The sequence below is a fragment of the Primulina huaijiensis genome, chromosome 7 (assembly GCF_012295235.1).
Source record: "Primulina huaijiensis isolate GDHJ02 chromosome 7, ASM1229523v2, whole genome shotgun sequence".
Classification (NCBI taxonomy): domain Eukaryota; kingdom Viridiplantae; phylum Streptophyta; class Magnoliopsida; order Lamiales; family Gesneriaceae; genus Primulina; species Primulina huaijiensis.
This window is the reverse complement of record NC_133312.1, coordinates 3,019,302-3,256,629: the sequence shown is the minus strand read 5'-3', so window position 1 is coordinate 3,256,629 and position 237,328 is coordinate 3,019,302. Positions and strand designations below refer to the sequence as shown.

The following is a 237,328-nucleotide window of genomic DNA, read 5'->3' as shown; positions in this document are numbered from 1 at the left end:
TATGTATAATGAAATTTTTATATATTAATTCAATTAACATGGTACAATACATTGATTTTTTATATAATTAAATTTATATTTTTTGAATAAAAAATTCTCTTTAAAATATAAATTATTAATTTATGGATAAACTAATACATCTTTAAATTAATAAAATGTCATAGTCTCAACATTATTAATTTATAGAGGTTTTAGTGTCTATTAGATGAGAAGTTTTTTTTCGATATAATCCATATGAAATCCAAAGTTGAAACCTTTCGAGTTATTTTGGGATTTTATTTCATTTTAGGTTTAAAAAAAATTTATATATAGAATAAAAATAAATTCACATTTTCAAATTCATCATATACATATGTTCGTCAGCATCAAAATTCAAAGAGTCACAAATTAAAAGAGGTGACTTTGCCTCAATTATAGAGTTTATTTTGTTTTTTTACATACCGGGGAAACATATTATATAGGCAAATTTTATAATACACATTTATAATAATGTTGAGAAAACAAATTGAATACAATTATATACACTAAATAGAGATACAAAAGAATTTACTAAATTTAAAAAATAGATTATATATTTCAGAAAAGCGAAAGAAAACATAAATTATATAATTAGGTCAGATGAATTTTTTTTATTTTATTTTGATATAATATCACATATCTCAAGTTCATATTTCAACAAAAAATAACACTAACACAAAAATCACTTCTAATATAAATTTTCAAAATTTTCAATATTATGTTATAAGAAAAATATACTACTTTAAAGTTGTAATGTTATGTCGTATAATTTCTAATATGATGTCTCGCATCCACGGTGATATCCCAGAATGAGATCAAAGATTCATCTTATTTTTCCTAAAAACATACTCCCAAAATATCTTCCAAAACCATTCCTCCCTGAGAACAAAACCAAAATATTGCAAAACTTCTTGGCACTGCAGATGTTTCAAGTTATTTGATGATGCAGAACAAAAAGATTGGGAGCTATGCATTCAAAGATTCTGCAGCCACACAAATTTCGACACAAAAAGGTTCAATATAATCTTCAGGAACTATAGAAGATTAATTTGTATTCATATTTCTTCCCGTGAACAGCATAAAATTTTTCAATGATTGCAAAACATAGGGAAACAAACAAAACTCTAATCAATCAACAATGAACCCTCAACGTCCACGAGCAACATATGCGAGAGAAACTGCAGCCAGCAAAGTTGTTGCCGAGGACAGCAGAGTCCAAAAGCTCTTCTTCTTCTTCGCCACTGCTACCGAATTCTGAAGGAACTTCAGTTGCCTATTCAAGTTCTCTATTTTAGCCTCGTTGCTCTTGAAAGCATTCTTTATCATTTCCAATTTCATTACAAAAGCATATGTTCCTTCGTCATTTCTCAGTTTCCCACCAATCAAATCACCATTTCCTGCATCTTTCCCACCACCCATAGAACAAAAGTCTGTGGTTTCCTTCAACAGATTCAGGGCCAGTTCAGAGTTAGCACTTGCCAATTCAAGTTGACTTTTCATCGAGCCGAGTTCACTACGTGCTGCCTTTAGGCTATTTTCCAAAGAAGTAATTTCTTCCTGCAGAATTCGGCATTGGTTTTCTAACTCTATCTTATCTGCATACATTGCAACATTCTTAGCCTCCTCTTCCCTAGCTGCCTTGAAATTCTCCCCAATTATATTCTCCATTTCCAGAATCTTTCCCTCTAAAATGTGGGTAAGTTGTTTCTCTTCATCCCAAGATTTCTTGATTTCATCCCTTTCAAGTTTAACCCGCTCAAGAGTATCCCTGTAACCGACAACTTGAGATTCTAAATTGGTAATTTTCTCTACTTTATCACCACTAGATTTCTCCGATTCCAATAGAATAACATCAAGTGCATCCACTTGACTCTTAAATGCACCAACTTCAGCATCCAATCTATATTTAGCCTCCACCAAGATTGCATTTTCTTTAACTAAATCTTCAACTTTCTCTCTCGTATCAGCTAATAGCTTCAATGCATCACCCAAATCCTTCTCAATAGCATTTTTTTCGTCAATCAAATACTCAACTCTCTTCTCACCCAACTTCTGTTCTTCCAACAATCTTTCAATCTTCCTCCCCATCTCGTTCTGTTTTTCCTCGCCTTCAACAGACTTTGTTTCCAACTCGGCCATATTTGCACATAATACTTCCTTCTCCTCTCTCAAGCTCTCCACCATTTCATTTAATCCCCATACGTCATCCTCCAACTTACTTGTTTTAACCATTTCCGCATATTTCTCCTCTTCAATCCTTTCTTTTTCTTTAACAGCCACCTTGAGTTTTTTCAGCAATTCCTCGTTCAACTGATTCGATATAGATAATTTTTTCTCAGTCAAATTTGTTTCTCTTATCATCAATTCAATCTTCTTCTCTATCTCTTTCTTTTCCCCCAACACACCATCGTATCCAACCTGCAACGTTTCCATCTCAACTTCTACCCCTCTTTTTCTTTCCTCCAATTCGATCATTCTGTCTATCAGCCCCTCACACTCCTCAATCTGTGCATCGAGTTTGCCCTCCATTTCATCCCTATCCAAGCAAACTCTTCTCGAAACTTCCCTTTGACGTTCCAATGCACCTTTAGCCTCACTCAGTTCCCCACACAAACTCCCAATCTCAGCTTCCTTTTCATTAATCACTTTCCTCAACCCCGTCATTTCACTCTCCAAATCCTTCATTTTTCCCTCAGTCGCCTCACCTTTCTGATTCAACTGCTCAGCAACAAACAAATCAACCACAATCCTCTCCAGATCAAACCTTTCCACCTTCTCGCTCAACTCAGACCGCAACACCTCCCTCTCAGAATCAGAGCGAGTGAGCTCCGATTCCAGAGATTTGTTAGCCTGCAGAAGTGATTCCACCTGCTGACGGCGCTCAAATGCCTCCTTCAGAAGCATTTGGTTGAGGGATTTGAGATTTTTAAGTTTCTCAGAAGCATCTGAATCCATGGATGCAGAGACCACCACCAAATCCTCCTCCTCTTGGTTGAGGGATGGTTTCTCTTGGTGGGATTTGGACACTTTCTTCTTTGCCATTTCTATATGGAATATTTTTGGTAAACAAGTGGTAATTTGTATGGCTGTGGAAAATGTGAAATGTAGAACCTCTCACTGTATGGAGATAAGGGGGCTGTAGAGGAACGAAAACGATTGTTTTTGGGCTCTAGGGTTTCTTTTCAAATTCAAATTTTGGAGGGCTCGGACTACGAGATAACATGCCTATACGATATATATAGATATATATGTATCATTTTAAAAAAAGAAGCACTTGGAAAATTTATTAACAAATTTATCGATGTAGGGGCAGTGATTTGGGATCATGTAGGTGGTGTGGTGGGTGCAAAGGCTAGTAACATAAGACATTCAGGACTGGTGAAGGGAGCGGAGTTCGTCGTCATTCGTTTTTGTTTTGATTTTTTTCTACATTTTGGGTTATCAAATTTTTTCACATTTATTCGGATTCTCTAAAAATAATGCAAGTCGTAATTCAACTTATTGAAGATTTGGGTGCGTATGGTGCTTTAGTATTGAAAGTTTGGGAACTTATCAGAGCTCCAGGTTTTCTCTCTCTTTAGCATATACTGAGAACAACTAATGAACATGAAATCATCTATCTAAAAAAATTTGTGTATCTTTAACGAACATAGAATGGCACCGTAATGGTTGTCATATTTGGTTTGATGCTATTGTAACGAAAATATTGATCTATTAGAATAAATTCTCTCTCCAAATCTTCTCGGTTCACAAAACTTTTTTCATAATTCTATGAATCAAAAACGAAATCGGGTAAATTGAAATCATAAGTTCGGATCTTTTATACAATGGACCATACAAGTAATAGACATCTTCAAAAATTAAAATGGTGCAAGAAACTTTTTGAAACACTCTCGCAAGTTCTTTGTTTGGTGTATAAGATGCTAGAATTATGGTAATAATACCTTCATATAAGTTTATAGGATCCAATTTCAATTTGGTTATGCTAGGCTCTCTTTTTCTGTCAACCTCACATACCCAAATCAACTTTGGACCATTAAATCTAGCATTCCATCATTCTTAAGAACCCAACTCTATAATCCACAGTATTAAATGAATAAAATCTCCACCAAAAATTCATATCTTGAGCTGCCACAATTATTAGTGAATTCAAAGTATGCATCAATTTTGCTTTTTGGGTCACCCAAATGTAAATTGAACACATGCTTTCAACTATCGCTCAACATGTGCGTGACTTGACGGAAAAGACTGCCCAGTAAGATGGAAAGAAATATTAATTGCCGCATTTTCAAGTTAACAAGGATTTAGCTACGATCAAAAAAGGCCGCGAGTTCCACAAAACTGGAAGCATAAGGAAGGAGGATTGGATTAATGGAAGGTAACCCATAATTCTATCATTGATTTACACATGAATATTCTCTACTAAACCCCTCCCAAAGGATGAACAAAGCTCTCCAAATTAAGAAAAAGAAGCAAAAAAAAGGGGTAGATCCCGTTTCGAAAAAAGAAAAGAAAGTTATACACCCTCAACTACAAAAATTTCCTATTCCTGCAAACATTTTCACCATTTCTGGAGTCTTCGACGTACATTACCTACAATTTTCAAATTGTAGTCGATAATCGTGTGGATTTCCCCCATTCACCACAAGCAATATGCAGTAGGACTGGATGGATTTTCAACTCTAACCCCCGGACAACAATCTTGGCCTGCTATTGCAATGGTCCAAGTACCTAGCACCATCAAGCAATCAGAGGTATTTCCCTGATGATTTCCAAATTCTACCCTCAAGAGATACCACCATAACTGTAACGTCATCATGGTACTTCCTACGATCTCCTTGTGGAATATCCAGAAGCTCGTGAAAATCCATTCCTACACCAAGTGCAAATTTGGTTCAGAGCGGCACCTTTTGAGTGAACTTTGTTATCCAAAAAATAAAACATTGAAATCGGAACAGAACAAAATATAGTGCTTTACTGAAATAAAATTAACTTGTCCAAACGAATGGTTCAGCCAACCTACAGGTCATACTAATCAAGCTACAGTCAGCCAAGGAAGATGTAACATGCTCATGGTTAAAATCTATTTATCCCGTTATACCCACTAGCTAGTAGATATCTTATTCGTATGAAAGAACTAACACCTAACAAATTCTTGACCCCAATGCATAACAAAACCATAACACAGTTCAAAACAGATTTTCGAGGTTCAAACTGAATAGTTAATTGAGTTTTTAACTTTTAAGCTCACTCATTGGCAAACCACCATCAACTAGACCAAATGGCCAGAACGGGAAATCCAGGATAAATAACTCTGAAAAATACAAGGATCCCAATTTGCCTGTTTGTAATGTGTTAAGTTGTGATATTAAGCCAATAATGGGATTCACTGAACTAGGTTTCGTGAAAATTATTCAGGACTCGGAATATTTTATACCAGGATTTCCAACATTGTTCGTCATCAAGCTTTGCTTATCAAGATCAAAAGATTCTGACATAGGCTTATCATTAATTTTGTGCCTACATTTCGAAATAGGGGAAAGGTGCATTGATTGTGCAGTGGTCCCAAATCTACCATAATTAGGATAAAAAGGCCTCCCAGCTGACCTTGAAATTGGGGGAACGAGGTAGAAATTGAATACATATTAGCATCCACTGATGTCCATCATGTTGTAGACATTGGCAGAGCATTGGTTCTCAATGCAATGAAAGAAAATTCTATGAATAATTTTTTTTATTGTATGAAGAAAGAAGATTCACCAGCTTTTCTCGCAGCACGGAACAAAAGCTCCTCTATCAGGTGCTGAGCAGGATCTCCATCGGAGTTCCTCTCCATAAAAGTCTGTACACGCAACACCACCTCTTGATTGCTAAAATATTGATACAAGCCATCAGATGAAAGCACCAAAAACTGATCTCTGGCTGACAGTTTGTGGTGGCGAAGAGAAGGTGAACACGATATGTAAGGGGTGGTACCAATATACTCATTCCGAAACATTTCTAACAAGGCATCATTTAATTTTTTCTGCACCAAAATACAGTTCAAACCATAAGAGAGGCTAGGCATATGGACATCAAAATATGAAGGAAGATTTGACAAATCAAACTACATGAGCTAACACACTTGAGACCATCTTAACAGCAAAATAATTATGCTTGATATGTATATGTTTAGTAAAGAAATGCAAAACAAACAAAGGAAACTGAAGAAAGTAGCAGAGTCAATGGAATTAAAGATGAAGGGTAGATAGATAATAAAACAATTTTTTTGTGGGATCAAATCACAGCTGAATTCATGTTTGATTTATTCAATAATCTTTAGTATTCATGATAATTTCTCACATTTTCGCATGAATAATTTCTAGAAAAAGTTTAAATTATGCAAGAAAAGGAACATGAACCGCGAAGGTAGTGAACCACATCCAAGTCACGTTCAACACATGCTAGTCAAAAACTGTTTGGTCTGTGTATACAATTATTGATAAATTTGTGTATTTTCCACAATGACCATAATACCCTTGGATCCTTTTCAAATCTACCAAAGAAAACCAACGAAAGTAATCTTGAACTACGGCCGTATCTCTCTTGGAATGCCAAAAGTGATAAAACAACTGGGAAAGGATTTTCCCCAAAAATCCCAACACATCTAAAGCTTGATTAAAAGGTAGACCTCGATGGCGTTCAACCCTTGCATCTCCACCTTCTACAGCTTGAGTTATTCCAGTACTTGTTTAGATTTTCGCGGGTTCTTATTTTTCTCCACTTCCTTTTTTAAGGTCTGATAAATCTATGTTTGCACTTGAGCGAATGAAGTAGGTGGAATTGAGTGAAAATAAGGGACAGTGTTAATATTACTTAGTTATCCCTGACACTAATCTAAGATGAAGCATCACATAGGCATGGAAGGATGCTTCCTTCTTGTCAACAGCGGCTTTCATAAGCCCGCTGATTATGTGGGTATGAGGAAAAAAACGAACCAAACATTGAATGACTCATGATTTTGCGCATAATCCACACCTAATCCATGACATCAAACATGACCATAGAGTAAATGATATTTCATAATTAATTGATTGAGCAGAAGCCCTTAATCCACCTAAAAAGGAATAATTATTATTTGATCCATATCTTAACAGAAGAAGTCCAACTACCATTGCAATGTTATACTCCAACATTAAATAATGACTCAGTTGATGTTAAACCCCAATCTACACCCACAAACACATGGCAGAAAAAAGAAGAAAATGACTGACAAAATATTAAAATAAATAGTTACCATAAAGTTTTGTGATTCCAAAAACATTCAAGCAATAATTGAGAAAAACCAACTGGCCGAATTTTCATGTAAAAAAAAACAATGAAAATTTTTTCTACCTCACAAACCCATCTCATCAACATTTCATACAAAAGAACTTATCAGGTTAAAATCTAACTTGTTTTTCCTCAATTTCCTTAGCTCATTTGCTGAAAAAATTGTTGTTTTATAATTTAATTGTAACAGAGAAATCTAGCAAAAATTACCCAAACTGAGTCTACATATTTTCCTATCTGAAGAAGCACGGGTAAAAAATTTATTGCACTGTACACTAATTTTTTTATAAGAAAACCCCAATATGTTATTGAATATAAAATAAAATAAATGGGGACAGTTATATCGTAAACATGTATCGTATACATATATAAATTATTTTATCCAAGTTAACAATATTTATTAATCCTGAATATTCTAAAATTATTATGTTGGTGAAGCCTCTAGATAATATATTATACATATATTCTCTAATTATTCTAAAGTCTATATATTCTTAGGTCATTTTCATCAGAGCATTTCATTAAGATTTTTTCAACTTCATAGAAATATTTATGATTAATGTTATTATTTTTAAATCATATTCATCAAAATATTTCAGGAAGCAAAATACTAGTTTTGAATTGTTGAATTTTTCTCTATGAAATTGGTTTTCCAGAAAATTTTCAATTTCTGGGTATATTTTGAGATGAGAAAAAATTTAGAGTGTTTTTTTTTATAATTTTCCCCATACAATAAGTCATCAAACTGTATAACGTATTTGAATAAATTTCCATATATTGTATTACGACGTATTTCATAAACATCAAAGTCTTTATAAATCCAAGTAGAGAAATCCAAAAGCGCTTCAGTCAATAAAAGATCAACAGTATTAGAAAACAAAGGTAAGAATGTCAGACAGGCATCCACATGGGTCAATCAACAAACCTGTTTGAGAAATCCAGCCCCAAATGCACGAGTTACTTTAAGACGGCCTTTAACCCTGTCATTCACTATGCAACTAGAGTCATCAGGGTGCTCGTTCTTGATTCTAATCACTTCCTGTAAATTTTATCATATGATATAAAATGAATAAGAAACTCAGACCTCTTTAATGATGAAAATACATTTAAAAATGCAAAAGTAAATCACATTCTCCTAAGTATTTGATGGCATGTCTTCTCCAGCTACAACATTCATATCATTCAAAGTATCATGACATTCACGAGAACAAAAAAACTTACAATCATTATGGCTTTAAGAATAACTTTACCCAAATTTCAGAACAATCAAGCAATCAAGAATTATTCTCAACAAAAACGATAACTTGGTTAAGAAGCATCAGTGGGTTGAAGAGTAGAAGACATCTAGAAGACGATACAACTGCAAATTGATCAAGAATGTCTTCCCAATCATGCAGTAACTCAGTCAAGGAATAAAGAAAAACCAAATTTTCGGGATGCAATTGGATACCTATATATAATATAGGTGAGCAGAACACCATAAAATTCATAAATAAGATAAGAGTAGATCACACCCATCTTAGACAAAGAAAGCCAACTGTCAAGCTGCCGAAATGGATACAGGATACATAATTAGCTAAAAGGCAATTTCAAAAATAGCATGTAAGATTTGTGGATGACAAACTTCCTGCATTTGCCTCAGTTCACTCTACTTAACTTTGAGATTTTCAGTCAAAGCCACAGAGCATTTTTATTAAATTTGAACAGAGCTAACTCAAACTGGTCATAGATTAAAGGAGGTCATATAACTCCCAAGCACATATTAAGACGCCAAAGTTTGAACATTAGAACTTGAAAAGAAACACCACAACCATGCTTTGACATTTAAAAAAGATAAAAGTGGAACTGGGGGAGCTGACCTCCTGTATGCTCGTGCTATGGTCAGTGGACAACTGCAGAGCAGTCAACTCAATAGATTGATTTGTGTGAGCTACATTAACCCTATTACGCTCCCTCTCGCACACATCTACAGACTCTTCGACAATGTCTCCGCTATTGAACCCAAGATCCCCGTGAGTACGTACTTCTGAACTACTACTGACCTCTTCAAGTTCATACTGTGCTACGATAGCCCGACTATCCCCAACGTTCATCGTATACACATCTTCATCCCTCATCAATACAACCAACAAACAAGACCCCATCAATGCAAGCTCTGGGTACCGATCAAGAACCCTATCGGTCAAATCCAAATATGCTCGCTCAGTAATTTCAAGCGCTCTAGACATTGCACTCAACACCAATTCGTGATCAACTACTCCTACCTTCCGCTTCCTACCAATTCTACTCACTTTCTTCTCTTCAGTTTCCCCATCATCTGCAATATTGTTTTCCCTCAGTTCTCCATCTGCTTTATGTTTTCCCTCCAGCCAAAATCTCCATGGAAAGAACCTCTTACTGCCCTTATCCTTAGGCCCATTCGGTAACCCGTCCTTCAGTTTTGCCGACAGTAAGGACCGCCTATTCACTGCTGAGCTAGAATTACTCACGCACAATGCATCATCAACAGAGAATGCAAATCTATCAGAACCCGATAGATCAACCCCGTCTTCTGGATCTTCCTCCATTAAAAATTCCCATAATCTCCTCCTCTTAACTTCGACATGTTCCCCTCCAAAGAGAACTTTTTTCACTGATGATTCAGAACCACCTTCTTTGCTGTCTTCAGACTCTGGGACAATGTCTGTGTTAAGGTTTGATGGATAAGAACTATCGGTAGTATCTGCGTTCAAAGCTGAAACTGTATCATTTGTGTCCCAAAACAAACCCTCTAATTCACTATACATGGCTTTGTATAAATTGCTCATCAGGAATTCAGGGCCATCGGGTCCATTAAATCCATCGTAGATTCCAACAAAGAGCCAACCCAGTTCCTCTGACACAACAACATGCACCCGATCCTCCCCCGCTTTTCCTAATGCCCATTGTACATTACTGTCACATTCCATCTCTGCAGCTTCTCGGCTGCTATCATGTCCGGCCATAACATCCTTCTGGCCACCCCCACCTCCTCCAATAAAATTCCGTACTGGGACCACCGAAAAGTTTCGATACAAAGCCTTTCGAATTCCTGAAATCACCTTCTTCTTTCTCTTCTTTACATACATTCCCCCAAGAGGAGCCGAAAATGGCACCCCTCCACTCCCATTGTTATCGCCACCAGCAGCAGCAGAAGCAACAGCATCAAGCGGTCCAGAGACAGCTCCCCGCTCGATTGGGCCAGACATGAAAAAGGCCCTCTCTAGTGGGCCGGAAGGTGCCTCGCCCCCACTTCGAGGAACCCGCTGCAGTGGCAAGGCGCAAAACGACGATGTACTCTCAAATCCATCTAGCATTACATTACTGCCACCCCTAGGCAGCCCAGCCACAAAACCCTTGCCGCCGCTGCTATTAGCATTTTGAGGGGCGGCAGCATTCATGGCATCGTTGCAATTATCTTCAAGCTGCAGGACAGTTACGGGAGTGGAAGAGTTGGCACTAACCGAAGCTCCAGAAATAGCTCGGAACCAAGTTTCAGGCAACCCAGACGATTTGGATGGCCTCGTATGAGCAGTGGACGAATCATAGAAGCGAAGAGATTGAGTGGGCGAAACGAAGCGATCGGAGTTCATGGGAGAGACGAAGCGAGCGGAAGACCGGACGTAGCAGAAGGAGTGGCCTAGGGTTTCGTCGAGCGGCTCCGCATTGACGCCGAAAATGAGGTCCGGATCGGTCCCGTTCGGCCCGGCAGCAGGACTGAAACATGGAAAAACCTGCGAAAACCCGGCACCCATCACATCCCACGATTCATCTCCCTCCACCAACCCCCTCAAATATATATAAATTTTGAAACAAAAGCTTCGCAAACTGAAATATATACACACACACACACGTCAAAAAGAGAATTGACTCTCTGTTTATCAGTGGTGCGTTTGTTTTTGTTGTCTCTCAGGGGTTAGAGAGAGAAGGTAGAGTAGGTGCTGCTACCACGGTGAGCTGGGTTTTATTCCTCTGCGTCTCGGCTTCTGTGCATCTGCATGAGGAAGATGACATGTTGGAGATTGGAGGGCACTTTTGTCAACAACGTACAAACACTTTACATGATTGGACCATCAAAAGGCCTCGAGAGGGAGAGGTTTTTGAATTTTAATGTTTGGCTGTGACTGCTGACTTGGCAACCTAATGCCAACCCCCCCCCCCCCCCTTTTTTAAATTTTTCAAATTTTTGGAGGGATGGGTTCAACCCTAGTCATTTAATGAAAATATTCTATAAATCATTACTGGAATGTTTATATATAATTTTGTCATTAATTGTTTTTTTAATTATATATATATATACATATTTTTTATTTTTTTATAGTGGATGTGCTATTCATTTAGTAGATGTATAATTTTGATATTCTTTATCGCGTTCAATATGTAAATGTCATTTCAACCGAGAACACAGAAACGGTTGATGGACATGATATCAAAGTTATGTTTATATAATCGATTTTTGAAGTATTTTTGTTAAACAAAGTTATAAATTAAATTTGTTAATTCAAAATCAAGATTTTTATATTTTTTGTAAGTTTTTTAAAAATAATATTCTGATTTTTTTAAAAAATACATAAATTTAATTTTTCATGATAATATTATTTTTTTTCTCAATTATTCTACATAAATAAAGTATTATAATAATGTCTTTATTAATTATCTGTACATTTTCTATATAAATTTTCTTAGAAATTTTTAATCGGGTTTTTGAAACCTATGAAAAGATTATTCTTTTGGATATCAACTACTAACATATACAAATTTATTTCGAATTTTCTGCTAACTGATTGAAGGTCGGTTTGTGTAGTTGACAAAATGGATTAATAACTTTTAAATATTATTTCAAATTTTTCTTTTTTAAAATCTGGATGCACTACATAAAGCAAAAGGAGATTTTTTGTTATAATAATAATAATAATAATAATATATATAATAATAATAATATATATATATATTCGTTAATATAGTTATTTGATTAATTGAGGTAATTTTTATTTAAACAACCAATAAATTAAGTAAACTGAAGAGATAGAGCCACTTTTAAGCTGGAAATGTATGGGTAATGGAACAAATCTTGAGAATGCACAAGCCAAGCTCAAAAACACTTTTTGAAACGCAAGAGTTCTGGTGTTGGATATGACAATATCTTCGTGGAAAATAAATTTTAGTGGGAGATTTTAGTTACTCATTTCGTTGGTTCTCAAAACCAGCCCACAAGAAGAGAGAATCCAGGAGGATTAAGTAACTCTTGAGCTATTGAGCTAGCCTTCTTGTATCAGATTTTAAAACTACGAAGCCGTGCCGAAGGTTTGACAGTGGGGCGTAAGAAACGACTTAAGATTGCGTAAAAGACAAATTACTTCGGCTACAAGTCTAGCGCAAGATATGATCAATCAACACAAGGAAATCCTCCTAAAATGGACAATTTTAAAGAAATTCTAGCTACAACCACTTATAAATAAACATCATATCCCCTAAGCCCAATCAATGTTCCAGCAGCCTACACTATCTAATGTTTTAACTTTGGATTCAGATTGATCAGAAACGAGAAACACAATCTGCCAAGTGCTAAGAACAGATCTAGTTGAAAGCATCTATCAGCACTGCCTAAGCTACTGTTCTATTGAAATATGAGGATGATCAGCACAAATTTTGCAATAAAATTTGCAAAAATTATGACAGGTGCAAGTGTCTACTTAGGAAGAAGAATCGCTTGGCGCTTCTCCAAATTCAAGTTGATGGCAAGTTGGCATTCTCCAATAGAATGTCTTTCGTCTAGTGTCCTATAACTTCGTCTTGATAACCTTGATCAGATTATCTCGGTATCCTTTTGACAGTCAAAACATATACCATACTATCTCAACTTTCAAGGCTCTGAGTTTCTTGATTCTATTTCAAAAGCACGATGAATTGATATCAGTTATTCATTGCAATACTACTATATTATAAGCAAGATCCCCTGACACCAAATTAGCAACAAGTGTGGTAGAATCTTCAAGGGCACGCCATGTTTTGTGTAGTTCAAGTTTCTAATGCACAACAACAAAAAATCGTCGTCTTTGAAAAAATCCACATTAGTCAATTTATAACTAAAAACATAAATCACAGACAGGCGATCAAGAAGAAAAAAATAAAGTCAAACTTGTGAATAAGCAAACAATTCATCCCAATCATTAACAACATTACAAAAACTTTAAGTTTCCTATCAAAAAAAAAAAAAAAAAAAAAAATAAAAAAAAAAAAAAAAAAAAAAAAAAAAAAAAAAAAAAAACATTACAAAAACTTTGAAGTTGTATGTCTGAAAAACATGATCACTCCAATAAACAAGGACTGAGCAAGATTCAAGCATAACTCATAACAAGGGATCCACTTACGGTAAGCTCCATCTCTAAACTAACTTTCAAATTCCCACTCAGCAAATCGTTTCACCTAAGAACCTTGACCAGTAGAGGTCCTTGAATTCCGAAAATCTTTTTTCAACTGTCACCCTCTTCATACATGCTGACTTAGTTTTATCTGGGAGAGAAGCAGCAATCTTCTCCCACCTCATGGGCACATCCTTTGGAAATGCCTTTAATGCATTAAGCAAAGCTAAATCCTCTCCAGCACTCCATCCACTCACTTTCCTCTCATCTTCCACATTTGTATGGATCGTACCAATTCCACCATCTCCGGCCTCATCGAGAACTCGTTTATCGACAGGCTTACGATCCTTTAGAAACTTTTCGAATGAATCTTGATCACTAGCCTTCTTCACTCCCGTTACTTTAGCTTTCAATATCACACTCATAAATAAACATCATATCCCCTAACCCCAATCAATGTTCCAGCAGCCTACACTATCTAATGTTTTAACTTTGGATTCAGATTGATCAGAAACGAGAAACACAATCTGCCAAGTGCTAAGAACAGATCTAGTTGAAAGCATCTATCAGCACTGCCTAAGCTACTGTTCTATTGAAATATGAGGATGATCAGCACAAATTTTGCAATAAAATTTGCAAAAATTATGACAGGTGCAAGTGTCTACTTAGGGAGAAGAATCGCTTGGCGCTTCTCCAAATTCAAGTTGACGGCAAGTTGGCATTCTCCAATAGAATGTCTTTCGTCTAGTGCCCTATAACTTCGTCTTGATAACCTTGATCAGATTATCTCGGTATCATTTTGACAGTCAAAACATATACCATACTATCTCAACTTTCAAGGCTCTGAGTTTCTTGATTCTATTTCAAAAGCGTGATAAATTGATATCAGTTATTCATTGCAATACTACTATATTATAAGCAATATCCCCTGACACCAAATTAGCAACAAGTGTGGTAGAATCTTCAAGGGCACGCCATGTTTTGTGTAGTTCAAGTTTCTACTGCCGAACAACAAAAAATCATCGTCTTTGAAAAAATCCACATTAGTCGATTTATAACTAAAAACATAAATCACAGACAGGCGATCAAGAAGAAAAAAATAAAGTCAAACTTGTGAATAAGCAAACAATTCATCCCAATCATTAACAACATTACAAAAATTTTGAAGTTGTATGTCTGAAAAACATGATCACTCCAATAAACAAGGACTGAGCAAGATTCAAGCATAACTCATAACAAGGGATCCACTTACGGTAAGCTCCATCTCTAAACTAACTTTCAAATTCCCACTCAGCAAATCGTTTCACCTAAGAACCTTGACCAGTAGAGGTCCTTGAATTCCGAAAATCTTTTTTCAACTGTCACCCTCTTCATACATGCTGACTTAGTTTTATCTGGGAGAGAAGCAGCAATCTTCTCCCACCTCATGGGCACATCCTTTGGAAATGCCTTTAATGCATTAAGCAAAGCTAAATCCTCTCCAGCACTCCATCCACTCACTTTCCTCTCATCTTCCACATTTGTATGGATCGTACCAATTCCACCATCTCCGGCCTCATCGAGAACTCGTTTATCGACAGGCTTACGATCCTTTAGAAACTTTTCGAATGAATCTTGATCACTAGCCTTCTTAACTCCCGTTACTTTAGCTTTCAATATCACACTCTCCACCGTGTGCTTTCCTTTGAACCCCTTTGCTATTGCCTCCCATCGCCCAGGTTGCCCAGCTGGATGCTTTCCCATCAACTTCCTCAACACGTCCTCATCCGTGCTACTCCACTCCCTCTCCTCGAATTTCTCTTCAATCAATGCCCCGCAACTATCAGCCTCCTTCTTGTCCGAATCAAGGGACGACCCAAACCCATTAACACTCGTTGATTTATCGAAGAGCCCATCAAATCTGACCGGATCTTCACATAGTTTTCTGTTGGGTTTCGATGATTTTCTGTTCGATTTTTCATCCGTATCAACAACCTCCTTGGGAATTTCCTCGATAATGGGACCGAGTCCGACACGAATATCACCAGCGGTAAGGGAAGGAGGGGCAAAGGGCCCGAGAAGAAGGGAACATGAAAGCCACAAAAGAAGGGATTTCTGGGGTTCTAAATCGATGTAACGAAATGCTATGTAGAAAATGGCAACTGAAAGAGAAAGGGAAACAAAAATTGTAGGCTTGTGAATATATGAAAACGATTGATTGGATTCGGGATCGGAAGGTTGGGCCAATTGCTTCGATTGGATCAGCAATCTTGGTCTACTTTCGTATTCATCCAAGAACTCCATGCCTGTGCACAAGATCTTGTTTCCCCGTTATTGCTATGAACTAAATATAAATAGGTATTTTCAATCGACATTTTTACCATTTTACCCAAAACACATATAACTCAAGTTTTATAAAAAAAAAAATAATATTTTTAACCTAACGCGATATATTCAGATTTCTCCGCTCCATAATTCCTTATGTTTTTAGTTTTATCGGCCAAGTCAAAACTACTTGAGCTCGTAATGGCTTATGTGATGTCCGAAATCGAGTTTTTATTATTTAATAATATACAAAAATTCATGTGAGACGGTTTCATGGATCAATTTCGTGGGTCGACTCTCTTATTTGGGTCATCCATGAAAAAGTATTATTTTTTATGCTAAAAGTATTACTTTTTATTGTAAATATCGGTAAGTTTGACTCGTATAAAGATTCGTGAGAACGTTTAATAAGAAATCTACTCTTAATAATATTAAAAATGCATTAGGATGAACTGTGGAACTACGTATCTATACAAATCTCGTTCCATCACGGTAGCTGTGAATCCCTTGTCCAATAGGCCTACGAAAGAGATTTCATGTGTTTATGCTATTTTTGTCTGTTTAAATTGTTTTTCATAATGTCAATTGATTATCACTTTGTTGTGATGTAGTGCATAAATCTTCTCAACTCTTCTGATACGAGGGAGGTCTAGATTGGATTTCAGGTGATATCGAAAAAACCTCCAATCTTATGTAACAATTTAAAAAATAATGTGCATGTGATGGTTTTTTTTACAAAATTATTTTTCTATGATGATGATACCCGCTACCGTTATCTTTTGGTGTGATTCATCGGTTCTGCAAATCCTTGTAGCATGTACAAGGATTGATGAAGTTGTACAACGAAGCGTGTGATTCATTCATCGGCCCCTACAAATCCTTGTCTTCCAAGGGTCGATACCTTGTTAGCGTGCAAGGATGCGAGTGGGCACTGCACTATACAGAGACTCTTCGTGCGTGCTCGTTCACAACATTTTTATTTTTATATTTTTAAAGTTAAACCAACTGCTAGTCCTTGTTAATTTTAAATAATTAATAAAATGTATTAAAATTTTAACAAAATGTAGAAAAAATCATAAAATTAATAATAAATAAGAAAATTGTATTAAAAAAAATCATAACATTATGATTTACAAAATACAACCATTTGTCTATAAATAAATGTTATTATATATCTTCATTTTACATATAATCTTCAATTTTTTTACACAATTTAATCCACACAATCTCTAATTTTTTCACACAATTTAATTAGCATTCTTCGATATTTATCGAGGCATACATAAACTCTTCATCATCAGATGATGAAATTTTCGTCTATGATCCACCAATTTTTCTTCAAGACAATAAGACCATCAATAAATAAATGGAATAAGAAGTTGTTGTGCTTTAATTGGGAGAATCAAACCATGTATGTGACTACAAATGAAAAAAAACGAAAACGTGTTGTTGGAGTTGAGAGATTATAAGATTAATTCGCTGATACACGTCTACATCGAGAAATATTTTTTAAAAGTGATTCCAAATGATGGTATCTTTTTTTTTTATTTTAGAATTGTGAAAGATTTACAAACCATTGTAACTTATTTTGTCCAATATAAGAACGCATCCGCTAAGCTCGGATTGTCATCACTTTAGAAAGATTTCAGTTGTGGTCTGATAGCTTGCATATGATGTTACATTCGATGTTGTCGACGAATAGTTGAGGATATGTGCATCGACAATGTTGGACTGTTTTAAAACATGTTGCAGGAAGGTGTACGATATATTTTATGAGCAGTATTTGAGGCAATCAACACCTGAAAACGTTTCTCGGCTAACTGGTAGAAGAGGATTTCTCGGTATGCTTGGAAGCATTGATTGCATGCACTGGACTTTAAAGAATTGTCTGACATCTTGGGCAAGACAATAACAAAGTGTACACAAAAAAAACATTCAATCATACTACAGTCGATTGTTCTTAAACCTTGCAAAGGGTGAAGCCCCTCCAATGTGATTCGAGGTGAGCGGGAACAAGTACAACATGAAATACTATCTCACCGATTGTATTTATCCATCTTGGGCTACCTTTGTGAAAACCACCCCTCAAACTCTCTCACAGAGAAACATATAATTTTTGCACGATACCAAGATACAGTGAGACAATATGTTGAACGAGCATTCGATGTACTTCAAACATGCTGGCAAATAATGAGAGGTTCATCTAGCATGTGATATTTAATTGATTTAGATTATATTATGAAGACATAATATGTGCCTGTCGACCCAAACGTTGTCCCTTCAAGAGATTTTATCATAGAGTTCAACATCTTTCTGGATCGACGTATTGTCATCCGAAATCGAGAATTGACCTCATGCTTCAAAAGACCCGATCCAACCTATTTTGGACTTTACATGGATATTGTAGTGAAATTCATCCATTTTTTTAATCATGAATTTTTAATTACCTTTAGAATTTAATTATTTGTAGTTGTATTTTAAAATTATGTGAAAATTTTAAATTTATTTTAATTATTCTGTTTTTCAAACAAACAACTTATATCTATTTTCACCGTTAAATACACATTTAGCAGTGCTTTTAAAACTGAATATATTAATTTTGAAGGCAAAAACTTGTGTGATACGGTCTCACGGGTTGTATTTTGTGAGACAGATATCTTATTTGGGTCATTCATGAAAAAATATTACTTTTTATACTAAGAGTATTATTTTTTATTGTGAATATCGGTATGATTGATCTGTCTCACAGATAAAGATTCGTGAAACCGTTACATAAGATTGTTTCTAATTTGAATTTGATATTTAGATGTTATTCTATTATGGAACCTTGTGTTTTTCGTGTGATTTGGTAGGCATTAATTTTTTAATATTCAACTATTGCGTCTCCATTTAATTATCCTTGGGCCAATTGACCGGTCTCCTTCTATGTATCTTTTACTACTAAATATAAATAGATGAATATTTACTGAAAGACGTGATTTGATAATAAAAAAATTTATTCTGATGCAATATATATTAATAATACTAGTAATATACGCACATTATTTTATATCAACTAGTAATTTTGGGTAAAAACTTGGTGAATTTCATGGAAATGAGCAAGGCAAAGATTAAATCTTTCGACATCCAATTTTTTAGATTGAAAAAAAAATCTTTTAATTGGAAAATTTTACGATCCTCGAAAGTCAGATTTGTTTGTGTAAAAACGGAAAAATAAAATAATTGTGACAAAACGACTTACGAAAAAATAAATAAATATAAAGTATGTGTCTTATAATTTATAAATAACAAAAATAGTTATGTTGTAGTTTTATATATCAATTTTGTAAAATAAATATTCGATCCGACTCGATAAATTATATGAAACCAAATTTCCAAGTTTAGATTGGAGACCTAATTTGACAAACTCCAGCCAAACAAAAGAAAAAAGAACAAGCGAGCAATGAAAAGCTAGACATCATCCTGGAAAAGCCACCTGTTGGCTGTTGACGAAAGAGATCTCTTCACCCAAGCAAATCCAAATCCCAAACTACAACCGAAGTTTCCACACTGAGGGAGAGCCAGCATACGCCGTCGTAAGCATGGCGTCGTTGGTATTTCGAGCAGCTTCTCCATCTTCAGCTTCCTGTTCGTTCTCTCGTGGCTCCCTTACCCACCCAAGCTGCATTTCCCAACGAATGCTTACCCCTAACGCCGTCGTACGTCCGAAGCCTCTTATGTTTGTTCTTCTCACGATGATTGATCCTTTTTTTTTTATATTTATTCACGAAATATGTAGTCTGTTTTAATGTTAATTGAACAGTCCATGGTCCTGATTTTGTCGCCGAAAGTAAAATTTTCAAGTTTCTGTTTTTTGGAGAAGAATTGTGGTTTTGACTGAACAAGAAATGAAATTTCAATTTCCTTTTCCCGAATGGACGGAAAGCAGAGCATGGGATTTTTATGCTTGTGCTTTGTTGTTTGGTATAATTAGAGATGCGAACAGATGGAGCCAGTGAATGGAAAGCCATGTTTTCCGGTTCTCAACGATAATATGCTTCCAAATTTCTTGCAATCGAAGCGCCTGGAGAAAGCAATGAACAGAAACAGCGGTAATACCAGGCTCAAAATATTCTCTGGCACTGCCAATTCGGCACTTTCTCAGGTGAGTTGCAGTGTCAATGGAGATCATGTTGGATTTTTTTGCTTCCTTACCTCACTAGTCTCCTAGATTCCATTTGATAGTGTTGAACTATACACTGTTCCTCTTATCAACATGTGGGCTTGGCCATATGGTTCCAATTTAAGTTGGTCACAAGATTTTACTTGATTGAATTGAATTAGCAGGCTCAATTTATTGGCATCGATATTCATCCAATGTTGATATACGTATTTGGGATTACCTTTTTGACAAACAATAAGATTATATATGAGATAATTTGTATTTATCCCGACTCCATGGTAACGAAGAAGAACAAAGCAGAATCGAGAAAGGTTGGAAAGAATAGGGGAAGATTTCTGCTGGCAGCAAGTCGAACCAAACAACTATTCTCTTTCTATCAACTACATTTATCATGTTTATTGCCTTTCGGTTACAAACTCAAGCTATACAGGTGCTCTTCTTGCTCTTTAGCTATAGGTGGCTATGGATCCCTTTCATTTCTTGATCTCTGCAGCTGTATCCATTTGACCACCCTCCATACATGTTTTTCATTATTATTGCCAAGGTTACTCCAATATTCAACCATTTTAGGCATTTACCCCTGCCAAAAGTCCTCTGTTTGGAAACTACAACACAAATGCCTTCACAATCAAACAAGGACCATCATCCTCTTTTTGCTATTTGATCAGGCCGCATTTGTTGCAGACTGTTCAAGCCATTCAAGTGTTCATCTTGCTTGTGTTGGGCAGTTTATACTTTATAGCCTTTATAATAAGCTGGTCCATGCCTTGATCTCTGTAGTTGTTTTGGGCAATCAGATTAATACTTTCTATGCTTCTGCAATGTCTTGCATTCTCACTGTTTTACTCATATATTTATTGATATAGAGGATTTGTGTCTCTTAGGAAATTGCTTGGTATATGGGCCTCGATCTTGGAAAAGTCCATGTCAAGCGGTTTGCTGATGGAGAAATTTATGTTCAACTGCAAGAGAGTGTACGAGGATGTGATGTGTACTTGGTCCAACCCACATGTCCTCCAGCCAACGAAAATCTTATGGAGCTTTTGGTAATGATAGATGCTTGCCGAAGGGCTTCAGCCAAAAATATTACCGCGGTGATTCCGTACTTTGGATATGCTAGAGCTGATAGAAAGGCAAGTTCAACATATGTTTTACTAGCTAGATGAGTTCTTAATGATGCACACATGCTTGATGAATTTGACAACCGATGATTTAACAAGTATCTAGCTCTTGAGTGATGATATGAATTCACCATTTTCAGCTGCACTCTAGTTCTCCCTGTGAAATTGTTTTGTTTTTCTATCACTAGACCGAAGGACGTGAATCTATTGCTGCCAAGCTAGTGGCCAACCTAATCACAGAGGCAGGTGCAGATCGCGTACTTGCTTGTGATCTCCACTCTGGCCAGTCCATGGGTTACTTTGATATTCCAGTGGACCATGTTTATTGTCAGGTAATCGCATAAAGTTTCTGTTCTCTAGTTTTTTTTCCTATTAATTAGTAACTGTTTTAACTCTTTTTTCACTGCAAAAGCCTGTCATCCTCGATTATCTTGCGAGCAAGAAAATATGTTCCAATGACTTGGTAGTGGTCTCTCCAGATGTCGGAGGAGTTGCAAGAGCTCGAGCTTTCGCCAAGAAACTATCTGATGCACCTCTAGCCATTGTGGATAAAAGGCGTCAGGGTCATAACATTGCCGAGGTAGTTTTGTGCTAACCTATTGTTCTACAATTTATCGAGTTGATAATTTATGTGCTACAAACAGGTAATAAATTTTATCTTCTCTCATTTGACCTCTTATTTATGAGCCAGGTGAATTTTGAAGGCTAAAAGATGTTATACCAAACTATGTAAGATTAAATGTATGAAATGTGTCGACCAGAGTTAATTGTCACGATTTTTAGCGTTGCATTAATTTTTACAAGTATTACTTGAGGTACGATTTGCTTGAATGCTGCCTTAGATTACGATTTGCTTGAATGCTGCATTAGATCAGTTTATGTGTTATCGAACTAGCTAAACCCTGGTATTAGTATTATAGCATTCAATAAACTCATAATTACTCTTTGGTGGTCTTTATGCATGCAAATGGTAATCATATGGCGTCTTATACTTATAGACAGTGTTTATATTTTTAAGACGATCTGCGGGCCCTACAGTTTCCACCAGTTAACATACAAGGATCCGTTTTGGTCCTATTGGCCGTTAGAAATGATTATTTATCAAATCTATCTGCTCTGAACTGACTAACCGAAATACTAACTTATCTTTCTTGTTTAAAATTTTAGTATCATGTAAAACTTTAAACAAGAAAAATAAGTTAATATTTCGGTTAGTCAGTTCAGAGCAGATAGATTTGATAAATAATGAGAAATTGGGATTATGTGTATCACTAAGTTAGTTCTACTATTGTGAGCTACATTATGACAGTGAACTTCTAGTCCACTGATGTATTCCTCTGAAATTTATTATTAATAAATATCGTTTCCTATAAAAAAAAAAAAAAGTTTTAGTATCATGTTAAACAACGTCCATAGCTATTTGCAGGTAATGAATTTGATAGGTGATGTTAAAGGAAAAGTTGCAGTTATGGTGGATGATATGATTGACACAGCAGGTAAGTAAAAGCTTATATAATTACATTATGGTATTCTTTCTTTGAAAATGGTGTGAGATTGAACTCCAATATCGCATGCTCATATTTTCTAGTCTTGAAAACTGCATTCAAGAAAATAATTTATGAATTAAAGCATCATGCGTCATTACAACAATCTTACTAAGAGCTTGCAGAGCTTTGTCTGCTAGTTAATAATTTGAAATCGACGAGGATCAATGAGAAGCTGAATGCCGATTTTTTTCTTTCATTTAAACCTTCAAATGCTGACATATCTGTTGGCTCTTAGGAACTATTGCCAAAGGTGCAGCTTTGCTCCATGAGGAAGGTGCTAGGGAAGTATATGCATGCAGCTCTCATGCTGTTTTCAGGTGACTATTAGAGTCAATCCTTTGCCGATTAACCAGAACAAACTTCTATGTGCTAGCTGCTTTTTTTCTGCAGTTTCATATACTATTGAACAAATTGTCTCAGCATTTTTTGTTATGTATATATTTGTCTGATGTGCAGTCATATACTAGTGGTATTCAAGTATAAAATTTTCAAGTCAATTTGCTTGAATATTTATGCAAGTTAAGTTCAATTAACCATCAATTGGTATTACTCTATTTGTTGTATGCGAAAGAAAGAATTTATCAGGAGTGTCAGGATCGATTACAATAACTATTAGAGGATATATATTTGTAACTGTGAAAGGTAGTAGTTAACTTGAAGAGTATCACATGTTGAAGCAATGGTACAATATAATGGAATTCATTTATCCAACTTAATTCTGTTTATTGGCATAAATGCCACTCCTGCCTTGTTTGCGGAGTAGGCATAAATTTAACCACTTTATTGATACCTGCAATAAAATACAATGGGGCATGCATCTTACAGAAAGCAGGGACTATATGATAAAACAAAGATTAGGGAGCCTGAACTATTTTTCTATGTGATGGCAGTGACAGAATCCTCTGTATCTTTAATATATCCTGACTTTTTTTTTGCTGAAAGAAAGAGCTGTATTCAATGGTCACACCATGTGCATGCTTCTTGTACATGCGAAGCTTCTGCTTTATTGATGTATAGATTTTTTTTACAGCCCACCTGCGGTCGAGAGGCTGTCTAGTGGCCTATTCCAAGAGGTCATTATTACAAATACTGTTCCAGTAATGGAGAAGAATTATTTCCCACAGCTGACGGTCCTGTCGGTCGCTAATATTTTGGGTGAAACAATATGGCGAGTTCATGATGACTGTTCTGTGAGCAGCATTTTCCAATGAAGGAAAGATCAGTTTACAAGAGCATAGGGAGAACATACTGCTTTACTTCGCTGATGGAAAACTAAAAAGATAATCCATTCATTAGATCTCACACCCTTTACATTTCACTCGCATGGTTATCTAATTTTATCATTTTACATATCATAAGCACCACTCACTCCCAAAGTTGCCGATATTTTAGCCTGATTAGCCTAATATTGAGCATCAATTGAGATGCAGTGTGAGCTGAATCATTCTTTTCAAGCTGTCTAGTCGAAGACGAAATGTTTCCAACAGTTGTCTTCAAGAAATCGGGGAATCCCTGAGTTGATATTTGTGAAAACTGGAAAGGGAAAGCAAAATTAAGTATTGTTTGCTCATTTGACAGTTTTATTTAACTTATTGTTTTCCATTTAATTGCAAAGCCATTGATTCAAGAACAAGGCTCAGATGAAATTGTTACACAGCAAGGTATTTTGATACTTTTTACCCAAGTGGCCAAGTGTTGTTCTGTCTCACTGTTTAGATAGATACACTGTTCTAGTGTAGTCAGGGACTGCAAAATCTTGTAGTCACATTTTCTTATTATGGTTTGAATTCATATACTTTTCAAATATCAGTTGCTCTCAGTTTCTTCATTCTGTAGGGGGAAAGGTGCCTGTGCCTTTTCCCCCTTTTCTTTTTCAAGTTTATTTTATGAATTGATCTCTTAACTATTTGGAAATACCTGTTTCATATCTCAAATTTTCACTGCATCACAAAATCTATTTTTAAGATGCATTTTTGTGTGAATGTGGTCCATCGATTATGATAAATTCCAAATCATCGCACAACGCACATAAATAATTGATTTCACTAATGTTTCAATAGAGAGATATCTTACATAAAAATGTAGAGATAATAACCATAATTGATTTGATGAGAATTTATGCAAACAAGGCAAATCATCCCATATATCAAGACAATCAAATTTTGACTACAAACTCTTCCATCAAGGAAAATCGCTTTTTTGACTTCAAAACACAAACTAAAGAATCCGATGCATGTGGCGACAAGAATTTTTTTTCCTTGCAAATAATTCCTTCTTCGCCTTTGCATGCTTTACATCCTGTTATCCACCACCTCTGAAAAAGGTATACTAAAATCACGGAACTTCTTGGGCCAAAAAAATATAAAAACTTTGATTTAAATATAATAATCGATTGCTTTAGTAGCTTTCAAGCGGAACATTTTCAAATTAATGAACATATTCGAATACTTGTTTTATTTCCATCTCCAACTTTGAATTAAACAGCCCTTTCTCTAAAATTTCTATGGCATTAAGTAATAATGTGATTGGAGCCATAAACTTCATTGCAATGCTTCTTTCAATACCTATCATCGGAGCAGGAATTTGGCTGGCAACTGAACCAGACAACTCTTGTGTAAAGATTCTACAATGGCCGGTCATCGTCCTCGGAATTCTCGTCCTAGTCGTTGCACTCGCTGGTTTTGTAGGAGGGTTTTGGAGAGTTCCAGGGCTGCTAATAGTCTACTTGGTAGCCATGATTATCCTCATAATATTACTTGCATGCTTAGTTGTTTTCATTTACATGGTAACATTAAAAGGGTCGGGCCATCTTGTCCCGAGTCGAGCTTACTTAGAATACAGCCTCGACGACTATTCGGGTTGGCTCCAACGAAGGGTTAGAAGTTCTTTCAAATGGGAAAGGATCAGAAGTTGTCTCAGCTCATCCAGCATGTGTGCTGAGTTGAACCAGAGTTACAGAATGGCTCAAGATTTCTTCGATGCACATATTACTCCTTTGCAGGTAATATCAAAATCTTTTCAAAGCGATATTCTAAGATCTATAACATCTTTTTTTTCAATGTATTTATGTTTGAATCTAAGCATGTTGGTAACATAAACGCTCTTCGAAAACTCCCATAGCCCCCTTTTGCCGTTGAATATTTCGTATCATATACCTGTTTTATGGTCTCTACACTGTCGAAAGAAGTGTAACCCAACTCTTGTTTGATGGTTTCTGTACGTAGTCTGGATGCTGCAAACCACCTACGGAATGCGGATACACATTCGTGAATCCCACATATTGGATCAGTCCCATAAATACAGCAGCAGATATGGACTGCTTGCAGTGGAGCAATGATCAAACCCAACTTTGTTATTCCTGTAATTCATGCAAAGCTGGATTGTTGGCCAATCTCAAGAAAGAATGGAGAAGAGCAGATATCATACTGCTCATAACTTTTGTGGGATTGGTTTGGGTTTATCTGATTGGATGCTTTGCGTTTAGGAATGCCAAAACTGAAGATCTTTTTAGGAAATACAAGCAAGGGAATTCATATAATTAACCGATCAAGGATCATACTTAACTTTGTCCTGGACCTAGCTAGCTAGCTAGAGCATCCATGTATTGTCTCTTTCGTTTTTCTAGAATACGAACTTTTAGTGTGCAAAAATAATATTGTCTTCATCTCAGTTATATTGTCCATATTGTCTTTTTTACATATATTAAGAATACCATGGAGAAAATAAACTATGCAGACAAATTTCTTAAAATAACCTTATTTAATAATAATGAGAAAACAAATTATACTTACAACCAAAGAAAGTTGAATACAATTATACACGTAAAAAAAAAACTTTATAAATGTGGAAGGTGGAGTAGATATTTGGGATAGACGAAAAATGGAATGCGAACTATATAATTGAGACAAATTAAGAAGTACAAAACAAACAAGCATATATATTATACATGAGTGTGACTGTTTGTATCAGTGTATATAAATTTAAATTAAAATGGATGCAAGTAACCCCCTCAGATTTATGTATATATTATACAGATAAATATTATTATTTTTCATCTATACTATTAATAAAGGAAGAGGGGGATGAATAGTTTCGGTGGAGGTTTTTTTTTCAATATTTTCAAATAGCCCTTACTAACATATTAATAAAATGTTAAACAGATTGCTCAAAAAAAAAATGTTAAACAGACGGTTACAAGCTCAAACCTTTTCTAACACATACTATTGATTTGTTTTTTGTTTTTTTGTTTTTTAATATAATTCATTATTTCAAAATTGTTGTGAACTAGAGGTAACTAACTAGGCGTATTTTGATTCACTTTTTAAGAAGGCATTTTCTTGCTAACAATTCATTCTTGCAGTAAGAGGGCAAAGTATCATGCATGTTCAAAGGCTGGCAGTAGAAAGTGGGCGCAGTGGCAGTCCGTCCCGAAGAACAGGCAGTTTTCACGAAAAGGCTTTTCCATGTAGCAACAGATTAAGAGGCGGTCCGTGTGGTGGTGGGCAAACCGAATGATTGTCACTGATTTGATTGGACTTCGCATCTTTTTTTGTTATTTTTTTTAAGAAAATAAAAAAAATTGAGTAAACTATTTTATTAATTTCAATATTTATTAGATTTNAATTATTTTAAATGAAGAATAATACATTTTATTTCGATATGTTCGGTTTTTTATGAAATTTTTTTAATTTCCAAGTTTTGATTTAGTTAAAAAATGATGTTTAATTTTCAGAAAAACTAAAAATATTATAGTTTTATTGTAAAACTGTAATAAAATATAAAAATTTCAAATTTTATTTAGAAACTCAATTTTACAGATATTTTATAAAAATAAAATAAAAGTCATATCGAATAAACTGATTTATATGTCTTTTTTTTTAAAAAAAAAAAAAGTCTGACTAATTGATTACTCAAACCTTATTTTTGAATTAATTGGGTATTACTGGCCATTTCGGGTTAGTAAAAAATTATACCATATTTTGAAATTATTATTTTAAAATTATTTATATTATTTATTGAGATATTTTATCAATATTAATAGATTTTTTTATTTAATTAATATACAAAATAATTATATTTATCAAAATATTTTAAAAAATCATACTAAAACCTAGGAAAGCCCGGCCCCTCGAAATAAAAATATCCCGGGCCCGGCCTTTTTTCTTAATTTTTTTTAAACTTAAAAACCCGTCTTAGCTTTTAAATTAAATAAACAAATTAATGGAATCTCAATCAAAGGTGCTTCGTTTCCTTTGCAGTTAGAGCTAAAATAGTTGTCCACAGCAAATTGGAGGTCTGTTATGGCTGACAGAGTGATAAATTATGGAATAATCGGCGTTGGAATGATGGGGAGAGAGCATCTCATTAATCTTAATCATCTCAAGCCTCAAGGGGTTGCTGTGGTTGCCATAGCTGATCCTCATTTGCCTTCTCAGCAAGAAGCCCTGAGTCTTGGACGATCATTTAACTGGCCTCTTCAGGTTTTCTTTGTTTTTTTGATTTTATTTGTATTATCTAATGATACTCAAAATGATGTGCTTTTTATGTGTGAATTTGAAGGTTTTTCCGAGCCACAAGGAGCTTCTGGATAGTGGATTGTGTGATGTATTGGTTGTTTCAACTCCGAACATGACTCACTGTGAAATCTTGATGGATATCATCGAATACCCGAAACCCCATCATGTGTTGGTCGAGAAGCCTCTCTGCACAACTGTTGCCGACTGCAGGAAGGTGAGGAACAAACACAACAGTGTTTTGGTTGTTTCACTAGTTCCAAGTACAAGTCTAAATTCTTCATCGCAATCAACTGACCTTAGTCATAGTAGTATGGCTTTCCTATTAGTGAATGTTATTTGTTGGAGTGAAAAATATTATGAAGTTTGGAGAATGGTTGACCAAAACATGTCATGTAGAAAAAGTAGAATGCAATGTGTGTGCGTGTGCTTTGTATAGAAACTGAGTACTTTGGGGTGAGATGGCAACATAAGTTTTTTGTGACTGCTATCTTGTTAAACCATAGTATCCGTTGTGGTTATCCTATTATTATGTAGAGTTAGTATATTCGGTAATTTGTGAGATGACGTATATCTATATCCCCTCCACATGGATATAGATAGAATGACCTGTTTATCACTAATGACTGGGGGGTTTTCGCGATACTGTTAATGCCGAGTATTTCATGCTATGCTACTATCAAATGGGAATTTTGTGGTATTATTTTCTGTGGTTGACTGATACTCAGTATGTTCTGCAACTATGTTAAGCCATAAACCTTGAATTGTGAAAAGATAAATCGTGATTGAAGTGAACTAAATGCTAATCTGAGTTGCAAAAACATTCCATCCTTGTTGGTCAATAATGATGTCAATAGCTATGAGCCCATGAACCAGAACCAGTACAAGAAATCTTTTTCATTTGGCTGAGCTTCTCCACCGAGTTGGTAATGATGCACCTGGCTGATGCTTCAGGCTTAAATACTTTCTACATCCACTGACAATGAACAGATGGAGGGAAATATTCTTGTGTTATCTTTTACATTGTGCTGACGTCCAGTTTGTGTGGCCTCGTATGTACCTTCCATGTTACCATTTTTTCTCTAACTCTCTGACGGTACAGAATCATGTTTTCAGGTCTTGGATGCTGCTAAGAGTAGACCAGGTGTGATAATACAAGTTGGCCTAGAATACAGATACATGCCACCAGTTGCTAAACTGATAGACATAGTACGAAGTGGAATTCTGGGACAAGTCAAGATGGTGGCTATCCGGGAACATCGATTTCCATTTCTAGTTAAGGTATGATTGGCCACTCATACCTAAGTTTCTTTGCGCTGAATAGTATTCTTGACCTTTGCTTTTACAGGTCAACAATTGGAATCGATTCAATTGTAACTCTGGTGGTACCCTGGTGGAGAAATGCTGCCACTTCTTTGATCTCATGAGGCTCTTTGCTGGTTCTAATCCTGTTCGAGTCATGGCTTCTGGATCCATTGACGTAAATCATAAAGATGAAATTTATGATGGCAAGGTTTTTTCTTTTTCTCGGAAATCTCAACACTTAACATAATTGCTTTCTAACTTGTAACACCAATACAAGCTATTAATGTGTTATAGCATTAATTAAAGGTTTTATTACATATTATCGTGCTCTAGATTTCTTTTTGTTTCTAATTTGGAGTACATGATGACTCTTTTCACTTTGAGTGTCACTTTATGGTATCGGCAGGTGCCTGATATAATTGATAACGCATATGTTATTGTTGAATTCGAGAACAGTTCACGGGGCATGCTCGATCTTTGTATGTTTGCTGAAGGCAGCAAAAATGAACAAGAGATATCTGTTGTTGGTGACATCGGGAAAGTAATACTTTGTTCTCCGTCCACAGCATATGTCTGTACACAAACATAATGCACACATCGTGCACTTACCCATAAATAGTGGCAACACATGATCATTGGCTGCATGAAATTGCTACGGTCAGTTCTTTCATTTCTCAACTATAGCAGCTTCGTAAAGTTAATTAGTCACTCAACAGGGTGAGGCATTTGTTCCTGAGAGCATTGTTCGTTGGGGCAGTCGAGTTGAAGGGAGGGACGGTGTTAAGGTATTAAAAGCCGAGGATGAACGTATAAAGTGAGTCATTCTTATTTCTAGTTAACAAACCACCTGAATTGTCTTTGAAGGTTTGCAGGTGTGATACAAATATTATCCTCGGGAACAAACTGTCCCATAGTGTTTAAAAAAGAGATTAAATGCAGATTATACTAGATTAAACTTGAAACGTAAGGAAATCGATTCGACACGTCATTAAACGCCCTTAATCAGGATTAAACGAGTTTTTTGTTCCGAATTTTATATTTACTTTTTAAAAAATTAAAAACCTTTCAATTTTCATAATTAAAAAGTCTTTAAAAAAAAACAATGATCTTCAAAACAGAAGAAACCCACAGGCTCTCTTGTGCTAAAAATTATAGATTTGAGATTTTTGTGTTTTTTAAAATTTGATCGTTTGTGCATTAATCTTAAATTTATTTTACACTACTTGTTTAACCTATTTATTGGTATGAGGTAATTAACATTTTAATAAAAATTTGAAACATTTTTTTAGGTTTAAACTCTTTTAAACTTGTAAAACTTGAAACTTGGTTTTGACTCTTCCCCACACTTCACTTTTTTAGAATCATTAGTCTCACAAATTTAAACCGTATAACTTCTTAGCCTAAAATTCACATTATAGCTAATTTAGACACAAATTGACCGATAATCGTTTAAATATCATGGTCAATTTTTGGTTAATTTCTCCAGATTGTGTATTTGGACCAAAATGTAAGTACTCGGTGTTTAATGTGGCACGTTTTTGTTTTCGTCTAACGGGTTCCACTTGCAAAAATTCAAAGATCACTTGGAGCGATTTTCCTCTGTAGTTGCTGTATAACAGCAGTCAAAACAATAACATTGTGCTCATCTCATCCTCTGTTTACTTCTCATCAGATACAATGGGCTGCATCATGGCTCTAGCTATCTGGAACATCTGCAGTTTTTATCAGCAGTAAGAGCAAAAGGGGAGCAGCCTCTTGATGTAGATTTGCATGATGGATTGGTTTCTGTAGCCATAGGAGTTGCGGCACAATTGTCAATTGAGAAAGGGCGATTTGTCACGATTGATGAAGTCATGGAATAAGCATTCATTTGACATGCATTACTTTAATTTTATGTTCAAGTAATCACAAACGCACAGTCAAGCCAATCTAGAGCATCTCTCGCGAATCAAATGTAAGTATTCAGCGAAATCCGAGAGAAACTACGGCTCTTGCTTTATGTGGTCTACGAAACAGTGACCGTTGGTTTCCATAGTGCATGCTTCATGTAATAAATCTCAACTAGTTTGGGTTCAATGGTTACCGGATATTAAACATGAAGTATGTTGTTCCGTAAATATTGTATTAAATTGGAATGGTTTTCCTCTCCAAAGTTGTAAGATTTTATTTTTTGATAGAAAACATTACGTATATTAAATTTCAATGGAACTAAAATTGTTACAGATGTAACGGATGAGTAATCCACGACAAATCTATAAGTTGTAAGATTTTATTATCCAGTGTTTCAGATAGATTATGTCATCTGTTGTTTGGAAGTTTGGATCCTTGATAGATAATGTAATCCTATTGATTTTCAAATTTCATTTATTTTACCTGATCCTTAGCCTTAGTTCATACTTCATACTTTTCACTGTTATTCTCCTTTTTGCCTCCAACATTCAACGTTGTTTTGGCTGTTTTATACATGCTAGCGTCAAGTGTGCTCGTACAATTGGTTTTCTATCAATATTTTTTAGGCAGGTCGGTAGACTTTTTTATTGATGTTTTTTAGTTAAATCGATTTTTAGCAGAAAAAGTTGGTAATTATACTTTGTACGAACCAACATAAGGGTAAGAAAAAAAAAAGTGAAGGGCAATGTAGCAATTTAATTGAAGGCCAAATTGTGTCGGTCTCCTTTGCTAAACTTTAATACGAGTCCAAAAAATACTTCAATTTAAGTATAGACAGATATAACAATTTCGTTGAAGCCTTTGTATCAAAATGACTTGGGATCATATGTAGTCAACTTTCTATGGGCAACAGTCTCTTGGTTGAGTTTAAATAAATTTACTGCAATACTGATTTCTACATAAAAATACCTCCTAGGTGGCCCTGGGAAAAAACCATGGTCTTGAAATATTTATTAATTTATACGTTAGGATTTGAAAATCTCACGTTTTCGGGGTAAAAACGATATTCTTGCAAGGACATAAAATATGATTTTATTAACCGAAAAGACAAGGTATTTTCCTTTTCAACAATAAATGTTCATTATACAAAAAAAAAAAAAAAAATCTTTTCTCCAGGTAATCAATCATAAACCATTATCCAACACGATTAATAAATCTTGTGTTGATGGTTCATTTTTCTTATTCTCTCTCATTTAACCATTTTGGATCTTTTACTCCAATCCATCAGGGACTTCAAATTGTGATATCAACTAAGATTCACACGTAAAAGTGATAATGCTAGGATCAAATATTACATCCCCATCGTTTTTTTCAGATGCGCACCCCATCGTCCAGTACTTATAGACAAGTTCTGGTTCACCGTCAAAACTGGAAATCACCCATACCCGCACTCGATCAACCACCTCTCGTTGGTAAAGGAAATTTTTTATCAAAATTTAGACAAGACGACTTTTCTGTGTACTATCTTACTCTGTTTCTTCAAAATTTCATTACCATAGGGTAAGCAATTATATACACAAATAATCTATCTACAAAGCAACCGCTTTCTTTATAAGATTAAATACAGCAAAAATAAGCATCATCCCCACGACCTTTTTCGAAGCTAGCACCCGGAGATTTATCCTTAAACGATGGTTCCTCATGAATTGCACCCCAGATTCCCCCAACCACATAATCCAAGAAAGAAGAGAAAATGATACCACTTTCACTGTTTCCTTTGGTCCACACACGTTTCTTAGGCCACTTGGCACCTCCACGTACGACCAACCGTGACCTCCTTGAGTGCTGTGAACCTGGTTTAGCCCAAAACACTCGTTCATCCAACTCGATAAATTGATTAGTAACTTCGCAAGCCAGGCAATCTCATCATCAGAGATGGGTCGTTTCATTGAGTCACCCTTGTATCTAATCTCATCCCCCATTAGGTTACCAGAACCTCTCGGCTTGAAGATTTCATGGTATGACTGATGACAATGTATGAACTCCAATGCTCCAGATGATGGCTTTATAATTGGGCCTCCAAATAACTGGTTTACTTGGGCTTTCAAGGAGTTGAGATTCTGTAGATTCTGAACGACATTGTTTCCAGAAAGTGATTGCAGCTCAGCCTCCGCACGCAACAGAAAGAGCTGGGGAAAACAACTCACGAGTAAACACAATGTGACTAAAGCACATGGTGTGTGTGTGTTGGTGGAGGGGGTGGGGGTGGGGGTGGGGGTAGAACTGCTATAGTTTAAACCTGAAGCAAATGATTTCCACCGTCTTCATCATCAGCAAACAGTTGTAGATCTTTGTTCCAATTCTCATGCAAAAAGGATCCATCTGTATTGCTCTCGCAAAGCCCATACTCCCAATCCTAAATGTGTCAACAAAACCAGCAAATTATAAAGGCTATAATATTGATGTACACATAATAAAAGTAGGTTCTCTATGTCAGAATAAAGATATAGAATATAACAAGGCTCCCATAATCCTAATGAATACAGAATGTTTGAATCTGACAATGAAACATGTCTGAAAATGGTTCCCTTGACCCTATCGAATACACTTCTGAAATCATTTGAATCTGGCAATGAGACATGTCCATGATGCCTTGGCATGTGTATTAGAAGAGTAGCAAAAATTTGAACTGCTATAATGCAGTCCCTGAGCAGCCGCAATGACTTTTATCTCGATAATCGTCAGAAGACTTGGAACTCATAACATAGAGCAAACATACAAAGAAAAATGATAACTGAATGTTTGTTTACTAATGCAGAAAACTTGGAAGTAAAAAAGTAAAGCATCAAGGACATAATATACAAGATATTTCCCCCAATAATAGACGTGATCTTCAGAACTAACATTTAGGTAAAGAAAGACAAACCTGCAACTGCTGGCGAATTGTGGGAACAAATCTGTTTGACATATTAAGCATCGATTTAGATGATTCTGTAACTTTTGAATGGTAAACGGTACCTACGTTTTTTAGGAGATCTATCAGCTCATTAGACGAGGTTAATATGTTAATAACCTGCAAAAAAATTTCATACAAAAAAATGTTAATCAGGAAAATGGTACAACCTGAGATAATGCATATAGTATCAATTTTTTTTTTTGGAAGAGGAAGAAAGAAAAACCGCACTACTCCTTAAATTGCAACCACTATTATTTACCAAGAGTTCCCTTTAGCAAAAAGTTCTACATTGTTAGATAGTGCCACTAATGTTCTGAGGCTTCCATCTCCTGTATGCACTTTCAATCCTTGAAGTCCTTGTGCAAACTCCGACGGTCAAAGAATCAACTCACCGGACCGAACTTATTAGCGGTAGACCATTTCTTATATATATTTGTATAACGAAGCATAAGTGCATAACTAAGTAGATAATTTTATCATCTCTTGCTACAATGTTAGTTCTTTCATAGGACAGTATTTTAGATCTAAATATGTGACGTCCTATTCCCAAAGACATCCCTGCCAAGTAATCCATCATGATTGAATGTATCTCATGATTTGAAATCACACTGACAAAAATTGTCCAACGAGAAAAAAAACAAAATTAATATCAACTTCCCAATTTAATGCGAAACGAAGCATATTACAGGATTGCCAATTAAATGACAAAATTTATGCGACACTGCCAAGAGTTAGCTAGTAAATATATTTATCAAAGTTCTTTTGCTCAAGTTCTCGTACTTCAGAATTCTCTAAGTGAAGTTTAAAACCAAGAAGGTGTAAACAAGATCTAGCATTCAACAAATTGTAATAGTCTTCCTCTTACATCCAATTCTTTTAACATTAAACAACAATGTATAATATACCATTCCAATATATAACCACGATTCATCTTTATGTTAACATACCATTTACTGCACCTCTATCCAACATAGAACAATACCTCAACACAGGGAAGAGAAAGCATCGAATACAAAAAAAGTATTTGTTGACCAAAAATTTATCTTCTAAATGAAGGGAAAAAAAAAAAGAAGAATCCAGATTTTAGAGTCAATGGTCACAATTCGATTTTTGGATTGTACAGAAAAGACGAAAGAGAAAAATCTTAAGTTGTATACAAGTAAATATTCTTGATATTTGATCGGTGACTTGTTTTGCATGTTAGTCATTCGAAAAGTAAAAATTAATAAAGAAAATGGTTAACTTATGATTTTTTTATGCAGAATAAAAGTGAGACAAAAAAGAAACTTGAAAAGTTTCTGGATGGAAATAGACCTTTGCAACCATCTGAACTACTACTTCTGTATCTGTGTGAAGGAACTTGTGTGCAAATCCAATAAAATGCATGACCAAGGAGCTGTAAAAAAGGTAGTTGATCAATACATATCCCTGCCAGGAAGATGAGTATTCATGAGATGTTACTCTTGCGACACTTTTGGCTGTTTTACGTGAGATTCCGGAAAGTTCATCAAGATCAGGAAACCCTTCAAAACTAACGGACCAAGGTTCCATGTGATTAACCCAAAGCGAAAATACTTGTGATGCATTCTTTATAGATGTTCCCATCGGACAAAACAGAAATGTTCTCAAAATAAATCTGTATAACGGCCTCTGAATCAGTAAGCCCCAAGATCCATTGGAATGTAAACTAGGTGCAGCATCACTTGATTTGACAACATCAACCAAACCTGATACCCTCCGTCCAGGACTGCCAACATAATCAATCTGATCGGACTGTTTTGATGCTGGGATCGAATTTATATTCAAATACTTGACAAAAACATTTAACACATCAGCGAGTCCTGCAGTAGGTGGAGTTTCACCCAGAACTGAGTTAAAAGGAAAAGTTATTCCAAATGACTTGCACAAACCCACAGGCAGGGGTGAAAAGTCGTTATCAACCAACCAAAAATGGATGAATGTATAAACTACAAATTCTGCCCGCTCGATTGCCGAATTATCATAACCAGTAGAATATCGAAGTACGGACCGATAATATGGTTGATTCACATTCAGATCTCCAACCGGAACAAATGAATGAAGATAGATGTATAATAGCTGTACATACAAATTACTCTCGGTCTTCTTTTCTGTTCCACGTTTAGCACTTGAAAGACCAGGGATTGAATTAGACCAGTTCTCAAACCTAAATTTCCTAGGTCTCTGAACCTTCACAGCCTCTGAACTCTCGCTATTTCCTCTACAAACAGGAGAATAAGCAAACCAAAACAAGAAGTACTCAAAAACATTTAATTGCACCTGATATGAATTGACCTTAACCGAATCTTCCACGACCCTAGTCGCGAACAATGGGCATAAGTTAGCCAAACCTAAATAATCTCGTTCATTCTGAAGCATGTACCTAACCCATTCTGGCAGGCGTTCAACTGGAAAATAATACTTAACAAGAGACAAACGGTCCACTTCATAGATTGCCGACAACAGCACTCCATTTGGTGATAGAAGGTTCAAGAGTTTACCTGCAAGCAGACAAAAAGCAGGGGACATAGGGACAAAACATATCAGTCGCCCAAAATATTTTAAAAATCCCAATAACCAATATGAAATACGAGAAGGAACATGCAACAAACACGTCCAAAACAAATAACAGAAAATTGCATACCACTGAAGAAATAAAATGAATATAACTACATGACTGTCTATCTATGTCCATACAACAAACCAAAAAAAAAGAAACAAAAGCATAGCAATGACGATAACTACAATGCCAAACTACTTACAGTTCCAGAAACAAAACAGCTGAGACTAGAAACAATATTAAAATTATCACCATAAATCCGATCTTCGTACATAATCCTACATCGACTAAGCTGGTAAAGCCACGAAGAAACGTCATAAAATCCCGAAAGCTTCTGAAATGCAACCCATCGACACAGGCATTCAAAATCAATTAGAGCCTGAATTACAAGATTTTCGAGTGCAAAATCTTACCTGTAAGCTCCGAATCATTTTCCAACGCAGTAATATCGATCCACCCATTGGTAAAGAGACGCCTCGGAGCTGAAGGAGGCGAGGAATCATCAAAACCAAAGATTCTGCAAATTAGGGTCGGGAAAGTGATGGAGAAAAACCATCTCTGTTGGTCGGGGCTGTGCTTCCCGAGAAAAGACTCCACGGCAGAGCAAGCGGCGGAAATCTGAGGCGGAGACGTCGCGGCAGCTACGGTGGAGGCCAACTCCGTACACTTGTTCTGCGCGTCGGTGGCGTAAGAACGAAGAATCATGTTGTGGCGAGAGAGAGAGAGAGAAGTGAACGGGCGAGGGTTTTGAGGAGATTTTGAATGAGAGAGGGGCAATGGCGCGTTGTAGGAGAAGAAGCTCGAAAAAGAAGGCGACGTGGCGTTGGGTTGCGTCTTCCTCGATGGGTGCATGAGATTAAAATGACCATGACACGTGTAAATCATATGAATGAAAGCTGTATTTGGAACTATAGATTTCATAGAGACTTCAGTATAGATTGGAAATCTATTTTTTTTAGATTATAAGTGTTACGTTTCGAGCTCGAGTCTGCGTTTATGTGACTATATAATGGACTTTTATAATAATTATTTCGTATTCGTCATCACTTTACAAAAATGATTAAGTCAAGTCGCTATAGAAGTCCATTGTAATTCATTTTAAACTCATTTTAAATCTTTATTTTTTTATCATGTGGGACAATAGGGTATCACAATCACCCTTCCTTCAGACTCGATGTTCTCGTCGCGACATTTCCCTTGATCCACAAGTGTCGAGAATCTAAAGGTGGCTTCTACGAGTTCAAGAGGTGGCTCTCATCATGTAAAATTTTGCCCTGCAGGTTCAAGAGGTGGCTCCAATGCATATAGCACTTTGCACCGCATAGCACTTATTTCTCGATGTTCTTTGCCCGTGACCGGCTCTGATATCATTCTGTCACGTCCCGAGCCCAGTCCTGTGATTGCGTGACTACACAATGGGTTCATATAGCAACTACTTCGTATTCGTCCTCGTTTTACAAAAATTATTTAACCAAATTGCTTTAGAACTTCATTGTAACTCATTATAAACTCATTTTAAATATTTCATTTTTACCATGTGAGACAAGAGGTATCACAAGAATTACAAGACATTATCTACAAATTCAATTTTTTTTAAAAATTTTATATAGTGTTTTATTTTAATTATGATAAATTTTGAATCTATTCAATAATTGAGGTATTTGAAATTCATTCTAATTTATAGAACTATTATATTAATAAATAAGACATGAATTTAATATTTCATTTTTAACAATAAAAATATAATAGAAATATATATATTTCAAATCCATTCATTTAAATGTAGTCGCAAAACTAAGTAGTCACACACGTTATTATTATTACTATTTTTATTTTATTATTATTTACAATGAGAATCGGGTTTTCATCGTGTGTTTACTTGCTCTATCCTAAGCATGTTTAAGGGTTCTTCGGTTGCGGTCCGATTTTAATCGATTCATGCGCTGGAAGTTCGTGAATCATACGAAACCGAAATGATTACGATTCTAGGACAAAAACCTTTGAACCAATTCGAACCGAAAGTTCACTTTCGTATCATCAAACCAGTCCCGACTAGTTCAAAGCCATGTATTTTATTTTATGTACAAAAAACATATTTTTTAATAGAATTTTCGGATAATAAAAAATATTATATTAAAAATTGCAAACACAATAGGAAAAAAATTATTCGTTTATTGAAATTTTAACTTAGAATAATATTTCAAGTTTAGTTAAATATATATATACATCTCAATTTTCAACATAATTAATTAAAATAGTTCTAGAATATTTTTCTACTTCATTGTATTGGCTCGCAAATTCATTGGTAGTATTTGTCTTCTTTTTTTTTTCTGCGTTAAACTAATCATGTAGTAATAGAAGTATGGCAAGCGACTCTGAATAAATATTGTATCTAAGATCTCCAATTATTTGGCCTCATGTTGAGAAGACCGACTCGATGCTACACTCGAGCATTGAAATGCAAATATGTGTTTTGCATTTGATTATAAGATTACATATTATCTTGAATTTTCTTTCCACAATCGTAAAATATCGAAGTTATTCTCATTTGAAGATCCTGATTCAAAAAGAATTGTAGTTCATGTGATGAGTTTATGGATATTGATCTTTCTTTATATTTATGGTGTCCCAAAGTTCATAAAAAGTTAATTCCAGTTATTTGTCAACCAAAAATGCTACCGAACATGGCTCCTTTCCAATCCTTGTTCATATAATACAATTGAAACATGTTTTTAGAAATACTGCATCTCTGACGTCCTATGTTCATCGACACTATTGTCAAAAAACTTACCATAGTGTTAAAAAATGTAACGTCATATAATTAATTATTTGGTGATTTGATATAATTAAAATAAATATTGAGTTGATCAATAATTAAGATAATTAATTGTGCCAAATAAATTTAAAACATGTGTTAAAAAATGTATTTTAGAATATTGGATGTTGAGGTTCAATAATTGCCCTGCTAGGTAGAGCGATCGAATCATGAAACTTGGGTTACTATGCAATTTAAAATATTTGAGTTATCTCATTACCACCATCTATAGCTTTTGATAAAGTGTTAAGCTCTCGTTCCTACCGTTGGTATCAGAGTCAATGTCATAGGTTCAATTCTCATTGATTGCAAAGAGTGCACTTATTGGGAGAAAGATTGTTGAGGTGCAATAATTGTCTCTGTTGGGTGGAGCGGTCGCACCATGGTGATTGGGCTGCTATACAGTTTAAAATATTTCAGTTGCACCATTACCACCCGCTATAATTTTTGGTATAACGACAAGCGCTCAGTCATACATAAAAAATTTAAACGATATAAAATACATATAGAGTTTATATAGCACATGAGAGAAAAATAAATACAAAATCAGGTTAAATGAGCATGAATCACTGTTTTTAGTAAGCAACTCATACTATATTACATGCATATACATATAATTACCATTTTTGGAAATAAGGGATAAAGTAAAGGAGAAAAAAAACTTGTTCTCGTAACCCATTCTCCAGCCCCTGCATTTTGAGCTTCTCTTTGCTCTAGCTCCCATTGCTGCCCAAACTGCCGAAGAGGTGGCGTCGAGCTCAGCAACCCCTTATCCTAGCTGTTGCACCTTTGTTCCAGCTCGAAAACGAATAATAGAGCTAGGATCAAAGCCCAGTTGCGCGAGGAAGGGGTCGAGATGCTTCTTCTTCCAGATTTTCTTCTCTCTTTTCGGTGTACTTTAGGACTTGAAGACTCATGTGTATGGATTTAGCTGTGAATTCTTAATATAATTGTGCATCTAGTTCGAATTTAAGCTAAAAAAATGTAGCTGTGTTATGTATCATTAGGTGTCATGTAATGGGGATAAGCAAGTTCTTCAAGTTGTTGTGAGTTTTACAATGGGAATTTGTAGTTTTGTTCAAATAGAACTTGTAGTGCTTTGTGTTTGTTTTCTTTGGTCACTAAAATAATCGAATTTCAATCAGTTATAGATTTGATATGAATTTTATGCCAAAATGTGTCTAAACTGTGTTATGTATTTGAGTCGGGATGAAAACCTACTGGATCTCGGGAATATGAACTGTGTACACTAGGATTGCATAATTTTGGTTCAAATGAAAGTTGCATATCTATAAGTTATCTTCGAAATGAAACCAAACTAGTCTAATTCCATTAAGAATCGAGATAGTTATGCATGTGTTCGTGGAACTGCTTCGTTATAGAATTATGTCCACGAATTATGTTGATGCAATGTGTTCTAATTAATTCTAGGCACAAACGATTGAGAATTTAAATATGTTTTCAACTAGACAAACTTGTATATTTGAGTTTCTTTCATTTATAATTGGCAGATATTGATTTGAGCCAATAATGAGTTATATATGAATTGTATGCTCTTAAGTTGAATCTTTAAATTGTGATAGAACGATCTGCACTTGGTTTTCTATTTTAAGTGTATGAGCAAATCGAGATGATCGAATCTCATCTTGATGTATTTTGATGAAATATTTGGCATATTATCTTATTTTTTAGGCTGTGAAGATCAAATTTGAGCTTGCTATGGTTCAAAATGGGTTTAGGTATGTTAATGTTCGGTAACATAATATGGTAATATATAAATTATGTTTCTATGTTCAATTATTTGACATATTTATGTCATTTAATTTAGGGCATTATATTATGACATTCACGTCGTTGTATATCATTCTTGTGACATGTTCATCTTGTTATTTTGTTTTCCTGGCACATGAGGTTATTTCGGAATCAGACAGTTGCTTTCTAGTCGAGTTATCCCTGATACCGATTCCAGACTGGTTCTGGTCCGGTCTGAAACCTAGACCAGGACCGGTCCAATTTTGGTTTACTTTTAACGAGCCAGTGATTTGGGTTGGTTTCGGTTCCAATTCTTAATAACCAGTTATTAACGTGACGGTTCCGATTCAGATTCGGATTGAACTGCCCTTTTAAGCATGCTTAATTTATCCAATCAATTGTTTAGTTGTTATTATAACTAGTGACTCATGCACATGCCTGCATATATTTTTAACATAATTGATTTTTTTAGAATCTTTATTTATTGATAATGATAAACAATTCGTGCTGGAACATTTAAGTTTTTGTGATATGCTCGTCTTAAGAAATTAGCTCTAGATTATTAAAATTTAGCAATGCGAGAAATTCAGTAGTCGGTAAGCTCAGCAGACCAATTGCTCACATCTGATAGTTCTTCAAGGTCTACCGAAATAAATGGACAAGCATTATTGATCATCATCAGACTACTGGATCTTGTCAACAGTCATTTATGAACATTTGATTTATTCTCTTTATTAATAGAACATAAAATAAGCAAATTGAATATTGAGAAGATGTTCAGAATTTTAGTTAAAGAAAACACTTTCTGACTGATTTGAATGTCACTGTCACAAGCATTTATTGTCGCCTTATGTTCTTGGATCAAAACGGATGACACATGGCAAAGTGTATGATTGCTTTAATGGTCTCAGTACAAATCATTTATAGTCGTTCAGATCCGAACGCTAGAAAACAGCAATAAAAGGCCAACAATTATCTCTTAATGGACTTTAGACATTTATGCGATTTATCAATTGTTATCATTCTAAGAACTTTGCTGAAAATATTTGAAGCACACTTTCAAAATCTTATTAGCTTTTTTTAGAAATCATCTTGTACTAAAGTTGCACTCACTTTAATCATACTTTTATTATCTTTTAAGTAAGTATTTATAACTAACAAGAAAAATCTTTTTCTTCAAAAGTTTGTGTTAAGAGTTGTGAAAAAGTCGACACTAAGAGTTTCACTATGCATTGTTAAGTTTTGTTAAATTGAGTGTTTACAGAAACGGTAAATCAAAGTATTTTAGTGAATAACTTCTGGAAACAAAAGAATGAGAGACATATAAGGCTTTTATCATTCGAACTTCCAGAAGCAATCATCGAGTTTTTATATTACTTTTAATTTTGTTCACAAAGTTCGGTAGACTCAATCCGTATGTCATTTCAATTGTATGTTGATATTTGATGGTTGAGATCAAACTTCTGTTATTAAAATTATCAGAGGTCATATAATACTCAATATAAGAAAACTGTGAAATGTTTATTCAATTCATCTAAAGCACATCCACCGACCATAACAATTCATTTAGTTATTTTTGAATTACCAAAATAGGTTGTTGTGATAACTTTATTAGATAAAATAATGAATATTTTTGTCCATCCATTAAAATGACTAAAGTAGTTACTACAAGTTGTTTTAGTGGTGATTACGATGCAGTTTTGCGGTTTTTTTTAAAAAATATTCAAATCAAATTTTCATATATTGTTCGTTAATTTTTTTAAAAAAAAATAAATTGAGGTTTTACATATTAGTTTTACGATTATGAGCGGTTTGAGACGGTTGCGGTCTGTTTGCGATTTTTTATGAAAAATATTAAAAAATATATTCGAATTGATTCGAAACAATAACAATACAATGTCTTTTAAATATAAAATATAATTCAAATCGTACAAAGATAAAACTAGATAAAACAATAATCAAGATTCAAAACTAAGTAAACATTTGAGAAACACAACACACTCATAAAAAAAAGGCATTTACACTATTTTATCATTTTTTTACTTTCGAAATTTAATTAAAATATTTGTAGTAAAAAATATATAAATATTATAATAAAAGACTAATGTGAAGAGTAATTAAGAAGAAAAATAGTTTTCTTTGTAGAAATAATAATTTTGAAAAGAGTTGAGATATAATGAATGTTGACTTCTTTAATTGAGTATTTTTTTTAATATAAATTATTAGAACTTAGGCCAAATAGTATGGCAAGCAGTTTAGGCGCGGCAGTTTGATGCAGTTCTTAGCAAAAACGAACCATGTACGCGATAAGATTTATGATTAATATTTTTAATCGCAGTTTTTTTTTATAAAATATTAGAAAAAACAGTGTGGTATAATTCGGTTTGGATAATTAATAAAAAGTTTTGATCACCCCTAAATGGTTTGTGTATTATTATATATTGTACCTTCATCAATATATTAATCTATATTTTATTATTAAGTTTGAGACATTTAGAGTAATTAACTTTGGTGTCATGGTCTGTTTTTATAATCATATATATTAATAAAATGTTAAAACTTTAATGTAAGTTATATGTAGTTTAGCGGATAGAATCATTGTTTCTTAGAAATTAAGTTATAGGTTCAATTCTTGCATCATTTTTTTAATTATTTTATTTTTTTATTTATTTTTTAATTTATATATCAAAATTACAATATAACTCTTCAATATTTCTTATAATTATATTTTGATCCTCATTTAAATATACACCAAATGAATTATAAAAAATATTATACATGCGTACGTCGGTGCACTAGTTATTCATTATGCATCGATCAATTCATTATATATAAAATTTAAAAATTATTTGTAATATAAAATTTTATATACATTCTATATTATCTGAAATTTAATCAATCATATAAAATATATAACTATATATTCTTTATTATTCCATCTCCAACTCAAATATTTTGACAATCATATAATTAAAATTTTTTTTTATCATGTCCAATTACATTTATTCAAGTAAACATGAAACAATGTTTTCTTTTAGGACTACGCTCAATTCATTTGAATTTTCTAACAAGTGATACAATTATTTTCTTTAAAAATGGCATAAATACCCTCGACCAATGTATTTATTTTTACATTTTCACCCTTTATTTTTATAGTAGGTTTTAATTACAAAAAATAAGTTTTTTATGAGTTGGTCTTACAGATTTATATTCATGAGATGTGTCTTCTGATCCATATTTATTTTAAAAAATAAATTTTTTATACATAAAAATAACACTTTTTAATAATTTATATTAGGTCGAATATCCGTCAAATAAAATTGACACGTAAGAAAATCTCACAAGGTTTTTTTTTTTTGTTTGAAATTTTCATAAAACTGCTCAAATGTAATTGATACACAAAAAATATATATTTTCTTAACTTTTAATTTTACACACGGTAAACTTATAAAAAATCATTAAATTTGTAAATAAGATTTAAACATGTAATAATATATGATTTATTGATTATAATTATATGTTGAAATTTTATATATATATACAAATGCATTATCTATTGATTATATTATTTGTAAATATATATATCTGTACAAATTTATTTGTGTAAAAAATTTAAATATTAGAATATATATTTTGTGTGTTTGACGAAATTAATAAAAATTGTTTCTAATTTAGAATATGATTTAAACGAGTGCATGTACAAATAATCAGTAAAAAGTGTAAACTTTTATTTTATTAAATTGACTTATGACATTTAGGTCATTTTCAAAATTTTTGATGTAAAAGTTAAAATAGTAATTGATAGACAAATATAAAATATGAGAAATATTAATATCAAATATATGAAATATAAGGGATGCAATTAGCCAAGATTGATATAAGTAATGGCAGATCATACCATATCTTGAAAAAAGAGAGACAAAATTTAATTAAGGTTATGGAACATACTGTATGAGATATTTCTAAAGTTTAAATTTAATTTAAAAACATAGAAAATTTTGTTTAAAAAATAAATATAGAAAATTACAAAATAAAATATTTAAATCCACACATATATATAATTTTGATATGTTACACACCTACTGTGGATATTTATATGAACATCGATAACATGAAAAAATAATTTTTCAATAGGTATTGATGCTCCTACGNTAATAATAAATACGTGTGGATTTTATTATTATTATATATAAAACAAGGGCAGTAGTTACAACGGCCGCCATTGAAGTTTACGTGAAACGTTTGACCGACGATCGGTGCCATCTCCGAGCCAGCATTTAGCTTCGAGCTATCACGGCGTCTGAAAAGGGGATCATCCCCATACCCACATACTAACGAGAACTTGAGGACCAGACCTATCCTCAATCACGACTTCCGAGCCCGTGAAACCTCTTCATCAATGTCAGCTCCGGAGCCTTTTCAAAGGCTGTCTCCAGAACACCAAAAACGTACTCAAAATCCAAGAAATTCGAAGAATTTTGAGAAAGGAAACGAGGAAACTGGGAGTTCTGATACTGGGTCCGGCTCAATATCGAGGCTTGATTCGGATTATGATGATATACACGATTTAGAGAATGATTCTAAGTGTTTGACAGTTTCAAAATTGAATCTTGATTGTGATAGAGGTGAAAAGAATATGTGCGAAGCTGACAGTAGAAAAGTAGTGGATAATGTTAAAGGATCTCATTCTAATGACAATAATGATTTGGATGATGCTGGAAAACGGCTGGAGGAGCTTAGAAGTAGAGTTGAAGAACCAGAGTTGTCGGAGGAGCAAATAAGCGTCAATATTCAGCGGCAGGAGGATGAGGTACTCAATTGATGATGCTTTTATTTCGTTCTATCTTGATAGTTATTGTATGTGCCTTGTTTGTTTGTCTATTACTTTTTCGTTCTTTATTCCATAAATGTGCTTCTCCAATGTATTATTTACTTCTCTGTCTGGTGTAATGAGATCAGCTATATGCTTCGGTCTAGCTATGAATTTCCTGGTGAAATCTTTGTATTATAATTTCACATAAGTTCTATGAAAGAAGATATCCTTGTTGGTATGATTGATTAAAAAGCTAGTAGCATTCTGTAGCAAAAGTAAAGCGTTTCCAAACTAATCTAAAGTGGAGGAACGTGGGGTACTTTGCTCACATATTTGATGCATTTCAAACCAGAAAGACTCTGTTACAAATGTGGAAAACTTACCTCGATGATTATGTAAATGAATGCAGAACTTAATCGAGTTATGTGAGTTGCTGAAGCATTTTAGAAATTGAAGGCATCACCTAAATGGATTTTCGTTTAGGTTGAAGGGAAATCCAAAATTTTTTGTATCACAATGAAGAAAAAGCACGGATTAGATCATATTTTTATGACGAAGGATAATGACGGTTAGTTAAACAAGTAGGAGGACATTTAGATAAGCGCCGTAATCCTGAATGGGTATTTTCGGTTTGCTATAAAGTTGAAGCTATCATATATTTTTTATATAGAAACCCTTGTTCTGGTATTTATATAGCTATTACTTTTCCTTGGTTCTCAAGGTTGATAATCACACTTTGGTGGAGTTCTGTTCAGTTAGTCTACACATGCTAAATTCAGTGTAAACTGCTGATATCCAGGATTGTGATCTTCTATCTGAAGATTATCTCGCTGGACCGGCTTCAAATCTTATTGGTCGATCTTGTAAATGTGTTGCTTGAGCAAGAACTTATCCGTTCCTTATTTTTTTATCTATATCTATATTCTATATTATCTTTTTCACATATTACAAGGCATCAGCCTATAAAATCTTATTTGAACCCAATGGTCAAACATTAAAAAATAACATCCATTTAAAAACATGGCACCAAGGGGAAATTTGAGAGATCACATGAAAATTTAAAAATAATTCCTCTTAAAAATATGATACCGAGGGGATGCTCTGCTTTTTTATATTAAGACAGATAGGCACATGAAAGCCAATTTTGGGATTTTAAATATATATGTTATAAATAATCCTAAATATTAAAATAAAATTATAAAAACGGACTTCAAATGTATATTTAAAAAATAACCGAAGCTCGATTAAAAATTCAAGGATTACAAAGAAGGAATTATGAATGTATTATCATACAAAATCCATCAACAAAAAAGTAATATTTAACCACAATGTTTTTAATTTTAGCAGGAAGTAATTTTTTTCCCGACAAATTTATCACTCTAATTTAATTATTTTAGCAAACATTTTCATTGGATAAACAATAAAAAAACTTTTTACTAGATATTTCACTTACATGCAGGGTGTGTGCTTGATTGCTTGTCTGCCAATGAACAAGGCCATACAGGCCAGGGGAATCACTATTTTTTCTTTGGCTTGATAATAGATGTTGGCTGGGTCTTTGGAGCACCTAGATTTTGTACGTCTGTTTACACTTCAGACTGCAGTGATCTCTCTCTCACTGTTTGTGGTTTTCATTTTTGCAGCTGCTAGCTCTGGAATACATTTATGGAGATGATATCGTCATTTTAGACAACCAGAGTGGCTTAAAGTCTTTCCAGGTTATTTCACGATTGATAAATATATATTTTTGTTGAAAGAAGTTCTAACATTGATTGGGTTTTGCAGATTCATGTTCATGTTGAATTGCCAAAGGGACTTAACGTCATTGCAAAGTTTTGCTCCTCCAACAGCCTTGACAAAAGAGACGACTATTCTCTGGATTTCTCATACTCTTTCAGAGTCGAATATCTCCCACCAATTATATTGACATGTTTATTACCTAAATCATACCCTAGCAACCTAGTTCCATACATTATCTTATCAGTTCAATGGCTGAATTCTGCTAAAATTTCCGATCTCTGTGACAAGCTTGATTCTATTTGGAAAGAACAAGCGGGGCAGGAAATTATTTACCAATGGGTGGAGTGGTTACACTGTTGTACCCTCTCTTATCTTGGGTTTGACAATGAGATGATTCTTGGGCCTTATGATGTAAAGCATGGAGACATACGGGCAATCTCTGGAAGTGTGTCCCCTGATGTTGACGTTCCTTTGCTGAAGATTTACAATGATGAACACAGCCATGAGAATTTCTGCAGAAACATTCAAGAATGCAAAATCTGTTTTGGCGAGTTTTCTGGTATTTAATCTAGCTCTCTGCAACTTGTTTTGCATAATGAGTGGTTGATGCATGCAAATTATTTACTGCGTAGTCCCTGATCATAGTAAGAGTGAATGTGATTTAATGACATTGTTGTCCCACAATTTGTTTCATCCACTCACACAATCAAGCTCTATCGGCAAAGGATATAAATCTACTGAATATTTTGTTTTAGGTGGCATTGAGGTTAGTTAGTTGTGGTGTGGCTTTCTGATGATGCTTTGAAAATAACTAGAACCTTAAATAATTTAGGTTCAGAGATTGGCTTTCTTATGATGCTTTGGAAATAGTGAATTACATTGTTGACTTTCATTAGGCTCAGAGTTCATCAGGCTTCCATGTCAGCACTATTATTGCTGGAAATGCATGAAAACTTTTTCTGACATGCATTTAAAGGAAGGAACAGTAATGAAACTGCAATGCCCTTACACAAAATGCGGGGGCATAATTCCACCTGGTCTGCTTAAAAGATTACTGGGTGAAGAAGAGTTTGAAAACTGGGAGTCCCTTATGCTACAGAAAGCACTTGATTTAATGTCTGATGTTGTTTACTGCCCAAGATGTGAGACTGCCTGCCTTGAGGATGAAGATCACCATGCGCAGTGCTCGAACTGCTTCTATAGCTATTGTTCGCTTTGTAGGGAGCGACGCCATGTTGGAGTTGCATGCATGACACCAGAGATGAAACTAATTATTCTCCAGGTACGGAGTTTCCATGTTTTGTAAACTTTATTTACGTTATTGTCATGCTAGTGTGAAGCATAACTTGAGCTGCAAATCTGAATATAATTGCAAAAAAACCATATATTTTTTCACAATTCGGAGTCATGTATCAGTGTATAAATGATTTGAATATGGGAAAATTGCTGCAAATTGTAAGATATGATTATCTTTACGGAAGCTCTCATGAATTGTCTCTCATTTAAAAGGCGGGTTCTAATTTTTCATTCCAAGAAACTTAAATCAGAAGTTAGTAATTATTAAACTAAGGTAACGTTTGCAAAATATCATGCTTTTAGATAAATGAGTTAAATTTAGAGATTGTGAAGAAAATGAGAAAAATTAAAAGTTGTTAGTTTATAAAAATAAAGTGAAAAGGTGAAAATATTTAAACTAAAGTGTGATAAATAAGTGATTTTAATACTAGTTTTTTTTACTAAATTATCGAAAATAGCTTGATTAGATAACACACCGCTCTCTCACTTCAAAATTATTGGGAGAAGAGATTTTCATTTATTTACTAAAATATATAATCACTTTTGAATAATCAAAATCATCATGATACCAACTTTGAGATTTTGATTAAAATTAAGTAGGAGCTATCGCAAAATCTGGCATTAAGAAACATGCACAGCCGATTTTTTGAAGTGATTAGTAAAGAATCACATTTTTTTGAGGTTGCAAACATTCCCTAAGTTATCCTTGGCATGTAAAGAAACTATTGAGTTACTTTTTATTTTAGTTTTGATAGGCTTTTGTTGTACCTAATTTTTTAGCAGATAAATTCATTGATGCTTTTTTTTTGGTATTTGGAATTATTTTTTTGGTTGTGTTGCATAATTTTCAATTGTGATGAATTTGAAATCATGAAAAAATGGTTGATAATTAGTTTACAAACGAAAAAATTATTTCATGAAACATAAATTTGATTTAGTTTTGAACTGTAAAAGATGAATTTAGTTCATATTTTCTTCTTCATCTGTTTCTCCTGTGTTTTGCTTGTACCTTTCTAGAATTTGTACGTTTACTTTTGCTGGGTCTTGACCTTAATATCAGGAGCGACAAAATTCGTCTCAAATGAAAGACGAGCAAAGGCGTCGAGAGCAAGATATGATTAGTGAGATTCTTAGTGTCAGGGAGATAAGTCGTTTCGCAAAACAATGCCCCTCTTGTAAGATGGCTATATCTCGTACTGAAGGTTGCAATAAGATGGTGTGCAATAATTGTGGGCAATATTTCTGCTACCGTTGTAATAAGGCGATTTCCGGATATGATCATTTCAGGTTTGCTGTCCGCTTGGACGCAATATAGTTCAATTCTGTTTGGAATTTTGTCAGTAATTATCTGTTTAACTTTCTGGATATATGATATTTTGTTTAACTTAGAGATGGAAACTGTGAACTTTTCCCCGAGGAAGAAATTCAGAAATGGGAGGAGATGAATGGTCGGCAAGTTGCTGGACAAATGCAAGCGCAACTATTTGCTGATCATGCTCATCCATGTCCTAATTGTGGTCAGGACAATGTAAAGGTGAGTTAAGTGTCGATTATTTGTTTGGTTTATAGAAGTAGTTGGATTTTGTAGGAACAGTTTGAGTATTGCCACTTCTCAAGTCACAAGAGATAGCAAGGACTTGAATATTTTGTAGGAAACTGCCACACAAGATTATCGGATAAACTGTATTACTCCCTCCGTCCCAATTATATAGTCCACCTTGTTTTTTCACACATGGTAAGAATGCTATTGAAAAAAACAAATTATACAGGCAAATTTCCTGATACAACCTTATTACAAATTATACTCACAACAATGAAAATCAAATACAATTTTACTGGTTGTTAGAAGTAGTAGCAGTAATTTTTTAAAAAGTACAGTTTTATGTCGTCCCTTGTTTACATGAATGATTATGGTTCCGGAGCGTCTCCTGTTTGCAAATTCTTATTTAACTTTATTCTATACAAACTATTTTATTTTCAAATTTATTCACTTGTCTAAGTTTTTGGTTAACTCGCTCCTTTGCCTAATTTTGTTGTAAAAATCTTTACAGGTGGGCAATAACAATCACATATTTTGTTGGGCATGCCAAAATCATTATTGCTACTTGTGTAGGAAAATGGTGAGGCGCGGCTCGCAGCATTATGGTCCAAAGGGTTGCAAGCAACACACTGTTGGGTAGATTTCAATGCGTTACACGGCTCAATGTACAAGGTAGAAGAGGCTGTACCAAAGTATTCTTCTATATTCCACAGGAGTTATTATTCTGCATTCTTTACTCTAGCAACCGGAGCACCCGCACCCGTGCATTGTACAATTATCCAAAGAAAATAAGTACCTTAGAGAGACCGACTGGATAGTGTGACTAAAATTAATCATATGAAGGCATAAATTTTTCTAAATCAAAGATTTCATATGCCAAAAGCGAACGCTATGACCATTTGGTTTGATTCATAATAAGTGTGAGGCATTCGACATTTGGCGTGTTGATTGTCGGTATTTTTATCCGACGACGTACCTTGTATAAGACCAAGGTTGTAATTGGCGGGAGGCGGTGGTGGGACTGTCGGTGACTGCTTATCGTCTCGGCCGCCTAAGCCGTTGAATTTTCTTAAGTAAATTTTTTTTTATAGATAATCATATACAATCATAAATAATATCATTTTTTTATATAAGATGTGTGCTTAAATTATTTAAGCATAAAGAAATTTCATATAATATAATATCATCTAGATAATGTGCAAATAAATATATAAATATAAATTAACAAGATAATTAATAAAGATTCATAATCATATTAATGCTATTATGTTAACATAGTAATATAATTACTTTTACTAAAAAACTAAGTTTAAATTTCAACGGACGACAGACAGTGTGTGCTGGGCTTAATGGTTGAGGCTTGAGAGTGAAAACCAAACGTATAAAAAAGAAAGTGTGGTGTGCAAATGTTTTGAAATTTAAAATTAATTGACTTTGACTATGTTTTTAAAATTTGTTGAATACAACATAAAAATTTTGACTGCCCGGTGCTCGCCACCTCGCCCGTCTGCTCACCACCTCGACCCGCCTCCCCACCGTCGTATAGCTTGGGTCGCCAAAAACACATGTCTCATGCGCCGTGGCCGTTTCGACCGTCATTTAGAACACTGTAAGGTTTTTTTTTTTGGCCTTCATTGTTGAAATTGTATGCAACTACTGCTAGCCTTTTGGTTTGTTTCTGGGCTCCCCACCCTTACAAATATACGAATCCTGGAACAAGTTATGGGTTCAGGTGGACTCTTGGATAAAGCATGACACTGGAAAACTAAGGCGCGAAAAGTGGACATTTGAAACAAATAGGACAGACGCTAGAATTCTCTATTATTCAAGTTTAAAATCCATTATTCCTTTTTGTTTTTTTTTGGGGGAGATTATTTTGAAATTTCTCCTGAACTAATTAATGCAATTGGAGAACTGAGTCGATAAATTCCACAGATATACTCCCAAACGGCAAGGAAGCCTCCAAATATCTAAAACTACGCCGGGGCACGTAAGTACTAAGGAACCATGCATAGCCACGTGGCACGAATCCAGTGGATTCCGATCGACAGCACATAATCAATCTTTGTCTCCTTACAAATGACTTCATTCAACGTGTCGACTTAATAGTTAGTGACGTAAGGGGTCGTTCTCTCATTTTGACATGTATTATTCATATTTATCTCATTTCTCGAATCCATACTTATCTTATTTCTACCTGCGAGCAAACTGTCTTTTCACTAACTAATTCCAGGGAAAAAAAAAGATTTTGAACTTTGTGACTTTATATTTTCAAGAAATAGTTTTCCAGATACAAAAGTTATAAATTGGTTTTTTTATTTGTTTATATAAATCCCACAGTGAATACTTGACAATTTCCCTAATGAAATTTCACTTCTGAACCTAGTGACTAAATGTGAAACTACTGGTGTGAGGCAAAATGGACACTTGTTATCTCAGAAGGCACAAAGTGCCAAGTTAAGGCCCACCAAAATGAACTTTAAATACCATCGTCAAGATGCACGCACATACGCGTCATGTATCGGGCATCAAAGCTCCAATAGTCTGGCTCGTTCACCAAATAAATTAAAACTCATATACATATAGACTAGAAATTTGGAGATATAAGAGTAGAGTGGTAAGCAACTTGACTTGAAATCATTCATGTCTAGTATTAAGAGGAGCAGAAACAACAGGAGGCGATTTAGTGATGAACAGATCAAGTCTTTGGAGACTATGTTCGATACTGAATCGAGGCCAGAGCTACGCCTGAAAATGAACTTGGCTAACAAGCTTGGGTTGCAGCCAAGACAAGTTGCAATATGGTTTCAGAACAAAAGAGCCAGATCAAAGTCCAAGCATATCGAGAATGAATACACCATGCTTAAAACAAAGTACGATGAGCTGTCTTCCCAGTTTGATATTATGAGGAAAGAGAATCAAACCCTGCTCGTCCAGGTATAAAGATTCTCATAGTAAATATATATATATACATACATGAATTTATAGTCGATAGTTTTGCTAACGTATTATTACAAGTAGTGCAAGTAGGTAAGAAGAATCTTTATGTGAGAATCTTTCAAATTGTGTAAATATATCACAATTTTGTTTCTTTACAAATGCCAGCTGCAGAGACTTAAAAATATGGCTGGCCAAAAAGATGACGAGGTACAAGGCAATTACAAGGATCGCATCAAGACAGCAACTTCTGAAAACCCCGAAATTCTACGAGAAACTCGTAGCAGTGAGCTTCTCATGACCTCGTGTAATGATGCAGGCAAAACGGTTGATTACATGGAGGAGAATGGTTTTCTAAATATGGCAAACGTCGCACAAGATTCGTTAACATCACCGGATAATGGATGCAGCTTTGACTCTTGTACATTTCTTGATGATCCTGGCTACAGCTCGCAGTGGTGGGACTTCAAATTTGGAACTCCGGCCTGAGGGCTTTGTGAGACAGCGGCACCGTTGTCCCGTGGTAAATGGTGGAGTATAGAGAACTCGGCAACATAAAGGGTTGTGCATAATATCCATTTATGTTCATTTTACCATATCCCGAACCCTATATATGCAGGGTACAGCATCCCCAGTTATTGCAATACATGTTGATACAAGTATATAATCCAGGATAGGCAATGTATGTTACTGGTTTTCAAATTTTGTTTAGAGAGAGTGATAAAATGTCATTAAATTCAATCAATGAGCTGGTGCTCATTCAACCATCATCGTCTCTAAAGTCTCCGTGCAACGAGGAAATATCGAGGGTAATCAACCAGGTAAAATATTTGCGCAAAGGCAACACATCCAAGTAAACATATACCATAATAAAAGAACAACGAATTATTTAAATAGTGTTTCCAACTACCACATTCCAAAACTTCTCATTGTAAACAGACTACAGCACAACACCAGGCAGAACAAACCTCAAGCTTTTAACTTCACAGAAGTATCCAGCCCAAGACGCCACTATTATCAAGTCTCTGCCTTTACTTTCACGTCTCCGTTAGGTAAACTTCTCAGTGTTTGCTCTAAACGTTCGGACTCCTGCATAAATCACCATTAGAGAAGAGAGTATAATACCAACACCAATGTAGGTTTCTTAGAAGACTTAAAATATCATAAAGGAAAATCAGAATGGAAGATGAAAGGGCATGGAAGTATCATTAGTGTAAAATTTCGAAATTGAATATATTAACCATTTTTTGGGTGAATTGAACGCTACCCCAAGGGTAGCAGCCATCCTGGCCATTGATGCTCCCCAAGGATACTACCCTTAGAATAGAATCGAACTCTGCCACAAAGAGACGCGACAAATTGTTCATCAGAAAGTTAATCTTTTTCTTTCGGAACTAATTAAGAACTGCATTTGTTCTACATTGCATCACTACAGAAATCCTAAAAACACAACAATTTGCATTATGTCTTCCTTATTTCCCTTTCACTTTCCCCACAATTTCCAATTTAAAATTTATGGTTTGCCAAGAAATTTCAAATATAAGCGTCACCGTAACGTTCTGGCTAAAAAAAATATTCATCAACATCTCCTCATTGGCCTACAATCCCAAGCAACCAACGAATATCAAATTTAAAAATTACTCTCGCAGGGTACTAGTGTAGGGAGAAGAAGCCTGAAAAAGAAAAAGCAAAGAGAACATAATGATACGGATTGGGAAGACCCCAAAGAAGCTTAAGCAACCACGTATAAAGGTCACGCTTGAAGAAGGCTCGTGAGATAAGAAAACTAAGGCCGACCAAGGGAAAATATATATTAGATGAGTTGTTTCTTATGGCATTAAGGTTTTTTTTATTGTCTACCTGTGCTAGGGGTAAGGGGATATTCCTATTTGAAAGGTTTGAAGAGAGAGAGGACTGTTATGGACTGTTCATTCCATATTTCTAGACTTCTTATTAGTTGCTCCCAGAAATATTTAGATTTCATATTCCGGTCCTTCATCATTTTGTTTTTTACTATTGCTACATTGAGTTTCTCATTTGTGTTGATTTAGAGAAGCTTGAATACATCCAGGAGAGGCAAAAACTCAAGAAGCTGGAAACAATGGCCACGCTCTTCAAAGAGAAGTTTTTAGACGCGGAAGAGAAGCTTGAATACATCCAAATCCAGGGAAAGAGTAGGAGGTTTCAGGAGTCATGGTGAGTTATTGCTGTCCATCATGAGTTCTTTGGGAGCTGGCGGCGAGGAAAAGGAGTTGAAGCAAAATGAAGAGCCAGAAACAGGAGCAAATGCAGAGAATGGAAATTTCAGGACAGAGCAGTTTTTAGAACCAAAATAAGCTTTGCGCTTAACTCGATGGTTCGGATCCCATTGGTGAATCTCTAAGGCCGAACAACATTTTGAGATCAATCACACAACTCTGAAACCCAGGTTGAACTTTTTTAATCATTTAATGTTAATCAAAATTCCAAATGCAAATGGAACGTGAAGGAAAATCAATCGAGGGAAGAAATAAAACTTTTATCCATTCACGTAAATTTGGTAATACCAATGAGGATCATCGGCTGACATGAGCGGTGGCCGGAGCCCCATAGCTGCTCAGTGAGATGGGAGCGCTTTGACACACAAGCAATTCCTACATTGTTTGGACAAGGAACCATGTTTTCCATGCAGCCAACAATACAGTCAGTTCAATGCATAATGCCCATGTAAATCATCCGGAGCATTTGCATAATCTAGTGAATGATTTGGCCGAGGATGAGAATGATTTTGATAGAGAACTCTTGTCCGTGGAAGAAACCATGCAGGAGACAGTGGCCGAAGAGTTGGGATCATTAGACATTAGTGTGCTTGGGATTCCTTTATACGTGGTAGGAGGAATTTCACCACCTCCTACAATGAAGCTTCTAGGTACGAGGAATTTCACAACCTTGTATAACGAAGTTGCTAGGTATGCTGGAATGATTGACAGTGGCGCTAGCTACAATTTTGTCACAAGCACCATGCAAGAAATTTGGATCTCCCAACTTCAGATACACCTGACTTATTGGTGTAGCAGGGATATGGATATCAACTGCCAAAAGGATGTGCAAGGGAGTAAATGTTGACTCTGTGAAGCAATAATTAATATCTCAAGATGGAGTGGCATTAAATCCGGGGAAATATGAATAATACTACATATTCATGCAAATACATAAGAGCAAGATGATTGACGGAAACCTGAAGTTTAAAGTAATGTTATTCAAACAAGAACCATAGTTGAGGAATAGACATATATGATTCAACAATTGTATCACTAGCAGTGACTGAGAAACGAGATTGAGAAGAATTCCAAACTCACAGATGCAGATGATGCGCGTATCTCCCTATATGCTTCCACTTCATCAGGAAATGCTTGGTCCAGTTCCTCAAGCAGATGCCTTCGCAAGGCCTTCATTAGATGACAAGGATAAAATTACACCATGTTAAAATGAAAAAGAAAAGTTTGTGGAACATCTAGAATTGCATAATGATAAACAGCAAATGATGTGTAGGTTACAAAATAAAATACATTGGAAATCATATCAGTAATTCTAAAACTCTAGGACATGCAAAATCACTAAGGAAACCATAATGTTGAGTTTCCACAGCGAAAATGAATGAATAGAAAGAATCAAATGGGCTAGAATCAACTAATGACATGTTTACATATTATAGACCAGGACTTTCTATTTGTGGGCTGCAAGCCTTTAGCTTCAGCAACAGGTCGTCGATGAGACAAGAATAGTCATATGAAGTAATCAGATTTCATCTATGCTTCTCTTGCCCCATTTTTACCGGGGGCACGCATTAATGACATAGCATATTAACTTAAACACCAAGCTTTAGTTAACAAAAGGGTCATAATCATTGATTGCAGACAAAATACTAACAAAGAACTCAAACAAGAACTTGAAAAAGTTAAGCATGATACTCGTAAGACCAGCGTACGACTAGCTTAAAATGGGATAAATGAAAGGTCTATTTATGGTAAGATCAAAGTGAAATTTATATATCCTGTGTGAATTTATCCGGATTCTTCCCATCATCTATCAAAATGGGCCCAATTCATCAGTCACATCATTATACTAGGACGTTGAAAACAACCACGGAAGAAAAGCCAAGACCCTAAGTGATTTAATATACGTGGCTCTCGTTAGGAGACATGTCTCATGTCCGAGGGAATGAGAGGCATTAGAAGCACCCCTCATCCGCTTGTAATTAAAATAAAAACGTGCATCTGAAAAGGGCTATTTCAATGAAAAAAATCGTACTTTAGAACATCCATGGGCACCTGAATGTTGCAGTGTTTGGCCAATCTCGTCATATTGTCCAGCTCCAACACCAACTTACTCCTTGAACCCAACATAATAAAAGAACATTCAGCAGCCAAACAGACTTAACGGTGACTTCAGATCCAAAAAGCATATATCCATGAATTGATCTATTTTAGCAAAAATCGACTAATATCTTCTCCAAAAACGAATGTAAATACTATCATATCAAATTATAAGCATCCAGTTTAACATACCAAATCATGTGAATGCCTTCAAAATTGAATAAATGAATAAAACTTACAAGGTAAAATTTTTATATGTAAAATTACATGCCTTGAAGGAGGGGGAGTTGGGAGGCCACGTTAAAAGAAGAAACGGTTAGGTAGAGTTGATGTAGGATGCCTGGATTGAACTAATGACTTGAGTTAAATTTTTGTTTAGGATCGTCCGTGGGGATTCCTGCGACAGCGACGGTGGTGGCAGAAGATCCCACCGGAGATGAATCGTTCGAAGGATGGATCATTGCTCCGTTGCCACCGCCGGTAAGAGCTGCCGCTGATGCGGTGGTCTGGGAAGAGGAGTCCATTTTTTCCCCTTATATCCCCGTATCGGATTGTTTGTTGGTTTTGTATATAACACGACATTTCGGGATCTTCTCATATGATGTATAAAAGTAAGAATCGGCTTTTATCTAGTGATAGAACATCCAAAACCATCACACCAACGAGGTCTTGATCTTCCACTTTGCGATTTATTGCTTAAGCCGCCTGATACCTCATGACCCGAGATGGATCCGGCCCACTCTCGATAGCTCAGATAGACTTAAGCCCAATACTCAGAAAGTCTCGGAAGGTCATCTTCATGACAGAGCCCATCAAGAAGTCGACTCATTCATACGAAAGTGGTGGGAGATCATCCGAGAAGTCATCTAGGCGATCTCCCAAACGCTCGTAATCTCGTCAATCAGAAAGAGTTGGCTAACCTCCCATCATGACCCGAGCCGACCTCCCAGGCTCCCAGCCTATGTTATCGTGTCGATTGGGAATGTTTCGGCCGAGCTCCCACAGTATCCAGATTGTAAACGGGCTCCTGTTTAGGAGAGCTCCTACTCAGACATTAACAGGTAGCCCACAGAAATAATCCCAAAAAGGTAAAGCCCGCAAAGATTTAATCTAATCTCACGGGACTTTATTCTTTTCATATAAATATCATATTTCATTCATTGTTTATGCATTCATATATTCACTCACTCTACACATACGGTATTATATCTGTTTTCTATTATCTGACTTGAGCATCGGAGGGGCTGTTCTGGCTTCCTTCTAATGTTTTTGTTTGTGCTTCCAGAGTTCGTAGGTCTGATCCGAACTCTCCAAGTGAAGATCCGATCTCTAGCTACCATCTCGGATTTCAGCAACATCACCGCCTGAAGAGAATTCGAATAAATACAAATGTTGTTAAAACCACGACAAACACAGAAATCCATACCAATATGAAAAATAACCAACTTCGTTCCTTTCACCGAACTCGGATGACGAATAATACAAGCATTTACACCCAAAAACCAATATTGATAATCTCGCACTATCATCCTAATATTAAAATAATTTCAAACCTTACCATGTACTTGAATGGTTATACTTTCCGAATATTTATATTTTACCACGAAAATTTCAATTATAATATGAAGACGCACATGAGAAATCTCGAATTTGATATATATTTATAAATATTAATAAATATAGATATATTTTATTCACAATATTCAAATATAATTTTTAAATTTAAGAGAACAAACATTAATTATAGATATTTATGTAATAAATAAACAAATATAAATTTATTAATATCATACATTTAATAATATAAGAACATATTGTTGGATAATTATAAGTTTTGGTTATGTGTTATAAACAGATAAACACTTAATTCAGCGAACAAGTAAAATCAACAAAAGTATATGAGAAGACCCTTTGCTCTTATTTGGAAGACATCTTGGAGCTTATATGAGCAAACTCAACTTAAGGAAGCCTTCATTGATAAAAGACTTAATGCCATCTGATCTTGCTGAATCTTATTGTCGGCTGAACTCTGAATATTTATTTATTTGGTCAAACCAAAATAATCAGTAAATCCCATAATTTAGATCATGTTATGAGCATAAAGACAGAATTTGTTAGGATCGTTTCGTACTTCCATATCACTATCTCGGACATTAATTGTCGCATTCTATATCAGGTAAAAATATTTTTTTAAAAAAAACACGATATCGATTACTATTTTTGTTATGGAATCAGTATGATCAACTTGTAGTCGTTCAAATTTGAACATTGCATTTGCTCTATGAAAAGGTCAATTCAAAACTCAGACTCCACTCGACAACATGCACATATATTTCATTTATCTATGATTTATAAGGCAAATTAAAAATATTTATTACACAAAGTTATTTGTATCATTTAAAGTGATAATTTATACCGGTAGAAAGAGTCTTTCCATGTAGATTTTTATAAGTTGTTTGGTGTACTCAGAAGTTCGAGATTTGACTGCTAACAACAATTGAGATCCCCAAAGTCTAAGAGAAGAAAATTTGTGAAATGTCTATTTATTATTCTATTCACGTTATCCGATTCTAACATATATTAAATAAATAAACAAATATAAATTTATTAAATAACATGTATTTAATAGCATATTGGGGGCATATATTAAATATTTAATTAATAAATAAGCAAATATAAATAGTTCGAACCCCAAAACAGTATAGTAATTCAAGGGGACACACTAATTCAATATTATATTTAACTCAGTTTTTTGATTAATACATAAATAAATATAAATATTAAATTAAAAAATAAACAAACATAAATAGTTCAAACTTCAAACCCAAAAACCTAGATAGCCTAATATTAATTAAGGGGACAAACACTAATTAGATATTAACTCAAGTTTTTAATTAATAAATAAACAAATAGATAAATATAAATATTAAATTAAAGATAAAAAATATAAATGTGATTTTAAATGGATATTTGGTAACTAAACTAAATTATATTAAATATTGTATCAATAAAATAAACAAATATAAATAGTGCAAACCCAAAAACTGTAAATAACTTAATATTAATTAGTAATTTAAGGGGACAAACACTAATTATATATTAAATTAATACATAAACAAATATAATTTTTATTAAATAACATGCATTTAATAACATATAGGAGCATACAAGCACTTTCACAATTGGAAATTTTATTAGATTTTAATTTTTATTTATTTTGCTTCAAATCCTGATGGTATTATTTTATGGGCAAATTTGAAAAAAATGCATCTGTCTATCTTTGATTTAAAATTCAGTACCTAGAGGATTTTTTTTACAAATTAATACCTGACAACACTATAAACTTAGTTTTAACTACCTACAAAAATAAATTTACATTTTTGCCCTTTTATTATTTATATAAAGATATAATTTTATTCACCAAATTAATTGTGTGTTTTTCATCTACCAAAGTATTAGTACCTGTTATGGTGTTTCAAATACTTGATTTTATTATTTGAATACTCCAAATGTGTACAAAAATACTATATTTTCGAACAATCACCATAAATTCAATCATTGTTGGTTTTTCATTAAAAATGCATCATGTGACTTATTGATGTCATTTTATTTTTAAAAAAATATAGTTCATCATTCATCATGGAATAAGATTAAGTACTTATTTTGACATATAAAATATCTATTTTGAAGTTTCAGATATTTTATTTGGCTCTTTAAATACTCCAAAAGTGTAAAAAATACTAGATCTTCGAACGATCCCTATAAATTCAGTCATTGTTTATCTTTTCATGAAGTGTGTATTTGGATGACATATTAATCTCATTTAATATTTTTTTGTAAAAAAATCAAATTCCAAACTAATCATGTAAATTTATAAGTACTTAGTTTTACTTGAGAAATACCTATTTTGAGTTTCCAAATACTAGATTTCGTAAATGAGATACTCACAATATGTATTAAAATACTGGATATTCGAATAGACAACGTAAATTCACCAAGTATTGGTATTTCAATGGAAAACGTATTTAGATGACACATTCATCTCATTTAATATTTTTTTTGTAAAAAAAATAAACAAATTCTCAAATAAGAATGAAAATTTTAAAGTACTTAGTTTTATTTGAGAAGTACCTAATTTGAGTTGACAAATACTTAATTTCGTAAATGAGATACCCACAATATGTATTACAATAATGGATATTCGAATAGGCAACATAAGTTCTCCAAGAGTCCAAGTGTTGATATTTCCATGGAATATGCATTTGGATGAGAAGTACATAATTTGAGTTTATAAATACTTGATTTGATATAGGAGATACTCATAATATGTAATAGAATACAAGATATTCAAATATGCAACGTAAGTTAACCAAGTGTTGACTTTTCACGGAAGATGCATTTGGATGACATATTCATCTCATTTAATATATTTTTTGTAAAAAAAAATTCTCAAATAAGCATGAAAATTTTAAAGTACTTAACTTTACTTGAGAAGTACCTAATTTGAGTTGGAAAATACTTGATTTCGTAAATGAGATCCTCACAATATGTATTAAATATTGGATATTCGAATAGACAACTTAAATTCTCCAATATTGGTATTTCCATAGAATATGCATTTGGATGAGAAGTACCTAATTTGAGTTTGCAAATACTCGATTTGGTAGAAGAGATACTCATAATATGTAATAGAATACTGGATATTCGAATGTAAGTTCACCAAATGTTGGCTTTCCATGGGAGATTCGTTTGGATGACATATTTATCTAATTTAATATTTTTTTGTAAAAAAAAAAAATTTTCCCAAATAAGCATAAAAATTTTAAAGTACTTAGTTTTACTTGAGAATTATTCATATTGCAAAGACTTTATTTGGTACATGATATACTCATAATATGCAATATAATACTGGATATTCGAATATGCAACGTAAATTCACCAAATGTTGGTCGTTCTATTTAAGATGCATTTGGATGACATATTCATCTCATTTAATATTTTTTTGTAAAAGAAAAAACAGATTCTCAAATAAGGATGAATATTAAAAGTACTTGATTTTACTTGAGAAGTGCCTAATTTCATATTGCAAATACTTGATTTGGTACACGAGATACTCATAATATGTAATAGACTATTGGATATTCGAATATACAACGTAAGTTTACCAAGTATTGGTCTTTCCATGAAAGATGCATATAGATTACATATTCATCTTATTTAATATTTTTTCGGTAAAAAAATTCTCAAATATGCATGAAAATTTTAAAGTACTTCGTTTTACTTGAGAAGTACCTAATCTGAGTTTTCAAATACTTGATTTCGTAAATGAGATACTCACAATATGCATTAAAATACTGGATATTCGAATAGACAATATTTCTATGAAAAATTTATTAAGATACTTATTCATGTAATTTAAATAAATAAACAAAGTTCATTATTCATCATGGATTAATTGGGAGATACATTATGAACATAGTTCGTAAATGAGCTTGAAGTTTGCACTTTAAGCATATCTATCGATTCATGGATTAATTATTTATAAAATACTCGTCAATATTAATTGACAATAATTTTTGATATTCATTGAATGACTTATTTGACAATTATACTTATTTGACATAATACTTATTGGTAATTATTCATTATACTTATTAGTATTTTTTTCTTTATCTTTATGAGTATTAATTTATAATACATTAATATTCATTCACAATACTTGTTGGTATTAATTAAATGACAAGGCAATACTTTATTTGATATCATCCTCATCAATATTCTTTCATAATATTTATTGTTAATCATTCATTATATGTATCAATATTATTTCATTATACTTATTAGCAAATTTGAGTTTTTAAAGGGTAAAATCAATTATAAGTTGAATCTAATTATGTAATACTTGTAACAATTTAAGCATCACATTTTTATTTCATGGATCTCATCATCAAAGGCCACTCAATATTGACTTCAAATAATATATTTTGATATAATCAAATAATCGAATTTGAGTACTTAAATGGTAAAATCAAGTATTTGTGGACTCGTATTAGGTATTCTTTGTATTAATTTAGGTATCACATTTTTACTTCACGAATGTTATCATCAAAGACCACTCAATATTAACTTCACCAATTTAGATACTCTTCGTATCAATGCATCTTCCATGAAAAGATCAACACTTGATGAACTTACGTTGCCTATTCGAATATCCAGTATTTTAATACATATTTTGAGTATCTCATTCAAGATATCAAGTATTTGCAAACTCAAATTAAATACTTCTCAAATAAAACTAAGTATTTTAAAATGTCAATACTTAGTTGGGAATTTGTTTGTTTTTTTTTTCTTTTTTGTTTTTACAAAAAAAATATTAAATGAGATGAATATGTCATCCAAATGCATTTTCCAAGGAAAGACAAACACTTGGTGAGCTTACGTTACATATTCGAATATCCAGTATTCAATTACATATTACGAGTATCTTATGTACCAAATCAAATATTTGCAATCTCAAATTTTGTACTTCTCAAATAAAAATAAGTACTTTAAAATTTCTATGTTTAGTTAGAAATTTGTTTTTTCTTTTACAGAAAAAATATTAAATGAGATGAATATGTCATCCAAATGCTTATTCCATAGAAATATCAATATTTGGTGAACTTACGTTGTCTATACGAATATCTGGTATTTTAATACATTTTGTGAGTATCTCATTTACGAAATCAAGTATTTGCAAACTCAAATTAGATACTTCTCAAGTAAAACTAAGTACTTTAAAATTTTCATGCTTAGTTGAGAAATTTTTTTTTTTTTTTAAATATTAAATGAGATGAATTTGTCATCAAAATGTATCTTCCATAAAAATACCAACACTTGGTGAACTTACGCTGCTTATTCGAATATCCAGTATTTTAATACATATTGTGAGTATCTTATTTACGAAATCAAGTATTTACAAACTCAAATTAAAGTACTTCTCATTTAGGGAGTAAAATTAAGTATTGGTAGACTCGAATTAGATATTTTTTGTACTAATTTAGGTACCGAATTTTAACTTCACAAATGACACATCAAAAATCACTCAATATTACTTGAAAATATATTTTTGTTGTATCCCAAAATAATCAAAATTGAGTCTTAAAAGGGTAAAATCTAGTATATGCCAAATCAAATTATGTATTATTTGTACCAATTTAGGTAACACGTTTTTTATTCACAAATCTCATCATCAAAGAACATTCAATATTATTTTCAAACTATATATTTTGACATACTCAATAGAATTTGAGTATTTAAAAGGTAAAAATCAAGTGTTTGTGGACTCGAATTATGTATTATTTGTATTAATTTAGGTATCACATTTTTACTTCACGAATATCATCGTTGGTGTCACTTAATATTAACATCAAATTATATTTTGGCATCCTCAAATAATTGGATATGAGTATTTACGGGGTAAAATCATGTATTTATAGACTCTAATTGGATATTCTTTGTACCAATTTAAGTATCACATTTTAACTTCACAAATGACACAATCAAAAGTCACTTAATATTACTTGAAACTTAAGTATTTTCTTACATATTTGAAGTATTCAAATAGCCAAATCAAATATTTGGAACTCCAAAATAGGTATTTTATCGATCAAAATAAGTACTTTTCCTAATTCAACAATGAGTGAGAAACTGTGTTTTTTCAAAAATTAGATGACATAAATAAGCCATCTTAATGCATTTTCAATGAAAATACCAACAATTATTGAATTTATTGTGATAGCTCGAAGATCCAGCATTTTCTTACACACTTGGAGTATTCAAAGAGTCAAATCAAGCATTTAGAACTCCAAAATAGGCATTTTGTATGTCAAAATAAATACTTAATCTTATTTCATGATGAGTGATGACCTATTTTTTTAAAATAAAATGACATGAATAAGTCATCCTAATACATTTTTCATGAAAAGATCAACAATGACTGAATTTATGGTGAATGCTCGAAAATATAGTATTTTCTTATATATTTGGAGTATTTAAAGAGCGAAATCAAGTATCTGAAACACCATAATAGGTACTTTGTATGTCAAAATAATTATTTACTTTTATTCCATTATAATTGACAAACAGTATTTTTTTGAAATTATATTTTAAATGGAGAAGAGAGATAATTTTTGTGAATAAAATAATATATTTATTTAAATAGTAAAGGGTAAAATTGTAAATTTTGTTTTATGAGGATTTAAAACTAAAAGTATGGATCTGTCAGGTACTGAATCCTAAAAAATTATGGCTATGTACTGAATCTTAATTGAAACATTGATTTAGGTATTTTTCTGAAATTTGCCGTTATTTTATTAGAAAAATAATTGATTTATTTATAACACGTAACTTTTATTTGAGTAGATATCTTGTGAAACGGTCTCACGAATCTTTATCTGTGAGACATGTCAGTTCTACCGATATTCACAATAAAAAATAATACTCTTAGCATAAAAAGTAATACTTTTTCATGGATGACCCAAATAAGAGATCCGTCTTACAAAATACGACCCGTAAGACCGTTTCACCCAAGTTTTTGTCTTTTTATTAACTCGCGGAAGTAATAATTGTGGTTGAATTTGAATCGATGAAATTGTACATAAAAATTTCAATTTCATAATAACAAATTCGTTTGTGTAAAATTCACTTGACAAAGAATTGTAAATCTCAACTAAATTATTTTAGTCATTGTAATTGATTTCGAATTCATATAGGCTCCGCTGGATGAGATGACTTGATTTGAAATGATTTGATTTGATTTGATGTTATATTTATAAGATGAATTTAAACAGAATTTGGGTGAATTTCAAATCCATAAATCATAATAATCAATGTTGCAATTTGTATCTACATGAAAAGATTTGAAACCACCCAATATAAATTTATTAAAGCAATCGAATATATTAACAATCGATAGATTTGAAACCACCCAACATAAATTCTTATAGAGTCATTTCAAATATTTAATTCGAATAATCCACCAAAATTCAAATTCTTTCTTCCAAACTAAACCTAACTAAATTCCCCACAAATTTCTACAGTCACTCGATTACCTTGAAGGTAAAAATGCAATTTGGCCAACTAAATTTTTAGGGAAAGGAATCTATTTGCCACATAATTAGGCAAATCGTACAAGTATGATTAAATTTTACAATTTTTGACATACACAATTAGCACCAATGGAGACGTGTAAAAACCACAAGATGTGGAAAATGAATACAAAGGCTTATTGTATGAATTGCTTCTAGGGTATCACTGCCAGATCCACCTATCTATACCACAACGTGGTGAAGATCATTAGTGTTACCAATACTCTTCGAATCCTGCAACTTTGTAGAAGGTGCTGTGGTCGAAGATCTAGATTGCTCCAAGTATTCCAAGAAATCCATTACCACGGGATCGGTCCACGGAGCCCCAAATGGAGCTTCACAACCCGCAACCCAACCCAAATGCCCACCTTTGGGTGTAATTATCAACATGCAGTTGGGGTTTTTCTGATGTTGCAAAAGGTGTAAAAGAGTTAATTCACACAAACCATGTACCAAGAAAAAAGGACAACCATTTGACATTATAAATCGATGTAATTCAAAATCGATGTAATTCAAAAAGTACCAAGATGTTGGCACATGGTATTTTGCAAGCTGTCTTGTAGAGCAACTTTAACAATGATAATATGTATTTTAGTCCTTTGGGTCCTTCAAGTACTAAAATATACTGATAATAATGAAATACTTTTTTCTTACTATCTTCAGTTCCAATGAGGCAAGAGGCGGCATAAAGTGGATGAGGTGATGAATAAATACTATAAATGCAACAGACTAAAAAGAGCCTCGTAAACCTTGATGTCTTCGCGAGGAATTCCACGAGATGGTGCGATTGGATCATTCTCAGCCTGAAATTTAGCAAGAAAAGCGTTGTGCAACAAAGAGGCGCCAAGGCAAAGGAAGGATAAACATAGAAGAATAAACAAAATCCTGAATTGAGGTATTGATATAGACAAGCATTTTGATGACAAATACTTGGAAAGTCAGAATCAAGTGCATTCAACATAAACATATTAGAGTTTTCATGAAGCTCTCTCTTCTCAGGAAAGAGTAAGTTTTTTATCCACTTCTTTCACGGTAATATTAAACCCGCCATGAATACCTTACACAAATGTTTTTGATGCATGTTTATTTTCCAAACACCTTTTTTGTGCCTCCATAACTGTTGGAAATACTTTATCGTATGCTTATATGCAAATTCCAAGATTTTTCAAGAATCATTTAAAAGATAAAATGTTACCGCATTGGAAATTACAAGTTTTTTTAACTTCCATAAATATCATATTTCGTTTTAGAAAGTTGAAAAATATGTATTCAGCAGTCTCATGAACTTCAAAATATCTTGCCTGGATGCAGAGAAGAGGTATTGAAACATTCCTTATGGAATCTGAGCTGCTCGACTTTGAGTAGTAGTCATCCACCGATTCAAACCCAAATGAAACTGAAAGAGTGATAAATGGGGCAGTTGGTGCAAGGTTTCACACATTTATAGATGTATAAAATATGCAAACCTCTTGTAAGTCCCTCATCAAATTCTCTCACAGATTTGGCATTAGCAGCCAATGGGATATTAAAGTCACCTCCCATATCCTCAAACAGAAGAGCGTGTCTGCAGCCAAAAGTCGTTTGTTATATATAACGTACAATCACCATAATATATCTGAAATAATAGTAGATAATCAAATGATTTTCAAAGGTTACCTCTTAAATATTTTGCACAATGAGTTTGCTAAAGCTTTGTCATAAACAATGTTAAAGCCCTTACGAAAGTCTTCATCAGCAACTACCAAATTGAAAGGGTTGCATAACGATATGGCACCAGAAAGAGGGCAAGGATGAAACTCCTGTAACAAAAGAAGTTTGAATAAGACAGACTGAGAATTTTATAAAGCAAAAATATGGAAGATCGTACATGTACACAAACTGAACAGACAGTTACAAGTAATCCAATAGTTTTTCCATGATTCAACTGCATATCTTGATTGAGGGAAGCATCTCGATATAACAATTTCAGAACACTAGCATGTGTTTTGCTTCAGTTTCAGATAAAATAACCCAAGTATGCAATGCATGCAAGTGAAAGACAGAATTGAAGGTACAAAGATGCAAAATGTATAATTTATTTAGGAGTGGACATTTCAGATTTCGTGTTTGTGGGGTTCAAATTGACTGCACACTTTGAACCATAGCCAAGTCAATTACATGATCAATCAGTTAGCAGGTGACACTTCGAAAAGTTAGCTGATTGAAACACAAACAAATATAATGAACCAGGACTAAGCTAGTCAGCTGACATTGAACTAAAACCCCAGGTAAATGCACTGTCTCATTGTTTGCTGATGAAGTTCAAGAATTATCATAATCATGTCACAGCTTTTGTTGGAGGGGGTGGGTGATAAAGGAACTGACTTAGCTAAGCACTTGAGCAAACTGACTTTCCAAGACCAATAGTGGAAATAGATAACTAATTAAACTCGTGAAGCCAGATAACTAAATAAACTTTCAAATAAAAAGGTCAAAAGCTGGGAACTGTTTTGTTGTAAAGGACTCAAGAATAAGGAAAGGGTTTGTCTCCGTCTAAGTAAATCCTTAACAAGATAAAGCATAAGAGAATGTTTGGAAACTGCTGGGAAACAAATAAGCTTCTTGTGAATCTCAATCTACTACTTCCAAGCAGGACCACGTTAATGTAAACATTTGGAAGAGTTTCAAGAAAACATTACCCATCAGTTAGAATTAGGTAGGACAGACATACAGCTCAGTAAATGTGCTTTGACAAAAAATTACACAGTTTTCAAAACTTTAAATAAAACAAGGATAAAAAATGATAAGAGCACATGAAAGGAACATGTAGATCTGAACTCCTACTACCTGACCAACATATCTAACAAGAATATTTGCTCCGAGGGACCAGCCAGCAGCATATAAATTAGCTTTGGGATACCGATTGCCAACATATTCAACAATCTCGGTGATATCTCCCAGAAAGGAAGCTGAATAGAACTGCAGAAATTAGCTAGTCACGAAATAAATACCAGACAATGAAGATAAAAGTTTCTCCAGCACACGTTCACTATCATAATCAGATAAGTACTGATGCATGATAGCAACCACTGCAGTGTCAACTGTGTCCCCAGCATTTTAACAAAGTTTGAACTAAGTATCACATGCAACTTGAATAACCATTGGAGTGAAAACAGCAACTTCACAAAGTATTTAAAAATTGAAAAAACAATTCAAAGGAAAAGAATTGAAACCCACAAAGACGAGTACCTGAGCTGTGGTCACAGGGCTTTCTCCACAACCTCTGCTATTAAACACCACCCCACGCCATCCTTTACTCCTAGCTCGCAATAACATATGTCTCACATATGTGTCCTGACTACCGCCAGTCAGACCTGGCTGCAAACACCCATTGTCAAAGACCAGTTTACCTCACTCCACTTAGCACAATATTGCTTCCCAAGAAATAACAAACATTGTAAATCATTCCTTGGAATCCACAACTGATTATTCTCTTCAACTTTATTATACTGATTGAGCTTCAAAATTTAAAATCTGGTCATTTCCTGTTACTTGCAATACCAGACATTTTTCCTGGGGCACAATTCACCAAGACAAGCTGTGATACTTCCCACATATAAAATGTGAATGAAAGTTTAAGAAAATCTTTGCTAGATAATCTGTTATACAATTGAATCTTTAATTCGAGAAAAGTCTTCACTATAGATGCGGAATAACACTAAATGTGTGATGTGAACTCCCCAACGGCATTCATTCTTAAAATAAGGCAATTAATTATAGTATCCTGTTACACATCAAATGTGAAAGGGGAGATTTTATCAGACCTCTGGCTATGAAACCAATTTACATAATTATACTTATGCTCGAGTTTTGAGTTAACCCTCAATTCCCAAGGTCTTATGGACCTCATAGGATTGAATGATAGACGTATATAACTTTGGTCAATTATTGTCACAAAACAAATATAAATTATTTTCCAGTAAAATTTATTTACTCCCAAATCTCTTTTGCAAAATCCCACACATAGTTACTAGAGAAGCGAGTACAAGACGTAGGATCTTCTTTGCAAGAGAGCATGCAGATTGTAACTTAAAAAATGAGACATTTAGGTATTGAAGTTTTTTCATTTTGGCATGGTAATCAGTTCTTCAAATATTTTTATGGTTAGCTAGTGTTGTTTCTTATTTTGAGTCTTTTTGGATGTGTGATATGGTCCTGGATAGATGCTGTGTCATTGAATTTTGTCATTCAGTATACCCTATGCTTTTAGCCACGAGGCACGTTAGTAAGAAATCATCTTGATCAGAGCAGAGACTCACCAGCAAAATGAGTACAGGAGAATCAGATGGCAAGCTTTTATCATCACCGGAGATCCAATCTAGGGATACAGTGCCGTCGTCTCTAGTGCGGAAACACTGGCGCCGGAATCTGACATCAGGGAGTGACCTGTAAAATGCAGAGAAAATAGTCTCCAGGTGTTTATTCCAACCAACCACGGGGTAAGGAGCGTATGGGAGATTAAGCGTATTGAATGCAGGAAGGAATGAGTCCACAGCTCCGCCGATTACTTCCAGAGACGGTTGCTGGTTTGTGGAGGAGCCCGGGATAGATACGGCTCGGATATTACGGAGATTGAAAGTTCTGGAAAAAGTGAGAGTGACGGGAAACTGCAATAGGCGGCGGAGCGAGGAGTACAGCGGGGCGGAGAAGCCGTAGGAGGCTCTCGCCATTGGTGGGTAAGACTGTAAGAGGGAGAAATGAGTGGTTGGTTAGAGTTCGGTAATAATAAATTGTTTTTTTTTATATCAAAATATATATTAAAAAAAATTAAAATTGTAATAAATTTCTCAATTATCGTTTTTGGATTATTCAAATCATTATATTTATTTGTTTAAAAAATAAATATATAATATTAATTTATTACATACTACGTAGCAAATAAATCAATTATATTATTTAACAATTAACAAACTAAAAATAATATTATTTGATAGTACGAATAACAATAAATATTGTAAAATAAATCAATAAACTTATTATTAGAAATATTAATAAATTTGACAATAATGTAAAAAACTAAATAAGGTTGAGTACTGCTGATTTTATTAAATCGGACTATCAAACCGATTTCATTCTAAAAGTTAATTTTGATATTTTTTTATCTATATTATATATAAAAATCTCGATACTTAGTAATCTCAGTTTATGAAATCAATTAATTTTCACGAAAAAACTTTATCCATTTACCTGAATAACGTTTTCATATAATATTTTTCATAACTAAACTATCTAATCCACTTTAAAATTTTAAAAATTCACATATTATTTTTACAAATTATATATTTAATATAATTTTATTAACATTTTCTAAATAATATTTAAAATTATAACAAAATTTTATGAGCTGGATCTATTAATGATCATGATTTATATATATAATATTCATTATTTTTTCGTTGGGCCGTTTTTGATGGTTTGTTTATCTATTTGGTTTCTGTTATTTTATAAAGAAATCGGTCAAACCAAATAAATTGATTAGATCAATACAATTCTAATTTTATGAAATTCATTTTTATATTAGATTTGTTTAACAACGACTTCGCAAATATTTAAGTAGAGTTATTGAGAAGAAAGAATAATCTCTGAAAATTCTCTTTTGTCGCCATTGTGTGGGATTCGTAACAATGATATATAGCATAAACTTTTTTTTTTTTTTTTTTTTTTTTTTTTTTTTTTTTNTCTTGAACCATGTGGATACCACAAATTATGTGCAGTTCTTGATACGAGATTAAAATGATAGGGAATTTAAACCGTAACGAATTCTTGATCAAGGGAACTAAGTTGGGCTATATACTATCTTTTATCATTCGTTACGGATTAAAATCAATGTCAGCATTCACTAATCTAAGGAACCGACATGGATTGCCACATTTTGATGAAAATGTAATATGTTAATGTAATTTTGTTATAATATAATGTCAGCATTCACTAATCTAAGGAACATATTGTAACTAAGTTTAGCTGTTATCGTGTATCAGCAGAAATTGAAATACTTAGGTGAAATTCTACCCCATTATATTGATGGTGACATGGTGGAGAATTATGTAATTGTTGGATTTTTAAAATTCAAAAAACATAACACGGTGGAGAATTATGTAATTGTTCAGAATGACTACGGCGCAGGGTTTGGATTAGTAGGTTTCGCCGCAATCCTGCGATTGCGAACATATTTTTATTGATTTCGTGATACCTATGGATCCAACTCCACATCATGAGGAAGCTACTCAATCCGCATAAGCGAGTGCAATAAATCAGCAACAAACAACTGCTTGATGATCTTCGACCTCACATTTTCATGAAAAGGTAATATGTTAATGTATTTAGTAATAAAATTTTTTTCTACAAGAAAAAATCATAAGATCAACTCATTCAAAATAATACAGTCCAAAGATGTAATGTGGTATTCTAAGCATAAACCTACTATTGTTTTTTTGAGACCTTACAAAAGCTTTAAACATCTTGAAACGGTATTAATTTCTCTTTGATTTTGGATAATGTTGACAATAAATTTCATTCACTTCTTTAACTAATGAATAATAATTATTTGTAGGCAGTCTATGATGGCCCGACCTTAGAAGAAAAATCAACTAAAAATTCTATTGATTGCCTCCACGTTGTCCTAATTGTTGGATTTTTAAAAGTCAAAAAACATAACACGGTGGAGAATTATGTAATTGTTCAGAACGACTACAGCGCAGGGTTTGGATTAGTAGGTTTCGCCGCAATCCTGTGATTATGAACATATTTTTATTGATTTCGTGATACCTATGGATCCAATTCCAAATCCTGAACAAGCTACTCAATCCGCAGAAGCGAGTGCAATAAATCACCAACGAACAACGGCTTGATAATCTACATTTTTTGAACTGGTATGACTGTTTCTGGACAATACTACGAGATTGTAACTACGTTTAGCTACTATCGTGTATCAACAGAAATTGAAATACTTAGGTGAAATTCTGCCGCATTATATTGATGGTGACATGGTGGAGAATTATATAATTGTTGGATAAGTCAAAAAACATAACACGGAGGAGAATTATGTAATTGTTCAGAACGACTACGGCGCAGGGTTTGGATTAGTAAGTTTCGCCGAAATCCTGCGATTGCGAACATATTTTTATTGATTTCGTGATACCTATGGATCCAATTCCACATCATGAGGAAGCTACTCAATCCGCAGAAGCGAGTGCAAAAAATCAGCAAAGAACAAAGGCTTGATGATCTTCGACCTCACATTTTTTGAACCAGTATGACTGTTTCTAGACAGTACTATGACATTGTAACTATGTTTTGTTGTTATCATGTATCGGCAGAAATTCAAATACTTAGGTGAAATTCTGCCGCATTAAATTTATTGTGCCATGGTGGAGAATTATGTAATTGTTGGAAATTTAAAAGTCAAAAAACATAACATGGTGGAGAATTATTTAATTGTTCAGAACAGCTACGGCGCAGGGTTTGGATTAGTAGGTTTCGCCGCAATCCTGCGATTGCGAACATATTTTTATTGATTTCGTGATACATATGGATCCAATTCCAATCAAGAGGAAGCTACTCAATCCGCAGAAGCGAGTGCAATAAATCAGCAACGAACAACTACTTGATGATCTTCGACCCCACATTTTCATGAAAAGATAATATGTTAATGTATTTAGTAATAAAAATTTTTTCTACAAGAAAAAATAATAAAATCAACTCATTCAAAATAATACAGTACAAAGATGTATTGTGGTACGTTAAGCATAAACCTACTATTGCTGTTTTGAGACCTTACAAAAGTTTTAAACATCTTGAAACGGTATTAATTTATCTTTGATTTTGGATAATGTTGACAATAAATTACATTCGCTTGTTTAACTTATAAATAATAATTATTTGTAAGCAGTCTATGATGTCCCGACCTTAGAAGAAAAATCAACTAAAAATTCTTTTGATTGCCTCCACGTCGTCCTAATTGTTGGATCTTTAAAAGTCAAAAACCATAACACGGTGAAGAATTATGTAATTGTTCAGAACGGCTACGGCACAGGGTTTAGATTAGTAGGTTTCGCCGCAATCCTACGATTGGGAACATATTTTTATTGATTTCGTGATACCTATGGATCCAACTCCACATAATTAACAAGCTACTCAATCCGCAAAAACGAATGCAATAAATCAGCAACGAACAACGGCTTGATGATCAACATTTTTTGAACCGGTATGACTGTTTCTAGACAGTACTACGAGATTGTAACTACGTTTTACTGTTATCATATATCAGCAGCAATTCAAATACTTAGGTGAAATTCTGCCCCGTTAAATTTATGGTGACATGGTGGAGAATTATGTAATTATTGGATCTTTAAAAGTCAAAAAATAATAATGGTGGAGAATTATGTAATTGTTCAGAACAGCTACGGCGAATGTTTTGGATTAGTAGGTTTCGCCGCAATCCTGCGGTTGGGAACATATTTTTATTGATTTCGTGATACCTATAGATCCAATTCCACATCATGAGGAAGCTACTCAATCCGCAGAAGCGAGTGCAAGAAATCAGCAAAGAACAACGGCTTGATGAACTTAGACCTCACATTTTTTAAACCTGTATGATTGTTTCTGGACAGTACTACGACATTGTAACTACGTTTTACTGTTATCGTGTATCAACAGAATTCAAATACTTAGGTGAAATTCTGCCGCGTTAAATTAATTGTGACATAGTGGAGAATTATGTAATTGTAGGATCTTTAAAATTCAAAAAACATAACATGGTGGAGAATTATGTAATTGTTGGATCTTTAAACACCAAAAAACATAACATGATGGAGAATTATGTAATTGTTGGATCTTTAAAAGTCGAAAAACATAACATGATGGCGAATTATGTAATTGTTGGATCTTTAAACACCAAAAAACATAACATGGTGGAGAATTATGTAATTGTTGGATCTTTAAAAGTCAAAAAACATAACATGATGGAGAATTATGTAATTGTTCAGAACAGATACGGCGCGAGGTTTGGATTAGTAGGTTTCGACGCAATCCTTTGATTGCGAACATATTTTTATTGATTTCGTGATACCCGTGGATCCAATTCCACATCAAGAGGAATCTACTTAATCCGCAGAAGCGATTGCAATAAATCAGCAACGAACAACTGCTTGATGATCTTCAACCTCACATTTTCATTAAAAGGTAATATGTTAATGTATTTAGTAATAAAAAATTTTTCTAAAGAAAATTTCATAAGATCAACTCATTCAAAATAATACATTCCAAAGATGTATTGTTGTATGCTAAGAATAAACCTACAATTGCTGTTTTGAGACCTTACAACAACTTTAAACATTTTGAAACTGTATTAATTTATCTTTGATTTTGGATAATGTTGACAATATATTGCATTCCCTTGTTTAACTTATGAATAATAATTATGTGTAGGCAGTCTTTGATGGCCCGACCTTGGAAGAAAAATCAACTAAAAATTATTTTGACTGCCTCCACGTCGTCCTAATTGTTGGATCTTTAAAAGTGAAAAAACATAACACGGTGGAGAATTATGTAATTGTTCAGAACGGCTACGGCGCAGGGTTTGGATTAGTAGGTTTCGCCGCAATCCTGCGATTACGAACATATTTTTATTGATTTTGTGATACTTATCGATCCAATTCCAAATCATGAACAAGCCACTCAATCCGCAGAAGCGAATGCAATAAATCAGCAACGAACAACGGCTTGATGATCTACATTTTTTGAACCAGTATGACTGTTTCTTGACAGTACTACGAGATTGTAACTACGTTTAGCTGTTATCATGTATCAGAGAAATTGAAATACTTAGGTAAAATTATGCCGCATTATATTGATGGTGACATGGTGGAGAATTATGTAATTGTTGGATCTTTAAAAGTCAAAAAACATAACACGGTGGATAATTATTAATTGTATAGAACGACTACGGCACAGGGTTTGGATTAGTAGGTTTCACCGCAATCCTGCGATTGCGAACATATTTTTATTGATTTCGTGATACCTATGGATCCAATTCCACATTATGAGGAAACTACTCAATCCGCAGAAGCGAGTGCAAAAAATCCGCAAAGAACAAAGGCTTTATGATCTTCGACCTCACATTTTTTGAACCAGTATGACTGTTTCTGGACAGTACTACAACTTTGTAACTAGTTTTGTTGTTATCGTGTATCAGCAGAAATTCAAATACTTAGGTGAAATTCTGCCGGGTTAAATTTATTGTGACATGGTGGAGAATTATGTAATTGTAGGATCTTTAAAAGTCAAAAAACATAACATGGTGGAGAATTATGTAATTGTTCAGAACAGCTACGGCGCAGGGTTTGGATTAGTAGGTTTCGCCGCAATCCTGCGATTGCGAACATATTTTTATTGATTTCGTGATACCTATGGATCCAACTCCACATCATGAGGAAGCTACTCAATCCGCAGAAGCGAGTGCAATAAATCAGCAACGAACAACTACTTGATGATCTTCGACCTCACATTTTCATGAAAAGGTAATATGTTAATGTATTTAGTAATAAAATTTTTTTCTACAAGAAAAAATCATAAGATCAACTCATTCAAAATAATACAGTCCAAAGATGTAATGTGGTATTCTAAGCATAAACCTACTATTGTTTTTTTTGAGACCTTACAAAAGTTTTAAACATCTTGAAACGGTATTAATTTATCTTTGATTTTGGATAATGTTGACAATAAATTGCATTCACTTCTTTAACTAATGAATAACAATTATTTGTAAGCAGTCTATGATGGCCCGACCTTAGAAGAAAAATCAACTAAAAATTCTTTTGATTGCCTCCACGTCGTCCTAATTGTTGGATCTTTAAAAGTAAAAAAAAAACATAACACGGTGGAGAATTATGTAATTGTTTAGAACGGCTACGGGCCAGGGTTTGGATTAGTAGGTTTCGCCGCAATCCTGTGATTGCGAACATATTTTTATTGATTTCATGATATCTATGGATCCAATTCCACATCATTAACAAGCTACACAATCCGCATAAGCGAGTGCAATAAATCAGCAACGAACAACGGCTTGATGATCAACATTTTTTGAACCGGTATTACTGTTTCTGGACAGTACTACGAGATTGTAACTACGTTTTGCTGTTATCGTGTATCTACAGAAATTGAAATACTTAGGTGAAATTTTGCCATGTTAAATTGATGGTGACATGGTGGAGAATTATGTAATTGTTGGATCTTTAAACACCAAAAAACATAACATGGTGGAGAATTATGTAATTGTTCAGAACGGCTACGGCGCAGGGTTTGGATTAGTAGGTTTCCCAGCAATTCTGCGGTTGCGAACATATTTTTATTGATGTCGTGATACATATGGATCCAATTCCATATCATGAGGAAGCTACTCAATCCGCAGAAGTGAGTGCAAGAAATCAGCAAAGAACACCGGCTTGATGATCTTCGACCTCACATTTTTTGAACAAGTATGACTGTTTCTGGACAGTACTACGACATTGTAAATACGTTTTGCAATTATCGTGTATCAACAGAAATTCAAATACTTAGATGAAATTTTGCCCTGTTAAATTGATGGTGACATGGTGGAGAATCATGTAATTGTTGGATCTTTAAAAGTCAAAAAACATAACATGGTGGAGCATTATGTAATTGTTCAAAACAGATACGGCGCGGGGTTTGTATTAGTAGGTTTCGACGCAATCCTTCGATTGCGAACATATTTTTATTGATTTCGTGATACCTATGGATCCAATTCTACATCACGAGGAAGCTAATCTATCCGCATAAGCGAGTGCAATAAATCAGCAATGAACAACGGCTTGATGATCTTCAACCTCACATTTTCATGAAAAGGTAATATGTTAATGTATTTAGTAATAAAATTTTTTTCTACAAGAAAAAATCATAAGTTCAACTCATTCAAAATAATACATTCAAAAGATATATTGTGGGTATGCTAAGCATAAACCTACTATTGTAGTTTTGAGACCTTACAACAGCTTTAAGCATCTTGAAACGGTATTAATTTATCTTTGATTTTGGATAATGTTGACAATAAATTGCATTCGCTTGTTTAACTTATGAATAATAATTATGTGTAGGCAGTCTATGATGGCCCGACCTTGAAAGAAAAATCAACTAAAAATTATTTTGACTGCCTCCACGTAGTCCTAATTGTTTGATCTTTAAAAGTCAAAAAACATAACACGTCAGAGAATTATGTAATTGTTCAGAACGGCTACGTCGCAGGGTTTGGATTAGTAAGTTTCGCCGCAATCCTGCGATTGCGAATATATTTTTATTGATTTCGTGATACCTATGGATCCAATTCTATATCATGAACAAACTACTCAATCCGCTGAAGCGAGTGCAATAAATCAGCAACGAACAACGGCTTGATGATCTATATTTTTTGAACAGGTATGACTGTTTCTGGACAGTACTACGAGATTGTAACTACGTTTTGCTGTTATCGTGTATCAGCAGAAATTCAAATACTTAGGTAAAATTATGCCCCGTTAAATTAATGGTGACATGATGGAGAATTATGTAATGGATGGATCTTTAAAAGTCAAAAAACATAACATGATGGAGAATTATGTAATTGTTTAGAACGGCTACGGCGCAGGGTTTGGATTCGTAGGTTTCGCCGCAATCATGCGATTGCGAACATATTTTTATTGATTTCATGATACCTATGGATCCAATTCCACATCATGAGGAAGTTACTCAATCCGCAGAAGCGAGTGCAAGAAATCAGCAAAGAACAACGGCTTGATGATCTTCGACCTCACATTTTTTGAACCAGTATGACTGTTTCTGGACAGTACTATTACATTGTAACTTCGTTTTGCTGTTATCGTGTATCAGCAGAAATTCAAATACTTAGGTGAAATTCTGCCCCGTTAAATTTATTATGACATGGTGGAGAATTATGTAATTGTTGGATCTTTAAAAGTCAAAAAACTTAACACGGTGGAGAATAATGTAATTGTTCAGAACAGATACGGCACGGGGTTTGGATTAGTAGGTTTCGCCGCAATCCTGCTATTGCGAACATATTTTTATTGATTTCGTGATACCTATGGATCCAATTCCACATCATGAACAAGCTACTCAATCCGCAGAAGCGAGTGCAATAAATCAGCAACGAACAACGGGTTGATGATCTTCGACCTCACATTTTCATGAGAAGGTAATATGTTAATGTGTTTAATAATAAAATTTTTTCTACAGGAATAAATTATAAGATCAACTCATTCAAAATAATATATTCCAAAGATGTATTGTTGTATGCTAAGCATAAACCTACTATTGCTGTTTTGAGACCTAACAACAGCTTTAAACATTTTGAAACGTTATTAATTTATCTTTGATTTTGGATAATGTTGACAATAAATTGCATTCGCTTGTTTAACTTATGAATAATAATTATGTGTATGCAGTCTATGATGGCCCGACCTTAGAAGAAAAATCAACTAAAAATTATTTTGACTGCCTCCACGTCGTCCTAATTGTTGGATCTTTAAAAGTCAAAAAACATAACACTGTGGAGAATAATGTAATTGTTCAGACGGCTACGGTACATGGTTTGGATTAGTAGGTTTCGCCGCAATCCTGCGATTGCGAACATATTTTTATTGATTTCGTGATACATATGGATCCAATTCCACATCATGAACAAGTTACTCGATCCGCAGAAGCGAGTGCAATAAATCAGCAACGAACAACAGTTTGATGATCTACATTTTTTGAACCGGTATGACTGTTTTTGGTCAGTATTACGACATTGTAACTTTGTTTTACTGTTATCGAGTATCAGCAGAAATTCAAATACTTAGGTGAAATTATGCCCCGTTAAATTGATGGTGACATTGCGTGTATTGAAACTCTACGCCGACTTAAATTTCCACCCCCACCCCTTCTCTCACAACAGACAGAGTCACCCAAGGACATGAGGTGAAGGGATCAATCCCCCACCCCCACCCCCAACAAAGGACATATGGATAAAATTACAACTTGGATAAAGATATTGATGAAGTAAGTGTTGTTATCTTTCAAATGTTGTCATGTCGCAAAATTGTTTGCGAATGAGGATTTAGACAAAGTTACTGAATTTTGAAAAAAAATATTTCTCATTAGTTTTATTGAATTTGATTTGAAATATTTATTTATCACATGTTAAAAAATAATAATATATATAACTTCTCAGAAATTAAAGAAATAAATATATATTTAGGTGGGTGGTCGACATTAATACATTAAACAAGATAAAAACCATGTTATTTTAATTTTTTCTTACAATTCAATTATTGATTGAAATAATCGATTTTAATTTGATTTCATGACAAATTTGTTTGGTTCATATGTTATTTATTTATTTGTTATTATTATTATTATTATTATTATTATTATTATTATTTGTTCTTTGATTAAATTATTTGGTCATGAAGACTCTGATTAGATTCACACAGTCCAACCGGCAAGACTGAAGCTCGTGGGGAGATATTATCCACAAAGAACTCACTTTTACTAACAATGGCGTTCTTATCTTCTCCGCTCCGCACCTCTCTTTGTTCTTCTTCGCTCTCAACTCTCAGAAATTCTCACCCACTCGCAAATCCCAAAACCAGTTCCTCAACATTTCAACACCTTACATTTCCATCATCAAAATCCCTAATTCCGAATTTCAAACACTTCAAATTCGCCGCCGCTCCCTCTACCATAGCCGTCGAAACGGACTCTTCGACGGATTCCCTCAAAGCCCGCCTCAAGAAAGGAGAAACCCTTTATGGCATCTTCCTTCTCGCATTTTCGCCTACCCTTGCCGAGATCGCCGGCTTGGCTGGCTACGACTTCGCCGTTGTGGACATGGAGCACGGTCATGGAGGAATCTCCGATGCACTTCCTTGCCTCCGTGCCCTCGCCGCCACCAACACCGCAGCCATCCTCCGCCTTCCAGAGTCCTCTGCCGCCTGGGCCAAAAGAGCCCTTGACCTCGGTCCTCAAGGGATCATGTTCCCCATGATTGACAGTGCCAAGTCAGCCCGCAAAGCTGTCTCGTATTGTCTATTTCCTCCTAAAGGCGTCCGCGGGTCTGCCCACCCGATTGTTCGGGCCTCGGGCTACGGAATTAACGAAGGGTATCTAATCAAGTACGAAGAGGAGTTGCTGATAATGTGCCAGGTGGAATGCGAAGATGGCGTGAAGAAGATCGATGAAATCGCGGCAGTGGACGGCGTTGATTGCATACAGATGGGGCCGCTGGACTTGAGCGCAAGCATGGGTTATATATGGGACCCAGGGCACAAGAAGGTGAAGGAAGCAATGCGGGGAGCAGAGAAGGCGGTGCTCAAGTCAGGTAAAGCATATTTATCTGGTTTCGTGATGCCGCATGACGGGGCAGAGGAGTTGCAGCGGAGAGGGTATCACATGGTAGCTGGGGCGGCGGATGTTGGATTGTTTAGAAGTGCAGCGGTGGAGGATGTGAAGAAATTCAAGAAAGCTGCTAAACGAAAGCACGATGAGGAAAATGAGGAGAAGGAGAAAGAGAAGAAGGAAGATGAGAAATACTTCAGTGAATGAGTTTCCTTCTTGGTATCGATTTTTCCTTATATATTAGATGGTTTTAATTCCTCTCTGGAAATAGGAAATGGTGACTTTTATGTATCTTTTAAATACTAGCAAGTTGAGTTCAATCTGTCGCAGTAGATTTGTCGTCCCAGTTTTTTCTACATACATATGCAAACATGAATCCCCATAGCATCCAATATATTTGGATCAACGATGGATTTGTAACTATGGTACTATCTTACTGTTAGAGCACCTTTCCTTTGATTCGATCTCGAGCGGTTACACAATTAGTGAGGAGACTTTGTAGAGAGAGCAGAGAAATTAGAAGAAGACAAGAAGAACTGATAGTGGAGTCAATAATTGTGGTCCTTCTTTTCCTTCATTTTATTGCACTATTTATACTTTTGTACAAGTTTGTTGCTTTAATTGCTTTACAAGTAAAATCGTGTTTTTCTTCTACTCTTTACAAAATTATTTGTTTGCATATACAGTGAGACTTGACATTTCCTTCTATTATTATTTATGGCTAATAAAATCCACCAATTGTCTCGGTGCTCCTTTCATACGCGTTGGCCTTTGTTGGTTCCCACCTTCTAGTATCGTATCATTGCCTTCATCTTCAAAATTCACCTTGTCCTCAAGGTGGAAATCCGGATATAGTTGGCGAAAAGAAGTTAATTCTTCCCATGAAGTTTCTTCCAGCGGTAGACCCGACCACTGCACTAATACCTGCGAAGACCACGAATTCTGAAGACGAACTTTGCGATGATCTAAAACTGCCAATTGAGTCAAGAGGGGTTGGTTATTGGCGACAGTAATCGGCAGTGACAATGAGGGAACCATCTCTGGATTCGGGCAAAACTTAAGGGCGGAAATGTGAAAAACCGGATGTATCTTGATCTCCATCGGTAAATCCAACTTGTATGCCACCACCCCCACACGCTTGATGATCTTGAAAGGGCCATAAAATCGCTTGCTCAACTTAGTAAATTTCTGGTTGCCAAGAGAAGATTGTTTGTGGGGCTGTAGCTTTACATAACACCATTGCCCCACCTCGAAAACCTTATCCGAGCGATGTTTGTCAGCGTGGAACTTCATTCTTTCTTGAGACCTTGACAGATTGTCACGTAAAGTGGAAAGTAACTCATCTCTATCCCGTAACAACGCATCTGCAGCCTCAATAGAAGAAGACCCAGAAACATACTCTGGTATAGAGGGTGGAGGCTTACCAAACATAGCTTCGAAAGGTGTCATTTTGATTGAAGAATGAAACATGGTGTTATAACAAAGTTCTGCCCATACCAAGTAGCGAGACCACTTTGCAGGTTGATGCATCACAAATGCACGCAAGTATTGCTCCAAACACCGGTTAAGGACCTCCGTCTGCCCATCCGTTTGTGGGTGATAAGCACTAGACATAGCCAAGGACGTGCCACTGAACTTGAACAATTCAGTCCAGAACTTGCTCAAAAAGATGGGGTCTCGGTCCGAAACAATACTCTTTGGAAAAGAATGATGTTTGACCACAATTTCAACAAACAAGGAGGCCACTGTCGAGGCTGTAAAACCAGACTTAAGGGTGCCAAAATGCGCATATTTGGAAAGTCGATCGACCACTACCAGAATGACAGTAAACCCATTGGAAGAAGGGAGCCCCGTAATGAAATCCATAGAAATATCGTCCCACACGTTCATTGGAATCGGTAATGGTTGTAATAACCCACCTGGTTTGTCCGTGCAATATTTGGTCTGTTGACACACAACACATTCTGCCACATACTGCCTAATAGCATCTTTCATCTTCTCCCAGTAGAACCCAGGAGCAATACGAGCCAGCGTCTTGCGCACCCCTCCATGACCCGCAACCGGTGTGTTATGGAATTCGAACAAAACTTTGGGGATAATGGGTGAAGAAGGGCTGAGACAAATCATATGGCCTTTATAGACCAACCCATCTCGGCTGTAAAAAGGAGTGTGTATCGAGGTGGAAGGGGTGGAAAGAAGGTTATGATAATAAGGGTCAGTGACCACTTCCTTCTTAAGTTGCTCAATGAACTGGAAAGTGGGCATGGATATAGAAAAATTTTGAGCCGTGCTCTGATGAGAAGAGAGATCGGTTTCGAACTTTCGAGATAAAGCGTCCGCCACAATGTTAGCTTTTCCCGATTGATATGCAATATCGAAATCATACCCCAAGAGTTTAACGAGGTATTTTTGTTGCTCGGGAGTGTGGATAACTTGGTTTAATATTTCTTTGAGGCTATGGTGATCGGTTAAAATAGAAAAATGATGACCCAATAGATATTGGCGCCACTTAAGAACAGCTTGGGTAACAGCGAACAGCTCCCGGACATAGGTGGAAGCATTACGCAAATGTGAAGGAAGTTTCTTGCTGAAATAAGCAATGGGATGATCCTGCTGCAACAAAACAGCCCCGATGCCCACGCCCGACGCATCTGTTTGAATTTGAAAAGGTAGAGAAAAATTTGGTAAGGCCAAGACAGGGGCATGAACGAGAGCGTGTTTGAGCTGGTCAAAAGAATTTTGGGCTGCTAGGGACCAAGTGAAATTATCTTTTTTCAAAAGCTCAGTAAGTGGATAAGCAACAGTGGCATAGTCCCGAACAAATTTTCTATAGAACCCCGAAAGCCCTAAGAACCCCCTCAAAGCCTTCAAATTCTTAGGTATTGGCCAAGAAAGCACAGCCATGACTTTTTTGGAATCTGGTTGAACCCCCTGAGCAGAAACGATATGCCCCAGGTAATCAATAGAGGTTTGGGCAAAAGAGCATTTGAACTGTTTAACAAAAAAAGAGTTATCCCGCAGGCATTTTAAGACAGTTGTGAGATGAATAAGATGATCAGGAAAAGATTGACTATAAACCAAAATATCGTCAAAGAATACAATGACAAACCTACGAAGAAACGGTTTGAAAATAAGATTCATGGAGGCTTGAAAAGTGGCGGGGGCGTTAGTGAGGCCAAACGGCATTACAAGGAATTCAAAATGGCCGTCATGGGTGCGAAAGGCTGTTTTGGGAATGTCAAGGGGGTTAACACGAATCTGATGATAGCCAGCTCGTAAATCAAGCTTAGAAAAGATAGTTGAACCATGTAATTCATCCAAGAGTTCATCTATCGTAGGGATAGGAAACTTATCTTTAATTGTGACATGGTTAAGGGCTCTATAATCCACACAAAAGCGCCAGGTGCCATCTTTTTTTTTGACCAACAGAACTGGGGATGAGAAAGGACTTTGGCTATGGCGAATGATGCCCGATTCAAGCATTTCAGTAACAAGCTTTTCTATCTCAGCCTTTTGCGAGTGAGCATATCTATAAGGCTTAACATTGACTGGTTTGGCGTGAGGGAGTAAATGGATAGAGTGATCAATAGTGCGATGGGGTGGCAAGCTGTTCGGTTCCATAAATACATCCTGGTACGACTGTAGGAGAGGTGCTAATGACTCTGGTATCGACTGACTGGGAGTACTAGCAGAAGCTGAAGCCGACATAGCGATTAGTTGAAAACATTGGGCAATACTCTCCGTTTGTGTCAAACGTCGGAGTTGATGTGATTGGACTTCCTCCACTTGTAATAACGGTTGGCCTTGTAAGCGAACCAATTTGCCATTATACAAAAACTCCATATAGAGCTGCTTATAGTCCATAATAATGCGACCCAAGAGCTGGAGCCATTGTACCCCTAAAACCACTTCGGCCCCCTGCAACTGTAACACATAAAAATCCACCTCAAATGATTCATCATTCAGTTGAATGATTGTCTTCGGGCAGTACCCTCGACACTCCATTGTCTCCCCGTTGCCAATCAAAACCGAAAAATGAGATGAAGCAACAATAGGAATCTTCAAAAACTTGACAAGACGTTCTTGAATAAAATTGTGTGTACTCCCCCCATCAACTAGTGTTTGCACCGGCACCCTCGAGATCTTACCCTTAAGTCGTAAAGTCCGAGGACAAACTTGACCAGCCATGGCATGAAGACTAATTTCAGGGAGTTGACGCTCCTGGACCGTAGAGGTTTGCTTAAAAGATACCTCCTGAACGCCACCTTCTTCGATTGTCTCATCATCCGCTGTTACAAACAAAAACAATTGTCCTTTGCACTTATGACCAATAAAAAATTTCTCATCACAATTATAACACAGCCCCTTCTCTCGTCGAGAAAACATCTCCGCTGGTGTAAGTTTTTTTATGGCGTAAGGTTTCTTTGGCCCCGGTGGATTGGGAAGTAGCGGGGGAAGCGCGGCTGTTGTTGACACTGAACGGTGAGTAACAGTTGGTGCCTTATCACACCCGCTAGGGTAATATATCGTGGAATCAGAAAACTTATCATCATACAACTTAGCCAATCCCATAGCCTGAATTAATGATTGTGGCCTACAGATTTGGGTTTCCTTCCGAATATCACCACGTAACCCCGAGACAAAACAACTAATCAATACATGTTCAGGCACTCCGAGAATATTGTTAGCAAGTTGTTCGAATTGGCGTTGATAGGTAGCCAAAGTTCCTGTTTATGTGAGCTTACTAAGCTTCCCAAAATGATCCTCATACTCGGACGGACCAAATCGTTTGGTGATCGCAACTAAGAATTCTGACCATCCGTGAATCAAACCATTTCGACTCATCCAATCAAACCAATCCAAAGCATCCCCATCCAAATGAAAAGAAGATACGATTAATCGCTGAGGTTCTGGTGTTTGGTAGTAATCAAAGTACCTCTGGATTCGCGCAACCCAAGCTGAGGGATTTTCTCCAGAAAACCGGGGAATATCCACACGCATCGACTTAGAGAATTGTGGAAGCTCACGAGCAGTGTCCGATCGAAACTCAGAAGGCGGTGGTGGAGTCGACATCGGCATCGAAGAATTCCGTCTCCATTGCTGCTCAACTTTAGCATCAAGTGCTTGTAATCCCACGGTAAGCTCTTTCACTGAAGTCGTCAAAGAATCGAGACTCAAATTCTGTTTTTCAATAAGAATCGCCTGCGATTCCTGAAGTGCAGCGAGCTTTGCGAGATTTTCCTCCAGTCGAGCAAACCTAGTTCCTTCCGCCATTGACGACGAGAGCACCAATGTTAGAGCACCCTTCCTTTGATTCGATCTCGAGCGGTTACACAATTAGTGAGGAGACTTTGTAGAGAGAGCAGAGAAATTAGAAAAAGACAAGAAGAACAGATAGTGGAGTCAATAATTGTGGTCCTTCTTTTCCTTCATTTTATTGCACTATTTATACTTTGGTACAAGTTTGTTGCTTTAATTGCTTTACAAGTAAAATCGTGTTTTTCTTCTACTCTTTACAAAATTATTTGTTTGCATATACAGTGAGACTTGACATTTCCTTCTATTATTATTTATGGCTAATAAAATCCACCAATTGTCTCGGTGCTCCTTTCATACGCGTTGGCCTTTGTTGGTTCCCACCTTCTAGTATCGTATCACTTACCGTGTAGTATCATTTACCAGTTAACTGCATATTGGTCATACATAATTCAATGGGACTGAATGAAGTTAATCGAGGATTTTACAGTCAGTTCTTCACAAAAATTTTAAAAAAAAAAAGAAAAAAGAATGTAAACAGAAATTATGAACATGGAAGTTCTCCAGAAGGTATCGATGCGCTGTATGGAAATGGTCGAGACAAGCTGCCAATTTTAATACTAACACAAATGGTATCCAGCTATTACCGACCGACCTTTTTCGAGGGATCTCTCTGTACCATGTGACATGGTTACAGTTATGAGGTTCGGTTAACTCGTTCTAAAAAATGTTAGGCGACAAACGGATAGTCGCTCAACGTCTAGGTGTTTAAGTGGCGGTTTAGATGGTTTTTTTATTTAAATATTTAATTTTTCTTCTTTATCTCTTTATTTCTTCAATAATTACTATATATCGGATTCGAACTCAAAATCAATGACATACTAGTGCACCGATGCACGCATTGCGTGTTTGTATAATATTTTTTTATAATTCATTTAATTTATATTTAAATGAAGATCAAAATATAATTATAAGAAATAGTGAGGGACTACACTGTAATATTTTGATATATAAAATAAAAAATAAAATGAAAAATAAAAGAATAAAAAAATGATTTTAACAAGAATTGAACCTATAACTTAAACCCCAAGAAACAATGATTATATATGTTGAACTATATATAACTTACATTAAAATTTTAATATTTTATTAATATATATAATTATTAAAACAGATCATGACACCAAATTTAGTTACTCTAAGTGTCTCAAATTTAATAAAATAATATAGATATCATAGATTATATCTATTTATATAATAAAAATTGATTGAAAAATATGTCGAACAATATTTTTAATTTTTTTTAAAATTATATATATTAAATTAGGAGAACGTTTTGGTGGTTTTAAAAAATCGAGATGGCGACCAACCGTACAACGACTAAACGTTTGCTAGACGTCCTAGACGGCACTTATTGGAACAATGCTAATATTTGGCTAAAAAAGAAATTTCATGAACATGGTGTTTTTTTAGAGCAATTTGAAAAAAATAAAAATTTTATGTTAAGATGAAGTAAATTTAAAAAAAAAATCGAAAAGAAGCTAAACATGTACCCATAAGCCACAATTTTCTTGGCTTTTCAACCTTTAAATTTATTTTTAATATAAAATAGCTCAATCAAACACAAAATTTGCAAGAGCGCTTTATTTTTGAACTTATTTTCTTAACAAAATGCTTTTGACCTAAAACTTGTTCAATGCAAATGCACTCTGGGTGAGGGAATAATAAGATATTTAAAAAGCTATAATCTTCTTCACTGTTTACTACATATAAACAAAGAAAAATAAAATAGAGGAGATCGATGTGAGGTCTTGTTTATTTATTCATTTGAACTGAGAGGTCGGTGTCTCCTCTCTTTAGCTTCAGATTTACCAATGGCTAATCTCACAAAACCTCCAAGATTCATTAGTTTCTTGTATTGTTCCCTTATTTTTCTCGTATCAATCCAAATAAAAGTGTGGTGTGAAACCTACAAAGTTGGAGATTTAGATTCATGGGGGATACCCACTTCTTCAAATCCACAAATCTACAACAGATGGTCAAAATATCACAATCTCACGATGGGAGACTCCCTCTGTAAGTACATTCTATTTTGAATCACACACATATTGGGGATGATTGATTCGTGTTTCTTTTTCTTTTTTTTTCCTTCTCTTTTTGGGCAGTTTTCTTGTACCCTCCAAGTCGAGATTCGGTCATCCAAGTCAGAGATGTTGAATCCTACTCTAGCTGCAGTCTGAAAGATCCAATCTTGCACATGAACGATGGCAACTCTTTGTTCAATATCACCAAGCCTGGAAATTTTTACTTCATCAGTGGAGTTGAAGGCCACTGTGAAAAATCACAGAAGCTTCACATTTTTGTATACGGGAATGGATCTTATCCAGTTTCATCGGCGCCGGGACCTGATTCTGCTGCTGCCGCTCCCTCCTATCCTACTGTTTTTGGCTCCATTCCAGTCCAGGCTTCTGCTTCGTCCTTCTTCAAGATTCCTGTGTTCATGATTTCTGCTACAATTATTTCTTGTTATATGCTCTAATCTTGTTTTTTTTTTTAAATTATTTATTTATAAAATGATTCTGGAGGATTTAATTTGTCGGCACAATGAGACTCGTTGAGTCTGTACTTTTTTTCCATTTAAATAATAAACTTTTTTTTAAAAAATAATTTAAACAATAAACTTTCATACCTTTATTGCTTCTTTTCGTGCCTTCTTATTCTTTGTTTGTGTATATTTTAAATAAATGTCCCTTTGTTCTTTGCGAAAAGTATTGTGAAATCCCCTTTTATTCATGAACACAGACGGCCCACTGGCCAATTCTTTTTTCACAAAAAAATGTGAAAATCCCGAACGACAATATTATGATTTACCCCGCAAAGTTGCAACTCCATCTATCGCGCCGTCTCGAATATTTATGCACGTGTTCAAACTAATTACTAGAATTTTAATTTTGTGTAAAATATATATTTCGCAAAAAATGTTCAATGAGTTGCATGCACAAAGGTAAATTTTTTAAAAAATCAAGAGGTGTGATCTATGATCTCGATTCAGTATCAGAACTTTAGCATAATCAATGGAGCCATTAAATCGATAATATAAATGAATCGGTGAAAATTGAAACCGGGTGCGGGTGCATCAACTTTTATAAACATGGCTTTGGCCTACCGCATATTCGAACACGGATGAGCAATAGCTGGTAATAACATTTTACCCGTTCTTTGGAATCAAGCCTCTCTTGGTACAAAATCAACCTTAAAATTTGAATAGTGGATCATAGTGTCCCCAGTTTGAAACATGAGATTGAATCATTGTTGCATAGCCGGATTGGTTTTACCCGAATCAGCATTTTGCCCCTTCAATCCAACACATGAGTTGTCTTTGCTTTCCATGCTAATTTATGGACAGTCAAGCTTTAGTTCTTTAGGCCATCCAAATTCTTCCAAGAACACTAACACGACTCCATTTGACCAACCAAACCCTGTCTGTGTATGAAAACAGATCAAATTAAGCACCAAGAAGAGCGCAAAGTGTTGAGTGTATTCGATCTCTTTGACTCCAAGGCAAAATATGACTTACCTGGGGTGCGTATTCCCCACCGCCTCCAATGTCTCCACATTTCCGTATGTCATATTTCTCATGCATCGTTCCCGTTTTCTTAAATGCTACGTAGTTTGTTCTGATCCACTTCACCGCAGTTTCTTGTGCAATAGCTAGTGCTTTCTCGGATCCACACCTGACAAGGCCTTCAACAATCATGTGTTGAAGTGGTGCCCAACCATTTGGAAAATCCCTGATTATCATCAATACACACAAATTCAGTGGTTACATAAGCCATGAAACAATTGTTATCGCTTTCGGAAAAAAGTAGAAGCCATTGAGAGAGTAACCATTGTTGTCCTGAATTTGCCAAAGAAGTTGCTATCCCAGCTGAATGAACCAGCCCTGAATTCTGGAGACTACTAATAACTTTATCCACTATCTTAGCATCTAAACATATGCATAAAATAAAAGAAAAAATTATGGTCGTTGATACACAAAACTCAATTACTGTTACAAAATAATGAAGTAACAAAGTTTAGTAACTTAGACACATAACGAGATATTTTGTTTTGCATCGGCAGAACAGAAAGTTAATTATGAAAGGCAGTAGGCCAGAGTATAGCTTAGTTTTAGTTAAAGGAGATTCAACTACAACTGTTTGACCTCCTGATAGATCCAGCCTTTTTTGCGCTAGATATTTTGAGCAAGAAATAAGATGGGAATGGATGATCTTTAAACACATAAAAATTATAAAGTTATCATCATATGCCAAAACCTGAAGATTCCAGACCTGAAGCAAACGGCTGGATCCACAAGGGGACAAAATTTGAGGCAAATATTTTCTTTTTCTGGCTCGAACCATTCAATGTAATAACATCCTGAAAGCCCAAAAACCAAGATCAAGAACAGAAAGATAACCGATAGCAAGATAGGATATAACTCTAGTCAGTCTCCATGGCACCAGCTTCTATACATTTGAATTGCCCAACCAGTAGTCAACCCACTGTCCCATTTCGGCATTCCAGAGAATTGAAGTTATGGCCTTCTTTCTAGCCTCCGAAGCATTTCTAAAGCGTTCTGATGTATCAGAATCTCCAATACTGTGTGCCAGAGACGATATGTCGAGTTCCATCTATGTTGGAAACAAATGGAACAAATCAAGCATTCATTGGAAGAAACAAGTTATTGAATGCATAATTATCAAAATCTTACCTTCAGTATGAATGCGTTCAAATCCACAGGTATAATTGACGTCGTAGCTAATGTTGTTAGATCAAACGCATTCCTAAAAAAATCATATGATGAATCAAACCATCAATCATAACATGCAACAAGCTAAATATAGAATAGATCATGTTTGATTGATTCTAGGTATATATCTCAAACTGGAATCTTATGCCAGATTATATCCGATAACAACGAGGAATTAAGCTACCTCATCCATCTAGTACTGAAATCCCATCCAGATTCGGCAGTTGATCCCAGCTCCCGGTAAAGCTGCTTTTTTTCACAAGTATTAGAGAGCTTCGAAGCCGTCTCCCGGTCCTGCAGATGTGAAAGACACTTTTGAGAACTAAAGAACCAAAATTTTCTCTCCCATCATCCTATAATTTTGTTTTCATGGCTCAACGATCAAAATGAGATGTCTGCATTATTCTACAGTTCGAAGATATGAGTTATACCAAACTATAACATTTATATATTTGTAAGAGCTCGGTCCTATAGTTGTTCACAAATTTAGCAAGATTTTTAGTTGGAAAACTTCATACCGTAGTTGATGACTCTGGCCTTGGTTTGTTCCACATTGCATAATACCGACTTAAAGCGTGACTTGAACCTTCACCATCTTTAATGATCACTTTATGAATCCCTTAATGACAATATGAAGGATCATGAAGAACAAACACTACGGAAATTGATATTGAGAAGCAAATTCCGACGACCAATTAGATACTATCAATTACAAAAGAATGATATTTTGGTACCTGAATTCCAAAACTCATGCTCCTTCAATAATGCAGGAAGTGATTTTGCAGCCAACTCCTTATCACCTGTCCGATTGTATATATCCGTGACCATTGAACTCAAGAGAGGAGGTTGACTGCCAAATGCACATTATAGAGGAATTTTACATTGCGGAAAATGGAGTGGCTTTCACTTGTAGTAACAGCATGAAACAAATTTAGGCAAATAGCCCTTACCTCCTATTAGTGTAATATGCCCTTGCACCATTCAGAACGTAACCAAATTCATCTATAAGGGAAATAAGATTATAGACAATCCCTTTTGCAGTGTCATACATTTTACTTGCTAACAATCCCCTGCATCAAACCATATCGATCAATAATGTGATGTCAACAGAAGGAATCACGTGATGAACAATAAAAGGAAGCACCAAAATGGATATCAAGAAAAGTAGTTTGAAGTTGAATCAAACCATATTGTATTCTTCACCAATTTCATCAGATTATAAAAACATTGGAGCATTTCGATGTAGAATAAAAAAAGTTAACAGAACGCGTGATCACTAAATGTTACACAAAGAACGATATTGCGAGTTATGTATTTCAGAATATTCCCATACTCCAAGAATCATTCCCAACTCTAAAAGTTGACTGCATTTCAACTCGAAGCAATCTTTGGCGGAGGAAGGATGGGAATAGCAGAGCTGAGTCTTTCCCCCTTCCTCGTACTAGTATTATAATACATCATAAGGATACTCCATCCCTCCCAATTTATCAAAATTTTCTATTTTTTAAAGTCATGCCCGCTTATATATTTTCTGGTTTAGCCATTGATTGCAAGACTTGCAGCTGCGTCATGTTCGAGATGAGTCCTCAAGTATGTGAACGCAGATAAATAGGAATCCAGAAGGCCGAAGGAAAGGAAAAAAAGAAGCCAAACAAGAACAAAAAACAAACCTTATCACCCAATAAGAGTCCCAGTAATAAACCTCTCGAAACCTGGATCCAGGAATTATAACCGGACTCTTCAACGGCAACAACGTATGATAATCGGGCTTGTGAAAAACCCCTTTGGAAACTTTCCTGCTCAAATTATTCCAAAGAGAATGGACTTCTAAAGCCCAAGCTCTCATCTCCGGGCTCTTCACCTTCGGCAAGAAGTCTTTCGGCTCTGGAACAAAGTCGACTGGATTCACATGCATCAAATCCTCCTCCACATCACCGAAATGTTCCTCAATAAAGCTATTCAATTCTTTTACAGGGACAGAACCATTCTCCGTCCTTGGAAGCTCGTGAAACTCTTGAACTGTGATTGAGAGATTATTCTTCAGCGACAGGTCTACATAGAGCTTCGGATCAAATCCCTTGTGCCCATAAGTTTTATACGCTGTTTTTTGAACAAGTTCAAGAAAGGTGACTAATGGGGTGGTGGGGATTATAGGGCCCCGATCCGTCGGCTTACATGCCGCCTTCCCCGCGACAAAAGAACTGGCCATGATGACCAGCACCGCTGTAAATGAGAAAACCAGAGCGATTACAGGATTCAGTAAAGCTTTTTGAGCCATTTCCGGATTCCAAATTTAAGGGTTAATTGGAAAAACAACAGCTTCATGTACATGGATTCCTATATATTTATATATTGTCATCAATTTCGAAAAAAAAAAAATAAATCTTTTATATTGTGATGTATATTTTATACATCTTTGTGCGCACATGGGTTTTTCTTTGCATGACTTGGGAGGTGAAACAACACAGATACAAGCAAAACAGGCCGGCGCGCTCGGTTGCCACGAGGGGAAAGAAAGTTGGCTGTTTTCTAACTCATTATTATAATTTACTTAAAATTGTAATTTTTGCAATACGTGGATGATTTGAGATTTTTATCATTTATTATTTATTATATTAAATATTTCAATTTTATAATTTTAATTATGTTTTCGCACATAAAACGTGATATTGTCACATCAACATCAAATATAAAATAACTAAAATTATAAAAATTAAAATTTAATAATATAAATGATCAAAATTATATATAAATATGGCAGATATCTCATGCACAAGGATTTGTTATCATTATTTGAACATAATTGTAATTAATTGATGGTTAAAATTTGAAAATACAACTTGGGATTAGGCAGAAATTGATTATGATAAGTCCCAATTGAAGCCTGGCTTTCCATATTCCGTGTGTTGACCGAGTAGTTTTGAATGATGTATAATGAAAAAGAAACATTTGTCATAACCTATTGATTAATATAAAAATTCAACGCTAGAAATTGGACGTGTATCTCATTCTTTGTCACCCGCTCTCGTTCCTCTGCTCAAACTCCTATATATTACTTTAGATAGATTTATCTATATAATAAATTGAGTAGTCTATTGTGAGATAGTGTCACGAATCTTTATCTGTGAGACGGGTCAATCATATCGATATTCACGATAAAAAGTAATACTTTTAACATAAAAAATAATATTTTTTCATGGATGATCCAAATAAGATATCTGTCTCACAAAATATGACCCGTGAGACCGTCTCATACAAGTTTTTGCCTAATAAATTTTGTTGGTTCTAAGGATTGAGAGATAAATATCATACTTGGATATACGAAAAATTAGACGTTAATTAATTATTCGATTTTGTTTCGTCTACCGTTTGACTCAAATTTTACAAAATATTAGAGTTATATATCATTCTGATATCCATATANCAAAAAGCGGTGTCTAATGAAATTATAATCTTCTTTGCTGAAGGAGCACATCAGTCAGGTTCAGAGCTAGCGAGCCATGGTTAGAGACAGGGGCAGAGCCTTCCATGTGCCCAATGTGAAACCGAGTCTATTTTTTTTTTACAATTCAAATCCTAGCACCCCATGGCCCAAACCAATTTTTTTTTTTATTATTATTTTTAATTTGGGCATTCAAATATCATGAATATCTCGGCAAACTTAAAACACTTCTGCTGCACATCATGAATGAAACCTCTCCCGAGACTGGGCTTTCAACAATCACCCCTTCAACTTCAAAGATCATCGTCCGGCTAGTCCCAAGGCATGCATATCATTTTTCTGCTTTGATTCTAGATCGAGCTTCTTACTTAAGTATGTAAAAATAGATCTAGTCGATTAATTTTTAACACGACAAAGTAATTTTTCGAGAGAAATTTCTGACACAGAGATTTTATGCTCGCACAGTATTAAGCTAGATATGATTTGACTCAAATTCATTGGAAATCCATTTATTCACTTGTATTTTTTGGGATGTCTTAGTTTATTCAAGTCTCATTATTCTCTTTATTTTTTTTTTTAAGTTATTGGCATAGGATTTATGTTAGTGAGAATCGTGGAAACAATTCAAGTTAAAATTCATAACAATATTGATTATATTTCTTTTTGAGTTTTCTATAGTCGGATGTAGTCCGGGTAATTTTGTTAGTATGCGATAAATTTAAATCAATATATTTTGTTAGTGTTGATTTTTTATTCATTTTATTTCATTAAAAAATCAACGATCTAGAAACAGAAAAACAAAACATTGGAGATGTTAGGGTTGCAGAATTTGATTTTTCACAATTATCGATATATCATGGACTAAGGTCTCCAATTTGTTCTTATAATGCTAACCTTAAAGATCACGTTCGAAACAGTGAATTTGCAAAAAGTCCATGGCAACCTTCAGGCTATGAACTCCCAAAACGAAAATTTGGAGTAAGCCAATTAAGATGGTTCAATCTTTCATAGTTTAAGAAATTTGGTGATTGATTGGAATAGAGTATAGAAAAAGATATTGCATATTGTTTGAATTGCTATATTTTCAAGACAATTAAATGAAAACAAACATTAGGGGAGACTTTTTTTAGCGAAACATTCACAAATTGGAAGGGTAAAGACATCTTAAATCTTCGTGTTGGTCAGCATGATGGTGAACGTTATAAAGCTCGAATGAATTGTGATGCTTTGATTAATCAAGATGGGCACATTCAATCAATTTTGCATAGACAGCCAAAGCAAATGTGAATGAATACAATATCCATGTCAATGCTTCAATTGATTGTATCATAGTTTTGTTTCAACAAAGGCATTCATTTCGGGGTCACGGCTGAGCCGAATTTTCTCTAAATCCAGGTGACTTTATCCAACTCGATATTTTAGATATTGCAAGTTAACGTCAACTGATATTCAGATGGATATAGTCAGTGCTTGTGCTACTGAAAAAATAATGTGATTATCATAGATGTTGGTGATTCATTGTTATCTATTTTTGTTGATGAATCTCGTGATGTATCAACAAATGAGAAAATGTCAGTTGTTATGCGTTATGTGGATACTAATGGGCATGTAAATGAACAATTTATCGAGAATGAACATGTCACCATTACAACAACACTCTCACTTAAAGCTGTCATTGATAAGATGTCCTCAAGATATAATTTAAGTATGTCTATGTTGAGAGGACAAGGTTTTGATGGAGCAAGTAATATGCAAGGTAAATTTAATGATCTAAAATCACTCATTTTAAAGGAAACCCCATATGCATTTTACATACATTATTTTGTTCATCAGCTTCAATTAGTTATTATAGTTGTGGCCAAGTCTTCCGATTTCTAATTTTTTTGTTATTGATGATGTGGTAAATATTGTTGGAGCATCTTTCAAATGTTTGGATCTTCTTCGAGAGAAACATTCAGATTTTATTCTCGAGGCATCGGAGAAGGGTTAGATTTCAAGTGGTCAGGAATTTAATCAATAAACTACCTTTAAACGTGCTGGAGATACACATTGGGAGTCACGTTACAATTATTTGATCATCTTGATTTCCATGTTCTCTCATATCATTGACATGCTTGAAATGATTTCAGAAGACGATTCCAGTTAAGTCTTGAAGAACTTCAATGCATACGATTCTTCTCTAGTGAATGCGCTTGTGGACATGATAGTCCATTTGGATAAGAATCGCGGGGAACCAGTATCCTAACGGGAATACTCTAGAATTATTAGAAGCTTTATGTATATCACAAATTGTACTCGACTGGACATCGCATGTGCAATAAATAAATTGAGTCGATTCATAAGCAATCCAAGAGAAGTTCATTGGAAAGCTTTGACTAGTGTGCTTAAATATTTAAGACATATATTAGAGTATTTGTTGCATTATACTAAATATCTGCAGTGTTAGAAGGATATAATGATGTAAATTGAATTTTTGACACCAAGAACTCCAAATCCATTAGTAGATATGTTTTTAGCATTAGTGGTGACACAGTCTCTTAGATGTCATCAAAACAAAATTGCATCACTAGATCCATAATGAAATCTGAATTTATAGCAGTAGATACAACTGCAAAAAAGGCAGAATGTCTTCACAACTTCCTAGAGGATATTCCTCGTTGGACAAGATCAGTGTCTGCAATAATGATACATTGTGACAGTCAGTCGTCAATTGCAAGGGCACAAAACAGTATGTACAATGGTAAGTCTCGTCACATTCATCAACAATAATGTGCGACAATTGATCTCAATTGGAGTTATCACTACTGATTATGTCAAATCAAAGGATAACTAAGCAGATCCTTTTACGAAATCCTTGAACAAATATCAAATATATAGCTTGTCAAGATGAATGTGTTTTAAAACTATAAAATAAAGTTTTCATAGTAGAATCTCAATGTTGATTGGAGATCGAAAGATCTTCGTTCAATGAGAAAACTAAATTATGAAAACTTGTGTTAATACTTGGGAATTACTCCCTTCTCATTCTTAAGAAAAAAAGAGATGTTTTCCACAAATGGAGTGAGGATAAATTTGTAGTTTTAATGGTACATGTGCTTGTAAAATATGGAATATGATAGGATACCCTTCAAAAAGAGGCCACCTATGTAATTGTAGGATGAGGCACCTCAACGAAACACTTGAAGCCAAGACATGCTCTATGACCAAAACGGACACAACCGAAAAACCAAAACGAATGATAGTAAATTTTTTATGTTGATACTATTGTTTGGTTTTACACAAACCGCCAAGAATTTCAAGATATCATGTGCACTTCATGGCTTAGTAAATCTGATAATGTTATACTAATTACTAAGGAAGATGTTAGGATCAAACACTTAGCACTAGGCCAAAAGTTATAGCTGTTAGTCAAGGCAATACTTTATTTCTTTATATTCGTGACAATGTTGAGTCCATCAACTTGGATGTTAATGGGTCGTACTGTTAGGCCCATGAGTACGAGGAGGTGTGTATACATCTGCTGGTGCTGTCTCATAACTCTCAGATATCAGTTTTACCATTTTTTTTACCGTCGGCCATGTCCCTAGCAAATACAATATTAGCCGTTAAGGTATGACGTCTCTCTTTTACATCTCACCAAGCTAATCAGATCAAATGCGCAACGTCAGCAGCTTGATGCATGATAACTTACCACTTACCAGGAGGTTACTCATATCGGTACTACTCTCACTCATGCATGTTTAACCTAATATTCATCCCAAGAAGTATATAAATATGCTTTTTGAGAGACTTAAAGCATGACCTCGTTCTGATATCAATTTTTAGGATCAAACGCTTACCACTAGGCCAAAAGTTATGGTTGCTAGCTAAGACACAACTTTATTTTTTTTATAATCGTGGCAGCGCAAAGTGCACATACTTGAATGCTAATGAGCCACGTTGTTATGCTCGTGAGTGCAATGAGATGCATGTCTATCTGCTGATGCTCTCGCATATCTCTTAGAGACCACTTTTACTATTTCACGAGAACTTTCAGGAGGTTACCCATCTAAGTAATACTTTCACCCATGCACGATTAATCCAATAGAACGTTCAACGCCAAAATTCTGTGTTTCCTGATGCAATGATTTTTTGTGGAAACTATCTTTCGACATCACGTGCATTCATGTATTAATTCCATTAATCTAGATATTTTTAGAATGTTTTAGGCTTAATGAATAAAAATAAAGCAAAAGAAAGATGAAGAATACTTGATAGAATAAAACATATTCAAACCTTCATCTAAAAGTTACTTGAGAATTTTCCAGACAACAGAGAAGGCGATGAGTTGCCTAAAAGAAACGCCCCAGCACCCTGTGTGAGGCTTGGAAAATTCTAGGTCGCATCCTAGGCTCCCCAGAGACACATATGCACCTCCTCGTGAGCAAGAGAGGCCTTCAGGCTCCCTCAGAGGCGCATCAACGTCTCTTCGTGTGCAAATAAGGCAAATAGTCACCTCAGGGTGCCTCTGTGCTGCAGGATTGATCTGAGCAACGGCCCAGCCGTGGCGCCTAGACACCTACAGTACTGATTGGCAGTATATGCGAGTTTTTGTGAACCAATGCGTCCAAATGGTATCATTTGAAGTCTTTTATCTGACTTTTGATTGAAAAGACACACCAATTATAAAATATGTTCATGCAGATTGATAACTTTAAATAAAATTTCATCATTTCAATTGATCTTATGATCGGATTTCTAAACACTCATTTGCATTCATCTTATTTGCACGATATTCCTTTCACAAACAAACACTCATTTGCATTCATCTTGTCCGTATGTTATTCATTTCAGAAACAAAAAGAGTTTATAATTATCGTGAGTATTGTGTGTATAGTTTATTGGACGGTTGTTACTTGTTACAAGCGAAGTTATTATCGAGTGAAGATTGTCAATCACCTTCACAAATTCTTCTTAAGAATCTGCCATCTATGATATTCGCCACATACAGTATCAATTAGCCATCGACTGGATTTCTGATCCTAATTTCACCTGCGACCACACATTTGCAGTATACGTACACGATGGCGATCGCTTCGCCATCGGCTCCCGCTCCCAGTTTCTCTGCCTCCTCGAATCACCTGCTCTTCTTACACCCCCTTTCGATTCGGGTCGGGCAGAAATTCCCGTCTCGAGTCCTGGACAGGCCTGCGATCACCTGCCGCCTCAACGCTTCGTCCGATGGCGAGCTGGTGTACGAGCTTCATTACAGCCATCGCCGCCGTGTGGGTTCGTTCCCAGTCTACGTCACGCTGCCGGTGGACGCTGTGGGACCCACAGCGCAAATCATGAGGCGGAAGAAGGCGATGGCGCAGTCGTTTCGGGCGCTAGCGGCGGCGGGTGTGGAGGGAGTGGTTATGGAGGTTTGGTGGGGGCTGGTGGAGAGAGAATTTCCGAGAATTTATGACTGGCGAGGGTGTTTGGAAATTGTTTTACTGGCTAAGCGTTTCGGGCTGAAAGTACGGGCGGTGATGGCGTTTCATCAGTGCGGGTCGGATCCGGCGGATCCCATCTGGTTGGTAACTATCTCTAGATTCCATCTACCCTTTTTCTTTTAAAGTTGTACGCTTTGCAGCGTATTGTAGCTATTAAGTTGAAGATCTATAAATGGAGTTTGCGGATAGTCTTGAACATCCTTGAAAAAACTTATACTGACTAAGAGACAATCGCTTTTCAACTTTTCATGATATATATGTTAATCTATGTATTCCGATTCCATTTTAAATTTAGTGTGACTTGATTGTATTGTCTATTGATGTGGACTTGAATGCCTTTTAATATTTAGAGTTTCAGGAATTTATGGCTTATTTATCGAATAAGGATGGTGCAATGGCTGAATCCTGATTCGAGCTTAATGTATTATGCAATTGGATGGTTGACAGATTTGTTAAGGTTTTTCTGGTGTAGCAACTGTATATCTAGTGACAGATCTGAAAACTAGGACGGGCAGCAGGCTCTGGCGTTCTGAAAGCATGTCATCTTATGATTCTTAGTCAGAACCCACCCAAAAACCGGCTCCATTGCCGTTGGTGGTTAGTTTGGGCCATGAGAATTGACAAAAGCTAGTTTGGGCCATGAGAATTGACAAAAGCCCAATGTCGAGAGCTTCTGGAAAGTTCTGGCATTACCTACAGATATCGATTTTGGACTTGTTTATGGAGATTTTCAGGCTCTATCTTTATTTGACTGGTCATTAATTTTGATTATGGTGTATGTGGGTTTGGTATGATGAATTTTATTGGAGTTTGTTAATTACAGTTGCTTTGTTATTGAAGAAGAACCGAGAAAGACCTGCAAGTCCTCTCACAAACACTAAATTTTGTTGAAATAGAACTGGGATATAATTGTCATTTTATCTGAATCTTTTCTTAAGGTTAACTTGATGGATGATCCTTTATCATGTAGTGAATTTTATTGAAAATTTTAGCAGTTGTCATTAGTGATTCAGTTGCTGAATTCTCTTGTTCAATGTTGATTTGTAATGAATTGGAATTTTTAGTCAATCTTTCTGAAGCCGAGAGTTGAATATCTTGGAGAAAGCAATTCAAGGTTTCTTAGAGACAAATGACTATATTTAGACGATCAACTTGGTATTTTTCCGTACTAGGACTAGGGACTAATTCTGTTTAGGGAACTCTTTAGCCTTGAAGATTTCTCCTTTACTTGTCTCTTGTCCTTAATAATTTTAAGCATATCTGAATGCAGAATGATCAATTTATTGAGTTATTTGGAAACATAAAGAAGTTGGTCTATTGTCATTACCTGTAAAGTTACTTGGAGTACTGCAGACATTTTACAAATAGTGTAGATTCAAGCTGTAATTTTATCTTAGATTAACAATTTGATGAATAAAATTCTAGCATTTTTTATGTGGGTTTTATTCCTCGGAAATGTCTAGACTATGACTTATATTTCTATGTAATATGGAATCTCTTGTTTAAATAGAGAAGAATTTCATGTTGTAATTGCATGTAGAATGTACCTGTGACAATATAGTAACAGGAAAACTGAAAGAACTATATTAACTTTGATAGGTTAATCATTTGGCTGCATAGACAAAATTATGTACTAGGTTTTGGGGAAGAGATTGCATCATGAAATGCTCAGGATGAGGTTCAGCAACTAATAGAGTGGCAAAAACATCAAGAGATAAGAGATGTGCTAGATGATAAGAAAAAAGGACGCATATGTGTTATTATACCTTTCGAATTTGTTCCCTGGTGTCTTTCTTATATTCCCATGGGAATTTTGTGCCCTTTTTCTTGCCTTTCTTCTCAGCATCTTTTTGGAATGAAAGAATCATCCCGTGCTCTAATTGTTCATGTATATTATATTTCATTTGCATCTTAATTGAGTAACATGGTATGATCTTGTCATGTTCTCTTTCATTTAGGTTCAGCACTAAGTCTTGTTGTGTTAAATCAGAGCCTTCATCCTTGGTTATTGCACACTGATGGAAGTCTTTCTAGATGACCAGGTAGCTTATAAGGATGTTCATTTAACAGTGAGTTTACTTCAACAAGCCCCGCCGAAGGAAAAGAGCCTGTAACTTGGCTGATTGAAGGGGAACAAAATCTGTTTGGTTTAGTACCAGATGAGTAATGAATACGATTCTTCTCATACAATTTGTAAGTGATTGATAACTTGGACCTGGAGAACAATTTACAGTTCTTAGAAAGGAAAGGGTCTAAATGAAACTGATTAGGGAGGGGCAAATTGAGAAGTGAGAAGCAGGAACTCAGCTGTTCTTCATATTCAGTGATCTGAATAAAGAGAAAATGGGTTTGTAGAAGTTCTATCTATCCTGTTCAGGAAAATGAAATCAAAGATAAGATCAGGAGATTCAGTTTCACTCCTAAGTTCCATTTGCGTTTGGCTTATTTTGTTAACTTAAGTATAATAAAATAGCAATTCTCTCACAGTCTAGATTTGAGTTTCTTTGATGTTCAGTGGATGAGATTTGGCATAGATTTTAATTTCCTTCTTGCTTTCTTTTCTACTGTTCTTTCAATACTGGATCTCAATTTCATTCTTTTCTATGGGCAAGGATTCCTCTCCCTCGATGGGTACTTGAGGAAATGGATAAAGATCCAGATGTAGCATATGTTGATAGATTTGGGAGGAGGAATATGGAATATATTTCTTTAGGATGTGACATTTTACCCATTCTACATGGACGATCACCTATTCAAGCATATGCTGATCTCATGAGGAACTTCAGAGAAACATTCAGATCATTTTTTGGTGGTGTTATAACGGTAAGAATGACCTTCATAATGGGCTTTCATCAGCTGTTTATATTTGTTAGTTCTTTCAAAAGTGACGCCTTAGTTGCAAGATGCGGTTTTCATAGTGCCTATTTTCAGGGGATTCAAGTTGGGCTAGGTCCTGGAGGTGAATTAAGATATCCGTCTTGCCCTTCTCAGAAGCTTACATGGGCTTGGCGCCCTCGTGAACTTGGTGAATTTCAATGCTATGATAAGGTATATGAGATTTAAATATCCTGAAAATGGCACGGCCTTTTTTCGATAATTTTCACTGAGTTTCAAATTATAATTTTCTTTGCTCAATTTGCCAGTATATGCTTGCATCTCTGAATGCCTGCGCCCGTGAAATAGGGATGCATGAATGGGAAGGTAGAGGGCCCATTGATGCCACTGATTCAATGCAAAATCCTGAAAATACAGAATTTTTCAGAGACCATGGTACTTGGAAGACACCATACGGAGAGTTTTTCCTTCAATGGTATTCAGAGATGCTGCTTCAACATGGGGAAAGGATTTGCAGAGAAGCGGAAACTATTTTCAGGGGTAATGAAGTTAACATGTCCGGAAAAGTGGCCGGGATTTATTGGCATTATGGCACACAATCTCATCCATCTGAGTTAACATGTGGATACTACAACACCTCAATCAGAGATGGATTTCTACCAATTGCTCGCATGTTTGGTAGGTATGGTTTTACACTTTGTTGTTCGTGTTTTGACATGCGGGACGCCGAAGAACAGCAGACTAATCCAGTTAGTAAGCCGGAAAGTTTTCTCAAACAACTTCTGCTGGCTGCTCGAGTTTGTGACATTCCATTGGGGGGAGAAAATTCCCCTGGAAATTTGGACGACGAATCATTCCAACAGGTGTTGAAAATGTTCAAGTTATACTCAGATGGACTTGAAACGCCTTCGTTTTCTTTCAACTTCGTTAGAATGGACAAAAGTTTGTTCGAATATCGTAACTGGGTAAGTTTTACAAGTTTTGTAAGACAAATGTCGAATGTCAAAATGTTTCAAGCCGGCTTAGATTTTGGTGGTGGTGACACGACCCTTTCTTCTCCTTCTGCTTTTTTTGCTGGAGCTATTCTTGCATCCTAGGAAGATCCTGCATTCCAGATTTTATGGATTGATCTTTCCATGCCACGGATTGCAGAGTAATCGAGTTTAGTACATACAGTATCAGTATTTCTGATGTGATACTGCTATCATCATCTTCATCAGCCATCGGTTGTAGATTTGTCATTTTTCTAATTTGATTATTTTCTGATCTTTAAATCAATCATTGGTTTCAATTTCTGACTCCATGTTTTGCACGATAAAATAGTGAATTTCTGAAATTTGAGAATGAGTGATGTAAAACTTTAGCCTGTACTTCTTTCTACTGGATTGGAAGTTTGACTTCTTTTGCAAAACAGCATAAATCACCATTTTATAAGTGATGCAAACAACTTAGTTCAGAGCTTTGAAACCATACTTAGAGTTTCTAGTTTTTATAAATAATCCTCCATTTCCCTTTTGATTGTCTGTCAACATTTGTTTCAACTTCTCCACAATTTGTGAAGGGTTCATGTGAGTTTTGGAGGGTTAAGTCTATGAAATTAAGACCGATAATTATTTAATCTGAGTGGCATAGAGTATATTTAAAAAAATTCCATTCACATTCTTGAGATGCACTGATAAAAGTAGTTTGCATCAGTAATCCACTCAGACATAGGAACAGTTTAGGAATCTGATATTGTATCAAATATCACAGAAACAATTTCAAGCGGAATTTTAATGCTGCAAACATATGGAGTACGAGAAAACTAGTAATTGTAGGAGGAATGAATTTTAATAAAACAAAATTGATAGAATAACACTTGAATTTAGAATCACGGCAAAATCGTAATTAAGTCTTGTATATTTTTCTTTGCGTCGCGGGTTTGTCAAATTTCAGTCTTTGTCTTTTATCTATCAAATTTGATAATTTTAGTAATCTTTTGACTGGAGTGAAGTTATACCTTGAAGATCAAATGTAATTTTCTCTAAAATTTTTATGTATTTTTTAAATTTTTCTAAAAGAAAGGAAGTTAAGGGCAAATTCTTATATATACATGTTGTTTGTGACATTTTTAATTATGTAAATTTTTTTAAATCATTTATAGTTATATTTGTAACATATAATTTTTTTAAATTAATTATAATCATATAAGTATGTAATTAAATAATCAATTTCTATAATTTAAAAAATTTAAGATGATCTAAAATGATAGTGGCAAATGCGGATATTATAGCAAAGAAGAAGGGCAGAACGGCAAAAGAAAACAATCGAAGAATATTCCGGAATCTAGCTATGCAATTCACCTTTGGCCTTTTGGACTCACCCATTGACCCTTCTGCTCCACTCTCTCTGTCACCATTCTTCTCCACCCGCGCCAATACCAGACACAGACAGCGCACAAACGAATAATATACTCCGGAAATTCAAGAGGTTAACTGCACAAGGGAGGAGTGTGAAGCACGAAATCCGTGTTTTACCTACAGATTCTACTCGATTTCAATCTAATTTGTCACTGCTACTTTTTCTGTATGATGATGTTGAAATCTGAATCTATGCTGTTTTGATGCACTGTGCCCGGTGAGTTTCCAATCTGGGTAGAGGTTTAGTGTGAATTTCTTATGCTTCTTTTAGCTTGCGTTCTGCATTACTTGTATGTGACGGATGTTTTTTTTAATGATTTTTCGTGTGTATGTGCTTTCTATTTCATATCTTTGGTTCTCGGATCAGTTCTTATTTTGGCTACTTGTCTACACTTTGCATGGCTGAAATAAAAACATAGCCTTGATGCTTTCGATGCATGTTTGTCATTCATACTGTTAAGAAGGTCAGGTTATTAGTACTTGAGACACATTTTGAATTGCTGTATGTGTCTCCTGTCTGCAGGTGGACTCTTTAGTGGGAGTTATATAATACCTTTGAAAATGTATAAGGATTCGATCACGATTCTTTCTCAAGAACCTCTATAGTTTAGCATTGCAGCATTTTCTACATCGAGTACACAGAGCCTAGAAGAATGCCATACTAAGAGTCATTTTGATCATTTCATGTGTTAATACTGAAGCATATGGTAATTCACCCTGTGGCTGGCAATGCTTACCTTTAAAAATCGGTATCATTTTTGCTTGTGCCTGTTGTATGGATATGTTGCAGTATTTGTTCTCTCTCAGTCATTGGGGCGGTCTGACGAACAGGCCTTCATGTTGGAATGTTCACCGGGCGAAACTCAAACCACAGCCATTGCGCAGTTTCGAAAATCCAGATTTTTTAACCTTTATGATAATTACCTTTCGTGTGAGGACTTGAAAGGAGTTGGTTCATTCAATACTACCTGTTTACTCAATTCAAATCTTTACATGAATTCTGATATTTATGTAGTTGGCTCTGGAAATCTGGAGATACTTCCTTATGTACAAATTGTTTGTCCAATAGAAGGCTGTACTATAAGTTTTAATTTATCAGGCAATGTCAAAGTTGGTCAAAATGCTTCCATAGTGGCTGGAACTGTTATTTTTTCTGCTCTCAGTGTGGATTTGGAGTTTAATTCTTCTCTGAATACCTCTGCATTAGGCGGTATTGTTTAAAATGAAGTAAAGAAAAAACAAAGTAGAAGTTTGGGATTGAAAAGGTCAATTTGAAGTGCTCTGAATGTGTGCTAACAGTGAATGAACCTAAAATCCCTTTCATTACTGAGATTACCGATATTGTTTTCAATCAAACTGAGATTGATCCATGCTTTTCGGTATGTGGGAGTTGTATAGAGATGTGCTTTCAACTTTGTTGTGATTCCAGGAAAGATGACAAATGGTGGCTTTTGCCAACCATTCTCCTGCTATTCAAGGCAATTCAAGCTCGATTTGTTGATTGGAATATAGCAAATCTAGAAGTAAAAGATTACTCACTCTTCAGCCTTGATCCTGATACCTTTTGGACGCACGAATCTGTTTCGTGATACAATGGGATAAACCCACCCATCTCGTTGCAAATGTACAGTAAACCAAAAATCCCCATGTGCATATATATCCCAGGAGCATAGAATGTTTAAGCGAAGCTATTAGTCTTTTTCCCATACGCAAACGTTCTTATTCATGTACAGATCAACACTTGACGGTAAATTTATAGCCATAGTAAGATGAGAATTAATTGGGTGCTGTTGACATATTTTACCAAAATTGCAGGCAGACAAGATAAATGCAATCTTTTTTGATCGACCGGATTAGATTCTGATTATAAAACAAGATGTTAATTAGAAATGTTGGATTTTTAAGTTTCATCGAAATATATATTTAAAAAAAATATTTGGGGTTCGGAAAAAAATTAAGTTATATTACTGTCCTTGATGATTTTATGTTTCACGGGTCAAAGTATTGGCTAATACTCACCATTATGCACCACATCAAATGACACTATCGACTATACGTCTTTGAAGTGGTTTCTTTGAATTCATCACTGTCAGGAATTCTTGTTTCATTAAATGTGAATGGATATTATAAATATTATGATATCTCTCTCACGTATGTTAAGCTTTTTATCGATCCTTTGATAATGGAAATGTCCTAAAAACATTGAAATGGACACTCAAAATTTTCATAATTATCCACCTTTCGGCTTGGAAATAAGCGAGGCAAACGATAGATAATGTAATAGGTTGATAGTTTCTATCAAATCATCACCAAACTGATGTCGCCTTAAAAGCTCACCATGTGCACAAAAATACTGTGTTATTTATATACCAACAATTAGTTAATTTGTGTAAAAATTTCGAACTATTTATTCATATAATCTCATAAGTAATTAAGAATACGAGCACAAAAATAATGTGTTATTTAAATACCAATAATTGGATGCTTAATAAACGACCGCTTGCTATAAATCTACACTGATGAGTAAAGTTAAAATAAATAACATAATTCTTTATATGGTTGTTATTTAGTTAAGTTATTAATCTAAAAAAATAAAATAAGTTATTATAAAGTTAGTTAATCCACAATAAATTGCTTTTTTTTTTCTATGTAAAATTTAAATATTTAATAATCCCCCTGCTGTCTTTGCTTAGAATAGATCGGTGAAGCCTCATTTCATTGATTATGTTCACTAGTACCATGAATTGTTTTTGATAAACCACTTAATTAGACGTCTCTCAAGTCACAATATTATGCAAGTATTTCAAGTTTCTCATCCGACCCTGGCTAAAGATTTAGGTACGTGGAAATAAATGCCAAATTTCAACGTTACATTCCACCAACCCTGAAAACAAATCTATAATTCCGCGTCTCCGGAAAATTGGAAGCCTTAGCTTAATTTTTAGGCAAATGTCTTATTATAGTGAAAAAGTAAAAATTTATGGTAAAAAGTAAAAATCTCAAACTCTCAAAATTATCACACTACACACTTTATAATATTTTTCTCTCAACTCAATTGTGATTTTCTTCACAAATGAGAGATCTATTTATAGAAAATTTTTACAAATAATCCAAAAATAAATTACATCATTACATTCATCATCACACACAAATTTCAATATTCAACACCTAATTGTACCTAATTTTCAACATTCAAATATTCAACATTCAACATTCAAAAATATTAATTTTCAACACTCCCCCTTGTGATGATGATCATAATGTTTGTCTTCATTACGTGTTTTTATACTGCTTCGTTAAAAACTTTACTAGGAAAAACCCATTGTGATAAAAACCATAGTAAAGGAAAAAGAGTGCAGTCACGTAAACTTCCCCTCATGTTGACACGAACAATTCTTCACAGATTTCGTAGATTACGCATCCCAATATTATATATATGCTTTCTGAATATTGTCGTAGGAAGTGCCTTTGTGAAGAGATCTGGTGAGTTTTCACTTGATTAAATGTGACGAACATCAATACATTTATTCTTCTCAAGCTCCTTGGTGAATGCGAAAAACTTAGGAGGAATATGTTTAGTTCTGTCGCTTTTTATGTATCCTTCTTTCATTTGAGCAACACATGCAGCATTATCTTCATATAGTATCACAAGCTTCTCTTCGAATGATAATCCGCATGAGATTTGGATATGTTGGGTCATTGATTTTAACCACACACATTCACGGCTTGCTTCATGTAGTATGATAATCTCGGCATGATTTGATGAAGTTGTTACGAGTGTTTGTTTCTGTGAACGCCAAGAAATTACTGTGCCTCCACGAGTAAATACATATCCAGTTTGAGAACGTGCATTGTGTGGATCAGATAAGTATCCAGCATCGGCATAACCAATTATACTTAGATTAGCATATTTTGAATACAAAAGTCCCAAGTCTGTCGTTCCTCGTAGATAACGGAATATATGTTTAATTCCGTTCCAGTGTCTCTTTGTTGGATATGTGCTAAATCTTGCCAATAAATTTACGGCAAAAGATATATCAGGCCTTGTACAATTTGTAAGATACATAAGGGCACCGATAGCACTTAAATATGGTACTTCTGGACCAAGAATATCTTCATCATCTTCACATGGACGGAATGGATCTTTTTCTATGTTTAATGATCTAACAACCATTGGAGTACTTAAAGGATTTGATTTATCCATATTAAACGTTTAAGAATCTTTTCTGTATAATTTTTCTGGTGAACAAATATTCCACATTCTTTTTGTTCAATTTGTAAACCCAGACAATACTTGGTTTTTCCAAGATCCTTCATTTCAAATTCTTCCTTCAAGTATGACAACTTCATGAATTTCATTATTCGTTCCAATGATGTTTAAATCATCAACATATACAGCAATAATTACGCATCCGGATGTTGTTTTCTTAATGAAAACACAAGGGCATATTGAATTATTTACATATCTCTTTTTTATCAAGTGATCACTTAGCCGATTATACCACATTCGGCCAGATTGCTTTAACCCATATAATGATCTTTGTAATTTCACAGAATAACATTCTCTGGGTTTTGAACTTTGTGCTTCAGGCATCTTAAATCCTTCAGGGATTTTCATATATATATTACTATCAAGTGATCCATATAAGTAAGCTGTAACAACATCCATAAGACGCATTTCTAAATTTTCAGATACTGCCAAGCTAATCAAATACCGAAACGTAATTGCATCCATCACAGGAGAATACGTTTCTTCATAATCAATTCCAGGCCTTTGAGAAAAACCTTGTGCAACAAGTCGAGCTTTATATCTTACTATTTCATTTTTCTCATTTCGCTTTCGAATAAAAACCCATTTGTATCCAACAGGTTTTACACCTTCAGCTGTAAGGACTATAGGTCCAAAAACATTACTTTTATTTAGCGAATCCAATTCAACCTGGATGGCATCTTTCCATTTTATCCAATCCTGCCGATTTTTACATTCACCAAAAGATTTTGGTTCATGATCTTCATTATCATTTATGATGTCGATTGCCACATTATAAGAAAATATATCATCAATTTCTTTTATATCTTTTCGGTTCCATATTTTCCAATATTAATATAATTAATAGAGATTTCATGATTCTCGTCAGTTTATGGTTCTGACAGAACATTTTCAACATCATGTGTTTCTTCAGGAACAACATTATCTATTTTGTGATCATCATATGTTTCTTCAGGAACATCATTCTCTATTTTGTGATCATTGTGTTTCTCTATGAATTTTCTTTTTCGAGGATTTTTATCCTTGGAACCGACTGGCCTTCCACGCTTCAGGCGTTTTACGACATCATGACTTTGTTCAATTTGTTTCTTTGGAATTTCAATTCGAGCAGGAGCATTTACAGCATGTATATATGATTTAGTTACCCCTTTTGTATTTGTAAATGCATCTGGTATTTGATTTGCTATTCTTTGCAAGTGCACAATTTGCTGTACATCTTCTTCACATTGTTGTGTTCTTGGATCCATATGTAACAATGATGATACATACCATGAAATTTTTTTTTCGGTATGTTTCTTGTCTCCCACCTAACATTGGGAAGATTTCCTCATTAAAATGACAATCAACAAAACATGCTGTGAACACGTCGCCTGTCTGAGGTTCAAGATATCGAATGATTTATGGACTATCATAACCGATATAAATATCAATCTTTCTTTGAGGTTCCATTTTCTTTCGTTGAGGTGGTGCAATAGGCACATACACCATACATCCAAAAATTCTCAGATGAGAAATGTCTGGTTCTTTACCAAATGCAAGCTGCAATGGGGAGTATTTATGATATGCACTTGGTCTGATGCGAATTAATGCAGCGGCATGTAAAATTGCATGTCCCCATATAGAAATAGGGAGCTTTGTTTTCATAATCATTGGTCTAGCAATCATTTGCAGACGTTTAATCAATGATTCAGCCAATCCATTTTGAGTATGTACATGAGCAACAGGATGCTCAACAATGATTCCCATAGACATACAATAATCATTGAAAGTCTGGGAAGTAAATTCACCAGCATTATCAAGTCTAATTTTCTTGATTGTATAATCGGGAAATTGATTCCTCAATTTTATTATTTGAGCAAGTAATCTTGCAAATGCAACATTTCGAGTTGACAATAAACATACATGTGACCATCTGCTGGAGGCATCAATCAATACCATAAAGTATCTGAATGGTCCACATGGTGGATGGATTGGTCCACAAATATCACCCTGAATACGTTCAAGAAACATTGGTGATTCAGTTTGGATTTTGGCTGGTGATGGTCTTATAATAAGTTTTCCAAGAGAACATGCTTTACATTGAAACTTATTATTCTGAAAGATCTTCTGGTCTTTCAATGGATGACCATGTGTATTTTCTATAATTCTTCGCATCATTGTTGAACCAGGATGTCCTAATCGATCATGCCAATTGGTTAATATTGAAGAATTATCAATTACCATGTTTGATTCAATGGGACGTATATGTGTATAATGCAATCCAGTAGGGAGCATTGGTAGTTTTTCAATCACATATTTCTTTCCTGATTTATATGTGGTAAGACACATATATTTCTCATTCCCTTCATTCATTGTTTGAGTATCATACCCATGGGAATATATATCATTAAAACTCAACAAATTTCTTTTCGATTGTGGTGAATATAAAGCATCATTGATCAAAAATTTTGTACCATTAGGTAACAAAAATTGTGCTTTACCACATCCTTTAATCAAGTCTACAGGACCTGATATTGTATTCACCGTTGTTTTTGTTGGTTTTAGTTCCAAGAAATATCTTTTATCTCGGAGGATAGTGTGCGTTGTACCACTATCGGGTATGCAAACTTCAGCTTTGCTCATAGCATTTTCCATATTTGAACTTCAAAAAATATGCAATGAAAAAAAATTAATGACAATACATATTTAAATATAACACATATCATAATTGTACAATAAAACATTATCATATAAATACATGAAAAATAAATTATTGTACATTTATATTCTACCACTATATTGTTCATTTTCAGAGAAATCATTGAGAAAATCTGCAGCATCAATATTGTTCATTTCTATCCCACCAACGTATTGATCATTTCCAGAGAAATCATTCATAAAATCAGCAGCATCAAAATGAGTTGAATCACTCAAACAGTCACTTCGCTCAGTGAAGTTGGTCTCTTTTTCTTTCCCTTTTATCGATTCTTTATAGAGCTTGCAAAGGTGCTCAGGGGCTCGACAAATACGAGACCAATGTCCTGGAGTGCCGCATCTGAAACAAGAACTTTCAAATCTTTTCGAGTGATTTTCATTAACACTCATGTTCTCATGATGCCTTTTCTGTGGGTGGTTCGTGAAGCCCTTTTGAGATGAGTTATAAAAATAACCATCTTTATTGTTTTCAAAACCACGGCCTCGACCACGATCACGACCAATTCTACGTCCACGTCCACGACCACGACCTCGACCTCGACCAAAACCTTGTCTTTGAATTTGATTTTGGTTTCCAGGTTTAAATTCATTTTTACTTACATCATTTACTTCTGTAAATGCTGATGATCCAGTCGGTCGGGGCTGATGATTTCTCATTAGTAGCTCGTTGTTTTTTTCCGCCACAAGAAGACAGGCGATGAGCTCAGAATATCTCGCAAATCCACGCACTCTATATTGTTGCTGTAAAGTTATATTTGATGCGTGAAACATGGAAAATGTTTTTTCAAGCATTTCCGATTCTGTGAATTCATGTCCACAAAATTTTAGCTGTGAGATTATTCGATACATCGCTGAATTGTAATCACTAACTTTCTTAAAATCTTGGAATCTTAACATATTCCATTCATCACGGGCGGTCGGAAGTATAACTTCCCTTATATGTTCAAATCTTTCTTTCAATCCTTTCGACAGAGCCATGAGATCTTTTTCGATGAGATATTCACATTTTAAACCTTCATCGAGATGTCGACGCAAAAATATTATAGCTTTTGTTTTTTCTTGTGATGAAGATATACCATTTTCTTTAATGGTCTCGCTTAGACCCAATGACTCAAGATGTATTTCTACATCGAGAGTCCATGACATATAATTTTTCCCCGTATTGTCGAGTGCAACAAATTCGAGCTTTGTCAAGTTTGACATGGTGGTACTAAAAAAAATTATGATGCATTTTATTAGTTAATGAATATTGCAATACAAAGTAATGGATAAACAACAAATACAAGCATTCGTAAAAATAAAGAAAACACATGAGGAGGATATTCTCCGATAAGTACAAGATTCGTGAGTATTATAACCAAAATAATTAAAAATAACTTTGCGAAAGCCATCTTCTTTTTTCTTCAAAAATTTGATGAAGAATAATTTTAGAGAAGAAGAGAAAGTTGGAGTGATTGAATGTGTTTGTGAGATCATATTTATAGGGCAAAAACTAGCATTTTTGTTACCGTTTATGACCGTTGATGTACAAGAAAATAAATGTATGTATTTGTATAATTTTATGGTAATAATATGGTGTATGTAATATTAGTAATGTTTTAAATAATTATGTATATTATATCACAATATTATAATGAGGTGTCATAAGATATTGTTTTTAAAAATCTTATAGACTTTTATACTTGTCGTAACCCTTACCGGGAGTGTGAGATGTCGTCTTAACATCCTCCCAGGATTTATAACAAGTTTNAGCATTTTTGTTACCGTTTATGACCGTTGATGTACAAGAAAATAAATGTATGTATTTGTATAATTTTATGGTAATAATATGGTGTATGTAATATTAGTAATGTTTTAAATAATTATGTATATTATATCACAATATTATAATGAGGTGTCATAAGATATTGTTTTTAAAAATCTTATAGACTTTTATACTTGTCGTAACCCTTACCGGGAGTGTGAGATGTCGTCTTAACATCCTCCCAGGATTTATAACAAGTTTTTTGAAAAATTTATTTTTATTATTTATAATAACATTATATTATATAGTAAATATATAAACAATAAATAAATAAACAATAAAATAAATATTAATACTTTTGTTAATTTTTTTTCTTCTGTTTTGGAGCTTGGAAAAATATGGAGGACTTTTAGAGCTTCGTGCTGATAACGTGCTGTGAAAAAGTAAAAATTTACGGTAAAAAGTAAAAATCTCAAACTCTCAAAATTATCACAGTACACACTTTATAATATTTTTCTCTCAAATCAATTGTGATTTTGTTCACAAATGAGAGATCTATTTATAAATTTTTTTTACAAATAATCTAAAAATAAATTACATCATTACATTCATCATCACACACAAATTTCAATATTCAACACCTAATTTTACCTAATTTTCAACATTCAAATATTCAACATTCAATATTCAAATATTCAAAAATATTAATTTTCAACACTTATATTTTTTTTATTAAATATAAAAATAATATATATGGACTGATAATTAAATGCACATAATTATTACAAAATATCAAATATGTTAAATAATCTTATTAAATGATAAAAATTGACATATATAAACAAAAAAAAACTCAATGAATTAATTCTTCATGTCTAATTTCACGAGTCAGAAATAAATTGATGTATTATATGAAAAAAAGAACGAAAGATAAAAGTTGACTAATGTTTATGTTAGAATATATTATTATTTGTTTTCAAGCGGATATCAGTCATTTTTTTTAAATTTTTTAGTTTATTCTAGTTGTATAAACATAATTCTTTGTATTTTTATTTTTGAGTTCCCAAGACTGTAATTTGAGTTTCCACTCCCTCTCTGTTTCTTAGTGTCATCAAGTTTTCAACAAAAAAAATTCAGAAGCTCACTAAAATTTTAAATGAAAAACCAACAAAATAATAATAATAGTAAACAAAAAAATTTGGAGGCCTAGGCAACCCGCTTAGGGTGCCTTCCCCCGGAGCGGCAGTGGCAATTTCTAGGAAGCTTCACCGTTGATTGACTACCATACAAGTACATATTTTAAATCGTAAGACACAAACAATTCTATGAATATTTATTTGAAAAAAAAAAGGAGAAAAAACCAAAATTATAAAAAAAATTCAACTTCTTCTTAGAAAGTAGAAGAATAAAACACGGATTAATATTAAATTTCAAATTTGAAAGGAGATTTAAGATTCAACATTTTAGTCGTAACAAACTTATTTTCGAGAAAAAAAAAATTTATATATATATATATATATATAAAGAATAGGTCTCTTATGAGACGGTCTCACGAATCTTTATCTGTGAGACGTGTCAACCCTACCAATATTCACAATAAAAAGTAATACTCTTAGCATAAAAAGTAATAATTTTTCATGGATGACTCAAATAAAAAAACCGTCTCACAAAATATGATCCGTGAGTTCGTCTGATACAAGTTTTTTGTCGTATATAAAATATGATGTGGACGCGTTAATTTGTGAAATTAATAAATAGTATTTATCAATTGAATATGTTGCTTGTCCACAGCATAGCGCAGGTCAGGCCGTATCATATTCATGTCTGTGTCTGTGATTGTGCTGGTTCTCTTCTCGGTGGCTTCTCTGGCCGCAGCAGAGATCCGACACTCGGAGATCCGGAACGATGATCGACCCATAATCGCCTTCGATGAGTTTGGGTTCACGCATCGGGGTCAGCTCCAGCTCAACATCACCAAGCTCTCTCTGTCTGGCCCTCTGAATCCCGACACCTCCATACTTTCCAAGTTGGGATTCTTCCTATGTACGCGCGACGCCTGGATACATGTCCTTCAGCAGATCGAGGATGCGGAGATCACATGTGCACTGGGATCCGATTCAGTCAAGAAAGTCTTCACCTTTGATGCTCTGCCCAACCCTATTCCCAACGACTGGAATTTGCTCTACCCTGAATCCGATGCGGATCAGTACACTCTTGTCTTTGCTAATTGTCTTCAACAGTTTAAAATCTCCATGAATGTGCGCTCCGCGATGTACAACCTGGAAGGCGGCAAGTCCGATAGACGTGATTATCTCTCGGCGGGTAAAACGGTCTTGCCTAGGGTTTATTTCCTCTTATCCATGATTTATTTTGTTTTGGCCGCGTTTTGGATCAGTGTTTTGTACAAGAAGAGGTTGACTGTCTTTGGGATCCATTTCTTTATGTTGTCGGTGGTGGTGTTGAAAGCGTTGAATTTGCTGTGCGAGGCTGAGGATAAATCTTATATCAAGCGCACGGGGTCTGCCCACGGGTGGGATGTGTTGTTTTACATTTTTAGTTTCTTGAAGGGTATCACTCTGTTTACTTTGATTGTCTTGATTGGAACCGGGTGGTCGTTCTTGAAGCCTTATTTGCAAGATAAGGAAAAGAAAGTGCTCATGATTGTGATTCCACTTCAGGTTGTAGCGAACATAGCGCAGGTTGTGATTGATGAAACCGGTCCATACGGTCAGGATTGGGTCACTTGGAAACAGGTGTTTTTGCTTGTTGACGTTGTATGTTGTTGCGCTGTGCTGTTCCCAATCGTTTGGTCCATCAAGAATTTGCGGGAGGCAGCAAGGACAGACGGGAAGGCTGCTGTGAATTTGATGAAGTTGACTTTATTTAGGCAGTATTACATTGTGGTTATATGCTACATATACTTTACGCGTGTCGTGGTTTATGCACTGGAGACTATTACTTCATATAAGTACCTCTGGACTAGCATTGTGGCAGGGGAGTTGGCTACACTGGGATTCTATGTATTCACGGGGTACAAGTTCAAGCCTGAGGCTCACAATCCATATTTCGTTATTGATGATGAGGAAGAGGACGCAGCAGCTGAGCAATTGAAGCTTGATGATGAGTTTGAGTTGTGAGCTGCCCATAATTTGCAGGATATTTGGAGAAGAATGAAGTTGTTGTCACATTTTGTGCTTTTTTCTTTCTTTTTTTCTTTCTCATTTTAGGTGCTTTTATACACTTGAATCAGTAGTGTAATTTCACAGGCTTCAAGACCACCTCTAAGTGTTGTTGATAAAAGTCCTTGGACCAGCAGATGATAATACCCATCAATTTAATATAAATGTGGTTCATTGCTCTGTCTTTTTTCCTTTTTCCCTTGTATGATTTGATAAAGTGTTTTTGAAGTGTGACTTTTACCTTTTTGTCGACATGATTGCAGCCCTTTACGTGGATTTATATGGCCTGTCTTGTGAGTTCTTGTTCCATATAGGAATGAGTCAATAACTGGCCGCATTTAATTTTTAAAAACCAGTCAAGCTGAAGATGGCTTATTGTATTTTGGTTCTTCAGTAGCAATGTTCTAGGATGAAAGTAATTATCTGGTTTTTATGCACGAAGTAATTATCTGGTTTTTATGCACGAAAAATGCTAATTTTTCTTCAATTTTATGATGGATTGCCGGAAAACTTTGGCTGGGCTTAAAACTGAATCCAAGTGCAAGATTTATTTTCGATCTTTTCCTTTGTGGGTCATCTTCTAACTGTTGCCCATGGGCAAGACTAGACTACCCCATATCCCCTTTCATCCACTTCGATAACACTAAATGTTCTTTTTTTCTTTTTAAATCTTTGAGATGCCAATGCCAATGTGGTATATTTGAAGATTAAAATCTGAGCCTGTTTGGACTTTGCATGAAGCTTTCGGTTTTAGGGTTGTGCCACAGAAGTTTCTAGTTTTTTCGTTTTTGTTATTTCTCAAGCTATCCCCGGTTTATTGGTTCTCTATAACGTTTATGTATGAAATATTGCTTTTAAGGCATGCACTCACGATATGTGGAAGCTACGGACTCCAAGAAGTGTTCGTGTTGAGAAAAGAGCGACTTTGAAAATACCCTTTCATTAAGATGTTTTCAGAAGACAACCTTTCACCAATTTTCACCTATTTTATCAAGTTACCACTCGCAGTAAATGATATGAAATGTGACACTTCATGTATATAAATTATATGAAATGTGACACTTCAAGTACGCATCGATTGAGATTTGTAGATTGAGTATTGATATTCATGGGAAATTTCGGGTCCGATCCCAACGAGCGTCACTAGTTCAGACGTGGGCTTTAAGAGCACCCTGAGCCTGAAATCAAGAATAAGACCGTTAGAAGGGGGCCAGGAGGGTGTCCTGGCGTAGCACCTCCGGCGTTCCAGTCAGAGACTGAGGATATATGGGGGGGGGGGGGGGGGGGGGGGGGGAGGGGGGGGGGGGGGGGGGAGCGGAGCAGCTAAGGGTGCTGCTGAAAACAATATAGTGAATGAAATAACCGTACGCTCAAACTTGGTATTTATAGGAGAATACCTGGGCTTCTCATAGGCCCTTCACCTGTGGGCCCTAAATATGGGCCGGATCTTGATGGGCTCATCCCCGGGGTATCACCAGTCTCTCCCTCCCGAGTCGAACTGAATCGTAGGTTCAAAATTCGATTAATTGTGTTGTCCTTGGTTTATCGGCGATGAGGACGTACCATGCCATAAAAATTAATTTCGTTTGTCGTTAACGAACGATGTTACCACTGCGAAAATTACGGGGATCGACCTGCCCGGTCAGGTCGTGGGGGTTTGGGGGCAACGCCCCCAAAAGCTCTTCAGAAACAAGCACTCGCAAGGGTGAGGACGTGCATTTTCTTTTTGCCGTTCGTCAGTCTCCAAAGATTTGGAAACAAATTAAATCATATCGCACTCTTGTTCTGAAGGGAAAGAAATCAAATCGTAATCCTGCCTTGAAAGGAAAGATTTGGTCTGGGCTCCTCCTATAAATATGGGTTCCCTCCTTACTTCATTTTCACTTCTCCCATATATAATTTCCTCTGCTACTATTTCACCAGCTCTCCACCATCGCAGGCCACCTTCTCACTCTACACCTACGCTCGTGACCTCGCCCGACGACGCCGAGGCCTCGCCCCTACCGCGCTCGCCCAGCGTCCGAGCCACGCTCGCCCAGCGCCCGAGCCACGCTCGCCCGGCGTCCCGCCCAAGCGCGCCTCGCCCTCAGCACATCCCGGCAGCGCCTCGCCCCAGCGCGCGCTCGCCCTCGCCGCCCGCTCGCCTGAGCGCTCCTGCCGCAAGCTCGCCCAAGCGCGCCTCGCCCCTGCCAGAAGCTCGCCCGGCCCCAGCCGCACTCTCGCCCGAGCTCTCTCACACAGAAGCGCCACGCTCGCCCGGCGCCACGCTCGCCCGGCACCACGCCCAAGCGCGCCTCGCCCCTCAGCACGCCCGACACCGCCTCGCCCCAGCGCGCGCTCGCCCCTGCCACCCGCTCGCCCGAGCGCTCCTGCCGCAAGCTCGCCCAAGTGCGCCTCGCCCCTGCCACAAGCTCGCCCGGCCCCAGCCTCACCGCTCGCCCGCACTCACCCTCGCCCTCTCTCAACCTCGCCCACGACAGCGCCGCTTTCGCCCGCAAGCTCGCGCGCGCACTCGCAGACCCTCGCCCTCACTCCTGCTCGCCCTGCGCTCGCCGACCTTGCCTCGCCCCATCTCGCCCTCGCCATCATCCGCATATAGCCTCGCCACTCGCCCGCACTGCACTCGCCCACCGAGCGCCCTCGCCCTGCTAGTCGTGTGCTTCGCCCCTGCGAGCTGTGCGAGCCTTCGCCGTGCCTCGCCCCTGCCAGCCGCGCGCGCCCCCGCCGTGCTCATCACCCATTTGCTCTCGGGGTCTTATTTTTTTGGGTATTTTTTCACGTCTCACCCGGGTCAGTTTTCTCTTTTATCTGTTTAGCTACCTTTGAAATCATGTCTTCCTCTGATTATGAGTCTAGTTACTCGAGTGATTCCGAGAGGTCTAGCGGGTCTAGCGAGTCTATCGAATCTAGCCAGAGTAGGACTTCCCTAGCTGATCCTGAATTTACCCTTGACTCTCATGAGGAGGAAGTCACCACTCATAGTGGTCTTGGTAAGGAAGTTCGCCATGTGACCCAACAGATGAACATATCTGATGCAGATAACTTATGGTACGGTCATTTGTCATCCCTCATCCCTCCTAATTGTGAGTCAAAACTTAGAACTTTGTGGCACATTCCTTCCTCCCATCAGATCATCATTCCTACCTCTGAGGACCGACCCTATCTAGCTCCCAAGGGCTGCTACACTTTCTTTCAGCACCACTTTGATGCCGGTCTTCGTTTTCCCTTGTGCGATTTCCTCCAAGAGTTAAGCAAGTACTATCAGGTGCACTTAGGTTTACTCATTCCCAATCCTTTCCGCTCGATATGCTGCTTCGCTGTGCTATTTAGGGCCTTAGTCCTTCCGCTGAACTGCACGACTTTCTCCTACTTCCTGGTTTTAGCCAAGTCTAAGGACGGACCTTTCTATGTGACCTCTCGGTCTAGTCACAAGCTTCTTGACGGGGCCCTCAGTCATGTGAAGGACTGGAAAAAATATTTTTTCTTTGTTCAGCCCCCTAAAGAATTGATTTGTTTCATGGATTGGTACCCTACATTCACCAAACCTAAGCTTTCCAAAGGGTACAAGAAAGATAAAGAGTATCTGCGTATAATGAGAGTATTAGGAGATCGATTTTTTAGTATTCCCCAACTCCTATCTGAAGATCTCTTGTGCCATGCGGGGTTGAGTCCAGCCAAAATTAAGCTAAAGGAGAATGACGGTAGATATTCTCATTTTTCATGTTTCTTGTTTTTTCTTTTGCTTATTACGTTACTTGATAACACTCTCATCTGGTTCATTTTCTTTGCTTGCAGGTACTAGAGTTATGAATGCTCTATTTCTCCGTGAAATTGCAAAGAAGAAGACTGATGGTTCATCATCAGTACCTCAGAAGTCAGTTGCCTCAGCACTCAAGATGGGGATGAAGGGAACATGCTCTACCACTGCGACAAAACCTGCTGGCCTGCCCACCCCGGCAAAGAAGAAGAAGGCAGGCTCCTCCTCTTCCACTCAGGAGCGAGCCTCCTCCCCACCTCCTCAGGCTGAATCATATCCTCCATCTGGCAAAGAAAAGACATCTGCCGACCCTGGCCTGTCCATTCCATAGAAGAGCAAGATTTATGAGATCTCGGTCACAACGGTCTCCTCTCCAGAAGCACCCGAGTCGGATGTTGGGCCTCCCACCGGGCCAAGTATACACCCCTTATACACGCCGGAGTCGGTCATCGTTGGTCGAGGTCCTTCTCATTTAGCTCAGAAGATATTGTATCAACTTTCTTCCCACGCAGATGCGACGTTCATGAGTTCACTGGGATGGTCTGATCTTACCCGCCGGACATGCAGCAGTATCGCTGAGGTATACTTCTCATTCCAGATTCTAGAATGATATTATGCTTGCTTTTCTTGTCGTCTTTTCACTCTTATCTATCTTACTCAGGGCATGATGTACTTAGGGGAGTTGGTGGAGCGTGCCAATACTACCCGGTCCAGCGCTTGCCATGACTTACGCGAAAGTAAGGCTCTCCGCGAACAGCTCCAGGATACTATTGACGAGATGAAAGTGACACACGCTAAAGAGCTTTCGGAGTCCCAAGCTCGAGGCGACGAGCTTCTGAAGGAGAAACATGAATTTCTAAAAGAGAAACATGAGTTTCAGCGACTGACAGAGGATCACGTAAAAGAGAACCAGAGGCTGAAGGAATAGTTAAAGAATGCTCTAGCTGAAGCATCACAAATCCGTAGGGACCTCAAGGATGACAAGGCGCAACACGCTTCCGAAGCCTCTTCATTCAAAGAAGAATTCCTCAAGTCAGAGGAGTTCAATGAGATATGCGCCCCTAAAGCTTTTCACTACTTGGAGGTGGGTTTCGAGGGTGTAGTCGCCCTCTTCAAGGCCCAGGGCTATCCTCCGCCAGGCGCACCTACTGACTTCATCGACATTGAGGGTTTCATAGCGAGTCTCCCTCCCGATTCTTAGACCGAGCTCCTTTACTTACGTCATTTTTTATTTACGCAAACATTGTATGCCTTCGGGCCATATTCTGTTATTTTCTGCACTGCTTTACTTTCCGTAGTACTATGCAACATTTGCGATGCTTACATTTGGTTATTTTCTTTTGTGCACTTTTGGCATGTACAAACTCGCTTTATGCAACATTGAGTATTTTGCATTTGCATTCACTGCTTCTTCCGAATTTATCTTCGATGCTTTCAAATCACTAAGGTGAATAAAATCGGCAGAGTGCGAACTCCTCTGCTATGTGATGTCTTAGTATGAAAATAAAAATTCAACGCCCTCGCTCTCTAACTCCTCTGCTGTGCGAGGTCTTAACAGGAAAATAAAAATTCAACACCCCCACCCCCTAACTCCTCTGCTAGGCGATACCTTAGCAGGAAAAGAGAAATTCAACACCCCCACCCTCTAACCCCTCTGCTAGGTGATACCTTAGCAGGAAAATAAAAATTCAACACCCTTACCCTCTAACTCCTCTTCTAGGTGATACCTTAGCAGGAAAAAAGAAATTCAACACCCACACCTTCTAACTCCTCTGCTAGATGATACCTTAGCAGGAAAAGAGAAATTCAACACCCACACCTTCTAACTCCTCTGCTAGGTGATATCTTAGCAGGAAAATAAAAATTTAACACTCCCACCCTCTAGCTCCTCTGCTAGGTGATACCTTAGCAGGAAAATAAACCTTAGCAGGCAAATAAAAATTCAACACCCCCACCGTCTAACTCCTCTGCTAGGCGATACCTTAGCAGGAAAAAAAAAATTCAACACCCCCACCCTCTAACTCCTCTGCTAGATGATACCTTAGCAGAAAAAGAGAAATTCAACACCCACACCTCCTAACTCCTCTGCTAGATGCTACCTTAGCAGGACAAAAGAAATTCACCACCCACATCTTCTAACTCCTCTGCTAGGTGATATCTTCGCAGGAAAATAAAAATTTAACACTCCCACCCTCTAACTCCTCTGCTAGGTGATACTTTAGCAGGAAAAGAGAAAATTTTCTTCTCCACGCTACTTCTCTACTAGGCGATGCCTTAGTAAGAAAATTTAACTTTTCTCCTGCCCCAACTCCGCTCCTCTACTAGGCGATGCCTTAGCAGGAAAATTTACTTTTTCTCACCCATCCTACTCCTCTACTAGGCGATGCCTTATTAGGAAAATATATTTTTTTTTCACCCTCACAATGCAACAACATTCATGAATTGAAAAGAAGAACTTGATTTTATTGAATTCCAACAGATTACATAGGAAAATTCAGAAAACAAAATACATCAACGATAGAATCAAGAATAATACTTCCTAGGTGATAAGCATTCCAAGGCCTCTTCAAAGCCTTGCCTTGTGCATTCTCCAAGTAATAGGCTCCAAAGCTCAGCCTCTCGATCACTTTGAAGGGACCCTCCCACGTTGGGTCCAACTTTCCTTTCTGCTCTTCTGGCACCTTCCTCAGGACCAAGTCACCTACCTGGAAGTTTCTCTGAACGACCCTCCGATTATAAGACTGTGCAATGCGGTTCTTATACGCTTCCATGTTAATGTTGGCAGCCTCTCTCTTTTCTTCCAGAAGATCAAGGTCAGTGGCGCGTCTCGCACCATTGTCTTCGTCATAAATCATTATTCTTGCTGATTCCAACCCAATCTCAGCTGGGAGTACTGCCTCATTACCATAGACCAAACTGAAAGGAGTTTCTTTGGTTCCTTCTCTTGGGGTGGTTCGGTATGCCCATAAGACACTTGGTAGCTCATCTACCCAATTTCCCTTAGCATTGCCAAGTCGAACTTTCAGGCCCTGCACCAGCGTCCGATTAGTCACCTCCACCTGCCCATTACTCATTACTCTGCGGGTAAGCTACAGATGTAAAGACTTGTTGGATCTTCATCTCTTTACACCAAACTTGGATCTTAGCCCCTTGGAACTGTCTCCTATTATCAGATATCAATCTTCTAGGCATCCCATATCTGCACACTATATTCTTCCATAAGAATTTCAGAACGTCATTCTCAGTGATTCTTGCCAACGGCTCCGCTTCCACCCATTTCGAGAAATAGTCAACTGCCACCAATAAGAACTTTTTCTGAGCAGGAGCTATAGGAAAAGGCCCCGCAATATCCATTCCCCACTGGTCAAAAGAACAAGCGGCCGTGATAGCCTTTATCATCGCGGTCGGCCGGTGATGCAACCGGGCATGACGTTGACAACTATCACAAGACATCACTATCTCTTGAGCATCATGCATCACTGAGGGCCAACAATAACTGGCTAGCAACACCTTCCTTGCCAACGCATAAGCCCCCAGGTGATTTCCACAGCACCTCTCATGAACTTCTCGGAATACATAATCAGCCTCTTGATAACTCAAGCATCGAAGAAGCGGCCCTGCGAAAGAAGTTCTATACAACACTTCTCCGATCATCACATAACGCGAACACTTTGTCTTCAACTTACGAGCTTCGCGAGGGTTATCAGGAAGCTTTCCCTCTTTCAGGTAATCAATTATGCCAGTCCTCCAATCCTCCTCCTCCTGTTCAATTGCGGGTGAACTCATGTGAGGTGTGAGTTCTACTTGGAATACCACATCTCTAGTCTTCCAACTTCCCAGTGTTCCAGCCATTTTGGCTAGAGTGTCCGCCTTTTCATTTTCTTTCCTGGGAATCTGTTCAAATGTAATATCTGCGAATTTCTCTCTGACTCTGTCCACTTCTTGAGCATACTCAATAAGTTTTTCATCTTTCACATCATACATTCCCTTCATTTGTTGTGCTACCAGCTGTGAGTCAGAAAAAATAAGTATCCGGGTAGCTCCCACGTTTCTGGCTGCTCGCAGTCCTGCCAACACAGCCTCATACTCTGCCTCATTGTTGGATGCTTGAAAGTCCAACCTTACCGCTAACTTCACCTCCTCCCCAGCCGGTGTAATCAGTACCACTCCCACCCCACTTCCCTCATTCGAAGATGAACCATCCACATATACTTTCCAAGGGTCCTCATTTTCTTGATGCACGGTCTCAGCCAGAAAATCGGCTAAGGCTTGTGCTTTAATAGCTGTTGTCGGCTCATACTGGATGTCATATTCTCCCAGTTCAGTAGTCCACTTGACCAAACGACCAGACATATCTGAATGAGTTAAGATCTTCCCCAATGGACTGTTGGTGAGTACCACAATTGGATGAGATAGGAAGTATGGCCTCAAACGTCTTGCTGTCATCACCAAAGCCAAAGCCAATTTTTTCAACCCTGAGTATCTGATCTCTGCCCCTTTGAGTGCATGCGAAACATAGTAAACCGGCTGTTGAACGGATCTATCTAGCTTGACAAGGACCGAACTCACAGCTCCTTCAGTGGCAGATAAATATACCCACAAAGGCTCACCAGCTGCCGGTTTGGCCAGGACAGGAAGCTCGGCAAGATATTCCTTCAATTCTGTGAAAGCCTTCTATCAATCCGGACCCCATTCAAATTTTTTCGCCTTCCACAAAGTCCGGAAGAACGGTAAGCTTCTGTGAGCAGACCTCGAGATAACCCTCGCCAGCGCTGCGATCCTCCCCGTCAACTTCTGCACATCATTCGGTCCTCGGGGAGAAACCATGTCTTGGATAGCTCGAACCTTCTCGGGGTTAGCCTCAATCCCCCTCTCTGTCACCATATAACCCAAAAACTTTCCACTCCTTACCCCGAAGATACACTTTTGAGGATTCAGCTTCAGCCCGTAGGATATGAGGGTGGCAAAGGTTTCCACCAAATCCGGTATGAGCTGGGCTGAGTCTTTTGATTTTACCATGATGTCTTCCACATGTACTTCGACATTCCTCCCCACATGCTCAGAAAAGACTCTATCCATCAATCGCTGATACGTGGCTCCGGCATTTTTGAGTCCGAAGGGCATGACAACGTAACAGAAAGTTCCTTCAGAGGTGATGAAACTCACTTTATCTTGATCCTCCACAGCCAAGGGAATTTGATGGTACCCTTGATAAGCGTCCAGCATGCACAAATACTGATTTCCATCTGTGGAGTCCACCAACTGATCTATCCGAGGCAAAGGATAACAATCTTTAGGACATGCCTTGTTGAGATCTCTGAAGTCCACACACATCCTCCACTTCCCTGAACTCTTCGGAACAAGAACGACATTCGAGAGCCAAGTAGGAAACTGTACCTCTCGAATGTGCCCAGCATTGAACAACTCTCCCACCTCCGTCTTTATAACTATATCTTTCTCGAGCTCGAAGTGTCTTTTCTTCTGCTTCACGGGACGAGAATTTGGTAAAATGTTTGATCGGTGTTCTGCTACATCTGGGCTCGTCCCTGTGAGCTCTTGGGCTGACCAAGCGAACCCGCTGAGATTAGCATGTAAACAAGTAATGAGTTCATCCCTGATCTCTGGGTCAAGGTCAGGGGCTGTCCTTAGCGTCTTCTTATCGGGCCCCAATGCCACGATCTCCGGCTTCTCACCCATCACCTCATGAACCTCCCTCACTACTATGGGCAACCCGCTTCGCCCTCTTCTGATCATATTGACCTCCACACGCGCACTCTTCCCCTCATAACACCGACGCGCGATCCTCTGGTCCCCGCATAAGACTCCAACCTCCTTCCCTGCAGGAAACTTCAACTTCTGATGATACGTGGACGCTACAGCTCTGAAATCCTTTAGGGCTGGTCGCCCCAGAATTCCATTGTAAGCGGATGGGGTGTCAACCACAGTAAACGTTGTCATCTTTGTTACCCGCCGAGGCTCATGTCCCAAAGATAGAGGAAGGACAACCTGACCGAGGGGCGGGATGGCATGTCCTGCAAATCCATATAGAGGAGGAGAGATCGGCTCGAACTCAAATCCCTCCACCTTCAACTGATCCAGAGTGCTCTTGAACAGGATATTAACAGAGCTTCCATTATCAATAAATATTCGTGCCACATCGTAATTGGCAACGGTGGCCGTCACCACCAAGGCATCGTTATGAGGAGCCACAATGCCTCGGAGGTAATCCGGTCCAAAACTGATGACAGGAACCTGAGGTAAGTCCGCACTCCTAGATATTTCAAAATTCTCCAACCTCCTCCCATGCGCCTTCCGCGCTCGCCTGGAATCCCCATCCGTAGCACCCTCCGAGATCATATGAATCATTCCTCTCGTAGGGTGGTTATCCTCATTCGTTCCCCTCCTCGGTTCAGCGGGCTCCTGAGGGACATCCTGACCTCGTCCTTCTCTCCTCGGCTCCTTGATCCTCTGGTGTATCCACGGAGGGCCTCGACCCCGCCTAGAAGATGGGCGAGATCTCAGCTCACTCTCGGACGAGGATCCTTCTTGTCTACCCCGCGACGGAGGTCGAGCACTGCTCTCAACCCTCTGCGACTTCTGCCCCCTCTCCTCTGACTCCCTCACCTCCATTACCTTATCCCGACTCCTATTCAGAGGAACATGTGATGAGAATTGTCCTCTACTTCTGGTTATGTCCTCCTCCCTCTCACCTGCACCTCTCCTCCTACCGCCTTTCTCAGCTCCCTCCACCCTACTCCCTCTGGGTCGGTTTTCCATCCTTCTGTACCGTTGGGCATCTTCTAAGTTTACATATTTTTCCGCCCGAGCTAACAAGTCATCATAGCTCGACGGAGGCTTCTTGACCTGCGACTTGAAAAACTCCCCTCCCCTCAGTCCTTGTGTAAAGGCACTTATCATGATGTCAGGGGTAGCCGTCGGTATCTCCAGCGCTGCACTGTTGAAACGCTGGACAAATTCTCGCAAAGTTTCAGTCTCTTGCTGTTTCATCACGAACAGGCTCAAATAATATCTCTGGTGCCTCTTGCTGCTGGCAAATCGGTGCAAGAAAGCTGTAGAAAAATCCTCAAAAGACTGTATGGAGTTGGGCTACAGGGTATTTAACCATTGCTGGGCTGACCTCACCAACGTGCCCAGAAACACCCTTTACCTGACTCCATTTGAATATTGGTGCAACAAAGCCGCATTCTCAAATCTCCCCAAGTGTTCCTTGGGGTCAGTATGTCCGTCATACTCACCAATGTTAGATTGTCAAAAATTCGGAGGAAGCCCTTCCTCCAAGATGGCCAGTGAAAAAGGGCTTCCTCTCTTGGGTACCCGCGCTCTGCTTCCTACCTGCTCCCTCAACCTCTGTATCTCCTTCCACATCTCCCCCATCTCACTAATCTCCCCAGTTGGGCGGGGTTGCGTCTCCTCCACCCTGCTCTGGTGGACTTCAACATTTTCCTCATGTTCCTGACGGGCGGCCGGTTCCTCTACAAACACAGACTCTTGATTCTTTTTCATGGCCTCATCCACTGTCCGGGTGATAAATTGGCCCAACTGCTCCAGGGTCAAGTTCCCCACGTTTTCATTGGGACGGGTTTGCTCGACCCTTGTCTCGTGAAGGGGCTGCTCGGTTCTTGTCTTTTGACGAGGTTGTTCCTGTCTCGTCTCAAGACGCGGTTGTTCATGTCTTGTCTCAACATGAGACTGTTCGGGTCCCCTCTGAGGACGCGATGATGCTGAGGTAGCTCTTCTACTTCCTTTCCTGCCTACCATCTCTACGTCTCAACTCAAGTTTTCCCACAGACGGCGCCAAGTGATACTCACGGAAAATTTCGGGTCCGATCCCAACGAGCGCCACTAGTTCAGACGTGGGCTTTAAGATCACTCTGAGCCTGAAATCAAGAATAAGACCATTAGAAGGGGGCCAGTCCTGGCGTAGCCCCTCCGACGCTCAAGAATAATTTGTGCTCCTTAATAGACAAAAAAAATGTTTCTGCATTTTTTGAACTCACTTGTTTTCGCATGAAAGTTGGTATTAAAGATTGAAAATATGGTATTATGTCTTTTTCTTTTTTAAATGTTTATAGGCTCTTTATGTGTTACTCATATGTCATTATCTTATCGTTTTTTTTTCTTTTTTAAAAATTTTAAATTTTCATATTGAAATTTCATTCCCCAAGGGGAAATAATTTTTCTACTCTTGAGAAACTTGAAATATAATAAATTATATGTTCAAGTACTATTCTACAACAAAATATATATAAATAAGTTCAATATGAGATGAGAAATAAATTTTTTTTTTTAAAAACCCATAAATAAATCAAACACAATAAATTAAACACTTAAACACAAACAATAAATTGAATAAATTAAACAAAATGACAATTTAAACAATACACAACTCATAAATAAATCATCATTTTAAAAATAATATTAAAACAATAAATTAAACTCAAGAAATTAAAATTAATAGCAATCTAATCTAAAAAATAAATATAATAAATTAAACATTTAAACAAATCTAACACACACAATAAAACAAACAACAATTAAATACCAATTTAATGATATAAATTAAACACAAAGACAATTTGAACAATATATTATTAAACTCAAATATACATGCATGCACTCACACATTCATATTAATGACACAATTGGATCTCATAAATAAATCATAATTTTAAAGATAATATTAGAGCAACAAATTAAACACACAAAAAAAAAATAAATTAAAATTAATAATAAAATCAAACTTAAAACTAATAATAATATAAAAAATGAACACAATATATCAAACACAATAAATTAAACACTTGAACACAATTTAAGACAATAAATTACACACAAGAACAATTTAAACAATACACAATTCAACTCTCTTTTTGATAGAATACCATATTTGTCATTTTTGTAATTAACATGAAATAAACCTTTAAATGTAAGAATAAATTTTCTATAAGACAATCTCTTTAATTTATATCCGTTAGACGTGTAAACTCGATTTATAACTTAAAAATAATACTTTTACACAAATAATACTTTTTTTACGGATCAAATCGGATTAGATATTCATCTCATACAATTAACCAATGAGACCTTCTCATATGAAATTTTGTGAAAATGTAAACAAATATTACCCTAGGATCCCAAATTTTTAAATTTTATTCAGGCTCAAGAATCTCAAGTACGACCCTCATGTGGAACACCAAATTGAAGATCTACATGCTCAACGTCGTAAACTCACGGACAATTCCTTAGATTTTTTTTAAGCCGTCACATTTCCAGTACATAAATCCCATACAAAAATCCACAAGGCTTCTTTTATATATATATATATATAATCCAATAGTTTTAATCTGTATCTGTATATTTTACTCGGCGTCGAATCACTCAGTGGATTTTTGCGTGTTTTGTCTTCTGCTGTAGCATGTCCTGTTTTTCCTGAGTCATGATACTTTGGATTTTCGACTTTCTCGTGGGTCATGAAATTTGGTATACAATCATATTGGAGGCTTGTCCAAAGGCATGACATATCTCATGCTTGGCTTTCTGAGTTGAGAGCTTCCATATGATGCAATTGTGGACTAGACGCATGCCATATACATTTGCCTCCTTACGTTTGGGACAACCAAAAAAGAATACTTCGACATGCACCATACTTTCAAATTTCTCATTCGGGCAATCACCGACAGGAAAATGCCGTTAACACGCACACTGATAGCCAGCAGACCTGAACCTTCCAACTGTAATGTTTTGATTTTTGCTAACTTGTTTAATTGTAACCTAAAATACAGTTCAAACCAGAAAATCACTGAGCATCAGATGCTTCTAGCCTTGACGGAAGAGGGTTATCAACAACCCTTCTTGGCTTCCAGTCAGATTCTTCCCTAGGTTGTCTCAAGGCAACAAATGGAAGAGCGTCACTGCATGATTGGTATATATGACATGCCCATGGATATGACTCAGGTGCAGACCAAACCTTTTGCTCTTCAAATGCAGTTTCCTCAACAAGATGTTCAGAGATGCAGTACACCAAATCCAGTTCTGGCTCTATGAAATTTGGTACAGCAACACATCCAAGTGATACATAGCCCTCAGGCGCACGCGGAAGCCAAATTGATACAGAACTTTTATAGTCATCTAAGCAATTTCTCCACACCTGCACAAAGAAGGTTTTTGTAACTGTAAAGCTAAATTCAATTATAATCAAATGGTCAAGAAACTCCTCGAACAGTCTTTCTTAATAAATAGGTGCCAAATCTTTAGCCTATATAATATTCCTTGTTAAGGTCAATAATCAGTATTGCGAAAAAATTAAGCAGAAATAGATGGTAAGCTGAATAATGTAAATATTCAGATTTATAGATTTATAAAATTTCCAGTGTCCCGAATTAAGCATGAATCAAAGAATATTTTGCTACGCCACTTCTACTACAGTCTACTGCTACCCAGTTTAAACGTTGGCCAGTTGTCATAATATTTACTGTGAATTTTGTGAATTTGGCTGAATAATATTTTTATTCCTTACACTTGGTATTTATACAAGAATTACCAAATCTCCTATTAAAATAAAATATTCTATCAAATCTCCTATTAAAATAAAATATTCTGTTTCTATTAGGCTTAGAATCCGGAATCAGTTGTCAATAACTAATTCCGGATTTAGCACATTTTCCTATTATAGAATAAATAAAATAAAATCCTAAATACAAATCTTACTAGGAAATAATAGGAATTCTAACAATCCCCCTCAAGTTGATGCATAGATGTCGATCATGCGCAACTTGGATTTAAAAGAGTCAAACTGAGGTCGATGAAGATTTTTCGTAAGAATGTCAGCAAGTTGACCATCGGACGGGACGTACGGAATGCAAATTTCCCTGGTGTCAATCTTTTCTTTGATAAAATGACGGTCAATCTCGATATGTTTAGTCCGGTCATGTTGAACTGGATTATGAGCAATGCTGATAGCAGCCTTATTATCACAGAATAACCGGAGAGGAGTAGTGAAGGACATATGCAGCTCCCGAAGTAGAATCTGTAGCCACAATAGTTCACACACACCGTTAGCCATAGCTCGATATTCTGCCTCCGCGCTACTTCGGGCAACAACAGATTGTTTCTTGCTCTTCCAGGTGACCAAATTTCCCCAAACAAAAGTGCAGTAACCCGACGTGGAGCGGCGATCATGAACCGAACCTGCCCAGTCCGCATCAGTATAGGCCGACACATTCCGAGAGGAATTCTTGCGAAAAAGAAGGCCCGAACCCGGAGTACCCTTAAGGTAATGGAGAATACGAAAAACAGCCTGAAGATGGTGTGCATAAGGGTCATGCATGAATTGACTGACTACATTCACAGCGTGAGCAATATCGGGGCGAGTATGTGCAAGGTAAATGAGGCGGCCTACCAAATGTTGGTACCGAGACTTGTCAACGGGAACAGCGTTAGGAACGTCGCACAATTTCTCATTAGGATCCATTGGAACAGTAACAGGTTTGCAATGTAGGAGACCTGTGTCGCGAAGTAAGTCGAGAACATACTTGGTTTGGGACAGAGCAATCCCTTCAGATGAGCGTGCGACCTCCATCCCCAAAAAATAACGTAGGGGTCCCAAGTCCTTCATAACAAAGGTAGAACTGAGAATTCCTTTAAGCCTTGCTAACTCCGGAAGATCACTGCCGGTAAGAACAATATCATCGACATACACAATCAAAATCGAAACAAGACCCTGAGAAGAGTGCTTAAAAAACAGGGTGTGGTCCGATTGAGCCTGAGAATAACCGTGGGTAGTGATGACTGATGTAAACTTCCAGAACCAAGCCCGAGGAGACTGCTTAAGGCCATAAATAGCCTTACGAAGGCGACAAACGTGACCCGGAGGAGAGTCTGCAAGGAAGCCCGGAGGGAGCTTCATGTAAACTTCTTCTTCAAGCTCACCATTTAGGAAAGCATTCTTGACATCAAGCTGATAAAGGGGCCAATCAAGGTTAACGGCAAGTGAGAGTAGAACACGGACAGTATTAAGCTTAGCCACCGGGGCAAAGGTCTCCTCATAATCCACCCCATAAGTTTGGGTATAACCTTTGGCAACTAACCGAGCCTTGAAGCGCTCTATTGAACCGTCAGAATTATACTTGATTGTAAATATCCAGCGGCAGCCAACCGCATGCTTCCCCGCGGGTAACACGCCCACCTCCCACGTATTATTAGTAGTCAAGGCATCCATCTCCGACATAACAGCCTCCTTCCATTTCGGATCCTCCATGGCCTCATCGATAGAGGTAGGGACACGGGTAGTCTGTATAGCAGAGGCAAAGGCTCGATAGGAAGTGGAAAGGTTANGGGGGATGTATTATGGACAAAGGCAGTACAACCGAAAACTTTAGGGTCGACGGAGGTAAAAGTGCGGTTCTGCGGGAAGTAGGAGTGAAACAATGTAAAAGGAGTTTTAAAGCGAAGGACTTTGGATGGTAGCCGATTAATCAAATAGGCAGCGGTTAACACGGCATCGTTCCAAAAACGAGTAGGAACTTTAGATTGGAACATGAGGGAGCGGGCAATCTCAAGTAAATGGCGATTTTTTCTCTCTGCGACACCATTTTGTTGGGGGGTGTCGGTACAAGAGCTTTGATGAAGAATTCCGTGAGAGATAAGGTATTCCCCCAGGATGGAATTAAAGTATTCACGACCGTTATCAGTCCGCAGGACTTGAATATCGTTATGAAATTGAGTTTTGACAAAGGAGTGAAAATTTTTAAATGTGAGGGCTGCCTCAGATTTATCTTTAAGAATAAATACCCAGCAAAATCGAGTATGATCATCAATTAATGTTAAAAACCATCTTTTATTGGTATAACTCGGGACCCGAGATGGACCCCATAAATCACTGTGTATAAGGGAAAATGGAGCAGAAGGTGTATATGGATGTGGTGGATAGTGAACATGGTGGTGCTTTGCTAATTGACAGATATCACATTGAAAAGAAGACGGATTTTTATTTGTAAACAAAGAAGGGTACAAATGTTTTAAATAATGAAAACTCGGATGACCTAATCGGAAATGTAAAAGCTTAATTGGACAAACATTAGAAAAAGAAAAGAGGCCTAAGTGTAAAGGTCGATCGTTAATTGGACCAGTGTCGTCTTCGTGGTGAAAGATGTAGAGGTCATTCACTCGTCTAGCATTGCCAATCATCCTCCCCGAACGACGGTCCTGAAAAACACAAATATTGATAAAAACCATTTTATCCCAAAAGCTTGAGCTAATGGAAGATGGCCCAATCATACCTATACTTTAATACTCCCCCTCATCTATAAACCTAAGGTTGGCGAGTATATTCTTAAAATTAATATTCATATTCAAAATCTATGCGTGAAGCATTTGGTCGGAAAGTAACAAAGGCAACCTAATATAACCTCAAGAAAATATATGGAGATATAAGCACCAGGGATTTTGAACCTTTGATACATGTTTCTATTGATACCACTTCATGAATGTGGAATAAAAATTTTAAAACCTCCTTCGGGTAGGTTAATAACATCATTTCTAAGGACAAACCAGAAAAGGCATGCCTCTATGCTGAAACATATACTGAGAAGCAGGAAACTGAGACTGTACAGAGAAACTGCCAAAGCATTGCTGCAAGTTGAACCTTAAGACAGTTTTCACACATTTATGCCAACTACACAAAGATCTGATAAAGGTCTTACCAGGTCATAACCAACCGGAAGAGCAAAGAATTGATCAGAAAAACAATATACAGCTGCAACATTAGGAGGATGGCTGCCACGACGAGCTATATCTCCAATTGCAATGTACCTAAAGTAATTATGCTGTATTTAGATCAAGAGACATAAATGATAACACTGATGGCATCAGTGGCATGCAGAAGAATTTTAATTTCGATTTTAATCATAGAATAAGAGAAACTAGATTTCAGAGATTAAAGAAGAAGGTTCAGCCAACTTAAAATATATTGACACCTACTGTCTAAGAAAAGAGTATAGGATAATTTCTTTCAGAACTTGTCAACATTGTTAATCTATCTACAGATATTAACTCGTAATGAACTCCTGGTCTCTAACAAGCAATTTTTCAACCATGGAAAAATATAAAAAAATTAGCAAATTGCATCTAAACATTTTGTATTTGACTTACAAGACTAAATCCAGATTCCAGCAAACCAAATTCAAAGAGAAATGAAAAATGCAAATCTTTCAAACAAAGACGTAATTAGTAAAGTGGGCAGGAAATGTGGAACTGAGAGTAATGATCAGTTGGTACTTACCCTTTTGGACAAACAGGCCGCCAGACACTACAAATTTCCCCGCTGTCCGAGCTCTACAATGAAGGAAAATTATTTAGAACAGAATCAGTTTGCCAATGTTGCCACTACCTGGAAAATGACTGTAAAAACATCTAGATCAAAGATAATCACCTGCTTCTGACAAAGTGTGCAACGACCTTTCGATTCTAGCTCACTGCCCCATACCTTGGTAAAGTTGATACAATGTTTCACAAATCTCCACTCACTTGAAACAGAGCCGAAAGAAAGCTCTGTTGACGTGATAATGCCTCTTTTTCGTTTCTGCGGGTCTTTACTATCGATTTCATTCCATGTAGAAGATTCATGTTTTTGGACTGAAGGAACCTGAAGCACGGAAAACAACATTATATATAATAACTCGTTTACTTCTTTAATTTATATACCAGTTTGAGGAGGTGTTCAGACCAGTACCATTAACCTCATTATGTCATTCTGATTTGCCTTCAACATCTTGCGCACAATTGAGCAGATTTGAACTGCTTGTGGCTCTCCCTCTGATGTTTCTTCTGTATTACATTTTATCACTCGAACAAAATTCTCAGATCTACTAAAGCTTTTTAGATGGACTATTAAATGAGAAGCACTCGGGTAACCAGCTTTCGCCAACTCAAGTGCCAAAATATTTTCCCATGGCACATCCCACATAATCTTGCATGGTTTTTTCTCCATCCTATCAGGAGCTGCACACTTCTCACATGGCAAAGCATGGAGTCAATAATAAAGTAGAATATACAAGTGGAAGAAAAGGAAACTCAGCCAAAAGAAAGATAATAATAACAAATAAAGATGAGTTAGTAACAACCTGCAGTAGCATTACTCGTCTATTAGTCACTAAAACAATCCGTTGATAGGGTACCACAAAATGATTAGAATAGCCGTCTGACCAGGCAAATTTTGAAGGCTCTTTGAATATTTCTGTGCACCCAAAACTTCGACTTGCTTCTGCAAGGTAAAGTACCATCTGAAAAAGAGAACAAGTTAAACCATCCACATTCCACTTTCAACGAAACGTTCATGGCAGATTCACTAGAATACTAAATACATTATCCTGCTCTAAAAAATAAACCTTCCAGTAGGATTTGATAGCTTCAAACTATTCATCAGAGTTTCAACAACAGTTTGCACAACTAAATATTCCACACATCTCCCCAGAAAATTCAAAAATATCCTGGAGCATTTGATATATCATGGTTGAAAAAAGAACCACCGGAGAACTAGTCATTTCATTTGGCACCACACCAAAACTTAGAGGAAATATAGTGAATTCATTATACTCTTGAGAGCTGAAATCATAAAGAAGAAAGTTATCATGTTGAATGACATAATATATGGAGGATATATGATAATTTTTTTGTGTTCCATAACTTCTTCTGTCTTGTTCTTGTTTGGAAACACACAAATGTGTTATCAATTGTCGGAATGATTTCATTTTGGTTTGGGTATGAGACACAGACCAAGCAGCTCAAGAACCAGGACTTTCCGGTGCTAGACATGGCAAAAATCAGTCATGGACATTACAACAGGACAAATATGCTGGGGCCAGGTATAACCTTTAGAAATGCACAATGGGGATTTTTAGGGTTAACCCAAACCCAGAGAGAAGGGGGGAATATTAGCATCACACATAATGCTATGACCATTTTAACACCACAATCTTGAGTTCGGTTTCAAAAGAGATGCTTCCTAATCCTGATTGTGCTCTCACCTTTTAAACTTGAGATTTATACAGATGGTTTAGTGCATTTTGCCTAACAAATTTGAAGTGTCTCCACATGATACTGATGCTTATGAGAATCCTCGACGCTGGTTAATTGCACATTTTTATAGTTCCCTTGGTAAAATTTTGACCCCAACTAAATGTTGAAGGCATTCAAGAAAATACCGAATAGAATATTTAATGAAACATCTTTGATGTAATGATTTACCTGCCCAAGAGCTTCTCTCTCTGAGTACTCTCTAAGTATATTGTCCACATGAAATGCCCGTGGATTCCGTATTCTCTGGAGGTTTTTCTTGTTGTTGAGAATTTCTAAGCACCTGGAACAACTTGCACTGATTCCATCAACAGTCAAAGAGACGAAGTCTAATGCTCCACTCACTGGCTGTACAAAAAATCCCAGGAAAGCTTGTCCAAGCCCATGGGCTAGGCCAAGAAGACCGCTTTGTCTGGCACTCTGCACAGGTTTCCTCACAACCCCTGACACACCAAAAGCAACACCTTGTGCAAGAGCTTCCGTTCCTTGGACAAGTCCATCACCAACACCTGTGATCCTCCTCGACCACACCTGGAATCATTACTAATTGTCATACAAACATGAAGTTACTATGATTGAGAAATACCGGAAGCATAGTTACCTGCTTTGAACGAAGCTTTAAAAACTGCCCATCAGTCGATAGCTCAGCGAAACCTTTACTAAGTGAAGACAAAGTGGAGCTTGTCACACCAAGTACATCTACTGAAAAAATGATATGTAATGGATTATGAATCAGATCTCTCCAAATACGGTTTCCAACAGCGGAAATAATAGAACTCTTCCTTAGAAATCTGTCTCTGTGCATTACTTTTCGAAGATGGACCTGAAAGAGGTATTTTCATCAAGGTTATAGGATTTCTAATTTATCGAATGATTTGAACATAATTTCTTTTTTTATACTGCCAAATAAAGAAACGATATAGATAGAAGATGATGTTGCAGTCACGATATTGTCAGAATAAACTTCAGATTGAGAAATTACAATTTACAAGATTATCATTGAAACAAATCAAATAAACAGAGAGGGTGTAGACAAATTTGGTATATATTAATTCTGCAGAAGTTTACAAGTGTAAGTAGCATATTATGAAAACTATGTTTAATAAACAAAAAGTCGATAATGCAATAATATTTTTACAAAATCTGTAAAACATTCTTAAAACTCATCACTATTTCTCTAAAACGTTGAAAATATAAATCAATTTACCAACCACATATGTTACAACCCAAGTTTAGTTTATATCAGGAAAATATAGAACGTTAATTTAAAAGGCAATTCTACACAGTAAGCACATCTTTCAATTATAATACCATCATAAAATTACTCAACATATAGAAGTATTCTTTTTTTAATAGTTACTGTTTTTACTTTCCAATTATTGCAGGAGACAAAATCACACGTGTAATTATTCACGACTATGCCCCTTAATGAAAAGCAATGCATTAATCTTTTATGCCAACGGTAAGAAGTCAAATTTCATCAATATGTAAAACAACAATCTCACTAAAAACCCAAACAAATTCAACATAAAAATTAACTCTAGAAAAAACTTAATTTCAGAAATATGACGAAAAGGCATGTAAAAAAGTAATAAAAATAGCTCAACCACATCCCCATGATTGATAAGAATCAAATGGTGAAACAAAGATATTTTATCCTAAATTAGGTTAACACTCCAAAAACTAACTTCTTTTCTACCACAGAAATGATATAAAAAGTATGAAAAGAGCTGAGATTAACAATATATTGTTTTGATATTGCAAAATGCAAAGTTAATTGAATTTTCAATTATACCTCAAAGAGAATGAGAAATTTAAAGCTTGCAACTAAAAAGAAAAGTTACATCTCTGGAAAAAGAAAAACACCCCAGTAAATAAAAACTATCAGTGTTGTCCACCCACAAACAACCAGCTCACACCTGGATTTTAAATGCATTCCCAACAGCTGAGAGTAAAGGGCTCCATACACCAAGTAGTCCGTGTGGTCTTTGACCTGGTGCAGTCTCCAAAGAAACTTTTAGCCTCACCTCGGAAATGTCTATCAAGCTGAAAGGATATGGACAAGTAACTGATCAGAACTCTTCTCAGAGATTTAGGAGGTTTTGCTTAGTTTGCAGAAAGAACACCTATTTCCAGTTGGAAATCTTGAACACAAAGGAAAGTGAATATTCCTCATCATGCTAGGGAAGTTAATCATATCTTTTTATTTTTTGTAAATCCCTCAGATTAGGTTCAAAATTTCCTAGATAAGTTTTTCCTTGTTAGTATTTCCCACTCCATATAAATCTACAACTAATGTTGTTGAATAATATACACAAAGTAGATGTTTTTTTAATCTCTCTTTAACTCAATTTCCTTTCCAATACAAGAGGACGAACACAACAAAAACTTCACAACTAAAAGAAAAACTGAAACAAAAACTGCTACGATTTGCAAGTGTCAAGAGGATAAAAACAGGCTAATCCTGTAAAAGGGCGAGAAAAAAGAGAACAATATGAAACTATATCAAGTTTTCACACTGAGGCGAAATTTTGGAAGCTATGTCATGTTCATAAATAAAGAGCATGCACAGATTCACTATTTATGGACCATACCAACATCTGGCTTTAACCATTATATTAGTACAGAGAAATTAGGAATTTCCAGCAAGTATCAATGAAAATAGCAACTAAATGGTTATTTCTGTATCACATTCAACTGGTGCTTACTCTACACGTATCTCAGGATCAACTTGAGAGACACTGGAATTTTGAGGAATGCGGTCTAATTGAAGACTACTGTAGAAATCTATCAGAGCCCAGATGATTGGTTCATGGATGTTAACCCTCCAACATTTATCAGTCACCTGCCATAATACAAAAAGATTAGCAACATGAACTGTGAGTTATACTCTTCATGTAAGTACCCAGTTAAGTGTTGAAACTGAATTATGTTGGAGGACATTACTCGTATATAAACATATGGGTAGATTTGAAGACCATCAAGGTTTTCATTGCGCATGGTTAAGGTCATCTTAAACACTGGATGATGCATATCAGGGGTCTGTTCAGGTGCCAGAAGAACAGGCATCACAGTCAAAGGGAGCTGATTGTCTAGCTGCATGTAACCAAACATAAGCTTGAACCTGTCAAAGCAAAAGCAATCAGTGAATCAAAACAAGACAGAAATATGTAAATTGTCCATTGCATAGAATCAGATATTCTGCCCATCCTCGAAATTTTATTTTAACTGGAGAAAGTGGTGAGATGCAGAAGTATCTGGTTAAAGATGCGGATGAGGAATGCATCGAAAAACCTGGTAGCATGCTTAGCTCCAACTTTGAGCATCTAATTTCTTTGAAAAGAACAAGTACCATGCTCTAAAGATAAACAAATTGATATCAAAAGCCAGCTGGCAATATAAACAAATAGTAACATACTATGCAATTTGTCTACCGTAAAAACTTAAAATATGAAAATAAAAACATATCGAGTCAATGTAGCAATGGACGCAGCCCCAAATACTGACTAAAACTTTGTCTCAAAGAGTCCAAGCACAAGATGACATTAACAGTGTCAAGAGATAACTTGAAGATACTGAAACCTGCTGGTAGTTCCACCATCGTAGCCAGTCGAATAGGATATGAAGACCCTCTCCATGTACAAGTAGGCAACTTCTCTTGGTTTATGGTCCACAACAGAAATTCCGACAACTCCTAACTCGACTATAAGCTCCAGTGCAGACCTCTCCTCTTGCAACTTACCGTGGATTTGAGAACCATCCCCCAGCCTTAGAGATCCACCCCCATCTACTGATCTTGTCACTAGCATACTTTCAACCAGAAAGCTAACAACTTTAACGTCACTGGTATTTTTCACATTGATATACAAACCCGAATTGCCATCTAGACAGGACAACCCCAGTTTATTCAAATCATATTTGCAGATCGCGGTATCACTGGCACTATGGACTTTGGCATCAATAATTTTTTGACCATATGGGTCTTCCCAAGAAAAAGCCGTCGTTGAAAGAGGCTGTAACTGAATCCAAGCATCATCCCCAAATCCAGTTTGGCGAAAGCTGATAGTACAGTTATTTGTTCTGTTCTCAATCCTGTTAGGAAAGATTCAAAATAAATTAAAATTAAAGAAATGGATAGAAAACACACTACCTTATTTAAGTGTTAGGTTTCTGTAATGCCAGAATGAAAAAAGAGGTTTATCCATAATCTTAAATTAGTAATATTTGATGTATTTATTTGATCGACCATACACCTGGTTGAAATTCATAACATTTAAATTTTATGCTATGTAGCAAAATAACCAAGACAGATGAGATATTGACAATACATGAAGAAACTTGTTGGTTTCTGTAAGATGGCAATTGCCCTCGCAGTGGATGACTGGATAGGAGTTAGGTCATAATCAAGCTATCAGGACTTCAGTAATGCCTTCAGAAAATTTAAATTGAACAAAAAAATTTATAGAGTATAGCGTCTTCATTCATGTTATTAAGGCAAAGGTGAAGGAATTATTTCCTAGCAGTGACCATATGGAACAGTTACGAGGGAGGATATGGGTGGTAAGCATGCAGGAACAACCGACGGCTTCCTAGCAGAAAGCCCATGTATGGAGTAAGATGTTTGCTAATTTGGAACTAGAAGTGGCAATGAGTTTATAGGATTAAAACTATTAAAATGGCTTTAAGAAAGATAAGAAAAAAAAATATATTTCTGCTACAGACTCCATGGTCGTCCGAAATCGTGTTGGAAAAAGATTTGGTGGTACACGACCTCGAGCTCACATTTCAGAAATGTTAAAAACCGGACAACCAAGAGAATCACATTCCCCTGATGGACTGTCTAATGAGGACTACAAACTCTCCGGATCCTTATGGAAAAACTGGAATCTCCTTCCACCACAGATACTAAGTCCAGTCCTCATCTTGCACATTCAGATATACCTTGAACATCTGCTCATACTGCCTAAAATACTAGTGTTAATATTGCTGCTCCAAATGGTGTCTAAATGAAAAAATCGACATCTACTTGAAGTTGCTAGGACCTGTATGTTCACCATGAATGTTCCGAAGGTATACTGGGGTGATGAGGTCCTCAACGCTGCCTATCTTATTCACCTCATGCCATTAAGGACCTTAATTTTCAAAAGTACGTCAGGGTTTACTCCAGGTAGTCATTTTTCTGTTATCCCTCCAAAAGTGTTTAGGTGTATTTGCTTTGTGCATGTATATATTGTGGTAAACTCGATTCCAGAGCCTTGAAATGTATCTTGATTGGGTATCTGCTACACAGAACGAGCAAAAATGTAATAATCCACCCACTAGAAAGTTCTATGTTAGTATGGACGCGGATGTTACCATTCTAGAAGCCGAAGCTTTTTTCCCTTTGCTCCCATCACATGTTTAGGGGGTGAATGGCCAGATGGAACAGGTGACCTCCTTTGGTCAAACGCTTTGTGAATTACCTATAAAGTGTTCGGGGGGAGCATGGAAGTGATGGAAAAGTTTTTGACGCAGAACAAGATCAAACAGATCGATTGGATCGGCCTAATTTGATAAGATAAGCTCACGAGAAAAAGGAGAATGCTATCATGAAGAACACTCTGCCTAGCCAATCAAACTCCGGCTCAACTCCAATGGAATCAGGTAATCCACCTTCTCTTTCTCTTCACGATTTACCTTTTTGAGTCACCAACATCCCATAATACTCATGATAATGATCTTGATCTTCCAATAGCTATTAGGAAAAGAATCAATCATGTATGCAACATCTCATTTCTAACTTTGTCTCTTATGTCTCCTTGTCACCCTCCGACATAGTTTTTTGTCTTCTGAGTTATATTCCACAGAGATAGATAGGAAGCTGTCAATGATCCTTCATGGAAAAATACCATGGTGGAGGAGATGAAAGCCTCGGTCAAAAAAAGAACCTGGGAGGTTGTTGAACTACCATTGGACAAGAAACTGGTAGGATACAAGTGGATGTTCACAGTTAAGCATAGAGCATATGGTTCTGTTGAAAGGTTAAAGGCCCGATTGGTGGCAAAAGGTCACACCCAGACCCATGGTATCGATTACCAAGAAAATTTTGCACCAATTGCCAAGATGAATTCAATAAGGGTTCTCGTATCTTGGGCTGCTAATCTTGGATGGGATTTATAGCAGTTTGATACTAAAAATGCCTTTCACATGGTGAGTTAAAAGAGGAAGTGTACATAGAAATTACTCCTAGTTTCTCTAGTCAGAAAACTGAAGGAAAAGTTTCTCAATTAAAAAAGGCAATCTATGGTTTGAAGCAATCACATCGGGCATGGTTTGGTAGATTCAGTACAACTACGACTATTTTTAGCTACAAACAAAGTAAAGCAGAGCATACTATACTCATCAAACATCTCAGTGGTTAGATTACTATCATTGTTGTATATGTTGATGAAATAATAATGACAAGAGTCGATCAAGAAGAGATGATTTGGCTGAAGAAACGTTTGGCTGCTGAGTGGGAGCTCAAAGACCTTGGCAAACAGAGATATTTCTATCTCAATCAGAAAAGGGCATATTTATCTCTCAAAGAAAATATATCCTAGAATTACAAAGAAAGTATGAATGTTAGGCTGTAAACCAGCGGATATTCCCATTGAGGCCAACCATAAGTTGAAAGAAGATGGTGGGGAATTAGTTGACAACTTGACATTGATCGTCATCCAAAGACTAGTTGGAAAATTGATTTATCTTTCTCATACACGGCCTGACATGGTCTATGCAGTGAGCAAGGTGAGTCAATTTATGCACCACCCATGAAATATACACCTTGAAGTAGCCTTCCGAATTCTACGGTATCTCAAATCTATCCCTAGGAAAGGACTACTCCTTTCAAACAATGGCAAATAGAAGCGTTCACTAATGTTGATTGGGTAAGATTTCCCTAAGGTCTACTTCTGGATATTGTGTCTTCATTGATGGAAATTTGGTCACTCGGAGTAGTCAAAAGCAAAGTGTGTTGCTATATCAAGTGCTGTAGCAGAATACATGCCAATGACACAAGGAGTTTATAAGCTTTATGGATTAAATGGTTGATGCAAGAAATTAATCTTTTTCAAGAAAAGCCTTTAGTGCTACATTATGACAATAAAGGAGCCATTAGTATTGCTCATAACCCAATTCAGCATGATGGTACTAAACATATCGAGATCGATCAATTATTTATCCAGGAAAAATTGGATAATCAAATTCTAAGAATCAGCTACACAAATTCTAGAAGACAAACTAACAAATGTATTTGGGCTTGTTTGGTAATATGTTTCATCCTTGTGTGTACAAGATGTGTATGGAAGATACACACACACCATCTCGAGGGGATTGTTGATAGACAATTTTAGGAATTAATTAGGACGTAATCATGTAAATTAGTATATGTAGCAATTAGGGATTTTATTAGTACAATAATTTTGTATTGGTTGTACTATAAATACGAGTAGGTGGAAAGAGAAAATTAACCCATTTATTCAAATGTCATCTACCACTTGTAAAATTTTTTTTTGAAAAGATTCTCTCTACAATTTTAATTGTAGAGAATATGTTCAATCAAAGATCAAACTCTAATTTGTATAAAAGCATCGATTTGACCCCAGAAAATAATCTGATTTCCCGACAGATATTCGGTATGTTAATTAGCACAAAACACTGAAAATCGAGATCTCCACTCTGTTGGCAGAAGAAGGAGCTGCTGATGAGGGACACGGTTGGGGGGGTCTATGTGACTAGTTGGTGCTGGGAGTGGAGGGTGGTGTCACGTTTATTTTTTCTTTATTTTTATGAACTATAGAAAGTGGGTTAGCAAAAAGCTTTCATGCAAGATCCGTGATATTAAAGCCAATTTTCAAATGTCATTCTAGGCATTACAGAAAAAATCGGTAACATAAAGAAATACTCTGAACAATGCAAGGACATTAGATCAGTCAGTGAAGGGATCTGAAATAATGAGTACCTAATGGGGCCTTTAGAAGATCCAAGACGGAATACTACTATAAATCGAGATCCCTCCTCATAACCTCGAATTTCTGTACGTAAGAAACTCCGTATACCGTCATGTTTCTTTAGTGCCAGAGTGACAGTGTCCTCCTTCACTATTTGAAGAGGAAATGACCATTCAGTATCATCCAATCGTACCTATACAAGCAACAAGAGTTCTTATCGTACCAGAGAGGTGAAACATATATGCTTACAAGAGGAATGCACAATTTTCATACAAATTCTCCCGATATTAATCATTTCTTTTTCTCCTCTTATTTTATCACAATTGTTTCCGGCCACTAAAAATTCTTGTACATAAATACTTTCGTAACCTGAGTCCAAAAATTAAAGGACTCTATAACTCCAAAGATGTGTACTGTGTACATATGAACATTATGTACAATTTATTTCACAAATAACATGAGTAACAACATACTGGCCATCTTACATTTACAACTATTCTATTTAGTGAAAATCAAGTCGTGCATATAAACAACCAGAAAACAAAATAATTTGATCAGTTAGAGAAATATGCATACAGAGCTCTAAGTCTGATTTGTTTTTCATTGCTCTACCCTCAACCATGTTTTTAGTAGCGGAATCACCAATAATATTTCAACAAAAATGAAACTTCAACAGAAATATCTTTATAGTAACATTGGAAATTAATTTTCTTCATTTTTTATTTAGAATAACAAGTTAAAAAAAAACAATAAAATGGATTTCAGACGTAAACTTATTGCCTATTGCTTATTTAAAATTTTTGCAAAGCTTGTACATTCTCCTCTCAAAACAAGGTATCTTGATGCATGGGAAAACTGCTCTATTCACCTGAATTTCATTAGGTCCATCCATTTCTTGATGCACAAAGGAGACTCTAGTGTCAGATGTCCGCAAAACCTTAGATTCATCTTCACTGTTGAACTTCAAAAACATATTTTGACCCACTCTGTTTGTAAAAGTCATGAATGGTCTGACTGAAATTACCTGCAAAAGGAACAAAAAAGTTCACTATCGACAATCCACAAATCTGAGTTTAAACCCAAATTACAGTTACCTTTGTTGGAACAGATTGGTGAGGGCAAGGCTTGGAAGATACAAAAAGCTGCATGCAATTTCCATCTGCGTTATAAGCAAAAAGGTCCAGGGAACCATCCTGAAATCCAAACGTCAAAATGTGACGTATCACTATTATATGGCTTATGGATTAGATGCAAAATTATGCTGCTATTTACCATGTCTCCTAGTGGAGAAAGATCCTTCACAGGGCCAAACCGCTCTACTCCAGTGTGGTTTATAGATGCTGAGAGGCCCAATGATTTGAAATTTAATGCAGATGCAATTGTATGACCACCGTACATCTCCTCATCAGTAATCTCCTCGAGGATAACTTCTTTGGTCCTTTTAGTCTGAAAGGACAGTTGAAATTTTTTCGATCTTTTAAAGCTGGAGTCAATAAGCCTGAAACTAAGTGGAGGGCACCTCGCAACCCTGATCCAATAAGGCGAATATACTTTGATGATCTTAGGTATCAGAGGCCTTTCCTCGGAATGGTTTTGCTCAATTATTATTTGTACAATCCTGCACCAATAACTTATGTTCTTAAGAATGCAAAAACACACAAAAATTTCCCAAGAAAATTAAAAACATAATTTATATGCCGAAATTCACACCTTCCCGAAACAGAGCTTCTAAAATTCATTGTCTTTGAAGGCGAACGTGAAGATTGTGATATAAGAATGGCCTCCTAGAACAGAATGTTTATATGTAAGGACCGGCTACATATCATGCTATTGAAAAAATTAAAATTTTGCTAAAACAACATATTCTCAGACTCACTTGTAGTGGAAGCCACCCTGCTTGCGGAAGCAAAGAGAAATAAAGAGGATTTCTTATGTCAGAATTATACATCTTGACAGTTTCCCCAGGACTAAATACCCCTCTAAAGCTGGAAAGAAAATGTCCACTGGTTTGCATCTCAAGTAGAGAAATTTCAGTCATAAAAGGGAGATAGTTGGCAACTGATACTGGTGATTTGATGACAATTGCCCAATCATGAATTGGATTAAAATGAATGTCCTTCATGATTTCAGTTGCTTTCGTGCTCAAACTAAACCACATACCACGTAATCCATGTGATGAACTTTCACCTATTTCTGAGCAACACAATAAGCTTTCAGACTCCGCAAGATTTGACACACAAATTTCAGAAACTTCTTTTGACCTATCCATATCCTCAGCCTGAGTTGACATATCCATTACAGAACTCCATAAAAATTTGTCAGTAGTTTCTGAAGGTCTTAACTGCAACAAATACAATGCTGAAGAAGATAGGCAAGGTACAGGAAGGGGTAGAACTTCACCAGGTTTTAGGGGACCAAGAACTATCTCTGATTTAAAGTCCTCAAATACTCGTTTCCTATTCCTTGTCCACCTCCTTTGCCTTGCATAATTAGCATGTTTTAATGGATTGTAAGATTCTGGCCACCCCAAATTTTCAAAGTCTGGAGCATAAACCCATCCATCAGAAGTGTTGACAGCAGATTTATCAACAGACCACTCATCAAGCCACTGCCAACCTGAGGGCAATTGAACTCCAGCCACTCCCTGAAGATAAAAATATCGATAAAATATTTAACCAACTAAAACAGAAAAACTAACATCATGCAGGCAGATTGTTGAAGTAAACATTTTAAAAAAAAAAAAAGCGAACCCATTGCCAGGCTTCATTCAGAAAAATAATGCATGAAGCTGAATTGGAACTCCCATCATCTCTTTTCATGATCCAGTTTGATTATGTCTATGGAAAAGTGATATTGTCCATTTTTAGAAAATAAAAAAGTTATAGCCGCAAAGATCTGTAACAGTAATTTCAATTCTCATCTTGAAATAAAATTCTCTCCATTACAAACTGAAAAAGTAACTACAGAACTGTTTTTTCATTTGTTACAGTTTCAGAAACAAGCAAGTGTAACAGGAAGAATGCCAATAATTTTAGCGTTTCTCTTACATTTTTGTCCGATTCTTAACACAGTTTCAGTTTATTCACTTACCTCCTTGTCATCATTACAAGGAACCCAACCAACACCAGGATTGAACTTTTCCGATTCAAAAAACTCGTCTGTTGTTGTAACTTCATTGTCATCAGAAGGAGCCCGATTTCTCTCATCAAATATTTGCCTTGCATTTCCATTTGTAGCTTTGAGTTTGAGGCATAAATCTAGGGTAATGTCGGTGGTGTTTTGAACCGACACAAGAGATCTGATCGCAATATATCGATTTCCATCATGTACGCTCACTTCACTTGCAACTACATCACTGCCTAACTGCCAACATGCTGCAGGTGCACCATAGTTTAGCCTCACCATGGTCCATGGTCCCTCTCGAGCGGGACTGATCTGAATCGAACCAGATTTTCTATATTCATTAACTGATTTCTCAATAATCTCAGATTCAGTTCTGAGTGGCAAGAACACGGCACATTTAATTCTACCGATTTTTCCGGATCTCAAATCCAGCTGCAGAGAAAATCATAAAGTGAGAATGGTAAAAGAAAGCAAATTCCATTTAGCTACAACTTAGTTCTTCAATTCTTACTGGTTCCACAAGAAAACAAGCACATATAGATTTGTGACTGCCTGAGTGTGTGAGTTAGAAAGAGATAAGCACCTCGGATTCTCCTGGGGACAACTCTAGCCACATAAACTGATCTAAATGATTATGTGGATCAGAGTTGTTTTGAGACCCAGTGAACTGTTTCAAAGAAGATAAAGAGTGGCCGATAAGTTCACCTATCACACAAATAAAATGAATGTCAGTAATGGGAAAGGCATAAGAATAGAAGAAAGACAGATATGTAAGAATGACCCCTCGAACTCCAATAAATTTTAAAACATCTCTCTATTTTCTACATTACAAATATTTAGCTCTCATCCATGCTAATTTTAAATCTAGATTACTTAATCATTATTATCAACTGCTATCAACAAGTTTTATGCTAAAAAATAAAAAAATCTACCAATTATTTATGTTCTATGAAAAACTTTTTATGCTACAAAGATTTTTAGAATTATGTTTCTACTTGATGCAAAAAAGATTTAGGATACACTAACAAACATATATGGAATGAGAAAAACATCTATAGAGTGCATAAATTCTAAGAAAATCTTTTTATACTACACCAAGGTGAGAAACATATATCAATTATTTATATTCTATGAAAAACTCTTTATCTTTATGCTACAACAAGGATTTTTAGAATTATGTTTCTACTTACTGCCAAAAAGATTTAGGATACTCTAACAATTGCATATGGAATGAGAAAAACATCTATAAAGCGTATAAATTCTACGGAAATCTTTTACGCTATACCAAGGTGAGAGAACATATATCGAGTGTTTAAATTCTATGAAAATCTTTTTATGCTATACCATGGTGAGAAACATCTATCAATTATTATGCTAAATAATAAAACATCTATTAATTATTTATGTTCTATGAACTTGTTATGCTATAACAAGGCGAAAAATCTGAGCTTGATTATTACTCATTGCCCAACAATAATTTTCACGCGTAGGTTTGTATCAGCCACTGGTTTTGGATTTGCAAGTTCTCAAGGAGTATCATGAAGGTCTTGCTTCCTCAAAATTCTTATACTAAACTTGGATTTCTAAGTCAGAAGCAAACATAGGTCAGGTACAATTGTAACTTTCTACACTATCGATGGTCCACCGAGTGTCAATTAATACTAGATCTATGACATCTCTTGAGACATTGTCTAATCAATCAACAATGATTGTAAGCGGACCTGGCCATGGACATGGACCTGCTTCCGACAGGGAAAACGTATAGATTCAGTAAGAAATCATGGATGAAGTGTTTGCTTCAATTTAGGATCTTGATCTTACATTTATAGTGGTCATGAAAATCAGGTGTCTAAATAGTGAAGGGCTAAACTAGGGAAAACAGATTGGGCTCACATAAATGTTACAAAATTAGTGGAAATCACATTTTGTTGCTCAAACTACGCAAATTGTTTAGATTTCTCTCCAAGAGAATGAAAAGTTTCTCCACTTTTATTCCTCTCTTTCTGTTTAGGTCACAAAAGATAATGTCAAGTACCAGTGCACTCTTTGCCTCTTTTATATGCCATTGCTAGTCAGTTCAGGAGTATCATCTCACATAGCAGGCATAAAAGAAATTTCATTGCAGTTAGCACACCTATTTCAACTCTTTCTCTCATGGCTACTACTAATGATCTTACTCTTGTGTTTTAGGAGAGGGGTTTGTTACCCATCTTCTTCCCTTGCTTTAGATCGTGCTCTTATTTTCCTAAATTCCCCACAAGTTCTTTGTTGAAAAGCAAAATTACTAAATGACACAAGTGTTGTATTACCATCCTTTACTTCCTGTTGAGATTTTCAAGATGTATATGGATGAGGATTGGGTTGGGTCATGAGTGAGAAAACCTTTAAACGCCTTCATGACAATGCAAAATACACATAATGAAACAAAAAAATTACCTTTCCCTGTCTCCGTCACAATAAATTCCACCATCCAACGTTCCTGTAATAAATGGAACTAAGATCATTAACAGAATGAAGGTATCACATGTTGTTGACTACAGAAAACAAATCAAATAACGATGATGGCTAGGGAAGATGCTTAGATTATACGAGCCATCCATTGCAAAGATTATGACCATAAGCATGGAGTTTGGCAGTGAGAGCCTAAATGAGCATCTAACACAATAACTTAAGTGTGCTAAGACAAAAATAAAAAATAAAACAATAATGAATTTCAACAAAAACAACTGTGCTGCATCTCTTGAAGCTATTTAGGAAATTTTTTGACAGCATCCAAATAGGGACTGGTACGTAAGCGCCAAACCATTGAATGGTTCAGTGTCCAATTAGACTTATAACATACACGTGAGACCAAAAACAGAAAATAAGGGTCGCTTTCCCAAAAACCACGACAAGTTCTCAAAGCTATCACATAGTAGATTCTGCAACTTCATGAAGCCTGAACCAAATAATACATCAATAGACTTTCCACACACTTCATAAAAAGATTTAAGATATTACTTAAACCTGAATATATCTAATAATAAGTTTGCAATATACAACATATATCTAAATATATCGAAAGGATCATTATTGATGCCATACAACGACGGTAAAATACCTTAAGACTTTTATATGCTCAAATCAATTTCAGATACTGAACATAATTTGGCTATAAAAGTAAGTTATAACATCAATGTCACTCAACTACAAGTTGCAGACATCCTAACCAAAGCTCTTCATTGACCAAATTTCAAAGATTTGAGTTCCAAGAGTGGGAGAAATCAAATCTTTATCTAAACCAATTATTGGGAAAGGGTTTACTTGTATTTAAACTTTTGAATTTGAACAGATGATTAGGATCTTATTTCACTTTGATATAGGGAGTTAGGTAAACAAGTGACTCTATAAATACACCATGTACCTTTATCATTTTTAATACACAACAATACTTTTCCTATCTCTTGTGCAATTCTCATCTTAAACGACATATACATCTCAAACAAACAAAGATGGATCAAATATGTGATGCACTCACAAAGAAGGATAGATATACACGCACCGCTGAATTAATTTTGAAGAAAAACACTTCATTCCACATCACGAAATCCACATCAGGGGATTCAGAGCCGTATGAGCAAGTTCCACGGGTTCGTGCACTTTGTTCATTTAGGTATGAGTGGGTGGAGGAACTCTGATCTTTATAAAGACGGATCGCAACACTGTATTGAGGAGAGGACACACATTGAATGTTCCGGAGCTGCACGGTCAAGCAAAGGGCACAAATATAAAAAGTTAAGTATCAATATCAAAATGAAACAAAGAATTGAAGGTAGTTTCATTTTTAAAAAATTGCAATATCCTGCAACTACCATTGTCCCTTCAAACGTAAAGAGGAAAAATAAAGATAAGAATGACATGGGCATGAGTGAGCAATGTTACACAAATTTGGGACACTGAAGGATTAATAGAGTAAAAAATGATGATTTTAGTTTTAAAACATGGAAAAGTTCATGCTTTCAAGGTAGAAAGGAAACACCATTAGTCAACCAAAAGATGTTCAATGATAAATATGTTTATGAGTTTTTGTGTGTGTAATTTTTGGTTTTATATTTTTAGTATCAGTAATTTAGATATATTCGCATCTACATATAGGTATATTCTGGTTGTGCATGTCAAAAAACTTCTAAGAATCACGTCGCCACGTCCATATTGCCGTCTCAGTGTCCGTGCATCATAGGTCCTAAACAACAAAAATTGTGCTTACAAATTAACAAGAACTTCAAAAGAACACACCTCAGCCTCAGCTACAATAATGGTGACCATCACTTGGAGTTGCTGAAGAAGTCTTCCCTTCAAATGAGAATCCAGCATATTTTTTGGGACTGGCACCTTAACCACCTTATTATCTCCTGCTGGCATTCTGATTATGCCAGGAAATTCCCCTACATCAGGAGCTCTGATAAAAATGTCCTTCCCAAGCTTATTCTGAGGAATGATGAAGTAATTTGTTTTTTGGTGAGCAGTAGTCTTATGTCTGTTATTACCCACTGGAGAATTTGCCTCCTGTTGCTGAAATTACAGGAAGAGGCACCTTTTCATATTCCACACTCTTAAATATCATACACAGAATGACTTTTAATATAGCAGGTACATGAGACCATCAGCAGAAGCAGAAGAACATGCATATGCTACATGAGAATATACAAATATATACACATGCGGCTCAAAATATGTACAAGAGAATAGGTGAAAGAGAGTTTACCCCACGTGCTTCTTGGGCATGGCTAAGATTATCCCAGCTTGCATAGGCTTGTAAAATCATATTAGTATTGGAGACTGACACATTTAAATTCAGATCTCGTGAAGAAGTAAGACTTAGTTGAGAAGCTATGCCAGGCGCATTAGGATTATAATGGTACCTTTACACAAATAGCAATTTGTCATATAATCACACAAGCCCAAACATGTCTATGCTTATTCAGTACGGAAACAGAGAAAGAACTAGAGGCAAAACATCTAAGAGTATAGCTTTTGTATTTGTGTCTGTTGCTATAGGCAAATCATATATGATCTCGTTTCTTATAAAAAAATAATAATAATAAGAGCTTGTATCCTTCACTGTTAGGTAGATGTCTACATCTTTCTTAATATATGCATTGGAGGAATACACAATCAAGTAATATAGGGCGTTTCTATGTCATAACTATGTGTGTCACACAAGGATTCTGCAAGAGAGTTTATACGGGATAATAAATTTGTCCAATCGGTCATGTAGCAATTGGGGATAAAAATTTTGGCACACAGAAACAAGATTTATGTGAGACCATGAAAATTGAAAAGTAGTATGAGATATGACCAAGAGGGAACTATTGACAAAGTGAGTCCAGATGCACTCAAAGGGTGTTCTTACTGTGGAAGAAACACAATGAGGACATCGGCAAATATTTTGGCAACTTGTGTTGACACCAAGAGAAAGTTCAAACTGATATACTAGTGAGTTGATAAGTTTCTCAAGCAAATAAAATCATCTATTGGCAAAACAAGATAGATGCAAACATGGTCCAGTTATGTGTGTGTGTGTGTGTGTGAGAGAGAGAGAGAGAGATTTTGGCAAACTTAATCAAATTATCTGTTTACTAACAAATCTATAAATTCTACTCCAGGTACAAACAATTCTACTACTCTGTCCAAATCTGAGATCTTTGGGGATAATTAACCACACGCACATATTTAAAATTTCCCAAGAATCAAATATAAATTGAAATTCCTGAAATTAAGCTAAAGGGCTTCGATAAAAAGTTCTCCTAACATGTCTACATAATGGGTAAATCTTAAAGCAAAAGCAGCAGATAGCAAGTTCATATCCACTGAATGAGGGAGATGCCTAAACCCATGCAAAAGTATCATCCACAAGTTGATGTAAAAATAATTTCATACATTGAAGTACCATATCTGAGATGCAAAATGTAACATTAGTGACTATGTTATGCATTTATGGAATGAAATGGAGATGCATACTCCATAACTATAATAAGATTCAAAATGACTCGCTTTCATAAAATTATACCTCAAAGATCCATCCACTGGTTCAATCAAAGGCTCCCATGATTCATATTTATCATTGTACGACCTAGCAGCCAAAGAGAAGACAACACTAGAATTTAAACTATCTTGTCTTCCATGCAAACTAAGCCCCATGCCACTCAGCGATATGTTGCAGAGTGGTACCATCTACAGAAGCCAACCCAATAGTTAGAGAAAGATATTCAAAAGAATGATCGTCCAAAGATCCACACAAACAAGGAAAACATTTTGCAGATCAATAAGGGAAATATTTCTTGCATCACATTTTTATAAGCAGTAATACATTGATAATAGGTTTAAATTTATTTCATACATTGATTTGTAAAATACAGACACATATTTATTACAGTAACTCGCTCTGAAATATTTTTAATGATATCATGAAGACCTCTTATTACTATTTTAAGATTTTAATGAAATTTTGTAGGAATTTTCTGATGACATCAAAATAAGCGCACACTATTACAACCACCATAAAAAGGGTGTTTAGGCTTAATTCAAGGGCTGGTAAGGTCATTAATTTCTTTCAAACACGGTCGGTTGGTGTCTGTACAAAGCCTAACCTCAGCAAGTGTTGACATGATTTACCCAAATTATAATGGCACATAGCCTAACCTCAGCCAGTGTTAACACTATATACCTAAATCATTTGCCACTGCCTAGCGGAGCTCTTTCTCCACCGTGCTTCAACTTCATTCTTGAAGACAATCATTAGCAGCATTCAGAGTATCATCAACACAGCCGGAAAATGGAAACAGGGCAGCACGTGAAAGCTAGACATAATGTTGTGAAAATTAAACCACTCATCCTAACAACATGAAACTTGTGGTGAAAATTATACCACTCATCCTAACAACATGAAACTAATGTCGATGAATAAAATCTCAGGTCGTTTTAGAAATCCTTTAAAAATTTGATTGTCAAACCTGCACTAGATAACCATCTATCCAATCAAACAATACAAACTTTATCAAAATATGCAACATCAGCGATGACCACAAACACAATAACTGAGAGTGGCAGTGCTACACTGTCAATGGCGGTAACGCATTTTTATCGATGTTACATAACCCCACCATGAGTTCAAAATAAATTTCACAAAAGCAAGATTGATTTACAGAATAAATCAATGGCCAAGCAAGAAAACAAATTACCAAGCCACCATAATCATCAAAAAGTGCCGCGGAGAAAGTTCTTATTTCTGCATCAATCACCGTCTCATCTGAAGAACTCGGTACATCTGGATCAACAAGTTTAAAAGCAAATCTTTTTGGAGGTTTTTTCAAACCATTTCGGGCAATAAAGTTTCCCAATTCATTTCCAACTGTCCATATACTAAAATGCTCCTTTGTAAACTTGAAATCGGAGGTGTCCCAAGTACTTTCCTCCAAAAATTGATCTGCTGACACCATATCACTGCGGATGCATCTTAAGGAGCTGAAATCAGATAGCTTAGGAATGCCTTTACAAGCAACACAACCTAAAGACACATAACCAGGAGGAGCCTGAGGCATCCAAAAAGATATGCTGTCCATTCTACTATGTCTCTTTATATGTTGTACAAGTTGAAAATCTAGAGGGGCTTTATAAACATCATAATCTTCTAAGTCTTGAAGGACGACACAGGTATTTGGAGGTTCATACCTATAAACAAGAACACATAATCACATAACACTGATCAGAAATAAAATATAGTTAGTAAAATTCAGTGATCCAACAGTAAAATAGCCATCTCTTACCCTTGGACTGCAATATCTCCAAAATACATCATTCCTTCAGGGACCAAAGGACGCCAGATAGACAAATTCTTTCTTGATCCAGAACCTTGATTCCACCATATTAACTGAAAGGTCGCAACTGCTTCAAACCTCCTCCTCGAATGTGCTGTTGATGACCTTTCTGATTGAATCGTATCACTACCAACAGATGGGGAAGCTTGATTCTCAAAGACCTTCGATTCCTGAGAAATTTCCCCAAACCCAAAATATACATGTCGCAATTCATATGCTCTATTAGACAAACTCAATCTAGAAGGACCGGCAGGTAGGAAAGTTCCAAAGGTATTATCCACACGCCAAAATGCCAAGTCAGGATATCTGTAAATTAAATAACAAAAATCAATAAAATATCTAAGCCAACACTGCTCAAACAAGAGCAGATGCATATGGCAACTGAACTGTTAGCATGAAGAATACTATTTCAAACAGAAACTAAATAGAGAGCAAACATTTGTCATGCCCTAAAACAAGACACCATATGGTCATGCAATTTCCGTTCAACCATAGTGCGAGGAAATCGGTGACAAAATGCATAAATAATTGTGAAGTAAAAAATTAACTCTTCAGTTTCAGTGTTTCCAAGAAAATTCAAGGAACAAATTTCAAATATCTATCTGAGCCAAAAAATAAAATGCTACATTGTCAATAATTTTCACTATCCCAAAACCTCCTATCCTGAAAATTATAACAGGAAGAATAATAACTACGGTTGATTCTCATATATTCCAAGTCTGAATTTTACATTTCTGGAGATATAATAAATTGAAAGTTTATCAAATGAAATGTGCTTAGAATTATTTAGTCAACATGTACAAAAACTCTACTTGATCCCCCATCAACTGCCAAAGTACCTAAGCATTTGACAAATGGTTAGTAAGGGACGAGGGAAACTCATAACCTGAGATCTCATGATAATTATAAAAACTTTTGATTCAATCTCATATAAATCACAATCATCGTGAGCCACGTATAGAGAAAGATGAATCAGAAACAGCCCATCAAAACAACCTCATTTTTGTTCTAACTTCACCGTCCTGGAAGGAATAGAATGTCATCAAAATCCTTTACATAGCAAATAATATGATTAGTGAGTCAAATTGCCTAAAACAAGTAACCATGACTCCAAAAAGAAACTCATCGCAGCAATGGAACAGGAGTTACATTAGGCATCAAAGGAGGTTTGATTCTGTTGCAAGTCAAACAAACTAAATGATCTGATTATAAAGGAGGAAAATTATGAACTAAAAATTTCAACATACCTAGAGCCGAGTCCGATAATGATGCAATCTCTAAGCCCACATGGAGTGACCAAAGACGCCAAGATGCAGAAAACGGAGGAAATTGGAGGCTGAGCCCTTCCTGGAGAAGCCACGCAACCCATTGCGACATAACCTTTAGGAGGTTCAGGCAACCAAATTGAGCAAAAAGTGTCTCCCTCAGAACTTCCTTTTCCTGAGGCCAACTGAATAGTATCTTCACCTTCAGCGAGATGGTTATCATCAGAAGAGGAAGGAGGCCACAGACGAGTGAATGATTTTGGTCTCTTCACTCGCAGTAAGCTAGTATTGACAGCGAACACACCTTTTGTTGGTGGCCTGTCACTGTAAAATAAGAAATATAATTAATTGGATCCAAAACAAATTTTAAGGATGCAAAATCAAGGGGATTTGACATTTACGAACATTGGTGTTAGATAGTCACCAAGTATGGCAAAACCAGTGGGTTCGCGAGGTCTCCAAAATGCATATACTTGGTCACCAATTGGATCTATAAATTACAAGAAACGTCTAACTCAATGTTCGGATTTCTCATAGAACATATTTACTATAAATAAAGTGGTAAGAAGCAGACAATAGTCAATGTAAATTACTTTTAATTATTCCGATTCTATCAAACTCGGAGCAAAATACAGTTGGTTTCTTTGATCTTGTTCTTAAAAATGACAAAATATCCTCTTCAACCGCCAAAAAAAGTCTCAAGATGCTGAATGAAAAATTCATGAATACGTCTGAGACAGCCAACTGTATGCTCATCTTTCCAGAAGCATTAGAGAACTTTACAGATGTATTAAAAGGCTCCAAAATAGTGATTCCATTGCTCTCCATGGTTAAACCAAGAACATCTGCACTCATTTGGACTGTATTTCCCTTTAACACCACCCTGCAAGACGCATAATAAAAGAACATGTCTTCGTCAAACATTTCTTCAATTAGGTTTCCAGCGATGAGAGAGATGTTTTTAGAATATTGGGAATGCCACTATAGAGAATCATAAGTTTTATTGACCTGATTATTGAAAACCGAATATAAAATAAATAATACATAAACAAGGTCTCGATCATCATAAAACAAAAATAAAAAAAATCCAGAAAGCAGGCTTGAAAAGCAGATGTGTATGCACACCCAATTTAGATTATAAAAGCAAAATTTTCTGTAAAGATTAAGTCTAGGTAATGAATTGCACACATTACAGACCAAAATCAGCCATCCATAGCTAACTTTATGAGGGGAAAATCGAATCAAAGTCCTATCAATATTAGTACAAGTCTAATCATCTCTAATCAAATCAAAATAATACATTTCAAAAACTAGAATGTTAAGAAAAGATAATTTACCCGAATTTAACGAGACGGAGGTTATTAACATAAACAAGTACAGAAATTCTTGTTGGTCAGAAGTAATTGATGGGGCAACCAGCATAACTGGACTGAAACAGCGTATGACTCTTATGCTTTGAAAACTAAATTTTGTTATTGAAAACTATTGAAGCCTCAGGTGACAATAGAAGCACCACCAGGGCCCAGAGGTATAACTTCATTTTTGCTTTCCTCAAAATCCTAGGGCTTTGAAAATATAGAATATATGAAAGATAACTCATATTGGATGTGTCAATAATGAAATATACAAGTTGTTATATATACTAGTAAAGAACACATGTTTCGCACATGAGACCAGTTTGTATGTGACCAGTTAGTTATCAAATTGAATTAAAGATAATGATCGTATGAAATATTTTGAAATGAAGAGATGACAAATATAGTCATAAATACATTGTTTCAAATTCATTATTTTTTTACTTCAAAATTTTTGTATATTTTCTTCACATTTTTTTTTCTTTTTCTTGGTAATGTAACTATCTGTTCACCATATTCAGTTAGTCATCAACGTCTCCACCAATTTTCTAATTTTTACGTGAATATATTAAATTTTCTATTTTAGTTTTTTACCGCAATTATGAAACATATTCATCAATTCTCTATTTCGTACGCAATTGCTTTAATATTTTTCTATATATGTTGTAAAGTATATCACATATTTTTAAGATTCATTACATTACTATCTAATTCAAGATTCAACGAAATAGACAAAAGTTATTGACTCATAGCGTCCGTTATTTAGAATCATGAATCCGGTCATAAGCAAAAAATCACACCTTTGGTGAATAGTGATATATAGATGGGAGTATAAAGAGGTAAAAAAAAATATTATAGATCAATAACTCAATGTCAAAAAGGCAAAATCATTAAGAAATCAAAACATGTGATATAATTCGAATGTTGATATTAAATATAATAATATATGAAATGAGTGTTCGTGATAAAAGGATAAAATAATAATTAAAGTTGCTAGAGCGCTAACTTTTTGATCATATTTACTACTTTATTTTTTATTTGAGTTTTTCAAGCTCTTTGATGACGCATGTTATAATATTTTTTGTAATTATTTATTAATTGATGATACAATTCATTTAACATGGAAATACAATAATTAAATAAACTTTCATAGAAAAGCAAATGAAATAACTAACAACATAAACTACTAGGATTTAAAACTTATTTTATATTTGTTATAACTTTATCTTTTTTTTATAATATTAATCAGTCTCTTAAACTACTTCAACAATATTTAGTATAATGATTTATTAATTGACAACTCTATTCAGTTGAACACACCTTCAGAAAAATGTCAAATTAAGTTTTCACAATAAACAGTACATTTTTGCTAAATTTAAGCAACATTTAAAAGTAATGCTAAGTCAGCAGGTAGGAAGATACCTGGAGAATGCGTCCAACTGTGCATGCAAAAGTTTGTTAGACAGGCTAAGTGAACCAGCATTTCTTGATGTATTGTAGAAGGTGAGCTCTGGGCCGATAGCCTGTGAAACAACAATTAAACAACATCTCTAGAAAAACTTCATGATCAGATGCATGCACGTTCTATGTTATTGTACATCAAATAAAAACAAAGTAGCCTCTCTAAAAGCCTTCTCCATTTGTAAGTATAGGTTCTAAGTCTGAAATATTGCAGGAACACTGTTCGTTAAGAAACAACCTAAAACGTCAACCACCACTCATTGGATAATGCATAAACTAAAGTATCTCGATCAATTGTCATGCCTGTAATTCAAATGTCAATTCCATGGAGCTTTCAGAAACAGTATTTTGTGATGCGGCAGTAGTCGCATTTTTTCCTGAAGAACCAGGAGAGGGGCTTCCATTTTCTTCCTCCAGAATGACGTTATCATTCTCACTAGCTGAATAGCTGCTGTTGGATCCAAGTTGAATGCACGAATCTAAGCATTGCCCACTCTATAATTATAAGATGAAGGCAGAAAGTATGCAAGCAATTAAACTATTGATTTTAGAAGTAAAAACAAAAATAAATAAAACAAGATGCATGAGTACCTACTTTGATAGTAACATTTGTAAATTGAAGTTTTTTCCCATTCCCAACATAAACTAAAGCTTCCCTACTTGGACCAAAGAGATTCAATCCTTGTCTATCTTTCAAATACAAAATCCCACCTCTTCCATCATATGTGAAAAGATCAAATCTTTCATCATCTACAATCAAAGGTTTCTGGGGAGCAATTGAGAATTCAGTACATGGTTGACAGAAAGTAGGTTTGTCAAGTATGAGTGCATCCACAAATTGCAAAGAGTTGGGGTCCTCCTCATTTGACAGTGAACCACGGACTGTGGGAACAAAAAACTCAACTATGGCAAGTAAAAAATCAATTGCAACAAGCAATTGGGGTCTTTGGATGCACAAAACAACATATGTCGTCTTCTCACAAAATCTAGCATCAAGAATGAGCAATGCTGGAACAAACTTTCTAGTGCTGTCCAGTAGAGGAGTGGCCTCAACAGTATCATTATTCAAACTCCCACTCGGGGATTCTGAAGGATTGTATCCAATCATATCAGGCTTCCCAATTGCCAACCTCAGCTCCTGTTCTGTACCTTCACGGTCATCAACTACAATTAAACCCTTCAGTGTAGCCGAAAAAAAACCTTCTCCCACAGTATTAGACTTGTATAAAAGCCACACCCCGCTTATCTGAAATAGAAAATATAATAAGTCGAGTAAATTGAAAAAATTAAAAAACAAAGAAATGAAATGAAAGATAACCAAATAAAATATAAGAATAATTTCATTATAGCACGAAGCAATCGATCGATCTTATGTACATGGACCAAACCATGAAAGTAATTGTAAACATATCAATAGTTTGCTGGAAAAGGCTTATGAGGATCGAGGATCAACACAGAATGTGGAATTGAATTAGAATCTTCTTAATTTAATTTGTTTATTCAGGTTGTAATTTAGTTTCTTATTTTAGGCTATATTAGTGGTAGAATTCCTAGAATGACTCCAAAATTACTTCTCAAGTTCTGTACATATATGTGCAAAGATTTTTCCAAATATTTGTTTCTGCTTTCATGGTACCACAGAGGCTTCTACTCCACACCTAGAAAAAATTTTGTTTTAACTATGGATTCAACAGCAGTAATTACGTATATCAAGATCTCTCGGAAAGGTACATAAGAAAGACTCTTGTTTTGTCAGGAAACTCATTTCGATTCGTGATGAGATCCTGGTTCATGGTTCGGTAGATGATTCTATAGTGCTGTTGAGTGGTTGGTTTGATGGAAAGAATGATTGGAGCTCTACTCGTTCTTAGACTCAAAAACAAAAAGAAAACCATTTGTAGCGTGAACGCTGCAAAAAGTGAACACTGCAGAAAGTCATATCTCGCAAAGGAGACTTGCTGATTGGCAATGTTATTAATAATGTGGTCTCTGCTATCTCACCAATTCCTCTCCAAGGCTAATATATCTCTTTTTATATTGAAACGATATTAATAAAAAATATTAATTACAAAAAGCGGACCTAAAGTCCACGCCTAGCGAGAAAAGATCCGGAGTCAACTTAACAAAATATGAGAGTCCAATCCCTATACAGATCTGACACCGATAATGATTTAAACTTTGCATTCTTTGAACTCCAACATGAGACTTTAAATTTAATCTATCCCAACTTTCTTCCATTGAGTCCTCCAAGTCAACAAAAATCCTCTTGTTCCTTTCCAACCACGTCGACCAGCATAAACAATGAACCACCATATTCCAAAAAATCCTTCTCATCTTCCCTAAATGCGCCCAAGATCTGCTGTGAATGGATCCCAAGTCGATCTAGAGGAAACCCAAACCAAAGTCAGCTCCTTCGACGCTCTAGACCAAAGATCGCTCGTAAAAGGACGATGAATAAACTTGCCAGCAAAGCACAGCCGTCCACGAGAACACATGAACCTTGGAAGGAACAGATGCTTTCAAAATGGCTTGGAACAAGGAAAACAAAGGGTAATTGAAAGACTCAATGAAATATTTAATAGAAAACTGCTCTGATGACTCCCAAACTCATTTCTTTCCATCATCAGATCCATCTACCAACTTAACCTTCTCTAGAATTCCAAGAAATAAACTCAAGCCGTTCACCTCTCCGTCCCTAAGATCCATCCGAAAATGAAGATTCCAAGAAAGATTAGAATTGTTGAGCAAGTACTCGAATCGCGAAATGAGAAATTGGTTGATTTTGAGGCAAAGATGGTTGAAACAGCGGCCGAAAAAGATCTTGAAAAGAGGAACCCCCCCACCATATATCCTCCAAAAACCTGATTTTATAGCCCCTCTAACCACCACCTTCATAGACCGGAGAAAAGCCGGGTATATCGTAGAAACAAATTTTCAAAGACTCCTGAATGTTACAGTCAGCCAAACCCGCATCTCATCCATTATCATGTAGGCCGTATTTACTTACAATTATCTTCTTCCAAACTGAATCCCTCACATTGGAAAATCTCCACCACCATTTCCCTGACAAGGCCCTATTCCTCAACCGAATGTTACCAATACCTAAACCCCTTCATTCCTTAGGTCTACAAACTTGATCCCATGCAATCAGATGACTATGGTGGTTTCCCCATTGGGTTAATCCCACAAGATATTTCACATAATCTTCTCCATGGAATCCTCTACTCCCCCTGGGAACTCTGAACAGAGACATGTACTACAACGGTAAAGCATTCAAGACTGCTAATATCAAAGTCAATCTCCCTCTAAATAGGAAAGATTTCTTTAATGGAATCCCACCTAAAGGAACTCCCAAATATCCCATGGGCCAAGATTCTCTCCCACAACATATCTCGCTTCACAATTAATCCCGAACAAGGCACTTTTCTCCAAATTGATCTTCAGCCCGGAAATGTCAGAAAATGATTGCACAATTTCCACCAAAAATCTCAAATGATTTTCGTCCTCGCGAAGAACAGAGTGTCATCCGTAGACTGAATATGTGAAATTTTAATCCTCTCTCTGCCAACTGTGAGACCCCGATAAAGATTTCTCTTTCGTCTTGGCAACCTATCTACCCAGCTCATCTACCAACAAATTTTTTTTTTTGATCGGAAACTATCATTTTATTATAATAATAATAATTTGGTTTACAAAGCCAGTGGATAGCAATCCACAATCCACCACATCAATTAAAGACTACAAGCTCTCAATAGCAAATAAAACATCAATCCCTAACTAGGTCCAATAAAAGAAGATGCTGAAACATTGGTATGGTAATCGTTCATCTCGTTACTCTGAATCTGATCTTCTCCCATAATACCTCCCACGAGACTTCCTTGTCGTTGAAAATTCTGTTATTGCGCTCCAACCATGTCGACCAAAAGATACAATGAACGATGATGCACCAGAAATTTCTAAGGCCCTTACCATTGAGAAAACCATGCTCCATGAGATACATGTCTTTCGAAGTGGCTGGAACCAAGTGTTGCATAACCTTGATCCAAATACGTCTCATAAAAGAACAATGAAGCAAGAGATGATCTTGATTCTCCTCATTTTCCTTGCACAAGTAGCATCAATGTGGGCATATAACATGCCCCGGCCGTCTCCTTGCCTAAGACTTGTCTCTTCTTTAAATTTACCCCTGTAGAATCGAAAGAGAAACACTCGACAAGCATCCTTTGATCCACCTTCTCATCTTTCTCCAAATCCTATCTTGAGAAACACAAAATCCATTAAACTCCAATAGACATGGTCGTAGGCCTTCTCATAATCTAACTTGAAAACTCACACTTCTCTTATTTAACGTGACTTCCTCCACTATCTCATGTGCAACTAAACAACAATCTAGAATATGTCTTCTTTCAATGAGAGCATGATGAGAGTCTGCAATAGGAATCACCTTCTTTAATCTAAGGGCCAACACTTTTGCAATTATCTTGTGTAGACTTGTTACCAAACTTATGGGCCGAAAGTCCTTGATCTTAACAGACTCTTGTCTTTTTGGTGTAAGCATATATATGTCTCATTGGTAATACCATTAATAAAAACCCGTCATAAAATTCATTGAAAACCTTCAACAAGCCTTTGACTATGTCCCAACACTTATGAAAGACTGCAATTGTGAACCCATTTGGTCCAAGTGTTTTCGCGTCATCACTTCCAAATATTGTTTTCTTTATCTCCTCCTCGGAGAAATTCTTTTCAAGCTCTGTTCTAGCCTCATTACCAATAGAACTACATTTCACTCCTTCTACACCCCAACCGCCCCTATTTGATTTCCTATACAATTCTCGAAAAACCCGTACTATATGAGACACTATTTGTTCTCCATTTGAAATAATCGATCCGTCGTCTTTTTCCTATTTATCAATGATGGTCCTCCTCCTGCACTGGTTGAGAAATGAATGAAAGAATTTTGTGTTGCAATCCGCTTCCTTAATCCACTTAACCTTACCCTTTTGACCAACCATTTGGTTCTTTTTGCAAATTAAATCTTTTAAGGCACATCATACCTCCCTTCTCTCATTCGCTAACACGCATGTGTCTAAGTCCTTTTTTTTATCGAAAACTATGATTTTACTATAATAATAGCTAGTTTTACAAGGAAAGCAGATGAGCAATCCGCAAGACACCTCACAATTTAGGGCAGGAAACTACAACTTCATTATTGTCATGAGCAAATAAATTTCCAATCCCTATCTAGGTAAAACACAATGTTGGAAAATGGGAAATATTCCATCCACTCTTTTGTGAACAAAAAATTGTCCAGTCTGCAACAAATGGGTGATGCTTTAAAATTGGACCACATATATTTTGCATTCAAAAGAGGTGGATCACGCAACTCAAGTTTTTTTTTTAAGAAATAAAAACAAACCATGCTGCTAGTCAGGGAATTATTATTCAATTTTTCACTCAAAGATAACATCACTTTAAAATTCCCCTACACACCATCGCTCTACACACAAGAAATTCAGCCCTGCCAATTCATCCAAAAAATACACTACTGAAAACCACCATTTTGTTTCGTTGTCCTTTACAATTTCGAGTGAAACTGAATACACTCCTACCAGGCTATCCTTGACGGTCATTGGCCTTGAATCCCAAATTACCAAAATCCCCCCCGATCGACCAATAGCTGGTAAAACTATCCACTCCACAAACCTAGACTTCCGAATACTTGCAATAAAAACCATGTCTAATCTCATGCATAACTACAATAGTCTGGCCTTTCTTTCCTTAAGACTGATGCTTTGCAAAAGACTAGAAGATGATGCAAATAAACTCTTAATGTTCTCCACTGCTAAGGGGGTTAGTGCTAAGCCTTCCGAACTCAAGGATTGCAGACTATCGGATACAAATGAATCAAAGTATTCTACAAAGCTATCTTCAATCAAAGCATGATGAGGCTGATCCTCCATATACCTTGGGTCCTCTCTGTTCAAAGCCTCAGCCTCCACCATCAAGAAATATCCCCTGTAAAGATCGTCTTTGTTGTTAATTGCATTGCTAGCATCCAAGTACGATTTCTTTCTAATTGTCATAATTAGAAATCAATGGCTTGCTTGTTTCTCCAAATTTTAACTTTTCTGCACCTAAATCATCTGATCTTGATCCCGCTTGGACAACACCAGTGCTAAAGTTGCCAAAACCTTTCAGGTTAATCTTCTTCAAAAACTTACTCTGACGACCCTCGGGGAAAGAAGCTGAACTGCCCAAGATTGCATTTGAGCTACTTACTGTCAAATTGAACTTGTCCTTGATGAGATTGTTACTAACGATCAAATCCGCACTCCTAAGTTGCATACTTCACCAAAAAAAATGGTTTGACTTTTTTTTTTTTTATAAGAAACATAAGAATATTATTAATATGTGAATTTTACAGTACAAGAAGTGGACTAATGATCCACTGCCGACTAGTTAATTTAACAATAAATATATGACCAATCTCTAAGAATATCAAATGTAGACAAACCCTGAAAGTTTTTATCCGCTCGAATCCAGTTTGCTATTGTGAACCTGACTCTTTCCCAGCATTCTTCCTTGGTTTGTTCCACTTCTTAAAAAATTCTTCTATTTCTCTCCAACCAAACCGCCCAAGCAATTCCATGGATCACCACTTTCCAGAAAATTTTACCTCTTTTGCCAAGCATATGCCCCAGATCCGTAGAAAACAAATCTTGGGTTGTCTTCGGCACAACCCAAACCAGTTTCATTTCTTTCAAAGCCCTTGCCCACAACGCATGAGTGAACTTGCAATGAATAAACAAATGATCTTGTGTTTCCACATGCTTACGACACAACACACACACCAGTTGGGACAAAGAGAACAATTAGGATATCGCTTTTGCATCATTTCGGCTGTCGGTAACTTTGCAAGGATTGCTGTCCACGAGAAAATTTGAATCTTTGACGGAATCGGTATTTTCCAAATGATATTGAAAAATTCGAAATGTTGTGGACCATTACTATCAGTGAAGAATGAGAGGAAAAAAGATTTAACTGTGAACTTCCTGGACGGATCCCCATCCCCCTGCTCGACTCCACAAGACTCTCTCACTACCGAAGAATTTTTCCCCATGCTCTCTCCCATTTGGTTTCTATAAAGAAAACCTCGATTTCCTTCTCTCATCCTCTACTATCTCTTTATCACCAACCACATGTGCGTAGGATCGTTGATCTTGAAATGGGTTCGTCGGTAATCGAATTGAGCCCACTACTAATCTAACTCTGATTGGTCTGGATTGCAATTGAATTTGTTACGAACTGTTAATAAAACCATTTTCAGGACCTTTGACTTTTGCTTTAGCTGCCATGGGATCCTTAAACAATGTAGTGTCCCTATGAATCTCCAATAGACCCCCACACTGCTCACATGTTATACGAAACATTTTATTGTCCATAATGTCCAAGGAAAACCAAAAAACCTGAGTTCCTGACCCATTTGTTCGTGCATTCATATATCACCTGCTTGTTAATTCCTTCACTCCACCTAATTCAACATTGCTCTTTTATTTGAGAAGCATCTTTTCAACCTCAAATAGAACTCCATATCTTCTTTATTGTTCGGCCACCGCACAGCTTCTCTTATCAGTTTTAACCAAAACAAAACGAACCCTCTCCCAAGATATATTGATGCTCGCCTTGGTGATAATGAGAGCTTCCTTCCGCTCCTTGCTTGAAAGGCTGTCAATATTGTCTGCTGCCTCGACAATCGGCCGATCCTTCTTTCCCAAATGACGGCTCACTATGCTGGAAAGAATAGGACTTGTAAACTTGGTCCAAATGAAAAGGTGCTCTGCCTTCTATGTTTTCCCCCAATAATTTAGTCAAATGATTAGCCAAACATTTCCACCCCCACGAAGCATTACCACTCGGTATGATAATACGCTGCCTTATACCTTGGTGCTGAATCTTTCTTAACTCCAAAAACAACCTTTACTATTGCTGATTTTGTTAACAGTGAGCACAATTACTGCCTCTATACCGACCAAACCCCGATCTAGAACTGCAATCTACGATAAAATCCCAAAACTTCGTACAAATCCAATGAGCACCACCGAGGTCAATTTCCAGAAATTAGCTCGCATTCCTAGTTCTTTCATTGAATCGAATTGTAGCCCCCCTATTACCCACTTTAATCTGAAATAATTTGTGTTCAATCTTGAATTCATCTTCCAACTGAGTGAAAGAAGGATCTCTGAAGTTTCTCCAAGGCTGGTTAATCGCCCTAAGCTGTTGCCTCATAGTTAAAAACCTTACAAACCAATAAGGCTATAATGAAACCTCAAAAGTAAAGCTACTGCACAACTACCACTCAATATAAGGCGAAAGTAAGAGAGAGAACCCAATGCTCTGCTATAAAAGTTAGGGGAAAAACTTAAGAAAAAACGGCAAACTGGCTAGGCCTTAGAATGAAAGAAAAGGAAGACATCCAGCAAGACCGGAAGGGAAGGGGGACACCTCTAAACAGGAAGAAAAAAAAGAAGCGGCTGCGAAATAAAGAGGAAGAATATCGGTGGATGACGGTCAGAAATGGTAGGTGGAGGTCGCGGAGGATTGGGTTGAACGGTGATAGTCTGGAGAAGAATGGAAGAAGAAATTAAAAAAAAAGGAAAAAAAAAGACGCTGGAACAGAGAATGGCGGAAGGAGACGGGGGTGTCGGAGGGGTGCGCAGCGGACGGGGAGGACTTAACAGGCAAGAGATGGCTCATCTTCTTCCATGGTAAGGCATATTTCATCAAAGCTCAAGTACATCCACCCTCTCCCTTTGGAATAAAATGGGGTTGCAGAAGAGTAAATCATCAGTTGGAGGTAGATCAACGACTCATGCTTACTGATGTTCCACATGATACTCTACATTAACTTCTGCTTATCTAATAACTCCTATCTATACCACCCAAATCCCATATACCAATCAGTAATCTCCAAAAAGAATGCCTCATATTTGTTACTTAGCTCTCTCCGACTAAGTGTTCTGTATTTATTCATAATATCAATCCTGTTTGGAGAAACTTGATCTAAAGACCGTCAGATGTATATTTATATAATATTTTATCACTCGAAGAGTACATAAATGTAAAAAATCCTATCACAACAAAGTTCTATGCATCCGATGATGTAACATTCTTGGAAGATCAACAATTATGTCCCAGTGATTCTCCTCAGGAAAATACTTAAACAAAGATAATCATTGGGAACCTTCTATATATCCCCATGTGTGTGCCTCAGTCTCCATTTGTGTCGACTATACCATTCTTATCCTCTGAGTCTCTGACATTATTTTTACAAGAAGATACAATAAGTGATAGCAGTCCAAGGGGGAGAATTCGTCCAACAAAGTGAACCAATTGTTGACCGAAGGAGACCCGTATCATTCTGTAAAATTTGTCCTCAACCTATCAGATTCACCACTAGAGATTATATGTGTATTCCCGTTAACAGAAAACAGGTAAGCTTTTGTACACAACATCATATTTCCAAGTATTTGTCATATTGTAGATTGTTCATAGGGCATTTATATTACTATTTGATAGTGTAACAATTTAGACGAATATATATATATCAAACCTTGAGAGATTCAAAATGAATAGTTGCAGCTTTGGAAGAAATAAAGGCCCTAAATAACTTGATACATGAGAAGTAAAACCTGTCTAAAGAGAAGAAGTTAGTGGGTTGTACGTGAACGTTTTCTGTGAATATAGGCCTGGGAGGGAAAATAAAGAGATATGAGGTGCATTTGTGGTTAGCAAAATAGGCCTCAAGAAGACAATTGCATGAACTCAAACAACCTCATGGCGGTCCGGTTTGGAAGAATAACCAAAGTTGTGGTGAGACTTGGATACCTTGTTCATGAAACATTCAGCTTTAGAGGAATGACACAATGTTATCGGTTTATGTGCATGACAAAATAGCGGCTACGACAATATGGAAGCCCTCAAAGTTGAACAAGTGATTGGTGAAAGAAATCGATATCAAAGAGCTTGGTAAAATAACGTACTGTCTTGGTATAGTAGTGGCCCACTCTCAACAAGAGAATTTCATATCATAACAAAAGTACGTTGTTGATTTCCTAAAGAATACAGGTAAACCAGGGTATGAGCCAGTCAACACGCCCATAGAAAATTATGATCTGATTAATGACCAAGAAGGTGGTACACAAGGGCGGAGCCAGCATAGGCCCAGTATGGGCCGGTGCCCAAAAACAAAATTTAATTTTTGTATGTTATTATTATATATTTAGTTTTCTATACTGATTCAAAAAAATAACAAATTTTTTCTTTTTATAATTTGGTAGACCCAAATTTTAAGTCAATTTTTTACATATTATTAATATCCAAGTATATATTTTATAGTATTCTATATGTGTTTTCTCTTCACGAGTCACGAACATCATACACTTTGATTAACAATAAATCCAATTCATTTTAATTGCTGCTTCATCTTTCATAATCTCTAAAAAATCCAAAATGTCACCAAATTTTAGGTTCGTTTTTTCGTTCATTGTTTGTCGATCATTCAATTATTTTATAATTTTTTGCTTTTTCCAATCGATAATGAATTCATGCTTATTTTTCGAACGTATATTTTATATTTTATATCATATTTTGTTTTGATTTCTGATTTTGTACACACTGTTGTTCGTAATTTTTCTGACGTTTTCCCTTTAATTATCAATGCTACTGGCTGTGCGTAACTTGTGTTCAAACTTTATGACACATTATTTTTAGTTGTTATTAATCAGTGCTCTTTTTTTGCTTTATTAATTATAATATATTGTTGACTACACTGAACCAAGATCCTGGCTCCGCCCCTAGCGGTACAGTTTATGTGTATGGGACTGATTTGCTTGGCATAATGTTTCAAGAAATACTATACAGGCATGTGACATATTTCTAGTATGTTATCTCATAATTGATTAAGCGTGAAAATTCAAAAGTGTAGTTAATGAACTACCTGTAGAGTGGCAAGAGGCGCATCCCTTGTGATCCCATAGTGAATACTAAGTTCAACCAGATCAATATCAACTGAAATCTTTGTTGTAACCCATGTTTTTTCCTTGTTCTCCGTTTCAGATTTTGCAGGACTTGAATCTAGAGTACCTGAATGTTCAAACACATCAACTGAACGGGACAAGCCTTCATCTTTAGAAGGAGGCTCGATATTTGGGGTCTCTGAAATATTTTCCAGTGCACATTCCATAATTATTTCATACTCTTTATTGGATAAAGCTGCTTTCAGAGCTTCAATCTGGATTCCAAACAAAGAAAGCAAATTATGAATGAAAGAGAAACAGAAATTGCACATGGAAGCAGATAAATCATACTAATATTACAACCTATAGTCGTACGTAGACCACATTGCAAATGATAGATGTGGCATCACAAGATTATCAGCACTTGAAACAGGTAGGACATGACATTTAAAAAAATTATATGGACAAAGGATAATGAGATACAACAATATACATCAAAGCTCTCTCAGGCTTTAAATGCAGGTTCAATACCTTAATGGAAACCTCTATACTCGGAATTTGATGGAGCAAGTCACGAAGTGTTCTCTGAATGACAATTGATACACCCTTGACATCTTGAATTATGCTTTCACCCAATTCTGATCCTGAACCAACATTTAGGTTGATGTCTTCAAACTGAAAAAGATAAAATGTAGATTAGGCGAGGAAATAAGTCAAAAATGGCATCAAAATTTAATTCAATAAAAAATTAAGCAACAGAGCATTAAATGATGCAACAAAATAAAATGAAAAGAGATTAGGATAATCCATAATAAGAAACCATGAAGCTACATCTACTACAGAAAATAAAACAAAGGAAACTTAATTTCTGGTGGGCCAAACAACAATCAGGCACAATGCTTTAAGCTAATATGCATCAAGGTGAAAGTATCTTACAAGAATTTTTAAAATTTCCACATGTAATGCCTTCATTTCATTTTCTCCCCCTCCAATCCATTTAAAGGTGTTCTGAACAGCAATTTGAACTACATCCAGCTTCAAATAACTGCAAGACAACATAATTATGTATATCATACACTTGGTTTAATGTAACTAAACAAAATACAATTAGCTGATTGTGCATGTATATCATAATCAAGATGACAATGAAATTTCAAACTCACTCTTTACTGTTCGTTCTTTGAGGCATTAATATAATTGGCTTATTAAGAGAAAGATCCAACTTCATAGCAGGCGATCCTTCGATTTCACCTTTTGTAAGCCACTTTTCTGAGTTTGCTGCCTGATCATTTACCTTAATAACATCCTTGGGATTGCTAGGAACTAGGCCCATAAAATAACTTATTACCTGCAAGTAATTTGACACAATGAAATTAACGCAACTGCACGTTCAAGCAAGGAGAGATTGTGAAACAAACCAAAAAATATTACCTCTTGCACGAATCGATTCAAATAGACTATTCGAACTTCAGATAGCTGCCCAAGGAGGCTGTAGTCATAACCTTCATAATCTTCATCTTCACGACTAAACGAACAAAATACCAACTGTAAATTCACAGAAAAAACAATTAACTCATTTGTGCACCATATACCATCAAAAAAATTTAGTCAACTGAATAAAATAATGCAATTGTTTATACATAATATTTGAGGAAATGCAAACATGGGATTTACAAACCTAGAAAAATTGAAAATGAAAAATATAAAACTCCATTAACCCAAAACTATTTATTAATCTCACTAGAAGTTAATAATTTAGAGCCATGTCCCAAACAGATTTTTCTGTATACATGCGTTATAAGTATCTGGATCACAAACATCTTCAAATTTTGCAAGAGGCTCCCAGAATCCACTTGGTCAGGTAACAGCACATACTGATGCCTAATCTTCTAGGTCAAATGATGAAATTCTTTTAAATTTAAGTCAAAAAATTACATCCATAATAAGATAGAAGAATATAATAACTAGTCTCTAATCTTTGCGATCAAATGTTTCCAAACAAAATTTTTAAAATAATAAACAAAGATTTACAATTTCAGTTACTTAGGCTTAAACTAGCGAATCTGCCAACATTCAGGGAATTTTAGGAGCATAACTTTAATATTAAATATCCATGCAATCTGAAATGTGACAATAAAATTGTCAAACTGTAAAATACCTCCACAAACGAACTGCCACCAGGATTCCTCATATCACACGCCCAAAAATACATATGACTGCTATGAAGACTATCATCGCTTATCCTAAGATTTCCAAGGGATGCTTTTATGCTAAAAGAAGAAGGAAAAACCTGCCGCAAGAAGAGAGCAGATAATATCAGATCCATGCAAGCGTGATATTCCTAAATTTTCTACTTAAGAAAAAGGATGTATATAAACCTTTATGGTAGTAAGAAAATTATTTTGAGATACAGTAGCCAGCTTGGAACCATTTTCCTTCATCAAAAGTATCTCGGCACGAGTCATATTTAAAGCTAAATCAAAGATCACTCTGGATTTTCCCTTTCCTAGTAAAGATTTGATTACAGGCTCTTCCCGTGGAACTGAAGAATGAGGCAAAGAATCATCGACTGCTTCCTCAGATGTATCATGAGGTGCAGGAACTGTTGAAGAAGAATCACTGATAGATGTATCACGAGGTGCAGGTGCTGTTGAAGAAGAATCGCTGAAAGATTCGCAGCTATCATCCTGAGTGTTAATGGCATCTACAAATTCCATAATGGCCAAAATGGTTGGCCTACGACAAAAAAATGACAAGGTAGAGAGAGTAACAACCACCTGAAGAAAGAAAAGTGGGATAAAAAAACTGAAATAGAAATTATTGCTGAATAAATACATGAGCAAGAGTACCAAAACTTATGCGTATGTTGACTAAGATCATCATAAATATCACAAATACCCTGAATATATAGATAGAAATAAAGACTCCATTAAATAAACTTATAAAATGCCCTAATTAGAAACTCAAAAGTAGTTAAAACTCGTCAAAATGACTATTCGACTAGTTTCAAGAGGCACAGATATTCCATGCGAGCGTTTTGCGTGCATGTGCGCTTTTATTCTGCTAGAAGACTCCACTTGCACCTTTGGCAACACGGTCTCTATATGTTAGATTATCTATTTGGGTGTACTTGAAAGTTTTGTGGCAACGTTAATCAATAACACAAGTATAATTATATATATTCACATGTATAAAGTAAGCCCAAAAATCATGTGGATTTTACGAATTTGACTTGTGGGGGTTTTAGCAATGATTTCGATAACACGGACTGATTAACTTCAAGTTATTTATCTCATGGGGTGGGTAGTTTCAGTACATTTCAAAGTTCAAAAGACTTTGAATGCAATTTACCCCCATATTTGGTATCATTTAGAGCTATGCCCAAATTATACCAAAAGATGCTGTCGAGAATGAAATCTTGGGTCTTAGTAAAGCTCTAAAAAAACACTATGAAGTCCGGCTCACTTGTTTGTCAACATTGGCATAAAGAGTTGAATTTTGATCAAAGATAATCATCTGAGATTTGACAAAACTGTCTAATGCATCAGTAACTCCCATTTGACCAGCATCCAGATGAGTATCACCAGGCAGTAATCCAGGAACACGAACAAAACTTGGTGTTGTCAAACTTGAGCTAGGAGATGGAGTAGTAATCCGTGAACTCATATGCTCCAATCCATCAGCTGGTGATAGCGGACTACCAACTGAATCAAGAATAGTCTCAGAAGCCTCAAAAAACTCATCATCTCCATCATATTTATTGACATCATTACTGGAATGAGTTGCAATCTCTGTATTGCCCAATGAGAAAGGTGTCTCTTCATTCCTGATAAATGATCTTGCTAAGTAGCATGTCCGAGATGTGCCTTTACTACAAACTAAATCTTCTATCTCTAAGGCTTTAAGAACCATGCCAATAAAAACATCTTTTGCTCTCATCGAAACTTCAATCTGCATAAAAGATTCATCTTAACAAAGATCTAACGTGTTGTGAGTTATATCAGCTATATGATCTTACTTGTCCACCAATTGCACGAAATTCAAGTAAGCGCCTCTCCTCGGAAAGAAGAAGCTTCACAAAACTTTGATCGCTCTATACAAAAAACATAAGCACAAATTCAGTGAGTAATAGTTGAAGTTTTAACATTTTTACGCAACAGTATGTCCAAAAACCAAACCATTCTTACCTGGCTGCTGTAACTGAAAGACATCTTCAATTCATCCAGTACACCAGTGAAAAATAACTGTTCCACCCTTGATAGATCTGCCAAGTTATTATTACCATGTTCGGAGTTGTCTGAATCTGATGAGGTTTCCATTAGTCCAGTGATAGGAGCAGTTCCCTGCAAATTACATACGAGGATTCTTTCGCATAAGAAACTCTTGTTAGAAATTATGAAGCATGCTAGGAGTTTCAAAAGAAAGCCGAGATGATGCAAAAGAGATATCCTAATTGTTCTCTCTGTCCCAACTGGTGTGTGTTGTGTCGTAAGCATGTGGAAACACAAGATCATCTGTTTATTCATTGCAAGTTCACGCATGCGTTGTGGGCTAGGGCCTTGAAAGAAATAAGACTGGTTTGGGTCGTGCCGAAGACAACCCAAGATGTTTTTACTACGGATCTGGGACATTTGCTTGGCAAAAGAGGAAAAATTTTCTGGAAAGTTGTGATCCATGGAATTACTTGGGCGGTTTGGTTGGAGAGAAATAGAAGAATTTTTGAAGAATTGGAAGAAACTACGGAAGAGTGCTGGGAAAAAATCAAGTTCACAACAGTAAACTGGATTCGAACGGATAAAAACTTTCAGGGATTGTCTACTTTTGATATTTATAGAGATTGGTCATATGTGTATCGTTAAAAATTAACTAATTCATGGCAGTGGATCACTAGTCCACTTCTTGTAATGTAAAATTCTCATATTAATAATATTGTTATGTTTCTTATCAAAAAAAAAAAAAATGAGAGAATGAGAGAACTAGTATTTTACTGTTTCATACTTTATCTCTATACAATACAAGACTTTGAAGGGAAGAAAAATAAAAAAAATAAAAAAAAAAAGAAAGCAAATACAATCCATATATGACGAGATTTCAAATCAATCCCTTATATCACGTAAGTCTTCAACAAAGGAATTGAACGAAGTAAGAGGATTTGTAGTGGGAAGGGGAAACTTAGAAATTTCGCATATCCAATTTGCGGATGATACGTTGTTTTTGGTACAATCAGAAATGCATGTGATGGCATTAATGGAAATAATCAAATCATTCGGGCTTAAATCGGGTTTGAAAATAAATTTTGAAAAAAGTATTGTGTTGGGGATTAATTTTGCGGAAGAGGAAGTGGTTGGTTTGGCGCAAGCAATTGGGTGCAAAAAAGATGATTGGCCAATTAAGTATCTAGGAGTCCCGTTGGGAGGTAAGCCTACGACCTTGGAGTTTTGGGAACCGGTCGTATCCAAAATGGAAAAAAAACTTTCAAGTTGGAAGAAGGCGATCCTTATCGGGGGGGGGGGGGGGGGGGCAACTTACTTTGATAAAATCAGTGTCAAGCGCACTGCCATCTTACTTCATGTCTTTGTTTAGAGTGCCAAGTCAGGTGGCCAAAAAGATGGAAAAATGATGAGGGATTTTTTGTGGGATGGAGCGGACAGGGACACGCATTGTATGTTGTTGCATGGGAGCAGGTTTGTAAACCTAAGGACAGGGGAGGGCTGGGATTGGGGAATATTTGTTTGAGAAATAAAACATTACTAGGGAAATTGTGGTGGAGAGGTACTATGGAAAGGGAGACATTGTGGAAAAGAATTATAAAGACCATTTATGGTCTTCAAGACAATGGGTGGGACTTGGGGTTGGCCAGGAATATGACGTTTAGAAGCCCTTGGAAAATTATTTCTCGTTCTTAAATTTCCCGTTTTTACCCGGCATTTCATCAATTGAGTAGGACGGTCTTAAGAGAGGGTTCTGGGAGGATGATTGGGGGGGAGAGGGTCCCTCGTTCAAAGAACGATTTCCATCTTTGTTTAGGATTTGTACCGAGACTAATAAACCTATTCGTAGCTTTTTAGAGGTTGTCGATATATAAGCAGTCAAACCTTTCGATGGGATGTGCGTTTTAGAAGACATCTAAATGAGATCGAGCTGGGGGAGTTCGCTAATCTAGTAGGCGTCTTAGATGCAGTCAAGTTAGAGTTGGGATCACAGGATTTCAGGGTTTGGTTGGGTGATTCTTCTGGTTCGTTTTCCGCCCGATCTTTCTATGATTCTTTCTTTCCCATTAATAATTTCCCTGTATTCCCCTGTTATGATAATATCTGGAAAGTACCTATCTCGCAAAAGGTTCAAATTTTCTCGTGGATTGTGGCTTTGGGGAATCTTCCTACTTCAGACAAAGTGCAAAGAAGATGGCCAGGCTGTGTATTATGCCCGCAATGGTGCACTTTATGTCACAACCATGAGGAGAATCAGGATCAGTTACTCGTACATTGTTCTTTTTCGAGAGGAATATGGATAAAGGTGCTGAAAAAGTTGGGATTTGAATGGATCTTTCCGAGAAGGGCACGAGACATGTTTATTATTGAGCCTGGAATTCCAGCAGGGATAAGAGTTAAGAGATTCTGATATCTGGTAATTCATTTCACTTTTTGGTCGATCTGGCTGGAGAGGAATAACAGAATATTCAAGGATTCGTCTGCCTCCGTCGATGAAGTATGGGAGAAGATCAAATTCAGGGTTGCGACTTGGACAACGAAGCTGACAGAGTTTAATCACTTATCTATTTCAGATATAGTTATGGATTGGAAATTTGTATTGTCTTGACGATAGTGTACTAGCGCTCCTAGATTTCGCGGATTACTCATTCGCTATTTTTGTAACACGCTTATTATTATAATATAAAAGTAATGTTTCTTATCAAAAAAAAGAATGCAATAGATCGACTAAATAAGCAGACGGCAAAGTTCCTATCCAACATTTTTTCCACAGAAGCATAAAAAATGGAAAACAAGGTTAGAGTAACATGCTTAAAAGTTTCAGTGAAAGACAACTAAAGTTCCTATGTCTATTATATTCCTAACACTCGTTGGAGAAGGTTTAGTAATATGTGAGATGAAAAATACTTCAAATCACACATATAGACTGGTCATGTACAAAAAGAGATAAAAAATTAACTTTTCTTACTCCTTTTTTTTGTTTTTCGAAGAAATAAACTTTCGCGAAAAAAACTAAACAAATGACCAGTTGTTGGCAACATTTAGTGTTTGGAAACTTTTTCTTATTTCATCACTGCTAAAATGTGAAACACAAAGAATATTGTGGAATCGCATGCTATCAATATTTACATTTAAAAACTTAAATATAAACTAGCAGACCTAAACTTATAGCCAACTAGATTGAACTAAATCCTGATACAATTATGTTACTTCTAATAGAATTAAAATCAAATCAAACTAGATTTCATATTTTTCAAAAAAGCAATACATTTTCAATGACTGCTAATAACCAGATAGTACAGTCTTAGAAAGCAATGAACTAGAGCAGAAAGTCGGGTGTACCGATACACGATAAATGGCACCCTGAATATAGCCTCGCCAAGTCCTGCTTGAATTTTCAGAATCGCAACGTAAAATGAGAGCGTTTGCATCTTCCACGACCTAAAGAAACAATATGATGACCAAATAGAAACTAGAAAGCAAAGACAATCCAATAATGTGATTACTATGGCTCTTCCCATGGCTAACCTTAGAGGAGGAACGTTCAGCATCACATACAGCTAATACATGTTCCACTTCCCCAACCGATTCAGCAGGTATTTGGAGTAGTTGTTTACCTCGTAAACTAGATTAGTAAAAAAGTCGAAGTTCTATCAGGAATATAAAAGCAAAAGAAATATGTACGCTGTCATGTAACCATAATAAAAAAATCAAAACGAAGATACAGCTTAGAAAAGTTATCATTAAATCATATGGTTCTGCTGTGCAATAACCCCAACAATAGGTTGTCAACATGTTTCTACCGAGTTCTAGAGAAAATTTGTCTACATGCTTCTTCCAATATAAAAGCAAAAAAAAATGTCCACTGTCATGTTGGCTTGTAACGTCTAGTTATAGATAAACTTCTTCCGCTGTCACTGTTTACATGTTTCTTTATATTGGATTTAAACCTTTTCATTCCTACACCAAGCTTCTCTATTGATTCTTCAAGAATGTGTCATAGTTCTAACCCCCTTGCCATTCATATTGCATGGTTACCAACGTGTCAACACAATTACAAGCCACAACAGACAAAATACCAAAATATCTTGAAAATGTAAAAATATAAGCAGCCACGCGGTATGCATATTGTGTTAGACTAGTATCAAATACATAAATGATCAAGCAAACATAATGCATCACCTCTTAATGAAATATAAATGACCAACAACAATAAAATTCTTCATCATACAGTCTCCAAGTGTGTTAATCTTTCAATATATAATTAATACTTGTTAAGATGAAAGAGAGATTAATTTTTTAAAATTACATCTGCGTTCAAAAATATCAAAATGAAGAAACAGTGAGCAATAATCTGGTCAGCATACAATCAGCGCAACTACATATAGAAACTTCGATACACAAGGGAAACAGACACAAAGCAGGCAGTTTTTGACTTATCAGATACGTATAGCTAAGATATACAGAAGTTTAGGACTTATTAAGCGAGCATGACTTGGACAAAATCTAGGATAGGTGACCCCTTGGAAAACTGTTTGTCAGAACATTCGTTTAATCGGGGAGTTACAGGTTAAGATTTTTATGTGGATTTTATGAATCTCGATTTGAGGCATCCATGATTCTTTTTTTTTTTTTAATAGAAAACTAATTTTATTATAATACTCGAATAGTACAATTTGTACGTGGATGAGCATTCCACGGCAACATTACTACAAGCTTAACCTGAAAATACACCAGAAATACAAAGAGGCACAGTTTTCATGACCAAATAAATTTGAAGTCCCTCACTAAATCTGAAATACATAAATGGTTGAACTTTTGCAAGGTAGTTGTCCAAGATGCGACTCTAAATTTGATGTTTTCCCATACTCTGTCAACAGATTCCGATTCATCTTCAAAAATTCTTCGATTTCTCTCTAACCAAATAGACCAATATATGCCGTGAATGATCATGTACCAGAACTCGCTGTAATTTTTGTTGAATATGCCCCCTGAATTGAAATAAAAGAGATCTTTAGCATGCCTCGGCATAACCCATTGTATTCCCAGCTCGTTGCAAACTCTAGTCCAAATCCTTGTTGTGAATGAGCAGTGTAGAAGTATATGATCTTGATTCTCCTCGTGCTCTCGACACAAGCAACACCACTGCGGTCTTAGAGCACAATTCTTCCACTTTCTTTGCACTTACTCACACGTAGGCAACTTCCCCAAGGCCACGATCCACGAGAAAATCTTAATCTTTTGAGGGATGTGTACTTTCCAAATGGTATTAAAGAAATCGAAAAGTGGAAAAATGGAAATAGGGAAAAAAGAGCAATAAAAAGATCTAACCGAGAACAAACCTGAAGGGTCCCCCCGCCAAACTCTAACATCCTCAATACCCAACTCTAATCTGACACTCTCTAAGACTAGCAACAAATCAGTGAACTCAAGAAATTCAACCTCGCTAAGATCTCTTCTAAATCTGACATCCCAAATGGTAGAAAGACTACCCACACTATTGACAACATCAATGAAATGACCACACTGTTGCTGAGGAAAGGCGTCGCCGCTCTCTACCGTCACCGGCACCGGTCTTCATCACCGGCGGCGAATCAGGATTACCTTTCTCTTTTCCAGAAGGCACCAGTGGTTTCTCGTCGGCAACAATATGAACAACATGAGAGATTCAAGAGCGCCTACTGTCCTATGAAAAGCTGCGACGGATGAAGTCTTCATTGAACATTAAGTTTTCAACCTGAGATTGGGTAACGGGGGATTGTCTATTTGGTGGTCTGAAAAAACTAGGAACGCAACCTAATTGCTGGATTTGGACCGACAAGAAGCTAGCGGGCTCTGTCTAAGTCTCAAGGAATTCATCAACAATCCTGTCTTGGGCACAGATTTCCTTCGATTTCGGGGCAGGAATGCGATTTTCACTATTCAACGATTTTCAAACAAGCGTGGAAGGTTCTTAGAGATTACAAAGTTCAGTTTCAGAGGTCGAAAACAGATCACGATCGTTCCTAGCGGCTATAATCCAGGGGGTTGGAAAAAAATTTTGAATACAATGACAAGGCTGCTGTCTGGGATTTCTAACAGGAAAGTTCTTCATCCAACCTTTGGATACGGTTCAGCAAAGACAAGATGGAATACAACAATCCGAGTTAACAGAAAAAAAGTGGAGGAGGGTGGCTGAGGATTGCTGAAAGAGAAGGAAGATAGTGAGAGGCCTGATGATGGTTTGGAAGTGGAATGAAGCACTCATTGTTACTAGGGGAAGAGTGAATAGCTCGTGGGATCAGATAAAGAACGGCCTAGCCAAATATTCAAACAAGGTAGTTGAACTATTTCCATGCCAAGCTAACAAAGCGGTATGGTGGCCCTCCGACCCTTCCGAGTATGCATATTATCTAAAGTTGAAGAAAGGATTCTTTGATAATGGAGCGTCTTTGAACTTCGAGGCATGGAAACCGGATATCAATACAGCGGACACGGTGGACAAATGTTGCAACAGCTAGATTAGGATCTTTGGACTACCATGGAATCTATGGTCGAAAGACACCTTCAAAAGCATAGGGGATCAATGCGGGGGGTTGATCGACATAGGCGAGGAAACATTACTACTCACAGACTTGGGGGCAGCAAAGATCAAGGTGAAAGGAACGGAAGGAGGGTTTGTTTGCAACAAAATGAAAATTCAGCTGGAAGGGCAGACCCTTGACATTCGAATTCGGGTAGATACCTTTGATCTAACAGCTTACGAGAAGTACGGTAGGCAAACATATGCTCAGGTGGTGATTAATGGTAAAAGGTCATTGGCGGGGTGGGGTAACTCAAATATGCTCCGAAAACAATTCGACAAAGAAGACCAAAGCAGCGGGCTTATCGATGGGATGACTGATTCAGAGGCTCATTTGCATCCACCTACAACCACAAATGAAGGAAGGCTAGGGGTGGATCTGGCAATAAAGGGTTAAGGTTGGAAGATGGGAAGGGGAAGATGCACGAGAAAAAAATCAAAAAGAGCCAGCCGGAAAGACTGCGTCGTCAACACCTTCTCCGGGGGATAAGGCTATCAAAATTCTGAAGAAGATCAGCCCAAAGGAAGTCACAAGATTTAGCAGCTCACCGGTCCAATCCATGAATAATGAAGGAGCCGAGGAGCAAGATATGAGGGTCAATACCGTGAGTGTCAAGGTACAAATGCCTTCATATGGGAAAGTTTACACTCGCAGATTGAATGAAGACGCCCCAGCAGTTAAGCCTGCCATTGACAAATGCGGACTGATAAGTTCAGATTTATTGAATCTTGAGGAAGTTAGCAAGCTGGGAGAATTTGATATGGAAGACGAAGAAGATTGCTTGTTCAATGATTCACAAGATGACTTGCTGGAGGAAGAGTCCGAATCGATAGACATGACCAGCTTTGTTTCTGAAAAATCCTATGCCTCAGGTCAAACAGAAGGAGTTCTGGGGGACATTCACGGGCTGTTTTCATCTATACATGAGCGGCCTGCAATCACCGAGCCACTTCCACATGAAGATGCGATACCTTCAGCAGGACAGGTTTTTTCCAGAATCCAATCTTCGTTTCTCAACCATTCCTTCAAACTTCATTCCATTTTTCCACCGTCTTTTTCTATTCTCGGGTTGTCTAGTGGCTATTTAGGTGGAGGGGTTCTAAGGGTAGATGAAAAGTCGAGTACCGAGGACGAGGTTCTTAAAGGGGTTACAACGGCCGACAGTTCGGTCAGTGCGACTGAGGTTCAAGGAGGGAATTCAGAATCTAATTGTCGGGGAGGAGTAAAGAAATCTACTGGTCTTTTGAATAGAGAATTACAAAGATTGAGGTTTGGGGTTAATTACGAGAGAGGTTCGACGTCGATTTTCCCTCAAAGTTATTATGAAAATTTGCTCTTGGAACATTAGGGGAGGGGGAGTAGCAAGAAAGAGAGAATTGATTCGGAAGGTCATTCGAAAGGAAAAACCAGATATCGTTGTAATCTTAGAAACCAAGCAACAACTGGTAGATAGAAGATTCGTTGCAAGCATGTGGAAATCTAGATTCGTGGATTGGGTCTGTTTACCGTCAACTGGGAGATCTGGAGGTATTTTGGTGTTGTGGGATCCTAGAGTGGTGAGGGTCACCGACAATTTGATAGGGGAGTTTTCGGTGTCAATTGAGATAGAGGTGAGTGATCAAATCAGATGGTGGTTCTCAGCCATATATGGACCAGTTCAATCAAGACAGAGAGAATTATTTTGGGATGATATAGCAGGGTTGCATTCTATTTGCGGAGACAAATGGTGCTTGGGATGTGACTTCAACATGGTGAGGAATACGGGAGAAAAGTTGAACAGTCTTTCCAACACTACGAGTATGTCCTGTTTTGATAAGTTGATAGGGGAGTTGCGATTACATGATCCCCTTTTGTTGAACGCTAAGTACACGTGGTCGAATTTCAGGGCTCAACCTATATGATGCTGACTTGATAGATATCTTTTTTCAAGGGGTTGGATGGAGATTTTTCCAAATTACAGACAAACGGTCTTACCAAGAATCACATCGGATCACTGCCCCGTCTTGCTTGATACCGTTAAGTTGAGGTTCAGATTTGAAAACACTTGGCTGTCCCATCATAAGTTCAAAGAATTGGTTAGGTCTTGGTGGAATAATGGGGTATCATGGGGATGGGAAGGATATAAGTTCATGTCGAAACTCAAAGGAATGAAAGCCGAAGTTTCTAAATGGAATAAGGAGGTCTTCGGAGATGTGGGTGTTAGATATACGGAGGTGGTTAACAGAATATATCAGTTGGATGGGTTGGAAGCTGAGGGATCGTGGTCACAAAATCTTCAAGAGGAAAGAAAGAAAATGAGGACGGAACTGGAAGTGCTGTCGCTTAGAAAATTTCAAATGGACAGTCAAAAAGCAAAAGTGAAATGGCTAAGGGAAAGTGACCAGAATTCAAGATTCTACCATGCTTTACTCAACAATCGTAGAAACAGATCAATAATAGAAAAAATGGCGTTGGAAGATGGGTCTGTGGTTACGGAAGAGAATCAGGTCGAGGAAAACATTGTCAGCTACTACAAACATCTCTACCGGAAATCTGACGGGGATGGTGAGGGTTTTGATGGTTTGGAGTGGTGTCCCTTAGACACGATTGAAGCAGAGGAATTGGAGACTGCATTTTCTGAAGATGAGATTAAGAGGGCTGTTTTTGATTGCGATGGGAACAAAGCACAAGGGCCGGATGGATTTACAATGGTCTTCTTTCAGAAAAACTGCGATACGGTAAAAGAAGATTTATTTAAGGTGTTTGCTGAATTTTTTGATGGTGGCATTGTAAATGCCATTACTAATGAAACCTATATCTGCCCAATCCCAAAGAAACAAGATGCAACCAAAGTTAAAGATTTTCGCCCAATTAGCTTGACAATGAGTCTGTATAAGATTTTGGCTAAGGTTTTGGCAAACAGATTGAAGAATGTTTTGGGAAAGACAATTTCAGAGAGTCGGTGCGCTTTTATTAAAGGAAGACAAATTTTGGATTGTTGTTTGATAGCGAATGAGATAGTAGAGGAACAACGAAGGAAAAAAAAAAGGGTTGGGTTTTTAAGGTTGATTTGGAAAAAGCCTACGACAACGTTGATTGGAGATTTCTTGATTTTGTGATGCAAATGAAGGGTTTTGGGACAAGATGGAAGTCGTGGATTAAAGGCTGTGTTTCGAATGTTTCTTTTTCGATATTCATTAACGGTAGACCGCGGGGAAAATTCCAGGGAGAGAGAGGCATTCGACAAGGGGATCCACTATCCCCTTTCATCTTTAACCTTGTGATTGATTGTTTGGGTCGATTGGTTGATAAGACCAAGACTGTGAATGAGGTAAGAGGATTGGTGTTGGGGAGAGACAAAATCGAAATATCACATATCCAATTCGCAGACGATACATTGTTTTTTGTCCAGTCGGATGGGCATCTTTTAGCACTATTGGAAATTCTCAACAACTTCACTCTTAAATCAGGATTGAAAATCAATTTGGAAAAAAGCGTTGTCTTGGGATTAAATGTTTTGGAAGAGGAAGTTGAGGCCATGGCTCGAGAAATTGGGTGCAAAAGAGAGAATTGGCCGATCAAGTACCTTGGGGCGCCGTTGGTAGGTGACCCTAAGTCTGCTGAATTTTGGAAGCCAGTATTATCAAAAATGTCAAGAAACTAGCAAGTTGGAAGAAGTCTTTCCTCTCAAGAGGAGGTCGGCTCACTTTGATTAAGGTTGTCTTAGGCGCGATGCCTACTTACTATATGTCTCTCTTCAGAGTGCCAATTAGGGTGGCGAAAAAAATGGAAAAATTGATGAGGGACTTTATATGGGACGGAGCGGATGGGGAGACGCATTGCCATGTAGTTGGGTGGAAACAAGTTTGTAAGCCAAAGGAGAGGGGAGGATTGGGGTTGGGGAATATTTGTGTGACGAACAGGGCACTTCTTGGGAAGTGGTGGTGGAGATGCTCGGTGGAAAAAGATTCATTGTGGAAAAGAGTTATCAAGAGTATTTATGGTTTACAAGACAACGGTTGGGATGTGAGTTTGGCGACGAACACGACCTTTAAAAGCCCCTGGAAGTTTATTTCTCAATCGTACTCGACTTTTCATCTATTGATTATGGCGGTTTTAAAAGGGGGAAATTTGATTCGATTTTGGGAAGATATCTGGGGGGCGGTGTTTTGTCGTTCAAAGATCGTTTTCCATCTCTGTTTTTTATATCCTCTTCCATTAATAAACCTATCTCCAGTTTTTTAGATGTGACTGATAGTGGAGTTAATAATAATATTTTTCATTGGGACATGCGGTTCAGGAGAGCCTTAAATGATGTAGAATTAGAAGAATTCATTGATCTTTTGGGGATTTTGGACACGGTTAGGTTGGAGAGGGGTACGAGTGATTTTAGAGTGTGGTTGGGGGATCCATCGGGGATTTTCTGATTTCGGTCTTTCTACGCTTCTTTTTTCCCGGTTACAGCTTTCCCTACATTTCCTTACCACGACAATATCTGGAAAATACTGATCCCGTACAATGTTCAAGTCTTCTCGTGGATAGTGGCGTTGGGGAAACTGCCAACTGGCGACTTGTTACAGAAAAGGTGGCCCAGCTGCGCATTAAGCCCGCAATGGTGTAATCTATGCCGGAAACATGAAGAAAACCAGGACCATCTTTTGTTCATTGTTCTTTTTCACGTGCAATTTGGACAAAAGTACTGCATGAGCTGCGTTTCGATTGGATCTTTCCAAGAAAGGCTCGGGAATTATTTATCATGGAGACGACTCTGACAGACGGAAGAAGAAACAACAGATTCTGATTTTTGACTGTGCACGCCATCTTTTGGTCTCTGTGGTTAGAAAGGAACAGTAGATTGTTTGCGGATTCGGGAGAGTCTTTGGACGAAGTATGGGCAAAGATCAAATTCAGGGTCGCGACTTGGACAACAATGTTACCGGAGTTTAAAATTTTACTTATTGCGGATGTCATTAGGGATTGGAAGTTTGTATGTTGTTCAGTTAGGTTTTAAGATTTTATTTTAATCTATTTCTAATCTAGTTTTTATGATTAATATCCATTGTAATCCGACTACTTATTTTAATGAAAAATAGTTTCGTATCAAAAAAAAAAAGTTGTCTTTCTCTTGTGTAGACGTGCCCAGCAGCCTCTCATAATCAACCCAAGTATCATTACAAGTTCTAATATCAAATTTAGTCATGGGCACAGAGTTGGGGCTGAGATTTGAGGGCAACAACTTCAATCGAGTCAGAATCTAAATTATTCATTATGTCGACAAAGTCAAAAAAAATGAGGCGAATCAACAATGAGCCTTTCGAATTTTCTTTATTGCTTCTTGATAAGAGTCTCAATTTATACAAATTAGAGCTCCTTAAATAGAGTTATTCATGATAATTATCTTTAATTTTAGGAATATGAAAAAATAAATATAAAAGTTACATATTAATTTTATTTCCCTTAATATTAATATATTACTGTTTTTTTTTGGCATTACACATTCCTGTTAATATACACCTGTACTTTGATTCCTTGTCTATTTTTCACAAAAATATTAAATTTTCTGTTACCAAAAAACATAATGATTTGTTGACATAAGTCTCAGCTTTGCGCCTATATTAAGTATGGGAAATCATTGTTTTTTTTGCTAATGAATCTTAAAAATATGAATTCAGAATGATTGGTGGTTCAAAATTTTCAAACTTTTCACGCTGAGTCTGAATCTTATAGATATCCCTCCGTCTCGCTCATAAAGGAATTTTGGCCATTGGCGAAGAGAATGCGTTCACAATTGAACCTTGTCAGCAGAATAGTCGGATGAACATTCATTGTTTGGAACACTACTTATATATGAGAATATGTGATGTAGCTATGGTTATGCAAACCTTCAACGCATATTAAATATCGTATAAAATAACCTCGTAATTTAACTAGTTATAGTCATAGCTATCAAAGGCGAGCGCAGCGATAAGCGCCACCAGGCGAGGACCATGTGCCTGGGAGGCGAGGACTGACCCTAGGCGCAGCATTCACTAAGGCGAGTTCAAGCTCTGACCTCAGGCACCGCGGTTCACTAAGGCGAGCTTAGGCGCTCGCCGCCTGGACTAGTCTTGGAAGTTCACTTCAATTGTTTAAAGCAAAAAGCCAAAACCCGAACCCTATCAACCCAACGTTTCAACGCTGGATTAAGAAGAAAAAACAATGAACAGAAGAACAAGGTGAGGGTATCTACATCTAAAACAACCAGAAAAAACCGATCTCACATCTTTTGAATGAAGATGAAGAAGAAATTAATATTGATCAAGAAAATTATGAAGACCAAGAAAAATACAACTCCGAAAGTTTTGGAGACTCTGACGATTCGATGGAAGAAGATGAACTTGATTTGGATAATTGAAAATATTTAATCATGTTACTACTTACTAATTACTATGAACTTATTAATTATTTTTTCTTTTGAATGAAATTTTGACTTAATTATTTCATATTTTAATATATTTATTCTAACATAAATATATTTTTTTAAAAAATTAAAAATGTGTGTCTTGCTTCGGTAAAGCGCGCACCTCGCCTTGCGCCTCAGGCTCCATGGCTCTTGTGCGCCTTGCGCCCTTGACAACTATGGTCATAGTATACATCCTATCTACAGAACAGTCATCTAAGTATTAAGATGAATGGGAATATGCAAGATAGTGACATGGAATGGGAATTTTAAAACCACTCTCAGGAGAAGAAGCTCTAACATGCTAGTCTCATGATATCTTAAACCTCAGTTTCACCACCTAACTCAAAAAATCACTTTATTTCTTCTTCTCTCATTGAACACGTGATAGGTATTGGGGAAAGTGAATTTCAGCTAGCTTTTCTGCATGGAAACTGCTCAAGCAGAGAGGCCATGATTTATTCATTCCGAGACCACAGTTTTTTATGCTTATATCAGTAAAAAAAATATTGAACAATCATGTCCAAACCTGAAGTAATTTTTATAACTTCTCGATTCAGGGGAATCTAGCTCATAGAGAAAAGGTCCAACTACGCAGAAGTATCTTCGCTGCCATACAGCTTCTCTACCTCCTACACCCTAAAAAAACAAAGTAATGAATATAAATTAGGCCGTATACCATAATAAACTAGGTTATCATAATAAGGAACTCTAAACTGAGAAAATTAAATCTAACCTTCCAAGTCAGATGATATAACCATCCCTCTAAATCAGATTGATCCCAAGGTCGAACAACGTCAGAACGATTGGCATCCACTCCTTGAAAAATCTTAGCAACTCGCATTAGACGATGATAACGAGCAGGAGAAAAATGAAAACCTATGGAGGGTAACCGCACAGAAAGTCTTGTTGAGGGAAAGGAGGCAACTGGTGATCTAATCTGAAAATCCAGATTGAAAGCATCATAACTTGACCAAAGAATAATAGACACCCACGTCAGTTTTTTATTAAACTTCAAACATGAGAGCGATGGTAATTACCTGCTGAAGCTTCAGAAATACACCACATTTATCAACAACGGGTAGCAAACTAATGAAGTTGTGGTTGGATACAACGCCATTCCTATCCGAGAAAGCTTGGCTCCAATGATAATCACCATCAACTAAAAATGCTGATACATCTCTCAAGACCAGATCAAACTGTGAGTATATATTCCTCTCATCAGGTGAAGCAAACTCAGCATCATCCTGCACAAGCACAAGTTGATGTTAGTTGATAAATTAGGCTGAAGTATTAAATAAATCAACTTCCAAATCTTGCAAAATCGACCTGAGAACGAATCATTAGCTTTCCCAAGTCAAGCAGCAGCTTAGTACGGTGGACACCATCCGGATAAAATTCAGTGGGAATTGTAATTTTCGGTGCTGCAATATCGAAATCCAAAAAAAACCTGAAATGTATGTCAACAATTAGTCCATAAAAATGAGATACATTAACGTAAGAAAAAGCATAGCAAAAAAAATAAATCTAGCTCTAGGTGATCTTTTAATCATTTTTTTTTTTTGAATAGGAAACATAACTTTTTTTTTTATTGGAAACTATAATATTATTAAATTAAAAAAAATTGCGGTTACAGAGATAGTGGATGAATCATCCACGGTACATCAACCTAATAATTTAATATTAGAATTTCAGAGGTAAATAAAACGTCAATCCCTAACTAGGTCTGATAAAAGTAAGTGATGAAACACTGGCACGGTAGTCGTCCATTTTGCTACCCTGAATCTAATCTTCTCCCATAATTCATCCGACGAGTCTTCTTTGTCACTGAAAATTCTGTTATTGCGCTCCATCCATGTCGACCAAAAGATATAATGCACAATGATGTACCAGAAAATCCTTGCTCCCCTTCCAAAGTGAATTCTGTTTTCCATGACAAACATATCTCTGGAAGATGCTGGAAAAACCCACTTAAATCCCAGGTGTTGCATAACCCTATTCCAAATGCGTCTCGTAAAAGAACAGGGTATCAGAAGATGATCTTGATTCTCCTCACTTGTCTTGCACAATATGCACCACTGTGGACATAAGACCTGACTCGGTTGTCTCTTCTGTAAAGTGTCACAAGTTTGCAATCTGCCCAGAGCAACTATCCAAGAAAAAACCTTTACCTTTTGTGGGGTCGGTACTTTCCAGACGTTAGTGAAATAAGCTGAGAAATGATTATTAATATCTGGGAGAAAAGAAGAGTAAAGAAATTTGACAGAAAAAACACCCGATGAATCCCCTAACCACACCCTTGCATCAACCGAACCCACACTCAAAGAAACTGGACTCTAAAATCCCTAAAAGGGTAGTGTACTCTCCCAACTCGACGTCATTCAACCCCCTTCTGAACCTCACATCCCAATGAAAAGCCGAATCACCCTGAGTACCAGAGACCGAGTAAAAATGAGCAATTGGTTTATTGTTAAACGAAGAAAGTAGAAAAAGGTGAGGAAACCGATCTTTGAAAGACAACCCACCCACCCACCTATCCTCCCAAAACTGCAATAGATTCCCTCCCTTTAGCACCGTACCAATCAAGTGTTGACAAGAAGAATGGGACCGAGAAATAAACTTCCAAGGGCTTCTGAAAGTCGAATTCCTTGTCTCCCTTACATCCCATCCATTATCTTCAAATCCATATATGCTTCCCACAACTCTCTTCCACATAGAATCTTCTTCTATCGCACATCTCCACCACCACTTCCCTAACAGTGCTTTATTCCTGAGACGTATACTCCCCAATCCTAAACCTCCCAATTATTTCGGTTTGCACACTTGAGTCCAATTTACAACATGGCAACGAATCTCCCCGTCTGCACCGTCCCAGAGAAAGTTCCTCATTAAAGTTTCCATTTGCTTCGCTACTCGTTGGGGTACCATAAAAAGTGACATGAAGTAAGTAGGCAAAGCGCTTAACACCGAAGTAATCAAAGTTAGTCGCCCACCCCTAGATAAGAAAGCCTTTTTCCAACTCGCCAATTTAGCTGACATCTTAGAGACTACCGGTGCCCAAAATTCAGCCTTCATGGGGTCTCCTCCCAATGGTGCCCCGAGGTAATTAATCGGCCACTTTTCTTTCTTGCAACCAACCGCTTCCGATAAACCTTCTACCTCTTCATCAGAATGATTGAGTCCCAACAAGGAACTCTTTTCAAAATTTATTTTTATTCCCGATTTTGAGCAGAAAGATTTAAGTAGTTCGACAACGGTGAACAAGTGGCTATCAGTTTGAACGAGGAACAGTGTGTCATCCGCAAATTGTATGTGAGAAATTTCTACTGTCTTTCCCAACCTCAAGTCCTCTCACGGCATTTGTTGATTTAGCCTTATCAACCAATCTCCCTAACCCGTCAATTACTAAATTAAACAGAAAAGTGGATAATGGGTCACCTTGTCTGAGGCCCCTCTCCCCCTTGAATTTCCCTCTTGGTCTGCCGTTGATGAAAATTGAATATGACACATTTGAAACGCAACCCTTGATCCACTTTCTCCACTTATCCCCGAACCCCTTTTTTTGAAGCACAAAATCTAAAAATCTCCAATCCACATTGTCATAAGCCTTTTCCAAATCAACTTTCAATATCCATCCTTTTTTCTATTTCCTTCTATACTCCTCCACAACTTCGTTCGCTATGAGACAACAATCTGTTATCTGTATTCCTTGAATGAATGCGCACTGATTTTCCGCCACAGTTTTGCTCAAGACTCTTTTCCATCGATTCGTCAAGACCTTTGCCAAAATTTTGTACAAACTCGTAATTAGGCCGATTGGTCTAAAGTCTTTAACCTTCGTTGCATCTCTTTTCTTTGGGATCAAGCAGATGTATGTTTCGTTCGTTTTTCCATTAACAATACCATCCTCGAAAAAATCAGCGAACACTTTCAAAAGGTCATCTTTGATCGTATCCCAAGTTTATTGATAAAAAGCTAAAGTGAACCCATCCGGCCCCGGAGCTTTTGCACCGTCGCATTCAAACACGGCTCCTCTGATCTCCTTCTCCGAGAAAGGCTGTTCCAACTGGTCGGCCTCCATCATGTTAATTGGCATCCATTCCACCCCATCTAGACCCGATCCATCCCCTTCAGATTTTCTGTATAACTGGTGATTGTACCCAATGATTGCATTCTCAATCTGTAACTCATCTGAAATCAATGACCCATCCTCCAACTCTAGCTTTCTATAATCGCTCTGTTTCTCCTGTTCTTCAAAAGTGAATGGAAGAATTTAGAGTTATGGTCCCCGTCTTTCAACCATTTTACTATCGCCTTTTGACTATCCATCAGTAATTTTCGAATGATCATAGTCTCCAGCTCACATCGTGCCTCTCTCCGCTTTTCCTTTAGGCACTCCGACCACATTCCCTCCGCCTCTCGCGCATCTAACAGGTTAATTTTATTTCTGAGCTCCGAAATTCTGTCATTTATATCACCAAATACCTCTTTATTCCATTTCAAAACCTTGTTTTTTGTTTCTTTGAGTTTCATCATAAACTTGTAACCTTCCCATGCTTGAATGTTCCCACTGCCCCACCATTCTGCAAAATACTTTTGGAACTTGTTGTGTGTCAACCAAACATTTTCAAATCTGAAGGGGGATGGACCCTATTTCAACTTGGTAGTGTCTAATACTATCGGGTTATGATCTGAAGTGATTCTCGGCAGCACTGTTTGTCTGAAACTTGGGAAAAGATCCTTCCACCCCCCAGAAATAAGAAACCTATCCAATCTGCAGCAGATGGGATTATCCCTGAAGTTTGTCCATGTGAACCTCGCATTTAATAAAGAAGGATCTTGCAGACCCAACTCCTCGATCAAAGTATCAAAGCATTGCATACTTGTGGTGTTAGTGGTGCTGTTAATCTTTTCGCTCAAATTCCTAACAACGTTGAAATCTCCGCCAACACACCAATTATTCCCACAAATGGAGTTCAATCCCGCTAGTTCATCGCAAAACACGTCTCTATTCCTTGGGTTGCAGGGACCGTAAATGGCCGAGAACCACCAATTAACTCTCTCTTTCCACTGTATTTGAACAGAAACCGAAAAATTCCCAATCAAATTGTCGCTCACCTGAACCACTCGTGGATCCGACATCACTAGAATGTCTCCTGATCGTCCTTCTGCTGGTAAACTCACCCAATCAACAAATCTGGATTTCCATAAACTTGATACAAACCGATGGTCCACTTCAATTTTCTTCGTTTCTAACACCACTGCAATGTCCAGATTTTTCTTGCGAATAACCATACGCACTAACTCCCGCCTTCTCGCCGACCCTCCCCCCCTAATATTCCAAGAGCATATCTTCATATACAACGTTTGGAGCCCTTTGAAGACGATCATTTCTCATAGTTGATCCTACATTTCAGCCTAACAAGCTCTCTACTCAGCTTACTCGAGGATTTGCTCAAATCGATGTCAGCTGATGAGTTACTGCCCTCGTCCCGCAGATTCTCGTTTCATTTAATTTTGCGTCCCTTTCATAACAAATGAAAGTGTTTCCCTCGGAACCATGCTTGACCAGTACACTTGATTGGCCCCCTCCCCCTCCCCAAAACCCAGTCGACAACCCCAAGGCACAAAAAGACTTAGGCAGAAACGAATTGAGTGTGAAAGAATGATTAAGACTCGATGACTGAAAAGTGAAAACAAGAAAATACCTTGCCCACTAAAGGATTGGTATTATCGAGAATAGAAGGATGTAAGAGTTGCTTTGTTTCTTCTTCTAGAAAGAACAACTCTTTGATGTCGACACCGTATGCTTCATTATTAACCAAGGACTCCGACTGAGAAGACGCGTGGCTGCCCGATTCAGTAAACTCACAATCTTCGTCCATTAGGTCGTCTTCTGAATCATTGAGGATAATATCTTCAAAGTCTGTCTGATGTAACTCCCCTGTCTTGCTTGGTTCCTCCATGTCCATCTCAACGGCTTTGCCTTTTCCACCGACTTCAATAGAATCAGAAACATCTTTGGTAGCAGTGTTGGATTTCCTGCAGTAAATTTGTCGATAGGTGTGCAATACCGAATTAAGTCCATTATCGTTCTCTCTTGGCTCCCTCTCTTTGTCTTCTCTGTTGGATAAGGAATGGACGGGAGAACTTCTGAAATCCTCAATTTGTTTTGGTGAAATTCTCTGTATGATTTTTTCCACCTTCTTTACATTCGATTGAACTGCCGGTAATATGTTAGTTGAACTATCTCCGACTTCTTTGACCGAAGGTTGAAGACCCTGCCCCTCTTCGATCATTGCCTTGTTGTTGAGAGGTGGCGTACCATCATTATCCATAGTCCTGCCGATATTCGAATTTCCCCAACCTGCCAATGTCCTCTTACCATTAATCACTACTTGGGCGTATGTCTGCTTTTCGTAAGTCTCGTAAACCTTAATATCGAAAGTTTGGGTGATAATTGTGAGTTCCGTATTGACCCCATTTAAGGGAATCGAAATTTTGTTGCTGATGAACCCGTCTTTTGTTCCCTTAACCTTGATCCTGGCTGCCCCTAAATCTCGGAGGCGTCTTGTATCGTCGCTAACCTCCAGTAGACCCCCGCATTCTGCCCCGATCACTTTAAAATTTTCCAGCGACCATACGTTCCATGGTAACCCCAAGATTTTGATCCAACTGTTACAGCACTTGATGACCGAATCTGCTGAATTAATGTTTGGCCTTCATTCCTCAAAATCTAGAGTCACTCCAAGTTCGAAAAAGCCTCTTTTCAATTTGCGATAAAACGAAAGTTCCTTTGGACATTCAGGCCACCAAACCGCTTTATTTGCTGGAAACGGATGTACTTCGATCCTCCTCTTGACGTCCTTTCCTAGTAGCATTTCAACCTGCGTCCACGATACGTTGACCCTTCCTTTAGTGATGATAATGGCTTCATTCCAGTCTCTCTCTGTAAATTTCCAGCCACTGTCCTCATTACCCTTCTTCGCTACTTGACTGTGAACCCATCCTGTCTTCTGAACTCGCTGCTGAATGCTGTTATCTGTGATTTTAACTTTACCATACGCAGCCGGTTGTTTATCCAGTTGCTTGGAATTTCCAGACAATAATTTGATAAGGATATCCGAAATCCTTATCCAACCTAAATCCTTAAAACCACTGGGCACGATGATATTCTGTTTCTTCCCCGTTGAGATGAATCTTGAGATCTCTAAAAACCTGCCTCTTTTGTTGACAAAACGTTGTGCAGTGATTGTTGCACTTCTGCCCCGAAATCGATTAAAGTCCACGCGTGACTGTGGATTAAGAATGAAGTTTCTGAGCTTAGAGCTGATCCATCTAGCCTCCTCACGATCTAGGTCCAGAAAATAGCTCGCATTCCTTGTTCTTTCATACCACCGAAACGACGAGCCTCCATTAGCCAGCTTCAATGTGAACGTCTTAAACTCGATCTTAACCGTTTCTTCTCTTCCCGTTGGTTTGACAGCAAAAGACATTAGCCCTCATAATCTGAAATGCTTGACGAAATAATGAAAACTCCACCCAGAGCACCAAATTTTCGGGGATGCAAAAACAGCTACCGATTAGGACGACACTAGAAAGAGAACCGGATATTGAAATGAAAGAAACAGAAGCTGAAATATAAGTCTCCAAAGAACAGCCCATACACAAAGATGGGCGAAACGCGATTGAAACACATGAAAATAACTGCCGGAAATTCAAGATGTCGGCGATCGGTGACCGGCGACGGAAACTAATGGCGGAGGCGAACAAAGGATGAAAAAATCGAGAAGCATAACTGGATTGGAAGGAAATCGGAGAGGAGGTTAAGCGGTAGGGAAGGAGAATTTTTGAAAAATTCTCTCTCTAGGATTCATTTTTTCACTTTGGATTGATGTTTGTGATTGGAAACATAACTTTTATATTATAATAATAAGCGTTTTTACAAAAATAGCGGGTGAGTAATCCGCGAAATCTAAGAACGTTAGTACAGTGTCGTCAAGACAATACAAACTTCCAATCCCTAACTATATCTGAAATAGAGAAGTGATTAAACTCTGTCAGCTTCGTTGTCCAAGTCGCAACCTTGAATTTGATCATATCCCAGACTTCATCGATGGAGGCAGACGAATCCTTGAATATTCTGTTATTCTTTTCCAGCCAGATCGACCAAGAAGTGAAATAAATTACCAGATACCAGAATCTCTTAACTCTTATACCTGGTGGAATTTCGGGCTCAATAATGAACATGTCTCGTGCCTTTCTCGGAAAGATCCAATCAAATCCCAACTCTTTCAGCACCTTTATCCATATTCCTCTCGAAAACGAACAATGTACCAGCAAGTGATCCTGATTCTCCTCATGGTTGTGACATAAAGTGCACCATTGCGGGCATAATACACAGCCTGGCCATCTTCTTTGCACTATGTCTGAAGTAGGAAGTTTCCCCAAAGCCACAATCCACGAGAAAATTTGAACCTTTTGTCGGATAGGTACTTTCCAGATATTATCATAACAGTGGAATACAAGGAAGTTAGTAATGGGAAAGAAAGAATCATAGAAAGATCAGACGGAGAACGAACCCGAATAATCACCCAACCAAACCCTGAAATCATGTGAACCCAACTGTAACCTGACTGCATCTAAAACTACTACCAGATTAGCGAACTCCCCCAACTCGATCTCATTTAGATGTCTTCTAAAACGCACATCCCAACGAAAGGTTTGACTTACTCCTATATTGACAACCTCTAAAAAGCTACGAATAGGTTTGTTAGTCTCGGTTCAAATCCTAAACAAATATGGAAATCTTTCTTTGAACGAGGGACCCCGCCCCCCCACTCATCCTCCCAAAACCCCAAAACCGAATGATATTTCCCCGTCTTAAGACCGTCCTACTCAAATGATGAAATGCCGGGTAAGAACGAGAAATAAATTTCCAAGGGCTTCTAAACGTCGTATTCCTGGCCAACCCCAAGTCCTACCCATTGTCTTGGAGACCATAAATGCTCTTTATAACTTTTTTCCACCACGTCTCCCCTTCCTTTGTACCTCTCCACCACCATTTACCTAGTAATGCTTTATTTCTCAAACAAATATTCCCCAATCCCAACCCTCCAATGTCCTTATGTTTACAAACCTGCTCCCATCCAACAACATGACAATGCGTGTCCCCGTCCGCTCGGTCCCACAAAAAATCCCTCATCATTTTTTCCACCTTTTTGGCCACCTGAATCGGCACTCTAAACAAAGACATGAAGTAAGATGGAATTGCGCTTAACACTGATTTTATCAAAGTAAGTCGACTTCTTAACCCCTTCCCAACAATTTCCATCTGTGACTACCTCATCTGTTTCCTTTCCATCACACTTTCTGTTAACCATCTCGGCCCATTTGAAAATCTCTTTCTCGATTCCCGACTTTTCATCTACCTTCACCCTCCCTCCTCCTAACAGACCACTAGACAACCCCAAAACTGAAAACGACGCTGGTAAAATAGAATGAAGCGTGAAAGAGTGATTTAAGAGTGAAGAATGAATTCCAGTTAACACTTGTCCCACGTTAGAATTCGTATTTTCCGTTTTATGTGGCTGGTCAGAAATATTAGGTCTGTTTGATGGTGAGAACATCCCCGCCAAAGCCTCAAAGTTTTCTTCCATTGTAGCAGACTGCTCAGATCAAATTGATATCTGACTTTCCGTTTCTGAGGAGTCCATCTCGACCTATAACAAATCGTCTTGTGAGTCATCAAAGTTTATCTCATCTCTTCCATCCAATTCACATATCCTCTTCTTCGAACTGTTAATACCCTTGAAGTTAATCCCATGTGTACTGGATTCTCCCTTGTTCTCGACGACACCTCTCTTATATCTTCTGCAATAAGTTCGCTCGTAAGTAGGCAGTATTTCTTTATTGCTTACAACACCCGCCCCACTGTCCAGCACCTCGGGCATCCTATCGTTCATTGAATTGATTGGTGAACTTCGGAATTTTGTGTGTTCTTTTGGGACGACTTTCGATAGGATTTTGATCACCTTGCCTCCTGCACTTGATGTCGATATAACGCTCTTGCTTTATGGAGTGATTTCATGGAACTGCACCTACCACACGTCATTATAGAACCATTATGCTAGTCTCTTGGATTGTTGCGACTTGCCAACAACGTAGGTCTATTCCTTGCAAGGGAGAAATGGGTTCTAGGGTAGCTAGGAGCTGCTCATATTCTTAGAAATAGCTAAATACCCACACCTAGTTTATCGAAATTCTATCTGTGGCTAAATATCAGTATCTAGTTGCTCATGTAGACAAGGTTAAATTGGAAAACAAAAAACAAGTTATTTTCTATCCCTAGGGAAGGCTCAACTGATCCTACCATGCACCCACCTATTATTGTCAGATGGTTCAAACACTACAGTGGTTCATGAATATAGACCTGTGTTCTTAAGACCTGGCAAGTATACCTTTGTGGCCCTTTTACAACATTGAAAGGCTTGTAGCATGTGTTACTATCGGAAAGCGAGATGCCTTCTAGCACGATAGAATCACCCCCAAGGCCAATTAAGGCAAGTATCCAAATTAATGGATTTTGGCAGATGAGGGACTTGAACAAAATTTGGGCAGATGTTGGGACAAGATTAAGCAAATAAAAAACCAAATAACTTACTTTTTATGTTTTCCAACATAAAAAAGATTATTCCTTTAATCGGCAAAATTCATATCAACACGCACAACGTCTTTGGCGTCAAGCATTTGATTCCTTATCTTTGTAACCCCTCTTTATAACCAAATAACTTGCTTTTTTTGTTTCACAAATAATATTTTTTTACATGGATAAGCAACTCAACTATAAGAGAATAAAGTGAATTAGATTTAAACTAAGAATTTGGTTTTTCTATCATTTAAAATTGCAGCATGACCCCTCGTTAATTTTTACAATTTCATTATATCATTTCAAGTTGCAGTATGGCATCTCATTAATTTTTACAATTTCATTTTATCATTCAAGTTGCAGTATGAACCCTCATTAATTTTTACAATTATGGATTATTCTTATTTGAATATAAATCAAATTAATTACAACAAATATTGTATAACAGCAACGCATGCGCTGGTGCACTAGTTAGAGTCACTTTGCTTGGGCTAGCCTTATGTAAGAGCAATTTTATTGCCCGTTACATTTGGCTAATGGAGGTTTTGTTGATAGGATTTCTCAGCTTTGCATGGAGAAGATCCTAATCCAGGATTGGGTCCCATTTCTCATCTTTAGAGAACCATTTACTATGTCCTCTTACATTTTTCACTCATTGTCATTGTTCTTCTCTTTATATCTTTTGGGAAAATAAGAGCAAATGTTTTGGCTAACTGAGGTTTTGCATACAGGATTTCTCAGTACTTTCTAGAGAATTTATCTATTCAAATATTAGAGCTCTGGCATTGTTTAAAAGCATCGTATAGCATGTCAAGCATTTATTTTAGAAAAAATATTGGCTTAATCCCCCTTTTAAATTTATCTAACTGAGGTTTTGCATACAGGATTTCTCAGTACTTTCTAGAGAATTTATCTATTCAAATATTAGAGCTCTGGCATTGTTTAAAAGCATCGTATAGCATGTCAAGCATTTATTTTAGAAAAAATATTGGCTTAACCCCCCTTTTACAAATTTCTTTTACTCCTATCTGTTGTACCTTGCCACCCCTCCCCCTGGCACTCATTTTCGCTATCTTTTTCCGGACAAAAATCCAGTACCAAACTGAAGTCTAGTAAGTGTGGAGCCATAGCAAGTTTGAAGCTTTTTTGCAATTCGAAACACAGTTACCAACCAATTTCGATCAAACATCATAACTTGCACCTTTGCCAAAATACCTCACGAGCTATTATGTATTAAAAAAACTCAAGTACTTTATAATACCTTTTTTATGCATTTCTAGATAGCCAGGTGGTCTATGGTTTCATTACTATGAAAGTAAAGCAAGTTCGGAATATTAAAACATGGTCATGAACCAAGTCATTTGAAAATCCAAAAATTAGATTCTACTAAACACCTCACCTTACTAATTATAAAAGAATATCTCAAGCAGTCTGACAATTCTACCTTGTCTTTGAAAGACACTACGTTTAGGGTTGGTTATGGTAAGTTCCCTCCATTCATTTCTTTATTATTTTTTGCTCACCTTGCTAATTATAAAATAATATCTCAAGCAATATGATATTTCTATTTTTTCTTCTGAAAGACGCTACATTTAGGGTTGGTTATGGTAAGTTCTCTCCATTAATTTCTTTATTATTTTCCACTGACTCTACGTCTAATATTTGAGGATGTCAAGAGAGAGATGTATATTATTACTCGAACACACTAAGGTGCTATACAAGGTACAAAATCAACAAGTCTGTTGATATTACCAAAATACCTTAAAACCTTTATCTCTATTGCCTAATTATTTGACATTTATCTTCAGTTACTTCTTACTCTAGTTATATCTACTACAAATGCATGGATGCTTCCTCTGGCCACTTAGAAGAGTGTGTGGCTAAAATTATTTAAAACAGCTTATAAGCTCAGATGTCTTTAAGTTGTTTTATGAACTTATAAGTTGTATGTCTTATTTTAAAAATAAGTTATTAAATTGTTTAGATAAAATAAGATAATGAAAATTAAAATTGTTGAATATTTTATTTTATAAGAATAAGATTTTTTTGTTATGATAGTTACCAAATAACATAACACCATGAAATTGATATACATTGTATTTTTAACATGTACATGCAATATATAATTTTATATTTTGATTAATATAATAAAAATTGTTATTAATAAAATTATAAGAATGATAACAAATTTTATAATATAATATTAATAATTAATTAGTAATTAATTTATATCATCAAATAATATAATTAGAATAATAGTTATTATTATTTGTATAATAGTATTATTATAAGTAGAAATAATACATGTAACAATAATAAATATTAATTATTATTAATATAATTATAACTATACAATTAATAAAATCAATTATTATTATAATACTAATGATAATAGTATAATGATAATGATAATTAACTGGTTATTTAATAATTAAATAATTATATAACTATAATATAATTATCATTAAAAACAAGTAATGATAGTATTAATATACATAATAATAATAGTTATTATTTACATAATTACAATTAGTAATATTAATTTATTACTATAATAACCAAAATATTATTGATAAGTATTTTTGTTAAAATAGAAATATTATTAGCAGTAATCATAATTATTTATATTAAAAATAGTAATAATAATAAATAAAGAATATTTATTAATTATTGGCTATAATCAATTTATATATCAAGTTACACACATCAAGTTATACGCGGGTACGTTTGAATGGAAATAAGAACCTGGTGCGCTCTTTCAATGCCCTGTTCACTTGTCGAGCTGCCGTGCGCTTGACTTCATCAAATGTCATCTGGAAGGAATACACATAACATCAACACCAGAAAAACAAATTACTCTTACGGAATCATTTTATCACATCTGTTAATTACAGCACAATGAGCGAACAGTTTAAAAAACGCAAAGCATAAAATGGGTAAGGAACCGGTATACCATGCCCTAGCGTGCTTTCGAATAAATATGGTTTCAATTATTCTTAGAAGATAGGCTTCCCGGTACCGTCAAAACTCTTTGTAGGAAGTTTAAGATAAGACATCAATGTTCACGTATCTCTTAGGATCAACTGATGATTTTTAGATGTATGCTTTTATGCATTTTCTAGTACCGGTAGATTTATGTATTTTCAGTTATTGGGAGGTCTTAACATAGTCCCCATCACATGTACGTGGTTTTCTAGTGTTCCGTATAAAGATATCTCTGTTTTAAAAAAACACCAAAATTTCAATAATTGAAACTTTTTTTACTTTTACCAAATACAATACTAAAATGGTATAAAGCAAAATAAACTTAGAATTCAGTAACAAAGAATGGAGGACAAGGCATGAATAAAGCTCCAACCACTAAAATTTCTAGTGATGAGGTTTGACTCACCAAAAAGAGCAAACACTAATATAGCAACTTCATGGCTTTAGAGCTAAATGTAAAACCGATTAACATTTAATAAAATATTGTTTCTTATCCAAAAAAAAATTGATGTCGTCAGTAGGAAAGTTAGATCTCACACAACCTTTCCTAATGAGGAACGTAATTGAAGCAGAGAAATATCTTAAAAGATTATACGGTAACAAAGTTCACAAAATATCAATAGCGAGTGGAAAACTGACTAAAGAAAAGGATATAGCTGTGTATTAAGATTACAATTTGACATATGAAAAATAATGATTATAAAACAGTGCCATGTTCAGTTTTTTAAAACGTTTCCGAGAGTTGTTTCCTGAAAATGTGTTTTTACACATTTTTTATAGTATATATATGACATTCACAACTTTTAACATACAATATATTGATCTGAATTATAATTGTAATATAATCAAAGAGTATTTTAATAAATTGATGAAGAGTTAACTTTAATGATTAATTCATATATATGAATATAAGGTGAAAAATATATTTTTCGGAAATTCTCATGAAGATTCTCAGGGATTGAAAATTTGTGTGGTCATTATGCTAGTACAGTAGTATTTCTAGGTCTATATTGTAACGCATTCTGCGGATTACTCATCTGCTAATGTTAAAACAACATTTTATTATAATAAAATTTGTTTTCTATCAAAAAAATTTATAGGAGATGGAAAACATGATTTCAAAAATCAAATCCAATCAAGAGGGGTTATTTGGGTGATGAAGAACAACATTTTCTTTCCAATCTCACCATGGAGGTAATTAGGAAGAAGTGGAAAAAGTGTATGCAATAGTCAATACTTTGAATAATTATTCTGACATATGAGAATTTAAAGGAACTTCAATAATCTAGGCCACCAGATAAAGAAGGTAAAATTAGGTATACTTTGTGAATGCATACAAAATTTCCACTTGTTTCAGTACGCTTTCAAAACATGATGAGTTCATTGAGCCTAGATAACCAACATACCTCGTGAATTTGAATGTTCTACATAATAAAGCCCAAGTTGCTAAATAACTAAATCTAATCATCCAAATATAAACTTCATAATATTAACGTTCGACGATAACACAATTGATTCTCAGATACATACATGAAAAACCCCCCTCACCCAAAAAAAGTAGAGAAGAAAAATCTGATCCCCTTTTTGTCATGACCAAAAGGTGATATTTCCTAATAGTTGGAAAGTCTGGAACCTTCCCGAGAAATGAAAATGTTTATTTCTTAATGAAACCTAACATTAACTAACAATGTTTCAAAAAAGAAACAATAACCTAAAGAAAAAAATTAGTAAATGCATAACTGTGCGTTAACCAGTTCTGCAGGTGAAAAAAAAAAGGAGAGAAACAGACCTGCACAGCAGAAACAGTCTCTCGGGCTAGAGTCTGACTAACAGCAGCATTGTTTTGAAAGAAGTTAATTATTTGATCAATGGAATCCTTCAAGTACTGAGGCAAGGTATCAATCAGTCCAAAGCCGCACAAAAATAACTAATGTTGGATTAAAAAAACTGATATCTTACAGTAACATAGCAGGGTGAAGCTTTGGCAACCATGCTCCAGTCAACATCAGCATCAAGAGGTTTATAGCTGAAGACACCGACTAATGAATCAGTAGCACTTTCACTCTGTAGAAAGAATGAACAGAAAAGTACGCAATCAATGACTGATCTGTTTACTAGAAAGTAACTTTTCATAATCATGCCAATAAAAATGCAGAGAAGATGGATTGAGGCACCCTACCTCAGCAAGAAGACCATTTGGGGATAACAATCTGTATGATCCCAACTTTAAGTCGAAAACTTTGGCCTCTGAGTAAAGTTTCACGCAACAATCAAGATTTTCACAGGATAGATCAGCAAGGCACTCCTGAAAATCTATTAGCTTTGAAGCATTATGTCTCATGTGAAGCTTCAACAAAATATATGGCAAGTCTCCACTCTCGGGGATCGATGATCGTTTATCATCCCCTTCTTTGAATCCAATAAGATTATTTAATCTCTCCCAGTCTTCCTCTGTCAGAACCCCTGGTTCGTTTTCATCTTTTTCAGGCTGGTTCGTCCTGAGATAGGGAGTGAATAACATTGAAATTAATATATACTGACCCCAAAAATCTTTTGGATGGGTGAAACAAGAGTCTAACGTAAGACTTATTTACCATCCAAATGGCCACCATGACTTCTTTGCTTTTTGTTTATTTTTGTAAAGTTCTGAACCCACTGATTGTTCCACAAATTTGTGAGCCAACATCCTATTTGAAGAAAGTAATGTAGTGATTAAAAAATATAAGTGTCACAATTCTGAAGGTACAACCACAACTACAACGGCTCAAGTAAGTTGAAATTCAGCAACAATAGTAGACTCGATGACCACCAATGGAATCACACAAAGCAAATGCTCGTAACAGAAAACAACCAAGAGACATCACTTAAAGGAGTACAATGACCTTAAATGTAATATCTGAATACTAGTCAAATAAAATACACCATCCTATCAATTTCACAACACCATATACCAACATATTTATTCAATCATCAAATGAAAGAATCAGAAGAGTATACCGCCACTGAAGGATTACTTCAAGATCAAGTTCACGGTCAAGTTCCTCTATGTCCTTATTGTCATCCACTACGGTTCGGTCAAGATCTGATTTGAGCAATGCAGCATACAGGGAAACGTATTTCTTACGTAAACTTGCATAGCGTAAGACTTGCTCCCATGACAATTTTCCACTAGAGCACGATAAAAATAAAACAAAAGTTTCTGAGAAGAAAGTAAAGATTTAACGAAAATACTGTTGTGGGGGGGGGGGGGGGGGGGGGGGGGGGGGGGGGGGGGNATTACTATGACATAAATATAACTAGCCGGATACCTGCCCTTCTTCTCTTGATCTGAAACTACTTTGAACACATACTTCCACCAAGACTTTGGATCAGCTTTCACTGAAAGCACTGGGCGATGGTGAGCATACTTTAGTCGCTGGTTGAAGGCAGTAAAGTTATCTGCCAATTTCAACAAGTCCCCATAACCATTCTGCAATACGTAGAGATGGAGAGGATAAAATTCTAAGATTTGAGTGGATAATATTCCAAGCTTTGCAAGAGGGTAAAAACCTAGATAAAGGGACTGTAGAAACCAACCTTTGACAAGCATAGTGTCACATCATCTAGATTTACGGTAACTCTCTGCACAGGTTGACTACTGTTCCCGGACATATTTGGACGGTCTTGTAAATAACTAGCATTTCCACTCACTGGTTGCAAAATGTAAGAGTGTTTAGGGATGTCGCTAGTAGCAGGTTTTCCATCCTTTGTACCTAACTTGAAAACCTACAGCAAATGGATCAGATACAAACATAACTTACAGAAAACATTTATTCGCTAAACTAATCTAACATACCTGAGCCCACTCAACTGGTAGCAAATCCTCCCATGGTTTTTCAAGATACCATGGATTGATATCAGAATCCCAATAGATAGCCAATCGTTCAAGTTCTGCAGACTAAACGTCACAAAAGGAATCAAATACATAGTCAAACAAAACTAAATCTGGACCAAAAAAGAGCTATAACAAGCAATAGCAGTCTGTAGATTTCAACGGAAGGAGATATTCAGGAGGACAAAATGCCTAAAATAACCAAAAGTCAAGCAGAAACAAAAGGACCTTCTAGGCTACAAGCATTACCGTGAAGAAAATAAATGGCTTCTTAGCATTCACAAATGTTGATGTCTGAATTTTGGGAATGCTTATCATGTTCGATAATCAGAATACACTTCTACCAAAATTCCCATGAACCTCATCAATGTCTTTTTCCTATCTAATTTGTGAAATTGGTGCAGTTTCAAGTATTCACTTTCCGAAATACATTAAACAAGTCAAATTGTTTTCGACATAAATGGAATGTATCTATCTTGTTACATATAATCTGCTACAATCAATTGCAAAACCATTTTTTTAGGAGAACATATAATTTTAATGTTAATAACACTAAAGCAAATTTTATCATTATAGTGTACAGAAAAAGCAATAAATCATTGTCTAGTAGCAGCTGATCAGCAAATCAAAATTCATTGAAGACACCAAAAACCTGGATTCACGTGGATCAAGTTGGAAACAGGTGAATTATAACAAATACCGTAAAACCTCAAGCATAAGGAATTGATTATTCAATAGGAGCAGTTGAAGAAACACAATTCTGTTTCTCCTTAATTAAGATTTATAGGGACATTAACCTTCTTGATTTGTTCCAATGCACCTCCAGTTATAAAAGTCTCTTTCCCATTATCATCCACCGTTATCGCTGAAAGTTTGTCCAAGGTCACCCCAGCTGCGAATGGATGGCCTGGATTACTGGCAAACAGTGGCACTATGAAATGGTTGATTTCGGTTACATTATGAGATCAGGGGAGAAGGAAGCGAGAAGTGGGGCAGAGGAGGCAGAGAGGAAGGATTAATCCAGGGATAAAAACCGGCATACCTCTCAAGATCCTCGTATCTGACGTGAATGTTTGAAATTGAAAGCTTTAAATTCCCAATCACCGTATTGATTAATGATCCAAGCCAAGACTTATTCTTACAGAAAGAAAAGTATGAAAAAAAGGTCATGAAATCATGATCAAAACAATTCACCAAGTGCTCGAAAAATTATTCTTAGTATGCTTTGAAAAACGATGATTATTGCTCCAACACGAATAAAATAAATTCAACATTGTGCTTTGCATATCTGTACCATCTGCAATTTCATTTGAGAATGAATGGTATAAAAAAGATCAATACAAAATATATTTAAGGAGCTTATAGGACTGCAATATTCATTAGCAATGTGAGTCTAGATAATCTCAAATCTATTGAAATCTTTCTGTGCCACCCCCCAAATATAAATATATATGTAAGACATATCCGCCTCTCTATTCTATTTATCCATCAACATGCAAAAAGGAATCTTATTTTGTCCTTATGTGTTAATGTCATGTTATCTGATCATGCTTAAGGATCAGCATATGTTATAGTAACGGATAGGGAGAATGTTCATAATTCACAACTATGGGTACATACATGACTTTGCATATAGATTGGTATATGCACATATGTAAACACACATGCAACTGACCACCACAATCATGGCTACTCCAAGTAAGTTTCTAATTGCTTTGGGTCATTTTTTTCTTAACAAGACAACCTTTATTTAACACCAGAAGACAACTTAGAGGGGATGAGACCTGTCAATTCCTCACAATAACTGGAATTGACCAACCAAAACGGATTGCTAAGCACACAAAAATAAAATACAAGCAAACACCACTAAGTCATCCTGAAGAAAGCACATAAGTATAGGCGCCCAATTCAATCAAGTTTACAAAGACCTTCGTTGTGGCTATTAAGCACTTGATATTCCGATGAGTTCACAGTTGAATGCTTGACCTAGCTACACACATTGGTGATGTTAAGTACCAACTTAAATAAATAATTTGTTACACCGTAAATATATGCACAGAGGCTCAATGTTCCGTGAGGCTTAATTCTTCCACCTCGACCCAAGCTAAGACGCAACTCTTTGATTATGCATAACCATGAAGTCCAATTCTGGTGCAATTTGGCCCATGTCACTGGTAACTTTTTTCGATCCCGGATCAAATTTCGTCTTTCAAGCATATTTCTTTAAGGGAAGTAAAGGGAGCTCTATTTCCATATGTCTGATAATCAACAATGTGATCTCAAGAGTATCCACACCAGCACTGGGCTCAAGTATTTGAGTATTTTTTGGTCATGATTAAAGTTTGGACCACATAGCATGAACACCAAGATGTCTATCCTTCGTGTCACTGGTAACTTTTTTCAATCCCTGATCACTTTTCGTCTTTCAAGCATATTTCTTTAAGGGAAATAAAGGGGCCTCTATTCAGTGATTAAGTGGAGGCCGTCATAAGCAAAAACTATAAAGCACATATGCTACAGCATGAATCACCTTCCTGTTTTCATCCATGATTCAGGTGGTAACTAGGCAATCACATGAGTATTGGTAACTCTAGCTTTTTAAAACATCTGGCTTAAATTTTCAAAGTCCTTCAAAAAAATTTGAGTAAATATTTTAAAATTTATGATAATTCGTATTCTGCAACCTAATTGGTAGAAGCAATCTAAAATAGACTAAAAATTAACTCAAGATCACAAATAGATCACCAATGAGTCCATCCAGCAAGAATTCCTGCATAAGATACTTAAATTGGTTACATGTTCTACTTCTAAAAAAATTACACTTACCAGCTCTGTATTCAATTTTTGTCGAGTCTCCAAGAGCTTCAATTCCATTTCCTATTGAACAACAATTTCAATTCATAATTAACAAACAAGAAGAAAAAACGTCTATAGATAATCAAACACCAAAATACAATTCTTACTCGTATTCGAGTCTTCTTAGCATCTTGGATAGCATCCTCACTAGATCCTTCGACATGGGTTGCAGGTTCAGCTAATAAAAATATTCGATCAAGGTGAACTAGAACTGGTTCTTGGCCAAGCCTGCTCCATGGAACCTGTTTTCCGAACAACAGAAATAAGTAAAAGTGAACACGGAACGGTCACAACTACGTAAATCCTCCAAGCCATTAAATATGCAAGTACATCACAATCATATGTCAATTCAACTCATTCGCTTACACATGCGAAAGAACGGTGGACTTCCAAACTTTATTTCCTATTTCCATTGTTAAGGTAAAAATAAAAAACAATAAAAATGAAGTTCAAAGCATTGAGTCATTCCAAAAGATATCAGCTTTGTTCCAAACATGACCTTGAGCCGTCTGGTTTCTGATGAGATACAGAATCCATATTCCCTATGGCTTATTAAGAAAAGTTTAACTTATCTTTATCATGCTATAGGTATTGAAATGAAATCTATGACGTGTTGGACAAGCTTTATAGAAAACTAAGAGAAGAAAACCATAAAGATAGCAGCACCTTTGTTATTCACCTTTCAAATGGAAAACGGACACATTCAAGCAACCTTACAAAACTATCATGAGAAATTTGACTAATGGAATATGTGTGCTGAAGAAAACCAGGATAACATTTGTTCCACTTCCCATACGATTATAATAAAATGCCTCTATCTCTTGAATTTTTTAAGGTATTCTCCATTGGGAAAGCCCCAGTATAGAACGCAGAAGTAAGCATTCTGTTTTCTCCGATAATTGTTGTCTATTGCATATATAATCAGCAAATACATCTAATTGTTAAAACAGTGGTACCAGCCCAGGACTGATATTGAAAGTTCAAAGTTTTAGAACACCACCGATTGAAACTATGTTAAAATCACTAGGAGGGTGGAGGGCCATAACCTTTAGCTTCACTGATCCAAGAAAACCTGCCTTAACCTTCACTGGCAACTTCAGAGCATTGAGTGCCTCTGGCTTCAGTTGCATATTTGTCAATTCAACATCACCTGTAAAATAATTGTCACCACCTGTTAGGTGAGTTGGCATAAACCTCTCCCTCAAATGGGAGAAGCATGGGTTCCATTTCCATGTGTAACAAAAAATTTCCCGACCAGCCCACCCAAGTTGTACTCAAACTCCACCTGTAAAATAATCAAGGAGCAAGGGCAAACCACTCCAAAATAGTAAGAATGAATTTAAAAAGCAATCAACATATACATTTGCTATCTTGGAGGCATTGGTATAAATATGACTTCAAGTCATATGGAACACTCCAATGGAATTCTTCTTCCAAAAAAGATGGAGGGTTAACATCATTTAAGACGGAAGACTTGTGCGGTCAGTCTTGTAATGCTGTGAAACTAATGCATCTTGAAATTATATAGCTTAAGGTCATAGAATTTCTTAGTGAAGTATTTTCCCAACACCGGAATAATCTAAGATGTATCTTCCTCATAAGATTTTCACTTGGATGCCACTTGTTTATAATTATCTCACAATAGATGTTAATTTTCTAGTGATACTAAAGATACGGTGCGTCTTTGGTTTTTCCCAGATCTTCGATTTTTCCCAGCCAGAAAAGAAAAAAGAAACAACTCTTTTCACGAGCCACCTTTATTTAGGCCCAAAACTATCACGGGGCTCAGCATTAGATTCGTGTTCGATAAAACCAAAATAAATTTCAATTTTACTAATCCACTGAGTGGTAATTTTATCTCGAGAAAAAGTATAGCCCATGTCACATGACAGTGAACCATACACTTATATCAATCACTTCTACCACTGCAGCAAGAAGAAAACAGCAGCAGCAGCACAATCATCATCGAAGTATAAACTAGCCTAAGCACCACAATCATCACCTCAAGCCATGGACTACTGGAACAGTGATGCAATATTGAAGTCATTCTTAACGGGAAACCGAGCCCTAAATCGTTGAAAAATACTGTCCGGTATTCTACTTGAATCGAGAATAAAATCTGAGTAATAAGCAAGTCACTGACAAGAAGCAGCAAAAAAATAAAAATAAAAAAATTGAGCACCACCTTGCCAGACACTGATCTTAAGGGCTTCTTTGCTGAGTCCTCGGACATAGTTCCCCAGGTACCTCTGCAAAAGATTCGCTACCTGATCCTCCAACATCTCTACTCAATTCCTCAAATCTTTCAACCGCACAGACAACAGAAACACCTGATTTCCACTCCTCCACACACGATTATATACCCACCAACGCAGCACATATACTGATCACTATTCATTTATTTTGTTATTGCAATAATTGGAATAGAAAAGGATTTCGTGCAAATGGAAAGAACAGGAAACAATAAGAATATCGTGGAACTTCTTCTTTGTGCCATTGTTTACTGGTTCCGAGGTTCCACGTCGTTACGCCCCCATTAATTTTTTAGTATTTCTTTGTTTTGGTTTATTGATTTCATGGATTTTTTTATTGTAACTTGCTACGACTCTAAAAAAGTTGGGCCCTAATTTCGCAGTTGCCTGCCGCGTGTTTTACTTTTACTTTTACGCACGCAGCGCTAAGGGTGTTCATCGATCGGTTCGGTTCGATTTTCAATTTTTTATTTCGGTTTTTTCGATTTTCGGTTTTAGAAATATACAATGCGTTATCCGAATCATTTTTCTTCGGTTCGGTTCGGTTTTCTACTAAAACGGCTCGGTTATTTCGGTCGGTTAATTCGGTTTTGGTATAATTATTTAAATTAATTATAAATATATTGTAAAATATAATATGTTAACTTTCTACATGTTTTCTTAGTAAAAATTTAAATATAAGGTCTAAATTAATTAAACAAACAACAATCAACTAAAAATTGTTCAAAATAGTTTTTCATTCACTAGATATCATATCAAAATTTATAATATAAATAAAAATATAAATTTTTTTTATTAATTTAATGAAATTTCGATTTTTTCGGTTTGTTCGGTTTTGACATATATAATCCGAAACCGAACCAAATAAATTTTTTTTTTACATTTATATCCGAATTATAAAATTCGGCTTTCGGTTCGGTTCGATGTTCGGTTTGGATTTTCGGTTTTTTCGGTTTTATCCGAAGTTTGAACACCCCTACGCAGCACTCCTCCAGTTTCTTGGAAATGAATTTAATTTAATTTCAATTCATTCATTCAATTCTGAAAGAGAGGCGACTAGATTGTCAGTCGGAGGAGCAATTTATTTTTAGTCTCGATGCCAAATTCTAGCAAACCACGAGTTTTCGTTTATTTCTATATAGAAAATTGATCTTTCCGGCTCGGTTTTTTTATGATGTGAGAATATGAATTTGTTGGTTTTCTCAAATTTCCGGATTAACGTAATAATCTGTGAATCATGTTAGTTAATTAAATCATATTTAACAAGTTATTTATGACAAATTTGTCTGAAAAAATGTTGGTATGAGAAATCGAGCTCCTAATCATTGATCAAACAAATATTAACCTACTTCACCAACTCAGACAATCCAGAACAATCTCTCTTGCACTTTTGAAACATTTTCGATGATTTTTATATATTCTCCTTATTCGATTTTTCAAGTTGATAGATAAGTAAAGATGTCTGTCTAGCTCACGTAAAAACGCTATTAGTCCAATCATAAGAGGGGCGAAACATATGGTCCAACCTAGGTTCAGATTATTTTGCGTCCTTATTTGATTTATATGAGCCCAAATGTTATTTAATTTTCAACTTTATTTCAACTCATGTATTTAGAACTTACGGGACTTCAACGCAAATTTCATCTATTTTTTTTTTACACAAAAACTCTTTTGAGATCGTCTCACGAATCAATTTTGTCAGAAAGATATTCGATCTTATCCAACTCATGGAAAAATATCACTTTTTATGTAGAAAGTATTACTTTTCATGATAATTATGGATCATATCAACTCGTCTAACAACTAAATCTGTGAAACAATTTCACAAAGGACCTACTTGTTTTTTTTATCACAATTTGGGGAGTTTGAAATTAAAAATATTTCTGATTTGTATTTTGTTAAACCCAAATTTGAAAAAATCCTAGTTTGTCTTTGTCGCAAAAGAATTTTATTTACAACGTATCCCGAAAATATTTGGTGTATTCTATATTATTAAAGTATATGTGAGATATGCAAACTATATAGTGAGATGGACACCCCACCTTTAGGGTGGAAATCACTCAACGTTGATGGAAATTGTAACCACAAAGTTCAAAAAGCTAGTGGAGGAGGAAACTTGAGAGAAGAACATCTTGACTAGAGACTGGAAAGTCAGGATCAACCATATCTACAGGGAACAAAACAAGACAGCTAATTATTGGCTTCGGAAGCACTAAAGTACCAACGAGGATACAGAACTATCCGGACCCTTCCAGCAAGCATATATGAAATCATTGAAGAAGACAATACGGGAATAGGCCATTTGAGAAGAATTATAGTACGATAATCGTTCAATGACGGTGACCTTCCTCTCTTATAACAAAAAAAAAGAGTATATGTGACATCACCACATATAAGTAACACAAAAAAATCATTTGAGATCGTCTCAGTAGTCAATTTTGTGATAAAGATCTTCGACTCGACCCAACTCATAAAAAATATTGTTTTATATCAAAAGTATTGTTTTTTACTGCAAATATGGATCAGATCGACTCATCTCACGGATATAGATATGTGAGATCGTCTTACAAGAGATTTAATCAATGAGTAACTGTAGTGTAAGATGAATTCTTGATCATCCACTTTTGGATAACTCTAAAATTCTCATATATGAACAACGCATCTTCAATTATATACTTAAAATAACAAATATTAATAATTAAGTGCAAAATATTATCATTTATATTTGATAAAGACTTGCTAATCGAAGAGTGAAACGTATTTATTATCATATAATATAATAAAAATGAAATAAACAAACATTGTTAAAAGTAATCGTGTCATTTCACAGATGAAATATTTATCTATGGCAAGTGGCAGTGCTGCTCTGGCCCAGAATAAGTAGATTTCTTAATAAAACAAATCTATCACCATTTCATTAAGCGAGAATTTGCAATATTGAGTATAAATGTAAATTTTATTATTGACAATATTATTCCATAAAACATCTTACGACAGCGTTTAAATAAGTGAAACTAAATTAGTAATTTTATTTCATTCGTACATTGGCCTTCCGAATATTTTAATCATCATTTAATCAATTATTGGCCCGCTCCTTATTATCCATATATATATTAATTGATTAAATGATGATTAAAATATATATATATATATNTTTTAAAATTACTAACATTAATTAAAATTAAGATTAATATATAAAACATTTTGAGTAGGTCTCTTGTGAGACGGTCTCACGAATCTTTATCTGTGAGACGAGTCAACCCTACTGATATTCACAATAAAAAGTAATACTCTTAGCATATAAAGTAATAATTTTTCATGGATGATACTCACGGAAAATTTAGGGTCCGCTTCCAGCAAGTATCACTAGTCCAGACGCAGGTTTTGAAATTACCTTGAGCCTGAAATCACGAATACGATCATTAGAAGGGGGCCGGGAGGGTGTCCCGGCGTAGCCCCTCCGACGCTCAAGTCAGAGATTGAGGATATATGGGGGGAGCAGCTAAGGGCGCTGCTGAAAATAATATAGTGAATGAATAATCATACACTCAAACCTGGTATTTATAGGAGAATACCTGGGCTGCTCAATGGCCCTTCACCTGTGGGCCGTAGAGATGGGCCAGCAGTTTGGGCCTGATCTTGATGGGCTCATCCATGGGGTATCAATGGATAACCCAAATAAGAGATCTGTCTTACAAAATACGACCCGTGAGGCCGTCTCACACAAGTTTTTGCAAAACATTTTTTAATAATTTCAACAAAAAAGACAATGACAAAAAAATAGCTATTCCAGTTTTTTGAAAATAAATTTTATAATTTTTGAAAATGGATGAAATATTTTTAGTTATGTTTGAGTTGCAAAATTACAAAAAAATATTTTTCTGTACTAAAATAAATATTTTTTTTAACATAACAACAAGTATTTTTGTAATTTTATATGTATTTTTTTGTAAAATCTTATTGGTGTAACAATGTCATGCCACCGAGGGTCTTTGACTTAATAAATAACATATAAGATAGATGGAAAAATATAAAAATTCAAAGAGCAACTGTACCCACATATAATCTGAGGGCTAATTGCATCTACATTTATGGTTAAAAATCAAAAAGCAAAAAACATCACATGTAAAATTAATAACATTATAGATCATGTGTTTTTAAAAATCAAGAATAAATCCCGTGCTAAATATGGCAAATATGCTTGAGTTTTTATGACAAATAAGTGAAAATGTGTTTGCTATAAAAACTAAAAAAATATGTCTATTAATTTTTTTAAAGAGTTTACGTCTTTTAAACTTTTCAAAAAAAAAAAAATGATGTTATTAGACTTATAATAGAAAACTATTGCCAATTATTCATATTTTACATGTGAACTATTGAAGAATCGAGTTCAAGCTATTCGCAAGATTAGGAATTCTCAAACAAGCTGATCTTGAGCCTAATAATAAAAACTCGAATAGAACTCGAGCCTATATATATATCCTAAACAAGTCGAGCTGGAGCCTAATACTATTTGGCTTAGTTCGGCTCGGCTCGTTTATATCTCTGTCAGCAGGGACAATTATTACACATAATAATTTTCATTCCAATAATTGCGCTGAGAATCGAACTCATGAGATTTTCTCAGATACCAATTGTTGGACTGATCACTTGCCGTTTTACGAAACTTTATAGTTGGTGGTAATGGCGCAACTCAAATTTTTTAAATTGTATATCCACCCAAGAACTACGGTTCGATCGCTTTCCCAACAGATATAATTATAACACGCAAGATACATAGTAAGTATCACTCTTATACCATATATTTTATAGCTTCGCTGATTTCACTTATTTTCTCATGAGCATTTAGATTTATTTAATTATGTGGATTCCAAACTGGGTTTTTTTTAAAAGATATATAATTTTAAAAAGTATGTAGTAAAATATTTCAAATTTGAAAGAGTTGTAAAAGTAGTGCAATCCGTGTTTTTTTTTTCAAATTTGAAAGAGTTGTAAAAGTAGTGCAATCCGTGTTTTTTTTTAAAAAAAAAAAACAAAAAGTCACGCATTCTATGAATCCGTGACAGACTGTCACAACTTCTAAAAAATCAGTGACTTCATGCTTATAAATTGCACCAAGTGAAGTCCGAATATGTATCCATGATTCATTTGCGCAAATTATGTTTTCTTTCTTCGTTTTGATTTTTCCGTGGCTTTTTTTGTTTGCTTTAATTCTCTCAGTTTGACGTTGTGTTGGTAATACTTTTTTGTTATCGAGCATCATTGTATTTTTGAAGTATTTGACAGGTATTACTTTTGTTTTATAATGTTATTTTTTATAAGAATGTTTAACATTATCATGTAATAATATTGTTCGTTGATTTTGTCATTTATTTCATACGATCTTAAAAGGTATCATTATTATTTTTATTCATAATATTTAAATTATTTTTGTATTTAGTGTTGTTATTATTATGAGAACAATAAAAAATTTTATTTAGAGAGTTGTTAGTTGTACGAGATAACTTAGCATTATTTGACAAATAATTAATTATGAATCATTTTTTTTTTTGCAATATGAAATAGACATCGTGTAGTGATAAATTTTGTTATTTTTTGTTTGAATGACTATAATAATATTTGACTTATATTAAAATATTTTTGATTAACCAATATCAATGTATGGCTCAATCACCGGTGATTTTCATTCCGACACTATTAGTAAATGAATTATTTGTTATGTTGTGGTACACCAAATTATAAAATGTATTTGTTTAAATTTTCGTTATATATTTTTGTTGAAATGACTAATTCTTATATTTTTTAATATATCATAGTTTTCTTATTTTTTGAGGAAGTCTTTTTTTTTTAAAAAAAAAGAATTTATATATTTTGGATATTTAAATAAATCCTACAAATTGAATAGATACATATTTTAATTACAGAAGGTTGTATTGTGAAATTATCTAATATAAATTTTTAAAAATTTGATTGACTGAATTAAATTTGATTGACTGAATTTTATTATNAATAATAATATTGTTCGTTGATTTTATCATTTATTATTTTATTTCATACGAGAGCATCTTAAAAAGTAATATTATTATTTTTGTTCATAATATTTATTATTGTTTGTTGATTGACTGAATTTTATTATTGAAACAATTAATATTATTAATATTTATTTAATGTAATAATAATAACAAAACTAAATGTTTTTTATATTTATTTATTATTCGTCGAATAATATTATTATCATATAATATTATCTCACTACAGAAATACCATGTACTGATATTCTTTAGTAAAGACAACTTAATCATTTAAATTAATTAGCTTATTTACGTACTATAAATTAATAATTATTTTTTAAATAAATTAATCATCTTTATCACATTTACCAATTCATCATCATCATCTACGTTTATTATTTACAACCGAGAAACAAAATAATTTTGTTTAATATAAAATATGTATTTACATTTTGTTGATAAAAAAAATAATATTTGTTATATCTTGATTTTTTGTTTGCAAGATGGTTGAAAATACGGATAATGTGTTATATTTGCAGGGTAGACACATTTCAAATAATATCAATGCTGAAAACATAGATGCACTCATTTCTCCACGCATGGCTGACAAATGTTTTTGGAGATTGCATAATGCTGGGATTCACCTCCGTGTTCATCTATGTCTAGCACGCACGGGTTTATAAGGTGTCATTTAGTGTGGTCCTATTAAAAATTATATAATCACTTGCTTACAGCCATTGTTGAGAGATGACGACGCGAGACACGCACATTTCACCTTACAGTTGGCGAGACAATTACAGGATGTTGTCCTTATTTGGGGGTTGAATATTGATGGCATGCCCATCACTGGTGTAGATATCGCGTACGACAAACATACGTTACAACAGCGTTGCGCAACTTTGTTGGGTTTTACACCTACATCTTCTCAAATTAAAGGTTCACACCTTTATCTGACTGCTTTGCGAGACCATTGCCTAAATAATATGATAATGATCACAATACTGAAGAGGAAGTGACACAATATTCACGTTGTGTGGCATTAATAATCAATTGTGGTTGTATGTTTCCAGACTCGGAAGATGCTGCCGTGAAACTTATGTATTTGCAATTTTTTGAGGACATAGAAATGGTGAATACGTTTAGCTGGGGTTCTACTGTGTTGGCATATCTTTACAGAGAATTGTGCGACACATCAATGGGTTTAAAGGTCGATTTGTGTGGGCTTGTTCAGATACTGCAGGTATTTTTACACTTATATGGTAATTATATTTATTATGCTTAATTTTTCTTATGATGTGACAATTTTTGTTGTATGTTATTGTAGATTTGGGTATGGTCTAGATTTGCTCTTCTCTGCCCTGATAAAGCGCAACAAGTATCTATGTCGGCAGAGCAGAATGGAGATATGCTTCAGGGTCTACCATTCCCACCAAACAGCGCACAATACTAACCAGAAGTAATTAACTTGTAATATTATTTTGTTATGTACTTTTAATGACTATATTGTGTACTTTTTTAAATTGCAGGTGGAGACGTGGATTCTCTTGGACACACACGGCCCATCATTCGGTCTGTATCATGAGAGATATGCTTGACAGGATGGTGGAATGACATGTAGATAAATAATTTAGTTCTTTAAATTTTTGAATGCTTTTAAAATTTAATCTGAATGTTATATTATCAACTTGATAATCCTTTTTTTATTTGTTTTTTATTTTATTTGCTACAGTTTCTATGACCCGTTTATGATATGGAGCCCCCTAAGGTTGCTAGAATTCTTGATGGAAATAAAATCCATCTATGTCGGTCGGCATGTGCATTGATCAATTTTCATATAGTTGAGATGCATAGACCAGAGCGATGTCTTCGACAATTTGGAATGCGTCAGGGTATCCTGCCACCTGCTACTAACTTCGATAATTTCCATAAATTAACGCGATAAGGGCAGAATGTTGAAACATTTCATGTTCGCAATCTTGATTTTGATGTTAACAAAAGTTGTTTTTTTGTCTCTAACAAATTTAACTAAGTGCGCAGAAAGCTACCGAGCCAAAACTGAAGTTATCGAGACGCAAACTGAAAGTGCCAACTGATTGCCCAAACTGAACTAGTCCAACTGAAATACCAATACCAGTTCAACTGATAGGTGGTTCAGCAGAAGACCTTCAGAAGCCCGGTCAGCTGATGAATAGTTCAACTGATGAAGAGCCCAGCTGATCAGTTCAACTGAATCAGTGAAATCAGTTCAGCTGACGAGCCAACTGATTTCATCAGACCAGCTCAAGACCAACTCAGCTGACCAGTTCTGAGCATCGGTTAGGAGCCGATCAGGTTGCAGAACAATACAAGATTATCTAAGTGGAATCCAGCTTTGCACAAGGGTATAAAAGAAATTGTTCAATCAAATGACAATAATGAATGTTGCAGCATATATAGACATGCAACACTCGCGATGAATCAACATACAAATACATGCAATCCAGTGTGGGCAAATCAAACATAAATTGTAGACTATCATCATCTGTGATATAGACATACTCTTCAATGTAACGAGACAACGAGCTATAATAATATTTCGTTGACAATTTGATGCAGAATTTTGATGTGTCGATCTCCAGCATGCGATCACCAGTTGAGAAAATGTAATAGACCGTAGGATTTTAATGAGCCGAGTCGCGGGCATACTATATCTAACCATTCCATCTTCAATAATGACATAGCCACCTACGTATAGTAAAGCCCTCACAGTATCCATGTTTGGAGCGAAAACTAAGATATAATGTATACAATCATAAAAAAATTTAATTATGAGTTTATTACACATATATTAAAATATATATTTTATATTGGATTAAATTTCAATAATCACTTTAAAAATTATTATTATTATTATTATTAAAATATATATTGTCAAATCAATTTAATTACCAAATATATTTAATAAAACCGATGTTTGTATTTATAATAATAAAAATATGTTATGACTTATATTAAAAAATTAAGATTTTGAACTTGTGTAATTATAATTTTTAGAGATATTAATTTTTTATATTAATAATATTAACAATTAAAAATATCAATAAATTTTTAAACAAAACAAAACATAATAAACAGACAAAAAATTCTAATTTACAATATAAAGTTATATTTTTTTAAAATAGTTTTCTACATAATCACAGGATAAAATTTGACCTTAAAATTTAATTTAATCAATTAAATTAAAGTTTTAATTAAGTTATTTCAAAATATATCATTGGATATAAATATGTTAATTAAAATTATTAATTCTTATATTACTTTGCATTAACATAAACATAATTACAATATTATAGATTATATTAACGTGACCGAAGTTATAACGTAACTATACATCATTTCATATTAAAACACTTGTAAATTTTTTTAACAAATATAAAAAAATACTTTATAATTCCATTAGTATTAAGTACACTTATATTAATTCATTCTCATATTTAAATAATATAATTATATTTAAAATACTAACCTTGAAAAATATTTTCAAATATCATCAATTTATATTTATTATTACTTTCTTATTAGTATTCGTATTATTATTTTTATAACGTGATTAATATTAAAAATATAATATTTAACAAAATTATACTTATTCGTATAATGCAAGTGAATAAAATTATAATTATATTAATACAATATAAATAATACAATTAAAATATAACAAATTATTTAAATTACCTTTTCAAATATGGTTGTACGGAATTTGTAATAAAATCAACGAACGATGTTAATATCTGAAATATATGATAAACATTATCAGAATGACAAAAACTTGTATGTGACGATCTCGCATGTTGTATTTTGTGAGACATATCTCTTATTTGAGTCATCCATGAAAAATATTACTTTTTATGCTAAGAGTATTACTTTTTATTGTGAATATCAGTATGGTTGATCCGTCTCACAGATAAATATTCGTGAGACCGTCTCACAAGAGACCTACTCTATCAGAAATATTACACAAAACAAAATATTTTCAATATAGAAAGAAAAATAAAGATACATTACACGTAATAATAGTATCTCTTAATATATAATTATAATATTATCAACAAAATAAAAAAATTACACCTTAAGAAATTTTTGAATAACATTATCAACGATAACATTCATAACGCTATACTCTTGAATTCAGAGTGAGACTCGGACGCTATACTCCAGACTTCCGAATTCATATTGAGACTCGAAGCAATTTATAAGTTGGAAGAAAGTCACATATTCTTAAGAATCTGTAATACACTGCCACGGATTCAGAATCCGTGACAGGCCGGTATCCATGATTTTTTTTTTAATTTTGAATCCTGGATCAAGTTTCCTGGATTGCGCTACTTTTACAACTCTTTCAAGTTTGCAATATTTTACTAAATAATTTTTCGAATTATATTATTTTAAAAAAAAACCCTCCAAACTGCTAAACTATGCATATATATTTTAGTTCCATAATAATATAAAAGCAATGAGCATCGTCATTAATAAATGTAAAGGATTTAGATTTATCAAGCGTCGGCTTCTTGTTCATGAATTCCTATTCACACGCAGCCCGCGCAGAAGATAATTGGTTGTGTTGCACGCTTTATTCATTCTTTTCCCACTGCCAGTCATCACTATTGCTACTGTGATCTTCGTTATCTCGAAACAATTCATCGACGAATTAATCTGGGTTTTTTCTTTGATTCACACTAATTAGGATAGTAGTTCCATGCCTTCCAAATCAGTCAAAGGCGAGACTTTAATCACCGCTATTTTAATCTCCTGTGAGTTTTCCCATTACCATAAGCTCCATTTTTTGGTTTGGGTTCGAGTTTATTTGGTCTCCTAGCTGCCAATTTCTGACAACCCATCTGGCTTTTTTCTCCTTTCCACGTGTTTTCTTACTTGAAAAATGAAGTGTTTCTGCATATTCTTCAAAGAAAATACCAATGGTGGAACTCGGAAATCGGCCTCGAAGTTGAGAAAATCCACTGCGTCTGCGCCATCGAATCGGAGCATCGCAGATTTAAGGGTATTTTCTGTCCCTGAACTGAAGGAAGCAACCCAAAATTTCAACAAATTGCGCAGGATCGGGGAGGGTGGCTTTGGGACTGTGTATAAAGGTGTGATTAAGCCGCAAAATGGTGGGGAAGAACCCACTACTATTGTTGCCATCAAGAAACTCGATCCACAAGGTTGGCAGGGCCACAAGCAGTGGATTGCGGAGATCCAATTCCTTGGAGTTCTAGATCACCCTAATCTGGTAAAGCTTTTCGGGTACTGTTCCTCGGATGGAGAAAGAGGAATCCAGCGATTATTAGTTTACGAGTATATGCCTAATAAAAGCTTGGAGGATCATCTTTTCAACAAGGCAATGCCCGCAATACCCTGGATTACTAGACTACGCATTATTCTCGGGGCAGCTCGAGGAATGGCTTATCTGCACGAAGGTTTGCAAGTACAGGTACTCACTCATCCGGGCAGGCCGAGCATGCGTGAGCGGGGGTTGTCGCCCCTGCGCAATTAAGAAATGTATACGCATTTTGAAGCGCTATTTGGTACATAATATTAAAACCAGGATCGGTTTGTAATGCATATTAATCCTATGGTTCACTGTAAAATCAGATAAACATCATTCGACCCCAGCACTCACTCGCTACCCCTTCGACGGACTTTCTTGATATGCCCCAGTCCATCACCACAATATATCTGACTTTGATCACCCTTTTACTCATTGCATTGTTTGTTGTCGGTCCCAAATTTGTTTTTATGATAGTTGTGCTCTGTAATGTAGGTGATATACAGGGACTTCAAGTCCTCAAACGTCCTGTTGGACAAGGAATTCAATGCCAAGCTTTCAGACTTTGGTCTCGCAAGAGAAGGCCCCACAGGGGACCGGTCTCACGTGTCCACAGCGCCAATTGGGACGCGCGGGTATGCGGCCCCAGAATATGTAGAAACGGGGCGTCTGACGAGCAAGAGTGATGTATGGAGCTTCGGAGTCGTGGCTTATGAGATGATCACAGGAAGGCGGACATTGGAAATAAACCTTCCACTGGCAGAGCAAAAACTTATTGAATGGGTGAGACAGTTTCCTCCCCAGACCAAAAGGTTTGGCATGATAATTGATCAACGACTGCAAAATCAGCATTCCCATAATTCGGCTAGAACCATTGCAAAATTGGCTGATAGCTGTCTCAACAAGAACCCAAAAGATCGTCCGGCGATGAGCCAAGTGGTGGAGATCTTGAATCAAGTTATAATGCAAGAAGAATCAGTCACCAGAAATGATTTTTCAAATCACTAATTAGAATTTTGAAATAATATTTTCTTCTGATGAATATGTAAATTATTTGAAATGAATATTTTCGAATCTCATGTTTATATGCATTGGAATTTATGGGTTATATGTCAAATCGATGATGATGAAGTAGATTAGGTCTTTTGTGGGTTGTATATGTCAAATTGGTGATGAAGAAGTACTTTTTCATGATTGATCCAAATAGAATATTCGTCTAATTAAAAAAAATAGATATGTGAGACCGTCTCAAATGAGTTTTTGTGAAGTAAATAATACAATTGGACTGCGCACATAGTCCTTCATTTCTTCAAAATTTCCATAATTAAGGCACATTTATGCTCCCTTGAATCATTTAATCACCATGTGCAAGATTAGCCACCTTTTTCACAGCTTAGTATGTGAAAATAGTAATGTGCAAGAAGTTCCACCTCTCAGAGCTTGATGGGATTTTCAAGGTTCTCCAAATATTGTGCATGGATTTCACGAGAACTTGGAGGTTGTCTTTTTCTTTATTTTCACATAATGTTCTTAAAATTCTTTTCGTAATAAACAAATTGAAGCTAGTGTAGTTTCTTTCGATTTTTCATTTTTACTCATTAATTTTGAGTCATTTGTTACAAAGAAAGATGAGTGAATAAAGTCATGTAATCAACTTATATTTAGACTATAATCGTATACAATAATGTTTTTTTCCCAATCTCTTCAAAAATTTCAATTTATGCTTGTTATGTTTTATAAGGTGTATATATGGCTAACCGATCTTTTGTAACGAATTGGGAATGCATTGAGTTTAAAGATATAAATCTAAATGTTCAAAGTTTTTAATTTTTAGGATGATTTATGAAAGAAAATATGTTGCACTTGGTGGTATGTAGATGGATGTTTTGGACATCAAATCAGATCTTTCAAAAATTTAGCGCAGAAGAGACAGCTGGACATTGTCGGTGGTGAATGTCGATGTTGTCATTTCCTTTTAATTGCTCTAAACACAAAGTAAAGTACAATATTCATGACATAGTTATTTATTACTAGTGGTTCATTAAATGACTGTATTTCAATTTAACATGTTAAGTACAAAATTGAGTGTATAATCTTATTATTCATGTGAATGAACAATAAGGAGGTTGAATGGTTTGCACAATCCACATTCAAAGTAATTGTTTGGTGAATCGTCTTCTCTGTGCCCTTTTCCACATGGAATCCCATCTTTAGGAATTTTCGGGGAGTAGCCCTCTTCTTATTACTCAATTTTGCAATTCCTCGCACATAATTAAGGGAGTCATTGAAAGGTGACTAAAACACCAGAAACGACAACTATCCGAGCTAACACTTGAGACAAAGAATGCCTTCCGACCAAGTCCCATGAATTGATCGTAACAATATCGTGAACCTTACAAACAAATATGCAAATATTTATGAATTATATTAAACACACAACGTGTATGCATTATTGTTATTAATACGTAAGAATCTTTTGTGACCAATTAAACCTAAAACAAAAAATTTCCCACCCCATCCCACCACAAGTTGTACAAAAATAAATTTTACTTCTCATACATTTATATATAATGTTTATTACTTTGTTCTTAAATTTAACTTTTTTTTATATTATAATATATTTTATAAATATCATAATTAAAACTTTAGAAATACATTGTGCAATATATAAAAAGCAAAAACTTGTTTGACACGATCTCACGGGTCGTATTTTGTGAGACGGATCTCTTATTTGGATCATCCATGAAAAAATATTACTTTTTATGCTAAGAGTATTACTTTTTATTGTGAATATCAGTAGGATTGACCCGTCTCACAAATAAAAATTCGTGAGCCTGTCTCACAAGAGACCTACTCTATATAAAATACACAATACTCGCAACGTGCATTGTGCCAGTCGCTAGTAGTAGATGTATCTAAAACATTGGGATTCGCGCAATTCTACTCACAACGAGGCCAGTTTCCTTCGCAGTGAAACCCATCCATTTTGCTACGCCACACTCCGACAAACTATCCTTTTCTTTTTCCGATCCCTTTCTCCTCCCGATTCCCTCTCAGTTTGCCCCGATTTTTATTTTTCTTGCATTCATGGAAGAAGAGAAATCAGTTTCCCTCCCATACGAATCAGCAGAAGTAAACAATCATGGCTGGCAGAAAGTCACCTACGCCAAAAAACAGCGGAAAAAGCAGGCTGTACAGAACGGATCCGCTGATTTACCTGAAAGAGGTAGCGTTTTTAAGGGCTTGGAGAAGCACTCGGAGGAACGGCGCCGGAAATTGGACGCACAGCGCGCTGCTGCCTCGATTTACGATGACGACGATAAGTTGCCGTTGAGATCGAGGAAGGATTTTGGAGGAGATGAAGATGATGAGGAGAACAGCGATATCGATATCAATTCGAAAGAGAACAATGCTGCGGAGGCGAACAAGAAGGAGAAGTTCAAGAAGCTTAAAAAGCCTAAGGTGACGGTGGCGGAGGCCGCTGCCAAGATTGACGATTCTGATCTCGCAGCTTTTCTTTCCGATATTTCGGTAATTTTTAATTTATTGTTTTGTTAACACCTTTTCGTCTTATTTTCTTCTCGCTCTTTGTGGAATTGGATAATTTCAGTTGGTTGTTTGGAATGTTTTATGTGTAGGGATCGTATGAAGGGCAGCAGGACATACAATTGATGAGGTTTGCCGATTATTTTGGGCGTGCATTTTCGGGGGTCAGCGCATCACAGTTCCCGTGGCTGAAGATGTTTAGAGAATCGGCGGTGGCTAAATTAGCTGATGTGAGTGAGTCGGAAATTCATGTTATCTCTGCGACTAGATCATTACAATATTATGTACTGTGAGTTAACAAAAATCTTAACATGCACTAGTTTGTGGAATGGTATTGTACTGGTGATATGACGATTATTTGAGAACTTTTTCATGGATAATTTTTCAAATTTCGCAAGATTTACTAATTGGTCAAAGGGGAAAGAAATGTTTGTATTAGGATTCTACTAACTACAAGAATCTTGAATTGTTTTGAATTGCAAAATGAGCTACATTCACGATCCCACAATAACTTGTTTTTACTCAAGTCTGAAACCTTGATGGCCCTGTACCCTCTCTGGTGAGAATGGTGAGAAGTAAAATACAATATTTTGAGACATTTCACTTTTCTAATCCCTCTTTACTATATTTTATATGAAAATCTGGAAACAACTTATGGCATGTGTCGGTATTTATTTCCATTCTCTCCGGGGGAGCCTTTCTCGTATTTTTTGGTGCTTTGGTGAATAATGTAGTTTTAGTATTTCTCTTGTAAATCCTAGATTTTGACTTTCTGAATTAGTATATATGCCCCAAAATTTTCAATGTTGGTTGTAAAGTTTGGATGGTTTTGTGTTCCATCATGCTTATGAATATGATATCTTTATCTCAAAAACTGATTGTGTGACGTTATTTGGGATGCCTGATTGAAATTTTGATTACGAGAGCCAGATAACAATCTATGAGTTACTATGATTCACTTGCATTTCTTAATATCTCTTGCTTTGCCAAAAGATGGTTTTTTTCTTACACGGATCACTAGTACATTCTTGGGAACTAATGAGAGGTAAAATAAGCTTTCGAAATTGTCATAGATGATTCTAATTCTTTTGATGAACAATGAGATTCCTTGTTCTTTGTTGGACAAGCAATTGACAGAAGCATTTTGGAACAAATTTTCTGGGTGACAAAACTGAAGGTGTTCTCTAAAATCGAAATTCTTTCTTTATTGTGGTATCCGATCATATTTGCTTGCTACTATTTCTCGTGGTTGTATGGATGAGAACTTTACGATGTGATCTGTCTGGTATTTTGTTTTGGTTTTATTTTAATGTTTTTTATTGGTATTTAAGTCCACGAATTGCTTTATTTCTTACAAGCAGGTACCTGTTTCTTGCATTTCTGATGCTGTTTACAAGACCTCGGTTGACTGGATCAATCATTTCTCCTATGATGCATTAGGGACCTTTGTGTTATGGTCATTTGACAGATTTCTTACTGGATTGGTAACCCAATTGTTGGGGCCTAAGGGCTCAAGGAAAGGAGCGGAGCCATCATCCTCGAAGTCTCAGGTATGTACGATTGATTTTCCTTTTTCTGTATTTCAGTTAATGAACTCTTCTCTCCTTATGTCAGTTACAAAGCTCTCTTTTGTGGAAATTTCTTGAATAACTGCTGTTTTACATTGACAATTTCTTCTGCAAGTACCATCTGAACTAAAAGTTGCAGTATGTGACATCATTACCCACTACTTTTAATGCAAAAACAAATATATCCAAGATTTCAATTTTTCGGCACTCATCTGGAGGTACATATGCTTATTCAACATGTAATGGATTATTGAAGGAATATTTATTGTTGATAAAAAAACTTTTAGATGGTGCTTGATAATAGTCTACTTGTTCTTTTGCGATAAAAGGTTCCAAATTTTGTAACAAAATTTCTCTGAATGTGACGTGATATATTGAAATCTACTTGAAACGCGTTTATATTGATGATTATGAGAGAGCATTACATTTCAGAGGTTGCACATGCATGCAGAAAGATGTAGCTACATTATTATCCGTTGTGTTACCTCCTGAACTAAAAAGGAATTTAACTCACGAGAAGGTTTATTTTTTTTGCTAGGTAGTTAAACTTCATATCATTGACTACTTTCCTATTTTTATCTAATATTGCTTTGTACATCCGACTGATCAGTTTTGTACAAGATCCGTAAGTTCTATCAAGGGAAATGTTATTTATAGTTTTTTCTTGGGAAGCAGTATTCCAGTTATTTTCTCAATTTATTCGCATGGACTACTTCCTAATAACAGCATACCATACCATAACATGTTGTTGATTCTGAGCATTGCCATCTCATCTAGCCTTCTGGTGCATACTAATTGTTGATATTGCAGGTTGCCATCTTTTTAGTCTTAGCAATGGTATTACGGCGGAAACCTGATGTGCTAATAAATGTATTACCGATGTTCATGCAAAATTCAAAATATCAAGGACAAGATAAGCTTCCAATTATTATATGGATGATAGTTCAGGTGTGTAAATCACGTTTATCCTCTTTGAAATTAGTTCTGATCAGAGCTGCTCCTTGTTCCCTGTGACTTTTGTATTCCATGCTAAAGTTTAACCCTTTTGTCTAGGCCTGTCAAGGAGACCTGGCTGTTGGATTGTACCTATGGGCACATCATATTTTGCCAATACTTGGAGGAAAATCGGGTTCTAACCCACAGATTAGGGACTTGGTTTTGCAGCTAGTTGAAAGGTTTAATGTCATGATTCTTTTCAAAACTTGCTGCAATTGATGCTCAACTGAGTGCTTTCGGTTGATAATGTTTTGCTTTGAATTAATAAATGGTTTAATCCATGCCTTAGGATACTGGCTGCACCTAAAGCTCGCGTTGTATTAGTTAACAATGCTGTTAGGAAAGGGGAGCGTTTGATGCCACCGGAATCCCTGGACTTTCTGTTACATTTAACATTTCCTGCATCTCCCGCGCGAGTTAAGGTAGGTGCATCAATTAAACTTTCTTTGTGTTCCCTCAATGACTGTCACTTCTCTTTCTTCTGGGTGAGTGAAAGCAAAAGTCTGGGTAGTTTCAAAAACTAATTAGTTTATTGGAGACCCAAATTTCTTCAGTTTTCACCGACAAATTTAAAGCTAATTTTGTTTCTGTATTTGAAGATAAAAATTAGTGGATGGCTTGTTTTAACTTTGTAAAGTGTTGTTGTTTATTGAATCTTGCAGAGTATCAAACAAGTTTTTGAAACACTTTAAGGAAAATTCAGAACGTTTTTTTAAAAAGTTGTCTAACATTTATTTCTGGAACTCACTGCACAAAAATTTCAATCCATGGGTAGCCTTTGTAAAGGACATTTGCATGGTGTCGAGCAGTTCTGACAAGTTTTCTTTGTGCTTGTGTTTTCCATCATTCACATTTTTATCGCTGATTCTGTATGATAGGCTACTGAAAGATTTGAGGCAATCTACCCCATCCTCAAAGAGGTTGCTCTTGCTGGTTCTCCTGGAAGCAAAGCCATGAAGCAGACCTCACTGCAGATACAAACATTTTCTGTGAAAGCAGCTGGAGAAGGTAATTTTGAACTGGAAGTGGTATATGTGATTCTTTCTATAGTGATTGAGAATTCTTGAAGAAATTTTGAAAAATGATGCTCTTCAGGAATTCCAGCACTATCTCTGGAAGCAACAAGCATCTTCATATGGTGTTTAACTCAGAATCTTGATTGCTACAAGCAGTGGGTAAGCTTTTATGCTTCATATGAGTGGTTTGGTAAAAAATATATGTTTGAATTTCTTTTTAGAACTACGTGAAACTGATCGTTATATTAATCACAATTGTTATCTAAGTTTGTTCCATTTCTGACAATGGTCCAGTGTCCTTTTGCTTAAGAAAAGGACTTCCTTTTTCTCATTCACTCCTGTATTTGTTCTTCCTTTGAACTTCTATCCTTCATAGTATAAAATTAATTTTGACAGGACAAGATTTACGTAGATAACATAGAGGCCAGTGTAGCTGCCTTGAGAAAGCTTGACGAGGAGTGGAATAATTTTTCTTCTAAACAGTCTTCTCTTCAAGCACTCACTGAAACCTTGAAAAGTTTCAGACAGAAGGTTGTCATGATTTTACTTGTATTCTTACCTCTCGATATGTATGAGTATGATACTATATTTGGGATGAACTCATGAGTTAACCGATTCAATTTACAGAATGAAAAAGCATTGAGTGACGATGCTCACCAAGCTTTCTTCAAGGATGCAGATAAATATTGTAAGACAATATTAGGAAGGCTATCAAGCGGCCGTGGTTGCGTGAAAACCATGGCTGTTACTGTTGTGATACTAGCTGTGGGAGCCGCCTTGTTTTATCCGAGCCTGAATGTGTCGGATTGGAAGAGGTTATCCGTCGTATTGAACAAAATGGTGATTGGTGATTAAAAAAAGAAGTTTAGTTTCTGATCTCCTTCGAACCCTGGAATACTAATCCTATATCTGCCTGAAATAAAGTGGCGGAAGAGTATAGGTTTTTACGCAGTATAAAGTGATACTGTGTAAACTCAAATAGAAATTATGGAAGCCATCGAATCGACAATTTTGGAACCAATTTTGTTCCCGTTATTTCTTTTAATACATTCAGCCGTTCAGAGGTATGGCTACTTGGCGCAACGCAGCACTAATGTTTCATTCTTTTTTGTTATTATTTTTCAATATGCCCACACAGAATAATATATTTTTCCTTGAGTAAGAGTGTTTAATTGTGTTAGTTTGTTACTGATAAATTTTAGCCGCTGTCACCCTTCTTTGCGTTGGGTGGTCCTGTAGATACATCGATATTCTGATATAAATCGATGGCGCGGTCTAAAATTCGAGATGGGTTTCATCTCAGTTAAGAAATTTGACATCCAAAAATAATTTTAAATGATATTTTTACTTTCTTTATGTTTTTGGTGATGATAATTACGTTTGACGCTGTAGTTTATATTTTTTTGTTTTGGTCCTGTTAAAAATAAATTTGTATTTTTAGTTTCATAACTTATATTATTATTATTTTTTATTTTTGGTCATGTTAATGATGTATTTGTTTTTAGTTCAATATTTTATATGTTTTTTGGTTCTGCAAAAGGTAAATTTACATTTTTTGTCCATTAATTTTTTTAATCAAAGCTCGTCGTGTTTTTTTCAAATAATATTTTAAAAAAATCACGACATTTATGCAAGTTTATTTCCAAAATTCAAGTCCACATCCATGTTTGTCATATAAGCAATTTTCAACAGATTCCGGTCAAAGGATAAAAAAAAAACATGTAGGTCAACGGGCTAAAAATTCAAATTCATCGATAATAGAAGCAAAAATAGAAAAAAAATCATGCAATTTATAGGACTAAAAACACAAATATAGCGTTAACAAGCAAAAAAATAGAAAAAAGAAAATGCAATTTTTAAAAGTGAAAAAATGCAAATTAGTTTTTGGTGTATTGGAGAGTAATCACAATCTCCACCATAATTAAATTCATCCAAATCTGTAAATTGAATCCACCATATTATAAATAAATCCATCCAAATTAATCTACGCATAGCTTTACATAACTATATAACAAAATGAGAAAAAGGTGCTTGTATGTTGCAGATGATCACAAAAATGTAGTAATATTAGTCATAGTCTTCTGGTTTAGCCCATGGGTACTTCAAGAATCCACCTTTAATCTCGGAAGGATTTTCTGGTGTGGACCAAGGATACTTCATTGATGGATCTCTAGGGAACTTTCTGAAGTTGAGAAATGGTGCCCAAAGCAATACCCTCCACATTTAAAAAAAAAAACATCGCCATTTTTCAGCTGACTAATTTTTAAGAATATCATTTTCCACTCAATCTCTTCTATTCAGCAACCATGTTAATTTCATGCTTATTTATATATATTTAGTAAGCTAATGTATTACTTGAACCAGTCATTTTCCTAAATTGAGGATGAATACGAGTTCATAGTGTAGTCGTGCTTGTGCGGGTCTAGCCCAGGCCGTAAAATCAAGAGATATCCATTGTAGCTAGGGAGGACACTTACCCCGCATAGAAGATGAAAACGAACATGAATTGCAGATACATTTCCAATAAGCCCCTCCTGTACCATCTAACCCGAAGCCAATTCATTATGATGGGCTGCACCACCAAGTACTTTTGATTACCAACATACTCAATATCCCAGCTTTATTTATTTTAGTATGCTTATTGAGTCATATGTATTGACTTACACGTCAGTTTACAAATCTTAAATGTACTTATGAAAAAATTATTTTTCAAATAAAATATATGGATAATTTTGTAATTTCAAATGTAATATGGAGCTGATTAATACGTTCGGCATGTTCCATGATTATTTATCAGGTTGAAAAGATTGACATTTATAACATTTCACTCACCGGAGCAACAATGAAATACAGGAAAGCCGCAATTCCCGACTGGATCAAAACCGAGGCCAAGTCTTCTTCATCGTTCACTCCCGTCACCGCAAAAGCTGGCTCCGCAATCTGTACCCACACCAATCAAATTATAAATAATTTCTTTTTTTAAAAAAAAAACCCTGAAAATTTACTGACAAAACACAATCCTACAGTCCCCAGAAGCGCTCCAACTTGAATTGCCAAACCAGGAATTTCAGCCACCGAATCTTTGATTATCTTCAAGCTGAAACTGGTTCCTCCCTGTCATATCATCAGAAAGAAACACGCAAATTCGAATAATATCAATGATAATTCAATCTTTTTTTACGTCAAAATTTTAATAAAGTCATGTCCTGAAAGATTGTTGAAACCTGATTAGCTGAGTTGGGATATAGATGGGATTGGGTTTGTTTACAAGAAATGGATGAAGAACGAAATTTGGGATTACAGGGATGGAAGAGAGATGGCAGAGCCTTGGGGATGTGGGAGCTCAATGAGTTCATTTTTTAGCCAATAGTGTCGTCTCCTTATCCTTTTACTGCTTATTTTTCAGTCGTTCTTATTATTTGTCAGCGCAAAATTATTTTGGAATTCATCTAAACAACCACATCCCATCTTTTCCTTGTCGTTTCTTATGTTTTATATAACTAGCAAGTAACACGTGCGTGGCCACGTGGTGAATAAACGGTATAACAAATAAGTGAACATAAAACACTTATATTGAATGAAATCGAAAGAACCACTTTCTATTGAAAATTCATAATATAAAAAAGCATTAACAAATTTTTTTCTTATTTAATTTTCAGTTTTTGGGTCATCTCTGTATGACTGTTTTGTCAAAGTTTCCTCATCATTTTACTGAAATCATCTATTTTTTCATTATCTTGAATTTTTATGTTTCTCCTTTGATACATGATGAATTTTGTTTCTTTTTTTATGTGTTTTTATCATTTTCTTAGTGTTTGTTGTCTTCTTATCTTCATGTTGTACTTGTTTTGCTCTTTCTTTTTCGTTCGTTCTTTTCTTATCTTCATTTTGCATTTCATTGATGTTTCAGTTCTTTGTTTTCTTATCAGTATTTCTCGAGTTGTGGTTTCTCAAATCCATCTACAATTATTGTTGTTATTCCATTTTTAGTCGAGACAGACTTGTCTAATTTGAAAAGAAAATTATGATCTTATTTTCTTGGTTGATCAAGTATTGTTAAATGCTCCAAATTACTTTTTTTTATGCAGTATAAAATTTGTAGTTATTGGCAATATGTAGGAGAAGTTGGTAAAAAATCTCCAATCAAAACATTTCTTTGGGTTCACTCTCTACCCACAAAATTGTGGTACTATGTCATACAAATTGTGGTACACTTCATGTGAAAATGTGGTACTAAAAAAGTACTCAGGGACGAAACACAAAAAAAAAACGACGGCTGGGGACTGAAGGTCAATTTCCCGCAATATGTATTGAATTATTATAATATTATTTTAAAAATATTTTAATTCACCTTAGTATGCATGTCAATTATTTTTTGATAGAGAAACCAATAAATGTCTCAATAACCTCTTCGAACAACGTCACTCTAGCTATTTCATTTTCATCTTGAACCATCATTATTATCTGGTACTTGAAAAATTAATTGTGAGAAAGTATACAAAATAAATAAATATTTTTAAGCATGTAAAGTTAATTATAGTTGCAATACCTTGGGACGATCTCGATATTCAGCTTCACAAAGTGTTGAACAAAACTACTTCCCTCCGGTGAATAGCAATGTCATCTTGTTTTTGAAAATTATTTAATGATCGAATCTTCTTGATGATGTCAATGATATATGTGCATAATTATATTATTCGATTAAAAAAATATACGTAAATATCAAAATAAATAAAATAGAAACATGATTTGGTCATTAATGTAATTTGAATTACTTGCTAAATTATCAAATTCTCCTAAGCGAAAATTAAGTTTGCCTAAATTTGACTTCTTGCAACTCGGTGACTAAAGTTTCTTTTCGCATTATCAACTCAATATTCGAGTTTACATTTGGATAACAAGAATTTATTTCCTTTAACGATTGAATTTCATATAAGTAACTTTTTTTTACACTTTAAAAGCTGCTCAAATTGTTGAATAACATTTAAAAAAATCAAGCAATGTACCATAGTTTCTTGCAATACCATATTTTTATTGTTAGTACATAAATGATGGTCCGAAAATAATGCTATTATTTGTTTTAAAGAAATATAGCATTTAAAAAGTAGTCACTTGTACATTTATGAAAGTTAACTTTCGAATAATTTTTGAGTTACGTCTTGTTGAAATTTGATATCTTTGTTGAATAATAAATACTTTGACTGCTATATTTTTTTGATCATGTTGGAACATATCAATCAGCATCACATCAAGATTTGTCATTATTAGTATGCCTTTATTACGGGCGTGTAAAACTTTTCTTTGGCTAGTGAAGTGGGTGCATGGTCTGCCGTATATGATTGAACCTGATTTAAAATTGTTAATAACCATCGTGACAAATGATATTAACTATTGGCTTTGAAGTAATTTTCATTTATTTAATTAATATTAGCTATTTTTCTCTTCAGCTACCCTAATTATTATCTTCGTTAGACTAATTATGTGATATATAATTAAATATATAATGATTGTTTATTAATTACACGTTACAAAACTTATGATAATTGAATATATTTTGATTTTTTTATGAATATTTGAATATAGTGAAATCTTTATAATAATTTATTTAGCACTTGGCATATTTATACGTGTTAAATTAAAGCACTTGGTGTAATCATGAAGATGAAAAACGATTTTATCTGTTAAATTTCGTTGTTGTTAATTTTTAAAATAATAATACTATTAAATTGATTTTTTAAAGTGAGTGGTTAAATTATTTCAAAAAATAATCATGTATACATTTGTTTGGAATGTTTTTCTCCTTAAATTGATTTGCAAAACTTACATGATGTAATGATTATAATATATATTAGTTATATAATAATATTAAAGTTAGGAAAAACCAATATACGATTAATAGATGGAAGGACATTTCCGACAATTACACAAATCAACTCACTCTTTTAAAGAAATACCTCATTTGGGTACATGTATAAAATAGTTATGTGAGACCAAGCTAACCATAAACTGAAATTAAAAGGAAAAATGAAAATTATATTTTATTCAAATAGAATCCCAAGCTAATATTTGGACTAACAGTTTATTATTCTATTATATTTTTATTCGATGTGCCTGAATTAAATATTGTTTGACTGATTTTTGAGTGTCATGCACCTCACTAATCATCAGTCATTTACTCTACTCCGTAGAATACATATACTGATATATATATGT

The 237,328-nt window shown here is 35.9% G+C and overlaps 19 protein-coding genes across 21 annotated transcripts; 11 read left to right on the top strand and 8 right to left on the bottom strand.

Moving 5' to 3' along the window:
• Positions 1-997: 997 nt before the first annotated feature.
• LOC140980454 (uncharacterized) lies at positions 998-3,151 on the bottom strand. Its single transcript, XM_073446265.1, has one exon. The coding sequence runs from the start codon at positions 3,058-3,060 to the stop codon at positions 1,165-1,167; it is 1,896 nt and encodes a 631-aa protein (XP_073302366.1). The 5' UTR covers positions 3,061-3,151; the 3' UTR covers positions 998-1,164.
• A 1,209-nt stretch (positions 3,152-4,360) lies between these two features.
• Positions 4,361-11,397, bottom strand: LOC140981233 (protein phosphatase 2C 29-like). Its single transcript, XM_073447563.1, has 4 exons — positions 9,189-11,397; positions 8,255-8,368; positions 5,779-6,043; positions 4,361-4,891 (listed from the first exon to the last, which is right to left on the bottom strand). Exons 1-4 carry the CDS (start codon positions 11,100-11,102, stop codon positions 4,767-4,769), a joined length of 2,418 nt encoding a protein of 805 aa, XP_073303664.1. The 5' UTR covers positions 11,103-11,397; the 3' UTR covers positions 4,361-4,766.
• A 3,307-nt stretch (positions 11,398-14,704) lies between these two features.
• On the bottom strand, positions 14,705-16,018 carry LOC140980463 (transcription factor MAMYB-like). The gene has a single exon (XM_073446281.1). It carries the CDS (start codon positions 15,990-15,992, stop codon positions 15,000-15,002), a length of 993 nt encoding a protein of 330 aa, XP_073302382.1. The 5' UTR covers positions 15,993-16,018; the 3' UTR covers positions 14,705-14,999.
• A 3,384-nt stretch (positions 16,019-19,402) lies between these two features.
• On the top strand, positions 19,403-24,649 carry LOC140980462 (ribose-phosphate pyrophosphokinase 1-like). Its single transcript, XM_073446280.1, has 8 exons — positions 19,403-19,711; positions 19,987-20,157; positions 21,060-21,308; positions 21,485-21,628; positions 21,709-21,876; positions 22,723-22,792; positions 23,079-23,160; positions 23,874-24,649. The coding sequence occupies exons 1-8, from the start codon at positions 19,595-19,597 to the stop codon at positions 24,052-24,054; spliced, it is 1,182 nt and encodes a 393-aa protein (XP_073302381.1). The 5' UTR covers positions 19,403-19,594; the 3' UTR covers positions 24,055-24,649.
• A 537-nt stretch (positions 24,650-25,186) lies between these two features.
• Positions 25,187-26,503, top strand: LOC140980464 (protein TORNADO 2). The gene is made up of 2 exons (XM_073446282.1): positions 25,187-25,844; positions 26,068-26,503. Exons 1-2 carry the CDS (start codon positions 25,347-25,349, stop codon positions 26,383-26,385), a joined length of 816 nt encoding a protein of 271 aa, XP_073302383.1. The 5' UTR covers positions 25,187-25,346; the 3' UTR covers positions 26,386-26,503.
• A 1,552-nt stretch (positions 26,504-28,055) lies between these two features.
• On the top strand, positions 28,056-32,024 carry LOC140981362 (uncharacterized). Its single transcript, XM_073447744.1, has 7 exons — positions 28,056-28,323; positions 28,403-28,573; positions 29,473-29,637; positions 29,705-29,869; positions 30,068-30,202; positions 30,378-30,475; positions 31,334-32,024. Exons 1-7 carry the CDS (start codon positions 28,144-28,146, stop codon positions 31,521-31,523), a joined length of 1,104 nt encoding a protein of 367 aa, XP_073303845.1. The 5' UTR covers positions 28,056-28,143; the 3' UTR covers positions 31,524-32,024.
• A 1,037-nt stretch (positions 32,025-33,061) lies between these two features.
• Positions 33,062-37,973, bottom strand: LOC140980978 (uncharacterized). The gene is made up of 5 exons (XM_073447149.1): positions 37,499-37,973; positions 35,822-37,026; positions 34,478-34,624; positions 33,851-33,967; positions 33,062-33,740 (listed from the first exon to the last, which is right to left on the bottom strand). The coding sequence occupies exons 1-5, from the start codon at positions 37,968-37,970 to the stop codon at positions 33,141-33,143; spliced, it is 2,541 nt and encodes an 846-aa protein (XP_073303250.1). The 5' UTR covers positions 37,971-37,973; the 3' UTR covers positions 33,062-33,140.
• A 7,880-nt stretch (positions 37,974-45,853) lies between these two features.
• LOC140981146 (uncharacterized) lies at positions 45,854-52,050 on the top strand. The gene is made up of 7 exons (XM_073447436.1): positions 45,854-46,462; positions 48,109-48,183; positions 48,251-48,764; positions 49,102-49,487; positions 50,562-50,788; positions 50,891-51,035; positions 51,553-52,050. Exons 1-7 carry the CDS (start codon positions 46,052-46,054, stop codon positions 51,679-51,681), a joined length of 1,887 nt encoding a protein of 628 aa, XP_073303537.1. The 5' UTR covers positions 45,854-46,051; the 3' UTR covers positions 51,682-52,050.
• A 1,494-nt stretch (positions 52,051-53,544) lies between these two features.
• Positions 53,545-54,482, top strand: LOC140980971 (homeobox-leucine zipper protein ATHB-7-like). Its single transcript, XM_073447138.1, has 2 exons — positions 53,545-53,978; positions 54,147-54,482. The coding sequence occupies exons 1-2, from the start codon at positions 53,685-53,687 to the stop codon at positions 54,465-54,467; spliced, it is 615 nt and encodes a 204-aa protein (XP_073303239.1). The 5' UTR covers positions 53,545-53,684; the 3' UTR covers positions 54,468-54,482.
• A 12,952-nt stretch (positions 54,483-67,434) lies between these two features.
• On the bottom strand, positions 67,435-72,202 carry LOC140981344 (embryogenesis-associated protein EMB8). Its single transcript, XM_073447717.1, has 8 exons — positions 71,760-72,202; positions 70,690-70,818; positions 70,288-70,419; positions 69,118-69,260; positions 68,928-69,025; positions 68,763-68,857; positions 68,211-68,264; positions 67,435-67,866 (listed from the first exon to the last, which is right to left on the bottom strand). Exons 1-8 carry the CDS (start codon positions 72,168-72,170, stop codon positions 67,645-67,647), a joined length of 1,284 nt encoding a protein of 427 aa, XP_073303818.1. The 5' UTR covers positions 72,171-72,202; the 3' UTR covers positions 67,435-67,644.
• Positions 72,203-81,979: 9,777 nt separating this feature from the next.
• Positions 81,980-83,233, top strand: LOC140980981 (uncharacterized). The gene has a single exon (XM_073447152.1). It carries the CDS (start codon positions 82,048-82,050, stop codon positions 83,092-83,094), a length of 1,047 nt encoding a protein of 348 aa, XP_073303253.1. The 5' UTR covers positions 81,980-82,047; the 3' UTR covers positions 83,095-83,233.
• A 6,650-nt stretch (positions 83,234-89,883) lies between these two features.
• On the top strand, positions 89,884-90,694 carry LOC140981227 (early nodulin-like protein 8). Its single transcript, XM_073447556.1, has 2 exons — positions 89,884-90,219; positions 90,309-90,694. Exons 1-2 carry the CDS (start codon positions 90,018-90,020, stop codon positions 90,680-90,682), a joined length of 576 nt encoding a protein of 191 aa, XP_073303657.1. The 5' UTR covers positions 89,884-90,017; the 3' UTR covers positions 90,683-90,694.
• Positions 90,695-91,508: 814 nt separating this feature from the next.
• Positions 91,509-95,415, bottom strand: LOC140981339 (probable trehalase). 2 transcript variants are annotated; one of them, XM_073447711.1, is made up of 11 exons: positions 94,606-95,415; positions 93,886-94,005; positions 93,670-93,785; positions 93,454-93,554; positions 93,120-93,229; positions 92,897-92,969; positions 92,658-92,816; positions 92,460-92,562; positions 92,032-92,131; positions 91,721-91,934; positions 91,509-91,626 (listed from the first exon to the last, which is right to left on the bottom strand). In XM_073447711.1, the coding sequence occupies exons 1-11, from the start codon at positions 95,211-95,213 to the stop codon at positions 91,540-91,542; spliced, it is 1,791 nt and encodes a 596-aa protein (XP_073303812.1). In that variant the 5' UTR covers positions 95,214-95,415; the 3' UTR covers positions 91,509-91,539. The 2 variants fall into 2 exon arrangements, with proteins under 2 accessions (XP_073303812.1, XP_073303813.1); XM_073447712.1 differs by having other exon boundaries at positions 92,475-92,562; positions 94,606-95,413.
• Positions 95,416-101,277: 5,862 nt separating this feature from the next.
• On the top strand, positions 101,278-106,066 carry LOC140980934 (beta-amylase 1, chloroplastic-like). The gene is made up of 4 exons (XM_073447058.1): positions 101,278-101,931; positions 104,464-104,674; positions 104,783-104,899; positions 104,995-106,066. Exons 1-4 carry the CDS (start codon positions 101,441-101,443, stop codon positions 105,781-105,783), a joined length of 1,608 nt encoding a protein of 535 aa, XP_073303159.1. The 5' UTR covers positions 101,278-101,440; the 3' UTR covers positions 105,784-106,066.
• Positions 106,067-117,570: 11,504 nt separating this feature from the next.
• Positions 117,571-119,152, top strand: LOC140981027 (protein CANDIDATE G-PROTEIN COUPLED RECEPTOR 7-like). The gene has a single exon (XM_073447240.1). The coding sequence runs from the start codon at positions 117,614-117,616 to the stop codon at positions 118,928-118,930; it is 1,317 nt and encodes a 438-aa protein (XP_073303341.1). The 5' UTR covers positions 117,571-117,613; the 3' UTR covers positions 118,931-119,152.
• Positions 119,153-131,878: 12,726 nt separating this feature from the next.
• Positions 131,879-212,960, bottom strand: LOC140980865 (uncharacterized). Its single transcript, XM_073446944.1, has 64 exons — positions 212,607-212,960; positions 211,468-211,571; positions 210,529-210,663; positions 210,392-210,442; positions 208,608-208,702; positions 208,363-208,480; positions 207,530-207,631; positions 207,271-207,459; positions 207,003-207,163; positions 206,692-206,862; positions 206,289-206,381; positions 205,874-206,192; positions 205,654-205,758; positions 205,484-205,579; positions 203,455-203,522; positions 191,391-191,511; positions 191,102-191,308; positions 190,798-191,001; positions 190,591-190,700; positions 180,609-180,705; positions 180,423-180,521; positions 177,057-177,212; positions 176,888-176,962; positions 176,335-176,820; positions 175,248-175,646; positions 175,028-175,159; positions 174,301-174,414; positions 174,033-174,217; positions 173,806-173,914; positions 173,401-173,544; positions 172,851-173,144; positions 162,447-163,097; positions 162,155-162,346; positions 161,813-161,913; positions 159,629-159,918; positions 159,441-159,525; positions 159,018-159,359; positions 157,720-158,076; positions 157,135-157,624; positions 155,964-156,127; positions 154,659-154,815; positions 154,190-154,465; positions 153,456-153,653; positions 152,351-152,393; positions 150,498-150,619; positions 149,882-150,346; positions 148,668-149,435; positions 148,502-148,575; positions 148,064-148,409; positions 147,886-147,984; positions 147,660-147,815; positions 146,803-146,984; positions 142,404-142,913; positions 141,768-141,945; positions 141,530-141,666; positions 140,741-140,867; positions 139,423-139,644; positions 138,993-139,352; positions 137,870-138,028; positions 137,473-137,754; positions 137,179-137,391; positions 137,029-137,081; positions 136,451-136,559; positions 131,879-132,897 (listed from the first exon to the last, which is right to left on the bottom strand). The coding sequence occupies exons 1-64, from the start codon at positions 212,701-212,703 to the stop codon at positions 132,547-132,549; spliced, it is 13,095 nt and encodes a 4,364-aa protein (XP_073303045.1). The 5' UTR covers positions 212,704-212,960; the 3' UTR covers positions 131,879-132,546.
• A 10,228-nt stretch (positions 212,961-223,188) lies between these two features.
• LOC140980588 (probable serine/threonine-protein kinase PBL19) lies at positions 223,189-225,071 on the top strand. The gene is made up of 2 exons (XM_073446504.1): positions 223,189-224,154; positions 224,485-225,071. Exons 1-2 carry the CDS (start codon positions 223,603-223,605, stop codon positions 224,995-224,997), a joined length of 1,065 nt encoding a protein of 354 aa, XP_073302605.1. The 5' UTR covers positions 223,189-223,602; the 3' UTR covers positions 224,998-225,071.
• A 1,822-nt stretch (positions 225,072-226,893) lies between these two features.
• On the top strand, positions 226,894-232,295 carry LOC140980587 (uncharacterized). The gene is made up of 10 exons (XM_073446503.1): positions 226,894-227,520; positions 227,628-227,765; positions 228,897-229,085; positions 229,914-230,051; positions 230,157-230,278; positions 230,389-230,521; positions 230,978-231,107; positions 231,195-231,274; positions 231,512-231,646; positions 231,743-232,295. The coding sequence occupies exons 1-10, from the start codon at positions 227,077-227,079 to the stop codon at positions 231,968-231,970; spliced, it is 1,737 nt and encodes a 578-aa protein (XP_073302604.1). The 5' UTR covers positions 226,894-227,076; the 3' UTR covers positions 231,971-232,295.
• Positions 232,296-233,053: 758 nt separating this feature from the next.
• Positions 233,054-234,534, bottom strand: LOC140981106 (NAD(P)H-quinone oxidoreductase subunit L, chloroplastic). 2 transcript variants are annotated; one of them, XM_073447362.1, is made up of 5 exons: positions 234,340-234,534; positions 234,125-234,229; positions 233,948-234,055; positions 233,593-233,687; positions 233,054-233,330 (listed from the first exon to the last, which is right to left on the bottom strand). In XM_073447362.1, the coding sequence occupies exons 1-5, from the start codon at positions 234,469-234,471 to the stop codon at positions 233,183-233,185; spliced, it is 588 nt and encodes a 195-aa protein (XP_073303463.1). In that variant the 5' UTR covers positions 234,472-234,534; the 3' UTR covers positions 233,054-233,182. The 2 variants fall into 2 exon arrangements, with proteins under 2 accessions (XP_073303463.1, XP_073303464.1); XM_073447363.1 differs by having other exon boundaries at positions 234,140-234,229.
• Positions 234,535-237,328: the final 2,794 nt, after the last annotated feature.

Bases quoted from the DNA above. Each gene is read 5' to 3' on its own strand.
- LOC140980454 (XM_073446265.1), bottom strand. From the start codon at position 3,060: ATGGCAAAGAAGAAAGTGTCCAAATCCCACCAAGAGAAACCATCCCTC.
- LOC140981233 (XM_073447563.1), bottom strand. From the start codon at position 11,102: ATGGGTGCCGGGTTTTCGCAGGTTTTTCCATGTTTCAGTCCTGCTGCC. The intron at 6,044-8,254 runs GTTTGTTGATTG...ATTTTGGTGCAG, and splicing joins GGGCTGGATTTCTCAAACAG to AAAAAATTAAATGATGCCTT. The intron at 4,892-5,778 runs GTGAATCTTCTT...CACTTGGTGTAG, and splicing joins CCGTGCTGCGAGAAAAGCTG to GAATGGATTTTCACGAGCTT.
- LOC140980463 (XM_073446281.1), bottom strand. From the start codon at position 15,992: ATGGAGTTCTTGGATGAATACGAAAGTAGACCAAGATTGCTGATCCAA.
- LOC140980462 (XM_073446280.1), top strand. From the start codon at position 19,595: ATGGCGTCGTTGGTATTTCGAGCAGCTTCTCCATCTTCAGCTTCCTGT. The intron at 21,877-22,722 runs GTAGTTTTGTGC...AGCTATTTGCAG, and splicing joins AGGGTCATAACATTGCCGAG to GTAATGAATTTGATAGGTGA. The intron at 22,793-23,078 runs GTAAGTAAAAGC...GTTGGCTCTTAG, and splicing joins TGATATGATTGACACAGCAG to GAACTATTGCCAAAGGTGCA.
- LOC140980464 (XM_073446282.1), top strand. From the start codon at position 25,347: ATGGCATTAAGTAATAATGTGATTGGAGCCATAAACTTCATTGCAATG. The intron at 25,845-26,067 runs GTAATATCAAAA...TTCTGTACGTAG, and splicing joins CACATATTACTCCTTTGCAG to TCTGGATGCTGCAAACCACC.
- LOC140981362 (XM_073447744.1), top strand. From the start codon at position 28,144: ATGGCTGACAGAGTGATAAATTATGGAATAATCGGCGTTGGAATGATG. The intron at 28,324-28,402 runs GTTTTCTTTGTT...GTGAATTTGAAG, and splicing joins CATTTAACTGGCCTCTTCAG to GTTTTTCCGAGCCACAAGGA. The intron at 30,203-30,377 runs GTAATACTTTGT...GTCACTCAACAG, and splicing joins TTGTTGGTGACATCGGGAAA to GGTGAGGCATTTGTTCCTGA.
- LOC140980978 (XM_073447149.1), bottom strand. From the start codon at position 37,970: ATGATTTACACGTGTCATGGTCATTTTAATCTCATGCACCCATCGAGG. The intron at 37,027-37,498 runs GTAAGATTTTGC...GTCTGCTTGCAG, and splicing joins AAATGATTCGGAGCTTACAG to GTAAACTCTTGAACCTTCTA. The intron at 33,968-34,477 runs GTTTGTCTTTCT...TGACACATTTAG, and splicing joins CAATTCGCCAGCAGTTGCAG to GATTGGGAGTATGGGCTTTG.
- LOC140981146 (XM_073447436.1), top strand. From the start codon at position 46,052: ATGTCAGCTCCGGAGCCTTTTCAAAGGCTGTCTCCAGAACACCAAAAA. The intron at 48,765-49,101 runs GTATTTAATCTA...GACTTTCATTAG, and splicing joins CTGTTTTGGCGAGTTTTCTG to GCTCAGAGTTCATCAGGCTT. The intron at 50,789-50,890 runs GTTTGCTGTCCG...TGTTTAACTTAG, and splicing joins TCCGGATATGATCATTTCAG to AGATGGAAACTGTGAACTTT.
- LOC140980971 (XM_073447138.1), top strand. From the start codon at position 53,685: ATGTCTAGTATTAAGAGGAGCAGAAACAACAGGAGGCGATTTAGTGAT. The intron at 53,979-54,146 runs GTATAAAGATTC...TACAAATGCCAG, and splicing joins ATCAAACCCTGCTCGTCCAG to CTGCAGAGACTTAAAAATAT.
- LOC140981344 (XM_073447717.1), bottom strand. From the start codon at position 72,170: ATGGCGAGAGCCTCCTACGGCTTCTCCGCCCCGCTGTACTCCTCGCTC. The intron at 68,858-68,927 runs GTTTGCATATTT...TCACTCTTTCAG, and splicing joins TGATGAGGGACTTACAAGAG to TTTCATTTGGGTTTGAATCG. The intron at 67,867-68,210 runs GTTTACGAGGCT...TTGCAACATCAG, and splicing joins TTCCTCGCGAAGACATCAAG to AAAAACCCCAACTGCATGTT.
- LOC140980981 (XM_073447152.1), top strand. From the start codon at position 82,048: ATGGCGTTCTTATCTTCTCCGCTCCGCACCTCTCTTTGTTCTTCTTCG.
- LOC140981227 (XM_073447556.1), top strand. From the start codon at position 90,018: ATGGCTAATCTCACAAAACCTCCAAGATTCATTAGTTTCTTGTATTGT. The intron at 90,220-90,308 runs GTAAGTACATTC...CTTTTTGGGCAG, and splicing joins CACGATGGGAGACTCCCTCT to TTTTCTTGTACCCTCCAAGT.
- LOC140981339 (XM_073447711.1), bottom strand. From the start codon at position 95,213: ATGGCTCAAAAAGCTTTACTGAATCCTGTAATCGCTCTGGTTTTCTCA. The intron at 92,132-92,459 runs GTTTTGGCATAT...GCATATGTTTAG, and splicing joins TTCAGGTCTGGAATCTTCAG to ATGCTAAGATAGTGGATAAA. The intron at 91,627-91,720 runs GTAAGTCATATT...TTTCATACACAG, and splicing joins GTGGGGAATACGCACCCCAG to ACAGGGTTTGGTTGGTCAAA.
- LOC140980934 (XM_073447058.1), top strand. From the start codon at position 101,441: ATGGCGATCGCTTCGCCATCGGCTCCCGCTCCCAGTTTCTCTGCCTCC. The intron at 101,932-104,463 runs GTTGGTAACTAT...TCTATGGGCAAG, and splicing joins GATCCGGCGGATCCCATCTG to GATTCCTCTCCCTCGATGGG. The intron at 104,675-104,782 runs GTAAGAATGACC...GCCTATTTTCAG, and splicing joins TTTTTGGTGGTGTTATAACG to GGGATTCAAGTTGGGCTAGG.
- LOC140981027 (XM_073447240.1), top strand. From the start codon at position 117,614: ATGTCTGTGTCTGTGATTGTGCTGGTTCTCTTCTCGGTGGCTTCTCTG.
- LOC140980865 (XM_073446944.1), bottom strand. From the start codon at position 212,703: ATGTTGGAGGATCAGGTAGCGAATCTTTTGCAGAGGTACCTGGGGAAC. The intron at 191,309-191,390 runs GTCGATTTTGCA...GTGCTTGTGCAG, and splicing joins AGCTAATGATTCGTTCTCAG to GATGATGCTGAGTTTGCTTC. The intron at 159,526-159,628 runs GTAATTTACATT...TGTAATTTATAG, and splicing joins TAGAATCGGAATAATTAAAA to ATCCAATTGGTGACCAAGTA.
- LOC140980588 (XM_073446504.1), top strand. From the start codon at position 223,603: ATGAAGTGTTTCTGCATATTCTTCAAAGAAAATACCAATGGTGGAACT. The intron at 224,155-224,484 runs GTACTCACTCAT...TCTGTAATGTAG, and splicing joins ACGAAGGTTTGCAAGTACAG to GTGATATACAGGGACTTCAA.
- LOC140980587 (XM_073446503.1), top strand. From the start codon at position 227,077: ATGGAAGAAGAGAAATCAGTTTCCCTCCCATACGAATCAGCAGAAGTA. The intron at 230,279-230,388 runs GTTTAATGTCAT...TCCATGCCTTAG, and splicing joins GTTTTGCAGCTAGTTGAAAG to GATACTGGCTGCACCTAAAG. The intron at 231,108-231,194 runs GTAATTTTGAAC...GATGCTCTTCAG, and splicing joins TGTGAAAGCAGCTGGAGAAG to GAATTCCAGCACTATCTCTG.
- LOC140981106 (XM_073447362.1), bottom strand. From the start codon at position 234,471: ATGAACTCATTGAGCTCCCACATCCCCAAGGCTCTGCCATCTCTCTTC. The intron at 234,056-234,124 runs GTCAGTAAATTT...GTGTGGGTACAG, and splicing joins GGACTGTAGGATTGTGTTTT to ATTGCGGAGCCAGCTTTTGC. The intron at 233,331-233,592 runs GTAAGTGTCCTC...TTAAATGTGGAG, and splicing joins GTTTTCATCTTCTATGCGGG to GGTATTGCTTTGGGCACCAT.